The sequence below is a fragment of the Acinonyx jubatus genome, chromosome E2, assembly GCF_027475565.1.
Source record: "Acinonyx jubatus isolate Ajub_Pintada_27869175 chromosome E2, VMU_Ajub_asm_v1.0, whole genome shotgun sequence".
Lineage (NCBI taxonomy): Eukaryota > Metazoa > Chordata > Mammalia > Carnivora > Felidae > Acinonyx > Acinonyx jubatus.
The window spans coordinates 10344215-10632572 of NC_069396.1; the positions used below are offsets into that span (position 1 = coordinate 10344215).

At 44.6% G+C, this 288358-nt stretch overlaps 3 protein-coding genes and 2 long non-coding RNA genes across 15 annotated transcripts; 2 read left to right on the forward strand and 3 right to left on the reverse strand.

Annotated features, from left to right (window-relative positions):
* Positions 1–4412: 4412 nt before the first annotated feature.
* On the forward strand, positions 4413–165998 carry ADAMTS18 (ADAM metallopeptidase with thrombospondin type 1 motif 18). 2 transcript variants are annotated; one of them, XM_053210141.1, is made up of 23 exons: positions 4413–6483; positions 24507–24594; positions 27345–27661; positions 87785–88067; positions 90445–90638; positions 90900–90983; positions 92872–93031; positions 94390–94495; positions 96904–97041; positions 99128–99281; positions 107530–107625; positions 112066–112214; positions 118900–119072; positions 123612–123742; positions 124570–124693; positions 125391–125635; positions 145019–145160; positions 147379–147505; positions 150847–151051; positions 153686–153871; positions 155814–156026; positions 158507–158654; positions 164044–165998. In XM_053210141.1, exons 1-23 carry the CDS (start codon positions 6415–6417, stop codon positions 164157–164159), a joined length of 3648 nt encoding a protein of 1215 aa, XP_053066116.1. In that variant the 5' UTR covers positions 4413–6414; the 3' UTR covers positions 164160–165998. The 2 variants fall into 2 exon arrangements, with proteins under 2 accessions (XP_053066116.1, XP_026931595.2); XM_027075794.2 differs by lacking the exon at positions 4413–6483 and adding an exon at positions 24193–24403.
* Positions 165999–222047: 56049 nt separating this feature from the next.
* SYCE1L (synaptonemal complex central element protein 1 like) lies at positions 222048–235176 on the reverse strand. Of its 7 annotated transcripts, none has more exons than XM_053210017.1 (12): positions 235057–235133; positions 229026–229088; positions 227278–227337; positions 226993–227062; positions 226378–226425; positions 226050–226104; positions 224794–224877; positions 224474–224537; positions 223533–223602; positions 223356–223443; positions 222992–223072; positions 222051–222792 (listed from the first exon to the last, which is right to left on the reverse strand). In XM_053210017.1, the coding sequence occupies exons 3-12, from the start codon at positions 227290–227292 to the stop codon at positions 222600–222602; spliced, it is 768 nt and encodes a 255-aa protein (XP_053065992.1). In that variant the 5' UTR covers positions 227293–227337; positions 229026–229088; positions 235057–235133; the 3' UTR covers positions 222051–222599. The 7 variants fall into 7 exon arrangements, with proteins under 7 accessions (XP_053065994.1, XP_053065993.1, XP_053065992.1 ...); XM_027076254.2 differs by having other exon boundaries at positions 222060–222792; positions 226993–227067; positions 235057–235175; XM_027076258.2 differs by having other exon boundaries at positions 222659–222792; positions 222992–223076; positions 226993–227067; positions 235057–235175.
* Positions 233003–243643, reverse strand: MON1B (MON1 homolog B, secretory trafficking associated). Its single transcript, XM_027076253.2, has 6 exons — positions 243069–243643; positions 242696–242853; positions 240392–240721; positions 239052–239871; positions 238557–238704; positions 233003–236445 (listed from the first exon to the last, which is right to left on the reverse strand). Exons 2-6 carry the CDS (start codon positions 242841–242843, stop codon positions 236236–236238), a joined length of 1656 nt encoding a protein of 551 aa, XP_026932054.1. The 5' UTR covers positions 242844–242853; positions 243069–243643; the 3' UTR covers positions 233003–236235.
* Positions 243644–243649: 6 nt separating this feature from the next.
* Positions 243650–274520, forward strand: LOC106984361 (uncharacterized). 3 transcript variants are annotated; one of them, XR_008293454.1, is made up of 7 exons: positions 243650–244021; positions 244433–244520; positions 251430–251497; positions 256380–256496; positions 256605–256710; positions 270633–270716; positions 274337–274520. It is a non-coding gene; the product is annotated as an uncharacterized LOC106984361 (long non-coding RNA). The 3 variants fall into 3 exon arrangements; XR_008293455.1 differs by having other exon boundaries at positions 243651–244021; positions 256380–256480; XR_003426251.2 differs by lacking the exon at positions 251430–251497 and having other exon boundaries at positions 243657–244021.
* Positions 274521–275592: 1072 nt separating this feature from the next.
* Positions 275593–278195, reverse strand: LOC113604426 (uncharacterized). 2 transcript variants are annotated; one of them, XR_008293456.1, is made up of 3 exons: positions 277472–278195; positions 276953–277067; positions 275593–276693 (listed from the first exon to the last, which is right to left on the reverse strand). It is a non-coding gene; the product is annotated as an uncharacterized LOC113604426 (long non-coding RNA). The 2 variants fall into 2 exon arrangements; XR_008293457.1 differs by having other exon boundaries at positions 276953–277288.
* Positions 278196–288358: the final 10163 nt, after the last annotated feature.

The following is a 288358-nucleotide window of genomic DNA, read 5'->3' on the forward strand; positions in this document are numbered from 1 at the left end:
CTTCCGATTCTGAGTCTCCCTCTCTCTCTGCCCCTCCCCCGTTCATGCTCTGTCTCTCTCTGTCCCAAAAATAAATAAACGTTGAAAAAAAAATTAAAAAAGAAAAGAAAAGAAAAGAAATCCTTGGGGCACCTGTGTGGCTCAGTCAGCTAAGCGTCCGACTCTTGATTTTGGCTCAGGTCATGATCCTGAGGTCTGTGAGTTCGAGCCCCATGTCAGGCTCCGCACTGATGGTTTGGAGCCTGCTTGGGATTCTGTCCGTCTTCCTCTCTCTCTCTGCTCCTCCCCCCAACTCATGCTCATTCTCTCTCTCAAAATAAATAAATAAAATAAAAAAAAATCCTAAGCACCATTCCTAGGTCACAGCAAACTCTTAATAAATGTTAATGATTGATAGTAATACAACTGATTAGTTACGATAAACAGAGAGACTTAACATTTTCTTTCTCTTTTCTGTTCTTAAATTCTTCAAGCAAGGATATCACGCTGCTCCATGTGGCAGCTTGAGGCGGGGACAGGCCACAATATCTGAGGTGCTGTCTTTCCCAGGCCCCCTCCCCCACCCACCTGCCCTCTTACCTCAGGATCCAGTCAGCCGTCGTGGGGAAGAACGTACATGTTGGATTCCAGTTGGTATCACTTGATTCAGGATACAAATCAAGAACCAAGAACCCCTTCCATGGGCACCGTTGGTCTTCTTGCTAGTTTAATTCTTCAGTGTTTGTTTCATCATTGATATTTATACATGAGGCGTGTCCATTTTTAACATATTCACGTGGCTTGGAAGTATGTACAATTCAAACTGGGACTCCTCCATCATGCCATGTATCAAGCCTCATCCCAACACACATCCCCACACCTACGCATTCCCCAGAGGAGAGCTTGTTTGGGAACTTGATGGGTTACCCTTCTGGATTTTCTTTTTCTCTCCAACCACAAAGAGGCCCCACCTCACGAGTTCCTTTATATGCTCAGCAGTCATGGGAGTGTCACCCCTCTACCTGTGATGACTGTAGGGATCAGAGAGGAAAAATGGAAAATTCTCCTCCTGATAGTAAGCGGCCATTAGGGTTAGAACTCTGCTCTACGTCTGTTGATTCTTATCACCACGAAGGCAGCCTTGTGGTTGCTTAACCCAGACTTCTGGCTTATGGCACAAAGAATCCTCAAAAAGATGGTGAAATAAAAATTGAATTCATTAGTGTTTGCTTTGAAGCTTTCACATTGAGGAGAAAACTAATTTATAGGATCCTGTAAAGAAATATATAACCCAACCCGTATCACCCAAGAATGTGTCGTAATTCTCTTCTTTAAAGCGTAAGACAGAGCAATAACCCTTACATGTTTAAGAGGCCACTTAGACATTTTGATATCTCTTATTTGGAATAAAATATGATTTGATACAACCTCAATTTCTAGCTAGTTCAGTCTTTTCCTGCCACCAACTCATGGGAGGAATTCAAGACGCTGCAATTCAGGGGAAGAAAATGTTTGTCTTTCCTCATAACGCTTCCTTTTTTGGGAGTTGTTTATATAATAATCAGAATCAGACTTTTTTTTTTTTTTTTTTTTTTTGTAGGCTTGGCAAGTGGCTACCAGTTTTGGATCCATTCTTATTTGATTAATTGGACCACAGAGAAGACCCTGGAGCAGAACTGACAGAGATGTTTCCTTTTGTTGTAACTAAATATTTGGGCTTTGCTGCTTTTTTTTTTTTTCCCCCCGTATACATGAGACTGCAGTGTTATAGATTCTTAAATCCACGGTCGCATTTAGAACATTTGGCATTTTGTTCCGTGATACCTTCTCTTCCTGCCGGGTAACGTTTTGCAGTTTAAATTCGGAGCTCATTGTACACAAAATGTCCAGGCTTCGGGTAATGTGTCTATGGCAGGTCCTTGGTGTGGCTAGCAGGCCCTTCCATATGTCACAGGATAACACGTGGTCAGGTTCTGCAGACCAGAGTTTCCCAGGCAACCGAGACGTGCCCTATGGGGATTCCTCTGGGAAGTTGAAAAAAGAGGTTGGAGATGAGAGGTCTGGAGCCACCACGTCTCCAGGCCATTGTTTTGCTTTCTTTTGTCTGCTCTCCTGCCTTCCCCTGGATTCTAACAGGAGTCTCCTACGTGGGGAGTGCATTCCTTTGCGGGCACTCCAGAAGCTTCGGGGGCGGGGGCGCGGGCGCGTAGAGAATTCAGTTTTTTTTTTATACAGCTTGATGTTTTAAACAATTAATATAGTCACATTTGATAAAACCGTTGTAAAGTTTGTGAAGGGAATCCAGTTACATAAACGGTAGTGAATAGTTCGGGTGGTACACAGATTTGGCCAAAAAGAAAAAAAACAAAAAAGGTAAAACAAATAGGAGGCAGCAAAGAAGCTACTGGACTCAGTTTCCAAAATTCCTACCATTTTTAGTTTTTCTGCTGATGTCGTTTCTGTATTCCTTAACAATGGTGATCATGATACCTCCTGCTTCATTTTCCTTCAAATTTACCCAATTTTTGTATCTATCTATATGACTATATAATCTTCCTTGAATTTTTTCAGCAAGGAGGAAGTTATTATTTATTGGCTGGAGGGAGGGAGAGGGAGACATATATAATACTGCTTCCTGGTTCCTCTTAACTTGGGAGTTTAGTCTAGAGCCCAATAAGCCTTTATCTTAATCCCAGCTCCTTCATTCACTAGTCAAGGGGCCTTGGGTAAATTATTTGATCTCTTTGTGCCTCCGTTTCTTGTTCTGTAACGTGGGGAGAACAACAGTACCTTCCCTGTGGGATTGAGAGGAGTCAATGGCCGACGCACGTAAATGCTTAGGATGGTTCTCAGCACACAGGAAGTACCCCCTAAATTCTAGTTATTGGGGATTCTTCTCATTATCATCGAGTTTCCAAGATGCTGTGAATTCCACGACAGCTTAGTTCAAAGGTAAAGAGGAGTGTGTTTCAGAGGGATGGTGCCTGAAATCACAGGAGTGAAGCTTTTCAAGTCCTTGCCAGGTTATATCGTTCATCAGGATTGTCCCCTTGAAATTGATGAGATTTCTGGAGATATTCCTGGTTCCAAGACTTCCTCCAAGGTAGAGCCAACTTGCGGTTGTTGGCTGGGGACATGTTTGGAGTTAATAATCCTGACGTCACATCTCAGGACATGGCATCGTGGCATACTATTCCACTGTTCTCAGAAGGCTAAGCCAAGAGAAAGTGAAATTCCTTCAGTTGACCCCAGGAATATACTCATTTCTATCCAAAGAGGTCATAATGTCATTAATCATTTAATACATTTGCCTTCCTGTCTCAACCCTGGATTTTTGTTTTGTTTGGTTTTTAAAAAACCTGTCTCAGATCACCTCTAGAAACACACCCCTTTGTCCCGCCATTTTGGAGTCTCTTACAACTCCTGAAGATTGCCTTTTAATTTCATCGTAAAAGTGTGTTACAGATTATAGCTCTGAAAGAAATGAGATCTTCCAAAGTAATACACGTGTTTTAGTAATATACATTTTTAAAAGTGATAAGTGTAGGGGTTCCTGGGTGGCTAAGTTGGTTAGGCGTCCAACTGCAGCTCAGGTCATGATCTCACGGTTTGTGGGTTCGAGCCCTGCTTTGGGCTTGGTGCTGACAGCTCAGGGCCTGGAGCCTGTTTCCAATTCTCTTTCCTTTCTCTCTGCCCCTACCCCACTCATGCTCTGTCTGTCTGTCTGTCTCTTTCAAAAATAAACATAAAAAAATATGATAAGTATGTATGGTGAGAAAGGTCGGATGAAGTAATTGGCCTAATCCATCCCGATACGTGTAATATAAGGTAACATGTCCTTAGAGAAAGCAACATAACAAAGATAGTCTAATCTGTCTTTAAAAAAAAATTTTTTTTTTTGCTAGGATGAAATCATGCCTCAGTCTTTTCCAGTTTTTCCAATAAAGATAGAGGCTTAAAGTGAATGCCCAAGTTTACTGGATGGAAGGCAAAACTCAAACACGCTCCCTTCCTTGGACCCCCCTTCCAGCTTTTCTCAAATTGGAGCTCAAAAAAAAAAATAATCCTATGAGAAAGATTGAGAACATTATCTAGTCAAGGATTTATTCATGCATTAATTCCGTAAATAATATTAAGAGTCTTTCCTGTGCCTTGCACAGGGCAACAATCACTAAGGTTTGTTGAGCATTTGATGGGTAAAATGTTACGTCGTTACAATCCTCAAAATATATGTGTGAGGCACAGACCGCTTTCCCCCCATTTCACAGATGGAGGAACACACTTCTCTTCACATTTAACCAGCTTGGAAGGAACGAGTAACTTGTTTTGATGGAAGAGCCAGAGCTTTATTCCGGTGCAGGCTCTGCTGTTCTTTTTTTTTTTTTTTTTTTTTTACCTTTTTCCTCTTCCTTCCTCCTTCATGTTATTATACAAGCTTTTACTGAGCGCCAGGTGTTGAGTCCCACATAGTGGGGTCACTCTAGGAGGGATCCTGAGACCTATTTCTCACTCTAGACTCTTTCACTGGTGTGCTTCAACCCTGAGACCTCAATGTGGGCGTCACCTCGCATTTTGAGATTTCCAACCCAAATCTTTTCCCTCAGATCCGACTCCAGGCTGACAACTGTAAGTCTCAAGGACAGTTAAGACTCAACATTTTAAAAACTTAATTCTTTTGTCTCACCCCCCACCCCCACCCCAACCCTGTCCCAAATCTGATGCTTTTCAGAGATGCTGCTTCCTTGAAAGGGATCCTCATTTCCTCTTGCCATGCAAGCCAGAAACCGCGCTCATTCTGGACACCTTTGTCTCCCTCACCTCAGGACTTGGTGGTGGATCTTGCCGACACCTCCCCGTTCCATGTTTCTAGATCTCCACTTCCACCACCCTGGTCCCCCTACCTCATCTCTGGCCTGGACAACTGCATTGCCCTTCCACTTGTACTTCCTAATCCATTGTCCCATCCGTTCCCTGCTCATCAGCCAGAGTGGGATTGCTCCAAATGCTCTTCCCCCCAAAAAGAGCAGATTTCGCTCCATCCCTGTCTTCACATATTTCAGTGGATGGCATGGATCTGGTAACAGACCAACAGTCTAACACGGTTCCAATGCTATTTTGCGCAACCTGTCTGGTGACTGTTTGCCCTTTGATCTCTGCGCTTGGGCCGCCCTGATTCTCCATCAGGTCCTTAAACCAGCCACCTTCAGCCTCTTGCAAGACCTTGACGTATGGCTGATAGCCTGAAAAGTCATCTCTTCTCCAAAGTTTACCACCATACTGTCTATGCTGCCTTTATTTCTCAGCTTTATTTCTCTTCCTCGCCAAAGCATTTCTCAATTTCCCGTACTGGATTAGGTCTGTAAATGTTGTTCAAAGCACTTTAAATAATTGGTGCCCGTAGAGTTACCTGTGTGCATGTGTGTGTGTGTTTGATGAATATCCATTCTTTTTACTAGAAGATAAGCTCAGGAGAACAAGGACCACGTCTCTGTATTTACCCTTATGCCCGCCTATGCCTAGCGTAGAGCTAGAACATCGTAGTGGTCCGGTACATATTTGAATAAGTACATCGTGAGGAGGCACGACGGGATTACGACATGATTAAACAAACTATCTTGTGTTCTAGTTATTGGGCAAGAAACAATCTCCGTCTCTAAAGCAGGGATTTTCAAACATTGGTGAGGATCACGATCACCTGGAGAACTTATAAAGCGTGCTGGCTCCCGGCCCCAGCATTTCTGATTCAGTAGGCGTGGGTGTGTCAAAACTCTGCATTTCTAATGAGCTTCCTGGTGAGACCAGACTTCCAGAACCACAGTACGAGACCATATACATTTTTGAAGACACTTCTTCCATTTTTGAGAAATCATTCCTTTTCATTTACTGCACGAGGCATAGCCTTGGATGCTACAGGAAAGGGTCAGCTTTGCTCCTCCCGAGTTGTTTCCAGCCTTGGGAGAAGCTCCCATATTTCTACAACTGTGCCTGGCATGGCTTGGGGACTCCGTTTCCAGCAGGGATTTTATTCACTAGCAGGACTCTCGTGATTCTCAACAGGGACAAGTGCCTGCAACTGAAACGAAAGCACAGAGGGAGGGGAGGGAGGCTTAGGTTTCAAACATCTTTCACTGAGGAATTAGCTATAAAGAGACACACAACAATAAAGCATGAATTGAGCCCAGACACCGTCGTTCACAGCAAACTTACCCTCTGAAACTGGCTCCACGCCAGCTTGAAGCCAGGTGCCTCTCTTGGATCTCAGTCAAGTGCCCTGCGGCCACCTACGGAGCACTCAGGTAAGATCCTGAAAGCCCCTCACCTCCATCTGCCCTGCTTGATTAGTATTTCAGGTCCCACCAAAGGACTCCCAGCTGGCTGGCCCGGGTCCAGCCGCTCAGGCTCGCCCATCACATCCTCGGTGCCACCGTGGGGAGGATGGGCCGGACCGTCAGGAGGGGGATGACAACTGGGCCACCTTCGTCTCTCGGAGCTCACCTCAGAGAGGTATTGTTTACACATGATTACTGTCTTTATTATAGCTTATTATCCTGGGCCTAGTGGCTGCAGAAAGAAACGGGAGGGCCGGCCCGTCAAAGCTAAGATACAGGTTTTAATAAGAAACAGAACGAAATAATAGGACTTTCTGGGGGGGAGGTGGGGCAGAGTGGCAGAAAATCAACTGTACATAGGGAAGGGCATTTATCACCTGTCCTGCAAGCAGGTGAGCTCACTGGCTCCACACAGTGATGCTCAAGTGCAATTCGGAGGGCCGGCTAGTGACACCCTGTTGGCCCAAGGGCAACTCATTTGAGTACATGCGTGTCCGGTTGAGTTGAAGGCAGAGGATTTGTGCTTGCTTTGTTAAACCTTTGCCAAGTACCGAGTGGGACGGTCATGAGCACGCCTCACCAGCGTTCAGCTGCACCAGGTTAGTGACCCAGGGCCCAGCTGCCGTGCCCCATGGCCACACTTCCGGTGGACTGCGTCCAGCCAATGAATGGGTGCAGCAGCCATACGAAGACAGGCCTCCTGCTGGGAAACACGGGGAACTCCTCTGCTGGTGGCTCTGGCTTGAGGCCACTGCACTGGGCTTCTAGAACCTTCCTAATGTGGTACGGAAGTCTAAGATACTTCCATCCAACGCATCATTCCCTCTCTCCTTCATTTGCAGTGACGTGAAGTCCGCGTCACAGACTGATGGGTTTCTCCGACTTTCTGGCTCCTGCCATTCCCCCCCCCCCACCCCCGCACACACACAAACATTACCCCTGAGATTCTTTCACATTTTCTCCTTTTAGAGGATCCTGGTAAAATGCGAAGGCAAGGGTATTCTTCACCTGGGTGAGGAAACAGGAACTTTTACTGAAAGGGGTAGATTGAGGTTCTGAGCAATGGAGAGGTTTCCTTTGTCCCTTGGTCCATGCCCTCATTATCCACATCATCTACCAGAATTCTCTCTGTTTTCTGCCATCTGTTAGGTTCCCCTCTCCCAACATGCGCACACACACACACACACACACACACTCATTCTCCTGTAGAGGATCTTCAACAAAGGTTCATCATCGCTGGAGAATAATTTGGTATTCGAGATCCCCTACATTCATGACCCCTTTAAGACTTCTCCTCTCCCACCTCACGTGACAATCTAGGATCTTTAAAAACCACCTACCACAGCAAAGTTCATTCTTAAGGTTCTAGCCTAAGAACTAAAAGCCTACTCTATTTGTGGAGTCATTAAATACAAAAAAAAAAAAAAAAGAAATAACACAAATAGCCTAACAGCCCTATGATGTATATATGATTCCCAATTGCTTTTTATCTGGTAGGCAATTGTGAGCAATTGTTATGAATCAGGAAACATAACGCAGATGCTGTGTTGCCTTAAGAATCTTACTCAGCCATAGGGCGCCTGGGTGGCTCAGTTGGTTAAACGTCTGACTTCGCCCGGGGTCACGGTCTCACGGTTTGTGGGTTCGGGCCCCATGTCGGGCTCTGCACTGACAGCTTAGAGCCTGGAGCCTGCTTTGGATTCTGTGTCTCCCTCTCTCTCTCCTCCCCTCTTCTGCTCATGCACTGTCTCTCTCTCAAAAATAAACATTAAAAAAAAAAAAAAGAATCTTACTCAGCCTCTCTGGGCTTCCACTCTGTCATTTGAGATGGTGATGTTACAGAGATATTGTGCAGATTATAGAAGATAATATTGTATGCGTGAGGAGTTAGCATAGGACCCCGCACCCTTTAATGCTCATCGGTTATTGATCATTATTATTACAAAAGTAGTTCCAGCCCTTCGCACAAAGCACGTGGCTGTGCCAACCCTTAACACAAGGTGTGATACATAGACAGCGCTTAGTGGATATTTGCTAAATGAATATCCTTTAAGATAAGGCTTCTCAACCTCAGCACTGTTGCCAATTGGGACAGGATAACTCTTTGTTGTGGGGGGTTCTGTTCTGTGCAGCGTATGGTGTCTGGCCACGCCCTTGGCTTCTGCACACTAAATGCTAGTAGCAACCCCTATCCCGCTTTTGTCCCCCAAAATGTCCCCAGGCGCTGCCAAATGTCCCTTTGGTATAGGGATTGCCCCCAGTCGAGAACCACCAGATAAGACAGAATTAGCACAGCCCCTAAATCTCAAAGGCTTAAAGTCCAGTAGGGAGGCTGTTCCACTTTATTTTAGTTTCGGGTTTAATTTTATACGTCCTCTGACAGAATAACACACTGTTTGAAGACCATAGAGCCGTCATTGACCCATTTTGGAGGATTTGGGGATAGTTCGCTTCCCGTAGAGAAATCCGAGCGCAGGTTCCTACCAATTATGGTCTATTGGATTGACCTTTATAAATGGACCCATTAGGTCAGTCTGAACTCATGAGGATTTCTGGCTTGGTTTTTATCTCCATGGTTGAGAGTATATATCCCAGCTTTTATATTTTAGACATTGACAATGTGGAAATTAATAGAAGGAAACCTCATTTAGAATAGGGCTAGGAGGCCGGCAGGGGGAGCTCCCCGGCCCAGCACCCAATTGCAGACCCAACAGGAGGAGGGGAGGGGTCCTTGCAGGTGGCTACCATCCAGCAGGAGGAAGAAAGGCTTTGCTCCTCCCCTGGCAACAGCCCAGCCAATGAGAGACAGGTACAAGGCAGCCAATGAAAAGCCACCATAGTTCAAACTCCCAATTTACTCCAATGGCCTTTTCTTTTACAACAGCCGTTCCCCCCCCCCCCCCGCCCCCTCTTTCCTCTATAAAAGAGCGGTGCTCTCCTTTGTGCTGTGGACTTTCCTATAGCTTGGCCTAGTCATCTGGGGATGCCTTTCTATGCAATTCCCAAGTAAACCCATTTTTGCTGGTAAAATAACCAGCAGTTTTATTTCTAATAACAACAACAGCAACAACACTTTTTTGTAATACACCTAAACTGAAGATTAATATTTCTGCCTTCTGAGGGACATGATGCTCTCCATAGCCTGAGGAAATCACTCTTTTAGCTTCTTTTCTCTTGTGGAGGGAGATGGGGTGGGCGCAAAGGGGCCTCGAACACCAGTGCTTCTCTTAGTTGCTCTGCTCTACTGACAAGGGAACAAAGGGAAGAACAACCTGTTATTTCTGCAGAGCACGTCAGTGACTTATTTGATACGCAAAGACGGGCCTGGATCTGGACAGGGGATGGAGGCTAGATTCTTCTGCATAAAAAGCAAGGGGAAAAGAGAGGAAGGGAGAGCCTTTGGGCTTATGCGGATCTCCAGCCACATGGTGGGTGGCCAAATGACTTGTAAGAAGGGGATATCTGATACCGCCTGAAATCAGTTTAGTCTCTGCCGTAAACCCATTTGATGGTGGTGATGGTTGCACGATGTTGGGAATGCACTTAATGCCACCAAATTGTACACTTTGAAATGGTTAAAATGGTAGATTTTGTGTTATGTATACTGGTGACGGTTAATTTTATGTGTCAGCTTGACCAGGCTAAGGGATACCCAGGTGACGCGTAAAATATTATTTCTGGGTGTGTCTGTGAAGGTGTTTCTGGAAGAGATTAGCATTTGAATGGGCAGTCTGAGTACTGAAGGTCACCATCAAGGCCTGTGGGTATCATCTCATCCTTTGAGGGCCTGAATAGAATCAAAAGCCCCAAAAGTCAGAGGAAAGGTGAATTCGTTCTCTGTGCTTGGGCTGGGACGTCCACCTTCTCTTGCACTTGGACTTCAGCGCTCTGGTTCTCGGGCCTTTGGATTCAGACCAGAACGATACCAATGGGCTCCCCTGGTTCTCGTGTCTTCAGGCTTGGATGGCAACCACGGCTCTGGCCTCCAGCTTGCAGATGGCACATCGTGGACTTCTCAGCCTCCATAATTGGATGAACCAATCCCTCCTAAGAGCTATGCTTCTATTCTACAAAGATCCTATTGGCTCTGTTTCTCTGGACTAAGACAGTATTGCCCCACAACAAAAAATGAAAGTATTTGAGTCCCCAAACTTTTAGTTTGCCTCTCTTGAGGGGTTTGGGTGAAACAAGGCACGGTGCTCTTTGTGTGATGCAGGAGAAAGAGGAGAGTGGACGAGGTGAGAGTTGGTGACACTGAGAGTTAGGTGAGAGCCAGGAGACACGTTGAGAAAGCACCTGTCTAGGAAATCCCTCAAATTCTGGCAAGACTGCTGGTGGTCCAATAGTACAAGGGATCTGGGGACCATGCCCATTGTGTTCACATTTTAAGGGACAGGGTGAATTCAGTCATCATTTGGCTTATATAAAGATCAGAGTTTGACAGGCTCAAAAAGAGGAGCCTCTGGGTGGCTCAGTTGGTTAAGCAGCCAACTCCTGGTCTCGGCTCAGGTCATGAGATCGAGCCCCGCGTTGGGCTCTGTGCTGACAGCACAGAGCCTGCTTGGGATTCTCTCTCTGCCCATCCCCCTATCTCTCTCTCTCTCTCTCTCTTTCTCTCTCCCCCCACCCTCAAAATAAATAAATAGACATTTTTTTTTTTTAAAAGTTCAAAAAGACTGTAGTCTATGCTCTAGCTTGGAGCTTATCAATTGCTATTTATATCACCGATCTCTGTAAGGGTCAAAGGAGTTAAATAGCTATACAAATTTAATACATACCAATTTTTGATGTCCCATGCTACCTTTCCACACACTATTCCCTCCCTTCGCATCTGTTAAATGGATTGTTTGTTTTCATATTACATCTGTACGATAGTCATTGTCTTCGGTTGTTGTTCTCGAAGTTTTTATTCTTCTCAATTTCCTCCTCCGTCCAGCATGCCTTGGTTTTTGCTTCCCTCAACTCCTTTCCCCTGTAATTTAAAAATATGAGGGCCATGTTGGGTCGGGCCTGTGACTTTCCTGGGTGACTATTCTGACACACAGGTAGCCCATGTGAATTGCGAGGGTCCTTTTTGGCGTTAAGTCTGAATTCCAAACACTGCCCATTCCCAGCTGAGGGCTGATCTAGGCAAGCCTTCAGGGATGGCTACACAGACATCTTCTGGTGGACTCCAGGAGTACGGCTTTCTTTTCCCACACAAGACTCCCTAGAAACCTGAAGCTACTGCTGCATGGTTGGGGGTGGGTTTTACCCCACCCCCACCCAACGCATCATGCTCCCTAGTAAAGGACGGTGACATGGGCCTCACATGTGTTTCTACCATTGCCACTTACCCAAATCATGTCGGCTGGCAATTACCTAACTTCTTTGTGCATCGGACAGTCTTACTTTCATTTTCCAGTTTAGGAAACTATTTTGCAGAGTACTTTGATGCTTATTTTCTTTCAGTGTTCATGGTGCTTGGCCGACTACCAAGTAAGCAATCAATTAGCAGGGTAACTTTCATCATTGTTGTTGTCACAATTATTCATTTCTCAACCGAACTGGGGTCTCTCTCTGTGACAGTGGAACTTTCTGAGATATGTGGATGCCTGGTGCCTCTATTTTCCTAATTCTACATTATTAATTAATCCTATGATATCTTTCATATGCAAAATTGAATTATAAATTGCAGCTCTTAGGGAAAGATACCACCTTGTGAATCTCATGTTTGTGGCTGCAGTCCCTAGGTTTCTGAGTGATGGTATCCATAAATAAAAGGTATTGATGTAACACGTATTCATTGGGCACTTCTCTTTTGCACGGTTTGAGACAAATATCACTTGGGCTCCAAACTCCTGTTCTTTCAACCACACTTCTTTGTGTCTGCATGTGGATGAAGAGTGAAAAGGAGAATCCAACAGGCCTGGGTCTTCATCCTGGCTCTGTTCCTCTGGCTCTGTGACCTTGGCTGGTGCCCTCACCTATCAATGAACTCAGTTTTCTCATTTGTTAGAGGAAATTAGTAATAACCCCCTCACATGCTACTGGAGGATGGAATGAGCTGCCCTACAGCACGTTCCCTGGCATAGCATTTGGTCCAGAGTAACTTCAAGAGTTATTAGTCTCTACCTCCCTTGCCCATTATAGGGGCAATGGTACAGATGTCCTTATTGCTGCCATGATTTGTTATGGCTCAGCTGTCTCACAACAAAAGGGATTCTAAATTTTTGCCAAGGGCGTTATGTTATACTCCTTTGATGGACTATGTCCCAGGCATTCACAATGCAGGGAATCTTCATATGTGCAACATATCCCGTATATAATACTAGTCTAACAAAGCAGTGCACGCAAGGATATCCAACACGATCCCAACTATGTAAAATGGTGCTCACGGCAGGAAGATCCTACGTTATCTGTGGTCATCTTTGAGGGGCGTATAATGAATTATCCCAATCGTTTCGTTACATTTTTCTTTGTTTTTCAAGACTTTCAAAAAGAGCTTGTGCTGGTCCTTATTACTGTTTTTAAGTTAAGTAATTTCTTCAATCCCTCCAAAGTAGACCTACTTCGCCAGTTCCATAGTGTCTGTGGCAATGTATCTGCTTTTTTTTTCAGGCGGGGGGCGGGCGGGGGGGGGGGGCTGTTTTTGTTTGGTTTTTGTCTGTACTCTCTTTATGTGCTTTCAAACCAAGAAAGTGTTTTATAATTAAAGCAGTGTGTTCAAAGCTGTGTGTGTTTGTGAGAGATCTTTCATTTACTGTACAGTGAGCTCATTGAACAAAGCAATATTTAGGCAATTCTGAAGAAATGTTTTTTCTTTCTTTCTTTCTTTCTTTCTTTTTTTTTTTTTAGGCATGAGGGAGCACGGGGCGGGGGGAGCACGGCGTGGGGGGGAGTTTCAATTGTAATGATTTTCCTCCGTGTCATTTAGCAGTTTTCCAGGGCTTTTCATTATGGCAGCGCTGGGCCATTTGAGGCACTTGCTTTCTAATCAGCCCTGGACGCCTTCCAGTGAGCCTCGGCGGAAATTCACTGGGCACAGGGTTTAATTGGGGCCACCCACCACGGAGGCGCTTCCCCCCTTTGTCCGGAGAGTTGGAAGCTCTTAATGTAATGCACATAAAAACGTCCAGTATTGCAGGGCAGGAGCGAGCGGGCTCTGATGTCCCGAGGCTGTTATTATGCCCCAGTTTAATGTTAGCTTTTCAGGGAGACTCGGTCCAATCATGGGGGATACAAGAACTCTACAGAAAGGGAGCAACATAAAGTATTAGGTTGCAGTCTGAACACAACCCCTGATGTTTGGAACCTCTCTAAATAGATCCCAGACTGCTTGAAAAATAAGAAATACCCCCTCTCATCCCTTCTCCTATAACCCCCCTGGCACCTTGGATTCCTTAAATTAATTCATTGCAAAAGCCGGTTGAGTTCCAATAATTGGTTTTCAATGATCTGCCTCTTGAAATTGTGCCTTGCAGTCTAGCGGAAACGCCAGCCTCAAGCATGGTGGGGCCAAGTCGCTATGCAGCTTCTGGAAACAAATTGCCTGTGTAATGGGGTGCAGGCTCCATACAGCACTCCCAGCGGGATGGGGATTGTGTAACTGGGGTAGGCAGGGTGTCTAGAAGGCCAGATCATGGCGGTGTTTTGGATGATGCGGGTAAGTCAAGGGAGCTGTGACCTCTTTGCACGCTTAAAATTGGAAATGTTTAATTTGGATGTGACTATGACATCTGCAGGCTTCTTCCTGGCTGTGCTTCCCAGGATAACGCAGCCAGCATCCTGGGAATAAAGATTATTCTTGCTCGGCCCCTCCCCAGGGTAGCGGGATAAAGAGAGAGAGAGAGAATGTTAATGAGGCTACTGCTTATCAAGGGCTTGATCTATCTAACACTTAACCTGATGATTAGGATGATCCCTCTCACCCCTCCCTCCATCCCTAGGAGACTGGCCCTGGAGTCAGATTCACCTGGAGTCAGAAGCCCTGACCGTGCTCCCAGTACCTTTCAGACCCATTGACTCAGAATCTCGGGATTGGAGGGCGGGGGCTTGGCCCCCGGGCACCCAGGCTGAGCACAACAGCCGAGGTGGGGAACTGCATGGCTTTAACCATCAGGGTAAGCATCCAGACACTTAGACTTATGTGAGCAGAAGAACACAGAAAGGGAAGGAGAAAAAGACCACTGTGCATTCTGGGGGAGGGAGGAAATAAAAACGGGCCACGCTGGGAATGAGGGAGGGGGAGAAAACAGCTGGAGCTCGTTCACAGGCGGGTGTGCGACCCCTTGGGTTATGGAGCCCAGGCCTCACAGGAGACCGTGGAAGTGAGTTTCCCCGGGGCAGGGCTGGCTGAGGACGTGATAGAAAGTGCCTGCCTCAGCCGTCTGGATCAGTTTCCTTCTGGGCAACCGAGGGCTCCATTCAACGTCTTTCCAAGAGTGTCTGTCCCAGCCAGTTCTCCGAACTAGAAACAGAGATGGCCGGGTGCACTCCGCTCCAGGCCCCTGGGGAGGCAGCAGTGGCTGGGGTGGGGGTCACGGCCTCTATTGTACGTGTCTCATAAGGAGCTAAGGAGCTAAGGAACCCCTCTGCCCCCAGCCAGGGGAAGTCTGCCCTGGATGAGACGCCCCGTTTTCTAGTCTGAAAGGGTGCCGAATGCCAAGGGCCTAAATTAAGGCATTTGCAATGAGGACTGAGCCTGTGGCATTTCTAAAGCAGTTTTGGTAACAGCTGAGCCCCCTTCCTTCCCACATCCTGGACGCTCCCAAACCTCCCAGTTTGGGCTTCAGGGCAGATGGCCGCAGCTGGAGGATAGCTGATGGCTTTTGCTCAGTGCCTTGTTGAGTTTAAGGTGACTCTGACGCATCCGATTAAAAATGCCCTGTAAGTGGTTAGAAATGTGACTCTGGAGCTTTGGATTGCGACTCAGGTTGGAATTACAGCTCAGGGAGTCCCCCACGATTCAGATAGGATCTGAGCGCATGAGGGGAGGAGATGATCTTCTTGGAAAAGATAAGAGACAAGGATGCATATTCTGGGGAGCACCAATATTTAAGGAACAAAAAGGGAAGGGAAATCATTGGTAAAAATTAAGGGGGAAAACCCCACAACAGGCCACAGTAATGACCTGGAACTTAGGAGGTGAGTGCTTTCTGAGAAAGAAGCACTGATCATTAGTTTCAAACGCTATAACTATTTAAAGAAGTTAAAGCCAAAGCCTCTCTGGAATATTTTTTAATAGTTCTGAGTTAAAGGAACAAGGTGTGTGGGGGTCTTTATATTTCTCCTTATTTTTATTTATTTTTTTAATGTTTATTTATTTTTGAGAGACAGAGAGTGTAAGCAGGGGAGAGGCAGAGAGAGGGGAGGGACAGAGGGTCTGACACAGGCTTAGCACTGAAAGCACGGAGCCTGGTTCGGGGCACAAACTCAGGAACTGTGAGATCAGGGCCTGAGCCGAAGTCAGATGCTTAACCGACTGAGCCACCCAGGTGCCCCTTCCACTTATTTTTAAATCGCTTTAGTCTCATTTCACAATTTTGAAATTATCCTTTGGAGTCTGGCCGTGGTGGGGACCATTTCAGGGGACTTGGGGCAGAAGTGAGGGGTAAGTGACTAATGGTATGAAACTGCAGAGTGTGGCCTTTTAAATTTTTTTTAATGTTTATTTATTTTCGAAGGAGAGAGAGAGACAGACAGACAGAGCTTGAGTGGGGGAGGGGTGGAATGAGAGGGAGACACAGAATCCGAAGCAGGCTCCAGGCTCTGAGCTGTCAGCACAGAGCCCGACGCGGGGCTCGAACTCACTGACCTCGAGATCATGACCTGCGCGCAAGTGGGAGGCTCAACCGACTGAGCCACCCAGGCGCCCCCGCAGAGCTCAGCCTTTTGAAGAGCTCCCTGAGAAAGCGCGACACATGGGAAGGATGCTGGGTAAATGGAAGAAATGATAAAACTGGTGATTTAGAAGTAGAAGCAGTACATAGTGGTAGCTGGGATGAATCTTTGCTTCCAGTCAATTCTCGAATCCCGATAAGAAAAAACCTGAGAACGCACCCCCAGCTGGGCTCTATGAACGGTTGCATCCTGCCTGAGGCTGACTCGAAGTGAGATGCAGTAGGTCCTAGGCTTCTAAATCCTGTCCCCAAAAGGTGTCTGTAGCCCAGAGGGGCTGTTCTTGTCCTAATTTGCTTATCTTCCAACTTTTGGCCCCTTCTCCGCGCCTGCCTGTGGGGAAGAGAGCACTATTTTCTTTTCTCTTCTTTTCTTTTCTTTTCCTTTTTTTTATTTATTGAGGTATAGCTGACATACAATATTACATTAGCTTCAGGTGTATGACCTAGTGATCCAACATTTGTGTACATTGCAAAAGGATCAACACAGTAAGTCTAGTTACCCTCTGCCATCTTACAAGGTGAATACAATATTTTTGGTATAGGCCCCATGCTGTACATTATATCCTCATCACTGGACGTTCTCATCTCTTCGCCCTTATCACCCATTTTGCTCCCCGGCCCTGTGGCAACCACCAATCTGTTCCCCGTTTCTATGGCTCTGGGCCTTGTTTTGTTAAATTTTTAGATTCCATGCATAAGTGAAATTTTGTGGTATTTGGCTTTCTGTCCGCTTTATTTCATAACCAGACGTTATATCCTGTATAATACCCTGTAGGTCCATCCTGGCCACAAATGGCAAGATCTCATTCTTTTCTATGGCTGAGCGGTGTTCCATTGTGTATATATACACTTCTTTATTCATCTGTCAATGGATACTTAGGCTGTTCCCATATCATGGCCATTGTAAATAATGCCGCAATGGAAATGGGGGTGTATATATCTTTTTGACTTACTGTTTTTGCCTTCTTCAGTTGTGTAACCCAGCAGTGGAATTGCTGGATCGTATGGTGGCTCTAGTTTTCATTTTTGTGAGGGAAACTCCATACTGTTTTCCACCGTGGCTGTACAAGGGAGCATCATCTTGTAATGCACACCCAGGCACTGCCTCTAGGAGCTACGGCCGTGGAATCAGATGAGAAATATTGGGGGTTCAGTCTGGAAATCGGATGAGGGAACGTTTAAACGACACCATCTCTAAGCAAGAGTTCACAGGCCCAGTCGCATGGCCACAGGAAGAGGGTCCAAAGGAAGTTCAAAAAAGGGTAGAAGAGCTGCCATTTATTGAGCCCTGGTAGTTCTGGATTCTGCATCAGACTGTTTTTATTTTATTATCTTTTAAAGTTTATTTAATTTGAGAGAGCTAGAGAGAGAATGAGCAGGGGAGGGGCAGAGACAGAGGGAGAGAGAGAGAATCCCAAGCAGGCTCCACACTGTCAGCCCAGAGCCCAACGCAAGGCTCGAACTCACAAACCAGGAGATCATGATCTGACCTGAAACCAAGAGTCGGATGCTCAAATGACTGAGCCACCCAGGTGCCTCCAGACATTTTATATGTGTTGCTCCTTTTGACCCTTATGAAAATAAAAATAGGTGAACGATTATTTTCTCTGTGTGAACAACAATGAACACATTAGGACTTTGTGTTCAAGGTCACATAGCAAAAGTACGAGGATTGCTCTTGTTGCAAGTGTTAGAAGACCAAGTTAAAGGGGGAAATAAAGTCGGAAGGAGCTCTCTCCGCTGAAATGGTAGTGATTCCAAAGATTCACGGAGAGCCTACGAGCATCATGGGCACCAGCTGGAGCCTGTTTATTTCCCTCTCTCCTACTTGGTGAGTTTCATTTTCGAGCTCAGGGGGCTGACTGCCGACAAATCCAGGTTTTAGTCATACATTGTGACAACCTCAGCTGAAAGATGGGTTCATTCTCCCAAATCGTGTAGATAAACACCAGTGGAGGATTCTAATAGGTCACGCTTCAGTCCAGATCCCACCCGTAATTTTTGGCCCCCCAAAAAGTGCTCTTACAAGTTTGGGCAGGTCTAAATCACGGATTAAACCAGAAAGAGGGAGATGGAAATGTGTCGAAGGCAAATTATCCTCTCCCACCCACAAATCTAATCAAACAAGCAACAAATACTTACCACTCATCACGACAGCAAGGATTCAATCTCACGCGGGCCCTTTCTTATTTCTATTATACTTTGATTCCTCCATGAGTAAGGAATGACTTGAAGGCATCCCCGAAGCTTTAAATCTTGGGGACTCAGAAGCAGTGCTGGCATTTAAGTGAAGGTGTAGGGATGGTGGAACATAGCTACCAGTTTGTGATATCTTTAGTTACGTCAGAAACAACCAGGGGCGCCTGGGTGGCGCAGTCGGTTAAGCATCCGACTTCAGCCAGGTCACGATCTCGCGGTCCGTGAGTTCGAGCCCCGCGTCGGGCTCTGGGCTGATGGCTCAGAGCCTGGAGTCTGTTTCCGTTTCTGTGTCTCCCTCTCTCTCTGCCCCTCGCCCGTTCATGCTCTCTCTCTGTCCCAAAAGTAAATAAACGTTGAAAAAAAAAAAAAGAAACAACCAGGCGTTGGTTAAGAGACAAATGTCTGGGCCTCATCCCAGACCCACTTTACTGGAATATTCATGGGGATGCCCACGAGTGTGGTTCTACAATTCCCCCAGGTGATTTTGGTTAGTAGTAGTGCTTGCCAATCCTGGCCCACCCAGGCTCAGTGAGGCCTGGCTGGCCTTATAGACGTGAGCTAGGGAATCACCAGGGACAGATGTCTGAGCCTGCGTGTGCTGAGATCCTGGTGGCTGGGGAATGAGGAGAGAATATGTCACCTAGACAGGAGTTATTTCCCTTTCTTAGGCAGCCTGATATTTTCCAGATCTTTTGCAAAGTCTCCCTATTCCACCCTTCCACTGGGCACAGAGCTCAGAACTTGGCCTTGAGTCCGGTTGTGGAAATAAGTAGGTCTAGCTCCAATACAGCCTCCTGGGCTTCGGGCAAACAAACCACTTTTAATAGTAGGTCTTGGGAAAGTACTAAAAATAGAACAGGGAAGGAGCATCCTCCAGAGCAGAATCAACAGAGGCAAGTGGAGAGGAGGAGGGAGGAGTCTCACCACACAGATAAGTTACGACACACACGCAGGTTGTGAAGCAAAGAAATCGAGGTCCGTGTCCTAAGAAGTGCAATGAGAGACTGCAATAAAACGCAAGAGGGGAGAACGTTGACAATTCCTAAACGGTGTTGGATGACAATCTATTTCCAAAGCTAGCTGCTAAGCTAAGAGGTTCTGCTTCCTGCATGGTCACTGACAAATAGCAAACGAATCTGGCTACATGGCACCGGTTGGAATTTCACTCTGTGTGTGGTGCTCACCTTGCCTTTCTGGGTGGTTATCTCTAAAGAACGTGGACAAAGTTTGGACCTGCCATTCTGTCATCTTCCACCTCCTCCCTCCTCCCCCACGATTTCTGAGTACTGTGTCAAGAACTTTGGCTGGAAGGAAGCCCTTCCCTTGGGGTTTTGAGGAGGTAAATAGATTTCCATCTCTTTGCCTTTCCTTTTGGCTACCGTGTTGAAATAAGTTAAACCTTGTTTTCTGTTTCTCTTTTACCCTGTTCTGGCTTTGGAGGCATGGTTTTAGATGTCTTTCTCTTCGGACATGAAAATACTCTCTCCGGGAAGCTGTCAGGAATCTGTTCAGTAAAACCTGATGAAATAATGCAGCTTTCAAATGCCAGAGGAGGGGCAGTGTCCTTACGCTCTCTGCACGGAAAGAGGGGGAGAAAATAAGGGGTCATTTATGGCACAAACAGTCAACAGTGGTGGGAGAAGAGCTGAATGTTCTCACTTTCCATGAAAGAGACACTTGCAGCTTCATAAAGCTGAGACCAAGGGAAAAGTGGGTAAAATAGCAGGGATTGCCTTTTTTTCTCACGCTGGCCAGGAGGAGGCACATGACTGATGGCATATCCTTTTGAAGAAATGTTCCACTTATGGCAATGTAGAAAGAAGAAAAACCAGTGCCTAGAATTGTATCATTGATATTAAAGAAGGAAAAAAGAGGGGAAGTATTTAAATAGGTAGGAGTGAAACCATGTGGGGGCGTCTGAGTGGCTCAGTCGGTCAAGCACCAACTCTTGGTTTTGGCTTGGGTCGTGATCTCACTCACATTTCTTGAGTTCGGGCCCTGTGTTGGGCTCTGTGCTGATAGCACAAGGAGCCTGCTTGGGATTCTCTCTCTCTCTCTTTCTCTCTCTGTCTCTCCCCCCTGCTCACGTTCTCTCTCTCTCTCTCAAAATAAACAAGTAAACATTAAAAAAAAAGAGTGAAACCATGTAATCTTCCCATCTCAAGCTTTCCCACCATGTCCTTCCTCCCTCCCTCCCTCTCTTTCTTCTTACAAATATTTATTGAAGGCTCGCGGTGTGCCAGGCTCTGGGCTAAGTCTGACAAAATACAACACAACAGGTTTTTTCCCTTTTCCCCCTTTGGTTTACGTGATGAACTGAATGTTTGTGTCCCCGCTCATTCATGGGATGAAATCTAACACCGAAGATGGGGTCTTTGAGAGACGATTAGACCGTGATGACTGGGTCAGTGCCCTTATAAAAAGGGATGGAAGAGGGCTCCCCGGTGGTTTCCAACATATGAGGACACAGCCAAAAGAAGGCGCTCTATGAACCAGGAAGCAGGCTCTTGCCAGACACCAGATCTGCGGGCACCTGGGTCTCGGGCTTCCCGGCCTCCAGAACTGCGAGAGAGAAATGCTTGTTGTTGATATGTCACCGCTGCTGTGGTATTCTCTTAGAGCAGCCCGAACAGACTGAGACAGATTCCAATGAAGTTTATTATTTTTTAAGTGTATGTATTTATTGAGAAACAGGAAGAGAGCACAAGTGGGGGAGCAACAGAGAGACAGGGAGAGAGGGAGAAGCCCAAGCAGGCTCTGCACTGTCGGCGCTGAGACTGATGCAGGGCTTGAACTCAAAAGACTGTGAGATCCTCACCTGAGCGGACATCCAGAGTCCCTCGCTCACCTGACTGAGCCACCCAGGCGCCCTTGAACTTCAGATATTCATTATTGTGTCTTAGATTCGTACTTTTAAAATCAGCCAAGATTGGTGTTTCCAAATAACAGAGATGGGTGCTACTTTGCAATTCACAGCCCAAGGGCTGGACCTTGTGGTCCTGACTCTCTGTCACCATCTAGAGGCAATTTGTACATATTGCAGGGCTAGTTCTTGGAATATTGAGTGCATAAAATCCTCTCAGAAGGTATATATGGCTGGCTTTGCAGTGTTTATATATTGGCCCTGCAGAAGAAATTGGATCCAGTCATCTGAAAATGGATGGGACTGGACATTATGATCTCCTGAGCTATGAGTATGTGAGAAATGGGTCTTGGTTTCTGTATCAACCGTGGAGGGCTGGGATTTACCCAGGGCAAAGGTTTACTAGGGTATGGGAGAAGAGGGATGAGCCATTTATATCAGGTTCAAGAGGAGACCTCCACACCCTTGGTGTCGAGTTCTTTTCTTACTAAAGTGCTTAAGTCACGTGTGTTAGAGTCACCCACAGGTGCTTGCCACAGATGCATATGTGAGCCCTACATCAAATCTCCTGGCTCAGAATTTCCATGGCACATGGCCTGGGAATCTGCATAGGAAGACAGCATCACAGGTGACTGTCATGCACATTCAAATTTGACATCGGATGTATGAAGGAACAGAAGTACAGTGTATCCTCTGTTCTCCCTTTTAGAGCCCACGTATAAAGTGCTTAGAAAAACAGAGTCAATCCTGGAGATACCCTTCTGATGCATTGTGTGTATTCCTATTCCGCTGATTATAAGATCGAGGCCACAAGAGCTTAAACAGATCACGCGGGGAAACCCAGCTGGTTTGTTCCATCTGGATTTCCTCCCCATGTGGCCTTTCTTCAGGGCCTTCCCTAGCAGAAGTGCTCTGGATCTGCAGCCCCCACCCACCTCCTCTCTGCTGCCACCGGTGAAACCGACCAGGCATGTTGAGCTCTCACTCCTTGTAAGCTGTGATGCGGACCTCATCTTAGCCACCTCGGCACTCTTAGGGCCAGAGCAGGGTCCACATCCGCCTCTCCTGCTACCATCCTGGTCCAAGAGGCCCGAGTTATTTACCTTAATTCTAGCAAGTTTGCCTGCCCCCCGGCCCTGCCTCAGCCCCTCCAATCCATATCCACGCAAAATCTGAGACTTTTTTTTTTAAGTTTATTTATTTTGAGACAGAGAGAGAGAGAGAGAGAGAGTACGAACGAGCAGAGGAGGGGGAGAGAGAGGGAGAGAGAGGAAAAGGGAGAGGATCCCAAGCAGGCTCTGCGGCATCAGTGAGGAGCCCAACGTGGGGCTCGAACTCCAGAACTGTGCGATCGTGACCCGAGCCGAAGTTCGAAGCTTACCCAACTGGGACACACCCAGGGGCCCCTGAGACTTTTTAGGAGATAATGTCATCCTCTCCACTCTCTGTCTCTCACATCTGAAATCTAACAGGTTCCTTCACGCTTCCTCTCCCCACCCCGCCAGGTCCTATTGATGTGGCCATTAGCTTTCCACCTCTCCCTCTGGCCTGTAACTCTTCGGCCCTTTTCACGCTGGAAGACCTCCACTTACCTTGTGCTCCCTCTCCTGGCACACAAGACCTTATTCCTCTCTTCCCTGGGAAAATCAACCCACTCTCTTTGGTCTTCCTTGGAAGGCCAACTCCAAAGAGACACGTGACGCGCAGACACTCTTAACCCCACTCCAGCTAAATTAGATTCTGCTGGCATTCTTTCTCATGTAGGCACCTATTCTGCTCCATGATAGTATTTGCGACCATTTGGGTTCTAGCGCCGTCGAGGAACCCAATCGCCGTCTTTCCCACTGGCCTGTGAGAACATATTTCGTTCATCACCGCCAGCAGGAGGGATCCCAAGATCAAACGAATGTATTGAGTCAAGAACGGGCGCGCGGCAAACGAGACGCACGTTCACCGCGACGGCAGGTACCGCTTGTTCCGGCCGAGTTCTGCGGGTCGTGGTGCTGGGGGCCGGGATTCCGTCTGGAGGAGCTGGAGGCATGGTCCCTGGGAGAAGGGAGAAAGATGAGAAGGATGAGAAGCGGTGGCCCACCGCCAGCCTGCCGTGCGCCGCGTAGGCAGCGACGAGGCTCAGGGTCCCGGCCCCCGGGCTCCTCCACGTTTGCCAGCTCCCCGGTCCCTCGGGTGGGCTCTCGGGAGCCCAGCCGAGCCCAGTTTCCTCTTCTTTATCAAGGGGTTAATAATTCCCCCCTTGCCAAGCAGGGCCTTGAGGTAAATGGAGACAAAGCACCTGGCACTCGGGAGGCGTTCAGAGCGCGAAACACCTCGCCTGTGTCGCTGGAAGACTTGTCCAAGAGAAGTCTGCACAGGCAGCGAGGGGAGTCGCGCCGCTTACCTGGGCCTGCCCCCTCCCAGCTCGGCCCTCCGTGCGCCGAAATTACGTTTTCCGAGCCGGACCCAGGGCGCTCCCTCCTCCCTCCCCCCCGCCACTCCCCCAGGGCCCTCCCCCTCCGCCTCCTCCCTCCGAGCGGGAGCCGGGGATCCCACGCCCTTGCACCAGCCCGGGGGCTCGGACGGGCCCGGGAGCCGCTGGTCGCCAATCACCGTGCGGTGGAGAGGCGGGCGCTCGGCTCGGCGCGCCGGGGGAGCCAGCTGGCGCTGCTTTCCCCGGGAGCCTCAGACGCTCGCACAGACAGACGGACGCACAGACTGGCGGGCGAGCGGGCGGGCAGGCACGGACAGCGTCCCCCGGCCGTCTGCGCTCCGAGGCGCGCGCCCGCCCCGGGGAGCCCCCACCCCCGCCCCGTGCGCCCCCCCACCCCACCCCTCCCGGGAGCGGCGGGCGGCAGCTCCGCGGGCCGGCGCCGGCAGAAGGGAGGGCGCGCGGGCGGCCGGAGGAGGGGAGGCCCCGGCGCGCGCGGCCCGCGAGGTGAGCGGCGGCGGCTCCCACCTGGCGCCGCACCTGGAGCGCCGCGCTCCGGGCCGGCGGGGAGAATGCGCGCCGCCAGTGCGCTCCGCCCGCCGCGTCCGGCCGCCCGCAGCCGCCGCGCCCGCACCTGACCATGGAGTGCGCCCTCCTGCTCGCGTGCGCCCTGCCCGCCGCCCGCTCGGGCCCGCCGCGGGCTCCGGCGGGGCTGGGGCGCGTGGCCAAGGCAGGTGCCCGCCGAGGGGCGCGCCGAGAGCGGGGAGGGCGGGGGGCGCCCGGCGCCAGCCCCGCCGCGCCCCTCACGCGCGGTGTCACCTTTTCTCTTGCAGGCGCTCCAGCTGTGCTGCCTCTGCTGTGCGTCGGTCGCCGCAGCCCTAGCCAGTGACGGCGGCGGCGGCGGCGGCGGATTAAACGTCGGTTCGTATTTGCTCCCCACCCCGAGAAAGGGCCTTCCCGGGCACTTGTCCCTTCTTTCCCCCCCTCCCCGAAAGAGGGGAAAGTGGGAAGGCGCGTTCCACGTCCCCCCTCCCCTCCCCGCCCCGACCTGGCAGGTGTGTGCCCGTCCTGGAAAGGGTTCCTGTTTGGCGGGGCGGGGGGTGATGTGGCAAGGACTCTGAACTTATCAAAAGAATCAGTGTCTTGAGCTGAAAGTCGCATAATTGAGAAAACAGTACTTTCCCTGGGTCGCAGACGGCTTGTTTAAAAAACATACTGGGGTGAGAAATTAGGAAGGGGACATTCTGGTTGATAGCAGAAGGCACCTTCCTTATTTCCTTCCTTTTCTGGGAAAGCCTGTGGGAACTAATGCTTGGGGGGGGGGGGGAGAGTGAAAAAATGCGAGACCTCCCCTTCCCCGTCTCTCCTCCTCGTTTTCCTCTCCACTTGTGTTCTTTCTCTTCCTTTCCTTCTCTCCTTTTTCCTGCCCTTGGGTCACGGATGTCCCAAGACTGCTTTTAGAAGGAGGAGAGCAGGTAAGCTGGAGGTCTCTGGGGGCTTTATCTCTTCTGAGGTTCCCGGCCAAAAACCTCCAGAGAACACCCTTCCCTTCTGTCATTTATTAACTTCCTGATGGTTGCCATTGTTTCCACCAGCTACAGGAGAACAGCTCATCCACGTGTCTAGCACAACCTGATGACCAACCCGGATTCTAGGAGTTTTAGCCTTGCAGGGTCCTCTCCTGCTGTGGGAGAGCCAGGCCTACTGGGGAGAGGGGAAATGGCAGAGTCCTCGGTGAAGGCTGGGGAAAATGTGGGTGAGATGAGGGGAGGGGACAGAGCCAGGAGTTAACTCCTGAGAAATTCACCGTTTGTCCGACCAGAGAGGCTGACTGGAGTTTCTAAAACAACCCCTCATTGTTCGATTGGAGGTCAGAAAGCTGGAGGCTCCCTCTGGGGCAGGGGGATTTGTGGGCTGATGGCCTAGAGGGCTAGCTGGATAAGGCTACCCATGGCCTCCTAGCGAAGAGCAGGCAGAGTTTCAGGTGGGTTTGGGGAAGGAGGTCAGAAACATCTTCCTGCAGAGACTAGCGCATGCGCTGGCCCAGTTTCCACACTTGGGTTTTAGCACGGTGGAGAAAGGAGGTGGTTTTTTAATAAGAAAAAGTTGCATTTAATCAAGAGTCACATTCCTGTAAAGCAGTGTAACAGAGTTTTAAGACAGAAGTAGTGTAAAAAAAAAAAACTCAGTTTTTTAAGGGTAAGAGAGGAGGAAAACTTATTTCCCAGTTACTTTTTAATAAGCATGTCAGAGATAGTATTTCTAGTCAGAGGAGTCGAGAAAATGGGAGGGGCAGGATGTAAAGAAGACTGAGAGAAAGGTAGTGGCTCAAGCAATCAGAGTCACAGGTGGTTCATACGCAGAAGAACACAGTTGAAAATTATTGTCATGTTGGGATTTTAGTTTTCCAAACGGAGGCTCAGTTAGCATATCGCTCATGGATCCCTCTTACCTACCAGCCTTCTGGTCATTCCTGAGCTTTTCTTATTTGGTTGTTGACTCTCTTGGGAGAAGGGAAAGTCCTCTCTCTCTTCCTCCTCCAGTAACCAGGGACCCCAGTGACTCAAACATGCCTCTTAGTTATTCGGAATCGTTCTAAACGCTTTCCAAATTAGTTTCCCATTCTGTGCCTAGAAAGTGGAAATGCAGAATGTCTTCAAACACGCAGAAGGTCTGTTCCAAATCCTTTTGTGATGGTAGTTCTTGGTCTCAGCATTTTGTGATAGAAAACGGTGTGCTGGCTTCGGTTGTCCAGCAACAAATAGTTGGTTGGTTTTGGGGGTTTTTTTATAGTTGGTTGGTTTTTGGGTTTTTTTGTTTTTTTTTGTTTTTTTGCAAGCAGCAATTTGTGCTGCTCTAGAGAGCAATGGGGAAAGTATTTTTAAACGTGCCTTCCAGGTGTTCCCCTGACTGATACTCCCTCCCTCACCAACATGTCTGAGCAATTTTAAACATCAGACTCAATAGGAAAGTTCTGACAATTTTGAGACATTTTTGAATGCATCCACTGTATTTTATGCTTACAGTGAAATGGGATTGTCCCTGGAAAAGCTCAGAGTAAAACGTTCAGAGCAATACAAGCGCTGGGGTTTTATTATCACATGTAGTTGCTCTCGGAAATCTGAAACTGCCAGTATTCGCTCCTCGTTATCTGAGATAGCATCTCAAGTTACTCAGCACTGGGAGTTATCATTTGAAATTTAAACTCTGCCTCCCCCTATGCTCCCAGTTCAGTTTAAGCCCGAAGATATTAATCTCCTCGGAAAAAAAAAATTGATGCATTTCTTTACTTCTGCGCTTCTGTATTTATTTTGTGTCCAAAAGATCACTTTTTATGTACGGATGGTTCTGCAGCTCCCAGACTCCAGTTCATCTCTCTCTGTCTCCAGACCATGAGAGAGAGTTGTGGCATTTTCTCGCAAACATTCTTGGCATTCGTGAAGATCGTGCTTGACTTCTCGGTTTGGTAGGCATCCCTGTCACAGAGCTCCTTGCAAAAGCCACAGAGTTCTCCTCTTCGGGAGCAGCTCTGAGTTCCCGTTAAGTGAGGTGCAGGGCAGTGGAAACAAAGATACCTTTGAGCTGTCCTTTGCTCCCCGCCAGCCTGTTGGAAAGCGAGCCTTTGGTACTGTGGGTACCGGGTGCTGACAGCTAAAACTTTCCCGTTGCAGATTACGTCTTTGTCACGCCGGTGGAAGTGGACTCAGGCGGGTCGTATATTTCACACGACATTTTGCACAACGGCAGGAAAAAGCGATCGGCGGGGAGTGCCGGCAGCTCCCCGCATTACCGATTTTCAGCATTTGGACAGGAACTACATTTAGAACTGAAGCCCTCGGCGATTTTGAGCAGTCACTTTGTTGTCCAGGTACTTGGAAATGATGGTGCTTTGGAGACTCCGGAACCCGCAGTGCAGCGATGCTTCTATCAGGGATTTATCAGAAATGACAGCTTCTCCTCCGTCGCTGTGTCTACGTGTGCCGGCTTGGTAAGCACCCCGCACGCTGGGTCGACTCCCCCTTTCTTGTGTTTTGTGGAACTCGAATGAACAGATGTCTGCAATATTAAGTGTTCTTCCAGCCAGCTCGACACATTCATACTGTCAGCTTTGATACTTCTAATATTCTCAATTAATCTAATCTGCTCCCAGAAAAAGAAAATAGAATAGAACTTTAATTACCATTTAGAACATTCTTTTGATGTTTAATGGTCTGGGCCTCTTTATTCTCTGTGTTTGAGACGATCCCTGAGGAAATTAACTTGATGGATGCCATTCGCTTTGTAAAGTCTTAAGAGAGCCAGGCATTATATAAATCTAACAAGCTGCATGCTTCTACACTGCTTTGAGACGGGAAAACTGTATTTCAATGCAAAATTGTGTTCCGCAGCCCCGTTAAGCCCAACCTTCACGGTAGAAGGGAGGCCCTTTGTTTTCTTTGAACTAGGCTGTTCATGTCCTGCTCGCACAAGACATCCTTTTAGACTGTGGTGTGGTGTGTTTGAGGACTGGCAGGACTGAGTGTGGCATCCAGGGAGGCAGAGCACTTAAAAAGCATTGGGGACCAGCGTCATTTCCCCTCTGTGCGATCCTGGACAGCTGAGCTCCAGGCCAAGGCTGTTGGTGTCAAACGATACTTGCCTCAGGATTCGGTCAAATCTACGAGGCAGTAAATGCGGTTCTGGGTTCGCACTGCCGCTGAGAAGCGTCTTGCACGGACATAAGAGTGTGTGTGTGTGTGTGTGTGTGTTCGAACACGTCATCGGCCATGCCCTGGCATGGCCGGAAGAAGTGTGGGAAAGCCCAAGTGGCGATGTCGTTCGTAACGTGCACGGTATATCAGGACACCGAGCAAGGAGCGGGGCGGGAGGGGTAGGTGCCGGTGCATGAAAACTCCCACGTTCTGCGCCAGTCGAAACTTTATTATTCAACTTCGTTTTCATAGCGTGGCCTGAAATGCAGCTATCGCCTTTCATCACAACTAGAGTTTTGGTGTTCTTTGGTATGATTTTGCAGTGTCGGGCGAGGCAAAGATCTGACAGTTCCCAGCTAAGCTTGATCCGTGTAAATGACCGCCATGACTCACTAATGACGTGGCTACGCACACCCACAAATAGATTTGGCGTCTTGGTGGTGGTGGTGGTGGTGGTGGTGGTGGTGTTGGGCCTGATGGTGATGGGTCTTCCGCTCTTTTCCGGGCATTGTCCCGTATTTCCCCCGTCTCCTGTCTGCTCCTGTATCCTAATGCCTTCGGGAGCGGAGGCACCTCACGGTAGTGGCTTAAACTATCCCATTCCACATAACACCGTGGAGGTGCAAGTTAGGAACCTCCATATGCCTTCGTGTCTTCAGCTCTAGAGTGGAAATAGCAAGAGGGTTTACAGCACAGAGCTGTGGGGATTCAGCGACTTCTTACATGGACGATGCGAAGCGGTTCCTGGCAGGGAATAATCGCTCCCTGGCGGTTCTAGTTCCGGCAACACTTAGCCACCTCACGTACCTCTCTTGGGATTCCCCCCTCTGTGAATGACAGGAAACCTGATCGGTTGCCTCGTATCAATAGATGTCAGTTGATTTCTCCTGGGGAGGAGAGTCACCGGGAGCAAATGATCGCTTAACAAACGGGAATGAGGCAAGTGAAAAATTTCCATCGTTGTGATGGATGTGAGAGAATTGACGGCCACATGCGCCTGTGTAGAAGGCCAATGTGGGTTGGAATCATGACATTTGGATTCTGTCTCCCCTACTCCAGAAGCCAGCTGCATGTAATCAGTTAAATAACTTTTCTAGGTCTCAGTTTCCTCTCCTGCATCATGTAAAATAACTTCTCAGACCACTGCCATCTCTAGGCATCTGACTCTGATTAGCCGATTTGTTGACCCTGGCGGGGCCCACTTGGTATGGGGTAGGGTGAGAATCAAGCCGATCCCCACCTCTCCGTGACCCTGCCAAACGACTACGAAACACAAACACATACCCCCCAAACTTGATGAGAAAAAAACAACAAGAAAGAAACATGAAAGGGGGAAAAAACCACAACTGAGAAACTGGACGCCACTCTGAGTTAATTTTTGAAGCCCCGTGTTGAAGTATAATGTGTGTACGGAAACGTGCAAAACGAACATGCAGAAAAAGGCAAAAATCATAGAGCACAGCCTAATGAACTTTCACACAGTTCGCACCCATGTACCCGCCACCAAGATGAAACAAGACATTCCCAGTGTCCCAGACGATCCCCCTGTGTCCGCTCCCCGGTCCCTGCCCCACCCCCACCCCCAGAGGTAACCACTGTCCTAACTTCTAACTTAGCTTACTTTTGCCCATTTAAATATTTTGCATAAGGCAAATTATACAGTATTCGTCTGCGTGAATATTTCACCAGGTTTCCATTTAGAGGTCGGTGGGCGTCTAAGCGTTCCGGTTTGGGCTATTCTGGAGTACCGTTGAGCATTCTTGTCTGTGCCTCGTGGTGAGCCTGTGGACCCCTGTCGGAAGTATACCTAACAACGCGTTGTTGGGTGTGGCTGTGCCACTTGGCACCTGCCATCAGCGGGTCTGGGAGCTCCAGTCACTCCACATCCTCGCCGACACTTACTGTTGTCTCTGGTTTCCATTTTAGCTACCGAAGTGATGGGCGTGACGTGGTTCCCCATGACGGGTTTAGTTTGTGGTGTCCTGGTGGTGATTGCAGTCGAGTACCATTTCTTCTGCTCACCGGCCATCTGTATGTCCTCTTGTGTGATCCGTCTCTATCCTGCAGACAGATGGTATTAATGCTTCCAGCCTATGCTGTGGTGTTTTTCCCTTTTCTCTGTCAATAGAAACCAGAATTCTGAGCAAAAACACTGCTCTGCTGGTGTGACCTCTCTGTTACGATGGCTACGATTCTCTAACAAGGCATTGACCTGCTTATGAAGCACTATCAAACGGCAGTAGTGAAGATGGTGAGATCATCTGAGGTACCACGGTGAGGGGACACTTCACTAGAAACAGGGAGAGAGGGTGATGGGGAGGAATAATCGTGGCAGGAGGAAGACTTTCTTCATCCTTCCAGCCCCTTAGAACACATAGACCTTGCCCTCCTTCTTTGGCCAAACAAAGGGTTATACCCTTGCTAAAGTTCATTAGCAGCTACTTTGATGGCTTCCGAGCAGTGAATAATGGAAGAGTTCATGAGAGGGGCAAACCTCTCCATGCTTTTTTGGAGAGACTCGGCAGGGTTAACATGCTAAAGGAGACGAGCAACTCTTCTTGCCTTGATGTAGAAGCTGACAGGAGCCGAATGAGACTGATAGGTAGAGTCTTTTCCACTGGAAGGCTCTGCATCAGGGTTTCTATCCCCATGGAGCTGGATGACTGGCCTCAGAATGCTTTTAGAGGTTACAGCAACTTCCTGGAGTGCATGCAGTGTGTCTCAGGACAATAGGTCACCTTTCCATAACGAAGTACCCATGGAAGAACTAACCTGTTATCTTGGTCGCCAGGGAAGCCCCAGGAGAGAATGAGAAAGGGTAGGAAGGTTATAATCATGAAATAGATGCCTATGTATATACATGTGTACGTGCATATTCCAGCGAGGATGTCTCTGGCAGGGAATTTCCCTCAATAATTCAGAATTAAACTGTCCTTCGAGTATTTGCTTAAAATGCACTCCCCTCCCCACGACTGACAGGGCTCGCTTTACTCAGGAGTTGAGCAGGCCATTATTTACTTAGAACAAGGGACAGAACAGAAGTTGCAAACTTCCCTGGGTGAATCCTGCCTCCCGCGGTGTCCCGGCATGATTATTATTTTTGGGGGTTTTGAGTGCATTTAGACAGGAACTTGCCTACTCCAACTCCTCACTGCCCCCTACATCTGACTGCCTCGCACTCTGTGAGGGTGTCTTGGGTTTGCAGCCTTTGTCCCAGAATCTTGGGGGTGCAGATTAACCCAATCACCATTTGCCATGTATATCCCTCCTACCATATCTAGCCTCTCTTCCACTAACACAGCCATGGAAAGGTCGTTACGTCCAGGAAGCCCATGCTGTTGTTAGCATTCGCATCTTGATGTTGAACTACCACCTACCTTTTTATGACTTTCACCTGTATTTCTTAATTTTGTCTTCTGGGTTGGTAGAACAAACTTGTACCTTTCTGCCTCCATGCTGGGAGATCCAAAAGGCCTTTCTGCTCAAAAATGTTTTGCCTTAGGGCGCCTGGGTGTCGCAGTCGGTTAAGCGTCCGACTTCAGCCAGGTCACCATCTCGCGGTCCGTGAGTTCGAGCCCCGCGTCAGGCTCTGGGCTGATGGCTCAGAGCCTGGAGCCTGTTTCCGATTCTGTGTCTCCCTCTCTCTCTGCCCCTCCCCCGTTCATGCTCTGTCTCTCTCTGTCCCAAAAATAAATAAAAGTTAAAAAAAAATTAAAAAAAAATGTTTTGCCTTAGAGCTCCTTTTTTTTTTTTTTTTTTAAATCAGGACAGTGGTTTTCAGAGTGTGATCAGCTGCATTAACTTTGCCTGAGGTGTTGAAAATTTGAATTTCTTTACCCACAACAGAAGGTCAGAGAGGCTAAGCTCAGGAATGTGTGTTTTTCTAATTCTCCAAGTGACTCCTAATGCATATTAACAGTAGAGAACCATTGGATCAAGACGTTGAACAAATAGGCAAATTGTTTTAATAACTGCTGTTGGGAAAAAAAATAATTGCTGTTGGTTTGACAGACTGATCCCATTTCTAAAACTTAGTGGAAATGTCGTGTTTTAAGAACAGATTGAAAAGACACATTGAAAGATTATCCTTTTATTCCACAAGTTTTGATTAGCTTCTGTCAGGCACCTGTCAGGGTACAGCGGATAAAGTCACAAGCACGTTGGATGCCATGTTCTAGTTTATAGAAGAAGTTCACGGCGTAGGGTTTTAAAAATGGGGGAAGCATAGTCAAATAGTACTAAAAGCCACCTCTGGGAGATCTACTGTGCACATTAGCATATTAGCAACTTAGAAATGCCCTACTTTAAGGACACTTGTTTAAGCCTAGAATTTTCCTGACAGTCTGGTACTAACAAAATTGAAGCGATGATTCCCAAAAAAGATCTACTGAGTATTGATTTCTAACCGGGGGGAGATGTTCCTGGAATAAAAGGATTTCATGACCATATAAGTGGCCATATATTCCCATAGAGTTAGGGAAACCTTAGGTTTAAATGCAATTAGAAGTCTTTTCTGTAATAGGGTCCACACCTTTTAATATGCTAATGTGGATTGCGGCTTGTGAAGCTCCCAGAGGTGGAATTCTAATACTAATTGGGCTGCTCCCCTCTCTTGAAGGCGTACTTTCATCAATAACTTGTCCAGATTTCTGTGGTTCACCCTAAAAGAGCAATTTCTAGCTCTAAGATTACTTGCACTTTGCGGGTGCCTGATAAACCTAATTTCCATGTGTTCCCATTGGGGAAATACACCCCTTGCTTGACAAACTCAAGCACCAAGCTCCGTTCACCATGTGAGGATCAAGTGACAAGGCTTGTGGGAACTTCCGCCGTATTGCTCCCCTCCCCAGATCTGTACTAAGTGTACTTGGTGCTCTACCTTTGATGAATAACAGTGAGCGAGCACCCAGCTGGCGAAGAGCGGAGGACTGCTCGGCCGCCGTCTTCCCTCGTCTCCAGTCAGGACCCGGGCTCAGCATTGCATCAGGGGCTCAGCAGAAAGTACGCAGGAGATCCCTCCGGTCTCAAGTCCTGACACACCGCCTAGTTCTTGTGCCTCCGCTTTCTTTCGTTTCTTCTCTCCTTGTCCTCAACAATTAAACCGTAAGTGGTGTTTCTCCTCCGTGGCTGGCTGCCCCGGTGTCCTCATGCCTTTGTTAGCGGTGGCCTCTAGACTGCTCTCCAGAGAGCCCGGGTCCCTGCGAGGAGCTTTGGAAGAGGTTGTGTTTCCGTAGGCGGTAGGACAGCTTTGATCTCCCCTTTTCAGAGTCATTTTGTGACTCAGAAGGCTCAGCCATTGAGTTGTCTCTTGCTGGCCACTGCCTTCCCTACAGTCTTTAGAAAGCTGGTTTCCGTTCATAAAAGGGCTGAAGTTAAATGACTTTAGTCCAGACGTGCAGAAAGAAACTCCGCTGTCTTGCTTTGTGGCGACTTGTTAGCTAAGCAGGGGTTTGCTGAATTACATACACCCCCTTGGAACTTCTCAATCACTTGAGAGGATCATGTGAAATTAAGGATTAGCCTGGGCTGTATTCACAAGTGTTTGGATACAGGCTGATCCAAATCAGAGATGTTTTCTTAGGTTATTGATTCATCAAGGGTAAAAAGATGTTTTTCTTTCTTTCTTTTTTTCTTTCTTTCTTTCTTTCTTTCTTTCTTTCTTGGCCACTCTTCAGCCATGATTTGCTCCAAGCAATACTTGCAGCAAAATGCCAGCTAATTTCTTTTTTTCTGAAAACAGGGCCAAGGTTCTTGCCAAAGAGCAGGGTCCCGAGGCTGACTTGAGGGGTGCTCACATGGGAGGGTGGAGGGCTGACTCTTCCCCCCGGGCTCTCTGGCTGTGAGAGGGTGGCCGCCAGAGGAATGTAACCCCCAGCCTCCAGAATTGTGAGTGCTGGGCTTTCTCCGTGCCTCTGCACCTGTTGTTTTTCACCTGTAACGTGGATGTAACTCTGTCGCTTTCGGGGGACTGTGGCGACACATAATGAGCACTTAGCCTGGCACATGCTGGGTGCCCCATCCTTCATTACCCTTGGCTTTGGACTAGGAGGGGGTCTGGGAAGGAAATGGCAATGGCACGCTGGTCCTGGAGCCTCCTCAAGCCTGTCAAAAGGGGAAGAGGGCCCTGGGTGGTGGCAACACCCTGCAGAGGATATTTGGAGATTTTATCGGAGCAAGTAACCGCTACGTGATCCACCATGAAGGAGGGAAGCAAGAGAAAGGTATAGAATAACGGGGAAAGATCAGGCAACACGTGAAGGTCTGGATGGAGGCATGCATGGTAGAGAGCGTGGTGTACCGGCTTTGAGCTCAGACTTGGAAGTCCCAGCTCTGGCCTTCAGTAACCACGTAACTCGGGTCAAATCACGGACCTCTCCACGCTTCATTTCCTCATCCGTGAGATGAGGAGAATGGGGCTTATGGATGCTGACTTGGAAGGAAAATACGGAATGGTGCAATGCTTAAAACAGCGCCTAGCGCCTAGTAATGATGTTGGTAGTGGTAATGAGAGAGTAATAATTGCCATGATTGCGGACCTCCTTCCGTAAAGGTGTTTCCAACGTTGGCTAATGCCAGTCCTCTTTACCACCCGCAGGCAGGAAACTTGTAGCCACGGTAATAATAGTTTGTATTTATTGAGCACTTCCTTTCGTTATTAAAACTGGGGCCGTGGAGAGAGGAGGATTCAGCTAAGACACAGACTGAGGCCTTCATAAGATTTAATCGCCAGAGAGCGTAGGGGTGTTCAAGGTCTAAAGTAGCATACCCCCCGGGCCCCCACGCACTACAAAAGGACCGAGGCACCTAAAAACAAACAAACAAACAAACAAACAAACAAACAAAAAACCCCAGCATCATATTTTTAGGCCCCACCTCTGAGATTTCTGTGGATCCTGGGTAGAGCCGAGGCATCCATTTGAGTAAAGGTAAGAAAAACCTTCACAGATGGTCCCACCCAATGGGCACTGCTGACTGAATTAGCGTCCTGAGTGTGTCCGCGAAGAATCTTCTCAGGGGAGACGGGACGGCTGGAACATCTTTGTGACAATTGTTTTTGCTTTATGGATGCATCGCGGCATGTAAGTGTGACTGTCCATGCTCTAACTGGCACCAGCCGATGTGTATGCTAAGAGGGCAGGCAGGGTGGCTAGTGTGGCTCCAAACGTAGAACATTCTGGTTTGTGTGTCCTGGGAAGCGTCCCTGGCGGGTAGAATAGCTCCACCTCGAGCTAGGTTAAGCCTAAAAAATACATTTTTTTTGGCTCAGAGATCACTCACATTCGTCCTTCCCACCCTCGTCCTTGTCCTAGGATGGCTAGCCTTGAGCAAGGCGGGACCCGAGGTACCCAGTGACGTCATCACTGTTGTCTTTCTTCTGACTCTGCCCTTTTTGTGCCTCCTGAGTTCCGGAGAGGAGTCCAACGTTTCCTTGGGTGCCTGGTGTCTCAGGTGCCTTGCTCAGCGGTGACACCACAGTTGGAACCTATATGCTGTGTGAGAGCACGTGTGTGGGGCTCTGGACTTGATTCCCTCTCTCATCTCTCCGGTAGCCTCGGGGCCGTGCTCCATTCCTCTGTGTTTCCAAACAAGACCAAATTTTGTCTTCACTTACATCATGATATGTGAGTTAATGCCTAAAAGGAAGTGAGGGGTGATGCACAGCAAGCCAAGGATTGCAGGTATGGGTTTGAATCTCCTTTTGAAACTAGAGTTTATTACGTCTGGTGGGGTGTGTGTGCATGTGTGTGCGCACGCGTGCGCTCATGTGCACAGTTAAAATGTCCATAAGCTGTATTAGCCAACACTTTTCCTGAAGCATTTTTGTGATGGGAAGTGGGAGTGCTTGGGAATAACATATATCTGGGAGCTCCTTCTGTATTGGTACGCGTACATCTATCTTATTCTTTCAACTGCTGCATATTATTCCCTTCTGGTCAATAGGTTTGTTTCCAGTCTTTTGCTGTTTGCTGAAGAGGGCATGCATATGGATGAGTCTTTTTAGTTGCATGCAATTCTATATTTCCCGAGAGAGAGACACCAAGAGACCGCCTTTGTGAAAAGCTGAGGCATCACACACACACTAGACATTAGCTATGGCCAGAAATTTCCTTCCTGAGATTGATCCTAGCCACCCAACGTCACTGGCTATTACTGGCTCTGGTTGGTTGTAAATCACGCATAGTTACTGAGAACTCGTTTCACCTTTGTCTTCGTTGAGCCCAAGAAAGTCACTCAGGTGAAAGGTTCTCTCCAGTGGAGTATATGTGCTGGTAAAATTGCACGGTTTCCCACCATCAACGATAGACCATTGAAGAGAAGGTGGTACTGATGAATTCATGAAGTCCAAATATAAACCAGCCCAGTGAGCACTGCCCATTAAAGCTTTCATGACCCATACTATTTGCCCGGGCTTCCTACCCATCTCTGTCCACAAACCCAGGAGTGCCCTTTCAGTTACATCAAGTCGTTTCTGTGGAAGCCTGTTCCCACGGTTTCTCTATCCAATTACAGGGCAGAGTACCCTCAAATACCCTAATACAAGTCTGGTGAGAGCGTGCTATCTGGACGGCATGCTCACCTCTCCTGAAGGGATGCCTTTGATGGATCTAAGGATTTCATTCGTGGCTGAATTCTTTTTGATTGCTTATTCATGCTGCTGAGCTCTGGAATATTTTATCTGCCCTTATTACCGCTACAAGTCAAGGGGGCGTGCTTTCTAATATAAATTATATAACGCACACCGCTAATTTACTGGAAGTTGGCTACCCTTAGTTGAGAGACGGCACTTGAAAGGGACTGCTGTAAGCTAGTAAGAAGAGATTATCTCTCCAGTGATTTCCTGAGCTCTCCTACAGCAGCCTGCTTTTTTAGTGTCGGTTCCTTCTGTGACTTGACCATCCTTCGCGTCCCTTTCATATTGTTCTTTGCCACCTCCGGGGGGCAGAGGAAGAGTTACCCCAGATTAATTTCTCTGTGGATGAACAGTGAACACAGTTATTCTCCAACCTCGGTTGTTGAGTGTAGGTCTGTTTTGTGCAGCACAGAGAGTCCAGATAAAGTTAGGACTTTATTTCAAAGTGACAGAAACTAAGTAGAAAATACTACTTAAATGCACTCTTGCTCTCTATATGTACTTCACATAATACACACACACACACACACACATGCATGCATATCTTGTATTTTCCTGTGTCTTAGTCTTATCTCAGTATTTTGCAATCATTGTTTTCCAGTAGGCTGCATTGAAGCCAGATGAATTTCATGCTTTCAAAAGGATTCTTTTTGTGTGTAAAGCAAATACTAGTTTCTGTTTAATCCGGCATATGTAACAATGTCATTTATGATTAAATCACATCTAGGTCAGTGATTCTTAGCCTAGAGAGCCTTAAAAAAACACAGATGCCCAGATCCTACCCCAGACCAGTTGAAGCTGAATATCTAGGGGTGGGGCCCAGGCATGAGCATTTTTTAATGGCTCCCTCGTTGGTTCTAATGCACCGTCACTACTGAGAACCCCTGGGCCAGATAAATAAATACCAGGGGCTTCAGAGGCTCTATGACCTTAGAAATGCCTCGTGCAATAGTTTAAGAAGGCTGGCATGTTCCAGTGCATGAGATCTCAGAAGCCCATCGTTTTTACTTACTAGCTATGTGATCTTGGCAAAATTATTCTTTTTGAAGACCTTTTATCTTGAAATACTTTTAGACTCACAAGAAGTTGCAAAAATAGTACAGAGATTTCCCATGTATCCTTCCCTCAGCTTTGGGAAATGCTCAACTCCCCGAGAATCTGGTTTCCTTATCTGTAAAGTAGAGATGGAAAAAACCCTGTGAAAGGGCTGCTTTGAGAAGGAAGTGACAAGATGATGCCATGTACAAACTGTGGCCCCGAGCTCCGCAACCCCTGCTGCGCGCGCGCACACACACGTCTCCCAATTATTCATTCAGCTGCTAATTTCAGTACTGCTGGAAAGAGATTTTGCAGAGGTCCTTTCAAATCAGATGACCTTAAGATAGGGAGATTTTGCAGGTAGGTTTGACCTGATAATTGTACGATCACGCGGAATCAGGAAAAGTCAAAGGGGATTTGACACGGGAGAGAGTCTCCGTTGCTGGCTTTGGAGATGGAGAGGTCCATGTGGTAAAGAGTGCAGGTGGCCCCAAGGAGCTGAGAATGGCCTCTAGCCGGCTGCCAGCAAGGATCGGGGGCCTCCATCCTACAACAGGAGGGAACCAAATTCTGCCAACAACCTCAATGAGCTTAGAAGTGGATTCTTTCCCAGAGCCTCCAGCGAGGAATGCAGCCCTGGCTGACACCCTGATTTTGGCCTTGGGAAACCCAGAGCACAGAACCTAGTCGCTCTGTGCCCAGACTTCTGACTTGTAGAGCTGTGAGCTAATAGGTGTTACTTTTAAGCTGCTAAATATGTGGCAGTTTGGTTATGCAGCCATAAAAACCTAACAGAAAATTTCTCCAGTGCTCACTCTGTGGCAGGTGGGTCCGGAGTAAGTCCCCTCTGTTTCCAGAATCATGGCCCTCTCATATCATCCATCAACTGCTCATGCTACCTCATGGGGCACGTCAGACCATGGGTTCAAGGAGAAGCAGTGAGTTTCCGTAGATAGTCCCTATTTAAAATTGCTTAGGAAATGTGGGGCGCCTGGGTGGCTCGGTCGGTTAAGCATCCAACTTCCGCTCAGGTCAGGATCTCACGGTTCCTGAGTTCGAGCCCCGCGTCGGGCTCTGTGAGGACAGCTCAGAGCCTAGAGCCTGTTTCAGATTCAGTGTCTCCCTCTGTCTCTGTCCCTCCCCTGCTTGTGCCCTGTCTCTCTCTCTCTCTGTCTCTCTCTCTCAAAAATAAACGTTAAAAAATTGTAAAATTGCTTAGGGAATTTTATACTGTTTCTCAATGGGGCACTACGGATATGGACGGATGCTTGTGGGCACTGGCCTGTGTGTTCTAGAATGCTTAGCATCTCAGGCCATTAGCTGGCAGATGCCATTGGCACCCCACAGCTGTATCAGAATGTTTCCAGAATATGGCCAAGTGTCCCCAGCGGTATAATTGTCCCCAGTCGAGAACCCCTGATAGCACACAATCACAAGCTGGCGGCTTTAATAGAACGCATTTATGTAAGGTGTTTTTTTTTTTTTTCCAGAAGATACTCACTGTTGATTTCAGAGTCTTTAGGAATAATGATTTCAGTAACAGTGATGATTCAATAATGATTTTTCCTTTTGAGGAACGTATTTGGGGAGACTGTGTATGAATGGTGCGTGGGGACTGGGGGTAGATTGGAAGGCAGCAAAAAATCATCTGGAAATCTTTTTAAAGATGTGTATTTGCTTTTGAATTTCACAGCATGCCAATCCAGACTGCTGAAATTAAATGGATCTTTGCAGAAACATATATTTCTAATAAAATTTACCCTTGTGTTCTTAGGAGGGAGGGAGCCTATCTTACAAGGGAGGGAGCCTATAGATGAGAAATGTGGATTCCATTTCTGGGTGTGCTGCCAACCTTCCATAAAAGTTGAATGTCCCCTGTATCCTGTTGATCTGCAGCAGTGGGGGCAATGGGCAGCTCTGGGAATGAGATGAGGAATGTTCTCTGTGTTTTATTAATGTGTGCTCAAGCCTGAGAATCTTGTCAAGGTGTATTGGGTTTTTCTATCTACTGAATGTAGTTGGGCAATTTATGCGTTTACAAGTAAACGTGTAAATTCTTCACCATACTTGATGAGGCAAGGAGCTCTGTTTTCACTGGAATGCAAGATAAGGCAGCTAATTTTTCCATATGCATGGACTCATCAGCTGACCTGGTTATGTAACCCATCTCTGCCATCGCTTCCTTCCGTCGTATGAAAGTGCACGGTACCTCGGTAGCTCGTACCTCCATAATAGCAACATCCTCGAAACCCCCAACTTCTTTCTAAATGTACCAGGTAGACAAATTCAAGGTCATTTGGGGGCTTGTATTCTTGGCTAATTGCTTGATGTTTCTCCTTTCTTTTCTCTCTGTTCCTTCCTCCTACCTACCACCCACCCCCTCTCGACACCCATCTACCCCTCCACCCACCCATCCTTCTAACTCAAAGCCTTAACTTCCAGCTTCCTCTGTGCTTCGGTGCTATGACAGACTGTGAAAGTACAAAAATGATAATATGGTCCCTAAATTCTTAGATACTCCACTGTGAAAGTGGGGAGTAATGGAGACAGGAAGATCAACACTTCAGGACAGTGCAACAGAATTAATATTATAGTTAAGGTATCATTTAGAGCACCACGAGAACACAAATAAGTGTTGAGTGACTAATTTTCAGTGTGAGCAGTGTAAATGAGGGTATGTAAATAGCACATACTTTTATACACTTGTCCGTGTAAATTTCACTGCTCCCAGGTCAGTTGAATTGGGTATTTCGAAAATAAAACTGATGCTGACCACTTGTTATCCCCTCTCCTGCCACCATTGTGATCCGAGCCGCTGTGCTCTGTCATCCGGATTCTTGTAGCAGCTTCCAGTCTGGTGGTTCTCTTACGTCTCTTGTGTCCCTGTAATCTATGCTTCTCACAGTTGCCAGATTCATTCACCTTCTTTTTTTCTAGCAGCTAAAGGCTTTCCGTTACTCATAGTGTGTCACCCAAGTTTCTTGCCATGGCCTGCAAGGTGCTATGTGATTGGGCTCCTTTCGCCCGATGTCCGGTCTTTTCTACCATCGTACCTGTCACCCCAGCTCTTCTGGCCTCCATTGCCTTTCAGCATATCCCCGGATGCCCCTGTTCCATTGACTTTGCTGTTTGAATGCTCTTCCCTCAAATATTCACCTACCCTCTTCCTTCACCTCCTGTGTATTTCATTTCTTTGTGTAAATATCATCATTGCAGAAAGTTCTTCCCTGCACCTGTCACTCCCTCATCCCCTTATCTTGCTTTATCATTCTTCATACTACTTATCATTCGTCTAATAATCGCTTTATTATCTTGCACGTGCTGCCTTCCCTGCTTGAATAGCTGCTTCATGAGGGCCAGACTTCATCTCTGCTGTTGACATCTGTGTCTCCACTGGCAAGAGCAGACCCTGGTAAATAGTAGGCGCTCAATCAACATTTGTTACATGAATGTATGTCATTAACATCCTGGTAATTTCGAAATAACAGACATCATTTCTGTGTTTGGGATGCATCCTGAATTCATTTTTCTGAAACGTTCATGCATGCCTTCATTCACCGGAAAAACTCATCAGTGGGTATCTTTTATGTGCAGGTCAGATATGGGGATTCCGAGATAGCAGTGGCCACCGATAATTTTTTGTCCGCCCAGCATCTGCTTCCCCAGTCTTTTGGCAAAGACATTGCAGTTTTCTTTGGGGACCTAGCTTTGCCACCTCTGCCTGAAGTCTTTGGAATTTGGCCGGAGGTGACATGTTTTCAGGGTGACCAGTCAGCATATCACATATCCTTGACTACAGTGATGGGTAGGGATTCATATGTAACAGGATCAGAATCAATGAAATAAAAGTCTGGGACACCTAGGGGTAACAGAGAGGATGGGCTGTAAGTCTGGAGTTGCTGGCAACCTTTGTATCCCCTGAGAATAGGGTCATCGTGGTCTTGATGCCTGACATTGAAGTACTTGGGGCTTTTCATTGGCGTGAAGCATATCCCCCTTTCTTGTTGCTCTAGCTTAACGTTAGTTTCTGTCACTTCGAAATAAAGTCCTAACTGTGATAAGACCCTTTCTACAAAGAACCCCCAGCCTCCCAGAGGAAGCAGGCAGGCAGAATGTAACAAGGGCCTCCAGCACGCACCGGCCGGGAGACCGATGGGGTGACTCCTCGCCCACACTGTGTGAATCGACTTTTAATGGGTGTAGAGCGGCGTATGACTACATCTACCCTTGTCGGTATTTTCTCCTGCTGGCGCATCTTGGATGCATTAACTGTCTTGCTGATTCACTCCTCTGTCTGTCAGTTGTCTTGTTATTACACACCTCTCCATGTCTGCCAACAATAACCGCAGATGGCTTTAAAGCAGCAAATACGAATGAGCACGTTATATGCCTGTCAGTGAGCAGTTGGGGAGAGACTACTCTCCATGGTTGGCTTCGGGGATGACCTCACATGCCATATCCACTTTGAATTGATTTCTTTGGATGATGACACATGGGGCAAAGTTGTAAAGCAGGAATGCTTGCGGATGGATGACATTGCTTAACATTCATGTGCAGTTCATTTGCGTCTTTGAAGAGCTTTATTTCAATGAGTCTAATTTTAGCGTGCAGTGGTTTTTATTTTTAAATTATGACAACAAAAGTGTTATTTTTTCCCCCATGAAATCCTCTCTTTCTTTTTCATGATGCACAGAATTCCATCTCCTCTTTGCCCCAGCACAGTGCCGTCCAGTAGAACGTAACACAAACCGGCAGACGGCATTGAAAACGTTCTGGTAGTCCTATTTAAAGAAAGCAAAAAGAACCCGGTGAAACTTGCGCCGGTATACTTTGTTTAATCGAACCTCTTGCAAATGTCTCTTCAAAAGATCACCGATGAAAAAAATGGAGACAGTTCGATCTCATTTCACACACACGTCTTCAACCTCCCGTGTGCCTTTTCCAATTTGCGCACGTTTGGTGCAGACCGGCCGCGTTGCGAGCGTTTGGGAGCAGAGCCCGTCTTGAAGGGCTAGGTCTAGCCCTCTCCTATCTGGAAGTTCCAGTTCCAGAACTTTCATGGGGAAAGTGAGTGGGTAGGAAAGAAAGACTCCCTCTTTATTTCACGTGCTAAAATTGCTTATCTTCCAAGCAGTACTTGCGGAGGATCTTCAGGTTTGTTCCGAATATCCTCTGGTGTGGACAGGTTGACTTGTGGGTTTGGAGCCACTTTGCCGTCATACGGTTCCACACGCAGTTGTGCAGTTGTGATGGTGGAAATCAGACTTAAAATTGGGTGAGATGTTTCTTTTGAAGGTAACTGAAGGATATCATGGTTTGAAAGATTGCAAAATTTACACCTGGATTTTCTTCTAATTGTATTTGATCAAAACTTGCTAGTTTAGTAACTTTTTTTTTTTTAAGTGGAAGCCTCTTTATTAGGTCTCATTTTTCTGGTTTTCATAATAACCTTTGTAGTTATGCTGATTAACATGTGGAGAAACCAGAGCGAAATACGGTTTTAAAAAATTCCAAGGTTGGGACCTTAAGAGGTAATGTCACGTGATTACAAATTTCCCTGTCTGATGAAGGGGTTCGGTGGCAGAAAATAACCCAGATCAGTGAACAGTCAAAAATACATTGTATCTGGGGTGCCTCGGTGGCTCATTTGTGCAACTCTTGGTGTCGGCTCAGGTCATGATCTCACGGTTTGTGAGTTCAAGCCCCCCATCGGACTCTGCATTGACAGTGTGGAGCCTGCTTGGGTCTCTCTCTCTCTGTCTCTCTCTTTCTGTCTTTCTCTCTCCCTTTCCCTTTCTTCCTCTCTCTCTGCCCTCCCACATGTGTGTGTCTCTCTCTCTCTCTCTCTCACAATACATAAACTTAAAAAAATACATTGTATCTGACTTAGGATCACATTTAATGTATCAGAAAATTTAGTTATCTCTTTATATTTTTACTCAAATGGTGATATCTGAGCAAATTTTCCTTGCTGGTGGCTGTGCACAGCAGCAGGAGAAATCAACCGATGGATGTGCGTCTCCGTACCCTGCCCTGGGGGCTTCTTCCCTGCCGGCCACGTAGAGCTGCCTGACCATGGTTCCCATGATCGGGTCTCTTGCTGAGCCCTGCCTTCCTCAAGCCAGAAAAGTAGAGGACAGTTTTCTCAGGAACCCTTGAAATGAGGAGCAGATGGGCTTGTATTCTAACGGAAAGGAAGGAGACCTTCTCAGTCCAGGGAAATGGTCGCAGATGCTTTACAGGTACGTCCACTTCCGCTTTCGTGTCTTGGTGGTAGACTGAACATGCGTGGGGCTGTGTTAGGGTTCTCTGGAGAAACGGAAACAAGTGTGTGTGTATTATAGATACTCTACGCATGTAATATTAAGATCTGCCTATATCATGTTAGATATTGATATATAGTTTATAATGATGTAATGTTCTAATATAGTATATATTATGTATACGATAACATATATACGTATGTGTGTATGTATTTATTCCATTTATTCCCACATAAATAAATTTATATATATAAATACATATATATTTATATATACATATATATAATGTATAATATATATTAATATATAATTATACATATACATATATATACATATATAAATATACATATATATGTGTATATATTAATATATGTATTAATATGTGTGTGTGTGTGTATATATATATATATATATATATATATATATATATATATATATATATGGGATTGACTCACGTATTATGAGAAGCTGAGAAGTACCAAGATGTGGAGTTGGCAAGCTGGAGAGCCAAGAGAGCTAAAGGTATAGTGCCAGTGTGAATCTGAGGGCAGGAAAAGACCAGCGTCCCAGTTCAAAGACCATAAGGCAGGGAGCGGTTCTCATTCCCCCTGCCTTTTCAAAGAAAAATTTTTTTTAATGTTTATTTTTGAGAGGGACAGCGTGAGCGTGTGAGCAGAGGAGGGGCAGAGAGGGAGACACGGAATCCGGAGCAGGCTCCAGGCTCTGAGCTGTCAGCACGGAGCCTGACACGGGGCTTGAGCTCACAAACCGTGAGATCGTGACCTGAGCCGAAGTTGGAAGCTTAACCTACCGACCGAGCCACCCAGGCGCCCCACCCTCCGCCTTTTTGTTCTGTTCAAGGCCTGCAAGTGATTGGGTGATGCCCACCCACACTGGGGAGGGAAACCTGCTTTATCCAGTCTACCGATTCAATGTTGATCTCAACCAGAAACACTCATAAAGACATACCCAGAATAATGTTTAAGCAAATATTTGAGCCCGGTCGAGCTGGCACACAAAATTGGGCGTCACAGAGTCTTTTTTTCTGCCCTCCTCTGGCACAGTTTTGTCCCTCTTCTTCTTCATAACGTGCTCTGGTCATACTTCACACTTAGTCATGTGTTTATTTCAACAATGCCTATCTCCTGTGCTGGGTGACAAGTGTCATGAGGGCATGAACCCTGTCTTAAGTTGTTTTTTTTTTTCCTCATCGCTGTATTTTGAGCATATCTGTCACGGCTCCTGGCACTCACTCGTTGACGCTCTCTTGAAATCGATAGAGAGAAACCTGTATACATACAAAGAGGCATCTCCCCAGTATACATTCACATAATGAAGTAATATTACTTCTTCAAGTTAATTCCCTCACTTATGTACGGAGTGCCAACCAGGAAGGATCCAGGAAGCATCCAGCAGTACCTGCAGAGGCACTGTTTGGGATGCAGCTCTGGAGAAGGGCGTTTACATCACACAGATTCCACCACGAACCACGGCACTCGTGCTGGGGAGCGGAGAAACCGTGAGTGACCTTAAACTCTGTGCGTTTCTCATTTTCCTCATCCGTAACCTATGGATAAAGTCACCTGCCTCTTACGGTGGTGGTGAGTCTTACACCCTTCGTGCAAAACCCGTGTCACAATGCCTTGGAGAGGCAATCAACGCACACACAAATGAATGAACACATATGTCAGAAGGCCACAGTGCTCTACAGTTCTACTGGGGGTGAGGGGGGCTAAGGAGTGCTGGCCGGGGAGGGAAGACTGGGGCGGGGGCGTTTGCTGTTCCCTGTTGAGTGGTCAGGAAAGGGCCCCCTGATAAACTGACAGTCGAGCAAAGGTCCGAGGATGGAAAGGAGCAGCGGTGTGGCTTTGCTGGGGAAGAGTACCCTGGGAGGAAAGGCAGTGAATGGGAACACCCTGGGGTGGGTGGGGACGGCCAGCATGCTCTAGGAGCCCCAAATACTCAAGGGGCACCTACTGTCACAATCATTGCTGCCCGTACACTCTCTTCAGCTCCTCCCCTGATACACGGAGGCAGTATGTATTTGTGCTTCGTCGGCACTTTGCAGGGAAATCAGGGTTTCAGCTGGAATAAGTGAACCAGTTCGAAATGATGCAACGGTCTTCTAACCGGCTAAACAGGGAGCATCCCAAGGGCCAGAGCATTCTGTTTCTGGCCACCCTCTGAGTTTTGAGGATAAAAAGGCAGGTTTTGGAAAGATTCGCTCCGCCGAGCACGTTGTGTCGCCCTATTGATTGGAAGGAAGGTATTGTCAGCTACCTGCGCTCAGTCCTGGGTTGGGTTCTAGCTCATTTCTGCAACGGGACCTCTGACGCTTTTAGTCTTTTTCCCTGCTCATGCTCAGTTTTATTACTTACTTTTCTCCACAGAGGTTAAAATAAGGGGAATGGTCCTTGGCTACCTGCCGAGGTGCTCTGGGACCCTGGAGCCTTGGTTCTAGTCCCAAGGCTCTTATTAGCTACTCTGTGACCTTGTACATATCTGGGCCTCAGTTTCCTCGTCTGAAAACAAAGGGATGGGTTTAGAGAAGCATTTGTCAAACTGCTGTTGTCAGTCTACCTGCAGAGGCATTGTTTGGAATGCCTGATAGAGAAGGTCAGGTTCGTGAGCCTCACTCAGACTCTCAGGATCTCTGGGACTGAGACCCTGGGAATCTGGACTTTGAATAATTCTCACGTTCATCAGGTTTTGAGAATCTGTGCAATAGAAAAATAAAAGCCTGACTCCCACCTTTGAAAAAAAAATTCTGCTTCCTTCTATGTCTTTTTCAAACTTTGGGTTCAACTGATTCATGGGTCATGAATCCATTTCGTCCGTTATGATGAACGTCAGTAGGAAGGAAAATACAGAGGAGCATAAAATGCAGTCGTCTAGACAATACCAGGTTGTTGTCTAGAAAGAGCATCTTGGGAAACTTTGCAGTGTGGGTGCGTCTGTGTGTGTTTACTAAACCGGGTCATAAAGCGTGTGTGCAAATTTTTGGGACATGGCTTTTAGTCGGAAGGTTTAGAGGAGACCCTATCGTAGGGCAGCCAGATTTAATATGTGATAGACAGACTTTCTTGTCCCTCCAGAAAATTGTATTGTGTGACCGTACGACCCAGACAGACGTGGCGAATTGTAATGTGGTGACGTCGGCAGGAGCTGTGGAGTCCTTGAATAAATAAATCTTTTCTATAAAGATTGTGTACATCTCTATGCATGTGTGCCATTTTTTTTCCCTCCCCCAAAAGCCCAAGAAAGATTTCCATTAAATATTTGAACAGAAATGGAGCATTTTCCCCCTCATGTTAGCAAATGCTTGGCTTTGATAGCCCAGCTTTTAGCCGAGCCCGGATTCAAGACAAGGCTTGTTTGACGAAGCAGACCTGTCAGAGTGCTTCGCCCTAAATGCCATAAACCTGTTGATTTAAGGGTTTCAGTGTATTACTGTAGGTCATCAAGCTCCACACAGAGCACACGGGTTTTGATCTCAGGATTCAGTTCTCCATTGTAAATCTGTCAGCCTGGGCTGTTGAGTCAGCTACTGGGAGCGGAATGTCTGCGGGACTATTTATCCTGTGTCGTATCAGCTTAGGTGCACAGTTTTTTGTTACCCTCTGCGGAATAAGCCAGTCCCCCGCCAAATGCTACTTTTGGCTCCACTGTAGTTTCTTATCTCTGCTTTCCTCCGTGTCCGCTTCAGCAGGACGGGGCTGCAGACAATGTAGCTTTGGTCTAGAGTTTTCCACGACAGTATGGCCACTCCGTTCACACGGGTGCTTCTGAAATCTTGCCTACCAGCTCTCTCCCTTAAAGAATGTTGCAAGTTCTGCTTTTTTTTTTTTAAATCAACTGAAATAGCGTAAGTGTAGAAAGATGCAGAAATAATGAGTAGAGAGCTCAGTTAATTTGTACAACGTGGCCACATTCATGTAACTGCCTACAGAATATCACCTGCTCTCAATGCCTCACTCCCCGAACATAACCATTATCATGGTTTCCATCACTCCAGATCATTTCTGCCTGTTTCTGAACTTTGCATCAGTGCCATCCACAGAAGGCTCTTCGTTGACTAGCTTCTTCTGTTCAACAGCCTGTTTGAACATCGCTGTAGTTTATTCGTTTTTATGGCTCCAACGCTCCCCCTGCGTAAAGGGCTACACTTGATTTATCCATTTCTCCTGTTGATGGGCCTTTGGCTAATTGGGCTGTTCCCCGCTTTGGGCAGTTCCAAATAATGCTGCAGTGAAGATTCTTTTGCAGGTCTTATGGCTCAAAGATGTACTCATTTCGGTAGGGTTTCTAGAGGTGGAATTTCCGGGTCGTGAAGCACGTGCAGTTCTACCCATTTGCTGTCCAAGTGGCTCTCCCAATTTACTTTCTCACAACTGATTTTACTTGTTCCTCATTTTTGTCAATACTTGGTCTTTTTACCTTCATTTGGACGAAGTGTCCGGAGTACCTTATTGAGATTTTTGCGTTCCTCTGATGACTAAAGAGATTGAGCGATTTGCCACATGTTTAATGGGCACTCCAAACTCATCATCAGTCTTTGGCATCCCGTATCACCACCCTTTCCTATACCCAAGATCATAAAGGTGTTTTCCAGTATAAAATTCTAGGAACTTGATTGACTTAGGTACCTTCATTTGTGGCCTGCAGTCTACCTGGAATGTAGTTTTGTGGATGGTGTGAGGAGAATGGAATGTATCCAGCAGATACAGCCCCATTTATTTCAAAGATGATTCTTTTAAGCACACTGCATTGCAATGTTATCTTTATCATGAATCAAGTGACAGTATATGTGTTGGTCTGTTCCTGATTTCTCTATTTTATTCCATTTTTGACATTGTCTTTTTTTTTCTAATACCACACTTTATTAATTACTGTAGCTTTGCCATAGGTCTTGACAGCAAGTGGCAAAAACCTTTTGTCTTTGTATTTCAAGATAATCTTGGCTGTATTGGGTTTATGTTTCCAAATGCATTTTGGGGTCCGTTTGCCAATTCCTACAAAAACGCTGCTGGGGTGTTTACTTGGAATTCATTGAATTTACAGGCTAATTTTTACAGTAGTATTTTTTAAAATTTATTTGGAGAGAGTGAAGGGAGAGTGAGTGGGTGAGGGGCAGAAAGAGAGAATCCCAAGCAGGCTTCACGCCGTGAGCACAGAGCCTCACATGGGGCTTGATCCCATGAACCAGGAGATCATGACCTTAGGTAAAATCAAGAGTCGGATGCTCAACCCACTGAGCCACCCAGGCGCCCCTACGATAGTATTTTTTGATGCATGAATTTGGAATATCTTATGTGTAAGCCTTTAAATTCTTTCAATGATTTGTAGTTTTCATTATAGAGATCTTGTTCATCCTTTGTTAGATGATTTTTCTTGACTGATGTTTTTGATGCTGCTTAAAATGTGATGTCCTTATTTTCTAAATTTTTGCTACCAATATGGAGAAATGAAACTTATTTTTTATATATAGACTTTTATCTAGAAATTCTTCACTTACCAATTTTACAATTTTACTTATAAATTCTTTGGATGCCTCTACATACGATCATGTCTTCTGTGAAGTGATAATTCCCTGCCCCGACCAAATCTTCATAAATTTGGGGGTGGGGGGACTCTTGCCAAATCAAGGACCTTAAGTATGGTAATGAATAGAGATGATATTATTAAACCTCTTTGTTTCCATCCTGACACAGCCCTTGGGGGGGGGGGGGTGGCAGTATTTTATTCTCTTACCATTAAGAACTATGTAAACTGTAGGTTTCTTTGTAGATACCCTTCATCAGATTGATAACATTCCCTTTTATTTGTAGTTTGCTAATAAATTTTATTTAAAAATATTCAGCATCTGGAGTGCCTGGGTGGCTCAGTTGGTTGGGCATCCAACTTCGGCTCAGGTCATGATATCCGGTTTGTGGGTTAGGCCCCATGTCAGGCTCTGTGCTGACAGCTCAGAGCCTGGAGCCTGCTTCGGATTCTGTGTCTCCCTCTCGCTGACCCTTCCCCACTCACACTCTGTCTCTGTCTCTATCTCTCTCTTTCTCTCTCTAAATAAACATTAAGAAAAATTTTAAAAATATTCAGCATCTATGGAGGGCATATGATTTTTCTACTTTTTTTCTTGTTAAATGTGTTGGTTGATTTTTTTCTAGTGTTAAGCCAACCTTGCCTTTCTAGGATAAACCTTATTCGACCATGATGTGCTGCCAGTGTTAGTTATTGTGGAGGTTGATTTGCAAATAATTGTTTAGGTTTACTCACGTGTGTTTGTGAGGAAAAATTTGTCTGTTACTTTATTCTCTTGTTACAGCCTTATCAAGTCGGGGTATTGAACTTAGGCTGGCTTCATAAAACAAATTGAAAAATGTTTTTTTTCTTACCACTTCCCTGGGGTTTAACTTACTGTTCCTTTATTTTTTATAGAGTCTTAGCTCATTGCTTTCCAATCTTTTGTCTTTTTTAATATATATGCTTTTAAGTCTAAACATTTCCCTAGAAGCATTACTTTAGCCGCATATCACAAGTTTTACTGTGTGAAATTTTTATTGCCATTTATGAAGAAAATTTCATAATTTCCCTTTGGATATATTTTTTAACTCAAGGATTATTTAGAGTGATTTGATTAACTTGCAGTCATTTGGGGTTATCTTGTTGATTTGGGGTTTTCTGCTTAATTTCATGGTAGTGAGAGAACATCCATCCGCTTTTCAATCCTTTGAAATTTGTTCAATCTTGGTTCATGGCATAGGATGTGGTCATTTTTAGGGTAAAGATAAATACTCCATATGTCCTCGAGACAAATGAGCGTCGAGTCCTTGTGTGTATGGTGTTTTACACGTCAGTTTTGTCAAGTATATTCATTGAGCCGTTCAGACCATTTTTGTCCTTAATGATTTTTCTGTCTGCTTGGTCCATCAGCTTTTGAGACATACATGTTAAAGTCTCTCATGATCATTGTAAAGTTGTCTATGTTTTTTGTCAGTTTCAGGATCTCTTCCTGGTCATTTACCCCCACTTAGAATATGCAGTATCTTGCTTTATCTCCTGTAATGCTTTTTGCCTTTAAGTCTGCTTTGACAGTAACCATTTCATCTTGGTTGATGTTTTCCTGGTGTAACTTTGTTCTATCTTTGCACTTTGAACTTTTTTGTCCTTTTAAGAGGAGTCATTTATGGGGTGTCTGGGTAGCTCAGTTAGTTGATTGTCTTGACTCTTGATTTTGGCTTAGGTCATGCTCTATCCCAGGGTTGTGGGTTCGAGCCCTATGTTGGGCTCCACGCTGAGTGTGGACCCTGCTTAAGATTGTCTTCCTGCTGCCCCTCTCCCCTGCGTGCGCACATGTGTGCATGCACGCGCGCTCTCTCTCTAAAAAAAGAAATAATATATCTATATAAATATATATAAATATATATATATATAAGTTAAAAAAAGAGGAGTCATTTATAAATAACTGGAGGAGTCATTTATAAATAGTGGAGTTTTGAAAATTCATTCTAAGATTCTTTTCATTTTAAACGGAGTACAGTAAAACCTTGGTTTGCGAGCATAATTTGTTATGGAAACATGCTTGTAATCCAAAGCATTTGTATATCAAAGCACATTTCCCCATAAGAAGTAATGGAACCTCAGATGCTTCATTCCACAACCCAAAAATATTCATATAAAAATGATCACAATACTGTAATATAATATAAAATAATAAAATACAACACATAAAAATAAACAAATTAATCTGCATTTACCTTTGAAAATCTTTGTGGCTGGTGTGAGGGAGACAAGAGAGAGGGTGGTTATTGTGTAGGACGACTTTCACTCTCGCTAATGGAATAGCTGCTATCTATTGGCTCAATGGAACCTTTTTCTGTGTGGGGGCCATGGTATACTCTCACATGGATGTTGACTACAATACTGTATTCACACCATATTTAATGTAACTGGCAATAAGACAGCAGAGGAAAGGGTCTATATCTGCAGGCAGCCTGACCTAGAATGAAGCAAAGCATTCCTAAGCTTACTCTTGTATGGAAAAGCAAAGAACTGTCCATAAATGCTTTGAAGTGACAGAAAACCCACTACTGCCAGTGGTGGGCACCTTCCAACGTCTGAAACATCACCAATTTCTGCCAGACACCACAGCCTGAGACTGAGCATCTGAGCATGGGAGATGATCACCCACAATCCTGCCGGGGGGGTCAGGGGGGTGGGGGACCATTTGCTCAGTTGTGATCATGTGACGTTCGGCATCACATGTCACTCATATGGCAAGACATCACTCGTTTATCAAGTTAAAATGTATCAGAAATATTTGCTCGTCTTGCAGGATAATCGCACAACAAGTTGTTCACAATGCAAGGTTTGACTATATTTTATTCATATAGTCTTAATATGATTACTTGTACGTTTTGGTGTTAAATTTACTACCTCTTTGTTTCCAAATGGTCCTACCTTCTCTGTTGCGTTTTTTCCTCCTTTCTTGCATTCTTTTGAGTGAATCATCATTATCACGACTGTTCTATTTTCCCTCTTTTGGCAGGTTAGCTGTGAATTATTTTAAAAATTCTTTTAGCGGTTATCCTAAAGATTTCAACGTGCATCTTCGATTTGTTGGAGTGTAACATGTAACATAAATGAGTACCGTTACCACTTCTGTTACAATGCAGCAAATGTGAAACATTTGACATTCATCTACTCTCACCTTGTTTGATTATTGCCATGTATTTTAATTTTTAAATCCAAGATGTCACTGTTGTTTGTAGAATTAATAATTATTTAGATTTACCCGCTTTCCCTTTTTTTTGTTTTTCCTTCTCTTTACATTCTTTCATCTGGGAGTGAATATGTATGTGGGAGGGGGAGTGTGCATCCTTTCATCCATATTCTGCCTGCAGAAATCTCGTTAATGTTTATTTCCATATATATCTGATAGTGACAAATACTTGTCTCAGTGTTCATTTGCCTGGACATTATCTTTAATTTTTCTTCTTCTTCCCTGGGTCTATAATTCCAGGTTGGCCTTTTCTCCTTAAAGATAATTCTTGCCTCCTGGCTTCCATTGTTTTTGTCAAGCGGTCCATTGTCATTCTTGTTGTTGTTCCTTTTAAGGTAATTATCTTTTAAAAAAACTTCCTCTGCGGGGCGCCAGGGTGGCTCCGTTGGTTGGGTGACTGACTCCTGATTTCAGCTCAGGTCCTGATCTCATGGTTCCTGGGACTGAGCTCTGCGTGGGGCTCAGCCCTGAGAGTGTGGAGCCTGCTTAGGATATATTCATTGATATTTTCTCTCTCTCTCTCTCTCTCTCCCTGCCCCCCCTTAAAAAAATAAGTAAATAAACATTTTTTAAAAAATTCCCTCTCTATCTTTAAAGAAATTTTTAACACCTTTTTGGTTTTTAACACTAATACTATGATGTGTCTAGATATGTTTTTCTTTTTTGTTTAAACTTCTTGGAGCTTGGAATGCTTCTTGGATATGCGGATATTCAAGCCAATAGCTCTTGGCCATTATCTTTTCAGATTTCATGTCTTACACTGTCTCACCTCGTCTTGTGAGACTCCCAATTGCATAGGTATTACACACACATTTTCAAATCACCAATAGCATGTATATTATATACATTTTTCTACTTCCTTGTTTATCCAAGTTATCAATTCTCCCTTTAGCTGTATCTGAACTTTTGTTAAATCCCTCTGAATTCTTAACTTCACTTATTATAACTTCCATTCAAAAATTTGAATTTTAACATAAATTTGGGGTTTCTAGTGCACCTTCTCTCTTCCTCAATTTCTAATGAATTTTCGCACTTGTTACTTACTTTCCTGAACATGTTACCCACAGTTAAACTCTGTGGCCAACACCACCGGCATGTGCATTATCCCCCATGATGAACATTATGTATGAAAAATTAGATTCTACATGAGCCTTCAGCTTCTTGAGGCAGTTAGGTGAGAGTAGAATCTACCAGGTAGACCAGTTGAATCCCATGAGCTGTTTTAAGGCTAAACATCAGTCTTTGGAAAGTCTGTCTACTTCTGCTTTTCCTTTACTTCTAGGATCTTCTGCTCCAGGTGTGTCAAGAGCAGATCGGAGGCATTCACCAGTTTTTCTTCTTCCTTGGTCAGTTTTCTTTTTACCCCTCCTTGAAACTGCCAAGACCTTGGTCTGGCTCCTCCAGATTTGGGGGTGTGTCTTTCTGCGTGGCTTTTCTGGATCAGCACCATTGATGAAGTCACAGATTCCTCAAAGAGATCAGCATTTTAGACTGTTGGCTTCACTTCCTTGTGCTTCCATTACTGTGAGATGTTGGCCCTCTTAGTTTTAGATAATGTGGTAGCCCCCAACACAAGTTTCCTTCTTTCCTAGTTTCTTGAATCATCATCATCATCATCATCATCACCCTGAGGTTTCTGTCTTTTTGCAATTGCTTTAAATTAGGTTGTTTAGCCTCTTCACTGAATGCCCGGAGGGGACAATGATGTCAAATGCTCAGGTCACCTAATTGTGTTTCCCTTTACTCTTGGATCTCAAGAGTCTTGGATCTTGATCCAAAGAGTTTTGAATCTTGATCCAAAAGATCTTGGATCTTTTGGTCCTGGATGTCAGATTTTTCGGCGGGGGGGGGGGGGGGGGCTGGTACGTAGAAATCTTGCAAAGTTTATCTAGTTGTGCTCCGTGGAAAGAATGGTCTGCTGCAAGATAGTCTTGATTGACGTCTTTATTATTATACAATTGAGTTATCAAGGACCCTAAAAAAGAGAAAAAAGTAAAATTTGGGAATGATGGGAACAGCTAACACAAACTTCTATTGCACACCTGTTTTGTGGCGGGCACCATGCAAGCCAGGAAGAGCACTCCCAACGGGAACGGAATTCATTGAGCCCATGATCTCAGACCTCCCTCCAGCCTCCAGAACTGTGAGAAAATAAATTTCTGTTGTTTAAGCGCCGCCCCCCCGCCGAGTCTGTGTCACAACCCTGGTGGACAAATACAGGGGGTACACCACTCAACCACTCAAGATCTCTCATCTATGGGGGCAGAGGAAGAATCTTTGTAGAATACTGGTTTTGTGTTGATGGAAAGTACTACTTAAAATCACGCTGAAAGAGCTCAGTCCCTAAGCAGAATTCTTCAACATTAGATGGAGTTGAAGCCTGACTATAGTCAATCTGCTCGCTAACCATTAAATCTGCTCTATTGATGAGTGAAATCTGGGCTGCACCGGACTCTAAATTGAACACAAGATGTTCTCCCCGGTGGGTGGGACAGGTGCTGGAGATATTTAAAAGAATTCTATTTATTTTTTTTTTAGATGGATTTTTCATTCACGGTTCAACAATTTTGGATGCATTTGACCAAAGACTGCTTATCTGAACATAGCTCTTACACACTGACGTGTCTAGATTTTTCTCCCCCAGTCCCAGCACAGGGGTGGCCAAATGTTGCTTCACGATGAAGCCTCAAATGAAGTCTCTTGCATTCCTCTTGTCTGGATTTTGGTGTCACTTTTGGTCGAGCTGACCCTGCCCAAAATCACTTGGGATTTTTTCCTCACCAATGGCTGAGATAATTAACAGCAGTGCTACAAACATTTTTCTGAGGCTCAAGCCTTGTTCTTTCATTAAGACTTTGTTCAAATATCCTTTTCATTGAGAAATCTCCTCTGACTGTCCCACACTGAGTGGAAGGGCTCCTGCTCTGTGCTCCCTGGGCTTATCTTTGTCATCGTGCAGTGTTGCACTTATCTGTGTTTTTGACCATCACCCCCATGAGATCAGTGACTCCTTGAAGAAAGAGACCAGATCATAATGTTTGCAGTTTCAGAAGCTGGCACGGAATCAGTCACACTAGATGCAAAGGATCACAGAGTGGACCATCTAAGAAATACTTTAGAAAAGCACATCAGCAGGATGACCTCGACTGTGCTTTGAGAATGTCTAGCCCTTCGTGACACAAACAGAACAAACAAAAAACTCTAGCATTATTAACCCACCTACCAAATATTTGAGAGTCAAAACAGGTTTACTCTCATTTTCCACGTGGATTTTTTAAACAAGATTTAACCATGGGGTTGACAGTGACTTCTCTATGATTTTATTTTTTCTTATGATAGTTTACTGCCATTGGTTAGGTTATTAACTTACAGAGAAGCCCCGAGTTCATAGGATTAATATAGTTGGGAAGGAGCTGAGGCTGACACTCAAAATCCATTTCCTCTGAAACCTGGTTTTTTGGTGGCCCTAAGAAGTTATCCCCCAGATCTATTTTCTTGTCTGAGAAGTGCCTCCTTCTCTTTGGCCGCAGACACACATGCGTTGTCTCATGGAGTTTTATGATCATCGTGGCAGTGATGCGAAATCCAGTCAGTCATTCACAGCTCTTTCCTCCTTTACTTCTCTTCCTCCTCCTCCTCCTCCTCCTCCTCCTCCTCCTCCTCCTCCTCCTCCTCCTCCCCCTCCTCCCCCTGCAAGGAGGCACAATACACTTTTCCCCACTTGTTGGGAGTTTCAGTTACCCAGTCAACCTCGGTCCAGAGGCGGGTGGTTCTCTTTCTGACATAATGTCAGAAGGTCAGCAGTAGCCTAGCACCATGTCACTGCCTACAGTGTATCGTCTCGTCACGTAGGCTTTTTATCATCCCCCATCATCATGAGAAGGGCTGGTCCAGTGCAAGAAGATTTTTTGAGAGAGACCGCATTCACACCACTGTCCTTACAGTATATTTTCATAATTGTTCTTTCATTATTATTGCTCATATCTCAGTATGCCTCATTTATCAATTAAACTTTATCATAGGTATGAACATACAGGAGAAAACACGGTCTATATAGTGATTGCAGGTATGAAGAGCGTTTAGGCATTGTTCAGAGACCGACTCAGATAGCAACAGGCTGTATTGCATCAGGGGAACCTGTATATCCAGAAACAAGGGAGCTGTTACTGACTTCCAACCATATAGGTCCCTGGTACCTCCCACCCTCCGTTTCCCAGCCTCGTAAGTCCTACCGTCATGCGAGGTAGTGGGTTGAAAGCACAGGCTCTGAGCATAGACAATCTTAAGTTCAACTCCTGCGTCTGCCATGTAATAGCATCATGACACTGGGAAATTGGCTTAAACCTTAATATCTAGGGGCACCTGGGTGGCTCAGTTGGTTAAGCATCCAACTTTTGATTTTGGCTCGGGTCGTGATCATAGTTCACGACATCAAGCCCCGAGTCAGGCTCTGAACTACAATGTGGAGACTGCTTTGGATTCTGTCTCTCCCTCTCTCTTACCCTCCCTGGCTTGCATGTCTTTCTCTCTCTCCCTCTCTCCCTCTCTCCCTCTCTCCCTCTCTCTCCCCCTCCTCTCTCTCTCTCTCCCCTCCTCCTCTTCCTCCTCCCTCCCTCTCTCCCTCCTCCTCTCCTTCGCTGTGTCCCTCCCTCTCCCTCTCTCCTCTCTCTCTCTCTTCCCCTCCCCCTCTCCCGCCCCCCCCTCCCTCCTTCTCCACCTTTCTCCCCCTCCTTCTCCCTCTCTCAAAATACATAAGTAAACATCAAAAAAAGAAAACCTTAGTTTCTAAATAGGGATAACGTACTCCCTACATGCAAGTATCATCACATGGATAAAATGAAGAGAAAAGCATGCTCAGAGAAAGCATGCTCAATGAATCCCCACCATCATTACTGACCATAATGTCACATCTTACCCAGGGACTTACATGTGTTACTGTACGTCTTAATGGCACCAGCACCTTCTTAATGACAAATTACCGTGCTTTCCTCTTACCATCTACGTGATATTGGGCAAGTTACTGAGTCTCCTTGTGGATCACTTATCTTAACTATAAAGTTGACGTTATTACCCATCTCATAGTTCTTTTGAAAATGAAATTGGGGTGATGTCCATAGAGGTTTAAACCGTGCTTGGCACATTGGAAGCAGTTAACATAAAAATTATAACGTCTGTTATAATGTATAGTGGTGGTGATGCTAAAAACAGTAATTATTAATAATGTATTGCCATATGATTCCCAGCATGTGAAGCCCAGCAGTTGCTTCTTGTGTACTTGACGAACATTGTGTTTTTGTGGTATCGTAGGCATGTTTTCCGTGAACAAGCCATACGAAGAAGTAAAAGAATTCACGGCATTCAACCATGGCTGGAGTTGTTGGTGTTGAGCCAGGCATCTCTTAACACTGCAGAGAGTTCGGATAATTTTTTAAGAATAAGAGCCAGAAGGTCAAACCTTCATTTTGAGGGGAGACAGCCGTGTTAATCCAGCCCGACTTTCTTAGTTTTCTAAAAACATATTTTCTATTGCTAGTCTTTAGATTGATGATCCATGTTGATCAAATGCAGGTTTGTTTATCAAAGAAGATAAGAAAGTACATAAACTCTTCTCTTACTTACAGTTGATTTTTTTTAACGTTTATTTATTTTTGAGAGAGACAGAGACAGAATGTGAGTGGGGGAGGGGCAGAGAGAGAGGGAGACACAGAGCCTGAAGCGGGCTCCAGGCTCTGAGCTGTCAGCACAGAGCCTGACGATGCGCGGCTCAAACTCAAGAACCGTGAGATCACGACCTGAGCCAAAGTCAGACGTGCAACCGAATGAGCCACCCAGGCGCCCCTCAAGGTGATTTTTTTAAAGTTGTTTATATCCTGCTTCAATCTGGGACTTCAAATGTGCTCTCAGAGTTTAAAGGCCCAGTAGTAATTCAGCCAGCACTCAACCGTGGGTTTGGTTCTCTCTCCCCGTGCTCGAATGCTCCAGGACCCACACAGGGATCTGCAGGAACCTGGAAGAGCCCCCTCCGTGTCAGAGTCTGTGTTTAGGAAGGTGCCCCCAATCTCTTAGGATAATGAATACTTCCGGTGCCTGGCGCTGTCTCCAGGAAGAGGACAAGAGTGATCAGGGGTGGGGGACCGGGCATCTCCCAGGGGAATAGGCCTTTCTTTGGGTGGGAATCAAATGGTGGGTCATATTTTGTGGTGTAACAGGAGATTTAGGAAATTGAATACCACCCCATATAAGTGAAGTTCTTCTACACCTGTGTGTTTTCAACTGTTCTAGAAGAAGGCAGGGATTTTGAGTTCTAGTGTCTGCTGAAGACAGTGATTAAGGCTCTGGAGCCAGACCGGAACCACCATTTGGTGGCAATTTTCTCAAATGTTCTGTGTCTCGATTTCCACACCTCTAAAGTGCAGGTGGAAGTGGGGTCAGTAATATCACCCGCTTCTAAAGATGAAGGAATTGATTTAAGTAAAGCTCTGGAAATGGCATCTGGCATGCAGTAAACATGTTTGCTGTTATCGTGGATTATTGGGCCTTGGCTCTGTCTTAATTTGGCTTTTCTCAAAGCAGAAACTGACACAAGGATTTAGGTGCAGGTAGGAGGTAATTGCAGGAAGCGGAAGTGAGAGATACAGGGAGAACGTGATAAGGAAGGAAAAACCATGGTTATTGGGTACTTTCTAGAAGATTCTTCTGGGAGCATAGTTCTACGGAGATCTTTTGAGAAGTATAGGAATGCCTCCTGGAAGGGTGACTTTCATGGAGTCCCATCCTCTATTAGTTGAGGGTTGCCCTGGGGGTCTTGATTCACTCCATTCTCAATGCTGGAGGCCAAATGGTAGAAAGCGGCCAAAGGGCAGGTGGGCAGAGACACGGTGCTGGCTTGAGGTGGGATGTGGCCAGATGGATGTAAGTCTGAGCCCGCCTTGAACGGCTCACTGCAGTTGGGGCTGTAGGGGATGATGCGAAGCATCATAGAGATTTTCCATGAGGACCCGAATCAGACGGTGGGTTTTCCACTGTGCAGGATCAGAGGTCCCCATTTTAGATTTTATCAGCTTATTTGAGAGCTCCGTGGGCATCGATTCCCTCTCTCTGACCAGGTCCACCAGATACTTCTTGGTAATAGAAAGTCTTTTTGCTCATTTTAAAGACCAATAGGCTGGCCACGTGTTCACATAAGCCGCTCTCTTCTTAGAGATCGATGCACGTAGGATTCTAGATCTTAGATAGCACGGTTATCTTTAATTAGTTTGTGTAAGTGACAGTATTATTCAGGCTGATTCCAGTTGTAATTGGTGGGGGGGGGGGCGTGGTGATTAAGTCACGGTGACTTACTGAATAGTAATTATGGTTACGTATCATGTACGTAGCACTTGGTATAACCCAGGCACTATACTTTGGGTGGACAACATTAACACAGCCCAAGACAACTCCATGATGTATGTGGCAACATCTCCCCCATTTCGTAATTGAAACAACTGAAGCTCAGAGAGATTAAGCAACTTCCCAGCGTCCCAACACCAGCAAGGAGGCTCCTCCCGAGAATTAGAGAAAACAACAGACATCCCTTAGTTTCATCTTCTTTTGGGAAAGGAAACCTATAAAGACTTAAGACCGCCTCTGGCTTCCCGAAGCTTGTGTTTCAAGAGTGAAAAGCTGACTCACCTGATTTTAGTGTAACAGGAAAATCTGGCCTGGCCTCTGCTGGGTTCAGGTGCTAAACGAGGAGGTCCTCAGGACCTGGCCTCTCTCCATCTCTTGGGTGTTGGATTCTTCCCCTGGCCTCCCTAAGTGGCGGCAAGGATGGCCACGAGCAGGTGCCACTCTTCCCCCAGTTTAATAATCTCAGACTAAAGACAGACCTTTAGCATGAGATCCAGCCAGGTGTGTGGGGCTGATTTTCATGGGCGGGACAGAGATGGGCTTATCACTAAACCCAAGCAGAGGGGCGGCCCCCTGAGCTCCCGGCAGGTGACAGCAGACCCACATGGAATGAAGGTGGGTGTAGAATAGAAGGCACTTTCCCACCTAGAGCGGTGGTTTCTGGCCCTGAAGAGCTGCTGGCAGGTCAGAGTGCGGGTGGCCCCTCTCCAGGTTTATGTCGCCTCTGTTTCCATATATACATAAACAGATGGGCTTGTTTATAGCATCTTCCTGCAGCAGGCACTCTAGGACTTTACCCCTCACCAAACCCAAACTTCTAGATACAGATTCTCAATGCTCCCTCTCTTCAGTTTTTGAATGTCTACTTGTGGACCCATCCCCATCAGTTTTCGACCTAGAATAGCAGGTCTAAGAGCTACTGGACGATTTTGCCCCCCCCCCCCCACCCGGTGGGGACGTTTGGCAACGTCTGGGGACATTTTTGGTCATCCCATCTCGGGGAGGAGGGGGATGCCGCAGGCACTTAGGGGGCTGAGACCAGGGTTGCTGCTAACCATGCCACAGTGCCTGGGAAGGACCCCACCAACAGACTTGCCCCAAAGAGCAGAGGCTGAGAAACCAAGCTGAGAGAAATGCCTTCAAATTGTTGTGACCAAAGTTAGTTCTCACATACTCCGCGTTGCCGAAACTGGTATATTGCTCTCAGCCCTTAGGTTATCTGACCTTTGCAAAATATTTGACAGTTTTGATGATGGACCCTCCCTTTCCTTGGAATACGTGCTACACCACCCACGGGTTTCCTGCTATTTTGACTGCTTCGTCCAGGTTCTCACCGTCATTGTTCATTAAACCTGGTGTCGCAAATGCAAATCCTGGCAACGGGTAGGATATGCAAATAAGCCATCTGATGGATCGTGTGCCTACGAGGGCACAGAAGAACTTGTGGCAAACAGGAATAGGGGCTTCTCTCCGTTAGACAAGCCGCGCATCTTGGATGTGAAATCTTCCCATGTTTAACGCAGGCGACTTACTCAACGCTTTTGTAAGAAGCTCTCTGTTGGGGGGGCCTGGGTGGCTCAGTCGGTTAAGCATCCGACTCCTGATTTCGGCTCAGGTCATGATCTCACCGTTCATGGGATCAAGCCCCGCATCGGGCTCTGTACTGACAGCCTGGACCCTGCTTGGGATTCTGTTTCTCCCTCTCTCACTGCCCCTCCCCTGCTTGCACGCTTTCACACACACACTGTCTCTCAAAATAAATAAACTTAAAAAAAATAAAAAGCCCTCTGTAGACAAAACAAAGTACATCTCTGTGTTACCAGTGTGTGGCCACCTCTCCCTTAAGTACCAGAATTTCCTGGGGACTTTTTTACTTTTAAGATAATTGGGAAAATGAGGATCCTGCCCATTTCTCTTTCACTACACAGAGATAACTAAATGCACCAAGTTTCCTCCCTTCCCCATGGTTGATTTGTCTTCTTTCCACTCTGCGAAACAGGTTCTGAGACTATTTTCTCTTCCTGTGGAATCAATAGTATTAGATCTAGGATAATAAGAGTGTCTTAAAATGCCATGCAGATTGTCATGTGTTTAGTGGACAAAGCTGGGATAGCCTTCAGTGGGCAACTCTGTGAAAGCCATACTGTTTTGGGAGTTCACCTGCCCTGTGACTTTGGCTCACGAAATAAACCTATCCTCTTTTCTCAAGCGCTCTCTGGGAATCGAGATCCCTCCCGTGTGCCGGAATTTAGAGCTTGCTCTTTGCAGGTTTGCTCCTGATCTGTTGTCTTCCCCTCAACGTTTGTTTTCTCATTAAGGTTTTTACCTTCGACTGTTTCCTGCGGTTTGGTTGAAAATAGTTTTTCAACTTTGTGGTTCTGATAACAACTTCCTTCAAAAATTATACTAATCATGTGAAGCTGGTACATACCCCATATGGTGTCTGGAAACAGTTATTTTTAAGTGACTTTATGCTGAAATGTAGTCATATTTTGGTAAAAAGGCTGTGATCTGTTTTTAATTTGCAGCAGTTTGAAGCCATATTGATTTTTTTTTTCTGCTGATATTTCAGATTTCCCTTTGTAGCAAACCCAGTAAGTCAATTAACCTCTTGGCTTCCATCACTGTGAAGCGGCAATAGCTTTATTTACTCAATGGGAATGTCTAGAGATTAAAAATTCTTTGATGCTCTAGAAGACTTGGGTGGAATATGGTAGAGAGTTATAGGCCGGCGTGGTCTGGGGCTTGAGTTTGGTTCTCAGGTGACCGCTAGAAATTCTGGCTCTCCCAGACCAGCTGGGTGGCCGTGGGCAAGTGGCTTAACTTTTTCTGAGGCTTGGTTTCCTCATCTACAAAATATTAATGGAATTTTTCTTACCCCGGAGTGCTATCAGGTCAGTGAGACAGCCTGGCGCCCTGCCTGGTTCATAGCGGTAAGTGTTTCCTGAATGTCAAAGAGAACCACTACTAACCCTGGAGCTTGTAGTAACACTCCTTGTAGTAGCAGTGGTAGGGACATGAGCAGTAATCCTGTCTATCACGTTTTTCTAGAATAAGTCCAAATATGCCCAAAGGCTTTTCCTTTCTCAAAACAAATTTTTTTTTTTTTTAGTGTTGATTTGAGAGAGAGTGGGGGAGACACAGCATTCAGAAGCAGGCTCTGGACTCTGAGCCGTCAGTGCGGAGCCCAACGTGGTGCTTGAACTCACGAGCCATGAAATCATGACCTGAGCTAAAGTCAGACGACTGAGCCACCCAGACACCCCCAAAAAGCTTTCCCTTATCCAGATTTCTCCATACTCTTGTTTGTCCTTGTCCATCCCATCCTTTTATTATTATTTATTTAACTCCTACTCAATGTCAGAGCCTTTGGTAGGTGCTAGAGATGGAATGATGGGCTTTTTAAAAGGGATATTCCTGGGGTTCCTGGGTGGCTCAGTCATTTGAGTGTCTGACTGTTGACTTCAGCTCAGGTCATGATCCCAGGGTCATGGGATTGAGCCCCCGGTCTGGTTCTGCACTGAGCATAGAGCCTGGTTAAGATTCTCTTTCTCTCTGTCTGCCCCTCACTCACTCTCTAAGAGAGAGAGAGAGAGAGCAAGAGAGAGAGAGAGAGAGAGTGCACGTGTGCACACACACACACATACATCAGTAAATGCTTCACATGAAAGACGTGTGGTACAGTGAAGGCATGCTTGGTGGAGGGGGATTGAGAGGAGATAGCCCTAAAGAAACAGTGATCAAACAGAGAGGTAGGGGCAAGAGAGTTAAGGGGCTTCTCCTCTTAACTAGGAGAAGGGAATGGCTTGTGCACATGTTCTGGAGGAGGAGGAAGCATGTCTGGCCTGAGAAACCAGCGAGGCCACGCGGTGGAGCCGCACTGGGTGGGCGGCTGGAGGAGTGGCTCCTTGGTGAGGGCTTGGAGGTAGGCAAGGGCCAGGCCCTGTGGGCTTTAGAGGGATTTCAGAGGACTTTGGCTCCCCCCGCTTCCTACTCACCTTCCAATCCCATCTCAAACCCCATTTACTAACTGTTGATTGAGTCGGGAAGAAGACATAGTATGGTTTCTGGTTTGCCCAAAGGTAAATTCCATGAGCCTTCCTTCTGTCTCCTCTGGTGCTATGGCTCCCTGTGTCCTTCCTCAGATCTACTTAGACCAGAGGATTCTCATGAAGCCCTACCGATGAGGGAAGGTTATCCATATCTTCACCAGCCATAGGCGGATACCAACATTACTGGTTGTGACTGGCACATTGTATGCGGTCAACAATTCGATTAAAATGCTTCGCATCACCTTTGTTCAATTTCTGTGTGACTGTCACGTTAGTGAGAGGGGCTTTCTGGTATTAAAGTGTCTATGAACATAGGCGGTCAGTGGAACATATTTTATTAATAGCAGTGTGAATTACATTTCTCAAAGTTGGGGTGCCTCTGTCAAATCCACCAGGCCACCTTACCCCTTTGTGAGGCCCTTTCAAAAGTCCGAAAGTGGAGCATTTGTTGATTGGAAAGGAACCCCTGAATCCCCCTTGCCTTCACTGTGCATGAAGAAAACACTAGCTTTCCCTTCTGTTCAGTTTGAATTTAAGTTTATTCATTCATTTTGAGTGAGACAGAGACAGCACGAGTCGGGGGGCGGGCAGAGAGAGGGGGAGAGAGAATCCCCGCAGGCTCCACACTGCCACAGCAGTCCCCATGGCGGGGTTCAGACTCAGGAAACTGTGAGATCATGACCTCAGCTGAAACCAAGAGTTGGATGCTTAACCGACTGAGCCACCGAGGTGTCCCATCCTTCTGTTCAATTTTGGAACCAAATTGTCATTGTAGTTTTTGCTATTGTTTTTGGGTATTATAATTCTCATTATTTCTAACTGTAGCAGATTATAATTTTTCATAAAGCCCTTTACAGGGATTAAAAGGGAGATCGATAGATCCTTATTGTTGACCCCTCCTCTCCCCATGGCTGTTAATGCTTTATCAGGAACACCCAATAATTGTTGCCTGACCTTGCCAGGTTCCAACTTGTTTGCCGCAAGCCTCTTTTACACTTCTCTAGGACTGAGAAATTGTGTAAGGTTGGTTTCTAATCTTACCACATTTCTCTTCCAAATGCACGTGTACAGTGGCATTTAATTTATACCTGTAGGTAGATGGAGGTTTCTGTATGTACAAGTAGCCTGACACCTTTTAGACTTAAAAGGAAAACACAGTCTAAATGTATAAGATCAGTGACAATTTATTGGATGAAACTGATGGTAGGATAGTGACATGGTGTGTCCAATAGAACTTTCTACACTGTCCACTATGGTAGCTGCTAGCCACAGGTGGTTGACAAGCGCTTGAAATGTGGCTAGTGTGACTCAGAAGCCGTGCTTTTGGTTTTATTTCATTTAAACGAGTTAAATGTAAATGTAAGTAGCCACACATAGCTGGTGGCTATTGTATTGGACAGTATACATTTGACGGGTTCAAGGGGCTGTCTACAGGAAGTCAGCAGGGTTGAGGGATTCTTCGCCTTTGGTCTACCCAGTTGCCCCCAAAAGGGATCTGAGTACCTTCTTCACCTACCCACTCTCAGTAATTAAACCCTTATAAGTCTACAACCTTAATTTTTAACCATGTGTTTCCTCCCTCTTTGCCTTCATTGCTTGGTTTCTGTTGCCACTTTCTCTTCCAGAAACCCAAGCAAAGCCTCTCATGGGGTCTCGTCTTCCTTTTGATCCATCTTACGCATTTCACCTATGCTAGCTCTCGTCGGGATCAAGATCCCTGAATGACTCTCCAATTTTCTCAGGATAAAGTCCAAAGTCGCCAGCTTTAATGAACAGAATGGCTTTTGGGGTTTTATCTCACGTTGTGAAATTCTGGCTGTTTCAATGTCAGCTGGTTGTGAAGTTTTTACTAACAATGTCGTTTTTGTTCATCATTGCATACGGGTTTCACATTATCTTTTTTCCACTTAGGGCTTTAAAAAAAAATCTGCCTCTTTCCACCCCCCAAAGCATATACATGCTGGTGCACATAACCATTCTATGCTTGACCAATCAAATAGCTGCAGGCTGCTGCGCCCTTCAACTTTGCTCCCTCACCTGGATATCCCTCCCCACCCCACCCCACCTGCCTTGCTAGCTCCTCAGCTGGTTATTCTCCCTCCCCTGCCCGGTTCACCTGGCTGACACTAGCCTCATTAAAGACCCAGCTTCCATACCCCTTCTTTGAAGAAATCTTAGGTGCCCCTTCAGTGATCTCCCCAGCTCCTGGGGGGTGGGGGTGGGGGGCGGGTAGGCATATGGAGCGGGGCGGAAAGAGGCTGTCTTGTGACGTCTGTTTAACACTTGGTCTCCTTGGTCAGAAGCTGAACACCCTGAGGCAGGGGCCAGGTTGGTTTCGTTCCTAGGTCCATGCCTAGCCCCTTATAAGTATTAAATATTTGTTGGATGAATTAATCTGACAGTCATGTGCTGTGATGTGGGGAGTTTTCCGAACGTGCCCTCACCCTTCCCCCTCCTCCAAAACAGAAACAACCAAAAGAAACCCAAACCCCTCACATAGGCTGTAATCTTATATGCATTTTATGGAAATAGATAATGCAAGGTTTGGGGCCCTCTTGCTTTTACTCATTATTGAATGGCGTCCCCAGTTCTCTAACTAATGACTTCTTAGTTGACTGCTGCCAGCATCATTAATGGCTGCAGTCTTGTCACCAGAGCGTTGCTTGGACATCGTTCATTCAGTCAACAGATACTTGGTCAGAATCTGTCATGCCTCAGACACCACTCTCAGTGCCAGGAAGCTAGGGATAAAAATTGGGACAAGAACATACAGGGTCCCTTCTCTCTACTACCCCACATACTAGTGAAAAAGATAACCAGTCAATTGAGACATCTGATACTTGGAGGCAATGAAACCGCAAATGAAATAGGCCAGCCAGGCACTCACTATGTGTCAGACGCTCTTCTAGGTGGTTTACGTATATTAATGTCGCTAATGCTCCAAGCAAGCCGAAACCTTCATTTATTCTCAGGAAAACTGAGGCCCAAAGGGTCAAATAACTCAGCCAAGGTCACAGTCTTACAAGTAGTGGAGCCAGAATTTGAATGCAAACATTTGGTTCCAGTCGATGGCATGACCACGGTGTTGCCCACCATCATGACCTATGGAGAGGTGTTTTTGATTAAATGGTCAGGGAAGAGTTTTCTGAGAAAGTAAATCCAGCCTTATGGAGAGTGTGGGGTTTACAGTATTCCTCCTGGAGAAAGTCAGAAACAGGTTTGACAAGTTTAAATAACAACAGGAAAGCCAGCCTGCTTATGAAGTATTAAAGAGCGGGGGTGGGGAGAGGGAGTAATAGTGAGAGATAAAGCCAGAGGGACTCAAGAGCACGTACCATCTTTCTCACTCAAGCTGGGTAGCTGAAGCCACAGCACCCAGATGAGGGTCGAGGTCGTCAAATACGTCAACAACTAGATAGAAGACGTACCATTTTACGTATAGTCTTGGTCATTGCTGGATAAAAGTAAGATAGTGACTGTCATCTCAGTTCACATGTTATCTTAGCTATGCTTGGAGAATCAAATGGAACCCTTTGTTTTGGGCAGAAGTTAAAGAACTCAGCATCTTGCTGCTGATTTTCTCGATATGATCCTGGGAAACCAGATATGCAGTCTGTAATCTCTGATCAAAGGAGAGACATGAGGGCAGGCACAATTCACTGCACGTACAACACTTTACGATAAAAGGAGAGAATGGGTATGTGGCATGAGTGGCTGGCTTGTGACAGAGCTGCCTTCCTGTGCCTGCTCTCGAATATTGCCTTGGAAATTGCTCCCAAGAACTACCTGTCCGTTTTTAACAGTGATCTGGAAGCCTACACATACATGGCTTATTGAAAATACAATTTATCCCAGGACAAGGGTGGCCCGAGCCATCTGACATTTGAACAAGTCTGTAAGCTGATCCATGACCCATGACAGACTAATACGTAACTGTTGATATCAGATGGAAGTGACCCAACACTTGGCAAGAAAGCTCCTTCTCATCTTCCTGCCACACTAGCTTGTAACAGGAAGAGAATTTGCATGACTGTCGGATGAGCCAAGGAAATCTATGAGAGCATCAAGCAAAACGTGGAAATCGCTGCACATGCTCAATTAATCCCTCAGTTATATGTTAACGAGTTAACAGCATATGTGTTTGTCTAACATCCTGTCTTATTTGTGTCTTTCTGAAGCCGAATCTGGATGGAGAGTATTAGTTTAATTTAACGCAAAAGGTCATTTGCTATTTTTGCCCCCAGGCTCCCCTTCTCCATCTGTGACATCTGTTTGGAGTAGTAATCTGGATGCTACAGAAGGGCAGTTTGGTTCACAGAACAGAAATGTTTACCCATGGCAGGCTTCCGTAGCTTGTTTGTGCATGAAGACACCAAGTGTTTGCAAACTCACAGACTTGACGAGGTAAATAAACTAGGCTTCTTCTCCAGCCTTCCAAGAAAGCTGTGTTCATCTCCCTGCCTCATGCAGTGACCACTCATTGATCTCTTAGTGAAGCTCTGTCACCAAGCAGTGTGCTTTTCAGGCATTTCCTGATAAATCCCAAGCGATGCTATAAAAAAAAAAAAGAATTCTCTTATTCTCATTTTACAGTTCAGGAAATTGAGGCTAAGGGGGGGAATGCAGATAAATGAAAAGTTGCGGAGATTTTAAGGTGTGGACTCAGAACTTGAATCTGAGTCCGGACGCAGAATCCCACTTCTTTTTCCCTTTGCTCCCTGTAGTCTCTCCATTCATAACTAGATTCCTTTTCCTTAATAGCTACATTTGTGTGTGGCACATATGTGGAGTTGGCATTGTGCTGGGTAATCTGGCAGATAGAAAAAAAGGAAAAAGAAATGCCTTGGATAATGAGACATGAGTCTTACATAAGCAGTACATCAAATATAGGGCTGAATTAAGGCAGAGGCCTCAAAGCCAAATGTCCACAGGCACCAGACTAGTCAGGGAATGAGCAACTTGGGACAATGGGGAGGGGTGGGGGCGGCCACTTCTTAGCTGCCGTCCAAAAGCTGTTCTGTACAAAATAGCATTTCTGACTTCTCTCAAAAAATGGGATGAAATGGAATTAACACAGGGTTGAAAAACAAACCTACTGAGCGGAGAGTTCCGTCCGCAGGAAGGTGGAGAAGTTGCCAGCGCTCGACCCCTCGTAGACACATCAGTTTGAACAACTATCCATGCGTGAAAATACCTTTACAACGGTGCAGCTAAATGAATTAAAGGCTTAAGCCGAAGACTGGAAAATGTAAAACTATGTCAGAAAACAAAAATTCAACTGAGTAAATTTTAAAGATCGGGTTGGCTTTGTTCCACGATTTGTGAAGTAAGCAGCAACGCATGTAACGGATAGAAAAGAACTCCAGGAATAGCTGTACAACAGGGAAGATTTTTATAGGCAGGAGGGAGTGGGACAAGAAAATTATATTGGCAAAAAAACAAAAGTAGATTGGTTGTGGTGAGGCCACCGTCCTTTAGGGGAAAAAACAGGGGTCTTTCAGGCAAATTATGTCGTAGTGCTGACCGGGTAGTTTCTGATTGACTGGTTTAAGATTGCATTCCTGAAAGAGGCCAAAACTGTAATTAAGTTAAATATGGTGACAGGGGCATGTAGCATAAGTGACTCTATTTGGGGACTCTTGTCTCTTTTTTAACAACTACTAGAAGAGAATATAGGGAAAATGCATCTTGACATTGCTCTGGGCAATGAGTCTTCGGATGTGACCCAAAAAGTACACACCACAAAAGCAAAAATAGACCAATAGGATTGCATCAAACTGGAAAGCTTCTGCACAACAAAGGAGACAATAAACAAAGTGAAGAGACAACTTACGGAATGGAAAACAGTTTGCAAACTGTATTATCTGATAAGTGGTTAATATCCTAATTATATCAGGGATTCGGGCAACTCAGCCAGAAGACAAATATCCTGATCTTAAAAATGGGCAAAGGACCTGAGTGGACACGCAGATGGCCAACAGGCATGTGAAAACATAGTAAACATTGCTAATTAGCAAGAAAATGTAAATCAAAACTACAACGAGATATCGCCTCACACCTGTTAGAATGGCCATGATCAACAAAGACAAGATAACAGGTGTTGCAAAGACATGGAGAAAAGGGAACCCTCGTACGCTGTTGGTGGGAATATGTGGTCGTTACGGAAAACAGTATGGGGGTTTCTCAAACAAAAATCGAACCACCATACGATCCAGCAATTCCAGTTCTGGATATATATCTAAAGGAAATGAAATTAGGGTCTCAGCGAGGGTTCTGCCTCCTCACGTTCACTACAGCATCGTTCACAATAGCCAAGGGAGGAGACCAACCTAAGTGCCTATCGGGATGAGCAGATAAAGAAAATGTGGTACACACATACAATGGAGTAGTATTCAGCCATAAAGAAGGAAGGAATCCTGTCATTTGTAACAACATGGGATGAACTGGGTGAACCTTGTGCTAAGTGGGATAAGCCAAGCAGAGAGAGACAAGTACTGCCTGTACGTGGAACCTAAAAAAAGTCGACCCCTAGAATCAGAGAGTAGAATGGGGATTGCCATGGACCTAGGGTGGGGGCAATGGAGAGATGTTGGTCAAAGGGTTCAAAATATCAGTTAGGCAAGACGAATAAATTCTGAATATCTCATGTATAGCATCGTGACTGTAGTTCACAATACTGTATTGAATACTTGAAATTTGCTAAGAGAAGATCTTACAGTGTTCAGCACAGGTACATAATATATGGTAACCTTGCGAGGTGATGGATATGTTAATTAGCTTGATTCTGGTAACCATTTCACACGGTGTACGTCTACCAAAGCATCACACTGTACAGCTTAAGTGTGTATAGTTTTCATTTGTCAATTACATCTCAATAAAGCGGGGGGGAAAAACCTACAGAGGGCCAGCCTGGGTCTGGGGACACCAGTTTGTAGTCTGTATTCTAGAAGGTTGGCTTTGGGCAATTCCTTTGTTCTCCATGGAGCCTGTTTTCTTTCTCTGTAAAATCAGAGGGGATGAAGTACACAAATGCTAACATCCCAGAATCCTATGATTATTTTCCTTGGTTTTACCTTAAGGCAGGGGGTGAAGGAGGGGTGGGAGAAGGTAAATAACTGAAGAAAATTGGGACCAGCCGTTTCCAACACAGCGTTCGTCTCTGGCTCTTCCCCACCACCCCTGCGAGAGCTTGGGAAGCCCAGTCAGCTGCCCAGCCCTTCTCTGCAGCTACCCAATGAGTGGGCACCACGTGGCGTACCTCATCACATCTCTGACAGCTGGTTACTGGCTTGGCTCCCAGCTCCAGCTACCTTTGAAACAAATGAGTGCTGTCATTTCCAAAGAAGGTGGGGCAAAGTGGGGTGGAGACCTTGACATAACCCATCACCACTACAGAAACAAGGAAAAACATCTGTCTTCCTGATGCTGTGCATCCGTGGGCAGCAGCCTTGGGAATGGAGGAGCGTCACGTAATCCCCCCCCCCCAAACGAGTTGCGCCATCTTGCAAATCGAGGCAGACTCTGTTTGTGCCGCTCTGGCTGAGTCACAGGACACGTGCCAGTTGTTTCTTCTAGGATCATCACTCCTTTTGGCAAATGTGTATTAGACATCCGCTACCTAGATTCCCTACTCTCCACACTCAGGAGCCCAGGAAATGTGCATGGTGAGAATATAAATAGCAGGGAGTGCCGATAATCTCCTGATGATTGCTTTTCGCTAGCAAGGAGTTAGAGTTTTGATAGCGATACTCCTGTGAAAATACCAATCTGAACTGATTTGGTATTGACAGTTTAGATTTCAGTGCCGCAATGCCTGTATCTGGAATGCTTAGGCTCTTTGAGAAAGCAATCTGAAGCAGTGATGGTATCATGAGTTGATAAACTGGATGTTACTTAACGTGTAATTTTATAATTTTCTATTGTCTAAATTTTTGGCCTGTTTCACAAAAATGGCAGGCAGCCTATACAGAGTGTCAAATGAGCATATCCTCCACTGTTAGGGAAGGCAGAATCCCTACAACTTGGGTCTAGCCAGTTTTCTTTTTCTTTTTTTAAGTATTTTTTAATGTTTATTTTTGAGAGAGAGAGAGAGACAGATTACAAGTGGGGGAGGAGCAGAGGGGGAGAGAGACACAGAATCTGAAGCAGGCTCTGAGCTGTCAGCACAGAGCTCAACCTGGGGTTTGAACTCAGACTGTGAGATCATGACCTGAGCCGAAGTTGGACGCTTAACTGACTGAGCCACCCAGGTGCCCCTTGCCAGTTTTCTTTAACATAGATGGGTTCTTCAGGCTTTCCCTTCAAAACCCTCAGCCACTTCTCAATGTACAAGAGTTTGATATCATTCTCAGGGGTGGTCTGACTTTGCATTCCCGTGGAATTTTGTATATTCCTTGTTCCTTCAGCATGAGTTGAGTGTAATGCCAATGCCAGCTAAGTTCCAAGAGCATATACCTCTCTTTCATAAGTGCTGTAGTAACATGCAAGATGGTAAAGAAGCTTATGAGAGAAGCATGTAAATAAATCATAATGATGAATCAGGAGAGGGACATAATCTATCTGATTAATTGGTTATATGCTTGTCTCCCAAAGGAGAAACATCCTTAAATGTAAGCATCAATATCTTACCTATTTTTATGTCTCTTTTAGTACTAAGCATGTTGCCTTCTTTTTTTTTTAATTTTTAATTTTTTTTCACGTTTATTTATTTTTGAGAGAAAGAGAGCATGAGCAGGGGAGGGGCAGAGAGAGAGGGAGACACAGAATCCGAAGCAGGCTCCGGGCTCTGAGCTGTCAGCACAGAGCCCGATGCGGGGCTTGAACTCATGAACGGTGAGATCATGACCTTGGCTAAAGTCGGATGCTAAACCAACTGAGCCACCCAGGCGCCCCATGTTGCTTTATTTCTAGTTCATTAACTCTGCCAATGTTTACAGAGCACCTACCACGTGCCGGAGATGAGCAAGAGAAACACAAGCCCCAGGCTTTATGGAACTAATGGGAGCAACAACCAAGAAACACAAAAGCAAATAGCTAGGAGATAGACCATCAAGTAAGGATAAGGGCTCTATGGAAAAATAAAGCTGACTGAGATAGAGAAAGGCGATATTTGCTTTGTTTTATAGGGTGGTTTGAAGAGGCAGCTTTTCGGCAAAACTAAGGAGGTGTTTGGGAATAGAGCATTCTAGATGCAGGACACAGTAATCACAATGGTCCGGGTGGGAGCTGGGCTGTCCTGTTGATGGAACATCGATGGAGCCAGTGTACCTAGAGTTTAATGACAAAGGATTGAAGATGGTTTGAGAGGCGACTGGGGCTGGATTTGGACTGGACTGGACTGCAAAGCAGTTTGAAATCCATATTTCTTTGTTTGGCTCTCATCTTAGAGCACAAATGTGACCTGTTTTTTTTTTTTAATTTTAATTTTTTTTAACGTTTTATTTATTTTTGAGACAGGGAGAGACAGAGCATGAACAGGGGAGGGTCAGAGAGAGGGAGACACGGAATCTGAAACAGGCTCCAGGCTCTGAGCTGTCAGCACAGAGCCCGACGCAGGGCTCGAACTCACAGACCACGAGATCATGACCTGAGCCGAAGTCGGCCACTTAACCGACTGAGCCACCCAGGCACCCCAAACGTGACCTGTTTTAAGTGATGCTTTAGAAAAATGACTTTGGAGTGAGAGAGGGTAGGGCTTGCCAACAGAGAGACAAGACAGGAGGCCCCCACTTTATTCTGGACCTGTGGCACTACATGACCAAACTGGGATGAGAAGACAGGGCAGGACAGCGTTGGGAGCTCAAGAGATCAAGCGTGTGTTGACATTTGTCAACATTGTTAACCACATAATGCCTCATTTGGTAAGACATCGTTAGAGAAAATGAGAATTGGAGGTTGGAAGCCCAAGTTTAACCTCTGAAACTGACATTAAAAAACATGACTTCGATGGATATGAGTTATGACTATTTCTTCTCAGACATGTAGCGTGCCCCTCCCTCCACAGGATGCTGACATGACATGTGAAGAAGGAAGACTGTTTATTAGCCGACATAGCACCAAAGCCTGGAATGATCTAGGGGGAGAGGCTGGGGGCATGGTCCCATGCGAAGTTGGTGGAGAGTCTGGTTTCTATTAAATCCAGACCTGCTAGCTATCTCCGCTTGGTCCCTCACAATTAACCAACAGCCATTATGGTAGTCATGTGTTTTCCAAATGACATCCTTTCTTAAGCTTCCTTTGAAACTATCTGATTCTCAAGAAAAGGCTGGAGCACAGAGGATTATGTGACACAAGACTGTCGAATGGCTCCCTCCTTAGTCTTCCCTAGATGAGAAGGTCTTCATGACCAAACTGCTTGTAAGGGTCATGCAGCTTTGATATCTGTTCTTATTGTCAGGGCATGTTTTAGCTTTCTGAGGAGCTGGGAAGACGTGGTTTCCCTTTTTTATTATTCTGTGTATGTCCTACCCAAAGATGACAGGCAGGACCTGCCGTAGTGGTTGCAAAGCAGAGTGTCCCAGCCCTGCCGTCAAAGCACTTGCAGTAAACTAGAAGGGAAGAAACCACAGTTTTGCAGAAGGAAATCTTGAACGAGATCAGTGATGTCCAGTAAGGCTACATTCCAGAGGACAATTGAGCCAGTTCCCTCTAGATCCACGGAGAAGCTTTCTCAGTGACACTGTCGAACACCCCCCGCTTCGGTGTGAAAATGGGGAGGGGAAGTCAAAAGGATGATTCTGATGTTAGTGCCATTTGACCCCAGCCTTCATTTCTGGAGAGCTGAATTTATGGGTATTTCTCCATGTCCTTTGGATCCATCCTGATGGGAGGTTAGGACCTACCTTAAGCCATCTCAGAAGTATTTAGTTGTCAAGAGTCCCACCTTCACAGTAAGTGGCATGGGCTGCTATCGTACTCCCCACAAAAGTCATAACCTCTCCGGAACCCTTGTTTTTTGTGGGTTTTTTTTTCAGCTTTATGGAGATATACTAGACAAATTCAGTTGTAAAATATTTAAAGCATATGACGTGATTTGATACACATACACCACCCGTCCCCCTCTTCGGGTTAGTTAACGCGTCACCTCACATATGTATGTTCATTCATTTATGCATTCGTTTATTTTTGTGAAAACATTTGAGTTGTACTCTTAGTAAATTTCAGTTGAACAGTACAGCGTTTCTGGAACTTTTCCTGAATCCTAACTGGATGTGTGGTTAAGAGCGAGCAGAGGCTGTGTGGTCAGCCAGCCCCGAGATACAGAGAAGTTAATGGAAGTACCCATCAAACTGAGCTGTGCGACAGGTGGGATTTTGCAGATAGGATGCCTTGTAGACTGTCTGGTACATAGGAAGCAATGAATTATTCCTCTAGGTGGGACAATAAAGGAAAGGGGAGAGGAGGAGAAGGAGACATTCCCCAACCTCTGCTGATCATTATTAACCACTTGGATTAATTACTAAATGTTGAAACATAGATTCTTTCTAAGGCTGCTTATAAAAATTATGTGCGTTTATGAGCATTTGTGTATTTTTTTGAAATTAATACTAACATACATACAATAGGGTAAACGTGTCAACCATTTTGGCATTAATACATTAAAAAAAAAAAAAGACAAGCTTTTTGGAGGTCTCTACCCTTATGAGAATGGACACAGGCATAAATGGGAACCGAATGGGCTTATACATCCCAACCCAGTGTTGCACTGTGAATCCCTGTACTCTGGTCTCATGAGATTTGGGCTGTTGAAGTCATTAAGTGTTTATTTCAACAGGCATATTTTTAATTAGCCACATGAATAGATTTCATCAATATGTTATTAACCTCTCTGAAGAGCCGCGAGAATGGCATCCTCTATACCAGTACAGACGGTTATAGTTGAAGTACTCGGAGGAAAGAGTCGATTCATCTTTGTGTCAGTAGCTTAAACCATTGCACATGGTCAAAGCCATGTTAGTTAATATTGTTTTGGAGCCAAATTTGTCTAGTGTAAGGGAAAGCAAAGGCTAGTTCTTTTTTTTTTTTTTTTTGCTATGATGTTAGTTTTGGGAGTGTGGATGCTGGCGGGGGTGGGGGGAGGGAGGGAGAAATCTCAGAGGAGGAAAAGGAAGTTCAGAAAGATCTACACATAGGGGAGGAAACAGAAGGCATGTGGTGGGGGGGGTGGAATTGGAAGTGGAAGATGTGGACTGGGTAAAGTGTGGACCTGATGTTGAGTCGTTCTAATTGTAACCTTTGATTTTTGAGGTTTTTTTTCCCCCTCTGGCTATGACTGAGTCGGTTCTCTTGGAGGCTGCTTCCAAAAGTAGCAATTGAAATAGGCCTCTGTCGACTTTGTGAGGTGTGATAGCTTCGCCTTTCCAGTTGTGCTCTTAAATACGTCAGTTTAGGGATGTCAAAGTTCCCCCCGATGGGGGCAGTGAAGTTTTAAGTGATATTTAGTGATCTGAACCCAGGTTGAGGAAACTGACACCCCCTGGGACCGTAGTTTTTGTACGTAAGGCCCGCTGGCTGATGAGCAGGGGCTCTTTCTGAGGCATGGGTGCCCATTCTGTATTGGAGGAATCCTTCCCTGAATTGCTAGCAGTGAGGAGGTCTCCTCCCGAAAGAAAAGTCTCCTGGGCTCTACTTCCTGGAGTGTTTGAAGAAGTAGTCAAGACACCCCAAGCCAGGAAAGAGGGGGAAAAAAAAAAAGCCAGGCGATCTGAAGACTTTCTGCAGAAATTTTTTTTTTTTTTTTTTTTTAGCTCTTCTTGCTAATTCATCCTTAGCATTACGACTCAGAAAGCCATAGAGACGGACAGGACATGGAGACTTCCCCTGCCTGGCGGAGGTCAGGCGTCACCGGGAGAACTGGTCTTTGCCCAGTGATGCACCCGTGTGTACCAGAGGCAGGGGGCTCAGGGCACATCTGGAGTGATCCGCTCAGGTGTTCGCTGAATGTGGCCAGCATGTAACTTGGGAACAGTAATCTGTGGTCCTGCTGCATTCTGCCGTATTCTCCAGAAAGGCAACTTTGCTTTTTTTTTTTTTTTCCTCCCAGTAGGGACATTCCATTTATTCTTGGAGCTAATCAAAGCATCCTTTTCCCCATGTTGCTGCCTTTTTTTAATAGAGGGCTGCTGGATAAGAGATGGGGTGTTCACAGTGGACCGACGCTGGGTTTCAACATTTTAACTTGTAAACGTGTAGATGAGAAGCAACCAGAAGTTCGAGTTGTCTCTTAAACCACCTCTGCCTGTGTAGATGCAGGTGGCAAAAAGTTCTAGTGGGGGGCCAAAGGGGTCATTGACGAGGAGCAGCCCGGTGATTTTCTCTCCACCTGCCCTCTGTCTTTCCCGTCCCCATCGAAAGAAACCATCAAACAAGTCAAAACTAAAACGTAGAACCTTTGAGTTAAGCAACTCTCCAAGGTGAAAAAAATCCATGATTTCTCCTGTCTTTAAATATCTTCAGTCACATTTGCAAAAACGCCATTAATATGTCTCTTTGCCAGTCTTAAAGCCTTGTGTAGTCCTCCCATTATTGTCTCGATAAACAGAATACTTACGCCACCTCAGAATTTCAGGCCCAATTGAAGGGCAAAATTAGGATAACTATACTCTGTTCGAAAACGACATGACTTCTCTGCTTTGTTCCCTCAAATAACCACATGGAATAATGATAATAATAAACATGTACTACGTGTGTCTCTGTGCCAAAGCTGTTCTTAGCACTTCAAAAGTATTAGTTCCTCTAATCCTCTAAAAATCCTCTCAGGGAAGTGATATTATTATTCCCATTTTACAAATCAGGGACTAGATCTGATTTGTGTCCGTATCTGAGAGGTCTGTCAACTTCTTCAGGAGTAAGAAAGGATAAACCAGTCTCTCACTTAACTGCCACAGAATCGAAAAAACTGTGACTCCTAGCTTCATGGTCTCCTCTCTCCCCAGGCTGTGAGCAGTTGGGGGATATTGATAGTATCTGATTAAATGTGCATTGTGAGCTGGCTTTAGAGTTTTTTGGAGGGCGATTACTGTGTGCGTGAATCGGGAAAACCTAAATCCCCTTCTAAATCATATTTGTGTTGTGAATCTAGTTGATGGTGATATTGCTGTCAAAAAAAAAAAAAAAAAAGATGGGAAATGCCCGATTCTTGTTGACATGTATATTTTTTGGGTTTTTTCTCCCCACATGTAAGAGATTTCCCACTCCCTCCGACCATAATAGGGAATCCTGAATATACATTCTTTTTTCAAAAGGTGCGTCCACATGTGGGGGCCTGTCTGAGTTGTCTGTTAAACCATCTCTGCCTGTGTAGATGCAGATGGCAAAAAGTTCTGCTTTGTTTTCTTGGAATTGTGTGCTTTGTAGAGCACAGAGGATGTTATCAGTGTCAGTACTGTTTTGCCGTAAGGATGTCAGATTTTGTCTCCTCAGCCTGATCGTTGGTCCAGATAGTCCCACTTACTCTCATCGAGAACCCGGGTAAACAATTTTTCTGTCATCTCAAGCCTCTGATTTCTTTTTTGAAAGTCACGACGGCTCTATGTTTTATGTTACTGTTTATGGAGCGGTTGACAATTTAGCACCGTGCCTGGTAAATATTCACTTATTTGATCAGTGCGAAAAATCCCAAGTTAGAGGTACGTTTATTCCTATTTTACGGATTGGGGGTGGGGGGTGGGGGGAAAGCAACCAGGAGTTCAGAGTGCTTATGTCCAGTTAGCAAGCAATAGAACTTCAAGTTTACCTCTAATCTATTTCATTTTTACGTCGAGCATTTCCCTCCTACATGGTCTCTGTGACATTCCATTTTATCTTAATTTTTGTCACTTCTTCACAAAATTCCAAGATATTCTCATGCCAGTGGTTTTCCCCCATTAAACTTTCTCAGCGTTTCCTTATTGCCTAGTCCCTCGCTTCTCTGATGCTTGCTTTCTCTCCTCCTCCAACCCCTGGACGATGGACTCCCGTTTCATATTTGCTATGCTTCCTCAAGCTTTTCGCTTACTCTGAGCTGCGAGGTTTCCTGTTTGGGGGATCCTCATACATGTTGGGCAACCAATCGGTTATTTATTCTTTGGTGCTCTCGTTTGGACAAAATAATTTTTTAAAAACAAGAATGTGATGTCTTGACTGAGGTTACAATATTCTTTTGTTGTTGCCAAGGTGAGCGATGGGTTAAAAATTAAAAAGTGAAAATTAAATTGATTTTTGGTAACCACAAATATATTTATCTTTGCCAGTAGTTTGTCCAGCCAGCCTCCTGGGGGGTCCTTTGTTATTCTATTGGTCTTTCCTAAAAAGAGAACGAGAATTTTGGTACTGCCCATGGGGGTTGTCTTTTTATTACTCCTTTAAGGCCTTTCTTTAAGCTATATTGTGTCACATCACTAATCCATTGAATCCGTTTTTGACTCTTAGGTATAAGTGTGGGGGTACGAGTCACTTAGGACAAGCACCTTGTCCTTTCTGGAATCTGCAGTCTCCCTTTTTCTGTTAAGTTTAAAGCCTTTGATAGAATTTAAAAACAGGACCTAGAGGGAGGGGTGTTGTAAAAGGCAATTTCTTGACGTATGATTTATACCTTGCCTGTGTCCTTTATGTATTATTTGGCCATTGAAATCCAAAATAGGAAATAGGGATGCCTGGGTGGCTCGGTTGGTTAAGTGGTTAAGCGTCTGTTTCTTGATCTCAGCTCAGGTCGTGATCTCACGGCTCGTGAGTTCGAGCCCTGCATCAGGCTCTGTGCTGACAGCACGGAGCCTGCTTGGGATTCCCTCTCTCCCTCTCTCTCTGCCCCTCCCTCTCTCTGCCCCTCCCTCTCTCCTCTTCCCCTCTAAGTAAAAAAATTAACCTAAAAAATGAGACAGGACACAACTGCTAACATTATCTTACAGTATCTCCTTTTTCAAAGTGTCAAGTGGGAACCTGTGACCTGCGTAGGATATTGGCTCTTGGTCCGTAGCCACTGAATTGTCACATTGAGCAGCTAAGTTATGTGACAGGGTTTCTAGGTCTTTGAACCTGGAAAAGGTTGACGCTTCATGTGGGAACAGTATCCAGTCCAGAAGGGGGCGCAGCTGGTTCTTTATCTCTGGCTTCCTCTGTCCTCTGAGGGAGAGGAGTCCCCTGGGGTGGGTAGCTGGGGGCAGCTGTCAGTGGTAGCACATCCGCCTCCCCACGGATGTGAGGCCTTTCCTGTCATTCCGGAGCTGAGCTTAGGTCCGGGACACCTAAGCACGTCCTCGGGCTCCATCCTTCTGGTAGCTCACTGGGTCTCTGCTCCCTCCTGTCCCTTCCCGGCTTCTTCCTCCTCAGATCCATCCAGACTTCCCTTGCCAGGAAAGGGATCTAGTCTCATGAAAATGCCTGTCCTCAGCAAGGCCTCCTATGACCGCCCCCTGCCCGCCCCCCCCACCCCCCCGCTCCTCACCCTTTGCCCTTGCCCTTATTTTCTCTCACAGAACCCCCTTTTTTCCCCCTCGTGCTTGGCACAAAGGAATATTTCATACCTGTTTGTGTTCTTGTTTGATCCCTCCCTCCTCCATTTAACCGGAAGCCACCTGAGGGCATCTCCCTCATCGCTGTTGGAACCAGAACGTTGCGGTAAGTCAAGATTGCTTCCCACATCCCACACCTCAGCGGAGGGCTCCTTTGGGAGGTGCTGGGTCTGTATTTTTAAACCATAAAATGTACTTATTTGGTCAGACTCCGATGTTGTCCATCGGATTAAACACCAAAAAGAATACGCTTCTTCCTTCGTATCCAGCGCTGTGAAATTCTTGTTGTGTGAAGAATTATTACAGATTTTTGTCCTTGTCACTCTGAACTGAGAAATAAGAGGACTGTGTGGCCCCAGTGTGTTGGTCCAGATAATGGTTGACAATGCTTCGATTTTCCTTTTTTTTTTTTTTTTTTTAAATGCTTTCCCAGTGCAGGAGTTTTCACTGTGCGTTGGGTTTGCCTAAGGTGCTCAGGAAATGGGGAGAAGAGAGAAAAGGCCTCCAAACCGGTTAGCCCAGTTACGGCACTTAAGTGGCTTAAGTCGCTTTGATATTAGTTTAACCAGGTTAGGAAGTTAGCAAGGCAGGCGGGCTTTTGTGGGTAAATCACCCCTCCCCCCACCTTTAACTGTTCACTCTGTCTACGGAGCACTGTAAATGGTGGCTTTTGTCTTCCTGTGCACGGAAGGCGCGGGGGCCCTGGGAGGCCAAGGTCTACCTCGGAGGGACCCAATCCTGCCTTTGCTTCCAGCTGAGATTTCCTCACAGGGTTTCAATAAAGCCTTGCAGTGACTGACTTGCTCCCGGGTCACTTCCCACGTCTGGTGTCCTCGGCTACAGGGGGAAGGGGTGCTGGCGAATCCTCAGCGTGGCCCCGGGTCTGAGTTCCTTGCCTTCGCTTAGGCCACAGACATTCCTCGCCTAATAAACAAGTGTTGATTGGCTGATAGCGTGTGACTCTCAGCAGGGATGCTGGTAGGTGTGGCTCCTGCTGTCCCAGAGCGTACCTGCAACTTTTAGTGCACGGTGGCGGGGAGAGGGAGGCATTATGTTTGTTTCCATCCTTGTAGATAGGCACGAGCAAAGGAACTGTGGCCTCTGAGAATTTGGAAGTGGGAGAGGAACAGGGCCATGGGTGTGATTTCTTTGAGGGGAAGGGGACATAAGCACCGGCCAAGCAGGTCTTTGGGAGCAGGAGATGAGAGGTCAAAGAAAAAGTATGTGCAGGTGTGTGTGGGGAGGGCCCAAGACACCACCTTAAATATCATGGCCAGCTAAAGACAAAAGAAGATGTTGAGGGGGGCAGTTATGGGGCCTCTGCGGGCCTCGGGCAGTCAGCAAAGGCTCAGTTGTTATGCAGATTGAAGTCCCCACCTTCTCCATTGAGAAGAGTTTCCAGTCCTTATTTCCTTTATAAATGCAAACGTCCCTGACAGAAGGGTAACTTCTTCTTGGCTTTCAGAGCTTCTCCTAGGTGGGCTGATGGGTAAAAATAACCAGCTCAAGATAATCCTTGTGCCCAAGAGGCATGTTTGGGGCTAATTCTGTTCCCCTTCAAGTAAAAGAACACTGTAGCCTCAAAAAGTGAAACAAATGCCCTGTTGGGAAAGGTGAGAAGGGAGGAAGAGCTGCCCCGCTCCAAAAGGGGCAGGGTATGCAGGGCCTGTGGACCCAGAGACGAGACTTGGACTTGAGGTCAATACCTGAGTGTATGGAACGAGTTGACTACATTGGACAAGGGCTCTTGCTGATGCCAGGGGACCATATTGGAGAGGAGGCAGGTGGCTTGGGGAGACTCAACAGAACGTATCCAAATGAGCGACGGAAGAACCTACCAGCATGACCCTGGACTGGGTGGGGAAGGGCAGGTCACTCTGAGATCCAGCCTGAACTTAATGACGGACAGGATTCCTGGATTGTGGGATTTCACTTATCTGAATTTTTATCTTGCCAGTCGATTTCTCTTCTCCCTGGATCTCCACGAGAATATGAATGTGAACTATTCTACTGCCTTTCTGTGTGCCTCTGTTCTTTATGCCAGTGCCTGGAACATGGCTGCTAATTCGGTGCTCAGTGTGAGTTGACTGAGCCAAGGAAGGCATCTGTCCGTGTCCCAGTTCTAGATAATAAGTCAGTGCGGCTACAGTCCGTAAGACAGTCTTTCAGAAGGCAACACCCTTCTGTAGGGGGAGGAAAATCAGGACCAAGCCACAGGTTCTGGGACTTCTTTTAGGAATGGGAAGCTGAACCCTAACATCGGGCTAACATTAGGCCCCGGGCACAGCCCATCTGGTGCCACCCCTCCACACACGCCTCTGTGCTCCCATAGTAATCTGCTCTCACCCCAACACCCCCTTCGCATTTGGTACCATCCTTGAATTTTTAGGCGGCTGTTTCCCCAGCAAACCACATGCTGTGTTTGTGTATCTCTTGCACAGTCGTGTGGCTGGCACTTGCCTGGCACTTAGTGTGTGTTGATTCAGTCATGCATCATCCATCATCCTCAGTCATCAAGATGGCTGCAGTCGAGCACATATGATGGATTTCTGCAATGGCGATTCTAGGTCGCCTTGTAAGGTATCGGGCTGGGAAGGAATCTCCCCATTCTGCTCATGAAGAAGCTAAGGTCTAGGAGGACTGGTTCACAAAGTCTTTGGTGCATTGGGATAGTCATCTGAGAGGTTAAAGACAAAAGTTCTGATGCATGGGTCACAAGGGCAGAGAGTTGGTTTTTGATGATACGAGATCCTGCCTGGGAGTGAGGGAGTCTGCACGTACCTTTCGGATCCCTAGGTGTTTCCGATGTTGAGCAGAGTTCAAGAATTGCTGGCCGGTGTCAAGGCTTCTCAAAGGTTCACAGACCTACAGATCACCTGGGGATCTAAATAAAATGCGGACTCTGATGCAGCAGATCTGGGGCAAGACCTGAGTCACGTCTCTCCTTTTGTTTTTTAAGCTTATTTATTTGGAGAGAGCGAGCATGCAGGGCAGGGGCAGAGACAGAGAAAGAGAGAGAGAGAGAGAGAGAGAGAGAGAGAGAGAGACACGGAGAGAATCCCAAGCAGGTACAGCACTGTCAGCACAGAGCTTGCTGCAGGGCTTGATCTCACAAACTGTGAGATCATGACCTGAGCCCAGATCAAGACTCAGATGCTTAACCAGCTGAGCCACTGGGGGGGCCTCCTGAGTTGGCATCTCCAACAAGCTCCTGGGCAGGTTGAAACTGCAGACCACTCTTGCTGTACCTGGCTCTGGGTGTCCAGGAACTTCTGAACCAAATGCAGGAAGAGAGAGGGTGGCGGTGTGGAAGGGAAGGCCCGGGTGCGTTCCGGCTAAAATACCTGGTGCCAAGAGACACGCTTTGTGCCGAGAACTTGGAAAGCAAAACGGTGGTTGGCTCCAGGGTTCCCAAACCGACCGGGTCTGGTCACTCACCACTGGCAAAATCCCGAGGCAGATAGATGAATTGTGGGGAAATAAGAAAGGGGTTTATTTCAATGAGCCTAACACCAGGAAGACAGGAGACTCATGTCTCAAAGGCTATCTCCAAAGTGCTGAAAATACTTCCAGCCTATATAAGGAAAATGTGGGCCAAAGGTCAGTGGGTACCTGCAGGTGGGCAGTGAAGGTCAAATCGATCCTGGTCTTGGAGTCAGTCACGCGGGGTCAGGGCAGTCCCTGTTGCTTGAGGAGGGCGTTTCAGTCCCCACAGGATCCTTTGCCCGCTGGGTCTGTTGCCTGAGCAAAGAGATAAGCTGGAAAGAGTTTAATCGATTAGAAAGGACAGACTGAGGTCAAAGCGGAGGTGGCTGAAATCCTCGTTGACTCTTTCCTCTCCATTTTAGCAGATTTGTCTCTGGATCACGCAGCCCCAGGCCCCTCCATGGGGATGACCATAAGCACCCTCGCTCTTCCGTCACCCACGCCAGCCTGTTACTTAGCGCTTGTGGAGCCATGATGGAAGGTCTTGGTTTTTCTGGCGCTTGATGTGGGCCCCTTGAGGTCAGGGCTGCTGTCAAACTGCCCCCCTCTGCCCAGCGTTTGCCGCCGCGTCCCCCACCTCGTAGAGGCAGAGGCTCTAGGATGTCACGGGGCAGGGCCCTGAGTCACACATGTCAAGATTAGTAGTGAAGAGTCTGGAATAGTGGCTGAGGGCATTGCCTCTGAGAGTAGAGACCTCCCGGTGCCCCAAACTATGCCTCTTGGGCATAAGGATTATTTTAGGCTGATTGTTTGAAGAAACTACAGACATAAGAAACACTCTGTAAACTGAGCAGAAGTTGCCATTTTGTAAGCGACATTTACATCTGCAAGGGAAATCTCCATTTGTGGGGGTGTCTCCCTCTCCGCACCAGGAACATTGGTCTGGGTGACCAGACCTCTAGCAACTTGTCATGGAGAGGGCCAAGACTTCAATCTCCATCACGACCATATCTTTTTTTATTTCTGAGCTTCTCGTAACCTCGCATGACTGCCCTTCTCCGGCCCCCATCACCCCCTCAACATCTTGTACCTTTAGCTAGAGACACTATTTACAAAGTGGTGTCTTGGGCCCTTTTGGGGAGTTAGTCACTTTTCCTGGGTAACTCCCATATATACGGAAGGTATACATGTTATTAAATGTCTGTTTTTCTCCTGTTAATCTTTTATTACAACGGTGATGGGGTTTTGGAAAGGTGCTGGGGTCCGGAGCCTGTGGCCAAGAAAGAATTCTTGAGAGTTTGGTGCAAAAAGGTCATTTTATTAAAGTGCAGGGACAGCACCCGTGGGCAGAAAGAGCTGCCCTGGGGTTGTGAGGAGTGACTGATTATATACTATGCAGTTGGAGGAGATCAAGTCCAGAGGAAGTTCCTAAAGGGATTTTCATATGTTAAATTTAGAAGGTTAATAAGATACTGGAGGCCTAGCTATTGTCAAGCTAAGGTTGTTTTTCCTCTAGTAAGGCATTAATATTACGACAGTAGGGGGTTTCTGGAGAAACCTTTTACTCTCTATTTGCCTCAAGTATTTGTCAATGGGCTGCAGGTTATAAAGAAATTATTTTTTACCTGCCATTCTTTTTTTTTATTTTAATTTTTTGTTGTTTTAAATTTACATCCAAATTAGTTAGCCTATAGTGCAACAATGATTTCAGGAGTAGATTCCTTAGTGCCCCTTCCCCCATTTAGCCCATCCCCCCTCCCATAACCCCTCCCGTAACCCTCTGTTTGTTCTCCATATTTATGAGTCTCTTCTGTTTTGTCCCCCTCCCTGTTTTTATATTCTTTTTGTTTCCCTTCCCTTATGTTCATCTGTTTTGTCTCTTAAAGTCCTCATATGAGTGAAGTCCTATGATAGTTGTCTTTCTCTGACTAACTTCACTTAGCATAATACCCTCCAGTTCCATCCACATAGTTGCAAATGGCAAGATCCCATTCTTTTTGATTGCCAAGTAATAGTCCATTGTACATATATACCACATCTTCTTTATCCATTCATCCGTCGATTGCCATTTGGGCTCTTTCCATACTTTGGCTACTGTTGATAGTGCTGCTATAAACATGGGGTTGCAAGTGTCCCTTCGAAACAGCACACCTGTATCCCTTGGATAAATGCCTACTAGTGCAATTGCTGGGTCCTAGGGTAGTTCTATTTTTAGTTTTTTGAGGAACCTCCATACTGTTTTCCAGAGTGGCTGCACCAGCTTGCATTGCCACCAATAATGCAAAAGAGATCCTCTCTCTCCGCATCCTCGCCAACATCTGTGGTTGCCTGAGTTGTTCACGTTAGCCATTCTGACAGGGGTGAGGTGGTATCTCGTGGTGGTTTTGATTTGTATTTCCCTGATGACGCATGACGTTGAGCATTTTTTCATGTGTTGGTTGGCCATCGGGATGTCTTCTTTGGAGAAGTGTCTATTCATGTCTTTGGCCCATTTCTTCACTGGACTATTTGTTTTGTGGGTGTTGAGTTTGATAAGTTCTTTCTAGATTTTGGATACTAACCCTTTATCTGATACGTCGTTTGCAAATATCTTCTCCCATTCTGAAGGTTGCCTTTTAGTTTAGCTGATTGTCTCATTCGCTGTGCAGAAGCTTTTTATTTTGATAAGGTCCCAGTAGTTCATTTTTGCTTTTGTTTCCCTTGCCTCCGGAGACATGTTGAGTATTTACCTGCCATTTCCTTCTTGCCTTTGTTCCCCACATCACTATGGAGGGGAGGGTGATGTTAGGGCTCCAGGAAACTGAGTCTATAGGTTTCTGGAGATTAGGCTACTGATAAGGTTGCCTTTCTCTCATAATTTACTAAGGTATTTGTAAACACATGGAGACTCATGTCCTTCATGACTGTGATCTGTATCATTTAACCATTTGTTTTCTTTCCTTTCCTTTATTCTTGGACAGCTGGAAGTGTCCGAGGAATATCACCCATATCCCACCTAGGGTTGGGGGAGAGGGGATTGTTAGCGTTTGCTTTGCCCTCAGATTGCCTTATGCTCTCTCATCAATGGGGTCTGACCCACGAACCTAGAAAAGTAACAGGAAAATTATTTTTCTGTCCCTATAAGGCCAGTGCTGGCTTTCCTACTTAACTGCCTTAGCCTCGGCTTCGTCCTCTCTAAAATGGGGGTAATAACATTGTAACTGCTAATGGTACATATAAAATAGATAAGTCATGTCAGTTGCTTAGTACAGTGCCCACACACAGGAAGTAGCCAATAAAGTTACTGAAAATCACCATGTAAAAAAAGAGATGCATGGAATCATTAATGTTTTCTGTGTGTTTGGTTTTTAGTCAGGTCTAATAAGGACCCGAAAAAATGAATTCCTCATCTCCCCGTTACCTCAGCTGCTGGCCCAGGAACATAACTACAGTGCACCTGCAGGGCATCATCCTCACGTACTGTACAAAAGGACGGCTGAGGAGAAGGTCCAGCGTTGCCATGGCTACCTAGGCTCCAGCGGGCATCATCCTGGTCACCCCCCAAATCACATGCCCCACACATCTCGGAGTCAAGAAAGAGAGCATCACCACCCAAGGTTGCAAAAGCAGCATTTTTGTGGACGACGCAAGAAATGTATGTAAGGAAACTTTTTCTTACTCTGTTCTTATGTGGGCCCTCCATAGTCTTTCTTGAGTGCCATTGGGTATGTTGATTTTGCAGGTTAAAATGGGGCTACCCTAAGCATCCCCTGAAATTAGTCTTAGAGATGGACCAATATTCATCTGTGTCAGGCAAAAGCTGGGTGATCAGTTCTTAATTCTTCTAGATTAAACTAGGAAAGATTTTTGTTTTTTTAAGTTGAGTTTGAGAGAGAGAGAGTATAAGTGAGGGAGGGACAGACGGAGAACAGAGAAAGAGAATCCCAAGCAGGTTCTGCACTGCCAGTGAGGAGCCTGATGCAGGGCTTGAACCCATGAGCCGTGAGATCATGACCTGAGCCGAAATCAAGAGTTGGACGTTCAGTTGACTAAGCCACCCAGGTGCCCCACTAGGAAAGATTTTGATAAGTTTTTGTTTGTTTTTGTTTAGCATCTCCTGCTTTTTAGTTATGGGTTCCCATATCATCTTTGTTTCTATGCTCATGAGAAAAGTAGCCAGTCTTCCAGTGATGATGTGGTTGGGTGTTTGTTCTTTTTGAGCTCTTGAAACATAGCTTCACAAGATATGAGAACATTGGCCCCTCAGTAGATGTGACAGTGAGATACAGTGACCCTTGGGCATGGTTTGTGACCTGGGCACAACCTTTTGCATTTTGTAGACAAGCGGTGTCTAATAGAAATACAATATCAGCCCCAAAAGTAGTTTTAAATGTCCTAATGCCATGTTTTAAAAAAAAAATTGAAGATTGGTGGATGAATTTTAATAATGTATCTTATTTAACTGGATATATTATAAAATATCTCAACATGTAATCAATATCAAGTTATTATCTGGTAATTTACATGATGTTTTGGAAATCTAGTATTTAACCCTTAGAGCACAATTTCAATTTAGACAGTAAGTTTTCCTCAGACATACTTAATCTGTATTTGGATTTCATAACATTTAAGGTTGGAAAAGTAGAGTTATATATTCAAGTTGTTCCAAACATACTTGTTTCTCCAGAACTGAATCAAGTGTTGCTTTCTTAATTTAAATTGAAATTAATTCAAATTCAAATTAAAAATTCAGTTTCTCCAGTGGCGTCAGACACATTTCCAAGGCTCAGTAGCCACGAGTCGCAGAGGAGTACTGAGTTGGATAGACAAGTTGGATAGAAGTTGGATGGTTCCACCCAAGGAGAAGAGGAACTAGTAACCCTGAGCTATTGATGGGGAGCAACAGTGAAATATCGTGTCTCTACCATTTTAGTTGGTCTTTGGGGTTTGGGGTATTAACAGAAATATCCTCTTTAGGGAACACCTATTTGGCATGGATTTGAAATAATAGTGGTATTTCCTAATAGTGGTGATATTCGTAGTGACACTGATACGTGCTTGATAGATATCAAAGCTAATTTTTAGAGCAGGCATAGGACTGGTATTATGGATAGTATGTTCTTTTCATTGATGAGGAAACTGAGACTCAGGGTCACTTATCAAAGTGCCTGACCTGAGGTTTTATATCTAATTCTAAATAATTTGATCTTTTCATTCCGTGGAGAGCTGTTATGACCATTATAATGACGGTACCACTTGTTAAAGTATGAAAGTAACTCCATATTAGTATTACATTTTTAAATGTCCTGTTCCCTCCCAGCAACCCTTGGACTTGTCACTCTCCATTAACTAAAGGGATCATGTCTGCCCCACATCCTGAGACTTCCAGGTCTCTTCTCAAAGGCCATGGCCACCATAAAGGTGGTACCTGCACTTTACCTGTTACAAACTAGTTGATATCATTTTAAATTTCACCTCTGACTATGCTATTTCCCCAGTAAGTAACTCAATATTAGGTCAAGGAGTCCTTATTGACCCCTTAAAGTTTGTATTGATGAGACAGGGGTATTAGACGCGGATAATGTCCTGTTGGACATATATTTCTAAATTTTATTTAGAAGGTATATGAGGTGTTAGGAATTCAGATGCAAAGGATAATGTCTACTTCTGCAGTGTTTTGTTAGTAAAATAAAATGAGCATTATCTGTTTTTAAAGACTCTTTTGATAAAATTGATTTTTCTTGATCTGCTGTACCAACTAGATTTATAGATTGTTTGGTTGTGTATTTTTTTTTTTAACTCATTGAGTATTTTTGACTTACCGAGTCCATCCATCCACCAACTTCTACTGAATGAACCTTTCTTCGCAAACTAAGGGCAAAGCCCCAGGACAAGCACCAAAGACATTATTTATCAGATCAGTCAAGTGTTGGTTACCTAGACTCTCTCCTCCCCTTGTTGAGATTTCTGTCTATCTCATGCAGATGTTCTCTACTGATAATCCCTTCCAAACACTCTTCTGTTCATTGTAGATGCCCCTAAGCCTCCCACGGAGGACACCTATCTCAGGTTTGATGAATACGGGAGTACAGGGCGACCCAGAAGATCAGCTGGAAAGTCACAAAAGGGCCTAAATGTGGAAACCCTTGTAGTAGCAGACAAGAAAATGGTGGAAAAACATGGCAAGGCAAATGTCACCACGTACATTCTCACAGTCATGAACATGGTAAGGGAGTTTGTCAGGACTCCAGCCATTCTGGTTCTCCAAATCAGGCTAAAAATCATAGAATGTCCTTGTGTGATTGAATAGCAGATATAGCTACATTATTATATTGAAAAAAAAAAGGGTTTTGAGGAAATTGGCTTCATGTGTATATATATTTGGTAAAACTGAAGCCTGTATACTTACGAACATGTCTGATTGATACAGAGTTTGGGAAATTTTCAGATTTTGTTTATTTTTGTTTGATTTCAATTGTTCCAACAGGTTTCTAGCCTATTTAAAGATGGGACCATTGGAAGTGATATAAACATTGTTGTGGTGAGCCTCATTCTTCTGGAACAAGAACCTGTACGTGCCAAACTTCACTGATTTCTTAATTCATTCTGCCATTCAGGATATACTTATTGAATACCTACTGTGTGCTGATCCACGAACTAGTCACTAGAAATTCAAGCTGGAAAATATGCTGACCCTGCCCTCAAAGAAAGTACAATCAAACAGGGTTGTGTACTTAACTAGAATATCACCAAATAATTACTTATCTGTAAATATATATGGTATATGTATGTATACAATGACACATACGTATGATTGAATATGCTTGTGTAATATCAATATTAAATTATATATAAAAATACAAATATTATGTAGGCTTCACAGGGAAGGTGCATTTGATAATAGCTTTAAGGGTTAGTTGGATTTTGGATCTTGGACATGCTAGGTAATTGCAGGTCGAGGTCAAAGCATATTTTGAAAATACACTGAGAGGGGCGCCTGGGTGGCTCAGTCGGTTAAACGTCCGACTTCAGCTCAGGTCGTGATCTCGCGGTCCGTGAGTTCGAGCCCCGCGTCGGGCTCTGGGCTGATGGCTCAGAGCCTGGAGCCTGCTTCCAATTCTGTGTCTCCCTCTCTCTCTGCCCCTCCCCCGTTCATGCTCTGTCTCTCTCTCTCAAAAATAAATAAAACGTTAAAAAAAAAATTTTAAAAAAATACACTGAGAGTAAGTCACCAGAAAATTCTTACAGTAAACCTACTGTCTCCCCAGCACCATCTCAGGTACCACAGAGAATAAATAAGGAGTATTTAGCTGCCTTTGAATTGATTACCTTGAGGTGCAGGACACAGGTATGGGGTAAATTATAAAACCAGACCATATAATAACGTGTTAATTGCATGGCTCCCACTGCTTTGTAGTGTTTCGATGCTGAAACTGTATTTTTCTGAGATGGGGATTACCACTCAAACCATTTTTTAAGTCCCCTGTGGCTTCTCCTCTTCATGTGTAACCCCAGTAATTAATGTACAAAGCAAGGAGTCGGAGACAAGACGAAAATTAATCTAATGGTCCAGGTGTGTAGAGCTGCAGAGGTTAACAACCTGTCACATTGCTCTTGGAATTTTAGAAAGGTAGAAAGGAGGGTGTGTGTTGTTGAGAGACACTCGTGTCTTTAACCTACCACTTATACTTCGCCCAAGGACATTGAAGCCAGAGGCATCCTAATTCACAGATAATTAAAGACCTAGTCTAAAAACCCTCCACTTGACCCAAGTCAGTAGTTGTAAGGACAGATTTTGGTAAATAATTATGTTAAGGCTAGGTCCTGTCTTACCCCCTCAGAATCTTATAACTATTTGTTTCTACATCCGTTCAGTGAGCTTTCATTTTATTGACTGATGGATGGATTGATTTTAATCTATGATGTGCCAAGCCCTTTGCTGGAAATTGTGACGTAGGCGTGAATAAGCTGTGGTCACTACCTTCCTCATGCTCTATTGAAGAGAGTGTTGAACTTTATCACCCTTAACTTATAACTAGATTATAAGTTATAATCTAACTTATATAAAATATATATAATAATCTAACTATATATATAATATATATATAATCTAACTGTTATAAAAAGCTATAACAGTTGTGTAAAGGTGATATTAGCATGAAATGAACCTAGAGATTCCTAACTGATGTCAGGTTATTTGATTTTTTTGTAGATAGAGAATTGGTCATAAAGTATACTACTAAAACTCTGTAGTGGCTTGAAATGTTGTGAGCATTTACCTGAATAGCTTTAGGGTTGTTTTTTTTTAACTTGTCTCCAACCTTGGCTCAAGTATTTTCCTCTAATGACCTTTCTCCCCAGAAGCATGATGTTTCTGTGTTTGCCTGTACAAATGGAATGATTCAACGTTCTTGCCTCTGAGACACATTCATGCTCTGATTTGTGTGGGTTTCCCATAGGGAGGATTATTGATCAACCATCATGCAGACCAGTCTCTGAATAGTTTCTGTCAATGGCAGTCCGCCCTCACTGGAAAGAATGGCAAGAGGCATGACCATGCCATCCTCCTCACGGGATTTGACATTTGTTCCTGGAAGAATGAACCATGTGACACTCTAGGTATGGTATGAATGGATGCTTCACTCACACCTGCGAAAACAGTAAGGAAACTTTCTACTGGCTGGGTAGCCCTTAGGACCCTTAATAAGGAGACTTAATATTTAAATGGCGGACTATGTTTACTGTACCATCTGGTGAATGTTGTTCTCTTCAACCGAAGTCAGGGTAGAATGGTGAGCTCGTTTCCTTTATTTGTTTTGTATTTTTCTTTATTAACTCTATTGATGACCATTGAGATAAATGGTTTAACTAGCCTAGTTGTGGTTTATTTTCTAAGCATCGTGACTGCAGAACTGGGTAGCTGAAGAGAATTTGACTGTTCTTCATGGTACATAGCTCTGCCCCTAGTTAGCAGTCCATCCTTTAGAAAGTTACACATCCTTTAGAAAGGAACGCATCTTTTCTATATTTGCACTAGACACTGAGTAAGAACTCTATACTGCATTTTCTAGTATGTTCCATTGCATACAGTAGGGACTCCCCAGTTATTTTTGATGGATCGATGATCATCTAGATCATTGTGATGGTGGTGATGGTGATGATAGGCTGGGTTTCTCGCGTCATCTCACGGACCTCATAGCAGCAAGGTGGGTGCAGTTGACCCACAAGAGTGCATGTAACACTAACTGGGTACATAGCCTATACTGGGTACAGAGCCATGAGCCTGTTCTACTGCTTATGAGGACCCAGAACTGGGAAGAAAGACATTTAACACCACAGTGTGGTTCCAGACAGAATCAAGCACTGGCTGGAATGATTTTTTAGCTGTTGTTGGCAGGAAGTCGTTTTTGAAAACAGAAGCATTTTTCACATTATAGAGAACAGGAGAATAATGCACTTAATCTGTTGACGTTGTTCAGGCCTTTTTGTGCTACCTGCTTCAGAAAAAGACCAGGACGTATGTTGTCCTAGAAAATATACCTTGAGCTTTGATGCTAATGCCACCGTTAAGTGGATGTTTTGTATTGGGTTAGCTATGATTTTAGTGGTTGCTCTGACCCAAATAACAAACTTAGATAAGGCATGTAAATGTTCAGTAGCTTACTATTCTATATATGAAACAGAAATGATAATATTCATACCTCACAGGGTTATGAGGAGGATCCGTTGATGACAATATCTTTTAAAAGGAGGGAAAATACTGAATACTGAATTTATCTATCTGGGCAGGACAGAGAGCCATATGCCTCTAGTTAGTTTCCTGCAAAAAAATTTAAGTACATTAATCACTTAAACTAAAATTAATTACATTAATCAATTAAACCAAAACTGTGTAGAGCACTTTGAAGCCATAAGACATGATTGGGTGTCTGTATAAGGTCCCTTTGGACTAACATTTGAAAATGTTCTCTCTTTAGGGTTTGCCCCCATCAGTGGAATGTGCAGTAAGTACCGAAGTTGTACCATCAATGAGGACACAGGGCTCGGCCTGGCCTTCACCATTGCTCATGAGTCAGGGCACAAGTAAGTGACCCCTTGATTCACCACTTTATATGAGGACTGGCTGGGCAATTCATTGGCATTCCGCTAGAATGGTAGAACAGGTAGGATAAATCTAGGGTACAGCTTAGGCTAGTACTGGACCATGGGCGCCCGGGTGGATCAGTCAGTTAAAGGTCTGATTTCAGCTCAGGTCATGATCTTGCGGTTCGTGGCTTTGAGCCCCACATCAGGCTCTGTGCTGACGGCTCAGAGCCTGGAGCCTGCTTCAGATTTTGTGTCTTTCTCTTTGTCCCTCCCCTGCTTGAGCTCTCTCTCTCTCTCTCTCTCAAAAATAAACAAACATTAAAAAAATACAAGAATACAAAAAGAATTGTACTGGGCCATAAGGAGAACTCAATAAAGGCCAGTCATTGTTGACGTGGCTCTTTTCAAACAACATTTTGTGGCTGCACAGAATTACATTGTGTGCATAAATGGACTAGTCCTCTAACGGCTCCTCTGGTCTTTTAGGAATTTCTTCCATGTTTTGCTGCAGTGAAGATACCTTTCGTTCATTACGCCAAGGAAATAATCATGGAGATACATACATTTCCAGACTGTAACAGCATGTTAATTGTTCAAAGACTTGTGATGCACACACCGGATATTCTTGTAGTCGGTGTCACTGCATGTACTTAATATTCTTTTCGTTGGTGTTAGTAAATCTTTATTTTGTGAGACTAGAGTTCGAAATGAGCAATGAGAAACCTAAGAGTCGTGAGCTGAATTTACAAGGCATGTAATCTGGTGCCAGTGCAGTTCTACAGAGAATTTTCAAACGTTGCTTAACAGTAGCATCCACATTGGAATAAGCACACTGCTTTACAAGATGACTATTTCAAAGGGCATGCTCTTTGGAGTTTGAGTTTAGGAGTGTTTGCGTGCGTGTCTCATATTCAACATTTATATTGAATGCTCATTTTCAGAGCATTGATTAATTTCTGACTTAAAAATAAAAGCAGGGGCACCTAGGTAGCTTAGTTGGTTAAGCGTCTGATTTTGGCTCAGGTCATGATCTCTTGGTCTGTGAGTTACAGCCCCATGTCAGGCTCTGTACTGATAGCCCAGAGCCTGGAGCCTGCTGGGAATTCTGGTTCTCCTTCTCTCCCTTCCCCTCTCCACTTGTGCTCGGTCTCTCTCCCAAAATAATAAATATTAAAACAAATTTTTTTTTAATGTTTATTAATTTTTGAGACAGCATGAACGAGGGAGGGTCAGAGAGAGGGAGATACAGAATCTGAAGCAGGCTCCAGGCTCCGAACTGTCAGCACAGAGCCCGATGCGGGGCTTGAACTTACGGACTGTGAGATCAGGACCTGAGCCGAAGCTGATGCTCAACCGACTGAGCCACCCAGGTGCCCCCCCCAAAATCTTTTTTAATTAAAGCAAAAATTACCTACTTCACGGCTGTACTTTATATTCAGATATTTTGGTGCTAGTGTCTCCTGTGAGCATATTATCTTGAAAATTTGAATCCTGACCGTTACCATTACCCAATGGCTTCCCAACATTTTATGTATGTATGCAACCACGTTCTTCGCAAGATATGAATGAACCCATTTTACTGTGAACAGAGGTGCAAAAATGCCTGGTAGGTGCAAGGCCCCTTTGTACAGAGCAGGAAATAAATAGGAATGTCAAACATAGGTCTGAATTTGTTTCTGCTCCTATCTCCTCCTGACCCTGAACTTCCTTACCACAGTTTCACAATTGGTGGCAAGAAAACAATTTGGTGTTGGAAATAAAAGAATTGGATTCTCCCATCATTTTAGTTTAGCTTCGACATCTTGACCAAAAGTTTCTCGTCCTTACACGAAAGCAGACATACCGTTCTTTGGTTTTGTGGCCAAGGCACAATAGAACAAAGCCCTTAGCATTCTTTAGACTTTGCTACATGAACTTTACAGCACTGCAGTTAACATTGGTTTGAACCGCGTACAGGTCTACTTAGATGTGGACTCTTGTCAATAAATACAGTACAGTACTGTAAATATATTTTCGTTATGACTTTTTTTAGTAACATTTTCTTTTCTCTTACTTGATTGTAAGACTACAGTATATAATACTTCTACTATACAAAACATGCGTTAATTGGCCTTAAGTTATTGATAAGGCTTCCAGTCAGCGGTACGCTCTTAGTAGGTAAGTTTGGGGGCAGGTGGAAGTTACACTGGAATTTTCAGTTGAGGTGGGGAGGGTCAGTGCCCTTAACCCCTCTGTTGTTCAAAGGTCAATGATACATAGTAACTCATTTTGGTTTTTTCTTGCAGAAGAAAGATAATTCTTTCTCTCACTTGGGTTCATTGGATGTCAATGCATCTTCTTTTGATTATAATTTGGAAAATGGGTCACAGAAAGCTTTTTGTTTTTGTTTCCTCCATTTGTTTCAGCTTCGGCATGATTCACGATGGGGAAGGCAATCCCTGTAGGAAGGCTGAAGGCAATATCATGTCTCCCACACTGACAGGAAACAATGGGGTGTTTTCCTGGTCTTCGTGCAGCCGGCAGTATCTCAAGAAATTCCTTAGGTAAGACAAAGTAAAGCCAGGGGTCTTCCCCAGGTTGGAGTGGTGACAGAAAACAGCGCTCAACAGATGTTTAAAATAAATACTCTGGGGATGATGATGATGGTGGTCGTGGTGGTGGTGATATGGTCATCATTATTGCTGTTGAAAAAATACATTGAAGGTCTAATTCTGTGCTAAGTGCTCTGCACATGTTGCCTTATTCAGTCCTCATAGCAATCCTGTTAGGGTCCTCATTCTCCAGTTAAGGAAATGGAGTCCTAGAGAGGCTAATTGTGTTGTTTAACATCCTATAGCTGGTGAGGTGTGGACATAAAACCCACACCGAGGTCTGCTCCGATTCCAAGATCTATGCTTATAACTATCTCCCCTTTATGACCTCCAGAGGTTGCTAGATACACATTTTACTGTGACTAATTATTTTAATGTGATCAGTTTGATCATAATAGTATTACACATGTTAAAGCGGTGTGCGTGTTTTACAATGAGTGGAATATTGGCTTGCTTAGCTATTTTGCTTGACATGGCCATGAGCTAGCTGTATGTCCAAAAGCCATCCAAAGGAGGTGATAGTCATATAAAATCTCTTTGATAATTCAAAACTCCTGCATGACATTAGTAAAATGGGAGTTAGGAAGGTATCACTATGTGATTCATATTACATGACCCAAAGGTGGAACTCTGAAGTTTCCTTTAATTTTGTTCAGCAATAATATATATATTATTTTATATATATATTTGACCTTTGTAATTAGGATAGCCTTCTAGTTGTCGTTACATATCTCATCATGCTATGTTGACTCACAAGAACACTCAGGTTCTAATCCCATTTCCCTTTGACCAAATGTTAGGGAAACGAACAAGGTTTCTTTGGGAATTGATAATACTGATACTCTTTTTTTAAACCTATACTATTACACACTATTTGCAAGTGTTTATGGAATTTGTGATACACAACAGGCAAAGCTGATTAAATGTAAAGATGTCTAGCCAAACAACGTCCTAAAGAACAGGAAAAATTTGACAAGCCTTTTGCCAATGATAAGTTTTATCAAATGGAAGATTTTCTTATTAGTTTTAAGTTTATAATTTGGGGCTTCAAATTATCTTTTCTCTCATGGGAGAGTGGAATCAATGAATATTAATCAAGGCTAACTTAATACAGATTGAATTTCTGTCATTCATATGATATCGTTAAATGTTGGTGATGATGATGATAACAGCTGACTCGAAATGCTTACTCTGCCGGGTTAAGCACATTGTCGTCAGTAATGGCGTATGTCATATGTCACAGTTGCTCTTCAGTCTCATGGTTGACTTGGATTCCCATCTGTCCGCCTCCAAAGTCATACTGAACCACCATGCTGTTTGACATCATAGTTTAACGATATCATAGTTTAACCACTTAAGCTGAGTAGCGGGAAGGTGTTTTTTTTAACAATATCCATGCCATCAAGATTGATTTTTTTTTTTACACATCCCAGTTGAGCACACTTGGGGGAATTGTTCTGCTTAGTGCCCCAATTCTTTCTCACGATGCTTACAAAAACCTTGTAAAGATTATTTGAGGTAAAGTACGTCTTGACCACTGCCCCATTATTTTTATATATATATATATATTATATATACATATATATAATATATATATATATAAAACAACACAGCGTGATGTTCAACTCCGTGAAAATAGATACTGTCCCTGTCTAGTTTATTCTGTACCTTTAGCGTTTAACCTAATGTTCACCACACAGTAGGCACCCAATAAAAACTTGTTGAATGTTGTTGAATGAGATTGTTGGGGAGAGTTTTCAAATATATGCATCTTTGCCATCTAGCAGGCCAAATCAAATCACTTGGACAGCTATAATTCCTTTACCAGGTGAAACCTTCCATAGCTGTGTAAATTCCATCTTAGACAGGACAGGACTCACACCCTGGAAAAAATAAACATTTTAACTTTAAGTATGACTTATATGTTTAGCCATGTTCTATGTTTCTTTGCATGAATGCATTGAGAGGTGTACTGTTTTTTTGTGGAAAGATCACAGGTAAACACAGGAGTTAACAAGGATTTTTTTTTTTCCTGCAGCACACCTCAGGCTGGGTGCCTGGTGGACGAGCCCAAGCAAACAGGACAGTATAAATATCCAGACAAACTACCAGGACAGATTTATGATGCCGACACACAGTGCAAGTGGCAATTTGGAGCAAAAGCCAAGTTATGTAGCCTTGGTTTTGTGAAGGTATGTTTGCTTGTGATTTCAACCTCACGTTAAGATTCTGCAATGTGTCTGTGCCCCTACCAGAAGTATAAACATTTGGTTTGCGAGGCCAAGGGTTAGAGTCTGGGTTATCTCTAAAATGTCAGCTTCTTGGCATGATAATTAAGTGGCAGTTTTACTGTCGATGAATTGTCCAGGCTTATCCCCTGTAGACCATGCCTGGTTTAAATACCTTCTGACTGCATCCTGGGAAGAAAATTACTCCTGTGCAGATGAGGGTTTTATCACAAGTAGTAAATCTGGGTACAATAGCGTTTACCTACCTCTTATCATTCTGTTTCTTATTGCTGTGTTCATTTCCCTTAAATGTGATACATTTAAAATCATCACCACCTCAAAATAGATACACATGCCTCTATGGAATGTGAAAACTGTGAGCAGCCAACTTTTTCATGTGTTAGGTCTTCCCTTCCACATGACGAGAAACATAGATGGGAAAACCCAAAGTCCAGGATGTAGAAATGGGAGACACATTGGAACACTTGCCCAGGAACTCTCGCACTGACAATCTCAACATCAATACAAAGTAGAATCAGTTTTAAGGTTTTGCCCCTAGTATCCAAAGAGAAGCATGGAGGGGCACCTGAGTGGCTCAGTCGGTTAAGCTGCAGCCTCTTGGTTTCAGCTCAGGTCATGATCTCATGATTCGTGCCATCGAGCCCCACATAGGGCTCCATGCTGACAGCTCACGGAGCCTGCTTCTGATTCTCTCTCTCCCTCTCTCTCTCTGCCCCTCCTCTGCTCGCACTTACTTGTCACAGACTATGAGTCTGGAGTTCTCTCTTGTCCAGCAAGAGAGCAGGTGCAGAATTGAATACGAGAGAGGCTAATGTCTGGGAGGAGACAAGAGCCCCAAGCAGGGGTTTCATGTCCATAGTTATTGAGCTCACAAGATATTACCTTCATCATGAATGTGAAGAAAACAAGATCTTACACACATGAAATGTTGAGAAAACAATCAGACAGTAATCATTAGCTTGTGTAAGAAGCAAAGGGTCTGGGAGACTGGTGAGTTTGTGATCAAGGTACATTGGCACGAGATGGAAAGTAATTTCCTGCAGGTGATATGACAAGTTACTCGTCATCCCATTACAATATCTCGCTAGGTAATCTCGGACGTTTTTGCCCTGTGGTGGTGGCTTTCTGCCCTAAGCTTTTTTCTAACTTATTTATGTAAGTAGAATCTATTTCCCCATACTTGCTCTCTCTCAAAACGAATAAATAAACTTAAAAAAAATTCTTAAAAAAAAGAAAGAACAAACAGAAGCATGGAAATCCTAAGTATCTGGAAATAGGGAAATGACAAAGATTTATAGCTCCTTTTCTGTGCTGTCTTCCTATCCCCCCCCCTTTCCATCCCTCCTCTTTTCTTCTCCCTCTTCTGTGGCCACCATGCCTTCCAGCAATTGCCTCCGGAGCCTCTGCTCCACATATGGCATTCTACTTTGAGACTTCTTTTATTTTTCCTCAGTGTTCACAAAGACCTTTTGAAATGAGACTTATCTTTTTTTTTTTTTTTAACATGGAGCTCAGGGAATGTGTATTCCATGTGCCCCAACCCTCAAAACTTTTAAACAAGGCACAGCATTCACACTAATGTTACGCTTCCTCCTCCCGAGTTAATATCAGTGTTTCCTCAGCTTCAGTCATTGACAGCGACATTCCGTGATTAATAATCACCTTTATTCGTGGTGGTGTATCTCTGTATTATTACGCATGTGTTGCTTTTCTAATAAATCATCTCACACCCAAATCTCTAAGTCCAGTCGTAAAAAAGTAACCACTGAATCACAGGTTTGAGAGGAGATTACTTATTTTTCTAATGCTCTTTAAATGCGTAATTGTTAGAAAAGTTTATCCACCCACCGTCCACAATATTTTTGGTGTATCCTCCTCCATGGTCCATGGGGCTTACTTTGGCAAATGCCGATGTATCTTGTGCACATTAATAAATTTACGACTGCAGGGGCACCTAGGTGGCTCAGTCAGTTGAACGTCTGAGGTCATGACGTTGGCTCAGGTCATGATCTCACTGTTCTGAGTTCGAGCCTCACATCGGGCTCTGTGCTGACAGCTCAGAGCCTGGAGCCTGCTTTGGATTCTGTCTCCGTCTCTCTCTGGCCCTCCCCTGTTTATGCACTGTCTCTCTCTCTCCCGCTCTCTCTTTCTCTTTCAAACATAAATAAACATTAAAAAATAAATAGATAAATCTATAACGGTCTCTAATTGCCTGTTAAGTTGACGTGTTTGGCAGGAGTTGACAGATGTTCATCCTGTTGACAGTTTGTCTGACTCTGCTTTCACTTCATTCTTAAAGGTTTCGCGAGCTTACCCCCATTCATTAATCACACGTTTATTAAACGCTTACTATGCAGCGAATCCGCAATTGGTAACGAGTTTGATTTTCTTTGCAAACATAAAGGAAGTTTTAAAAATGACTACCATTCCTTCAAGATCCTACATTCAGCAAACATTTGTGGGGTGCCTGTTCTGTGTCAGAGAGTGTGCAGCGCTTAAATAGCCATTCTTCAGTTACAGATGTTTTTCTGGAACCGTACCATAGTTTTCAGAGAGACAGCACCTCAGTGGGATGGTCTTCCTCGGGAACCGGGGCAAAGAGAAATGGAAATTGCAGACTAAAAGTCTGAATTGAATGAGGAAGGCGGAGGGGCCCAGTGAGTTAAGTGTCTGACTCTGGATTTTGACTCAGGTCATGATCTCACCGTTAGTGGGTTCGAGCCCTGTGTCGGGCTCTGCACTGACAGTGCAGAACCTGCTTGGAATTCTGTCACCCTCTTTCTCTGCCCCTCCCCTGCTCTCTCTCTGTCTCTCTCTTTCTTAAAATAATAAACATTTAAACATATTTTTAAAAAAAAATGAGGAAGTCACAGAGATGGGAATGCCCAGGGGGTAGAGATCTGCTTACGGGAGCAATTTGGGAAGACCAGGAGGTAAGACTGTTCGAGAATGCTGAATGTTTTCCCCCCCACAGCCTAGGGGGCAAATACCTGCTTGTAACTTGAACCGTGGCATTACCTCGGAGAATCACAGATCTTTCCTGCCTCCCCTAAGTGGGTGGGGCTTCCAAAACAAGCAGATTTCCCGTTTGTCCTGCTGGTCTGAACAGTTCAGACCCACATCTGGCAGCTCAGGAGAAGTAATGGCATTTTGTTTTCAGTGTCTTCAAGGTCCTGTCATTGCTTTCCCTTTCAGACCTATTCTTCTCATTGCCTTTTTAAAAAATCTTTATGCACCCCCCGCCCTGCCGGAAAGGCAGTTTTGCATGAGTTAGAAGCACGCACACTCAAAAAATTTCTCAAGTGTCTTTGGAACCACATGCAATTATCAGCATCCCCTGGAACTTGTTAGAAGTGCAAATGCTCAGGTCTCATTCCAGTCCTGAAGCATAAGAAAGTGTGGGGGTAGGACCTGGCAACCTATGCCTGAACAGGGGCTCTATGTGATTCTGATGCTTGCTCAGGGTTGAGAACTGCTGACTTAGGCAGTCGTCAGTTTCACACACACACACACACACACACACACACCCCATCTGGCTTTTGGAGTTAGGTGGACCTGAAAGTTTAAAACCTTATTCGACCGTGTCCTAGAACCCGGGTCAAATGGCTTAACCTCCCTCAGCCTTTCTGTCCACATCTGTAAGGTGAGGATAGGGATAGTTCTTCCCTGGTAGTTGTGTGGGTGCATCTGTTGGTACAGCTAATCAGGGTTTTCTCGGCTTCCTTGTCTGAGCCTGGAGCTGGCTGTCTTTCTTACCTGTCTCATCTTCTGCCAGCCGTCGGTGTCTTCACGTCAAGCTTGATCTCTGTTCCCTTTCAAAGTGTTCAGGAAAATGAGTTGGTTAGATTGGGCTGGTGGGTCCACATTATTTGGACAGACATAAGGGAGGGTTACCTCCACAGCAACTGGAGGGAACACGCCTCCGGTTATTAAACACATATTAGCCGCTGACTGACTGACAGCGAGGGAGTAGGTGCCGTCTGCCAGAATGCTCCAGGCGCCAGAAGAGACTCTGGTCAGTGCTTCCAATGTGGCTTATTTTATTTACTAAGTGAGAAATGAGCAACCTGCACCCTGTATCTCAGCAGCCATTGTCATGTAGCAGGAGGTCCATTCACGTTCATTTACAGATGCACTGAGAGGGTTTGAAGCAGAATAGAAATGATAGGGAAGGTATGAATTCTCGTGAATATTTTTAGGCTCATCACCTCAGAGAACATTTCCTCTGAAAGAAGAGACATGTCAAATATAGTAGGATGGGCATGCATTTCTGGTTTCAAGAATCGGACCTCATAATGCTCAGAGGTCGTCAAAAGGTACAAAGTTCTAGAGAGTAAGTCCTGGAGAGTCCATGTACATCATGGTGAGTATAGTGAATATTATAGTGCATAAATGAAAGTTGGCCCGAGAGCAGATCTTGTCTGCTCATCACACGAAAAGAAAAGAAAATTTTCCTCATCACAAGAAAATAAAATTGTAAAAATATATGGGGACAGATGGACTTATTAGCGATCTTTTGTAATACGTACGAATATCGAATCATTATGTTGTACACCTAAAACTAATATGTTTAGTGTTACACCTCCATTACACTTCTAATGTAATGTAGAAAATTTTTAAAATTTTCCAATTTTATTTTAAAAATTATCGTGTAAAAAAAGAATTCGACATTGGGATGAAAGAATGGAAAAGAAAGAGAAACTCCCTAAGGATCTAAATCTAAGTGTAATCAGTAAGTTGTACCTGCTTTGTAATCTAATAAATTTCCTACCTCAGGTTTCACATTTTACTAACTTCCCCCACGGACTTGGGGTTCAGCTATCTTCATGTCCTTGTATTTTTTTCAAGCCGTTTCTGCTTTTGTGTCTATAGGTCTTTGGGTATATGCCTCCCCGCCTAGCACGCTGCACGGCCACCCATGTGGCAAATACCTAATCATCTTCTACTGCTGTCAAAGATTCCAGCACAAGCGTTGCCTCCTATTTTCCCCAAGGAGACTGAAACATTCCTTTCCCCCGGCCTCCATCTGTACCCTTTATGTCACCATCATAAACTTGTGATATTATGTTATAGCTGATGAGGTATATCTCTTGCCTCAGTGGATGGACAGTATCTGTAGGGCCTAGCATGTGCCCACCATGTTGGCAGATACCCAGGAGTCATTTACTGAAATCAGAATGGCAATCAAAGCTGACATTTCTTTAACACTCCCATTTCCATAAAGTGGACGATTATGCCTCTCTCCCCTTCTCATCCCTCCTCAAGAAAGCAGGAGTGGCTGACTTACCTGGGAGAAAAAGAGGAGTCAAGGAGGACTCTAGGGCTTTTGGTTGAGCAGTCAGAAGTCTGGAGGGGTCATGGCATGAGCTGGAAGAGGCTGAACATGACTCAGGTTTGGGGGGAAAGATGGGGAATTCTGTTTCGGATGTGTTAAGGGCGTTATGAAATTTGATTCGCAAAGACCACTAACATTTTTAGCACCTCAGGTTTCACTTGAAGGGGCATCTTTCAGAATTTTTAGAATACAACGGGACAACGCGGTCAACGATGACAGGACAGAGTATAGTGTTGAGAGTCTCCTTAAAAATCACATCCAGGCAGCATGAGATCTTGGAGTCTCTGTGGTTAATTCTTTCTCCCTTAAATTATGACTTAAGTCTGGGGAATTACAGATAAGCAAAAGTTAGTTGAATATGCTGGGGAAAATAAAGAAGGAAGAGAAGCAAAAAAGTGCAAACTCCCATTTCTGTTTACTTTGAAGGGGAGCTTTCTCAGAGGGTTCTCAAGGTCGTCAAAGCATGTAGTTGGCTATAATTACGTTTGACTTATGTACTTCACCACAAAAGAAATAACATGTTCATACAGCCCGTCTGATTTCACTCTGGAATCCTGTGTTTTTGTGTTTTGCCCTATTTTCCTGGTCTTCTCCAGCTGCCCCTTTTTCTTAGCCCTGTGGCTTGGCATCGGGCTGTGGAATCTGGGTCGCCTTTGCTTCGGTCTGTCCCAAGGTCGTTTTGGCGGTGGCCACATAGGCTAGGGGTGTGGGTTATGGCTTCCTGCTGGCTGTAAGGGGGAAAACAGTTTAATTCTGAGAGCCTCTCAGACTGTGGCTTTGTTTCAATGGTGACCTCCTATTTCTCCATTTTGATACGGAGTCTTTTTCCACATTAAGTTGTTCCCTCAGGCCCGGGGTGACACATGTAAGGGCTTGCGGAGATGATGAAGTTGATTCACTCATTGGCAGACTGCCTTATGCTTTCTACTAATGTCAGTGGCCAGGTCCCCTTCTGTGGGAAACACTGACATATCGTGTCTTATGAGCTGTTTTGAGATTTGAAAGTGGTATGTGTGGCACCTGCGTGGGGCTCCTGCTGGTGGTGTTCCCGAGCGGAGTCCCGAACACCCTTCCCTTCTCTTTTGCGGGGGGGGGGGGGGGGGGGGAGGATTTTTTTTGGTCCACAAGATCAGGCTCCCTGCACAGATCTCTGGTTTCCCTCCATTTTCTTTCCTTGTTCTGTGGAAAACTTTTTGTGTGTGAAATAACGCCTAAGCGTGTCCTTGCCATATTTTCCAACCATGAAATCGATACGAGCTAGAATGCTTAGGGAATTGGGTGCCCGGGTAATTGACTCTTCAGGGTTACACCGAGTGACCGCAAAAATCATTTTGTTTCCTCCCTGGTGGTTCATATTTTCCCCCAAATTGTATGCATTCACACTTCTATCCCAGTAAATAGAATGTGGCAAACGAAATGGAATCATTTTGACATTTCATGATTTTGACATTCTATTAATGACATAATTCTGAAGAGCAACTTTAGCTGTTTGAGCTGGAAGGAATCTGGTTCCGTTGCCTTATTTCATAGGTAGGTAACTGAGGCCCAGAGAAGCTGAGAGCTTTCCAACCTCCATTAATGGCAAACCCAAGCCCAGAGTAGTGGTCAAGGACGCTGGCTGGAATCAGGCCAGTTGGAGTCTGGCCTTTGCCACTTACCAGCTGTGTGACTTGGCGGCTTTGAAATGTCAATAGCTCGTTCAGTCCCCTCATCTAAATTAGCTTATGTGCGGAATTCGTTTAGTGAGCACCACTAAATGGTGTTAGTATTAGTTTCCTATGACCGCTCTAATAACTTTCCATGAACTTAATGACTTAAAGCAACACACGTTTATTTTCTTACGTTTCTGGGGGTGGACACATGAAGTAAGTGCCGCTGGGCTAAAATCAAGTGTCGGCAGGCTTGTGGCCCTCCCGCAAGCTCCAGAAGAGAAGCCATTTTCTTGCCTTCTCCAGCTTCTACAGGCCTCCTTCGTTCCTTGGCTCAGCGGCCCCATCCTCCGCCTTCCAAGCAGCAACATCCACCTTGGCCCTCCTCACGCTGTCGTCCCTCTGACTCTCTTCTGTCTTCCCCTGCCCTCTTCAAGGGTCCCTGTGGTTGTCTTGGGCCCATCTGGAAAATCGAAGATAGTCTCCCCACCTCAAGGTCAACTGCAACCCTGATTGCATCTGCACCTTTAATTCTCCTTTGCTACGTAAATGCACAAAGTCACAAGCACCAGTGGTAGGGATGTGGTCATTTTTGGGGGATGGTGTTCTGCCTGCCACAGTCTAGCATGAGAGGTAAGCTATTTGATGCTCTCGTGTGAAAATTGCTGAAATGCTTGAAAATTACTATAAAGATAAGGACGCTGGTGATGATCATTTACATCATTTACCCTTGAGAACAACCCTCCAGAGGAAAGAGGTGCTTCGATCACCATCTCCACAGTTGAGAAGACCACACTTCAGACCCTTCCGTAACATGTCCCTAGGGCCGGGAACCTCGAATTCAGGGGCGAGGATCTGAATCCGACGTGCTTGATTCCAGTTTGGGCTTCTTTTGTGTCACTCATGGTGGTGGTAGTTGTCATTACAAACCAGGTCTCTTGGTTTCAAGCCAAATGGTCCCTAAATGAACTGTCGTTACGTCCCCGTCATTACCAAACACCCATGTCGGCAGTGCGGAAACTTCCTGCTTGTACATTTGCTACAGCGTATTTACCGGTTACCTGGCCGCTCCCGATGTCACTTGCCTCCACTTCCTGGACAGTGTCCCATTCCAGCTGCCTCAAAATATGATATTGTATACAAAAGACTTTGGATATTTGCATTTTTATTGTATTGACACCCTTACCAGTTTCTTCTTTTCTTTCAGGACATTTGCAAGTCCCTTTGGTGCCACCGAGTGGGTCACAGGTGTGAGACCAAGTTCATGCCCGCGGCAGAAGGGACCGTTTGTGGCTTGAGTATGGTAAACTGCATACTTGTTAGTCTCTAGTTCTGGAAACATGATAACATGTAGAAACAAACCATTGTACAAATTATCTGTACTGTAACTTCAGAATGGAATACCTTGGCTGCTGCATACATTTTCTGACTACTCTTTAAATTAATCAGCATTATTTAAGCAGTTATTATAAAAACTCAGTGCTAATATAACCCAGTTGGCTCAAGTGTTTAGGGTGATTTTTTTTTCTTTTTGCCTTTGGTTTCCATTTTTAGATGAAATATTTCTATTTCAGCAAGCTGGTGGATTTTATTGTATACTGTTTGTGTTAAACTTGATTCAGTATAGAAGAGCTTCAAGGAGCAGATGTCCTGTTTAGTAGCAAAGGAAGGACTCTACCCTGATACAAGGCCCCTACTGATCACCTCCCAGGACCTATCGTTGGGCTTCTGACATGCTCACTGGAGTCCCATCACTTAGAGGGATTCCTAGCAAAGGATAAGCTGCATCTCCATCTAGGGTGTACCAGAAATCCTTGAGCCAGCAAATACCGTCAATCTAAAGAATCGTCTCCAATATGGGAGATTATGGGAGATTTCTGTGTTTTGAATGAAGAACATTCATATATTAGTTCCTGGGTTTTTTCCTCCTTCCCCGCTAATGTCTGGAGGACAGGTGCACTTGACGTAGCAGGAAATGGTCCAGATTTGGGGCATTGCTTTGAAAGATCGCAACCAAGAAGCTATGAAAGAGGGGAGCATGGAGATATTCCAGGTTCTTTGATCTCTGCTTTTGGGTCTGTCAAGGCAGCACGAGCCTGTATAGAAGACTCGGTCATTTAAAGTGAACTCATTCGCGTAATAATTTATTGACTACTAGATATCAGAGACAGGAGGCTCTGGGGTTACAAAGATGAACACAATTCAGTTTTATCTCTTCAAGAACTCAGTCTAGTGGGGGGACCTACCTGTGCAGAAACCAATAACTCTGACCGTCTTTTGAAACATACCTTCTTTAAGCACCTACTTACTGTCGATGCTCAGAATTAGGTGTGCACTTAGAAAGAAGTACAGTGAAGGGGTACACCACGACGGATGCTGGGATTTGAATGGAAGTTCCTCAGTTGGATGGGAGAGACATTCAGTGAGAGATTGACCATGAAGGTAGAGATACAGGACCTGAAAATTAATGAATGTTCAGAGAATGCTTTCTGATATTAAGTCACTCAGCATCTTTTAGAAGATTTGCATTTTTTTTAACTCTTTGAGTTTAAAGGAAATGAATCTTTAAAACATGGAGGCATTACATGCCACTTTTCACCCAAGATACCCATCTTAGAAAATTCCAATAAGGGTTCTCACTGACAATATGCATGGAGTTGTTTTAGGTGTGGTAAGGCAAAGCAGTGAATTCATTAATTGAACATGTAAGTAGTGTTGAAGTCATTCTTATTTTTTAAAGCATCAAAATTTAGGACTTGCACCTCAAGGATTAGTGGGTATATTTTGATTATGAAGGCAACAGCATTAAACATAAGAGGGACGTGCAAGAAAAAAAATGGATATAAGAAATGAGGAAAGTAAGTGTCAAATGGCATGGGTTTCACATTAAAAAAATTTTTTTAATGTTTATTTTGAGAGTGAGAGAGACAGAGCATGAGCGAGGGAGGGGCAGAGAGAAAGAGAGAGAGAGAGAGAGAGAGAGAGAGAGAGAGCGCGCGCGCCAGGATCCGAAGCAGGCTGCAAGCTCTGAGCTGTTAGCCCAGAGCCCGTCCCGGGGCTTGAACTCACATACTGTAAGATCGTGACCTGAGCTGAAGTCGGACGCTCAACCGACTGAGCCACCCAAGCGCTCCTAAGGTTTTTATTTCATAAATACACCAGGGATCTAGTTCCATGGGGCTGAAAATGCCCCGGGTTAGATTTTAGTTACTGTAACCTGAGACAGTTGAAGCCAGAAGTTCGAAAACAGATGTCCTAGTGCCACTCCCCACCCCCATCATTATTTTAGAAGACCAGACTGCAGTTCTCAATAGTGGGGGAACGCCCTCGACTCTGAGGGTCCCCAGCACAGAAAGCATTTAGATGAGCTCCATCCATCATCACACCGGTATGGTTACCATTGCATCTACGTACGTGGTACTCTTCCTCCACTGGGGGATGAAACTGACTCTTCGCGAGACTGTGAACTCCATGAGGCCAGGGCTCTTATAAGCATAAGCATGTCTTACGCTTTATCTCGAGTGTCCTACGGATTAGCAACTATTCCATGTTGTGTTCACGTGTTCCTTTATAACTGGAACGTGACCCAGTTCTTCTCCCTCCCTATCTCGTCCCTGGTCATTCGGTGACTTTTGTACCATGAATCTTCTGTAAACGTGTGAGGATATGAAAAGCCACATACTTTTATCTACTCATGTGGAGAAGGAAAGAAAGGCTCGTGCTTGGTATCTGTCAGGAAAGGTGTCTGCCCAGATCTGGCCATTCAATTTGAAATTAGAAGAAGTGCATATCAGTATATGTATATAGATGGATAGCTAAATTACCTGTGTAGAATTTTATACGTATATGTGGATTATGCATGTGTGTGTCCATATATATATATATATGTGTGTGTGTGTGTGTGTGTGTGTGTGTGTGTATTATGAGCAACCTCTGCATAACTTAGCATAACTGCACACTTTCCTAAAACCTCTGCAGTTAGATCCAAAGAGGGTGTGTCGGTGTGCGTTGCATTCATATATTTATTCCTGTTTTCTATACCGAATGGACAAGCCGAAGGAAACAATCCGTTAGCAACCTAAGACAATACTCGGAAAAATAGTGAAGTAAAGTTAAATTAATTGAAGGTTTGGAATGGATCTTAAAACACATTTCTTAAAAAAAGAAACCAGGGTTAAGATACATCGGTGGACCGTTTGCCTGTGAGGCGCGAAGGATCCGTATCCTGTTAAGGAGCTTTGGTTACTGAGTTTAAGTGAAGTCTCCATCTCCGTGGTGCTGCGTTAGTATTTCCTTGCTACGTTTCTCTCATCCAGAAATAGTTATTAACTCCGTAGCACCTTGGGAGGATTATGTTAGACCCTGCATGGGAAGTCCTTCTCTCCCTGTTCCTGTACCATTTCCGGCACCTAGAAGCAACTTCGTAAACTGGAACTGTTTCTCTTGTTGGCTGTTGTTTTTTTTGTCTCAGCCACTGGGCTCAGCCGGGGAGAGTCCCGGCCCCGGGGGATTCCTGGGAGGGTAGATTCTGATTCCTGCTTACAGTAGACAAAATCCTCTACTAACCAACTGCTTTCCCCCTGAAAGTTCTCAACAGTGTTCTGTGATTTCATGCAGACTGTGAAATTAATCCGGGGCAAAGACAAATTAAAAACACAAGAATTAATCCGCACCCAGCAAGAATCGAAGGAAGGAAGCAGTATCTTCACCCAGGCACAGTGCACTAGCAACTCAATAAACAGCCGAGAAGCCACATGTATCCCAGGGGAAAAGCGAGGACTTGGAAAGTCAAACAGCTCTCCCATAATTCTGCGACTCAACCCTCACTCTTCGGCAGAAGCTGGCACGGTCCAAACCTCAACCCGCTGGATCTCGTTGCAGAGGCTTTCAGGAAAGTGTGCAGTTACACTAAGTCATGCAGAACTTGCTCATAATAAAAGCACCACAGGCATAAAACCACTACGAGAGGCTCAAGCAGTCCCCAAGGACAGAGATGACCGGCAAAGCCTGGAATGTATCACAAAGGAAAATAGAAGGAAAGGTTAGCACAGAAAACAGCTCTCTCGCCCTGGCTTGACCAGAGCGTTGGCAAATGAAAGACCCAGAGCTAATTCATAAAAGACACTCAGAGAGTTCAAAGTCATCGGTTCAGGGTCTGGAGTAGGAGCCTTTCACACAGCCGTAAGGTCAAAGGGTGTTACCTAAAAGCACAATGCCTGTGGACGGAGAGCTAGTCTGTTTCATAAGACGTGCTCTGTAGGGATGGCTGGGGATAAACAAAAATGTCTGTTTTTATGATGAGTAATCAGAATGATAAATTCTGTGTTAGGACCTAAAAAACTGGTTCTCCTTGAGTGAATGATCCACATTGTTCTTTAAGCAGCCTTGTGTCTAAAGGTCGGGGGGGAGGCACCCTTGTCACTGTGCCTGCGCGCTCTCCCTTGGCCCTTGGGTGGAATCTTATCTGAACACGTCACCTCGACAGCTCACAAAGCATATACTGCTCGGCCGGCTGGTGACAGACCCGTCTTCGCTAGATGTCAGCCTTTCAAAACGCATGCAGTAAATGCAGAGTGACCGGGTGTTCGTGAAGCGTGGCCGGCAAAGAAACGCTCTCGAGGTGTCCTGCGTTCTCCCTTTGGCCCCCATACTTGTTTTTCCTGTTCACGAACAGGTGTCTACACCTCCTTGCCCTTTCCCAGGCGGACTCTGACAAGAAACATGTCACACGTTCTTTTCACAGTGGTGTCGGCAAGGCCAGTGCGTAAAGTTTGGGGATCACGGGCCCCGGCCCGTCCACGGCCAGTGGTCCGCCTGGTCGAAGTGGTCCGAGTGTTCCCGAACTTGTGGTGGCGGAGTCAAGTATCAAGAGAGACACTGCAATAACCCCAAGTAAGGCTGCAACAGAAAATCAGTATTTGTAAGGCAAGAATGTACTGTTTTTGTTTTGTTCTGCTTACATACTGTTGGGAAGTGTTTTCTTCCTTCTGGTTAATAGCAATCAACTAGGATTTTACTGTTTGCATCGAAAGGGGTGAAGCGGTCAGGAACTTAACAGCAACCAAGGAGTTACTCTGTGCGTGAATACGACGCCGATCAGAGACCCAGCTCAATAGTCTGAGCTACTTTCTGAATCTAAATGAGAGCCACACGGTCACACGATCAAATGCCTGTGATGTAGACCAGAGAAGCTTGGCCAGCGGAATGTGTGTGTGTGTGTGTCTCAAACTGATGAACTGGGGAAAATATGCTGATTTTTGCCTTGCAGGAATGTACATCAACACGTGTTGACAGATCTGCCTGACTTTTCAAGAGAAACCAGAAGTCCAAAAAAAAAAAAATGTGTGTGAAATTTCCCGATTGTTAAGATATTGACAACGAATTCAACTTTCTTAAAACAGAGTACCAGGAGGACTAATCACAAGGGCTACAGCCTGAGATTGGTCCCTGGCCACCTGCAGGCACCCTCGCTGGGATTCTGAACCGCCGTCTGTATTCTTTGAAAACGAAGGCGGTTTTATGTTCGTTTTATCGGCTCTAATTCCCACGTGAAATGCGTGTGAGATGTACATTTCCTGATTGGCACAGTGATGTAGAGGGAGCCTGGGTTTGAGAGCGAGAGCTCAGACTGCAAATCCTGGGTCTGCCGTTTATTAACTGTGTGACTTTGGGGAGTTCACTTGAACTCTGAACCTGGGCTTACGTATAAATTGGAGATAATACTACCTACCTCTGAAGTTTTGGGGGTGTGGGGATTAGAACTGGGTCTGTAGAATGCCTGACATACTGGGAAGCGTGCAGTGGGCGTCCAGCACAAGGATCCGGGCTCTGTGTGGCTTTTATCACCTTCATCCTAAACTCATCAGGAGCACAGGGTAGCAGAGGGTGAGTCCTCAAAAGCAAGGGGGAGGGGGTGGAGAGGGGCGTTACCGGTGAAATTGGATTTTGGAGAATGTGGTAGAGAGAGAGGAATGTGATGGGTCCTTGGAAAACAGATTTCATTTTCCAGCACTGTTTGAGTGGTGGTGTAGCTCGAAGGTCAGGAACCCAGGCTCCTAATCCCAGGACCCTAGGTTCGCCTCCTGGCCCTGCGCCTTTCCAGCTGTGTGGCCATAGACAGCGTACTGTCCCTGCTCTGGATTCCTCCTTGGTAAAAATGGGAAAGCTAGAGGGAGCAAAAGGGAAGTTTTAAAGAGACCTGGTATCTCATCCGAGTTAGCAATCTGCGCTGGATCAAGAGGCCAGTTTTTTCCAAGATAAAAGAAAGGGTCGGAAGACGCCTTGACCATGGTGTGCTGGGTAGCAATTTGGGATGGCAGGCAGATGCAGGAGTTTTCAACTTCGGCACTCTTGACGCTCGAGGCTGGAAAATCTCGGTTATGGGGTTTGTCCAGCACACGGCAGGATGTTGGGCAGCGGCCCAGCCTCTACCCACCAGATGTCAGTAGGATGACTGCCGCTCCCCAACAACCCTGTGTCTCCAGGCACTAGAGGGGGCCAATGTCCTGTAGGGGCAAAGCCATCCCCATTTGAAACTCGCTGGCTTATCCAAGGCCCGGTAACCAGGTGTGACGGTAGACAGGCTTGTGATGCATTTACAGCTTACACCAGATTATTAAAACCACCCTCCTCGTACTTTGAATGTAGCCCATATCTTGGATAGAATTCCTAAAATCATTCTATTGCTTTTCATTTTTTCAGCCTATTTCATGGATCTGGTTTTCATACATCACAACACTTTACAATCTCGGTATTTTCCCAAGAAAGAAATAGATTACCTAATTTAATAGCTCTGCTGGTAAAGTGCATGAATAACACCCCTGAGGTTTAAATTAAAACCCCTCTCATATCTGTGGGATTGAGAACTCTCATTATAATAGCGCATTGTTCATGGAAATATCATAGTGTAATTTTGGAAATGCCTAATAAAAGAATCCCTCATGTAGTTCCATTTGGTGGTGTTTTATCATTTTAAACCAGATGAAGGCTCCTCAGGATACTGTTTACTTTAATTATGCGTCACAAATAAGACAAGTACATGAGCAGCTGTCCCAAGGCAATTGAATTAGTTGTTCTCTGTTCTTATTTCACTTCGTTGTAGTAAAGCTGGGGTGGGGTGGGGGTTCCCCTCCATTTCGGATTACTGATTTCTCCTTTGCTTTAGTTTATTATGCGTTTGGTCTGTTCCCATCACTCAGCCTAAGCAATTTCATTTTCTCCTGTGAGGAGCGCGGGGAGCTTTTATTTCACTTAATGATCGTTTTCCCAGAACATACTTTGTTTCATAAAAATGAATTATTCCTGGCCAGTTCACAGCTTTATCCAACTTGTCAGCTTCCAAAGTGTTTAGAGGTTATCTGGTCCTGGAATGACTGGTACCACACACATATGGCCCTTCTTCTTCTTTTTCCTATGCCAGGCATGGCAGGGGGGACATTTTTACCTGGTAGAAGTTCTGTTGCCTCCCAGGTCCTACAATGCCTCAGGAACCTTCTCCAAACATTTCTCCAGGCCTTTGCTCCCCATCCAACTAGAACAGAGACATGAGTTGCGACCTGCTGTCTAATCCAGTCACTTGACAAATGAGGAACCAGGGGAGATGGGGGGCACAAGTGCTGCCATCTTTCCCCGGGTCACCAAGCTGGTAGTGATAGAGTCAGACCAAGAGCCCCCGGTGTTAACCCTCTGACATTGTTTCTGGTTCTCCGACTCTTCAATTATTATGCTCTGCAAGAGCCTAGTGGAATTTCTATGAAGTGTGTTCAAGCAAATAGCAAAAATTAGAGTAGTGAAAACCAAACATGCCGAGGTATTATAGAACTTTCCTAAATTGCAAGTCTATTTGACGACAAATAATACACCACCAGAGAGTCATGGTTCTAGAATAATAATTGAATCAAACCTCTGGCCCATTTTCCAACCGGTGATTTCCAGGCTCAGGTGATTATTAGAATCACCAACTGTGCTTTAAAAAAATACTGATTTCTGGATTTTCCCTATCGTATATTCTTTTTTTTTTTTTTTTGATGTTTTTATTTATTTTTGAGAGAGAGTGCACACGTGGGAGTGGGGGAGGGGCAGAGAGAGAGGAGGACAGAAGATCTGACACAGGCTCTGTGATGACAGTAGTGAGCCTGATGGGGAGCTCAGACTCAGGAACTGTGAGATCACAACCTGAGCTCAAGTCAGAAACTCAACCAACTGAGCCACCCAGGTGCCCCCTGCCCCATCCTATATTCTTACTGAGTAAGTCTGGAGGGACCCAGGAGTGAGTCAGTCTATCTGGCTCTCTTTATTAACAGAGCTCCCCTCCTGACCCCACTGATCACCCAGCCAATATTACAAACATTTGTAGTCAGGACATGCTATATTATGCAGAAGTAAATATGAGTATATTTTATAATGGTCTAACGTAAGAACAAAATCGTGTTCCCAGACGTTTGCTTCCTGACCGTTTATGTTTTTGTTTTTAATCTCAGTACACCAAGGGATGTCATGGTGGAACTTTCTTTTAATTTATCCCAACGCTCCTGTTTACAGCTGCAGAAAAATGTACCTCTATTTGAGGATGTGCTGGAAAAATGCAGATTCTTACCAGTCGTTAAAAGCAGAAAGCATTTGAAAATAGTTAGGATTCTTTTGTGTTAACTCTGCCCTAGACTCAGTCCTGTATTCTTTTTTTGTTGTTGTTTTGTTTGTTGTTGTTGTTGTATCTCATTTGTTTTGTGAGCTTTGTGTTCTTTATCGCTTTATTTTATTTTATTCATGATAAATATACTTTTTAATCCGTATCTCCCATTTCACACATCCTCCCACCTCCCTCCCCCTCGGTAACTATCAGTTTGTTCTCTAGAGTTGAGTCGGATTCTTGGTTTGCTTTCTCTCTCTTTGCCCCCCATGATTGTTTTGTTTCTTAAATTCCACATACAAAGTGAGATCATAGGGTATTTGTCTTTCTCTGACTCATTTCGCTTAGCATAGTATTCTCGAGCTCCATCCATGTCATTGCATGTGGCAAGATTTCATTCTTCTTTATGGCTGAGTAATACTCTATTGTGTATATATATATATATATATATATATATATATATACACACACACACACACACACACCACCTCTTTTTTATCCATTCATCTACCGATGCCTACTTGGGCTGCTTCCATAGTTTGTCAGCCCTAAATTCTTTACAAACATCATCTCCGTTAATCATCACAACTGCCCCCCCGTGACAGGTTACAAGGTGAAACAGAATTGCCTAAAGATGAGCGAGGAAGAGGTAGAGGATATTTAAATCCAGATCTGCCTCATTATAAAAGGCCAGCCTCCTAAGCATTGTGCATGACCTTCTTCCTCTTCCATTCTGGCCTCTGTTATTGCCTCGCTCAGTTAAATGCAGGTGGAGTGGAAGGCAGGGGGCTCAGCTGCGCTCCCTCTCTTGCTGGCTGTGTGATCTTCATTCGGCAAGTTTTATGAACCTCCTCAGCCATTTTTCGCTTCATCTACAAAAAGAGGGGGTGCTGTAGAAGTTTCAAGATCTTTTCTGTGTTACGGTTTCTCAGTTGCAGTAGTAACACCTGTGGTCCTCTTTCACGGCCTTGAAACTGAGTAGTCTAAATGAAGGTTGTTTGTAAAAAGCTCAGAATGTCTTTTCGTTTCTAATTGAAAAAAAAGTTTTTTTAATGTTTTTTCTTTTTTTGAGAGAAAGAGTGCCTGTCGGGGAGGGGCAGAGAGGGAGGGAGACCGAGAATCCGAAGCGGGCTCCAGGCTCCCAGCCGTGGGCACAGAGCCCGACGCGGGGCTCGAACTCACGGATCACGAGATCATGCCCTGAGCCGAAGTCGGACGCTCAACCGACCGAGCCACCCTAGGCGCCCCAGAAATCTCAGAAAGTCTTAAACTAAGAAAGTTTTAAATATGCCTTATGAAGGTGACCATGAATAGAAAGGCTATCATATGGCACTTTAAGGACTTTTTTTTTTTTTTTAATTTTTTTTTTCAACGTTTATTTATTTTTGGGACACAGAGAGATAGAGCATGAACGGGGGAGGGTCAGAGAGAGAGGGAGACACAGAATCGGAAGCAGGCTCCAGGCTCCGAGCCGTCGGCCCAGAGCCCGACGCGGGGCTCGAACTCACGGACCGCGAGATCGTGACCTGGCTGAAGTCGGACGCTTAACCGACTGCGCCACCCAGGCGCCCCTAAGGGCTTTTTTTAAAGTGCTTTTTAGATAATGATTTAAGAAGTCTTCGGGGACTTGATCCAGCCCGGTGACTGCTGAAATATTGAAGTAGTCGCCCCAGAATGTTCCGAAATAGCGAAGCAATCTCACTCTGGCGGTGTGACACTTCCCGTTCCTGTTTAATCCATCTTAGCGTGCACTTACACGAAGATTGGATAAAATATGCTGAAGCAGATCCAGGGGTGTTTTACAGCATTCTTGTGCTTCCTAAAGAGACAAGGAATTTTAGTCACATAAATTTATTCACCCGGAGCCTTCTTTCATATTACATGTTTGCGTTGAGCTTTTGTGTGAGATGATCCATAGCTGGGTTTTCGCCTTTGGAGAAAGCTGCAGAAAGATAGGAAGGAGAAGGAGCGATTGTTTTGTGCCTGGAAGGAGCTGGTTAAGACGTTATTGGGAATTTTCAGTTTGGTTTATGCTCCTTTTTTCTTTAGATTGCCTTCTGGTTTTTGCAGTCTGCCTACCGAGATCTTAAAGGGCCTGCCATTAGATCATAATTATTTATGTTCTAATGGGATTCCCTTCTCTGGAAATCCATTTCCCATTGTGCTTGGCAGGAGAGGAGGAGGCCACCTACGAAGTTGAAAAGTGATTATGCAGATGAAAACAAGGGAATTTTTGTTCACAGTTTAGGATGAACTGGAATAAAACATAGACAAGTCGGACAATAAATAATCAGAATACGAGCTCAATGACTGACAAAGCTGGATTGGAGATCGTGGCGAATGGGGCTTTTTCTTCTCTCTTTTCCGTGTCCCAACCTCTTAAGTGGCAGCAGGTGGAGAGCACACTCTAGAAAGCTGAGTATGTTCAGGAATGGGAGGCGAGCTGGAGAGTAGGTTGGGTCCACGTCGGAAGAGTCTTGATACCCATGTGGGGTGCGTGTGTCTGTGAGTGTGGCACACGGACACATATCCACATTCATAAGAACGTGTTGGGTGCATTTACGAGTGTCCCTAACGCCGGCGATACGATCAGTGTCGAGAAGATGCCTTCATCAACTCTTTAAGGAAATTGCCAGAATGTAAAACTTGGATCAGAGATGGCACATAAGTTTTATCTAATCTGGAGCTCGTTGCTGAGCAGTGGATGCCTACCCAAGGCCTATACTTAGGAAAGAAAGTAAAGAAAGGGAAATCCTTGACTGATGGGTCATGCCCACCATGGATACAAGAAGGGACACGATGTGTTGTATACAACATTATTTCCGTTCTTTTAATGGACTGTATGCACTGCATAGCTTGTGAGAGTGTTCGTCTTGCTTGTCCCTCCTTTATTATTGCTTGTGACTAATAGTGAGCTCTAGTACTAAAGCTCTTTAATTTTATTTTTAGGCCTCAGTATGGTGGCAAGTTCTGTCCAGGTTCTAGCCGTGTATATCAGCTGTGCAATATTAACCCTTGCAGTGAAAATAGCTTGGATTTCCGAGCCCAGCAATGTGCAGAATATAACAGCAAACCTTTCCGTGGATGGTTCTACCAGTGGAAACCCTACACAAAAGTGGAAGGTAATTCGGTCTCTACAAACCTCCAACCAAGATGTCTCTCTGTGGACAGTAATGTGAATGAACACACAGGAGAAATTGGTGCCGGTACAAAAGAGTGTCAGTGTTGACATCATCCCCCAGACCCGTCCTGGCCCAGCTTTCCATTCACGTCCATGAGTTTTGTTTATTTTTCCCTACTTTTTTCTTCACAAGACACCCCTTGTCCCCCCACATCTGCAGCCAAAGGGTTCGTGTATTTGGAATGTACTTATGTTTCTAAACTTACCTTTGGCATGTCAGCAATGAAGTCTCCCAGGGATGTTAATTGAAATTGGTCTGAATTGTCCAGACCAAAAACTCATGAAATCATATATGCCCCATAGAGACACCATATTCAGCAACTGACATGTCAGATGATTGCACGCTTGGGAAGGCCTATTTGCAGGGTATAAACACACATGCACACACACACACACACACACACAGCCATGAATTTAAAATTGTCTCTCTTCTGGGTTCTCAGTACTTATTACTTAAAGTTATGGCTTATATTTTACTTTTTATATTAAATTGTTTTTATTTTACCTCAGTATCAAAACATTTATTTTAGTCCCGCAAATTTAATGCCTTACATACAAATTTAACGTCTTGCCTCTGCAGACGAAGCTGTCACCCTTCTGGTTATTTCTCTTACTTCCATTCACTTGCTTTATCAAAACCCCGCCGTCCTCCCTTGAGAAAGGATAACTGTGAACTCCCTTGAGAAAGGATAACTGTCCCCAGTGCACACGTGCAGAATGGGGACACAGTGAATTTAGTGACAGTTGGTGGGAAATAAACTGGAGGGATGTAGCTGAGCAAAAGCTTGAGATGAACCTGTGTTACCGGTTACAGTAGAGAAGGGAGCAGAGTCAGAGACAACACACAACACGTAGCAAATCAAAGGGGAGGGTAGTGGCGCTTTGCTCAGCACCGGTTCAACCATTGCAGGAGCGCTGACATGGTCCTGGGTCATGACTGTTTGTCCAAAAGCCCAGGTGGAGATGGACGTGAAGATTCTGAAATCTGTGCCTTGGGAGGAAGCAACGAGCAATCTGTACACGTTTTTTTTTTTAAAATAGAAACTCAGCATTTATGGCGGTGTCCAGGGTTTTAAACTGCACTAAGAGATATGTACAACCTTTATTAATGAGTTTTAAACAGTTTTTGAAAGTTACACTCAATGGTACGCCTCTTTCGTGTTTTCTGGAATAAATGTGTGCCTGCAAAGTTAGCTTGTCTAAGGGCCATTTCATTTTCTCTTGGCTTTCAGTGATAAAGCTGGGAATACATTCATTTGACAAAGAATTCTCCAGTGGAATAATTTGGAAGCTTGCCAAGGGCAAGAAAAAAGTAACTAGTTACCTACAAAAATTCAGAGATAATAACTAGAAGGGGATTTAGATTTATTTGAAATCGCTTCAGAGGATAGACTTAATTCAAGAGCTAAGAACTTCCTAGACGTAGTACCTCCCCTGGGAGGCCTCTCTGGCCAGCCTGCCCAGAATATCCTTCCTTCTTGTCATCCTCTGAATCCTTAACCTGCTGGATTCTTCATAGCTCTTATTTGTGCATGAGCTTATATTATATAATCACTTTTTCATTATCTTTCTCCCCACAAGAATTTACATTCCGTGGGATGAAGCCTTGGCCCATTTTGAGCATGCTTGTATCTCCAGCATCTGAGAATAGCCCTTGCCACATGCTTGTGACTTCCAGAATGAATGAGCGAAGACATAAATCCCAACTGTCCGTAATGGATGTATCTCCCCTTCATGAGTAGTAGGCTATCCTTCACTGGAGGCATCCTACCAGGGACTAGTTATTATCTAGGAGGGGCTCTGCACACAGGTTCCCGGGGACAGAATACATTAAGGTGCTCTCCAGTCCAGCCTTTGAAGATTTATTTTCTCTTGGTTGTATACTCCCGTGGTTCCCTGTTCCTCACGTATGGCTCTTTCCCCCAGACTCTCTTGTCCTTCCTTTCACTTGCCCTTCTGTTCTTTGCTTTGTCTTCTTGGGTATTCCTTGGTCGTTCCCACAATGGGCTTTTCGTTCAAATTCAGTGTTTATGGAACGTGTTTTGTTATCACCCTTTACATAGGTTCTGTGTCGAGTACATGAGGAGAAAGTTAACCAGCTAATTATTTGTTTACATTTGTTTATTTTGAGAGAGAGAGAATCCCAAGCAGGCTCCACAGTGAAAGCCTGGAGCCTGATGTGGGGCTTGAACTCACGAACTGTGAGATCATGACCTGAGTTGAAATCAGGAGTCGGGAGTTTAACTGACTGAGCCACCCAGGTGCCCCAAGCAAATCAATATAACCTGTAAAATAATTTTTAAATTTCTTTTATGTTTTTATTTTATTTTTGAGAGAGAGAGACAGAGTGCGAACAGGGGAGGGACAGAGAGAGAGGGAAACACAGAATCCGAACACATGGGTGTACATTCATGAATGCACGTGTACGTGGCTTTTAAAAACCTGAATCCCATTTACAGTTCATGTAAAACTGCTTTAACACACAATGTAACTTTTATGGACTCTAAAGTGCCTGGAAAGTTTCTGGTATCACAGGCAAGAAGAAAAAAATTTACTGTGTTTCTACAGAGCTTGCTATCAGAAAGGAATTACGCCAATTTCCCAAATACAGGCTCTGAGCTGTCGGCACAGAGCCTGATGTCGGGTTCTAACTCACAGACCGTGAGATCATGCCCTGAGCTGAAGTTGGACACTTAACCGACTGAGCCACCCAGACACCCCACCTGTAAAATATTTTTTGGTTTCAAAGCTTTTCACTCATTTAATCACAGCCTTACTAAGTAAGGAGCCTGCCATTTTATTCACTCACTCACAGATGTTTACTGAGCATTTATGGCACAGGAGCCATTCTGCTAGATGCGGGGGGACAACGTTGACTTAAGCAGGGACCCAGCCTGGGGTCTCTGCTTCTTCTCCTTCTAATGTGTACGTAGAATCAGGAAAGACCGACCCTGATTTAAAGGTCTTGTGACAATTCAGCAGTTTGGGAAGAACAAGGGAAGATTCTAAATAAATGCAGGCAGTCTTTGTCCTCCGGTAGTGAGACTTTTTTCCTGCTTTGTTTCCAGTAGACTAGTTCACAGACTTGCCCAGGAGCTTGTGAGGGGAAAAACAGAACTTTCTAGAGCTTGTCAATTCCTAGGCATGATGGAGAAAAGAAAGGGTATAGATATGTCTTCCACAATCTCATGTGCAAGAATTAGGAGGTATTTAATAAGGCTATTAAAAGAAATTTCTAGGGGCATCTGGGTGGCTCACTTAAGCATCCAACTCTTGGTTTTGCCTCTCGTCATGATCTCACGCTCCCTGAGATCGAACCCCTCATTGGGCTCTGCGCTGACAGAATGGAGCCTGCTTGGGATTCTCTCTCCTCCTCTGGCTCTGCCCCTCCCCCACTTGCGTGTGCTCACATGCTGTCCCTCTGTCTGTCTGTGTGTGTGTGTCTCTCTCTCTCTCAAAATACATTAAAAAAAAAAAACCCTTAAAATTAAAAAAGAAACTTCTAGGTAAAGGAGAGACTTTTAGCCCACCCACACATCTGCATACTTGGATCACATTAATCTAACTTCTTTCGCATCGAAGTTTGGACTTTGTTCCTGAGAGGTTCTGTGATGCACAGCTATTTGAAAACTGTTTACACGTTTGTTGTGCAGCTGTCGTCAGGGCTTTCGTGTGCTGTCGCCCACGCAGTCTCCTGTGAGAAATGTCATCTGGCCGTGCTGGCCAAGAAGAACGATTTGTATTTGGGAAATTGGCATAATTCCTTTCCGATAGCAAGAGCTCTGTAGAAACACAGTAAAATTTTTTTTCTTCTTGCCTGTGATACCAGAAACTTCCCAGGCACTTTAGAGTCAATAAAAGTTACATTTTTTGGCCTTTAGGTTCAGTTTGTTTCCTCCTCATTTTTATGACATGGTTATTCTCTGTATGTTTTATAAACATGAACCATATGTCTTTTTTGTTGTTGTTGTTCCCCAAAGTGCCTAAACTTTTTTCTCAATAAATATCTAAAGTAATCCATGTCTTAAGTCAAGGTCAGCAAACAATGGCCTGAGGGACAAATCTGACCTGTTTTCTTTTTTTTAAATAAAGTTTTATTGGAACACAGAAACACTCCTCCATTTTTATATCATCCGTAGTGGACCCTAAGTCCTGGAAAGCCTGAGATATTTGCTAACCGACGAGGGTAGCTGTACAACCCACCCATCACGTGTACTGTGGCTCTTACCAAGGATTAGAAAAATAAAATGGTTGTGTGTGAAAGCAGTTTTACATGAACTATAAATGGGATTCAGGTTTTTAAAAGCCACGTATACGTGCATTCGTGTGTGCACACCCATACCCACATACAAAATCGTAACATTGACCATTTCAGTCACGGTCGCTTTCTAAATAAGTGTAATGTACCCTTTTTGATCATCATGTCATTTTCCGGTGGTTTCCTCCTGATCACGTCCTGTCCTGCTGTCTTTGCTTCTAGAGGCAGATCGATGTAAACTGTACTGCAAGGCTGAGAACTTTGAATTTTTTTTCGCAATGTCTGGCAAGGTGAAAGACGGAACTCCTTGCTCCCCAAACAAACACGACGTTTGTATTGATGGGATCTGTGAAGTAAGCGAACATTTCTACTTTGGGACGTGTGGTCACGCTTGTGTTTCCTCATACCAAACGTGTACCGTGAGAAGTGGTACAAGAGATTCTGTGTCTGGAGAAAAGGCGGTGTAGGGACAAGGGCTCTGTTGGCAAATCAGAACTGGGGACTGTCTCCAATGTCCCCACTTACTCTCTGCGAGACCCCGTCGGACATTCTTAGTTCCTTCCTCTTCACTCCGTCCCCACGTGTATGCAATGGAGATGATGACATACCTTGCTACACCCAGTAGTTGCAACAATTAAATAAGAATATAGATAATAGTAAACTTGCCCAGCATGTTTGCTAAGTATGTTTGTTATGTGGTTAGAGCCCCACAGATGTGTTATGAAACAGTACTCGTATTTACGGCCAGTTAGTCTGCCTTTTAATTCCATCGCGAGCCTGTGTGTGTGTGTGTGTGTGTGTGTCTGTGTGTGTGTCTGTGTTCTTTGGGGGGATTGAGTGGGGAGGGGTGGGGGTCATGCAGGTGGCCCAGCATTGTTATGTTTCAGCAGCAGAGCTCACTTGCCAGTGACTTTTTATTCCAGTTTTCCAAATGAAGAGACTCAGCAAGCTTTAGATGAGTTCTAGAACTTCCCTAGTCCTACCTCTGGTCAAGGCAGAGGAAGGATCGGAACCCCCGGTCCAACTTGAGACTCTGCTTTTAACCCTAAAACTGTACCCGCTTTCTGATTTTCTTAAGAGAAAAAAAACAGGGGCCCATGTACATACGTCTTGGTTATTCCTACCCACGGGCTTTTCTGATCCTTGATTTTCGCACTTTATCTATTTATTTTTGTCACAGCCAGTGGGATGCGACCATGAACTGGGCTCTAACGCAGTTTTGGACGCGTGTGGTGTTTGCAAAGGGGATAATTCCACTTGCAAGTTTTATAAAGGCCTGTACCTCAACCAGCACAAGGCAAATGGTAAGAGACGCCTGCTGTTTCGTGGCCGTGGCTTTGCCGCTGAGCACGTTTGAGTCAAGCTGGGCATGGTCGAGCCATGCACCAGCTCGCCTGACATACCGAGGACGATGTCTCAGACACGTTGCAAGGACAGCAGAGGATGGGTGGTTTCCCGGGGTGAGGGGTGCGGCCAACGCGTCCGACGCAGAGGCGAGTCACACAGATGCCTTTCTCCCTGGCGGTCCGTCCCGCGTTCTCCCCGCCTTTGTTACACAAAGGACTCCTTTTGAAGCTTCCGATTCAGGATGTGACCCCTGAGCCGTTACATGAATACCCGAAGCACTTCTCCAAACGAATCTTGAGTAAAATGAAACGCACGGTGCTCTGTCCCGAACATCACGACCTTCTCCCAGGTCGATGGAAAATAGAAAGCGTTCTTGGATTTGGTGGCCTTGGTTGTTCTGGAAAGGAGAAGAGCGTCCCTGCTGTCCACACACACGTGCTTGGGGAAGGAACATACACTTGCTCTCTGGTGTTCCTTCCTCTGGGAAAGTGACATCACTGATGGTTTGCACTTCGCAGAGCGCGAACGGAAGTGTGCTCGTGGTGCCCCCGCCCCGCTCTAGAAGAGTGGACATCACCACCTCTCTGAGCATCTTGGCCCCGTTGCTGCAGTGTGCAACATGGAAAACAGCATTGTTCTGTTCTTCCCGTTTAGAATATTATCCTGTAGTCACCGTGCCAGCGGGGGCCCGAAGCATCGAGGTCCAGGAGCTACAGCCCTCCGCTGGTTACCTGGCAGTCAGAAGCCTCGGTCAGAAGTATTACCTCACGGGGGGCTGGAGCATCGACTGGCCTGGGGAGTTCACCTTCGCTGGGACCGTGTTTGAGTACCAGCGGGCCTTCAACCACCCGGAACGTCTGTATGCGCCAGGACCTACCAACGAGACGCTGGTCTTTGAAGTAAGCCCCTTCTGTTTGTTCAGTTCTCGGTGCCTCTCGCTGTGTTGGTAGTGATGGCCCGCTCTGAGCTAGCTCGAGGAACGCCCCTTCTCGTGCCGATCTGTTTCCTCGTGAGCCAACTCGCAGAGTGCCAAGAGGAACAGACAGCAGCTCGTATTTTGGCAAAGAGGGTGGGAATCTGATGGGTCTCCAAGACAGGGCGCCGGGTTTCACATTAAGGTGCCAGCTTCTCAGCCCTGCACTTGACCGCCATGAACGTTAGGGAGTAGAGGAGGAATGCCCTTGAGATAATCCCATGTTGTCTGTATCTGCCGTTTGGATAAGCCTCTTGCCCCTATTCACCGCATAGGTCCACTGGCCTGGGAGGTGGAATGATCTAGTGGAAAGAACACTTGCCTGAATGCCAAGAAAGTTTTTTTATAGCTAGTTTTACGGTGTGTTTATTTTTGAGAGAGAGAGAGCAAGTTGAGGGGGCAGAGAGAGAGAGGGAGACGCTGAATCCAAAGCAGACCTCAAGCTCCGAGCTGTCAGCACAGAGCCTGACGCAGGGCTGGAACTCACAAACCATAAGATCATGACCTAAGCGGAAGTCAGACACTTCACCGACTGAGCCACCCAGGCGCCCCTGCCAAGAAAGTTTTAATCTGAGCAAACCACCTTACTTTGGTAGGCTGTTATTTCCTTACAGGTAAGAGAAAAACAGTGGATGGATAAAAATCAGCCAGTGTATCTGCTTGTGATTTCTTATAAAGATTATAAGAAATCTCTTCGAGAGATTTGGGGGCGCCTGGGTGGCTCAGTCAGTTAAGCTTCTGACTCCTGATTTCAGCTCAGATCATGATCTCATGGTTCTGTGGGTTCAAGGCCTGTGTCCCGCTCTGCACTAACAGCACAGAACCTGCTTGGGATTCTTTGTCTCTCTCTCTGCCTCTTTCTCTCTCTCTCTCTCTCTCTCTCTCTCTCAAAGAAAGAAATAAACATGAAAAATAGAGATTTGGACATCTCCCAAGAGCAGGGAACTTACAGCCCCAGTAGATGCTTGAGTTTGCACCGTGTCTAGATGGTGACCATGATTGTTAATTCACTAAAATTCCTATTATCTTGTCACTTGAAATACTAGGTCCTGTCACCTCTGTCTGTGTGGTGGGAGGTCCCTCAGAGATCTCGCATCACCTGCTCGGAGAAAAGCTGTAGTTAGGAAAGCGTCTTCCAACCCTCTCAGCTCTTGGATTTCAGACACGAGAGCATGAAGTCTACATCACGTTGGACTAAAGTTGGGGTGGTTGGGAGCTCAGCAATGGATCCAGTCCCCGAAATGACCCTTTCATTAACCCTACCGCATAAGAATGGAATTCTGATTCAAGATTTTTGGGTATTGTTGCAAACCTTTTGTTTGTTCGTTTGGGTTCGATGTTCTGTGTTCCGTTTCTTTTCCATCAAGCATCTGAGCGGGAAACCTCTTTTCCGTCTCTTCAGGAAAGTTCTCTTTTCTGTAGACACGTATATTTAGCTTGCAAGGTAGGAGTTTTAGAGCAACGATGCTTCATTAGTGTTGCCAAGAGGCCTTTGATCCATCTCTGAGCAAATGTACACAAACCAAGTTCTGTGGCCACAAAACAACCCGAGTCTGGAAGTGGGCGGGATGCTTCTCACGGCTCCTGCCGGGGGAGATCGGAACAAAGTGCACATCATTCCGGGTGAGAACTAGGTTTTTTACTGCCTCGTGACAGGCACCCGTTTGTTGTCGTCGTTTCTCTCTCCGGTTTTGTTCGTGAACGCAAAGCTTTTCTAGTAGGTTGGCATGATCCCGCCTGCGACTCAAGGTTTGCCATTACACAGAGATTATTTGCAGAAAGACCACAACAAAGAATAAGGCCAGAAATGATGGGAAGAGCAAAGCAGAATGACAGAGATCCTTCTTTCTTTCATCTCTGGAACCTGAAATACCCCCCTGGCGCTGTCTGCGTTGATCGAATTAACCAGATAATTGACGCATTGTCACTGAACATGAGACCAGCCTGGAGCTGCTATTTGCCTTTACGCTTTGTCTTCAGTTAAACCTGATTCCTTCTCTCCTCCATCCATATTTTGTAGCCCTGCCTAAAACTAAATCTTCGGTGGGTATCCAGCAGGTCCTAAATGTCCCCTGATGGGTAGGAGTTAGCTTTGAGAAATGGAAGAAGGGCCTTAATTGGTGATGGCGTTCTGCAAATTTGGTCCCTTGTCGGTCTCTTTGCACACACAGACACCTCCTTGAAAATAGGTAAAAATGAGGGGCGCCTGGGTGGCTCGGTCGGTTAAGCGTCCAACTTCGGCTCAGGTCACTATCTCGCGGTCCGTGAGTTCGAGCCCCACGTCGGGCTCTGTGGTGACAGCTCAGAGCCTGGAGCCTGTTTCCGATTCTGTGTCTCCCTCTCTCTCTGCCCCTCCCCTGTTCATGCTCTGTCTCTCTGTCTCAAAAATAAATAAACGTAAAAAAAAAAAAAATTAAAAAAAAAAAGAAAATAGGTCAAAATGTAAGGAGAACTATTGGCGAGATCTAAACAAAATTAGAAAAACATAAAGTCTTCCCCAGGTTCAACTGGACATGTAGAGTATTTTTTAAATAATTTCCTACTACAATATAAATAGAACAAGAGCTGTGATAATATCTCTGTTAAGACAAGGTTGCGATTTTGCCACAATGCGTTAAGATCGCATTTGCTTAGCTGTTGTTGTAGAGTCTTGCTTTAGGGACTCCTTCTACTTAGAGGTGGAATGAAAGCTTAAATTAACATCTTAGGAATGCGACCTGTCTGGAGACCATGGAGCGGGAAATTCGTATGATTAATTGGATGTGCCTTGCTTGTATTTTAGAGGAGTTAGGGTTTCATTCAAGAGTTACAACTATGTTAGGAGCTAAAAAAAAAAAAAAAAAAAGTCTAGTCACCTAGTATTATGTCTGTTTTATCTTTTCAAAGAATGGGGGTTAGTGATTTTAATATTTAAAGTTTACTTTAAATTATAAATTTAATTATATTTAAATATATAATTTTAATATGTCCTCGGGAGGACATCATCAAATTTCGGCATAGTTTTTATCCCATGCTCCTACCTTTCCAAGATCAGGAGAACACAGTGATTTTTTGAAATTTAAATCACAATAAGCAATAACATACATTTTCCAAAATGACACCATGTATCAGTATCCAAGTAATCCACGGCTATAGTCTTTAAAGGAAGTTAAGTAAAGTTCACGTGCCTTTCCATACAACTGTGGATTGAACCAAAATGAATACTTTGGGAGCCAAAAATGTGTTCATTCCAATATAAAAATGTTGAATGTGTTTTAGCAATCCTATGGGATGCTGGAATCAAAGGGTGGGAACTTCCAAAATGAGAAATGCCGTTCCATCCATCTTACAAGTCTAAGTCTGTGAGGGAAAGCACTTTCTCTCCCGGCCTTTTAAAATTCCTAAACGTTCACTAAGTTCTTCGTGTAGGGTAAAATTCAGGAGAAGAGCATCTTTGTCAAAACACACGGTGATGGCACTGGGGGTGTTATGCCCAGAATTCGTGATCCCCAAAGACCACTAGGGAGCCGAGTCCGATGCAAAAGCAAAAGAGCCTTTATTCGAGCTAGCTCGAGCTCAATCCCCTACCTGCACCGGACGCAGCGGTGAGATACCTGGGAGAGAGAGCGAGTTTTAAAAGCACAAAGGTTTTATAGGGGTCTAGGGGCAGCCGATTGGCTGGGGAAGGGTCGTGGCCTCGGCCGATTGGCTGGGGAAGGGTCAGAGTCCTGTTACGCAGGTCGCTGGGCGTGTTTTGATCGGGAAGTTTGGACGGGTGAGCGGGAGGTTACTCAAGGGGAGGAGGCGCGGTCTGAGGTTTCCCGGAAAAGGGGTCATGTCGGGGACATAGTCACTCAAGGTGGAGAACACAGAACAAGATGGAGTCGGCCGGCATAGGCCCGCCCTTTCAGGGGGATAATGTTTCTCTCCTTCATGTGTATTCATCCGATCCTCCCAATATCTTAGTTCGTTCCTGTCTTCGACCACCGTGTTGGTATTGATCTGGATAACTACTTTCAAAGCACTTTTCCTCTGTTCTTTTCCATGTCTGATAAGGAGAAAATTAAGCAAACATTCATTGGTTGCCCATTCTGTGCTCATTCGTGTATGAGGCACTGGAGATACATAAATGGCAAAGACATAAATTATGTGGCTAAAACATATAGTCTGTACAGCGTGTGTGTAAAACGCACAGTCTGTCAAGAGTGAGTTTCGTATGTGGTCGCCATTCTTGTTCGAAGCAGCATGGTTTAGAACAGGGAACATCTAAATAGTTGGCTCCGCCTTGCCTGTGTCACTTGGCATGAGTCACTTCAACTGTTGTGGGTCCTAATGATTTTCCCAGGCTATCTTTTCCCCTGTATCCTGTGGCACTTTCCCGAAGGGCTCTTATAGCAGCTCAGACCTCAGGGTAGCAGAAACATGACTTGCCTACTTTTTGTAGCCTCCCACACCGGCACAATACCTGGGACATGGTCGCTGCTCAAAAAACTGTCTCTTGAATAAATGACATCCGGTGATAAAATGTATTCATTCGTGTACAAACTAGAACCTGCTTTCGAAGCTGAGAAGTCCTGCACGGAGGTGACAAATGAAACAAACGAGAAACGTGTTGGGTCACTATGTTGTACTCCTGAAATTGATGTAACAGCCTGGGTCAGCTATAGACGCAAATCGTCGTCATCATAGTAATAACAGCGATACAAGTGAAAGGAGAGCTTCTCTGAGCAAAGTCCGGAGTGACAGGCTGTGAGGCCAGACTTCTCCTCCCCCATTTCAGCCCTTCTGCCCCAAACCACGGTCTGTGATCCAGAGTTCTCTGAAGAGGCCTAAACTTCTGCAGTACACATTTTAAAAACCACTAGGTCTCATCATCTCTTAGGACCAGCCTTAAAACCGTACGGCTGAAAGTTAAGTACAGCGAATAGCTTTTAAAGTATTGAAATTGGATCTCCTAAGTTGCATTTGAGGGATCAATATGCTTTTGTAAATGCTTGCCTCTCCCAGAGGAATGATCGCACCTAAGACGTGGCTGCCCGGTTCGCAGCAGACTGAGCTTCACTTGGGAGGGGAGCGACTTGCCTGCCCTTCCAGGGGGGTGGATTTGCCAGATCTTTCCACCCATTTCTGGGCCTTGCCTAGCGCAAGGCAAGGGTAAGGCAGTCCTGGAAATAATTGACTGCTGTCAGTTAACCTCAAGAACTAAGCGCACGGCCTGACACCAAATAAAAGTGTCTTCTGCGTCTGGTTATTTTTACATGTCAAAACCTTCTAGAATGTCTTCATAGGGAAGCTCAGTTTAAACTAAATGGAAAACAGACCTTCACTTCTATCACTGAGTCACCCGATTTTAAAACGCGGTCTCTGTTACTAGCCTTCGCTCTCCTTGGAACCTTGAGTCTACATGTTTCAACATTGGCAACAGGTGGATGTCAATTTAACCAGTGCCGGCCCCATTGATTTCCTTGGTGGCCAGGGGAAATTCCAAAGGGTAATCAAGGATTTATAGGATTGTCTTCGGTCTTAAATTTTTAAGGCATTATTTAAGCCCATCAATCAAGTTTTTATTTTGAAGCGCATGCATGCATATCCATGTAAATGACTTGAAGAAAAGGAGCTAACTTTCATGAGCCTGTATTATGTTTCTGCACAGCCCAGGGAAAAACTACTCATACACACACGCACACACCCCAGCACAGAAAGAAATCAATATTGATTTGGCAATCAGATGCTTTCTGAGATCACTACAGAGACGGTTATTATAAACTAGATAATTTCCACATATTTCTGTTAGTCAGCTTTTTCCCCACAACATAAGTCTGGCATAAAGTCCAAAGAATTTCTCATTGAACTAGTGTGCTCGTTAGTCATTTGAAGGATTGAAAAGTCAGTTTATTTTTTAAGTCTTGAGGATACTATGTGTGGACCTCACTGCATTATGTTGATTTGATTGGCTTTGAGAACACGAGGAAAGCTAAATATGTGTTACTTCTGTACCCCACACAGCTAGATTGTGTGTGTGTGTGTGTGTATGTGTGTGTGTGTGTGGTGTAAGGAATTACATTTTGAAGTGGCAGAAATGTGAAAGCTGAACATCAGAGTTGAAATTTACGCAGCCTTTGTTGAAAAATAGTCATTTAATCTGAAGTACACAGACCCATGTCAAGCTTCTTGAGTAAAGCTGAAAACTTCATGTTTTTCCATGTTGAGATTGAGATATAGGTAACTTAAGGTCACTGACTTTGTTCTTTTTTTTTTTTTAATGTTTATTTACTTTTGAGAGAGAGCACGAGTGGGGGAGGGGCAGAGAGAGAGGGAGACACAGAATCCGAAGCAGGCTCCAGGCTCCGAGCTGTCAGCACACATGGGGCTCGAACTCACAGACCATGGGATCATGACCTGTGCCCAAGTCGGATGCTTAGCCGACAGAGCCACCCAGGTGCCCCACACTGACTTTGTTCTTTGTTTAAGCAACTGTGCAAAAGGCCGGTTCAGCATCCAGTTTTAAGAGGCCTTGGCAAATGAGAATTAAAAACACGGGTGCCTGGGTGCCTCAGTCAGTTAAGCCTCTTGATCAGAGTCAGTTAAGACTCTTGATCTCAGTGCAAGTCGTGAGTTCAAGTCCCACGGTGGGCTTTGCACTGGGTGTGAAGTCTACTTAAAAAAAAAGTTAAACACAGAAAGTTATTTTTTCATGAGATGTCCCCTTACAGACGACACATTCTTTAGAAATGACTGAAGGTGAGATTTTTTTTGCTCCCTCCTCCTGTCCTTCCCCTCTCCCCCTTCCTCCTCTACTTCCTTCTTGCTTTTCTACTTCCTGTCTCCCTCCTCATCTCTGTCTCCAGCTCCCTGTGTCTCTGTCTCTCTCCCCTCCCCCCTCCCCCCAACAACCACCAAGTCCTATCAAGCTGCCATGCGGTCAGAGGGAAGGTGCGGAAATTCATTAGGAGTGTTTCATTATAAAGTAACTTCCTCTCGGTCTGATAAACAGCGACTCGGGGTGACGTGGTCACACGGGTTGCTACTCGAAGACTGAAAGATGATCACCTTTGTTTTTACAGCATTCATTCCCTTTGTAAAAGGCCTTAAAAGCTCTCTTTTATGTTGAGGACTTCTTCCGTGTGAAGTGGCACCAGGGAGCGTTTAACTCTTGGGAAGCCCGTTGCATTTAATAGCGTAACCGGGGGAGAGTCTGGCCGCTGACCACAGCAGCAGCCTTTGGAATGACAGGAAGTGAGAAACAGGTTAACCCCAGGCCAGTTTCAAGGCAGAAAAAGACATCCAAAGAAAATTACTATAATCAACAACTTCCTCCACGCTTTGGCAAGAGGAGATGACAGGGTGGCGGGGACCAGGTGGGCGAGCACATTGATCAGTGACACGATGGCCTGTGAGCCCCACCGGCAGACTCTTCCCTTCACATCCAGCTCCTTTCTTGTGACCCCGCCATCTGAATTCTCCCCCACGGGAACAGGGCCAGCCTGAGTAAAGATGTGCCTCGAGATAAAACCAGGGTCGGGGAGAGGAGATTAGCCAAGTAGCACGGACTGAGTGAAGACACAAAACACAAAAGAGGCAAAGGCGGAATGGAGAATTAATTCGGAACAGATGATACGAACCTCAGACTCCAGAGGACGATTCAGAGGTCCTTTTGTGATGCCACATCGTTTGTCTAGATGTTTGCCGTTTGCCATTTGAAGTGTGGACCTCCCGTTAATTCATGGCAAATACTTGTGTGACAGGTTGGAGAACACTATTTCTTTCTCTTCATTAAACTCCGAGGAATGCTGGCAGGTTGAATTAGAAGTGTAGTCGAGGCTCCGAGGGTCCACCCACACCTTTGAAGCTGCCTCATAGATGCTTTTCTCAGTCCCCATCAGGGTCTGTGCCTTACTGCCTCTTGTCGGAGGCAAGTCACGTAATAGCAGTGACCATACCTGGTTGTGTTCTTCCAGCTTCGAAGCAAACGGGAAGACAAAGACAGCCAACGGGCTGAGTTGGGACGTCCCAAGTTCTTCCAGCAGTCACAGGACCTCGCGAACACATCAGTCCACACCACACAAGCTGTCCCTTCTCTGAGCCGTCACTCCACGTATAACGTGTGGTGCGAGTCGTGGCTTCTCAGGAAGGGCCAGTCTACACAGCATGTTGTATTTCAGTTGCTAAAACAGCAGGTTCAGTGAGACATCTAAATAAACACAGGGGAAAGTGGATTGAAGAGATTAAGAATCACGTATGCTTAAACCAGACATTGGCGCACTCAAGAAATCCAAGTTCCGGGTTCGAACCCCAAGCGCAACGTAAATGCTGTGGTATCCTGTTGAATCCCGGTGATAAGTATTACCCTCGGCTCCTACAGTTTTTAGAATTTTATTATTATTTTTTAATGTCTGTTTATTTTTGAGAGAGACAGTGCGTGAGCAAGGGAGGGACAGAGAGAGAGAGGAAGACACAGAATCTGAAGCAGGCTTCAGGCTCCGAGCTGTCAGCACAGAGCCCGACGTGGGGCTCGAACTCAAGAACTGTGAGTTGATGACCTGAGCTGCAGTCGAACACTTAACTCACTGAGCCACCCAGAGGCCCCAGTTTTTAGAATTTATAGTAAGGTCCTAGACATTGTGTTCCAGAGTTTGAGAGACAGTGTTGTAAGAGATAAGATGTCAAGTTTTGGAGTCAGACAGTATCAGAGACTTGAGTCCAGGGTTGCTACTTAACTAGCTAGAGACCCTGTAATTGGTTTATTTATTCATAGTGCCAGGGTAAGACTAGCCCTCAGCTTCCTGGTGATATTGTGATCAACTGTAGATGATACACGTGCAATACTTTGGCAACAGTAACTATCATAAGCATCCCTGTTCTTGTTTTTAAAGCAATCAGACACGTTTGGAGGACAAGAAACTAGCTTTCTAGCTTGCATTAATTAAAAAGCCAGTCTTTAAAGCCTATCCATAACTCTGATTTACATGGGAGAAATCAGACAACTTTTTTGTTAGCTTTAATGTAAAAAAAAAAAAAAGCCTTCAATTACAAAAAATGCAAAACGGGTTAAAGGCATTTATCATTTTAACATTAAAAAAAGTGGGAGCAAAAACAGAAAAAAAAAACTGCTTACCCAAGATTACTCAATGTGTCCTTTGTTTTAACTTTGTGTGCCTGAGGCAGAAACCGAACCCCCCTCCTGCAGAGGGCAGTTGGTAGAGTCCAGCCTGTCTGTGGTTTTCCAACTTAAGAAGCTGTAAATTTTATAACTCCGCACCCTGCGGTCAAGGCTGCTGAATGTTGTGTCTGAAGTCAGGTGGTTCGTGTGTTAAAGGTAGACATTAAACAGTTCTGAGGACCTGGAAGCAGTTAGGGAGGTTGCTTGCCAGCTGTAAATTAGAGACCCAGTGCCAGTTGGCTGCAAAATTCTCTGGACGAAGTCCAGTTAAGTAGACTGAATCACTGGCGGTCTTTCTAAATTTGTGCATTTAACAGCTTGCCGTACAGCCTGACAGGCGGTGCGGGCAGCTCGGAAACAGCAGTATCTTGATCTTGTGCAGGGGGCAGGGGGCAGGGGGCAGGGGCATCCCCGTGACCAGGAGGGCTTTTGCGTTCTCCACCGGTGCCGCGAACAGTCAGTGACCGCCTTTGACAAGGTCACTGAGGATGGCTTAACATAGACGTGCGTGGCGCGAATGCCCAATTTCAAGTCACGCCTCGTCCCAGACGCGTTCCTGAGCCTTCACAGGGGCAGTTAGAGTCTCAGCTGTGTGGTTATCACATCACGTTCCTGCTCTCCAGGTTCTGGGCATGGGGGTCAGGGGGGACAGGCGGGCGGCCTGTGGTCAAGGGGATGGCCAGGGTCACACTGAGTGCTTCCGCGCTGGCGCACCTGAACAGAGGCCATAGTCTCTACGTAGGAGGGGCGGGTGACGTCATTGTTAGACCACAGGGTCATTTAGAATTTGGAAGAGCTAAAATTGTGTCTTAAAACTGATGCAGGTGACAGCCTTAAGGTCACGGGCAAAGCTGTCCTCATGGATGTGGGACCTGCCAAGTCCCTGCTGCCTCGTGCTCGGAAGGGCTCTGTGTTCGGTTCAGGGCTCTCCTATCACCACCTTGAAATTCTTAATAATTTTTCTAAGCGAGGGGCCTTGCATTTTCATGTTGCACTGGGCCCCACAATTTATGTAGCCCTTCTTTAGGGGAGGGTTGATTTTTTTTTTTTAACCAAGTCCTGTCTTTTTGAGAACGGGGTACGAGCAGGGCCAAAGAGATTCTGTTAGGTAGGCAGACAGCCTCTTTCCACGGGACTCTTTGCTGACATCAAACAGTGAGAAGAAGATTCCTGCACGTCCTGCTCTTGGTTACTTTTCTCCTCCATACAGGGTAAAGGAAAGGGCAGAGAACACTTTATTGAGAAGCAAATAATATGTTCCAATTGGCAAATACTCGTCTTTCATATACCTGGCCTTCGTGTCTTTCTGTTTAAATAGTCACTGTCTTTCAGAGGCCTTTATGAGCTGACGTGAAACTCTTAGGTCAGCTTTCGGCTGGTTTCTACAAATATTGTCTTTTAGCCTACGTCGTTGCACATATGACTCTGTGTGTGAACTTCCAGCTACATCGACATTACAGTCAAGCCTTAAGTCATTTTATTTTTTCAAGTTGAGAATCTTTTATTTATTTATGCATTCACTGAATGCATTAGTACGTTGAACAAACAAAATGTAAGTGATACCTCCTACATGCCATATATTATACGGATATATTCCTATAATCTTGTGAATACTTAAAGTAAGTTGTGTAAGTTAGTTTTCTTCTTGTTTTGGCTGGATCAGGAAACTTCGTATTACTTTGATAACAGGAAATGGATTAGTTGCCTTCTTGGGGTCAAATGTGTTTGCCGCTGTGTTTTTACTTTTAGCTCAAGAATTTTACTCTTCAAGTTAATACTTACTCTTCTCAATCTATTCCAAAAAAGTAGAAAGGGAAGGAAAATTTCCAAATTGGTTCTGTGAAGTCGGCATTACCTTGGTACCAAAACCAGATAAAGACTCCACACACAAAAAAAGACAACTACAGGCCAAATCTCTGATAGGTATATGCAAAAATCCTCAGTGAAATACTGGCTGACCGAATCCATCAGTATGTTTAAAATGTCGGGGCACCTGGGTGGCACCGTCGGTTAAGTGTCCAACTTCAGCCAGGTCACGATCTCGCGGTCCATGAGTTCGAGCCCCGCGTCAGGCTCTGGGCTGATGGCTCAGAGCCTGGAGCCTGTTTCCGATTCTGTGTCTCCCTCTCTCTCTGCCCCTCCCCCGTTCATGCTCTGTCTCTCTCTGTCCCAAAAATAAATAAACGTTGAAAATAAAATAAAATAAAATAAAATAAAATAAAATAAAATATCATTCACCACGATTAAGTGGGATTTATTCCCGGGATGCCAGGGTGGTTCAATATTTGCAGATCAATCAATGTGACACATAGCAGTAAGAAAAAAGGAAGAACCATACGATCATGTCAATAGACACAGAAAAAGCATGTGACACAGTACCACATCCATTCATATAACAGCCCTCAACAAAGTAGGTTTAGAGGAAACATACCTCAAAATACTAAAGGCCAGATGGGGAAAACCCCTAGCTAACATCATCCTCAAGAGGGAAAAGAACTGAGAACTTTCCTGCTAGTGTCAGGAACAAGACAGGAATGTCCACTTTGATCACTTGTTCTCAACAGAGTCCTGGGAGTCCTAGCTGCAGCAATCACACAACAAAAAGAAATAAAAGGCATCCAGATCGGGGCGCCTGGGGGCGCTCAGTCAGTTAAGTCCGACTCTTGATTTTGGCTCAGGTCATGATCTCATGGTTCATGGGATCGAGCCCCACATTGATGTAAGCATGGAGCCTGCTTGGATTCTCTCTCTCTCACTCTCTCTGTCCCTCCCCAATGTGTGTTCGCATGCACACGCTCTCTCTCCCGCGCTCAAAAACGAACATTAAAAAAAAGGCATCCGGATCAGCAAGAAAGAAGTGACATTTTCACTACTTGCAGATGACATGATACCATAGTCGGCAAACCCTAAAGATTCCAGCCAAAAACTGCTAGAACTGATACAGAATCAATGTACAAAAATCTGTTGCTTTTCTATACACCAATAAGGAAGCGGCAGAAAAGAGAAATTAAGGAATCGGTTCCATTTATAATTGGACCAAAAATAATAAGGAATAAGCCAAAGAGGTAAAAGGCCTGTACTCTGAAAAGTATAAAACACCGAGGAAAGAAATATAAGATGACACAAAGGAATGGAAAAACATTCCGTGCTCGTGGATAGGAAGAACAAATATTCTTAAAACGTCAATACTACCCAAAGCAACCTACACACTTAATGTAATCCCTATCAAAATACCAACAGCATTTTTTCACAGAGCCAGAACAGACAATCCTAAAATTTGTATGGAACCAGAAAAGACCCTGAATAACCACAGCAATCCTGAAAAAGAAATCAAAAGCTGAAAGCATCACAATTCTGGACTTCAAGCTATATTACAAAGCTGTAGCAATCAAACAGTATGGTACTGGCACAAAAATAGACATATAGACGGACACCTGGGTGGCTCAGTCAGTTAAGCATCCAACTTTGGCTCGGATCATGATACCACGGTTTGTGAGTTCAAACCCCACGTTGGGTTCTGCGCTGACAGCTCGGACCCTGCTTCAGATTCTCTGTCTCTCTGTTGTCCCTCTCTCTCTCTCTCTCTCTCTCTCTCTCTCTCTCTCTCTCTGCCCTCCCTGCTCATTTGCTCTCTCTCAAAAATAAATAAATAAACATTAAACAAAAAATAGACACATAGCTCACTGGAACAGAATAGAAAGCCCAGAAATGAACTCACAGTTACATAGTCAATTAATTTTTCACAAAGCAGGAAGAATATCTCATGGGAAAAATCTCTTCAATAAATGGTGCTGGGAAAACCAGACAGCGACATGCAGAAGAATGAAACTGGACCACTTCTTATACCATACACAAAAATAAATTCAAAATTGATGAAAGACCAAAATGTGAGACCTGAAAACATACAAATCCTAGAGGAGAACACAGGCAGTAACTTCTTTGACATCAGCCGTAGCAATTTCTTTCTAGATACGTCTCCTGAAGCAAGGAACGCAAAAGCAAAAATAAACTAGTGGGACTACCTCAAGATGAAAAGCATCTGCACAGCAAAGGAAATAATCAGCAAAACTAAAGGTATGCATATCCAATAAAGGGTTAGTATCTAAATTATACAAGGACCTTATAAAACTCAACCCTTCAAAACCAAATAATCCAATTTGAAAAATGGACAGAAGACGTGAACATTTTCCGAAGAAAATGACCATCCAGATGGTCAACCGACGTGTGGAAAGATGCTCAACGCACTCATCATCAGGAAAATACAAATCAAAACTACAATGAGATATCACCTCACGCCTGTCCAAAGGGCTAAAATCAACCACCCAAGAAGCAACGGGGGTTGGTGAGGATGCAGAGAAAAGCTAACCCTCTTGCACAGTTGGTGCCGAATGCAAATCGATGCAGCCACTGTGGAAAACAGTATGGAGGTACCTCAAAGAGTTAATAATAGAACTACCTGATGATCCAGCAGTTGTACTACTGTTTACCCAGAGAATACAAAAACCCTAATTCAGAGTGTTCCATGCACCCTGACGTTTATAGCAGCATTATCTACAATAGCCAAATTATGGAACAGCCCAAGTGTCCATTGGCTGATGAATGGATCAAGAAGAGGTGGTAAATATATACAATGGAATATTACTCAGCCATCAAAAGAGTGAAATCTTGCCATTCTCAATGACATGGATGGAGCTAGAAAGTATTAAGCTTAGTGAAAGAACTCAGAGAAACAAATACATTACGATTGCACTCATGTGGAATTTAAGAAACAAAACAAATGAGCAAAGGGGGGAAAAAGAGACAAACCAAGAAACAAACTCTTAACTACAGAGAACAAACGGATGGTTACCAGAGTGGAGGTGGGTAGGGGAATGGCTTGAACAAGGTGATGGGGATTAAGGAGTGCACTTGCTGTGATGAGCACTGGGTGATGTATGGAAGTGTTGAGTCACTATATTGTAAACTTGAGACAAATATTATGCTGTATGTTAGCTAACTGGAACTTAAACGAAAACTTCAAAAAGTTTTTAAGAAGAATCTTGCTCTTCATAGGATCCTTACATAATTTTAAGTTGAAGGAAGGCATGTGGGAAACTCAATATAAAAGTGGGCCTCTTTGGGGGGAATAGAAATCTTCAAAGAAAACAGAAGTTCTCTTTGTTGTTTTGTGGCGTCTTTGGTGAAATCATCCCCAAGATACTCTATTAATTAAATGACAGCTGCAAAGCTTCTTTAGGTAGTCATGTGATCTGCTCCCCATCCCAATTTTCACAGCAGCATTTAATTTTCCTTTGCAGGGCCTAAGACACTTTGTTTTTAATCCCTTAAGTCACTGTCAGAAAATTATTTTTATAATAATAAAACAGCAGCCTTATCTCCTCTCCTGGAGAATATGGCTTCTCTGTATCCCTAGAGTGCCATGGCCATGGAAATCGGAAGAGATGATGATGGTAGCTTGGACCTGGTAAGCAACAGTAGTGATAGACAAAGTGAGACATGGTCAGATAGGAGGTCCACTGAACCTAAGAATAACGCCACTTCCCGGTTGATTAGATGCAGGTGTGAGAAAAAGAGAGGAGGTTGGGGTGCTTTTAACTTCTTATTTTGGCCTGAACAATTGGAAGGACTGGTCGCCATTTCGTAGGGTTGTGAAGAGTGGAGTACAGGGAGGCAAATCATGAGTTCAGTGTTGTACGTTGATATGCCTTGTAAACATTCGAGCAGAGATGCTCCGGAGGCAGCTGAATGTGTGAATATGGACATCAGAGGATGGCTTTCATATCCAGCTCTGCTGTCCAGTAGGGCAGCCACTATCCACACATGGTTATCTAGGTTTGGATTTAAGACACATGTAAAGGTTTATTTAGTCACAGGAGTATGCTAGTACTCAATAGCCACAGGTGGCTTGTGACCACCGTATGACAGGATCATACTACACTAGCATCGTTGGAGAATGTTGCGTTGGAAAGTATGGTGAGGAGTTACGAATCTGGGAGTGGTCAGCATGTCGATTGTACTTAAAATCAGAGCACAGGATGAAATCACCCATGGAGTGAGCCTTGATAAACAAGAGGTCAAGAGGTCGGAGGTCACTTTGATAATGAAGAGTTAGGAGATGAGGAGGATTCAGCCAAGGAGACTAGGAGTGAAGGTCTGCGAGGCAGGAAAAGAACTGAGAGAATGGGTTTCTGGTGGCGACGCAAGGAGGAAGTGATCCACTGTGTCTCGTGCTGGTGATTGAGTAAGAGGAGGCCCATCGACTACTGGATGTGGCAGGGTGCCCTTGAAAAAGCGGTTTCCGTGATGTGCTGAGGAGGGCCGCCTGGTCCAGAAAGATGGGGGAATGAGAAAGGACTCACTGAGGGATTTTTGCTATAAAGGGAATCAGTGAAATGGGACCTGAGCTGGAGAGAGATGTGGAGATGAGATCATTTTTAGGAGAGAGAAAAGAGCATGCTTGGATGCTGATGGGAATGATCTAGTAGGGAAATTTCAGTAAGGCTCAAGAGAAGGGGGCACTTTTAGTAGATGAGGGCAGATGGAACCCAGAGCATAGTGGAGAACTAGGATCAAGATTGGAGGTAGAGTAGGGTAGGGTAGGGTAGGGTAGAGTAGCGTAAGAGGAGGAGAGATGGAAGGTGTGAGTACGGATGCAGAAACAGGTTTGACAGGGAGATTGTGTAAAGTCTCTTCTTGGTAGCATTGATTTTCTTCTTGTTGGCAATGTTGATAAGTCTCTATGGGTAGCGTTACTGGAGGCTGAGGGAAACTTGACATCTTGGTTGGTTTTCCTTGTTTAATAGTAATGACACTTGGATGTGGTTCCTTTTTTTTCATTTTCTTAAACACATCCTGCCGTTCACAGCAACATTTAAAAATGTTTTACATGAAACCACAAGCCATGTATGGCTTAGGATCGATCTAGAGTCTGTCTAAAAAGTGAAAGTAGAATATATTTTCAACGCCCCTTGAAAGTGTGTTAAACCATTCTTAAGTCACCAGAAGTCTTTGAAACTCAAAAGGCAAGAACTAATACATATGTATTTTGAATTTTCTTTGCATTTCCACTGCGGTCGTCTTTGCCCTATGGTAGCAGAAGTCAGGATCTAGTTTGAATGGGGAGAATGGGGTGATGTTAGGAAGTGGAAATGAGTGGATTTCCTTCTCTGTCATGCATGAGACCTGAGTATGTCCCCCTTACACCTGTGTGTGATACAGCCCCACGTATTGTAAAATCATCCTGCCTCGTGAGCGCCATAGCTCACTACAGTTCTTACATAGCTTGCCTATATTTTACTGCCACACATGTACAGGTGCACTGTATTACTTTCTCCCTATGAAATCTCTGGACAAAGAGATTTCACATAAAGAGATATGGCACCAAGAAAATAGAAACCCAAAGTATTAATGTAAGATACCACTTTAATTGAAGGAGAAATTGAGTTAAGTATCAATGAGCATCAACCTTATTTTCTAAATGTAACACTTCTCCCAAAATTCTAGTTTGATCGGGAACCAAACTCTAAATTGTCTGTTGATGTAATATCACGTGAACAGAACAGAAACACAGTGAAAATCTCAGATGAGGAAAGCATACTATGTACTATTCATACAAAATGTCTTAAGTGTTATAATTAAACACACGATTCCAAGAATGGCTGTATGACACAGCTCTGAAAAGAAGAAAAAGACTAGAGGGTTCTTCAGAAGTAAGGTTTCTAGGACCTTGATTTTGAGGTTTTCCTTGGTGACTCATGAAAAACTAATGAGAATATCTGTCCATTTTAATGGTATTACCTGTTGTGTTGTGTTTTGTTTTGTTTTGTTTTGTTTTGTTTGGGATGGAGCTAGGGGAACAAAGACCCGTTTGTTAGCGTTTTGGTTGTTTCTGGGAGGCACCACGATTCATTTTGCTGTACAACAAATGATGTTCACACTGTGGAATCTTCAGAGTAAGCCGTAATACTCCTGGAGACATTTAAACTAATAGCAAAGTGGAAACCATGGCGTAGCATCCCGAGCCGTGGTCTGGTGTAATGGAGGTCCCTGAACAGCTGCCATCCACCCAACTCTAATTCAAGTGGGATCCCACCAGACAGAGAGCGAGCCAGGGCTTCCTATTTTTAACTGGAAATCTGCTTTGCCTTTTGGGCATGAATGCCCGGTCCTAGCGGTAAAGAATTTTCCACAAGACTCATGGGGGGGGGGGGGCGGAGAGAAGCAGCTATTTATACTCATGTTTGAGATTAAAAGAAGGGGGAAAAAGCAGTATTAAGAAGAGAGAACATCAGGAAGGGGGGCAAATATTGTTTGCCTACACTAACAACGAGGTGAGAGATTGCAATATTTAGGCACATTGGTGGTCCTACCTGTATTTTAAGCTCATTCCCTAGTCACCTGTGTGATCTAGCACACATTCTTTCTTGTTTTTTCCTGTGAAAAAATAAGCAGCTACGTTAGAGAGTTATCATAGGCATGTTTTGAGATGATGCATGGAAAATGCCCAGCCGAAGGCCTGACGTGTGGAAAGTGCCAGTAAATGATTGCTCTCAAAGTAGTCAGACCTTTTAGGGCCAGATTTATCCTAAGTCCTTGTCCTTTTTTTTTTTTTTAAGTTTTTATTCAAATTGCAGTTAGATAAGTTTTTATTCAAATTGCAGTTAGATAACATACAGTGTACTATTCGTTTCAGGCGTACAATATAGTGACTCAACACTTGGTACGTTACCTGGTGCCCATCACAACAAATGCCCTCCTTAATCCCACCACCTATTTTCCCCATTCCCCCACCCCTTCCCTTCTGGTAACCATCAATAGTTAAGAGTCTGATTCTTGGTTTTCCCCTCTCTTTTTTTCCCCCTTTGCTCATCTGTTTTGTTTCTTAAATTCCACATATGAGTGAAATCATAATGTATTTGTCTTTCTTTGACTTCTGTCACTTAGCGTAAGACTCTCTGGCTCCATCCATGTCATTGCAAATGGCAAAATTTCATTCTTTTCTATGGCTGAGTAATAGTCCATTCTACGTGTAAATACCACTTCTTCTGTGTTCATTCGTCAATCGGTAGACACTTGGGCTATTTCCATAATTTGGCTACTGTAAGCACTATAAATGTTAGGGTGCACGTATGCCTTTGGAGTAGTATTTTTGTATTCTTTGGCTAAATATCTAATAGTGCGATTGCTGGATCATCAGGTAGTTCTGTTGTTAATTTTTTGAGGAACTGCCACACTGTTTTCCACAGTAGCCACACCAGTTTGCATTCCTACCAATAGTACAAGAAGGTTCCCCTGTCTCCATATCCTCGCCAACACCTGTTGTTTCTTGGGTTGTTGACTTTAGCCATCCACAGGTGTGAGGTGATAACTCATTGTCATTTAGGTTTGCATTTCCCTGATGATCGGTGATGTTGAACATCTTTTCATGTATCCTAGGTCCTTGTCCTCTTGAGACTAAATCCATTCCAGTATACATATTAGCAAACCTTACTTCTCCTGGTTTTGTTTTGTTTTGTTTTTGTATTATCTATTTATTCTGGTACACAGTCAGTGTAGCCAAGAGCCACATTCTCTTTGAATAAATTTTCTTTGGAAATCCTATTGTAATCTTGCTTGGATTCTAAGTTGATGATCGGCAACTCTAAGCGGGGTATTCTATGGTTTTTAGAGAGTCTCCCTTGTGTCCAGCTTCTCCTGGCACAAAGGAGAAGTTTTGGCCCAGGAGGAATCATAAAAACAAATATACATGGATTCAGTTTTAACCATTACCTGTGAGGCACCAACATGTGTTTCTACCTAGGTTTCAAGTTTAATGGGAAAGTTGAGACCTCATAATAGAACCTTATTTCCTTCGATATATTAGAATATTTTTCTTTTGCTTTGTTAATGGATATACCTAGAGTTGAGGGTTGTGGGCTTAGAGCAAAGGTCAAGTCACGTTTCTCCATTTAGCATCTCTCTAAATCCCAGCTTTGATGATATGGACACACTCATTTTAAAATATCAAGGGAAGACTTTAAAATCGACATAAAACATACTTGGGAGCAATGGTGTGAGCCAACTTTAAGGTCAAAATGTCATACAGATACCTTTAAAGTGTTCGGTGAGATTTCTGGAATTTCGGGGTCTGACCTGTCTCTTGATCTCTGGTTTGTATCTTACACTGTCCAGGTCCTGATGCAAGGCAAAAATCCGGGGATAGCTTGGAAGTATGCACTTCCCAAGGTCATGAATGGAACTCATCCGGCCTCAAAAAGGCACAGTCATGCCTGGAGTACGGTGCAGTCTCAGTGCTCTGCGACCTGCGGTGGAGGTAGCCGATTTCCTGATTCTACCTTCCAGGTCTTTTCTCAAAGCAGGTTCTTTGATCTCACACATCTTACATGTATGATGTAAATAAGCAACAGAAGAATCGCCTTCTATGGGAACCATCCCGGTAAAAAAGCAAACGTTATTGTACTGTTTGAGGATTTTCCTAGGTAGAAGGGAACCAAGGCTCACACAACTCAAGTTCTTCATAACCAGGACTCAACAGTTATATATCTGAAATCTACGGGGGGTGGGGGGAGATTTACAAAGTATATATTTATTTGTATTTGTATTTGTATTTTGTATCTATTTATTTGTATTTAATTTAGCTTCTCCCTACCCTGACTTCTCTGTTGGTAAGAACCTCCCACTGAGGCTTGCGGAAGGCAGGCTCAAAACCAGGAAGAACATACACAAGGCAACTGCAAGGCATCCGTCTGAAACACAGGCATTGTGTCATTCCATTCCCTCCAGGGGAGGCCAGCAAAGTCTCTCTCGGGAGGGAAGTTTGTTAAATCCGAGAAATTGGCCTCCTAAGGGAGGGAAAACCACAGCCGTCCTCTCAGGGAGCCGAAGGCAAGCATTTTATCTAGATCCAAAGGTACCACATATCTGTGCGTCAGTCAGTCTTTGTCACACGTGCCCCTTCGAGAAGAAGAATGGAAGTCCATAAAGAGATCCGCGAAGCCAAAGCATCAGTGTTGGTCATTCATTTTTCTCATTATCAGAGCATCTGATACAGTGGGTCTCCCTACTGTGTCCTGTTGCCCTAAGCACAGTGGGGCATCTTGGACCCAGACACAGAGCCGAAATACAGAAAATGAAGAGATCCTTATGTCTGTAAGGCCTCTTCAGGTGCTCGTGCTAATTATCAAAACATGAGGAAATATTTATTTTTAATAGATTAAATGAGTAAAAGGGAATACATTTTTAGAGAAATAAAGGGGATTAAGAGTACACATATCCTGATGAGCACGGGTAATGTATAGGATTGTCGAATCCTCATGTTGTGCACCTGAAGCTATTACACTGCTGTACGTTAGTTATACTTGAGGAAAAAAGAAAAAAATGGAGAAACACCCAAAGAAGTAATAATTTTTTATTAATAAACACTTTGAAGGCTCTATGCTGTGCAGAAGAAAAATAATTTTCCCTAATCCTTTAATCTGCAAATGCCAACGTTAATACGTTGCTCTGTGTCATTCTATTATTCTGTTATGCAAACATAAAAACACGTGCATTTAATGTTCTCAGACACATGCCACAAAGATCATTTTGTCTACTTTTTTTACTGCGCAGAAACCATGCCATAGATACCTGCTGACCCTATGCTTTTTTTCACTTAAATTATGAGCAGTTTTTCACATACCGAATGCTCTTTGAGGTCATTTGCAATAACTTCCTGCTATTCCCGGGAAAGCACAGTTCCTTGGGAGGGAGAGAGAGTCCATCCATTTTCCATTCATGGAGAACAAGTCCATCCAAAGGGAGGATGCTGGAGAGGTGCACTGTGGGATTCTCCCCTTGGCTGGATTTAGCATCCCTTCACGAAACTTACAGACCGCGATGTGTCTGAGGCATACGAGAAGGAGAGTCCAAATGAATGCATGCTCTGGAAGTAAACAGTTAAGTTTAGGGAATCCCAATATGGTTTTGGTGACCGACCTTAACCTAATCATGATCACAAGAGTGACTTTTCATCGTTTCTCGGATGCCATCCTAAGGAAACATACCATGTAAATAGAAACAAACCGAATTCACAGAGGAGGCAGCCTTCGTATTTGGAGAGCTGACAGATAAAATTATTCACACAAAAAATATGTGCCTCTGATGAGAAGTCCTGAGATGGATACTGCAAGCCAGACAACGGGTCCCACTAAAGCAAAACAAAATAAAACAAAAACAAACAAACAAACAAAAACCCCAAAAGGTGGTATTTATCACTTCATGGTTCGGGAATCCGCACCAGTCTTAAAACCCAAGAAGCTACACATTAAAATCATTAAAACATGAAAGCTATTATCTTGGGGGGTGGGGGGGTGGGGGAGAATGGGATTCAAATGAGTTGCAGATTTTATCAAAAGGAGGTGTTGTCATGCAGTATTTGGATTCCATACCTTGAGTTCAACATCAGAATCCTGGTAAGTCAGAAGCTAAACATAGAAATGAAATCGAACCGGTTATCTGTGATTTTCACGTTGTAACTTCTGATGTCTTATTAGGTTACATAAGCGTAAAGGCCATTTGCTTACGAGATCAAAACACTCAAGTCAGTTCCTCCTTCTGCAACGCAAGAACCAAGCCAGCAACTGAACCCAAAATATGCAATGCTTTCTCCTGCCCTGCTTAGTAAGTCATCTGGAAATGTCTTTCTGGCTATGTTTGTACTTGTATTTTCTTATTGTTGATATGAGAAAATTGAAACCCACTGCCGGTCCTTCTGATCAAAAGTGACTCAGGGAGAGACAGAGTGCCCAAAAAAGTGACAGAGGAAAACAGGACATTTGAGGTGAAAATGTGTAACTCGAAAGACACAAGTTTGCCTTAGACATGCATTTTAACTCTGGCTGTACGAACCTAACCCTGAGATTTAAAGGTGTCTTTCATTTTTCTTTTTAAATCTTTACATAGAGACCCCTCTGAACTAAAACAGATACTTAAATAACACTAAGTCCTATATTGGTTGAATTTACATGTGGTTGTGTGTTTAACTTTCATATAGTCATCCAAGAATTTAACAATCATAATACTATGCAGACCATGAAACCCCAAATGCAAATTACACAGTAGCAAGTCACAAAATAAAAAGAAAGGGTAGAGGCCAAGTGGTAATCCACTTCTGATGATGGAACTCTATGGGGATCTCGGTGGGTTTGTTTTTTGGATGGATTTTAGCCACACTATTGTTTGGACGCTAATTTTAAGTAATCTTCCCAGCCGAATGGAGTCTTTTGTGTGACTTATCTTCTGCCAAATGTATTTATAGAGAATTGACAGAGTTTCTTCTAAAGCAGCGTTGTGTTCACTAATGTTTCACATCATCTTAATAAGTAGTGTTTGCTCTGCGGTGATGCAATTATATTGCACAATCTTTCCATACACGTACATATATTTTTCCCTTGTAAGAGCACGTTTGTCATAATTGTTTCGGGCTTCAGCTATTCACCAATCCCGTATGCCCATGTGTCAACCTAGTTTTTCACACAGAATCTGGAACCAGCTGTATCCTGAACACCAAGAGTAGAAAGAAATTTGGTGGGCTTCCATGGATTTTTTTTTTCCCATTTTGCTAATAAGACATGGTTACCAGACAGTGTTATTGACCCTTGTGGAGTAAGGTGTCGTCTTTAGATGGTGTGCGTGTATTTGTGTGCGTAGGACGTGTGAGTTTGCTTGAATGGCGTGCTGATGTTTTCTGATTTTAAGCCTACTTCCCATTGTTGGTCATTTCTGCCAAGCAAAAAAAAGGACCCCATTCATATGTACATCTGTGAAAAGGGAGAGAGCCTTGCTCATGCCTGACTTCTAGAACTTCTGTGATGGCCACGTGTAGAAATTCCACTCTGCAGTGACCAGTTTACTAGCTATTTAAAAGCAGAACAGCCCTCCCAGTGGCTCTGCAGGATTAGAGTGATGTAATGGGCAGGATCTTGTGCTCTGTTCCTTTCTTCTCACCGTATCATTTATAGCTTTATGTTTTCTGTTGGAATAATGGGACCCTCGGTGACTGTTTTTCCCCAGAGATACACTGGCAATGAGGTCTTAGACTGTTCGAGTTACAAGGACAGAGGAGTTCATCCAGTCTAACTCTGTTGTTTTCCCACATAACAACCATGTCATAGGCACTGACTGGAGACCAGGCTGGATCTGGAGAAAGTGTAGCTCCTCCCATCAGGGAACCCATAATGTAACGCAAGAACTGGGAGCGTAAGGAAATAATTGAGATGCAGTGAGATACGGGCTCTGAGGTCTTATGAATAGAAAATGCAGCCAGGGGGAAATGGACGGCGTTAGAAGCTGGGCTTTGAGGTAGGGTTCAGAGGGACTGAGGACAGATGGAGAGGGAGCCTAGGGCCCACGTGTGCACAACCATGAAGGTCATGAGGAAAGTCCACCTGTGTTGTGCTCTTTCCATACTTTTACAGACTCACCATATTTGCCGCATGAGGGAAAAACTTGAATCGGGTAGACGAAAATCCCATCTTTATAGGAGAATGCTGAAACTAATAATTTCCTAATAGGCGTGTTTTCGTTACGTCCTACAAGATGCGAATAATGCTACAAATAAGGAATTATTTTATTTTGGATTCTCTTTCTTTAAATAAGCTAATAGGGATTATGCGGTGTTTTAGAACACGTGTCATCTAGAACTCATGTGCTAAATTCTCTCGACTGAAGGGAAGGTTTTTAATTTCACGCATCAGGCTGGTGGGAGAAACCAGAGGAGAACATTACAGGACTAGTAAATGTGGCAGAAAGGCAAAGGTAAAACAGAAACGTTATTTGACCTCAGTGATGGTTTGTTTCTGGAAATGAAATTTAGAACACTGGTAAGCCCACATCAGTTTTAGACAGCGCTCCTGTGACTGAAATGTGTAAGATCTTATCTCGCGGATCTTTTTTATGCCAGGCCTTCAAATCCTAGAATATCAATTAGTCGAATGCAGTGATCGGAAAGGTTACTAGTTTCAGTGCATCACCCTTCAAATTCACACCAAGTCTCAGCTGTGATAAAAGTGATCTGGCAATCTTTCTTTTTTTTTTTTTAAGTCTATTTTTATTTATTTTGAGAGAGAGAGAGCACACGGGAGAGGGGCATAGAGAGCGAAAAAGAGAGAGAATCCCAAGCGAGCTCCCAGCTGTCCCCACAGAGCCCGATGTGGGGCTCGAACTGACCAACTGTGAGATCATGACCTGAGCCGAGCGAGATCAAGAGTCAGATGCTTAACCAACTGACCCACCCAGGCGCCCCCACGGCAATCTTTCAATAAAGAACACAAGGTTATGTCTCTCAAGCATTCATAAAGTTTAAGAGTAGCCAGAAAAGTTAGTTGGGGAAGTGTGTACTTAGAAATGGCCACCTCTGAATGTGCCCCTGTCTCCTGCACGCATGTGTGATGCTTGTGCACACCTCCCCCCTCCCCTCCCCCAACCCTCCTTCCCCCTCCCGTCCCACCCCTTCTCCCTCTCGTTAATCGCTCTTCCCTTAGTTTAACTGCTGTACTTTGTATTAATTTCTCTTGTGGCGAGTGTCACATAGCACTGTCTTTGTTCACATGTCCACCTCATCACTGTGTTGTAGGCTCCTTAATGGAAACAACATTGCCTCGTTCATTTTTCCAAGCCTGATGCTTAGGAGAGTCCTTGGTACAAAGGGAAGACCCCAGTAGACTTGGCTGAATGAATGAATTGTTCGGCTCTCCAAAGGGTACACGTCTCTCCCCTTGCCAAGGGCAGGAATGTGTTTTTGCCCAAAAGCGTGTTGTGATTTCATGTGACTCCCTATCCCTGGGCCACACTAGCATAGGCTTCAAAACCTGTGGAAGAAGAATTATTCTGAATTGCCCTTATGGGTTCTAAAATTGATGGAAGACTTTTATCAGGCGGTTAAATCTTAGGCGGTAACTGCTTTGGAAGGGATGGTCCAAAATCTTAGCTTCATTGGAAGTCATGTCGTTTTTCACTGCAAGCTGGAAGCCAGGCGAATGGAGCGTGTGCAGCAGGTCATGTGCGGGGGGCCAGCAGAGCAGGAAGATCCAGTGTGTCCAGAAGAAGCCGTTCCAGAAGGAGGAAGCAGTGTTACATTCTCTCTGCCCAGTGAGCACGCCCACTCAGGTGCGAGTCTGCAACAGTCATGCCTGCCCTCCAGAATGGAGCCTTGGACCCTGGTCTCAGGTAAGTGGGCACGAGTTGGAGTCATGAGTCTTGTTTCCTGTGGACAAAGAAAGTGGCAAAACCAGGGGTGTTGGCTCCCCCACGAGGCACTCAGCTTTTATGCTTTCCTGGGCATCACACTGAGTTAGTGTGATGAGGCATTCTCATTTGTGTTTTTTGTGATTTCTCTGCATCCTGTAGATTAGGAACCCATGCACAACATCTTAAGGTCTTACTTAGAAGTCTAGAGAGTAGAGTACAGGGGCCGCTCAGCCTAGGCTGTAGAGCACAGCTGGAAAGGATTGGAGTGTCCGTGGAATGGCAGACAAAATGGCTACTGATTTCTCCAAAGCACATGGAAAATGCAGATACAAAGAAGGTGGCATAGGAAGGATATTCAACTCTTGCTTGGTGGGGAAGAATCGCGGGGTTAGAGGGATACAGAGGGGAGTCAGGCATAAAATTTCCTATTGTCACAAACTCTCAGTGAAAGGTAGAAAATCATGAAATCAGCCGAGGCTTAGAGCCACCGGCCATTCACAAGTCAGAAGTGCTCAGTGGGGGCTCAGTTTGCCAAAGGTCCCCTCAGGCACAGCGTCTGGAAGCATCTTTGACTGTCCCAACTTGGGAGAATGATGCTACCGGCATCTACTTGATAGAGATAAACATCCCACACTGTAGGGGACAGCAGCCCAGTCTCTGCTAAACCACAGATATCAAGCCAATTTTATAGAATAATCAAGAAGATGCAGTGCTTTCATTGCCTGAACAATGAAGCCAGGTAGAAGTCTAGGACCACATTTCTACCATGCTTTCCTTCAGTGCATTATCCTGGAGTATTGATTTCTGATAAAGTATAGCAGTGTACTCGCAAATCCCCCACAGAGTTCAGACTGAGACTTTTTGTAATTATAGAACATGGGATTTTTAAAAATGTTACAACTCTATCCGTTAAGGGAGTAAGGAGCTAGCGGTGGGAAAGAATATCTTTGAGCATGTGTAGATATGCTTTAAAATGAAGGAATGTATTGACTGATAGCAGAAGGCAAGTCTAAATAGGATACGGTATTATGTCTGGTCTCATTCTTTGCAGATAAGGAGGTACAGTTTACAGGAAGAAAATTCAAGGGCTGTTTTAGCCTAATGTGTATGGTGGGCACAGGGACAAGAAATGGGGAACCAACAGTTCCAAATGGGACATCCCCAAAAGGAGCTTTAGTTCAGAATTTGCCCCACATTTGACATAGAAATATTTTGAGAGAGTATTTTATTTCCTTAGGTTTGTTTGCTTGGTTGGTTGTTTGCTAAGAGCACATGTGTTGAGAACATCTTCATGACTAATTTGGAAGGAGTCCTTCTGAATTTATTACTGCACCCTGTCCTCCTCTTAGAGACCAGGTCTCTGGAAACCCATTCTAAAACAAAAACAAAAACAAAAACAAAAACAAAAAACAACTGAAAACATAAGAATTCTGTTGGATAAGGACCAACCATTTAGAGATGTTGAACATGAATGAAGGAGGACTTGCTTAGTGGTGCACAGCCCTGTCTGACACCAGACACATTCGTCTGCCTGCCCCCTCTCCACTTCCTGGCAGCTGTTTGATTATCTTAGTCAGGTTCTCGAAGGCTTTCTGAGTCTCAGACTGCCCTGCTGGAGAACGGGACCACAGTGGTGATCGCAGAGGGTTGGTAGAAGGTCGTGCGATAAAGAGGAAGATGCACCATCACATGGGAGGCATGGAATGGATGTGTCCTGCTGTTGTAGTTTGCAGATGATGAGAGTACCATCACCATCCGTCTCCCTGAAGAATGTGAAGAGCCAGAAGTCATGTTGATCCTCTGAACAGGCTTGGAATTGTGCCCAGATGTTTACATATTGACAAAGAGCCAAGGCAAGAGAGGCACATCTCACATGGCTCTTCTGAGCAGAAAAGAAGGCTGGGGAGGGGACATGTCCCTTGAGGGCAGACCCGACCTGGAGCCAACACCTTCTAAGTGACCTTGGAAGTTTTTTAAGTACTCATCTGAAAGCGAGGAGACTATTCCCCACCTTGTCTATGTCACAGGGTTCTTAGGAAGGTCAAGAAAGGCAGATTCATTCGCAGACATTTGCCGAGTGCCTGTTTATTCCCCAATAGTTAGCACCGAGCCCTGCCTAGAGGCAGCCGATGAGTAGGAACACGAAGAACTGGACATCCCCAACCCATTTTTGTCAATGTCACAGTCGGTTGCTATTAGATGTGTATGTATATATCTATGATGCTTCTCAGCAGAAGCACAGTAATCCTCCATAGCCAGGTGCCCAGACCAATTCTGCCTTGTGCCAGACAGGACCATGGTTCTACCAAGGAACAGGCCACATACCATTCTCCACCTGGCCACGTGTGCTGTGAAGAGAACACCTCGTCTCCGGACCCGGGTGACCAGCAGCCACTGGGCATTGAGACTGTTGACAACGATTGCCAACCTGCATGTAAGGCCTCTGCGCGGAGGAAAGATCCCTCCTGCTGGCTGCAAGGGCCTTCACTGGGCATTTGGTTCTAAAGCTGCAAAATAGGTTTGCAAATACTGCACTAGTAGGTTCTCCACATTCACCTGGAAGAAAATCATTTGCAACCAGCATGCAAATAAGCTTTGTTTTTCCACCTCTAGTGTTCCAAGACCTGCGGGCGAGGGGTGAGGAAACGTGAAATCCTGTGCAAAAGCCCCCCGACGGCAGAGGATCTCCCAGAGAACCTGTGCTCCAGCGCCCCGAGGCCAGAGTCACAGGAGGGCTGTGTCTTAGGACGATGCCCCAAAAACAACCGGCTGCAGTGGGTTGTCTCTTCCTGGAGTGAGGTAGGAGTTGAGATAGTACTCAGTTTGGAGCCCGATGTGGGGCTCAGTCCCATGACCCTGAGGTCATGACCTGAGCCAAAGTCAAGAATCACACGCTCAACCAACTGAACCACCCAGGTGTCTCTTTATTTTCTGGGTTTGTTTTTTTTTGTATATATTCAGCTCACCCACCAGCACCCAGATGATCAAACCTTCTTCCTGTTCCACACACATAGCACAGGTGCCTACTCATTATCCATTCTTCCCTCCAACTCTTCGGCAAATCCTGAAAAAGCACCCACTGCGTGGAACAGGCCTGTGCCCGGGCATTTATGGCACCGCAGATAGGGTATGCAGAGTGCTGTAGTGGGGGGGTCTGTAATTCCATTGGGAGAGCTTGGGGGTCCCCCAGCCCTTCCGCCAGGAGGAGTCCTTGTCAGAAGAGACTTTCCAGGGAGCATGAGTCTGAAGGATGAGCAAGAATTGGGCAAGGGTGGGGTTGGGGGAAGGTTGTTCCCAATGGAGGGCACACCCCAAAGGAGGGAGAGGGGAGAGAAGATAACACAGCCGGTATGACAGGATGAAGGTGGGGTGGAAGCTGAAAGCTTCATCAGGACCCCAGTGTCAGGGCCACTTAGAACTTTGAATGAAGTAGAATAACATGATGCAAGGCAGGCCCCCCAAGGCGCAGGCAAGGCGCTCGTGGGGAGGTTGCTGTAATCGGGACGCAGGATGAGAGCATTCCAGGGGTGGAGAGAAGCAGAATCTTCGAGAGTTCCTACGGAGGCCATTGCCACCTTCAGGCATCTGTGGGTGGAGGGGAGGTAGACCGGTGAAGATAGAAGTCTCCTGGGTTTCTGGCTGGGGAAACTTGGGTGCACGCACAGACGTAGGCAACATGAGGAAAGACGCCAAGCCTGAAGTTTCCGTCCGTACCTGAAGGGCCAAGGTCTCTGCTGTGGAGGAGATGGCAGTATGGTGAGGAAGACAGAGGCTGAGGATGAGATAAGGTCAATAGTGGGGATGGTAGGGTACAGTAGAGGCAGGGGGTCCAGCCCATTGGTGCCCTTTTATTCCATGCATATAGTCACACATAACAGTGCCTCCACTCATCTTCCCATCCATTTTCATTAAGAAACAGTATCGTCTAATGGCTAAATGCAGGGGTAAACCAGATGTCCCCCATTTGCACGCAGCCCTCAGTATTTGCTCCGGGGGTGACCCTGGGCCAGCCACTCAACATGGCAGAGCCTGGCTTCAGCGTCCACACAGTGGGGCCAACAGTCGCCCCTCCCTCACGGAGCTGTTGTGTGAAGTTCAGTGTCCTTCGTGGCTTAGGATAGTTACACCAAGTTGTAAGGACACCGATCCGTACCGCTTCCTTTCATCAAGGCTCCCTGTGTTATCCCACAATGCCATTTCACATACTTGAAACAAGGCTTCTCATCCTTCATCAGCCCTCATCCTTCTCTTTTTCCTGTAACACCGCTTCAGGCTGGAGCGCAGTCAAGTGAGAGGCAGGGTCAAGTACAGGAGGAGTGAGTGGTTCTTCCCACTCAGCCTTCTCGAACCCTCATCTCTGTGCCCCGCCTCCTTGTCACCGACTCCACGTCTTCAGAGAGGCCTGAGGTAGACCTGGACCCATAGATGACACACCCCACATGTGGACATCCACATGAACACTACACAGAGCCCCTGTGCCCATCCTCTGCCCATCTAGTCTTTCTCTAGGAGTCAATCCGACATCCATATGGGTCACGTGGTGATGAGCTCTGAAACTTTGGGACAGTTAGCCCACGTTCTCTAGTATGAGGGATGGGGTGGCTTTATCTTTAGGATCCTTGAGTGTGTGTGGTTGACCTGTCATAATCCCATCCCAGAATGTCACATGGGTGGCTCGTCTGCTTGGCAGACTTGACCGTGGAGCTCCACATACTTAATGCCTTTTTGTCCTGGCTTCTAGTGTTCGATGACCTGTGGTTTGGGCGTGAGGAAGAGGGAGATGAAATGCAGTGAGAAGGCCTTCCAGGGAAAGCTGATCACTTTCCCGGAGCGAAGGTGCCGCCATATTAAGAAACCAATTCTCGACCTGGAAGAAACCTGCCAGCGGGGGGCTTGTCCAGCCCGTCCTGAGTTCAGTGTGGCAGCTGGATGGTATTCATCGCCGTGGCAGCAGGTAAGCGCACCCAGGTTAAGGAGATGTATGTTTAAGTGAGATTCCCAGAAAGGAGGGAGCCCACCGACCGTTGCTGTTAGGGACCTGTCCAAAGGGAAAGAACAGAAACTCAAGTTCTGGAGGCAAAACGGTTTGTGATCTTTGGCCAGCTCCACCACCTGTGTGGTCCTGGGCCGCTTCCATAATCTGTGAGCTCTGGCTTTCATATCTAGAAAATCAAGATGACAATATCTTGCAGAGCTAATGTTTATCGTGAGTACCTAATATAAAATATTTATACTGGGCTTGTCCCATGGTGCTAAATGTTCACTATTGCTGCTGCCTCACTAAAGTCTTCTGTATTTTATTTTGAGAGAGAGAGAGGGAGGGAATCCCAAGAAGTCTCTGTGCTGTCAGCTCAGAGCCTGATGCAGGGATCAAACTCACGCACCATGAGATCATGACCTGGGCCAAAATCAAGAGTTGGACGCATAACCTAATGAGCCACCCAGGTGTCCTGTATTTTAGAAACAGTGCTCAGCATCTTGACTTCTTTGGTTTTAATAATGTGATAATGGCTACCATTTGTCAAACAGCCTTAGTTCATGGGGATTTCTGTCCCTATGTTGTAGAAGAGGCAGGGAAAGCTCAGAGTTAGGCAATTCAGGCAAGGACACCCAGCTCTTAAGCCCATTAGATGTTAGAGGCACCTTTATCTCAGAAGACTTAGATGAAACTTTGGTTACAGTGGTTTGGTTCCGATTGGCTGGGATTGGTGTGGGAAGCGAAGGCTTAGAGATAAGCTGTGTTGGGGTTCTTACACCCTCCAACCAACAGATGTCATGTACATAGCCCTTCAAAGAACTTGCCAGCTTGAGAGGTACCACCCACCCCATCATTAAATATGGGGGTTGGGTGGGGGCAAATGTACGTCTACAGATCTGTGTCTCTGTAAGTATACATACATACACACTTAGGTATAATGATGTATGTGTGTGTATATACATATGCATCCACATGTCTTTGTAAGTACACATACACACATACATACGTATATATAATGTGTGTGTCTACCTATGTGTATGGGAAAGGATCTGAGAACGAAACCATGGAGAAAAAGAAAGTAGCATGATCGTGTATCTCTAATAGGCTAGACATCATGCTTAGCACTTTATATATTGCTATGGACTTCTTTTTCAAGTTTTTATCACCATTTACTCAAGAGATTTGGAATTTGATTCTCTTAAGATTATTTAGACAAAAGATCAGCAAACAATTACCAACTATTTATGAATAAAGTTTTATTAGAACACAGTCATGCTTGTTTTTGTTTACATATTGCGCATGGCTGCTTTCATGCTACAAAGGCAGAGTAGTTGCAACAAAGACCACATGGCCCACAAAGGTGAACATATTGACTATCTTGACCTCTACAGAAAAAGTTTACCAACCTCTGGTTTAGATGATATGAGAATCATATAGCTATATTTGAATTTGGTGCTAAAATCCAAAACTCAGTCTTTTCACTCCCACATACCAGTTTATATAATGATGCTTGTCCAGAATGAAGACTTCACCTATCTACAAAATAAGAAAAAGAATGTAGTGAATTTTTATTTTTATTTTTTTTTAAATTTTTTTTCAATGTTTATTTATTTTTGGGACAGAGAGAGACAGAGCATGAACGGGCGAGGGGCAGAGAGGGAGACACAGAATCGGAAACAGGCTCTGAGCCATCAGCCCAGAGCCTGACGCGGGGCTCGAACTCACGGACCACGAGATTGTGACCTGGCTGAAGTCGGACGCTCAACCGACTGCGCCACCCAGGCGCCCCTGTAGTGAATTTTTAAAAGCAAAACAAAAAATCATCAGGGTAAAAGGGCTGTCTTGTTTTTCCCTGATAGTATGTTATAAAATATCTTTCCATATGTGTCTGGAAGACTAAAAAAAGTTGATAGTCCTTGTTAGCCATCTATTTTCTTTTTTTTTAATTGAACAAGCGAAATCACTGACTTCTGGGAAGCACCCACCTACTGCGCCAACTCAGAATTTGGCTGGCCACCGAGGGCATGGTTCCAAAGCTTCCTTGGATGAAGTATTATTTCCTTGCTGTCCTAATTCTGAACTATCTCTCCCCCAATACTGCATCTGCAGAGATTATCTGGAATTATTTAAATACCGTGATGAGTTGCCTAGGTTTCTGCATTCTTACGGCAGCTTCCGTATTTCTGGAAGCTCTCTTCTTTATGAGTCATTTAACTGAAGACACATTCTCTGGGGCGAGATAGGCAGCATTCCAATCAGATCACCTAGCTCCTGTGTGTTACAACAACCGTGAACTTGAGCACACATACGGGTCTCTGGCCAACTCCCATTTTGCCAGCAGGCCCCCTGGACAAGGCATGAAGCATGGAAATCCCTTCTATTTGACATCACTGACCTCAGAAAGGACACCCTCCAGCCAAGTATTGCTGACTCCTTCCTCTTTCCTTCTTGTGCAGTGCACGGTGACCTGTGGAGGGGGCGTCCAGACCCGCTCGGTCCACTGCGTCCAGCAGGGCCGGCCTTCCTCCAGTTGTCTGCTCCGTCAGAAACCTCCCGTGCTACGAGCCTGTAACACAAACTTCTGTCCATCTCCTGCAAAGAGAGGTAACAAGCCCTGTACTCCAGTCACTTTTACCAAATCGTCAGAGAATTTTCCAAAACTCCATTGTACGTGCTTGTGCCGCTTATTCCTAGAACAACTCTGGGGGGACGCCATTCACATCACAATCTGTGAACAGTGCTGCTCAGAGGCATACGAGGCACAAATCTGGGGCATTTCCTGCCCCAAATGCTTATTTGCATGCACGCGCAGGGAAAATCTAATTCTGTGCTAAGGCTTTTTAGCTATTCTTTGAAAGGGGGAAACAGTCATCTTGCAAGTCCATTTTCTTTTAAAGTTATTTTCAAGAGAGTGTGCGCACAAGTCAGGGAGGGGAGGGAGAATCCAAGGCAGGCTCCGAGCTGTCAGGGCAGAGCCAGATGCGCGGCTCAAACTCACAAACTGTGTGGTCATGACCTGAGCTGAAGTAGGACGCTTAACCCACGGAGCCACCCAGGCACCCACAAGTCCGTTTTTAAAAACCGTTTTAGTTGAACAAGCAAACGAAAAAGTAACCACCACGCACCAGCGACTGTACCAACCAGTGGGAATGCAAGCGTGAACAGGAACTGGGGACACAGGTGACGTTCCGTGAACATTCTTCCTCCTGGGACCCACCTTAGATGTTTCCTCTGTTACTGTCCGTTAAATGAAGTGCAGGTGTGCTGGTGGAAAAACGGGAAATTGAACGATCTGGGTGAACTGTGCTTCTTTTTCAGTAGCCCAACTCATTTTGAAGAAATCTAACACCAGGGAATAGTTCCTCCCCCCTAATCAGATTTCTTTGTGCTAAAGAATTATTTTCCACCACGGGCCCGCTCAGTTTGCTTTTCATCCGATCGCAGCTTTCCCAAGACTGCTTCACTTCTTACTCCGTGCTTCCCAATTTGTGGTGAATCAGAATCAGAACTGTCACTCAGATTCTCCCCTGTCCCTATCCCTTCGCATTTTATCTCTAAGACCCTTCGCTCCAGGCTCTGGGCATCAATTTTCCCTCCTCTGCACGCTCTCCTTATCTGAGGCTTGCAACCAGAGAGAAAACTAGCAAGATAGTAGCTGCTCAGAGCCCTGTCACCTCCAGGGCTTTGCTGGATTTCTACAAACCCGCAGGCTTTCCAAGCAGACAGGTTAACGGGGGAAAGAAACACACCTTTTGAGCAAGTAGTCCTGTTCTTGCAGACTGTCTCCTCCTTTCTTCCCCATCGGTGATTGCTCCTTTCTCCCCCGTTAGTCAGATGGCCCCAGACAAACCCACACATGGACAGAATCAGAAGTGCAGGCCCCTTACGTACTCAGAGACAGAATAAAGGACAATGGTCGATCATGCACATTGCTCAGCAGTTCTGTCCTGGGCAGGAGTTCAAGGGGAGGAGAGCCAAGACGTACGTTAGGTCCAAGATTAGTGGGGAGGCCCTTGGTGTCATTATCTTACTCATCCGGCACCGTGCCCGGCCCACCATTGGTGCTCAACGTGTGTTAAAAGAAAGATTATGCATCAAGCATGGTGAGGTTCTCTACTTCACTCAAAGCTGGGTCACTAAGCACCTGCTCTATATCCCTAGCATTCTTCTAAGGACAAAAGAACAAGGCAACATCCTGTTCTTAAGCTACAAGGAGTCAGTGTCTCAGAGGAGGAGGAAGCTGCAACAAGAAATCTAAGTGGAGTGTTTACCAGTGTTATGATGGAGGTCGGTTCTTCATGGGTTGCAGGGATGGGGGCCGTGATAGATGACGGTATGAAAAAGGTTTATTAGAAGGACCTCTCTCCTTGCCTCTGGACTAAATCAGGTCTCTCTAGGCAAGAGGAGTCAAGTAAGAAGGCAGGTATGAAAGACACAAGTCTAGGTGTTTCTTCTTGGCCACGGTTGTGGCCTATGGTTTTACAAAGTTGGAGGCCACCTCCTGCCTCCCCCAGGGAGAGTGCCATGCCCAAAGTACTGCCCGGTTCATCTTCCTTCTTAAATCACTGGCAGGGTGACCATGGGTGGAATTTGAGTGTGTCTTCTGGTAGTGAATTTCCAACGAAGTCAGTCAATGAGAGAAAGAAATACCATATGATTTCACTCACATGTGGAATTTAAGAAACAAAACAGATGAACATATGCAAAGAGGGTGGGAAGAGACGAGAGGGAAACCAACCACAAGAGATGTTTCACGATAGGGAACAGACTATGGGTGGATGGAGGGAGGTGGGAGGGGATGGGCTTTAAGGAGGGCACTGGGCCTTGTAGCTAAGTGATGAATCACTGACTTCTACTCCTAAAACCAATATTGTACTGTATGTTTACTAACTAAAATTAAAATTTTTAAAAAGGAAAAAAAAATTAGTGGGCAGTAAGTAAATCCATGGTGACCAAGGACAGAAATGGCAATGCTTTGAACCTCCTCTGAGACTCCCATGACGGGCCATGCACACCCATGGGCAAGGTTTTAAACTTTCTGAGCTATTTATAAAATGGAGAAATGCTACCTTAAGATATTATGGAGAGTTTTTCACATTTACTGTGAACCAGGAACTGTTTTGGTGTCTGATTGTAGATAGAATGATGAACAGAATGGGCAAAGCTTCCACTCTCCTATCTGGAAACAGACAACAAACCAGTAAGTATACAATGTCAGATGGTAAAGTAGAAAATAAAACTTAAGCAGAGTATGGAGCACAAGAATGACTGGGGGTGAGGAGGAGGAGGGAAAACCCGTTTAGATGGGCTTGTCACGCAAGGCCACCTGGATGATGCACTATTTGAACAGGGACCTAAAGGCAGGTGAGCTAGGTGTGTATCTAGAAGGATAGTGTTCCTGTCAGAGGGGAGAGCGCATGCAAAGGCCCTGAGGCAGCAATGTGTGAATCTGATCAGGGACAGCAAGACACCTGGAGTAGGATGTAGAAAGCAGACAGGAGTGAGGTGATTAGCTGAAGCTTGTCCTGGAAGCCTTGTCAGTCATTGGAAGGGCTTGAGATTTAACTCCAACTGAGGTGGAAGCCGATACTGAACTTCAAGCCCAGAAGCAGTGGGATCTGACTTGTGGGAGGATCGCCCGCAGTTACCCAGAGAAGAAAGAGCACAGGGCCCAGGGCCGAAGGAGGACTTGTCTACTCTTGTTCGGGAGAAGTTCCCACTGGAGCAGTGGCACTCGTGGGAGTGGTGGGGTGCCAGGAAATGAGCTCATAATATTTGTCAGTTGTTGGCATGAAGGATGGGAGGCAAAGAAAGAGGGCGCCAAGGTCATCCTCAGCATAAATAAAATACCTGATTAACAGCTCAGATAACCAGCGATTAGTGATCAATATCCCAACTGTAATGAAACACAGTATCGACGGCACAGTGAGACGCCCCACTTCTGCTTCCGGACATACCTTGAGCTTATAGCACGAGCTGCAGAAGCCTGCTGAAATCCCATTCTTCTCCCAAGAGGGGTGCATAAACCGTGCAGTTAGGACCGTGGTTTTAGTGGCCTGTTTTGGTCCTGATGCCGTGTCTCTGCAACTGAAACAGAAGCTGACTCAGATGTGCATTCTGATCGAATGCGCTCCATGCTAATTGATTGGGGTATAAGATACTGTACAAGTATATATTTAAAATAATGGATGTAGCTCCATCTATATGTGTTCATATAGGCTAACAGAGTGTGGATGGGTCTTCATGTCATGTCTGGCTTGGATCCCTCAGGTAATAGACGCCACACCCTTCTCCTACCAGCAGCACCCCTCCCCCACCCCGGGTGGCCCCATGTCAGTACCTATGACCATTCTTCTAGACGCTCAGGGCAAAAAGCTTATCACCATTCTTGATTCTTCTTTTTTCTCTCGTACCTTTACCAGCCTGCCAGAAAATTCTCTAGACTCTACCTTCAAGATCTATCCAGGAGTTATTGAAAAGGAAAAAAAAAAAAAATCACTGCTACTTCTCCTTTATACCCAAGTTGAGACTTTGAACTGGTTGTTTCAGCTGTAAAAACCAATTTGTTCAACAAATACTTCTTGAGCAGCTACTCTGTGACAGGCACTAAGCCTTGGGAATAAAGTAATGAAAATAGTAGGCAAAATCTCTGCTCTCAAGGATTTTACATTCTAGAGAGGAGCCAGACAATAGGGAGGCACAGGATATGATGAGTGCTCATAGATCACTGTAGAAAAATAAAGCAAGGTAAGGAGTAGGGAGGGCTCTCTGGGAGGCCACAGCGCTTGCTGCTTGTAAGAGGGACTCTGGGAAGGCCCTACTGTCAGTGACCTTTGAGCAGAGACTTGGGATCCTGGGAGAAACCACATTTTTCCTGGCATGATGGGCCATGAGCCAGGTGGCCCGTGTCAGGGAGGGAAGAGAGGAGGAAGAGGAGGTGAAGTGTTAGTGGAGAGACCAGTTGTCGGCCATCGTAAGGACTAAACCTTGCATTCCGGGTGGACAGAGGGGCCAAAAGGAGAGTTTAGGGCTGAGACCCGGCATGACCCGACATACATTTTTCAAAGGATCAGCGGGGCGACTAAGGGATGGGGGTCCAGTGGGTGCATTTTAGGCAGAGGAATGAAGGCATGGGGAAGGAGGTGTAGGCAGTGCTGAATCACAGGGAGACAGGATACAAATCGGGAGCAATGGGAAAAAGAAACAGGAGAATGGAGAGCATTGCGTGCCATGTCCCAGGGCCCAGAGGAGAGCCGTTGAAGGAGAATGTGGAAGGGACGTGGGTGGGTACCTATGGGCAGTGTGGGGCTTGGGGCCAGGTGTCTCTCAAGCCTGGCATGGAGGAAGGGGAAAACACTTCGAACCATGAAGGAAAAGGCTTCTTTGTGTATAGGGTAGACCATAAATACTTTTTTCAAGTCAAAACTCCTTGAGAATCCAGTACAACAGCGAGGCCCTGACCCTCAAATGGACACGGCCCTTCTGGTTGGGAATCCCCGATGCCCAGTGTGCTCCGTCCAGCCCGTAATCACACGGGTTAACAAAAGAGGTCAGAAAGGACTGGTGTTGGCTTCAGTTCACTTAACTGCAACTTGACTGTGGGATTTGTTTAAATTAACAGAGTGTTGCAGCTGGGCCTCAAATCCAGGTGTGCTGACTCCCAGTGTATTAGACCAAATGGCAGCCCAACCCCTAACACACTGTTCTAGGGATGCAACGTTTAGCTCCCAGGCTACTGGGAAGGATCACCCATGAATCTCTGGCTGGAAAGGGCGTGGCTTTTTTTTAAACACCCATTCCCCCCACCCTTAACATTTAGCTAATGGTCACAGCCCCTTTTGATGTCTTAATCCCGCTTCTCCCACCCTCCCAGCCAAATCCCAGTATATAACGAGCAGAACCATTCAGAGACAAAAGGCATGCGGGCCCTCACCTTAGAAAAAAGGCTAAGCTCTCTTCGATGGTGTTAAATTTTTTTTTCCCCTCATTGCAGAAGATCCATCCTGTGTAGATTTCTTCAGCTGGTGTCACCTTGTTCCTCAACATGGCATCTGCAACCACAAATTTCACGGTCATCAGTGCTGCAAATCCTGCACGAGGAAGAGCTGACCTTGATGCCCTCCCTAACACCGCAGGACCAGGGTCTCACCTCTCTCCTCCGGAGCTCGAAAGCTGATCCCTGCAGACCACTCCTGCATGGCTACAGCAGCCCCCGGGGAGCTGGCTCTCAAGAACAGACAGGCTCCTTCTCCAAGTCCCCAAAGCACACGGTACTCCGAAGCACTTGAAGACGGGAAGCGAGGACCCATCTGACTTCCAAGAGAAATGACAAAAGAACGTTTTTGATTTGCACTGTTACAGGAAAGAGGTGATGGGTCACATTGAGATACGTCACCTTTTAATTTTGACGAAGAATCTGGTCAACTCTGGGAGAGACACCCCCCCCCGCCCTTGAAGTTTAGAGTGTTCCATGGCAAGGACATGTTTTGAAATGGTTCTTGAAGACTTAGATCCAAGACTGAGCCTTGGAGCAATCAAATACGGATGGAACACCTTGCTTAACCGTTATTCGGAGCTCACAGTTGGATGGACGCTGTGGCCAGCCCGAATTCGGTTACACAGGAAGCCAAATGGTGCTCATAACTGTGCTTGCTGCTGGACCAACAAGCTTCACGTTATGTTTATTCAGTGTGCGTGTGTTGTTTTTATTATTTTGTTCAAAGTATATCCTGCTTATAGAGAGTCTCCAAGACTAAAATTTACAACTTGAAAAGTGTTCTGAGGAATATTCTGAAAACAGGGCAACTTGGACTATTTAAGAAGATCTCCATTGAATTGAAATTACAATCTGAAAAAAAAAAAACCCACAAAACTTACATCAAAGGCCAACGTTGACGTCCTACACATTATATGAACCTCGTAACTCTTGGTGCTAGCTGAACAAGGACATGGAGCCTCAAGTCTGCTCTTTGGGAATCAGAATTGGTGAGGTGTTCATTTCTGGTAAAAAGCGAGGAGGAGCTAAGTAGCAAAATCACAGTGTTAGACTATCATTTATAATGTTCCCTACATATCAGCAGGGCTGCTTGGAAAATTAAAGACCACTTGTGGTTTTTCTCCTACCAACTGTCATGTTTAAAATTTCCCTAAGATTTAGTTAACAACAAGAAAAGAGTGGCAATAGAAAACCCATCTGTCTTCTTGCTATGTTAATATTAATAAATCATAAGCCAAGGCCCTTCAATAAATACGAATATTTTATAATCTTACAGATGATATTTTCAGTCATCGGAAGCCAGCTGTTGATAGGCATTAATGAGCTTAAAATTGTTCTCAGTTGGAAAATACCACACTAGTTTGCCAAAACCAAAGTGACTTACAAGATGGAGTCCTTCTGAAATTTTTTGAGATGTGGTTAAAAAGGGCATATTTATATAATCCCACACTATTCCTCAGTTTCTTTGATGAATGGAACCCAATTTTACTGCTTTCTCAAGTCTCAATTCAAACAGGGTTTGCCAGCTCAGCACCACCAACTAGACAGTGGTTTGTTAAATTTAGAACATCCTTCGTTCCCATTCTAATTAAAATCATGCCTTCATGAATCTCAGAGAAATAATGATTGAATAGTCTCTCAAACCACTTGGCTTGGCCTAGAGTAGCAGCCATTTTATTATCAAAAAAAATATAGTTCCACATCCCCACCCCCTTGCCCTCTGAAAAATTGCAAATTATTCATTTCTTTATATAATGATCATTTTATTATTTTATGGAAAAATTAATTTATTAATAGCCTATTCTTATGTGTTCTCACTTGCTTCTCTAAGCGATATTAATTCTGAGGAAAAATGATGAATAAAACAATGGGTTATAGAGAAAAGTCAAAATATATGTGTAATATTTAATTATTTTATAAGTTTTATAATAAAGTGTTCTGTTTATCTTTGAGATTTGTTAAGTTCTTGAATAAATTGGAAGTCAAGTTACTTCCAAGATGATTTAACTGTGTAAGTGTTGATTAGGAATTTCAGAGAGTGGCTTTGCAATGAAAGGTAAGACACTCATTAATTGGTTCTTCTTGCTTGTGTATAAGAAAATTAGAAACCACCAAATGCCAGAGGGAGAGAGAGGAAGATTTACCATTTTTAAAAAAAATTTTTTTTAACATTTATTTATTTTTGAGAGAGAGAGAGAGACAGAGCATGAACGGGGGAGGGCCAGAGAGAGAGGGAGACACAGGATCGGAAGCAAGCTCCAGGCTCTGAGCTGTCAGCACAGAGCCCGACGCGGGGCTCGAACTCACAGAGCAGGAGATCATGACCTGAGCCGAAGTCGGTCGCTTAACCGACTGAGCCACCCAGGCGCCCCAAGATTTACCGTTTTATGGAGATACTCAGTTATTTTTTTCCTGCTCTAATGCTGTTTCAATGTTTGTGGAAACCATCCAAGTTAGCTAGGTAAACCTACCATAAGTATAGTTGGTTTTCTCTCTCCTTTGTTTTTTGCATTTGAATAGCATTCTGGTGAAGCCTTTCTTTTTGCAAAAAAAAAAAAAAGGGGGGGGGAAGGAAGGAAAAAAAAAATTAAAACGCAATTATTTCAGATTTCCCATGTTTGGAATCATCAGACCAGCGGAGAACAAAAACAATCTGGGCACAGTCCATCCAGTTGACCTGAATATATAATATTTTCCCTACATATGTGATTTTCTGTATCTATACATATACACATATATATTTGTATGTGAATATATGTGCATGTATGTGAATCACTTAGGCATGCAGATCTTTAAGAGGATTTTAACATGAATTATTGCCATCTGCCAATGGTTAAGAATGAAAAAGAGAATAGATGGCATGTGAAAACAGCAAAAGAGAGGGGCGCATGGGCGGCTCGGTTGATGAAGCATTCCACCTCGGCTCAGATCATGATCTCATAGTTTGTGAGTTCAAGCCCCCCTTCGGGCTCTGTGCTGGTAGCTCAGAGCCGGGATCCTGCTTCCGATTCTGTGTCTCCCTCTCTCTCTGCCCTTCCCCTGATCGATCTCTGGCTCTCTGGCTCTCTCTCAAAAATAAGGTATTCTTGTACCTTTTGGTAATAAAAGATTAATGAAAGCAACCATATATTTAGTTTTTAGAGGGCTCCAGGGACTTTATATATGTATGTTATCTCTTTTCATCCTCACAACACTCTAGGAAGATAACTATTTTTTTTCCCTTTGCAGACAAGGACTCTGGGATTCAGAGATCACATATTTCGTCCAAGGTAGCCAGAAGAGTAAGCTCCATTAAAAAACAAACATTTAAATTGCTCATTTCAGTTAAAGATAGTCCCTGTAATTGGTTTAGATCTGGAAAAAAATTTCCTATCTGGAAAAAAAAAATCCTCAGCGAGAATAGGGGAACTGTTCAGAGTTCCTTGGCAACATTCAGGTTAGCATCACCAAGCTGAAGATAAAGCTGAAATTTTCTGTCACTAAGAGGATTTTTATCTTTAATCCTCATTGACATTTGTGCATAGCAAAGGAAAACTGTGCCTATTTAATCGTCCCTTTTCCTGATAGACACGGAGAATCACGATGTAAGTGACTTTTGTTCAGATTTGTGTGTGTAGAGAAGCCGTTGCCAGATGCAATATCCAGAATGCATCTTTCTGTGTTCAGTTATTTAGGCCAAGGAATGGCAAACTGCCTCCCCTCTGCACATAACCACCATCCTGTCTGAACGCTACGAAGCCGTACCTACAAGCTAAATCGTTTTCCTAAACTGTCTTTAGTGCGGGACATAGTTGAGTTCATAATCAGGTCATTTAATAACAAGAAGTGTTTACATAACTGCTAGTTGTTTTAACGGACTTGGAGGTTCAAAGATGGTTCCTCGCATCCTAACTGGGCTGAAAAAGAGGCACTAGCGTCTAGGAAAAGGAAACCCTCTAGGCCACGTCTCCCCAGTCCTCCTGTTGCTTTCCACCCCTCTTTCCTCCTTCCCTGCATTGCCTTGGCCTCCCCGTTGCGGCTGCCTCTGTCCCATTCAGGTTAGGACACCACCCGACATGACCTAGGGTGGCGCCATGATGCCGATACCGCGTGCCGGACCACTCAGGATGAACACTTGGCACTCCGTGGCCCTCCATCCTATGGCGAACAGACTTTCTAAACTGTGCGGTGCAGAGTGCTACTTTCACGGTGATAAATAAAAGTTAACCGAGCCCTTGAGAAACGGTCTTTGAAGGTGAACCAGGGCCAGACAATGTTCCTGCCGGAGACGAGGCCCAGACATGTCTCTCCCTCTGACTGACTCCCTCCTCTCTCTTCTTTTATGTGGCTGGAGCACAGGAAGGACCGAGCAGCCCCGTCTTGTCAGAAGGCCAAGCCGGCCCCACTGTCTTTTAGCACAGTCCTCTGTTCCATATACCACAAGGCTGAGTGTCCCCCCTTTCTTGGAAAGAGCGTTTTCTCTCCCCAGCCCCATCCCTTTTAAAAGCCAGGTTGGATATAGATTAAGTCTGAGGACAATAGTTTCTAAATAATTAACCACATGACAATCACTTAAGGATATTTGATACATTCCCAGACCCCATTCCAGAAATGTAATTAATTGGAGGAGCGGGGCCTGGGAATTTATATTTTACAAGGCAGTCGGGTTTCTCCAAGGAAAAGCTAGTTTTGGAACCAGTGGTCGAGGGCAAATAAAGAAAGTTCCTCGGGTCTGTCTTCCTTGGGTACAAGAGTTCCCTCACCACAATGCCCTCTGGTGCAGCTCCGCGGTGGCCTGATCTCGGCCAATAAGAAAGGGGGTTTTTGCCTGCTCTCACCTTCTGTGTATTTCACCTGGGAAACTCTTGGGCCTGGAAATTGTGGGTCAAGAAGGGGACTCACAGGCAAGGACCAGTTCCCTGGTCATCTTTGTCTCAGTTTCTTTTTAGTAGTATTATTTTTTAATGTTTCTTTGAGAAAGAGAGAGAGCTACAGAATCCAAAGCAGGCTCCAGGCCCTGAGCTGTCAGCACAGAGCCCGACGCGGGGCTCAACTCAGGAGCCCTGAGATGGTGACCTGAGCCGAAGTCGGACGCTCAGCTGACTGAGCCACTCAGGACCCCCTGTCTAGGTTTCTTATTCCCAACCAATGAGGGTAGCCCAGAGCAGGGTTTCATAGCCCAGAGCAGCCGGAACCACGGTGTTGAGGGGAATCGTCCATTTCTCTCGGGCAAGCACTCACATGCAAGAACTAGTTACTGTGTTTTTTAACCAAGAAAGGGCAGACGACAGAGAAGCCAACGAAATCCCCATTCAAAAGTGCCTTGTGGCAAATGACTCCCAGGGCCTCGTGTGCACATGCACGGAGAAACCCTCAGTGTGCGAAAAATAGTGCTCGTGAGATCCAGAGTCAAGGCAGAATGAAGACTTCCGTCCTATTTCCTGCCAGGTCACTGTGTGCCAAGAGGTGGATTCATCACTTTGATGAATCAGGGCCGGCTGTCACTTGCTTACAAATTGCCAGAGATGCTGTGGCTGACTCGAGCCAATGGAAATGGTGACTTCGGCTCGGGTCCAACAGGAGAAAAAGACAAAGCCCTTCAAATGTCAGGAAGAGATGCTACAGCAATGCCTTCAGCCACACTGAAGCATAAACAAGGTAATTCCATGGTCCCTCAAACTGTGCTGTTGCACATGGGCCTCTGATTTTTCTTAGTGACTCGTTAAGGTGCAGGCTTGTTGCTTTCTTTTTTCCATACTGGCTCCAGGTTCTTAAAATGAAATGTCTCTTTATATGTCTGCAGAGTCCTAAACCAATAGAGGCATAATTGTCACTGTACCCAGCAAGCTTCTTCCTTTGTTAAGATGCCCACATTGTCTAGGGTTTTTATTACTCGCAGATAGCTCTGCTGAGGGGGCAAACGCTTCACGTTTTCTTAGAGGGGAGTATCTCTTTTCCTGCCAAAAGCCTCTCTGACACCGTGACCCTCACCCTGGTGGAGTCTGGTTTGCCTACACTAACATTTTCTTTTGCACGGTTTTGCTATCCAAAATATATTCCCTCTTTCAGGAAGCATTTATTGAGCACCAACTCTGCCATGAGATCCGAACACACGAAATAGATTCGTTCCTGACCCCTGGGGACAGACTGGTGTTTGAAAACACGGGATGCTCATCCATACAATTAGGCAACGGCCCAAGGTCATACAGTCCTAAGATTGTTTTTTTTCTTAACTCCTTTTACCTTCAACCCCAGTCACTATTTGATAATGTGTGTTTTTAGGCTGTGTTCGTGCCACAAAGGCTATGATCCTATCACATGCGTAAATCAGGATCATGCAGACTGCAGACTTTTTTTCCCCCTTCAAAAATAATAAAGTCCCCAAATTAGAGCATTAAGTAGAGAGTGGCCCACTTGCAAATTATTGTATAGGAATTAAGGAGGGCCCCTGGGAGGCTCAGTCAGTTGAGTGTCCGACTCTTGGTTTTGGCTCAGGTCATGATCTCACAGTTCATGAGATCGAGCCTCGCATCGGGCTCTGCATGGACAGTGTGGAGCCTGCTGGGGATTCTATCTCCCCCTTTCTCTCTGCCCCCTCCCCTGCTTGCTCACTCTCGTTCTTGCTCCCTCCAAATAAACATTGAAAAAAAAGAAATTAAGAACTAGAAGAAGATTTCAGTATTTCTCTCTCTCTCTCTCTCTCTCTCTCTCTCTCTCTCTCTGTCTGTCTCTCTCACAGATGTAGACATGGAGAACTAAATATTTGAGGGCCTTTCCTAAAATTATGCAGTGAGTTAATGGTAAGTCTAGGTATAAAGTCAGTTATAGTAATTTTCATGCAAGTACACTTTTCACTGTGTTGTAAAATACTGATTTTTTTTTTTGACAGGCAAATGCTTTTATTGCATTTAAGGACAATTTCAATGAGTAGTAAGTTTCAAATAGAAACCTGATAAACATTGCTGACTTCATGTGCTATAAACTTACATTCCCCTCCCCCAAAAGAAATACGTACTTCAGAACCAAGAGAAGCGTAACAAATATTGTCATATTTCCTCTATGTAGGACAAAGGTGACCTCCTAAAAGTAAGAGTTGTTACAAATATCTGACCCCTTCCCTCTCCAATAGTCTGAGCCATTACTTTGCCTTGAACTCTGAACTAAGAATGATGTTGGGGGCGCCTGGGTGGCTCAGTTGGTTAAACGTCTGACTTCAGCTCAGGTCATGATCTCACTGTCTGTGAGTTCGAGCCCCACGTCAGGCTCTGTGCTGACAGCTCAGGGCCTGGAGCCTGCTTTGGATTCTGTGTCTCCCTCTCTCTCTGCCCCTCCCCTGTTGATGCTCTGTCTCTGTCTCAAAGAAAAAAAAATAAAAAAAGAATGATGTTGAAGGTCACAAACTCTGCAAATATACTAAAAACCACCGGATTGGACACTTTATTTTTTTAAATTGTTTATTTCTTAAAGGGGGGGGGGTGTGGAGAGGGGCAGAGAGAGAGGAGAGAGAGAATCCCAAGCAGGCTCCACACTCTCAGCACAGAGCTCAACACGGGGCTTGATCCCAAGAGTCGTGAGATCACGACCTGAGCTGAAATCAAGAGTAAGATGCTTGGCCAACCGATCCACCCAGGTGCCCCCGGATTGGACACTTCAAATGGGTAAATTTTATGGCATGTGAATTCTATCTCCATAAAGCACTTTAAATTAAAAAATAAGCAAGGTGGTGTGAAGATCGTGGAGTAGGATCATAGACAGAAAGATAGGCAGGGAGGGCAGAGACCGGGTCTAATCAGGACACACACCCCTTGGCACAGCAACCCACAAATAAGAGGGCTGTCACAACCGCAGAGGCCCTCCGTGAGGAACTGAGGGGTCTGAGCCCCACATCGGTCTCCCAAGCCCCGTGAACCCGCACAGGGAAGATGAGCCCCCATCACATCTACTTTGAGAACCAGCAGGGCTAATGTCAGGGAGAGCCGGAAGGGACACCGCCCTTAAAGGGCATCTCTACAATCTCACCCAGTCCTAGGGCAGAGGCAGCAGTTTGAAAAGCACCTGGGTTATGCATGAAGAAACATCACTAATTTTAGGGCACGTACCAGAAGGATGCGTTGGAATGTTCACCAGGGACAGAAGTGCTGGTGGGTACCATTTTTTGTTCATTCCCCTTCTACCCAGCTGGGCCCATTTCTGTCTCTTTCCATCTATTGTGCTAGCACCCTGTGCCCTACCCAACTGGCCTACCTTGGGTGGCTCCCACCAAGTGGGTAGCCTCAGCCAGCACTGATGTTCCCCCACCCCAGTCGACCAGGCTTGCTTACCAGCATGCTCAGAGCAGTCAAGTCCAGGCCTCACAGACATCCACCCTGGGGGACAATCCCACATAGCAGTGAGTCTGCACCGATCATGAGCCAACCACAACAGGGAGGTACATGAACACACACAGGGGGCACAGCTGGCTCAAGTGACAAGGGGGGAATTGTGCTCCTGGGAACCATGGGACACCTTCTTCAAGATCAGGAGACGTAACTCATCTACTAAGTACATAGAAAAAAAGAGAGAGGCAGGCAAAGTGAGGAGACAGAGGACTATGTTCCAAATGAAAGAACAAGAGAGAACCTCAGAAAAAGAACTGCATGAAAGGGAGATAGGCAATGTACCAAATCAAGAGTTGCAAGTAAAGGCCATCAAGATGTTCACTGAACTTGGGAGGAGAATGGGTGAAGACAGTGAGAACTTCAACAGAGATGCAAAATGTAAAAAAAAAAGCCATTAAGAGCTGAAGAATATTATAACTGACAGGAAAAATACATAGAGGGAATAACAGCCAATTGGATGATGCTGAAGAGTGGATCAGCGATCTTGAGAATAAGATAGGAGATAATACCCAATCAGGATAGAAAAAACAATTAAGGAGTATAGTTTAAGGAGCTCTGGGACAACATCAGGCAAGCTAATGTTCATATTAGAGGGGTTCCAGAATGAGCAGAAAGTAAGGGACAGAAAACTTATTTGAAAAAGTAATGTCTGAAAACATCCTTAACCTGGCAAAGGAAACAGACACCCAAGTCCAGGAACCACAGAGCATCCCAAGTAAAATGACACAAAGAGACTCACAAGACGTATTGTGACCCAAGTGTCAACAGTTGAAGATAGAGAATCTTAAAAGCAGCACAAGACAAACACTAGATACATGCAAGGGAACCCCCATAAGGCTATCAGCTGACCGTTCAGCAGGAAATTTACAAGCCAGGAGGGAGGACCACAATATATTCAAAAGTAAAGAAACTTACAACCAAGAATACTCTACCAGCAAGGTTATCACTCAGAATCAAAGAAGAGATAAGGAATTTCCCAGGCAAGCAAATGCTCAAGGAGTTCATCATCACCAAACTGGCCTGACAAGAAATGTTAAAGGCCCTTCTTTAAACTGAAAAGAAACAGCCATCACTAGCAACAATTATGAAAAAAAACCCAAAAATCTCACGGGTAAAAGCAAGCATGTAGTGGTGGATCAATCACTTTTATAGCTGGTATGAAGGTTAAAAGGACAAGAGTAGTAAAATCATCTAGACCTATAGTAATTAGTCAAAAGATACCCAAAATAATAAGATGTAAAATATGACAACAAAAACAAAACCTAGGGGAGTACCCAAAAATGTAGTGCTTTTAGAATGCATGTGAACTTCAGCGACCATCAACTTAATAGAGACTGTTATATACATAGGAGTTTCTGCACCAACCTTATGGTAACCACAAACCAAATACCTGTAATAAGCATACAAAAAATAAAGAGAAAGGAATAAGAACATTTACTGGCCAAATCACAGAGAGCAAGCGAAGAAGAATGCAGAGAAGCACTACCAAAACAAACAGAAATCAGTGAAATGGCAGTAGGTACCCATCTGTTAATAATTACTTTCAGTGTAAATGGACTGCATGCTCCAACCAAAGGACATGGTTGAATGGGTAATATTATAGGCCGCCTAGAAGAAACTGACTTCAGATGCAAAGACACCAACAGACTGAAAGTGAAGAAATGCAAACAGACATTCCATGCAAATGGAAATGGAAAGGTAACTAGGGTAGCAATACTTGTATTCGACAAAACAGACTTTAAAACGAAAACTATAGTAAGAAACAAGGAACACAATTACATGCTGATAAAGGAATTGATCCAAGAAGAGGATAGAAGTCTTGCAGATATCTGTACATCCAACATGGAGCACCTAAATACATAAAGTAAATGTTAACATAAATAAAGGGAGAAATTGACAGCGTTACAATAATAGTAGGGGACTTTACCAGCCCATTTATCAATGGATACGAAAATCAATAAAGCCTTGGCCTAAAATGGCACATTAGACCAGATGGAGTTAATAGATATATGCAGAACATTCCGTCAAAAACAGCAGAATTACACACTCTTTTCAAGTATACATGAAACATTCTTTAGGATAGGTCACCTCTTAGGCCACAAAACAAGTCTCAAAAAATTTAAGAAGATTGAAATCATAAGGAGCATCTTTTCCAACCACTAGAAATTATACAAAACTAGAAATCAATTAGAAGAAAAAAAAACTAGAAAAAACACGAACACATGGAGGCTAGACAACATACTACTAAACAACCAATGGTTCGATAAAAAGTCAAATAGGAAATCACAATATACCTTGAGACAAATAAAAATGGAAATACGACAGTCCATAATCTAAAAGGCACAGCAAAAACAGTTCTAAGAGCGAAGTTTATAGTGATACAGGTCCACCTCAGGAAACAAGAAAAATCTCACATAACCTAGCCTTATACCTAAAGGAACTAGAAAAAGAAGAATAAACAAAGCCCAACATTAGTAGAAGGGAGGAAATAAATGAAATAAAGGCAAAAAAAAATCCATGAAACTAAGCACTGTTTCTTTGAAAAGATTAACAAAACTGATACACCTTTAACCAGACTCATTGGGAAAAAGGAGGGCCCAAATAAATAAAATCAGAAATGAAAGAGAAGTTGCAACACATACCGTAGAAGTATGAGGATCCTAAGACACTACAAAGAACAATTATATGCCAACATATAGAACAACCTAGAAGAAATGGATAAATCCCTAAAAACACAATTTTCCACGTCTGAATCAAGAAGTAACAAAATATGAACGACCAATTATCAGTAACGAAACCAAATCAATAATTTAAAAGCTCCCAACACACACGAGTCCAAGATCAGATGGCTTCACAGGTGAATTCTATCAAACACTTAAAGATAAACTGGCGCCTATCCTTCGCAAACAATTCCAAGGAATTGGAGAGGACGGAATGTTTTCAAACATTCTGTAAGGCCAAAAACCAGACAAAGACACCACTAAAAAGGAAAATTGAAAACCACTATTCTTGATGAACATAGATGCAAAATCCTCAACAAAATATAAGCAAACCAAATTCGGTAAGAAAGAGAATCCTGTACCATGATCAAGTGGGATTTATTCCAGGGATACAAGGATCGCTCAACATCCGCAGGTAAGTCAACATGATATACCCCATTTACAACAACAACAAAAGGAGCAAAAATCATTTGATCATCTCAATAAATACAGAAAAAAAATTTAATGAAATTCAACATCTACTTATGATTAAATCTCTCAGTAAAATGGGTACAGAGGTACATACCTCAACACAACAAAAGCCACAGCTAACATCACACTCAATGGTAAAAAGCTGAAAGCTTTCCTCTAAGGTCAGGAAAAAGACAAGGACGCCCACTCTCACCCTAGCCCCAGCAGTTAGACAAGAGAAGGAAATAAAAGTCATCCAAATTGGAAAAGAAGTAAAACTGTCACTATTTGCGACTGACATGATGCTATCTATAGAAAACCTGAAAGACTCCGCAAAAAAACTATCAGAATAAATGAATTCAGAAAACTGCAGAATACAAAATTAATATGCATAAATCTGTTGCATTTCTATATACTCTAGTGAGCTATCAGGAAGAAAAATTAAGAAAACAATCCCATTTACATTTGCATCAAAAGCTAAGAAAATACCCCAGAATAAACCCATGCTTATGTACTCAATTATTCCTCAACAAAGCAGGCAGGAACACACAATGGGGAAAAGACAGTCTCATCAATAAATGATGTTGAGAAAACTCAACAGCTACATGCAAAAGAATGAAAATGGACCACTTTCTTACATCATGCACAAAAATAAACTCAAAATGGGTTAAAGACTTAAATGTCAGACCAGAAACCATAAAACTTCTAGAAGAGAGCACAGGCAGTAAGCTCTTTGACACTGGTCTTAGCATTCTTTTTTTGGATCGGTCTCCTCAGGCAAGGGCAGCAGAAGCAAAAGTAAACACATAGAACTCTGTCAAATTACAAAGTTTTTGCTCTGTGTGTTAGGATTTTAATGTTTGTTTCAAGTTTCTCAGTTTCAGTAAAAATCACTGAATCTCAAGCTTCCTAAAAACGAAAGGTTTTGCACAGGGAAGGAAACCATCAACAAAACAAAAAGGCAACCACTGAATGGGAGAAGAGATTTGTAAACGATATAACTAATAAGGAGTTAATTTCCAAAGCACAGAAATAACTCATACAAGTCAATATCAAAAATACAAATAATCTGATTACAAAACGGGCAGAAGAGTGGAATAGACATTTCTCCAAAGACGACACGCAGATGGCCAACAGACACATGAAAAGATGCTCCATATCACTAAACGTCAGGAAAACACAAATTAAAACCATCGTGAGAAATCATTTCACACCTGGCAGAATGGCTAATATCAAAAAGGTAAGACATAGCAAGTGTTGGCCAAGACATGGAAAAGGGAACCCTCATTCACCGTTGGTAGCAATGTAAATTGGTGCAGCCTCTATGGAAAACAGTATGGAGGTTCGTCAAAAGATTTAAGATAGAACTATAATATGATCCATCAATTCCCCTTCCAGGTATTTATCCAAAGTAAGTGAACACATGAATGCAAAAAGACATATGCACTGCGGGGCACCTGCGTGGCCCAGTTGGTTGAATGTCCAACTTCAGCTCAGGTCACCATCTCATGGTTCTTGGGTTCGAGCCCCGTGGTGGGCTCTATGCTGACAGCTCAGAGCCCGGAGCCTGCTTCGGATTCTGTGTCTCCCCTGTCTCTGTGCCCCTCCCCCACTCATGCTCTGTCTCTCTCTCAAAAGTGAATAAAGATTAAAAAAAAAAAGATACATGCACCCCATGTTCATTGCAGCATTATTTACAATAGCCAAGATATGGCAGCTATCTAAGTGTCAGCTGAAAGATGCATGGACAAAGAAGTGTGGTACGTGTGTGTGTGTGTGTACATATACACATAATATGTATATTATATATTGTGTATATTATATAATATGTATATTATAAATTATGTATATATTACATATATACATATAAATTATGTATATATTACATATATACATATATATGTATATATGTATACATATATACATATATTACATATATATACACACACACACACACACACACACACACACACACAATGGAATATTACTCAGCTATAAAAAAGAATGATGGACAACATTTGGAACAACATGGGTGGCCCTAAAGGGTATTATGCTAAGTCAAATAGATCAGACAGAGGAAGACAAGTATCATATGATTTCACTTAAGTATGGAATCTAAAAACCCAAACAACAAAATAAAACAGAAACAGACTCATAGATACAGAGAACCCTCCGGTGGCTGCCAGAGGGGAAGGAGGTTGTGGGATGAGTAAAATAGGGGAAAGTTACAAATTTTCATTATAAAATAACTAAGCCACAGGGATGTGATGTACAGGAAATGTAGGTAATAATATTGTAACAATTTTGTATGGTGATAGACGGAAACTAAATTTATAGTGGTGATCATTTCCTAATGTATATAAATGTTGAATCACGATATTGTACACCTGAAACTAATATGTCAGCTACACTTCAATAACAACAAAAAAAGAATATGCTTAAAATGATGATTGTCCACGCTCACACTAATGGTCACACAGGAGCTTTTCTGCAGGGCATCAATCCTTCTTGTACTGTTCACACCTCATTGGGGATATTTACTTGGTGCAACACAGAGCCCCAAAGAACTTTTTATTACAGTGGGGCAACTTTATTCATCCATTTACTATTTCACTCAACAAATAACCAGAGAATGGTCATTTTCAACCATTGTCCTTGGTACTGACGATGCAGTCAGCATGTAAAGTCCCTAAAGGCAGGGGAGTTTCTTTTTTTGGTCTTGTTTCATATGGTATCACTATTACTTAGAATTTCTCGAATGGATTTCTCGAATGGATGATGCACAGAGAAACATGACAGACACACTCTGCCTCTAGTGTGAATTTCTAGTAAGAAATTCAGAAAATTAAGTAGCATTTTCAAAACAATTGAAAACCTCTACAAAAGAGAATTCTGTGCAGCCTGAAAAAGAACACTACAGGAGATTGTTTCTCAAGTTCTTTTACGTATTTGATGACTGAGATGAAAAAGACCGTCTTAATGCTAGCATTTGTTTTACAAGTTTTCTAAATTGGCTCCCTCTACTCTTTGGAAATGGAGAAACATTCACAGTATCAGTGTTTAGAGTGTACGTTTTTTGACCCAAATGATAGCATCAGTCAATATGTTTTAAAGAGCCATATATGCCCAGTTAAAAGAGTAGTTTGATTTACTCTGTTTGTTCAGTTAGGAAGGGCACCTGGGTGGCTCAGCTGGTTGAGCATCTGACTTCAGCTCAGGTCATGATCTCTCAGTTTGTGGGTTTGAGTCCCACATGCCCCTCACAGCAAGCGCGAGCCCACACCAGACCCTCTGTCCCCCTTCTCTCTGCCTCTCCCCTGCTCGTGCTCTTTCTCTCAAAAATAAATAAAACATTAAAAAAAAGAAACATACTGTCTTGATGATTACAGCTTTGTAGCTGAGGCCAGCAATAGCACTGCTAGGAATTTACCCAAGGGATATAGGAGTGCTGATGCATAGGGGCACATGTACCCCAATGTCTATAGCAGCACTTTCAACAATAGTCAAGTTATTCAAAGAGCCTAAATGTCCATCAACTGACGAATGGATAAAGATGATGTGGTTTATGTAGGTGGTTTATTCCACCTACAATGGAATACTACTTGGCAATGAGAAAGAATGAAATCTGGCCATTTGCAGCAACGTGGATGGAACTGGAGGGTATTATGCTAAGTGAAATAAGTCAGGCAGAGAAAGACAGATACCATATGTTTTCACTCATATGTGGAACTTGAGAAACTTAACAGAAGACCATGGGGGAGGGGGAGGGGGAACAAGAGAGAGAGAGAGAGAGAGTGGCAAATTCTAAGAGACTCTTAAATAGTGAGAACAAAATGAGAGTTGATGGGGGGGTAGAGGAGAGGGGAAAGTAGGTAATGGGCATGAAGGAGGGCACCTGTTGGGATGAGCCCTGGGTGTTGTATGGAAACAAATTTGACAACAAATTATATAGAAAAAAAAGGGGCGCCTGGGTGGCGCAGTCGGTTAAGCGTCCGACTTCAGCCAGGTCACGATCTCGCGGTCCGTGAGTTCGAGCCCTGCGTCAGGCTCTGGGCTGATGGCTCAGAGCCTGGAGCCTGTTTCCGATTCTGTGTCTCCCTCTCTCTCTGCCCCTCCCCCGTTCATGCTCTGTCTCTCTCTGTCCCAAAAATAAATAAAAAACGTTGAAGAAAAAAAAATTTAAAAAATTATATGGAAGAAAGAAAGAAAGAAAGAAAAGAAAGAAAGAAAGAAAGAAAGAAAGAAAGAAAGAAAGAAAGAAAGAAGGGAAGGAAGGAAGGAAGGAAGGACGGACAGAAGGACAGATGAACAGTTGAAACAATGCTAATTAAATCCTCCTGCCCCTGACTGGATCCTATGAGGAAATAAACCAGATTGGAAGTAAACCCTTCGTTTTCATTGTGACATCATTGAAGGATAAGGACCTTGTCAGGAGCACAACTGTTTCTGCTGGAAACCCTTCTGAAGTTCTGGATTCTAGCTGCAGAAAATGGGAGAATCAGGTTCCATTAACTGGCACTGTCCCTTACTCATTCCAACTAGTCATTAGGAGTATGGCTGGGGCAGCTTCATCTGCATTCGTAGCAACTCCATCCCAAGGGGAAAATGTATCCACCGTAAGGTTGGGCCTGGAGAGGGTGGAGGAAAGGAAAAACTAATTTGATACTACTTCCTTCTTTGTACCCAACATGTTAAAAAAGAGGCAGACCTAGAGGAAGGTATTTTGGACACAGTTTTCTTTCATATCCCGTGGATTCTACGAAAGAGATTTTTTAAAAATCTGTTTTAAGAATCATCTGATGAAGTTTAAATGTTTTGTTCATTTCCATAAAATTTTCCTAGGGCGTACTTGGAAAACCAGTAACAACGACGTAGTAAGATACTACAGTTCCCAAAAACTAGCAATAGGAACCGGAAGAATGGAGAAGAGACCATCAGGACGTCATGATGGCTGACATTAATGCATATCTGCGATGTGCAAGGTGTTTCCCGTGTATTCATCTGAATTAATTGAGTCACCTCACAAAGAAAGTTACAACCATGATAAGGGTTAAGCAGAAACGGTGTATGATCGTAGCAGAAGCCGTATCGTGTCCGATCCATTTGCACAGGGAACCCTTAGTCATTTTCTTGCACACCTATCTGTGGGGTGATTCTACTCCCAAAGCCAGCACCTGCGTATCTTCTGCCAAGGTCACGCGCTCACTGCCAGCACCCACTTTTCCTGCAAGCACAGAAAACCACAAGTGCCTGGAAATTTATTCCTTCACTCAACCCCATGCAGACTCTGAACCAGTGTGTCACTCGTTCACTAGTGATCAACTGCGTCAGGAGGAATTACAGGAACTAGAATTGTCTGGATGGTCAGTAAGGTGTTGTGCCCTACATAGGAGTATCTGGCACACAGGGATACCCAACAAATAGGAACTGTAAAAATGACCATCAAGAAAAGAACACGGAATGGTGAAGAAACCAGATGTCCTTGTGAGGGCAAAGGAGACTTACAGGGTATAAGATGAGTTCTAGGATTGTGAAGTTTTCAGGAAGTGACTTGGGAAGCAAATTCCTTGAGGGCTGAGATTTCTTGAGGCCCTACACCACCTGACCCTCAGCTGCCAGCCTTCTGGCACAGGTGCACAGCTGGTGTCCTGCAAGGACTGAGAGCTGGCAGCCTGGGAATGGCCAGCAGCCAAACGCCTTTTCCCCAAGTGGGAGAAAGTTGGTTCCTGTGTGACGATTAATTACATCCTGACTGGGTGGCACTTTTAACGTCTTTTCCAGGGGCACTCTTGCTAGCAGAGTTCATAACTGAACTGCAGCCAGCCTCAGTCAGGGAGCAGGAAACAACCTTTGGCTGGGGCCAAATCACTTGTTCCGCATCCAAATTTCGTCACCCAGGTAGGGGTCTGAATTGGAGGTCAGCCTGCGATTCTCAATGGATTGATTGTTTCCACCCATCTCCCTCCTGCAAGGTCCGGAAGACGTGAGATAGGATTTGGGGGAAGATTAACATGCTGCTTTACCATATTGTCTATCTGGAAGGCACACTCTGGGTATTGTGTGCAAGGACAAAGAGCCTTTCAGAGTTGCCCTATAAAGGACTGCGTTTTGGAAGATTATGTTTGGGAGTTAGGTGTCTCAGTATCCCCAGTACGAAGTGGCAAGGAGATTTAGCAGTGATCTAGATAATCTTATCACCCCAGATCATTCAGAGGTTGGTTTTACTGCCTTCAAATACACTACCCAAATAATCAGCGGCTAGTTCAATTACTTTCCAAAGCATCTACTGCTCTACAGACAAAAATGGGCTATTTACTGAGGCTCCATGGCATGCTAAGGTGCTTTGTATGCACTCTCTCCTAAGTTCTTGCATCAAACCCCTTGTTGTCATTTCCTCCCTTGAAGCATAAGGGAAGTGAGGTTCCATAAAGAGAGATAATTCACTTAAGGTCACGCGGTAAAACCTGACAGTACAGGGTTTTTAGAATGCAGGTCTGTTTCAGGTAACGAAATACTTGGGAGTGGAGTCAGAGTTTTAGTCTCTTTTAAGCTTACAGAGATGATTCTGGCACACAGCCAAGATAGAGAACCACAGCCGTAGACTGAATGCGCTCAACCTAAGTCACATGGCTAATCTATGGCAAAGCTTATACTAGAACCCGGTTTTACCTGACTTGCTTTCTACAAGCTCCACTGCCCCTCAAAAATAGTAAATTCAGCCCCATTCTCAACAACGACTAATGGAACCCAATATTCTGGTTCCCTCTTGGATGCCTGAGGTTCAATCCTTAATGAAAGAGATCTTAAGATTTACTGTCTCTACGCCCAGAATTGATGAAGTAGATATTACTAAGTGCATTACTTACTAAGTACATTGGAAAGAAGACCACATTGTAAACCAGAAAACCTGGGCTTGAGACTTTGCTCTACATTAAAGCTCTACATTAATCCTCTGGACGAACTTGATGTATTCTGATTCCCTCCTTGAGCCCAGGCCATCATTAGATCTTGTGATTCTCAACCCTAAATGTACATTATAATGACCCAGAGAGAATGTAAAAAATTTTATGCCAATGCCTCATCTCCAGAGTTTCTGATTCCATTGATTTGGGATAGAGCTGTAAGTTCCCCCCCATGTTATTCTTATATTCAGCAGGGCTGGGAACTGATGATTTAATTCCAACAGCATTGTAGATGAGTCATTTCAGGGTTCTTCCAAGCCCTTGCATCTTCCACAATTTTACGACGGTTTCCATTCTCACTGAAAATCTAAGAATGACTTCAGCCTATTGTGTAAGCTGCCTGAAACTACAGTTTCTAAAGCAATTTATCTATCTGCACTGGGTGGGTTCAACAAGCAAAGATGAAAAACATCTGGGCCGAGTGTTAGTTGCTGCAGTGACATGGGACACAATGAAGACAGGGGAGATGGTCCTCGGGGAACTTGTTGATGGAAAACGCAAATCAAAACCTTTTTATATATAGGTCACTGCTGCTATGTTGCTATATTGGTGGGCTTGGTGCTAGGGGACACTTGACTTCTCTGGTTCCACAAAGACCTTCTTTCCCTCCTCCTCACCCAAGAACATCTGAAAACTCACACGGATATTGGCTTAACTCTTGAATGAGAACTACTTGTACCTTTTGGATGGTGAATGTCACAAAGGAAATGGAACAAGAGCATAAATGAGCCCTGATCTACCAAGCGGGGGGGGGGGGGGGGTGCGGGGGGGGGGGGATAAAGCTTAAATTGAAAACCAAATTTGAAAAAAATCAGTGTTCCCTCTTCTCAATTCCCTTGATTTCCTACTCCTAAAAGGAAGTCAGTTTTATTGTTGAATATGAACTTACTTTCAATATTTACTTAGCAAGGCCTGCACCACTCCATCTATTTTCCCTTCTCCCAGAAAAAACACCCCACTCTAAAAATTAGGGTTCTTGGGGCACCTGGGTGGCTCAGTCAGTTGAGTGTCCGACTTCAGCTCAGGTCATGATCTCACAGTCGGTGGGTTTGAGCCCCGCATCAGACTCTGTGCTGACAGCTCGCAGCCTGGAGCCTGCTTCGGATTCTGTGTCTCCCTCCCTCTCTGCCCCTCCCCTGCTCAACCTCTCTGTCTCTCAAAAATAAATAAATGTAAAAAAAAAAAATTTAAAAAAAAGTTAGCATTCTGTATTAAGAGTAGAGAATACTGGAGCCCTGAGCATAGGTAAGTGGGGTCTCCTCCAAATTTTTTCCTTTCTTTTATGAAAGAGCTCTCCTCTACCTATATCTGGCACCAGATGCCTGAGCCTTCTCTTAATGTTGTGGAATTATATCTGCCTTCCCTGTCCCATTTGACTCATTCAATTAATTAAACCTATATGGCTTTTCTTCCAGAGAAATTTATGGGGAATGACATTAGACATTTTGGATTATGAAAGATACAGAAGGACAAAAACCAAATCTATTCAAATGATCTAATTCTCTTCTAGTTTCTTCCATGAAACAGTATGTGTTAAAATTGAACCTCAGTCTTTCCCATTTCCAAAAGGAGAAATTTGGGCAACACAACTTTTAAGGCTTTTTCCTGCTCAGATAGCTGTACTTTCCATTTTATCTCAGTCTTCTCCTACAGAAAGTTGTTGCCTATGAAAAGTTCACTTAGCTTTGGTGTTTAAATAAAATATAACACGTGGCCTTTTACTTTATCTTGTATTCTATTTTGTACTTTACTCCATTAGCATTGATTGTGGCCCCTAAAATTACATTTGGGTTGATGAGGGAAATGATATTAACTCATTGACCGATCCCTTAAGTACCTGTTATTTGCCAAAATTTAACTCAATATTAGAAACGCCAGATAAGATATGGCCCTTTCTCTTGTAGGTCTCTTTGTAGAGAGATAAAATTGCACTTTACAGTAAAATGCATCTTCTTTATAAGAGATAACATAGAAGTATGTTCAGATTGCTGTGAAAGCAGAAAATTATTAGTTCTGTTTAATGGATTCAGAGAATGCTCCACAAAGGCAATGTCATTTGAGGAGGTCCTAGATGGATGGACAGGAGAGGACCAGGTAGAAAAGGGGTGAGGGCAGCTGAGGCAAAAGGGACAGCATGTTCAGAGTTATGAGTGCAACAGCAAGCCTCCAAGAAAGTCCCCAATCACCTCTGCCTCCTGGGACTCATGCCCTTGTATAGTTCCCTCTCATCATGAAAAAAAGCCAACTTGTGTAACCCATAAAATATGGCCAGAACAACTGTGTGATTTCCAAGGCAAGGCCGTAAAAGACACTATGGGTTCTCCATCGTGCCATCTTGGATTTTACACTGTGGAGTAGTCAGTCTCTATGTTGTAACGATGCTCAAACAGCCCATAAAGAAGCCCCTGGAAGAGGAACTGAGGGTTCCTGATGGCAATCAGAGCCATGTGAGAGCCATCCTACAAGCAGATCCTCTAGCCAAGTGTTCAGATGACAGAGACCTGCCTGACATCTTGCCTGCAACCTCATGAGACACCCCAAGCCACAACCAGACAGCTAACCACTTCTGAGTTCCTGTGAGACAATAAATTTTTATTGCTGTAAGCCACCATGTTTGGGGATAGTTTGTTACACTGCAATAGATTGCTGATAGAGGTGGCATCCAAGTTTATGTCATGCTCAGAGATAAGAACGAGAATGATAAAGGATGGGGTCCAAACGGAAAGGGGAAGATCCAGTTGGAAAAGTTTCATAGTCAGAGTGGACCACAGCGAACTATTAGAGTAGACTGTTGTTGATTTTAGCAATGTAGTGCTTCGATTGAATGTGTGAGTTAGAAAATACACACCTAGACATGAGAGCACGAGCTGAAGGAAGGTGTTGGCACATACGATATGAAGTGTGAATGATAGGGAATTTTTTGCATTGGATTATCTGTGTCTACCTTAATTAGAGAATGATTTTCAGAGTCAAGAGAATTTATGGATTCCCACCTACTTCCCTCTTCAAGACTCTCACCCACAGCCTACTTGACAGATGACCTTGCTGCCTCCGCCCAAATATCTCCAGGAATAGGGAGCTCACCACCAGTTGAGCCAGTCACCAATATGTTTATTTGAAAAGCTGTATGACTCCCTATAATTCTAACAGACTCCTGGACTGGGTTTTAGGCTTGTATCTCCCACTGAAGAACTAGTGACCTTGGGACTAGAACTTTTAAGATCAGTGCAGACTGGATAGGATTCAAGATTCTACTGACTGCCACTAGTTTGCTCATTCTCTTGAGACACAGAGCAGTAAAATGCTCTCTCATAGAGCAGTAATAAAGTAATAACCTCAGAAATACTTAGTAACTCTAGGTTGGGGTCTGAGAAGTAGAGAAACAGAGATTTACCCTTACCGCCATTTCTAGACCTGACCTTACCAAATTAAGCAATAGAATCATTTGAAAGAAAACAGAATACATCGCAATCTCTCTACCTGACATCTCAATTTGCAGCTATTTCAAAGCAATGGACTGAAAGAAGAGGCTTTGTATTGATGTGTAGTTTTCTGAATACTCCAGAGAGTTGGTGCTACAATAGATCCCATGCCATCCCACTCTGATGGCTCTCAAGCCATGGATGGAGGTGGTCTGAAGTCTGCAGTCCCAGGATGTCTATGATGAAGATGAGGTAATAGTTAATCAAGATTTGGCTCAGATTAAGCTCTGGTAGAGGACGCATGAGAAGCAGCCCAGCTTGTATAAATCCCTCGCCTCCCTGGCCCAGGGTTACAACACTTGGCGACCATCAGAGCCCTGTTAAGTGATTTGGATGTACGCACACGTTGCTTAATCAGTAGGTTCAATCATCTGGGGTTTTAAGAACTTCATCATTTAGTGTATTATGTGATCTCTGTAGGTCCTGCCAAAACACAATTTCAAGACAGAGAAAACAGAGTAATGGAAGCAGCAATGTGAACATTAAGGCCACCTTGTATCCTGTGTTACAGCGGAGCTTAAACTCGCATGTCATACCCATGTTAGTATTGTGCTGATGTAGGTCATTCATTGATCTCTGAAAATCTATTTCAGGATAACAGGAGGCCCCATAACTTTCAGAAGTATAGTGTAGAAAAACTGGACTCGAAAGTCCGGCTGACCCGCTTTCAAATCATGACGGTGTCGGGACATCTAGATTCGATGCAGCAAGGTGTCCAGTTAGCTGAGACTGGCCAGCTTCAGCACCTTCGTCACTCACCTCAACTCTGCATGAGGTGGGGATACTGGAGGATGACCATTTCTGCTCAGCGGGGGGACATCTCTAATGGGCAATCTCTGCTCTGGAGCACCCGGTTGAATTGACCGATACTTGATCAAATCCGCCTCATGGTCTGCAGCTCTCCATGCCACATCCTGTGTCCCCACCCCCCAGCCCACCTCCATTGCTTTGACAGACGTCAGATCCACCCTGTAGTCTAAAGGATTTCCCTGCTGAATTCTGCCTTCTCCCTCTTTGAGCTTTCAACCTCCCAGCCCATTCCCTCCCACAGAATGACCCGCTTGGACTACTAAATACATCTGAGTGTCTGATCCCCAAAGGCTATAACTGACAGAGTAAGTTATCGAACTCTGAGAGCCAATATCTGCCTCTTTCGAATTCTATTGCTACTGTACACATCATGAGAATTTGAAGAAGTTCAATAAGGTGGAACACATACAGAATCATGGCTTGTAAGTAGACCATCGGCAAGATTTTTTTTCCCTTCACTCAGCTGACATCAATAGGACCACTGGTGTGTAAAAATAAGACACACTCCTCACTTTCAGTCACCAACCGTGGTATGTATAGAATAGCATTAACCACCGTGAGTGGGGATGGGATGCTAGAAACATACAATTGTGGAAGAGTGTGACACATCTGTCACAAGTCTGTGAGCCTCTTTGATGGTGGGGACTTTGGGTTTCCTAAGTACCATGACACGTGCCAGAGAGGAGCACAGCGTGGGGATGTCTAGCCTGGAATGTCAAGCACTTGGGAAGGAAACACGTGATTTGAGTCTGGAAGAAACAAACACATGTTCACCAAGCAAAAGATGCAGGTTGTTGCCAGAAGAGGCAGAAGCCCTTGTAGAGTCTGAGAGACACCAGAGAACACGGTAGAGGGAGATAAAGTCAAGATGGTCCACAGATATTATACAGCAAACTGGGGAAGGGGGCAGAGGAGCTCCAACAGAGCCACTCCATGAAGGGCTCAGGGCAGAGATTCTCTGCCCTGCTGGACAGAAAAGGAAGCCAAGTGTGGCCCATAGGGCTTAAATGCCTGGCCCGAGGTCACAGAGTTGTAAAGTCATCTAGCTCCCCCAGTAGACAGAGCTCAGGTGTCTGGTGCTCCTCTACCTGAAAGTATAGGAAGGCTCCCCTCCCACGGAGTTACTGAGGTGATCTGCACAAGCCCCGAGGAGGTCTTACTCAGCAGATTGCTTACAGAGCAAGGAGAGGGGTGCAGTTAACAACCTCAGAACCAACACTTGCGGCTTTGTCCGTGGACAGGATCTCTGCCCTCAATAGTTCGGGGAATCTGAGCTCCTTTAAAGCATGACTTTGGGGAAATAGAAGCCAATGTACACATTCACAGCATTCAATTCCCCCGAATCAATTATGCTTAAGTGACGTTAAAGGCCTGACAGAGCCACAAAAGAAAGAACAGTCTTTAACCTCAACACTGAAGCTGATCCCCTTGCCTCCATCTAAGCCATTGTGTCTGGCCCTCCTTGCAAGCCCGGGTCTGTTTCTCATTGCTTTTGCGGATTTAAGTAAAATCCTTCACATAACTGAAATTAGGGTTTGTGTTGATGATACTTCTTTTGTTAGAATATAAAAAAAAGAAAGAAAGAAAATCACCCAAATCCCTACAATCCAGGCCACTGGCCCAGTGGATACACACTGTCCCAAGAGACAGAAAGAACATCTTCCCAAAGACTAAGAGGGACGATGGTGTGGGTATCAGCACATGGGGTGTGAAATGCAGCCTCTTTTGAAAGAGCCAGATGTTCTTGAGCTGTTCCCATCCCCACCATTGCTTTTCGGTGCAGAGAGACTAATGGAAACCATGCGGAATCAGGCGGCTACTACAGAAGCTACAGACACAACCTAGGGAGCAGCTGGATCAAAAGCAGCCTTTGGATGCCATCTATCTAAAAGAAACCACATCGTATACTGGGAGAGAACACAGAGACCAGCCTAGCTCAATGCCCCCCACCTTCTAGCTGGGGAAATGCAGGATTCGATTAGACAAGTGACTTGCTCCAAACCAAGGGTCAAGTTCATGGCACAGGCAGAATTAGAATCCAAACTTTCTCGTTTCCAGATCATTGCTCTGATTTGGCTCAGCTACTCAGAAGGCCATGAAAGGCTTCTGGTCTCAAGATTTCCTTTCCACTTGGGTGAGAAAAATGGGACCCAATTCCGAAAGAACAGGCTACCCAGGAAACAGTGGAAAAAACCTAAAAGCCAGTTTGGGCAGCAGTGAGAATGTTGTGAAATGCATTTTTAGATGGTGTATATTGTGGTTTTCTTTGTGCATGCACTGACGGGTGTGTATTTTACCCACATGGCTCTGTGTAAACATAGACCTGTCAGTTGCCTGTACCAAGTGGTTTGGGATTGACAGAGGTGGTCCCCATCAACAGGAAAGCATTTCCACTTGTACCTGATGTTGCAACTATAGAAACACGGAACGTAGATGATGTTGGTAGGGAGAAAAGATTGCCAAAATTGAGAAGGCTCTTAGGAGATCACCTAGTTCAGCATGACCAAAAGAATAATCCACGGGAAGGGGATTTGTTGTGATAGAGGGAGAAAGTACTGTGGTCAAACGGCTTCGGCAACTTGAGCCCACAACCAACAGGGTTCTTTACCACAGGATTCCTTTACTGCAGGGTCCTTACTATGGTCACGTGCACGGAGGTGTTCCAGGAGAGGAATGCAAGATAGACACTTCCCCAGACTTCTATGTCCACTGAACATTCCTTTTCATTCTAAGGACAATTTCACCAAACAAATGTTTCTTGAAAAAAAAACCTTTAAGTGTTGACCATTTCCAACATCCTCGTTTTACATGAGTACAAAAGAGTCTCAGAGAAAAAGTGACTGTCCTTAGGTCACACTAGTCACGGTGGCAGAATCAGGACTCAAAACTAGACCTTCAGACAATAGCCAAAAAAACCCCCACAAATTCCTTTCTTGTTGCTCTACCCCAGTGTGTTTCCAATAGAGTTGTAAGTATTAAGGTGATGACTAACCAAAATAGCCAAGTATCTTGCCTGCATTATGTTGTATGATCTTGATCAAAACCCTAAGGGATAGGTACTCTCCTACTCTCCTTTTTTAAAATGTTTATTTTTGAGACAGAGTGCTTGAGCAGGGAGGGGCAGAGAGAGAGGGAGAGAGAGAGAATCCCAAGCAGGCTCGGTGTGCATCACAGAGCCCAACGCGGGACTCAGTGCCACGACCGGGAGATCATGACCTGAGCTGAAACCAAGAGTCAGACACTTCACCAACTAAGACATCCAGACCTGGGATAGATAGTCTTATTACCAGTTGTACAGATAAGGAAATAGAAACTTAATATACCAGCTATTTGGCCTTGGAATTAGTAGCACACGGAAAACAAATGAATGATTGCATGAATGATACAGGATAAGCCACTCTGGATATAAACAACTACTCCCAGATACTTTCCCAAAAAGCAGCAGCCATAGAATAATAAAGGAATATGGTGGTGCCCCATGACCATGGCAGAGATTCTGCTCTTAAACTGGAGCTGAAGATCACACCCAGATACAACAGGTGGGGAACTCAGTCTCCTGACCAACAGTTTATGCACAGACTAGGGACATTCTGGAGGTCCAGCAATGCAGCAGGGCTCTGAGCCTCTCTGATCACAGCCCGAGAGATCCCATCCTGGCCACAAGGAAAGCATTACCCAAGCCCTCCCACACTTCCACTGTCTGTTCAAAGTTGCTCAGGTCTTTCGTACCATTGTAAAAATCCCATCTCTTGGAATTTCAGACGGTTTCCCATCCCTGCCCTCACTTCTGTGTTCCTGGCTCACAATGAAAACCTTAAAACTTTAGGCTGGATCTGGGATTGGACTCTAGCTCTGGACCCTGCATGCCGTTTGACGCTGGGCAAATCACCTAGGAGAATCACGACTTTTGTCAGTGTCATTGGCTTTACCTACCACTGGCATCTTTAAGCTTCACAACAAACCACCGGGGCAACTATCGTTACTGTCCACATTTTATAAATAAGGAAATGTGGCACAGAAAAGTTAACCTAGTTCTTCAGTTTATGACCTTTGGCAGGTAACAGAGCTAGAGTTTGAACTCAAGTGGTCTGACTCCACGGTCCAATGCTGAGTAACCACTTGATAAGCAACTTGGAGGTGCGTATATTGTGGAAGAGTGAATGAATTCTCCTCTATTGTCACAAGCCTATGAGAGAGGTATTATCCCCCCCCCCTCCATTTATAAAGATGAGCTACGAGTCTCAAAGAGATTGAAAATCTGCTAAATGTCACACAGGTCATAAGAGGAGCTAAGAGCTGCATTTCTCTAGAACCCAACCTTTTCTGATTCCATGATGCTTATGTTATCTGGACCACAATTTTCTCATTTGCAAATTAAGTATAGATGATGCCCCCTTCTCAAGGACTCCAGCAAAGATCACAGTATGTGAGAGACTTCATCAACTAGATGCTCAGTGATGGTCACTTATCCTCGTCTTGGTCTATGCAAACCAACAAGAAGTCATCTCTCTGGCAGGCTGCCACATGCTGACTCTGTGTTCATGTGTTGGCTAGACGTTAGATTCACTCACCTAATTTTTTAGGGCCCTGTAAACCATATGAGGTAATATGTCTTTGTTAGTGAAAAAGACTTAGTGATGAATTTACCCAACAGCATCATTAGCCCCAGGCCTGTCTGTCCCCGAGGGAGTCCTTCCTATCTTAGCAAAACACAGACAACCTCAGGTTCGGGGGCGTGTCATTTTACAGAATCTAGCTCATCAAACACAAATTACGCTGAATCAACGAGTCTTTATTCCTGCCACCTCTAAGAGACTCTGCTTCTCCCCAAAGCAAAACAAAGAAGTACTTTTTGACAGCATTAAGGTTGGCCAAACAACGTAAATTCGAATTGAGAACTATTAAGAATTATTGGAGGCTTCCTCTTCGTTTCTACAGATGCTCCTTTGGGCTTCCAGCAACAAAGAGGTGTGCTTACAGAAGTGGAAGACGCTCGTCATACTTGCGATTGCTTTGAGAATGTGCCTCCACTTGATTTTCAAAACACTTTCCAAGAACATAAAGGCTAGGAGGTTGCCAGAGTGCCTCAAAATGACAGAAGGATTTGCTCAAAAGAGAGTTGGCATTCTAATTTTACATCACGCTTTGGTCCTGCCCACAGAATAGCCCAAAGTGCCAGGAAACGACACGGTTTGCTATCCTTCTCCAGTGGCTTAGGTCACTCGGGCGTCATACGACCTTTGGTGATCTAAATCACCTCTTTCTTGCCTTTGCCAAAAGCTGATTGCTGTTCATTGCTTCCTCCCACCGGCCATTGAGCGATAAAATGTCTTTTCCTTCCCAACTGAAGATAAATCCACAGGAAAGAAAAACATCCTGTGGCAATCCAACTGGCAGTAGACGTGTGTTGGCTCAGATGGCTTCTGCCCTCAGGTACTCAAGCTCACATGCCTTCATAATAGTCCTCAGAGTCACTGGCATCGATGTCCACACTGTAGCCAGGTGGGTTTTTTTTTTTTTTTTTTTTTTGCAGCCAGCTAAGAAAACAGCATATCTCCTCTTGTCCTGGTGAGGTAACAGGACCAAAACCAGGAAGCAGGACTCACCAAGGTGACCAAACAAGGGGATACACCAAGTACAGGCGGGGCTCTGACCAAATCCATGGGAACAAAATAATTCCGAGGCTACTTCATGCAGCATCTGTGAAATGACATTTAAGCTGTATACAAACAGAACTCGTCTAAATCTCTTGATGGAAATGTTCTCTTGCTGGACTCCTGCGTTGATCATACAAGGCCCTTCATAATCTTATGCAGGCAAACCAGTGCATTGTGGGGCACTGCACCTGTCGTGAGAACGTTCTTCTCTTGCTGGGTCTTTCCCCGCAATTGCTTCCCTGCTCCTTTGATACGAAACCCTGTAAACTCCTCTGAACAGTCCATCTGTGCTCACCAACCTCTCTCCCTGCTGTGCTTTGTCCTCCTCTGCTCTCCTTCCCAAATTTTATTCATCCTTAAGCTCAAGCTTCAACTCTCTGGAGTCCCCTTTCATTGACGGTACTTCGGGATTTCTCAGCATGATTGCCATAGACTGAAGCTCACAGCCACCATCTTTTGTGGTTCCTCCTGTCAAAACTAGGTATCTTTTCCTCATTCTTTTTTATAACTTTTTAAAGTTTATTTATTTTGAGAGAGAGAGAGCGCGCGCGAGCATGAGCAGGGAAGGAGTAGAGAAAGGAAGAGAGAGAATCCCACGTAGGCTCCACACATCTGTGCAAAACCCGATGCGGGGCTCAAACTCATGAACCGCATCATGACCTGAGTCGAAACCAAGAGTCAGACACTTAACCAACTGAGACAGCCAGACACCCCATTTCCTCATTCTTTAGTTTCAAATTTGCTTTGACTACTAGGATGCGGGAAAAGTGATGCTAGGTGAGTTCTACAATCTAGTCCTCCAGGGTGCCTTGAAAGGTCTTCCTTTAATCTCCTGAAATGCTGGCCTGCAATCACCATGTAAAGAAGGCTGTCCTTCCCCCTGCAGCCTGCCAGAAACTAGGCCATCTGGACTATCTCCCCAGTTGAGCTAACGGGTGACAGCAGGCCTGTGACTGATTCTAGACAAACCAGGACAATACCACCTGACTGAGCCCAGCCCAAACTGCAGAATCGGGAGCAAAGAAATGGTCATGGTTTTAAGACACAATATTTTGAGATGGTTTGTTAGGCAGCAATAGATAATGGATACAATGAGACCCTTTTCTTAGTGTTTGGGAAGCAGAAACGTTTCCATGTATGTATAGGAAGCCATGGGCAACTTTGTGTTGGAAAAGTGGATTATTTCCAGGGGAAAATTTTCTTTTTCCCGTATTCTTAATCCAAGGGACTCCCATATTCAAGTCTCGAATTAGACTGCCTCTCTCTAAGAATTCTTCTCTGACTCCCCTGAGAAGGGATTAGGGGCTTCTCTGATGGGGTCCTTGGCACCTCGTTCTTTCCCTATTATAATACAGGTCACCCCCATGGCAGTTAATGCCGTTTTCCACACCAGATTGAAGGCTCAACGAGGCATCAGAGCCATCAGATTGAAGGCTCTGGGAAAGCTGTGGTTTATACTTCCAGACACGGAAAGGATCTTCTTCCTTCCGCTTGTGTATCTCATCACTACACCAAGTGTTTACCGGCCCTTGCCAGGTCACCCAGGCCACTGTGGGACGGTGATACGTGCCGCCATGTTTTTCCTTAAAGGAGACACCCTCTTTGTCTACTTTCTGTTCTCGGGCCTGTATCTGATCTCCAAGGGCTCCCCAAACATCCCCTGCATGTTTCAATACAGGCTCTCTGCTCTCCTTAAATCACTTCTTCTCCAGCCTACAGTGTTAGAAAGAGCCGAGGGCCCAGGGGACGTCTGGCCTGGAGCGGTTAGTGCCTGACCATCCAGTCTCTCTTCTGACCATTTTCCTCTGGCCAAAATGTTGGCGTCAGCAGCAGCAGTCTGGCCAAGGTGGAATAGAGGGAAATGATCACATTCACTGCTTAGAACGTGCCTCCAAGGCTGATGCCACTTTACTCTAATGTGGCTTTACCAGATGGATGCACGGCCCCTGTATACAACAGGCATCTGTGTCACATTCATTCCGTCTCACCTGGACCTGAGAGTATACACTTGATCTTATTTATTAACATTCTAGAAAACAAGCACAGCAATTTTCATTTAGCCGTGTTTTCAAAGTCAAATGGTTATTGGGCTCTTCCAATGCTATTGTGATTACAGAAAATTGTGTTTTATGCAATGCCCCTGTAGAGCCACATCAAGCCAGAATTCCACGTTCCATTCCATTGAACTTGGAACTTGCCTTTGGTAGAAAAGTTTCTATGTAGCACTTGGCAAGAGTTTTTGTTTAATTCACCTGTATTCTATTTGGAAAAGGAAAAATAATTGCAATTGGCAGTAAATTCCTTTCAGAGGAATGAGTATTTCTTGTTGTCCCCATGTTGTAAGAGACACAGAGGACAAAGGAGAGAGTGTTTGGAATCAGGTAAATTCAGGATTAAATCTCTTATCTACCACTAGGTGCTTTAGGACAACGAAGAAGTGACAGAAGTGACCGGGAGAACCAAGTAATGGGGGATGAAGTTACTTCTCTCGCACCATGAAGCTAGAAATGTATTATGCTATATATATAATTTATATATTCATTATTAAAGAAGTATATACATTTTTTAGAATTTCTTATGATAGATAACATCCATGATCATTGCACGGGGCACATAGAAATACACAGTCTTGATTCTTTATTTGCTGTTGTTACCTACTGGATACAACCTCTGTCCATCTGGTACCCTGGGTGACCTTGGAGTCTAAAAAATCCCACCACTGAAACATGCATTTAATGTAGAACACTTCTTGTGATTACCTACTTAGATTTTGGCAAAGAAGAAATGGCACCTTGGGATTTAGTAGCTCATTGGCCCTGTCTCAGCTTGGGAATCGTGTGTGTGTGTGTGTGTGTGTGTGTGTGTGTGTGTGTGTGTGTGTGTGACAGTCACGTAGGCAGCCACAGGATCCTGTTTATGAATAGGTATAGGGGTGTGTGTGGTTGGGTGGAAGGAGTTGTAGGGGAGAAGGAGTTGTAGGGGGAAACATGGAGACACGGAGACCCTCCGAACCAGCTGGCTCCGCCACCAGTGGTGAGAGCTGGAGCCCTCTTGTGTCCCTTAAATACATCCCACCTTGCCAGCTGGTAGCAGTGGAGGGTTGGCGCATCTCTGGGCAGATGCTGCCATCTTCTGCTTAGACACACACATAGCAAGTCAGACTTGACTGTTCCAGGCCAGAAGCCGGGCCTTTCCCACCTGAACCCCAAGACTTTCGGAAGACAAGAAAACACAACGGAAAAGCCAGCTGGCCGTCAGCATAGCCCAGGATTACCTCCAAACATACTCTGGGCCCATCGTCCCCTCCACAGAGCTGCCTTTGCACTGTGCAAACTCACCAGTTACCCCTAGTTTTCTTTCTGGTCTTTGGAGGTTCTCTTTAAGACTCATGCTTCTGCTGCACTGACGTCATGTCATGTGACGATTCTGTCGTTGGAAGTGACAATTAGAATTAAGCAACTTTACCAGAAAGTTTTAAAAGTTGTTCATACTCCAAAACAGAGGATCCTCAGTACTGGTAAACAGGCTGTAGATGAGCAGGTTATTTTTCACATTTTAACTCCTTTCTAACTTCCACCCCCACATGCCACACCCCAACCAGGCCTCTTACCTTAATGCCCCAACCATTGCACACAGCTGTGACTGCACACTTGTCCACTGCTGCCTGACCTGTTTGATTACCTCTGCTGACAGAGCTCTCACTACCCCAAGTGGCTGACTTTACCTTTGGACCACAGTATTTACCAGCAAATCTTGCTGGTTTCTTTATCCCACGAAAGACGTTCACACACACAAAGGGGATGTCAGTAGCCAGCTCTGTGTCATCAGAAAAATTATCCTTAGCTTCTTCAGCCTCAGCTCTCACGACATAGATCTCAAAGTCTTGATCATACTTGCCTCACTGGATGGGCTTCATTTTGTTAATTCCACCTCAAATGGAGTTTACTCGACTTTTAAGAAACGGCATGAGCCAGGCGAAAACAACAGAACCATGATCTCCCTGCCCTGAACACTAGAGTCCTATCAGTGTGTTTAAAGATGCCAAAGCAGGGTGTCAATGGATAATAAAGATTCTCGCACAATGTCATCCGGATTTCTTTCACAGGAACCTCTGCTGAATTTTCTATTCTGACCCTGGTCCTTCAGCAACACAGAAATCATTCACAATTACGCCAAGGCAGGGTTTGCAAGGTTGCCATGTAGCCCTCCCCTTCTCTCCGCCCCCTATCCCCCCCACTGCCCGGCTGGGACAGTTTAAGGCTGTGGCTTCCGCTTACCATTCTGGAAGCATGAGAAGGATTTACTGCTTTCGATGCACGTGCCCTGATTGGTCAGAACTGTGTGGAACCCACTCATTTCATTTTACAGGTTTCTTTAAATAAACCCATTCATTTTTTACTTTAAAAAAAAACTTTCTTATTATCGTGTGAAAATCTAGCCCTGGCTTCTTTAGGAGGCAAACACAAAAATAAACAGAGGGAAAGTTAAACAAGTATGTGAAGTTCTAGAAAAATATAGTTGCCGGGGGCACCTGAGTGGCTCAATCAGTTGAGTGCCCAACTCTTGATTTAGGCTCTGGTCATGACTTCACAGTTTGTGGGAGTGAGCCCCATGTCAGGCTCTGTGCTGACAGTGTGGAGCCTACTTAGGATTCTCTCTGCCTCTGTCTCTCCCTCTCTCAAAATAAGTAAACATGAAAAAAAATGCTTTCAATAAAAAGGAAAAATGTAGTTACTGACCTAAGGTGTTACTGAAAGGGGGGGAGGGTGGCATTAGAAGTTTTAGGGATGTATTTGAAGCATTTTAAATCAAGGTAAAAGTGTTTCTTTTTATTTTTTTTAGCGTTTATTTATTTTTGAGACAGAGAGTGACAAAGCATGAACGGGGGAGGGTCAGAGAGAGGGAGACACAGACTCTGAAACAGGCTCCAGGCTCTGAGCGGTCAGCACAGAGCCCGACGCGGGGCTCAAACTCACGGAGCACGAGATCATGACCTGAGCTGAAGTCGGTTGGTTGCTTAACCGACTGAGCCACCCAGGCGTCCCAAAAGGGTTTCTTTTTAAACATATTTATCCATTTTTGAAAGGAGAATAACATCACCACTGTGTGTTTCAGTGTGATTCAATGGGCCATCAGGATCATAGACATCATGAGTAATAGGAGTCCCACACTTTGGTGGAACACTGCCCTAAGCCATTGATAAAGAGTATTGCATTTTGGGGCATCTGGGTGCCTCAGTCAGTTGAACATCCGACTTCGGCTCAGGTCGTGCTATCACAGTTGGTTGGTTCGAGCCCCACATCAGGTTCTGGGCTGTCAATATGGAGCCTGCTTCAGATGTCTGCCCCCTTTCTCTGCCCCTCCCTTGCTCGCTCTCTCTCTTTCTCAAAAATAAACAAACATTTGATGGGCACCTGGGTGGCTCAGTTAAGGAACTGACTTCGGCTCAGGTCACGATCTCACAATTTGTGAGTTCCAGCCCCGCATCGGGCTCTCTGCTGACAGCCCAGAGGCTGGAGCCTCCTTCAGATTCTGTGTCTGCCTCTCTCTCTGCCCTTCCCCTGCTCCTTCTCTGTCTCTCAAAGATAAATAAACATAAAAAGATTTAAAAAAATAAACATGTGAAACAAAAACTGGTTGACAGATTTATTTAGCTTTCAAAGCTGGGATTCAGGGTGAATAGGTAGATATGCTTATCATTCCCACAAATGCACAGAATACATATTATATAATAGTGACTCCCTTAATAAGGGAGGGAAATCGACCCCTTATTTTGTCTTTAAAATAAGTCCATTGACACCATCATATCTATTTGCATTTACAGGCGAGGTAGTTGGAGATTAAAGAGGAAAATAATAAGCCCTAGGTCACATTTAGTTTGTGAAGATTTCAAGCTTGAACCTGAAATGTTCTGCCTTCTAAGACTAGGGGTGTGTGTGTGTGTGTGTGTGTGTGTGTGTGTGTGTTTATTGTACCATGAGAATGGACGTGAAAACGTGGAAGAATTTGGAAGCTTCTCCTTCTGGCGGTTCAGTGGTTCTCAAGTCTGGTAGGCAAGTCATTTGTAAACACAGATATGGATCCCCACCCCCCTCTTTCTCCATGGAGGAAAAGGAGGCCGACAAAGCTGAATGGACATCCAAGGCTGTTTGGGGAAAATAGGAATTAAAATAAGAGGCTTAATGCTCCCTGTTGAAAATAAGGGAAGAAATTTCACCTGCCTGCCTTTTCTTAGAACATTTACTTTAGAAAACTTGTCAGCTCTTTCTGTCTTTGAAATTTATATATATCTTTCAAAAAAAGCTACATAAGCCTCTTACCACCTCTGTGACCCATGAGACTCTTTCTGAAGAACCTGGGAATCAGCTCTGTTTTCTTAAGTTATCTCTACACCCAACCTGGGGCTTGAACTCACAAGCCCGAGACCAAGAGGCTTGCTCTACCCACTGAGCCAGCCATGTCTTTGGAATGTACACATCCTGGAAGACAGCACCGCCATCTCCCAGGGTCTGTGGGAAGGGTGGAGTCTAACTTGCATAGGTGCCTACCTCCGAAACTCCCTCCTGCCATCTCATCGTCCTTTGGATAAAGCCCATTAGCTACCACAGCTAGTCACTCCAATTGCCAAATGAGTTTAGGATGGCTTATGCGAGACAAAGGGTGCTATGAATTCTGCCATTCTGGAGACAGTTACTGCTTATCAATGGGCTGTATGTGTTTGGCCTTACAAAAGGGTGGCTTTCTTTGTTCTTCCATGGACTGCCTGGCATATGCATCCCACTCTACTTTAACGCTTATTCAACAACAACTAAAGGGGCGCCTGGGTGGCTCAGTCAGTTAAGCGTCTGACTTCAGCCAGGTCACGATCTCGCGGTCCGTGAATTCAAGCCCTGCGTCAGGCTCTGGGCTGATGGCTCAGAGCCTGGAGCCTCTTTCCGATTCTGTGTCTCCCTCTCTCTCTGCCCCTCCCCCGTTCATGCTCTGTCTTTCTCTGTCCCAAAAAAAAATAAACGTTGAAAAAAAAAAATTAAAAAAAAAAAAAAAAAAAGAAAATCTCAATCTCATGGTGCTAGGGTATCCCAAAGACTTGTATTTACCTCCGACAACAGGCCAAATATGAGGCATACGTATTGCATCTCAAGGATAGTAGAGTTCTAAACATACATGGAAGTATTTTTAAATGTTTGGTGAAATTTGTAATCCAGAAGCATTTAGGATTGAGTAGATAATACAGTCACTTAATGATGGATATTTTCCAAGAGCAAATAGCTGCTAGACATGAAGAAAATAGACTCTCTCTCTCCATGCATATACATAGAACAGGTGACCCAAATAAAAAAAAAAAATCTCTCATCATTATGCAGTTATGAAGCAGTGACTCCTTATTTACATTTCACTGTAGGACCCTAGGTTTTATTTGTAAGAAATATTATAACTCGATAAGGGATGTGTGGATCACAGGAAACCAAAGGTTGTATGTTTCTCATGATACTTACACTTCTGTTTAAAAGGAATTCAGAGATAATTTTCATCTGTTTATTCTCTGCAGAGCATTTAAAAAATATTTTTAAATTCATTGGAATAATCAACACTCAGAAGAATTACGTCTTGGGCAATGAAGAAACACACTGAGAGGTTTTAGAGCCTTTGCAAACTGCCACTCAGGCTTTTTATTTATGAACTCTTTGCTCTTTAAAATTGAGAACAAAGCAATTAACTACAATTTCACACCTTCAGAAAGACTAAGAACACAGTCTGCTATCTATTGTAAATACCTAAGGGTATTCTTTCACTTAAATTTATAGTCCCATTGTGTGGAAATTTTCCTCTTCTTCCAAATAAAGTTAGAAAGTGAATCTTTTAGTTTGTTCACTGAAAAAAGTAGGCAATGCATACCAATTTGTTCCTAAGAAAACGAGTTTAATAGACCCCATTGTAAAGATAATTACAAGGCCAATATTTAAGAACACAATACATATAGACAGAACATATTAAGTGAGGCAATCCTCCTTGGTTTGTTCACTGAATGTGATCAGAATTTTGTAAACATGCCATTATAACAGGATGGGTTCTAGTTAGTGAGCATGAGCTCTTACTGGGGGTCAGGTCCTTAATCCCCACAGTGGCCCTGCTGTACTCACACGGCTACTAACCTCACATGCATTTGAATCAGTGAGACTGGGGAGGGGCGCACAGGTGGAGAGGCATGGATTTGAACCCAGGTAGTCAGGTGAGAAGTTGAACACCCCTGTATGCACGTATGTATATCCAGCAGGTGCTATGAAATGCTACACAGGATCAGTGGCGTTATACCAAAATACTCAACTCAACCCCTGTCCCACCAAACAGGATGTTCCTTTTTGAGAATAAAAATAATGAAATCACTCTCCTGATTTTCAGACTTTAGATCCGTTCAAAGAAAGAATTAGAATTGAACTGGCATTCCTGTGGTCTTTAGACCCATCATCTCTGTCTTCTCTTCCTACTGTCTGGGTCAGGCCCCTGCTGCCTCCTTCTGAACTGTTCTAGGAGATTCAACATCATCTTTCCAACCTCAGCCTCCTGCTCCATTACATTGTTCAGAGTGGCTCTGCTCCTGACCAGTCTACTGCTCAAGGAACCTTTCAATGGGTGCTCCTGAGTATGTGATAAAATGCGTACAACCGAGACTTCTTGTGTCTGGGTCCCAACTGGGCTCTCAACACTCCTCTTCCTTCTCCCCTCAGGAAGTAACCTTTGATCCAACGGTTTCCATGTAATTCCTCTCCCCCACCCCAGCCCCAGGACTATTCTACACATACTTACCAAGGTCCTGCTGCCTTTAGTGGTCTGTGCCCAGCGGGCACCCTGAGAAATGCAAACAAACTGTACATGGATCCTGCCCTCAAGGCACAGACATTTAGGGCTCATGTGGCCCATGCACACACCCAGCTAAAATAAAATAATTCACAAGAATGCGTACAACTTCGGAGATTTTATCTAATTCAGCTGGGAACTGTGTTTTTAGCTCAGCTATTTTAGTTGTCTTAACAACTGAAGCAAATGAACATACCTCGTGTGGAAAAGGGGCTGGATTTCAGACTGGAGGAGATGAGGGTCATGGTGTTGACCGTCAAGCAGAGAAACGCACAGTGATTTTTTTGTCCTCTCTCCTGATTTCACTTCTGTACTTATTTTCAAATTTGCCCCAACTACCCTTTTTCATTTTTCCACTACTGGTCCCACAGTTTTCCTGCTTTATAAGAACTACCCTCTGCCCATTCAAAATACATAATACCATTACTATTCACATCTACAAAGCTGCGCATGAAACCCAGCTCAGGGTAAAATGGCCGCTCCCTTCTGTGAGGTCCCCCAGCTCTGAGCCCTGGGGCCACACTTCCTTCACGATGGGGCGCCCAGAAAGCAGTGTGTTTCCTCCATAATCAGGTTAAGATGAATATATCCTCAGTCTTGTCAGAGCCTAGATCGGGGCCCTCAAAACGTGTTGTTCAACAAATATTTTCCCCTCAAAATTCTCCTGGGTCAAAATTCTCCTGGGTCATATTCTTTTTCCTCAATATATTTCCTTTTAAAATTAATTTACCTTTCATTTGCTTTTTCTTTACATTTACAAAATATTTTTCCACCTGCCTTTTCCATGTCAAGTGCTTCAAACGCTGAATCTGTTAAGCCTCCGTTCCCCCACGTGTAGATTGGAGATAACAGTGTTATCTAAAATACAAGGTTATTAGGGGAACCGATTGAAACAATGATGGACAAGGTGAGCACCTGTCAGCAGCAACTGAATAACTGGCGCGAAGCAGAACGACAAGCCAGACTCTAGGCCGGGAACACAAAAGGAAATGTACTACTGCCCTCAGGGATACTGCTGTGTCACAGGGCAGGAACTATATACACAGAACATAATAACATGGAAAATATTACTAGATAGATCAGTACAGATGAGAAGAGTCTTTCCATTCAAGATGAGATTATGTTGGATGTTTGACAAAAGCAGAGTATGTGGATTCTAGCATGTGAGGTTGTTTCTGATTTACTTTTGCCATGACAAGCCCTTGGATGACATATAGGGACTGAAAAAAATGTGAGGTTCCCCTAACAGTGGAAACCACACTGAATGGATTCTGGGAAGGGCAGCCATTCTGCACACGCCTGTATGTGGGGCCTGGAGCTGAGGTAGGAGGAAGACTGATAAACTGGTAGCAGGCAGTCCTTTCTGCACAACGGAAGCCAGCGACTCTACCCTGGAAAGGGATCCCAGTCATTCACCCCAGAGGCGAGTTATCGCCATGCACTGACCACATCTGTTTGCAATAAAACGCATGAGTGACCAACAGTAAATGGTCCTGTCTTCCCATTTCCCTTTCATTTTCCTACATATATAAATAATCCAACAGGTGCCTATGTGTTCTAGAGTGATCCCCATTCAGTGTCAGGAAAGGAAAATTTCATCAATGCATCTCCTTCCTCACAGAGCAGTACTGGAAACATCCAGGGATAGAACAGAATAGAGAACCCAGAAATGGGCCCAGAAATGTATGTCCAACTGATCTTTGACAAAGCAGGAAAGAATAGCCAATGGAATAAAGACAGTCTCTTTAGCAAGTGGTGCTGGAAAAACTGGACAGCGACATGCAGAAGAATGAACCTGGACCACTTCCTTACATCATACACAAAAATAAACCCAAAATGGATAAAAGGCCTAAATGTAAGACAGGAGCCATCAAAATCCTAGAAGATAAAACAGGCAACAAACTTTCTGACCTCAGTCGCAGCAACTTCCTACTTGACGTGTCTCCAGAGGCAAGGGAAACAAAAGTAAAAATGAACTATTGGGTCCTCATCAAGATAAAAAGCTTCAACAGGGCTAAGGAAACAACCAACAAAACTAAAAGGCAACCGATGGAATGGGAGAAGATATTTGCAAATGACCTATCAGATAAAGGGTTAGTATCCAAAAATCTATAAAAAGCTTAAACTCAACACCCAAAACACAAATACCCCAGTGAATAAATGGGCAAAAGACGTGAATAGACACTTTTTTAAAGAAGTCATCCAGACGGCCAACACACACATGAAAAGGTGCTCAACAATACTCATCATCAGGGAAATACAAATCAAAACGACAATGAGATATCACCTCACACCTGTCAGAATGGCTAAAATGAACAACTCAAGCAACGACAGATGTCAACAAGGATGCAGAGAAAGAGGAATCCTTTTGCACTGCTGGTGGGAATGCCAACTGGTGCAGCCGCTCTGGGAAATAGTATGGAGGTTCCTCAAAAAATTAAAAATAGAACGACCCTCTGACCCAGCAATTGCACTACTAGGTATTTATCCAAAGGACACAGGAGTGGTATTTTGAAGGGCCGCATGCACCCCAATGTTTACGGCAGTGCTATCAACAACAGCCAAACTATGGGAAGAGCCCAAATGTTCACTGACTGATGAATAAAGAAGATGTGGGGTGTGTGTGTGTATAAAATCCATTGTGTGTGTATATGTATATATATACACACATATATATGTGTATGTATATATATATAACACATATATATGTATAAATACACACACACAAATACATATTTATGTGTGTATATATATATACATACACACACACACACATATATATATACATACACATACACACAATGGATTTTACTTGGTGATCAAAAATAATGAAGTCTTGCCATTTTCAACCACATGGATGGAACTAGAGTGTATTATGCTAAGCTAAATAAATCAAAGAAAGACAAATATCATATGATTTCACTCCTATTTGGAATTCAAGAAACAAAACAAATGACACTAAGGGAAGGGAAGCAAAAATAATATAAGAACAGAGAGGGAGACAAACCATAAAAGACTCTTAAATACAAAGAACAAATTGAGGGTTGGTGGCAGGGAGTTGGGTGGGGGGATGGGCTAAAGGGGTGATGGGCATTAAGGAGGGCACTTTTTGGGATGAGCACTGGGTGTTATATCTAAGTGTTGATTCACTAACTTCTACTCCTGAAATCATTATTATACTATATGTTAACTAACTTGGATTAAAAAAAAAAAAAGAATCATTCTCAGAAGCCCTTACTACCACTTTATAGCATCTCCCCAATTTCTATCACATTACCACATATTATGTAAATTATCATTATATCATTACCTGAAAAAAACAAAAAACAAAAACAAAGAAACATCCAGGGGGAAATAGGCCCTTAAAAAGAAAAAGATTTGTTTTGATTTGCCATTGTAATTATTTTTAAGTAACTTTAATCTATTTTGAAATAGTTAATGTATATTTGTTATTATCGAAGACACAAGTGGGTTTAATAAGGTTAGGAACAGGACTGCAAAACTTAGAGCACAGACCGTGAGTTTGCCCTCGCTTGTGCTCCATGAACACAACCTTAGCTGCTTAAACCAGGACATATTTATTTCCGCCCCCCCCCCCCCCCCATGGCCACGGGTCTGGAGTCCGGCCACAGGTAAGCTGGTCCTCCGCCCATGGTCTCACGAAGCTGCAAACGAGGTACCTGCTGGCCTGCGTTCTCACCCGGAGGCCTCCTTGGGAAGAAGCTGCTTGCACACGCTCAGTGGCTCATTCGGGTTGTGCTCAGAGGCAACCCCTCGCAGCCGTGGGAGTGCCTGGCTCTTCGCGGGCAGTAGGACTGAGGGTCCCGGGGGCTGCCCACAGCTCCTAGAAGCCTCCTACAGGTCCTCACCTCAGGGCCTTCTCAGACATGGCCACTATTTTCCATCTGGTTCACCGAGGAGGCCCTAGCTCCAGTCTGCCTGGACAGAGTCTTCTACAACCTAAGATAATCACAGCAATGACATCCCGTTGTGTTCACTCTGTTGGTCAGAAGCACAGCACAGGTCCTGCCGATGCTCAAGAGGGTGCCGCACAAAGACACCAACGGGACTCCTTGGGGATCACGGTAGGGTTCGTCAGCTACACTAAGTTACAGGGATAACCTGTAAAAACACGTATGTGTCCATTATCTCAATTACCTAAAATTAAAGGATCGAGAGAAATGACTGAGAAGCTAGGCTTCACTAAAATGAGAAACTTCTGCTCTGGGACAATGTCCACATAATGAGAAGACCAGCCAGAGACCGGAAGAACATATTTGCCAAAGACACATCGGATAAAGGACTGTTAGCCAGTATACGCAAAGAACTCTTAAAGCTCAATGTGATGAAAAAATGGGCCAAAGACCTTAACAGACACCTCACCAAAGAAGGTATACAGATGGGAAATAAGCATACGGAAAAAAAGTTCCTTATCATCTCTCTCTCTCTCTCTCTCTCTCTCTCTCTCTCTCAGGTCATCAGGGAAAGGCCAAACAACGAGATACAACTTCACACCTGTTAGAATGGCAAAAATCCAGAACACTGAATGTTGTCAGCGTGTGGAGAAACAGGAACTCTCATCCATCACTGGCTCCGGGTGAGGGCTGTGGCAACAGCTTACAAAACTCAACAGGTTCTTCCTAGATGATCCAGCCATTATGCCCCTTGGTAGTTCCCCCAAAGGAGGTGAAAACCAGGTCCACACAAAACCCTGCACATGGATCTTACAGGAGCTTTATCCACAATTATATCTTGTATTTAAGAATCAAAACTTTCATGCAACATTTTTTTTTTCTAATTGGCTTCTGAAGAGTAACATACAAACCATAGGTGATAGACAAAGGAGAATCCTAGCCTTTCGTGTGGGATGGAGCCACCTGACCAAATTCAATCTTAGCCTGCAGCCAACAGTGATATTTGAAAGTCAGAGACTAATTTGGGGAGTAGACAAGTAAATAGTGCATTCAATGACGGCAAGTCATTATTTTTAAAAATCTTCAGGCATAATCTCATTTCTAGGTAGAGGCTTATAGATTTAGATCTAAAATTTTTTTTAAATAGTCCTTAGTATAAAAAGTTAGTGAACACTCCATTAAGTCTTTTAAACCTTTACTGAAAATCATTTATATATACCAGACATCATTCTAGGCATCGGGAATTGTATTGGTTATCTATTGATGCTTAACAAAGTAACGCCAAAACTCAGCAACTGAAAACAGAAAATACCAACACTTCCTGAAGATCCAGAATCCAAGAGGAGTGTAGCTGGGTCATTCTGACTCAGCATCTTCGGTGGGGTTGCCATCAAGATGGCAGCCTAGACTTTGGTCATCCAAAGGCCTCCCTGGGGTTTTACAATCTTCTTCTAAGGCCACTCATGTGACTACCGGCTGGAGGCCTCAGTTCCTCACTGAGTATGTCCCCTCCATAGAGCTATTCATGACATGGCGGCTGACCTTTTCTTCCCTGAACGCGCAATCCAAGAGAGAGCAAGTACACCACCAAGACAGAAGCAGCAGTTATTGATGACTTAATCTCAGAAGTGACATCCCATCCTCTCATCTGCATTATATTGGTCCCGAAGACCAACCTTGGTGCAAGGTGGGAGTGAACTGCACAAAGGTGTGAATCACTAGGATCCTGAATCCGACAGTAACACAGACATAAACGTATCAGAATAGGTATTTTATCTTACTAGGTAGACTTTATTTCTGATGACCACCAAAGTCATTTGGTGCCAACAGGACGAATAAAGGGCATGAACAAGCCGGGTAATACTGGCTTCCGTCCAAACCATCAGTTGGAGGCAATCATTCCACCCTCCCCAAGATCAGCGCGTGCACGCCTCACGGCCGCTCACCACGTTCCGCACCTGGACCTCCTTTCCCGGCCTGTAAAATGATGTCCGTTCTTCACGTATCCGTTCAAATGCTGCTGCCTCCATAAAGGTGTTCGACCTCCCCTTCCAACCCGACGTTACTCTCTCTTCGCAATTCCACCCTCGGGTGTTTTAAATGTCTCCTGCACCAACCCTAACTTTTTTCCTACATTGTAGTCATTAATCTAAGTATTTCTTCCTACTAATCCAGTTTCAGTATTTTGCGAGGAAGGACAGCATCTCCTTTCCTGTATGTCCAGCACGGTAGGCATTTCAGCAATTATAGAAAATAGTGCGTTACCACGTGAGAGAGGGTGAGAGAGCACTTCCTTTGTCTGAAGGACTCAAAAACAGGATAGGGCCCAGGAAGACATGAAAGGATAATTGGTAAAGGGACAAATACATTGAGGCTGAAAGCAGAAAAACTAAGTATAGAACTAGGCGTTCAAGGGTAATTCTATCCACCATATTGACGGTATTGCCTGCACGCCCTTCCCCCAAACACTCCAGTGAAGCCAATGCTCTATAAATTGGGGACATTATTGGTACAGCACTGAATTTTAACATTCTTGATGCATACATGGTTACAGTATATGCACGTCACAAGATTTTAAGCTTCTACCCATTTCCGTCTTCTTTTGAAAGTACAAGATCGAAACTGGAAAACCACGCCATCTCCATGGCATTGTCAATTCCTGAATCCCGCTTGACACGACACCTTATCCCATGGCTTATTGGGCTGCGTTGCATCAGCATACATCAGCAATTCCAGGATTTATTTTCTAATCCACTGAAGTTCAACAGAATGTTAGAGATTAAACATGAATTAAGATCTAAATCGGCTTCCACCACTTAACCTCAGTCTGTGTCTTTTCAAAGTCTCTGTCCTTCCCTTCAGCACACTGGCCCCATCACAAAGTCTGCTCTTCTCCATCGGGCAGTCTGAGATGGCCTGTCTTCATCACTGAAGTGGGTGTCTATGAGTGTACCCAGAATAAATGTATTTTATTCAATAACTTCAATTGAATAACAGAAGTAATACCAATCAGTAAAGAAGGAATTACTACCATAGTGGCCTATCTTTGGTGTCTATTTCAAACACCTTCCTGTGATTTAAAAGACCTCAATAGTACAAACTACACCTTCCTTGATTTCAACTCTGCCTCCCTCTCAATACCCTGTCTCCCTTTTCATTTCTCAAATATGTGAAAGCTTTGACCATCTCCAGTCCTTTCCTCATGGCATTTCTTTTCCCTAGAATGACACTGTTCATTTTTCACATGGCAGACCGGTTGTCACTGAGTTTTGGTTTAAATACAAACTCCTTGAGGGACTTTCCATAAGTACACTTTTTGACTAGGAGCCCAAGTAAATTATACTCTATAATAGCATTCAAATACTGTAATTTAGTATAAAATTTGAATTTTTACTTGTTCACTTGTTTATTGATTGAATCCTACATTGAACTCAGCTCCTAGGACAGTGGCTTTTCTTTGTTTTTTGATCAAGTTATAACCAAGCATTATACAGTGTTGGTACACAGAGGACATTCAGAAACACTACTGAATAGGGGCACCTGGGTGGCTTAGTCCTCTGAGCATTCGACCCTTGAGTTTGGTTCAGGTCATGATCCCAGGGTTGTGAGATCACGCCCCATGTCAGGCTCCACACTTAAGATTCTCTCTCCCGGGGCGCCTGGGTGGCGCAGTCGGTTAAGCGTCCGACTTCAGCCAGGTCATGATCTCGCGCTCCGTGAGTTCGAGCCCCGCGTCGGGCTCTGGGCTGATGGCTCAGAGCCTGGAGCCTCTTTCCGATTCTGTGTCTCCCTCTCTCTCTGCCCCTCCCCCGTTCATGCTCTGTCTCTCTCTGTCCCAAAAATAAATAAACGCTGTAAAAAAAAAAAAGAAAAGAAAAAAAAAAAGATTCTCTCTCCCTCTGCCCCTCTACCCTGCTCGCTCTCTCTCACTTGCTCTAAAAGAAAAAATACTCCTGAATCAATGAGCGAATGAACATCTCATCAATTGAACCCAAAGTTTTGCTACTAATCTCTTACAGAATTTTCCTTTCCCCGAGCTAACATTTCAATTCATTTTTACAGAGTTTTTGTGTTATCATTCACCCAAACAATCAGCCTATATAAAGGACATTTTAGGAAATGAAGTCAAAACCGTCCTCAGGATGGGACCCAACACATTTACCTTCAGTGGACACGCAGGGCAATAACGTGCCATCATTGAGTCTAGGATGGAAGAGAGCCACCACACTGAAATAGAGCAATTTCCAGAAATTGAAACGGAACGAGCATTAAAATGTCTCTTTTAACAAAGTAAGAGCATGAAGCTGCCAGCTGAACATCTATCCCAATAGACAACCGCACTACAGAAGGTGGAGATGTTTCTGGGTTTCATTAAACCCCATGGAAAAGGCTGTAAATAACTGCAAATAGCGGCAAAGTCACAGAGCTACAGAGCAAGAGTGATTGGACCAGGCTAAGTGGTGCATTTTTCTGTCCTCTCATTGTTCTTCTGCCTTCCCACTCTCCTTTATTATGTGCCCAGCAGGAAACTCCGCTTGCCCTGGTTTTCTGAGACCTGTTTGTGATGAACCTTCGCCTGCATGTGCACATACAGCCATTATCGTGTATTCACATCCTTTATCGGGTGCCAATACATCGGTACATATAAACTTTACAATCTCAGAAAAAGGGGAAGCTGCCATCTTGGGAATGAATGTTCTTTCTCTTTGCCTTACTTTACAGAAGCCTTTTTCCTAGGTTTGTTTCTGTCGTGGCCAAGCTGATGTTTTGCCAGTATTTTTATGGGATATAATCAACTGTGGATAATCTTAAAGCAGCATAAATTATGACCTAAAACTGTTAAACTTAGGAGCACCTGGGGGGCTCATTCAGTTAAGCATCCAACACTCGATTTTGGCTCAGGTCATAACCTCACAGTTGTGGGATCGATCCACGCATCAGGCTCTGCGCTGACAGTGCAGAGGCTGCTTGGGCTTCTCTCTCCCCTTCTCTCCACCCTGCCCCAGATCACTCACTCTCTCCCAAAATAAGCAAAGAGACTTTTAAAAAATTGTTGAGGGCACCTGGGTGGCTCAGTCAGTTAAGTGTCCGACTCTTTGTCGCAATTCAGGCAAAGATTTCACTGTTTGTGAGTTCAAGCTCCCCATCAGACTCTGTGGTGGCCGCACAGAGCTTGCTTGGGATTCTCTCTCTCCCACTCTATCTGCCCCTCCCCCACTCATGCTGCCTGTCTCTCTCAAAATAAATAAATTAAAAATTTTTGAACTTGGAACTCTAGAATGTACATGTTTTTGTATCTCCGAGGAGAATGGATGAGAATACTTCAATGTCCCTAAACAAGCTTTTGAATATGGACTTAAAATCACCAAGGTTTTTGCAGAATTGGGAAATGGGTTGATTCCTATTTCTTTACAGTATTTCTAATAAAAATAAATGATCATCTGCCTCAATGATCCCCAACAATGCTTACATAAGCCCTATAGATCTGAATATAGGCTTAAATTTTTAAAAATCTCGTGCTCTAAAACTACAAACTAATTTGAAAGTGGAAGATATCGAGCCAGTGAGAACAAACAGCAAAACCAAGCAACCAACTTTTACAGTGAGTATTTCACTCAAAGCTCGGGATTGCATTTTTTGATAAATAAGTTTTATTCGTATTTTATAGATGAATAAATCTGGACATAACAGTTTGCAAGTCTGATTTATTAAGGTCCTATTTCCAGTGAGGCCAGGGGCCAGATTTCAAACTATAAAACTTGCTGTGCTAGTTCGGCTCTTTTTCTAAGATAATTCAGAGGACCCATCTGTAGTGAGTTCCATACTCTGTGCCACAAATTCATGTCTACTCAGAGTATCTGAACGTAACTTTTTTTAGACACAGGGTCTTTGGAGAATTCATTAGTTAGGAATCAAAATAAGAACATACTGGATTAGGATGGGTTCTAGGCAGTAAGAATATCTTCAGAAGAGGCAGAAAAGGATACACAGAAGCACAGTAAAGAAGGCAATGTGAAGGTGGTGACAGAGACTGGAGTGAGATGTCCACAAACCAAGATATACCAAAGATTTGCTATAACCACCAAAGGAAAGAAGAAAAGTATGAGAAAGTTTCTCCCTCAGAGCCCCCAGAACACCTAACCTTGTCAACACCTTGATTTTGGACTTCTAGCCCCCAGAACTGTGAACATTACTGTTGCTTTACATGACCCAGTTTGGGCTATTTTGGTACAGTGCCCTAGGAAGCCGGTATGCCACCTCTTATAGAGTAGAATTTTTATTTACTAATGAAAATCAATTCCCCATGAAGCCAAAAAGCCTTTGATTCTAATGTCTCTTGATAAATGTCAATTGTTCTGGAACGTATCCGGAATCTGTGAGATATCAGCATCATTTTAGCGTTTAGAATAACCACTTCCATGTGCAACTGCAAACAAACTAGCTAATGTCATGGCTGGTTTTATTAGCGGTAGAGGGTCTCTTTCTAAATTCTCCTGACCTCAATTTATCTTAATATTCTTATTCAAATACTCTTCCTTTTTCACAATAACTGAATTGCAAACTCATGGAGGCCAAAATCCTGTTTGTCCACACTGAGCAGATGACCTGAACTGGAACACCATTCACTGCCTTTTTATCAAACCAAAGCCCCGAAGGGACGTACATGGTTCCAACTATCTCTAACCTTCCGACCCCTATCGAGCAACACCACGCACAGAAACGTTCCCAAGGCTAGGCTAGAGAAGGATAACAGTACCTTATTTGACGTTTTTAAATGCCTTCAAGGCAGAGCAACTACGGGTCAGGTCTTCAATGTTCCCTTTCTCAGATTGCGCTTGTCCTTTGTCTTGTGAATCATGTAGCCATTCTACTATGACAGGTGGATTATCCTGGCGACCTTCTCACCTTTTTACCTACCCTCTCCAACCACACCCATCCCTCCCTTTTTATTTAAAATCGTATCAAGATGACCTTTCCCTGGAACTCATGTTTAACAAAAATCTAGAACATAATTCTCCAAAGAAATAATAGTGAAGACTAGATTATAACCCTGATTTAGTACTTAGAATCGGTTCATTTGTATAGCACTTACACACTATACCGTTTGTTTCCTGACTGTGCACTTCACGGTGCTCGGGGCTGAGAGACTGAAGGTACAAGCGGACAAGAGCCAGAACACACGGGGGGTCGGGACCCCCCACAGGCGCTACCCCCTGCAGGAAGCCATCCGACAGTCCTCACGATCCTCCTGACCCAGGCCAGGAAGCCAGACAGCAACTCCTTTAGTGACTGTCCCCCGAGAGTCAGGACTGGAATAACTGACCCTCTTCCTCATTTCGGCCCTCACTTCCAACTTAGGGCCCACGGACAAAGCCTTCCCCGCGGCCCCAGGAGAACGCAGCCCCACCCAACCACACAGATGCACCCCCTGGGGTCAGCCCCAGTTGCAGCCTCCAGCCAGGGCCACCCACAGCCTCGGGTTTTGTGCACCAGAAAGCTCTTCTCCCATCTACCTTGGAGTCCCTGCCCAAGGCGAATGACGGTGACTGACTCCCTTGCTATGGGTCCACTGGGAACAGCGGCTTCGGCCTGTTCTGGTCCGGGTGGCCCGCACTTACTTCCACCGGGAAGCCAGAAGCGATGGGCCCCGGACGACCAGGGGGTTCCCGCGTGGCTGTTCCACGCCCAGAACCACAGATTCGGCCAGTTCTGTTCTCAGGGGCCGGTTCTTTTCAGCAACTTGGGCCTATGCAATCATTAGTCCTGTTTCTCAACATCTACTCTGTACTCCGAATCCAACTGTGTAAGTACCTGGATGGGGCAGCTGGAGTCCTCTGAGGCGTTAGGTAACACACGTGACTCATTTTATTAGATGATCTCTTGTAACACTTGCTTGTATTTTTATTTCTACTATTCTATGTGGATTCCAGCCTATCGTAGATGCCAATATGCTAGCAGTTGCGATGTCATTACAGAAGGGTTGAATTCTTACTTTCAGCTGGTGCCATGTTGACCTGGAAAACTCAGGAATTCTTTCCCGACACAAGTAATGCGTTACCCGGAGCCTGCTGCTTCCCAAAGACAAAGAGCTGGTCACTCGGTACACAGGACATTGGTGGGCTGCACGCAGCAAATCCCAACTTCAGACCAGGGCGTCAGAGGACAAAGACAGAGCGTGTGTTTCCAGCTTCCTATCATCTCCCTCTTTCATTGGTCAACATTGGCCCCACCAGCAGTTAACGCCTTCTCCTCTCCAGCTCGTCATCTGAGCATTTCAGCATTTACTGGTGAAGCCATACGGCACACTCAGTTAAGCCATATGGCAGCACTTCATTCTCGCCCAGAGGTGGGGGGAGGAAACACAGCCTCCGGGGATCTATCAAGTCAGAGCGGCCTGCTGGAGCTCCCGTGTCTCCCATCCAGTGGTGACACAGGAGTCCGTCCGGATGCCACCTTGGGGGAGAGAGGAGCTAGTCCATGCTGCGATTAGATGAGGTCACGGTGGCCATAAGGTTTGCCCACGGTATGGACTCTCTCCATTAACAAGTGGTCAAAGCCCAAGACACAATGAGGCCAAGAGACATGTGACCCTCACACCTTTAACACGGGAAGACTCTGACAAATGAAGGGTCAGCACCATAAAACATCCTGAAAAAAATAAGTAACTCGGAGACACTGGAAATAGCAAGCTGCAGTACCCCAGAATTTGTGTTCCTGGAATATGGCTCCCTGACCTCCCAACACAGGGAGCAAAATTACATCATAATATTTAATAACTGGCCTCCAGCTGGTGTTGGTAAAGAGAAGCAGCAGTGAAAATTAAGTCCCTCTGCCTGGCTTGCAGTTAGGCTGACCAGGACTAAGACAAAACAGAGAACCTAAGTCGTTTCTAATGCCCGAAAGTAGTCATTTTGAGAGCAAAGATCACTAGTGCCTTTGACCTATAAACATATTTCTACACCCAACAAGGAAAGAGCGCTCGTTCAAGGAAAAGCCACGTTAAATGAGCTACCACGATGTTTAACTGTTTTACTGCATAATATGGATCTCGATATTTTAATTATATCTCTGTGTGTTACAAGAACTTAGAAAATCTGAACTGGAAAATGATCACAAAGTGTGTCTACGTGTCATTTTCTGAGTCAGGAATGAATCGGGTCCTGGGCACATGTGGTCTTGTAAGACTGGAATCATCCAAAGCGGTCCTGACGCATGTGGATAGGGGGACATTGAAGCTGGGGGAAATGCACATATTTGGATATCAGGTGACTTTTCCTCCTGTATTTCTGTGACCCCTGTGGCATGCAGCACAGCAATGAGCTCCCTGCTTGTGTTCAACAAAGTGTCAGGTACGACAAGGCCCTGTGGCCACCTCTGTCCCCCCCACCTCCGCGACTGCCCAGGGAGGCCCAGCTCTCCCGCTTCACAGGTCACCTTCTCCAACTACATCCCGTGCGGCCCAGGGAAACACTGCCGGAGCCCAGAGCACTAGCCAGGCAACAGCAGTCAGGGGCCTCTTTACACGCCTGAGCTGGCTGCCGCTACCGATGACTGGCAGAGGGATTTGATTTGCAATGGGACATAACAGGAAATCAAGGTGGCGTTCAAGGCGTGGTTTAAAATGCTAAGCATGGGACTTTTCCTGTGACGCCGGCCAGGCGATTTCCTCTCTGAGGACTGGGTTCCTCACTCAAATAAGGCAATTCCCAAACCGCATTAGAATATAGAGCCAAGAGTTGTAACAAAACCCCAAGAGAGGAGCAGCCTGAGCAAGTGAGCAGCTCACTTCCCCTCTGCCTCATAGGAGGTCACAAGAGGAGACCCCTCTTGGGTCCTGGGCTCCAAGGACCCCTCTGTTCTTACTGTTCCCCTCGCCTGTGACACAGTCACGTCCGCAGGGTGGAGGGGCCCACAGTCAGCTCCCAGGAGGGAATCATGAGGAACACCCCCCCCCACCCCCGACCCCATCAGAAGGGCACAAGCAGTGTTGTGCTGGGATGACGTGTCCCAGCCCAAAGCCAGCTCTTAACCCCTCAGCATGTCCAGGAGTGGCCACACACAGCCTTTATGAAAGTTCAATTACAGAAACGCACAACAATTTATATGAAAAACAAGGGCAACAGATACTCAAAACTCAACCCTTCCTGATTACGTTAACTGTATTTTACTACTATCTATGCTCTTACAGGTGGTTATTTACCAGTGTTGATGCATGCAAATATTACATGACCATATGCTACCGCTGATCTTTTCCTGACTCCAAGAAACTTGACGTTGGTAGCTTGAAATCCATCACGGCCGGTCTATTTACACTACAGAAATTGGCAAAGCCTGCAATTCAGGCCTTAATTTATTGTTTTGTTGATTATCTAGACCAGCAGCTGGCAAACCAGCCCACACCTGTTTGGGTTCAGTCCTTAAACGAAGCATTTTTTTACGTTTCAAAATCTAAAAGGAAGGCAGAGAGAAAATACGTGACAGCAACACGTACTGTGTGTGGCTGCAAAACCTGAAATATATACCAGCAGGCCCTTTACAAAAAATGTTCCCGAACCTGATGGAAAAAATATTAATAATGCAAATGAATTGAAAAGTGTCCTTGCTGGCTGTCAGCTGGATGGCCTCCTGGGCTTACAGAAGCGGCCTCATTCCTTGTCACGCGGCCCCCTCTAGCTTCAAAGCCAGCAAGGGCGAAGATCCCCTGTGTCCAATCCCTCCCATGGTTTGAACCTCTTTCACCACGAAGCAGCCAGTCTCTCTCTGGGTTTCTTTTCTGTTTGTTTGGTTTTGGTTTTTTAGTGTATTTATTTGGAGAGAGAGAGAGAGAGGAAAAGAGAAAACAAGTGGGGAGGGGGAGAGAGAGAAAGGGGGACAGAGGATCTGATACAGGCTCTGTGCTGACAGCAGAGAGCCCAATGAAGGTCAGGCTCATGAATGTGATCATGACCTGAGCCACCATCTGAAGTCAGACGCTTCACCGACTGAGCCACCCAGCTGCCCCGCACCCAGTCCCTTTTAAGGGCTCCCCTGAACAGGTCAGCCCCGCTGAGGACTGTCGCCCTTTCTTGAAGTCAGCTGTGTCATAAGGCATACTCATGACAAAGTGACAGCCTGTCACCTATGTAGGATTCCCCCCAATCAAGAGGGTGAATTACACATGGTCGTGGATCATGGAGGGCGATCCCAGAGTTCTTCCTTCCACAAGGGGAACCTCACAGCTTCAGCCACATCTACTTTTATTTACGTCATTATTTTGAGACTATAATGAGATCCTACACATAAAAAGCACCTTATTACTATATAAAGTCTATCGTGGTCAAAAATGCTCTCAAGTCCAGTGTTACCGACCTCTACTGAGTCCAATTCACATACCTGAATCTTTGCTAACAGAGTTCCTTTCCAATTCCTACTTGAGAACCCGGGATGGAGGTCCATCTCTGACCCTGCTTTGGTTTTGCACTTCTTCCGAGGCGTCCTGAAGAGGGCATCCGGCCCAGCCATAGGATGGGGCTCCGGAACAGGGGTAACCCAGGAACCCCTTCGTCATCTAGCAAGTTCCACTTCACTTTCCCAAATGCAAGATTTTCCATTCTTCCTTCTCTCCTCTCCTTCCATTTCCCTCCCTGGCCTGCCCCCCTCCCTTTTCCTCTCCCTCCTCTTCGCTGTCTCCTTCTTCCTTTCCTTCCATCCCTTTCTTTCCCTGACGCACTCAGAAGCCTGTACACAAAAGCAAAACCATCTCGAGTTCAGCAACAGGAAGAGAGTGGAACCTTTTGTCAGTTCCTCCACACTCTTTTTTGGCCAGAGGCTAAAAGATAACAATGACAAGTTTGTCATGTCTTTACCACGTGCGTCCGGTGCCCACGGTATCCACTCAAAAGGTACTCAGATTTCCTAAGGAACTGAGGCAAAGAGAAGGAACACGAGCTCCTAGCGGACCCAAGCGGGTTTATGCGCCCAGGGACGCTCCAGTTTCTGAGGCTTCTTTCAAGAGGGAAGAGCTCCATTTGATGTGAGCTCCTTCCTCAACGAAAGCAGTATTTTAAGCACTGATGGTTAACAAGAACTTATTTCTGGTGCAGAAGGAAAGCAGTAACCAGCAAGTGGGATTTCTCACAAGGTCCGCACAAGCACTTGGAACCCACACGCGTGTGACAATTTATAAAGAAAACTGCATCTGGCGCTTCAAATGCCAGGGTTTCGCCTGCACCCCGTCTTTTTAACAAGGATAATGCCCCCACCCTTTGTTACAAACAAGACAATAGGCCCCAAATGGAATCACTATGCCAAGCCCCGGGTCACGAAACTGACACTTCACTTAGTTACACTTTGGGATCTCTCAGAAGTAGACTTAAACCGGTCCATCAATCACCGGATCAGCCCTCCACGCGTGACCTACCAGCTGGACGCCCCGCCCACCCGCTATTCCCTAAAGGAAAAGAACTCTGCAGTGACCAGCCCGCGTTTCTGCCTAGAAAACTTCCTTGCTCGCGCTCCAGGCTGCCTGTAGGCTCCTTCACTGTTCCCGCTCCTCGGAGCGCCTTTCTATCCACTGAACTGAATGCTGCCGGATTCGAATCCATTTTTGTGCAGATAAACTCTTAAACTCTTTAATGGGCCTCAGTTTACCTTTCAGCCGTTCTGGTGTCAGAAAAGGAGCCAAAGGAGACCCTGCCTTCCCCCAGGGGCCAGAGCGACCAGGCGAGATCCTACCTGCGGGCTCCCTGGAGCTCCCTGCTCCGGGGCGTCTGGAGGTGGCGGCTCGTCCCTCTCACATCCCGGGTCCTGGCTCCACGGACTTCGTGTTCGGAGCTTTCAGACAATGGGAGCACCTCTTTTTCCAGACCGCGGCCAGAACCGGAACGGGCCACGGACTGCGCCAGGTCCGACTTAAAAAGCTAACAGGTTCCGACTCTGAGCCAGTGTGAGTCTGCAGGTGAATATAATTTTGTTTTAAGGCTGAAAACAAGCAGGTTAAATGTATCAGAGATCACCTTGGGCTAGAGTGGCCATAGTGGAGAACTTTTAGCCTAGATGAGCGTATCCATTTACGAGGCACTGTAGAAAAAGAAGGGTCTCCGCCACTCACCAAAAGGGAAGAGGGAGAATTATTTTTCCTCCTTTACAGTTTTTGATAACAAGGATGAGAGCCCCGGGGACACCCCCACTCATTCCAGCGCCTGCAGATGGGATCCTGGGAAAACTGGCAGAAGCTGGTGTCAAAAGTCCATTAAAAAGAGAGAGAGAAGTAAAATCAAGAAATCGAGGGGTGTCTGGGTGGCTTAGTGGGTTCAGCATCAGAGTGCAGCTCAGGTCATGATCTCACAGCTCATGGGTTCAAGCCCCGCTTCGGGCTCTGTGCCGATAGCTCAGGGCCTGGAGCCTGCTTTGGATTCTGTTTCTCCCTCTCTCTCTGCCCCTAACCCAGTCACATTCTGTTGCTGTCTCTCTCAAAAATAAATAAATATTTAAAAAATTTGTTTTCAATAAAGAAAAAAGAAATATCTGACGTAATAATCAGTACAAGCTTATTGCGCACTCACCAGAAAGACAGCCACAAGTCAGCACTAACGAGATCACCCTCCAGATAGACCCCTGCCATCTCCTGAAGGAAGGTGCAACTGCAATAACCCACCAGCATTTTTGCCCTAGAACTTCCTTGTTCCTGCTCCCTTCTGCCTAGAAGCCTTTGACTTTATACAGCATCTCAGGGCAACTTGCTATCTGCTAGATTGGATGCCGCCCCATTCAGGAATCATTGAATAAAGCCAATAAGATCTTCAAATTTTTTTCATTTGAATTTTTTTTTAAAAGATGAAGCAGAAAGAAAGAAAGAAAGAAAGGAAGGAAGAAAAGCCAGACAAACCTGGATGGAAGGGGGAAGAATGGAGTGTGCTGTGTGGCATGTGGAACAGGGAGAATTCTTGACTCGAGGTAGGAAGACCTGGGCTTGAATTCCAGCTCTATCCTGGTTGTAGTTAAGCGACCAACCAGTGGTGTTGATGGGGACCCGCTGTGATTGCTGACGTGGTGACCAATGCGAATACGAAAATTCTTTGTGGTAATGATGGCAGCTATCTATGTCCAATCCACTGCTGTCCTGGGCCAGGTCTTGTCTTGGGGGCATTCTAGATATTTCTTTAACCCTCACAAGCCTGTGCTTTCCAGATGAGGACACTGAGGTGAAGTGAAGCTAAGTGACTTGGTGAAGTCACACAGCAAGAGTGAGGCGGGGCTGGGTTGCTAAGGGTCCCCGGAGCTGGTCCGTCACCTGGACAGATGGTTGGATGTCCCCCCAAGATGCTACTGAGCTTGCCCGCCCCTCCCTCTCCCCACGTGTGAACCCCTCAAGTCCCTCTGGCTCCTCCCCCTGCTTTTCAAGGTTGGCTCCTTTCTAGCTCAGTTCCCCGGGGGCTTGCTCTTCAGCCTTTGGCAAAGCTGAGCTCCCCCACCCTGGGATCCGTCCACATGTGAGCCTGAAAGACCAAGAAGCAAAGTTCTGGGAATAAATTCAGGGTCTGAATACCAGCCCTGCGGACAGAGGAGCTGGGCGGGGAGAGGGAGGTCAGTGTAGCCTGGAGAACAACTAGCAGATCAAAAGCCAAAGGACACAGATTTGTTGTAGACCAGGAAAGGCCACCAGGGTAGAGCCCCATTTCCTTCTGGAGGCTGCTGTAGGCCGGGCCAGGCTTCATTCTCCCTTGTAACTCCAGAAATCCCTGGCCAAGGAGAGAGTCAGAACATCTCCCGACGAGCAATGGCAATTGGGAGAGCCTGAGAGCCTGAGATGCACTTCTCATTTCTGAGGAACTGAATACCAATAAAGAAATTTCATTAAGAAGGCAGAGTTGAGCTGGGACCTAACGAGAACATCACGAACCAGCACGGTCACCTCTGGAGAAAGTCAAGAGTTTGAATGAAGAGGTGTGCGGGTCGAGGACAGGTTCTCGAGTCTGGTGTTACCCGTGCTCATCCCAAATGTAAAGTCCGCCATCTCAGGGGCTTCCCACTGGGACATTTAGGAGACAGGAAGGGGCTATGGAAACGGAACCCCAAGTTTCCGCTTATTATTAGGTGTATGATAAGGGGTTTCAAGTCTTGAAAAAGAATCATACAACCCCCCCCCAGCCCCCGCAGACCGATTACTAGTCTCTTTCTGCACCCACTCTATCCTCCAAGTCTCTGAATCCACACACGGACCCACTTCTGCTCTGCCAAACCATTGGAGCACTGGTGGCAGACATTTGGAAACCTAAAACCTACTTCCGACCGCCTCCCGCCAAGATAAGGACACTCTGCAACCAACCCCCTGCCAGTGCCACTGCTAGAAATCCACACTAATTCCGCCCTGCCATCCAAATTTCACTCTGTTCTTAAATTCCCCCCCAAGGACCCCACCATGTCTTTTGCAGCTGCTTTCTCCCAGCCTTGATGCAGGGCCCAGTCAAGTTTCATGAATTGCCTTTGGTCTCTTTGGTCTCTCCCACTCGAGAACAGTCCTCCAGGGTGGTAGCACAGAATAATGGCCCCCAAAGACGTCCATACCCTAATCCACACAACCTGGGAGTATGTGACCTAATGTGGCTGGAGGGACTTTGCAGGTGTGTTTTAGTTAGGCGCCTTGGGTTGGGGGATTTTCCCCGATTACCTAATGTCATCAGAAGGGGTCCTTGAGAGGGAGGCAGGAGGGTCAAAGTCAGAGAAGGAGATGTGCAGATTGAAGCAGGGATTGGAAGGAAGGAGGCAAATATTTAAGGCAGCTGGAGAAGCTGGAAAAGGTAAGGAATAGCTTCTAAGAGCATCCAGAAGGAGCAGAACGCTGACGACACCCAGTTCCTCCAGAACTGGGACTTCTGGCCTCCAGAACTCTGAGGTAACACATTTGTAATACACTTGGTTTAGCCACCAGGTTTGTGGCAATTTATTACCGCAGTGACAGGAAACTGATACATAAGAGCTTGTCCAATTCTTCACGACACGGACCTGTTCCTGATGTGCACGGGAGCTGCGCTACAGAACCCTCACCGTAGTTTCCAACTGATTCAATTTAAGTTAAGCATTTTCATCAAGATCCTCACATGCGTGCTGATGGGTACCTGCCACACGTCGCACCAGGAAGATATGGTCAAGTGGCCCCCCAGCTGGTCATGCGACACTCAGCCCCTGGTTCAGGTGGTCTCGCCCTCTGATCTCCCCACTGTAAAGGTACACCCCCCCCCCCTTCAGAGTTAATAAATAAGGCGTAGGGTAAAAGCTTAAGAACATGTGATTGTCCTGCTCCTCAACAGCCATTCAACAGTTCTGATGGCATGACAATTGCGTAAAGTGCGTTCCTGAAGCCTGGGCATTTTGTAATCTACACGGTGGGCAGTGGGGCAGGTGATCAGGGGCAGGCCAGTCGTCAGCTGGGCCTGGTAGAAGCCATGGAACAGGGATTAAAGCTTTCTGTGGCCTCATCTGTGCTATGATAACAATGGCGAGACTGAATATTTATTATGGGCTTACTGTTTACATTCACTGACTCAATTTTCTTCATCTCTAGATTGGGAATGATAAGAATAGTAACGAGAATAATAAACAGTAGGTACAATGTATTGAGTATATTTATTGCATAAAAATCCCTGTTGTAAGAGATATACACACCTTGGTGTTCCTCATCTGTAGTCTGGGAATAACAGTAAGTTGATGTGAACCGTTTAGTAAGCACTTAATAGATTACAAGCCCCTGTTCTGATTTAAAACCAGGGCCTCCAATAGTGCCTGGCACACAGCAACCAGCACGTGCATTTTATGAATACATGTTTGGTAAATGACAGGACCCTGGCGCAAGACACCTTTTGAATTTTAATTTTTTTTAATTCATTTTATTTTTTTTGAAAGGGGGAAGGGGCTGAGGGCAGAGGAAGAGAGAGAATCTTAAGCAGGATCCACACTCAGAACAGAGTCGCACCAGGGCCTCGATCCCACCACCCTGGGATCATGACCCAACCAAAATCCAAGAGTCAGATGCCCAACCCACTGAGCCACCCAGGCGCCCCAACAAGACACCTTTTGGAACAGGGTCCCCCACGCCAGCCTCCAAGGGAGCTGACATACTTAAACGACTTGCTGTTGTAGAGACCTGGGGGAAGGGCCCCCCCACATGAGGACACAGCAGGGCAAAGTCCTGAGATGAAAAAGTACTTGGAGAGGGTGCAGCAGCAGCTGGCTGGAACTGCCCCGGTGAGGGGGGCAGGGAAGGGGCCCGAGGTCAGTGGCGGCTGTGGGGGATGCAGGGGTTGTTGGGAGGCTGGGATTTACTAGGAGACATACAGGACCTTATATGGGTGTTTAACACGTTCCCTTTAGCTCCTGTTGGTAAAACAGTTAGGAATTGGAGAACAGACTGAAGCTGGAGGTGGAGGACGGTCCGAAATCCGCGCCTTTATTTCCGGTCGCCTTCGAAGGAGGGGCGTGGGGGAGGGGGCGGGGCGGGTCCTATGGGTCTGGGGGCGGCTCCAGGTCCTCGCTGCGGGCGCTGGGGCGCTCGGGGCCGGCCTGCGGGAGCCACGAGTCAGGCTGCGGGCCCCGGCTCCCGAGGGCGCTGGCTTCCGGGCACGCGGGTGGGCGGCTGCCTTCACCCTGTCCCTCACGTCCTCCACCGGGACGCCCTGCTCCCCACGGACGCTGACTCCCAGGGACTCCGAGGGCAGCCCCGCCGTCTCTGCCCCCTCGCCGCCGTCGCCGGGCTCCCTACCTCTCCTTTGCAGGCCGCGTCCTTTGGGGGGCAACGGTTTGGGGCAGTCTCCTGCCCCTCGAGTATCTCCACCTCCGCCGGCTGCCTGGAGAGCGGGGGGGGGGGGGGGGGGGGGGGGCGGAGAGAGGAAGAAGAGAACGAGAGTGGGGCGGCAAGGGGAGGAAGCCACCGAGATCCCGACAGAGACCGCAGACGCAGAGCAGCCGAGGCGCGCGCGGCGGGGGTGCAAGGAGCGCGGCGCCCCAGAAGTCCCGCCAGCCCGCCCCGGGGTCGGCTGGAGGCTGTGCCGGAGCGAGGGGGAAAGTTAGCCCATTCCTCTCCTCCTGGTTCCTTCCCCTTCACCCCAGGGCCCCTGCCCTCTCACCCGTCGTTCACCATCCGGGCGCCCCCGACCTCGGGTGGCGAGCGCAGCCTCCGCTCCACCTCCAGCAACTTGTCCCGGGCCAGTTTCTCTGTGGGTGGGCGGGGTGTCACGGGCGGGGCCGGGAGCTCCGGCGGGCTCGGCCCCGCCCCTCGCCCCGCCCCCTGCTCGGAGTACAACCTTCAGTGAGCAGCTGCTCCTTGCTGCTCTGCAGGGCACGTATCTCCCAGGTCAATCGCTGCTTCAACATCTGCGAGAGAGGGGACCTGTCCGTCTGTCTGTCCTCTCAGCAAGTCCTTACCCGAATTAGGTCATTCATTCATTCATTCAACGGTTTAACTCCATGTGCAGTTCCTGCTGTGGTTGGTGGTGGTGAGACACATTTCTTCTCCAAAAGCTCCCTATATCCCCGTGCACCTCTCAAATCTCTTCTCACTCTCCCCACCCCCCCACCCCACCCCACCCCACCCTTTGCTCTTCTTCAAATACCCAAGACGCACGTCAGCCTCAGGGCCTTTGCATTGCCTTTCCTTCTTCCAGGAGCATTTGCACCACGACACCTGAATGTTTTCCTCCCTTACTTTATGTCTGCATTCAGATGTCACCTGCTTAGAGACGCCTTCCCCACTGACATTACATGATCTATCTACTTATTTTTTTGTTTGGAGTCTGAGTATGCCCCCCTCCACCCCCCAACCATCCTGGGGACAACAAATCCTTGACCCCTTTGGCTCCTGTCTCCTCCTGCTTGGAATGTTGCTGGATACATCCAGCAACATTAATTGAATGAAGGGATGATCAAACCATGGCCTTTTCAGGGTTCCCATTTGCCACTGCAAGGGGAGCGAACTCTAGGTGAGCAGGAAGTAAGCAGAATGCTCGGCAAAGGCTACTGCAACAGGCCGGGCCATAGATGCTAGACGTGGCAATGGGGGATGGTAAGAGGTGACTAGATTTAAGGTAAAAGCTGAAGGGCTGACTAGGTGGGTAAGAGGAAGAAAGGAGACAAGGACTGTCCCATGGAGTTGGGGCTGAGCAGTGGGTGGGCACCGAGCCAGTCTGTGGGGACACAGAAGCCAGGAGACGAAGGGCTTTGGTTGGAGGCAATGAGGATGGCTCACGTGCAATTCCCAGAGGTCCTTGTGCTGGCTCATCAAATTCTCCAGCTGTTCTTCAACCTGAACCCTAGGAGCCAAGACCCAGGAATGAGAGAGCACATGCTAGACTGACACTGAGACTGACACCCAGCCTGGCCCAGTCTGGGGATTCCTCTGGGGGACCCTTGGATCTCTGCCTGGTGCTCCCTCTACTAGGAGCCCCTTTATGGGCTTTCTTCTCCAAGCCTTGTTTCCAACAGCTCCTCTTCCAACAAACTCTCCCTGATGCAAGCCCCACTCCCATGCCCAGCCATTGCCACATCAGTCTGTAGATGTGGGGTTACCCTAGCTTCCTCTGCCTGCAACTCTCTGTAACCTGACAGTTATGGACAGAAATTTGCTCTGTACACTCCTGCAACACGTTCTTCCTGGAAGGAGAAAGACAGCTCTTAGTCATAGTCTCTAAATAAGCCTCCATTTCCTTCAGCAAGGGTGGGGGGTGGGGTGGTCTGTTCATAACCTTCATCATTCTCCTTTCTTCTGTGACACAGTGGGCAGCATTATGGGCCTCTGAGATGATCACCCTGTTCATCCTGTCCCTCATCAAACCATGCCTTCCCAAGAAACTTCCGTGAGGGGTACAGTAGTTTGGCTTAATAGATTGTAAAGTCCTGACCTGAATTCTGGATCTGCTATTCTACTGGGACCCTGGACAAGCTACTCGACCAGTCTGGGTCTCAGTTTCCTCATATGTAAAATGGTGGTAGTGGTGGGAAGGTGACAGTAGCCCTTGACTCCTGTCCTTGTCATTGTGGGGATTAGGCAGAAAAACGAACATAAACTGATACGTGTGGTGTGGTTAAGCATACATCCACTTTATCACCGGGTTTTCCTACACTGTTAAAATCGTGGTCCGCCAGGGTGTGAGACATCTGGTCACAAGAAGGGAAACGTTCAAAGGATGGAGGTGGATAGAGAGATGGTCGGATGGACAATAACTGGATGGGCGGGTGACTGGCGGAAGAGAGGATAGCTGGCTGGACAAATGAAGTGTGGAGGGATGGTGGCTGGACAGAGAAATAAAGGAGGAGTTGCTGGAAGGATGGATAGATGGCTGGATGGATGGTTGGGGGAAGAAATAAACAGCTAGATGAATGGGTGATTGGAAAGATGGAGTGAGGGTGGATGGGTGATTGGATGGAAGACATAATGGCTGGCTGGCTGGCTGGCTGCAAAAGGATTGCATAGATGTGTAGATGAATGGATGGGTGGGTGGGTGAATGGATGACTGGGGGGCCTAAATGGGCAGAGAGATAAACAATTGAATGGGTGGTGGGAGAGCTGGTAACCAAGAGAAGATTCAGAATAACACCAGTGGGTGAAATTTATTTAATAAAGAAACTAGCAATGAACGTTTAAATGAGTGAGTTAATCTCAACACTATTATCTGATATCAAAGATGAGAGAGAGTCTCAAGTCTAGCTACTCTGCAGAAAGGAAAAATGAGAAGTGTGTGTCCAAGGTATATATTCCGTAGCTCTTGCCCCATCCTCCTTCAGGTTGGGAACAAAGTAGGGAAGAGTTGGGCAGGACCTCTTACCTCTGAGCTCCACCTTCCTTCCTCTGGCAGTGCAGCTGGAGGATCCCCAGTGCCTCTGTGGGGAGAGGAACCAAGGGGGCCCTGTGTGAGCTCTTGGGGAATCAGGGATGGGAGGACGTCATGGGCCCCACATCATATCACACATCGGAGGGCACTCAGAGGCCCTTAGTGTTTACTTCGAGTCAGGTGGCCGCCAAGGGACAGATGTGAGCAGAGAGGGAAGCACCCTGACTCGCGTGTCAGTGGGATTCCTCTAGCTATTCTGGGAACGGTGGGCTTTTGTGGGTAGAATGGGGTAGAACAATGAAGACAGAGAACTGATAAATACCTTGCTTTTTGCTCAAGACCTCCTCTAGGTGAACTTTCTCTCCATTCACTGGAAAACACAGGGACACTTTGAGCCTCCAGGGGCCACACCCCGTGCCCCCACTGCCACTTTGCGCACAAGGCATACCAAGGTTACCGAAGGTAAGGTACAGTGCCAGGGCAGGGGGGGCGGTATCTTCTTGCCACCCGCACCCATCTCCTACTGGGGGGGGGGCATCCTGATCCAGTTTCTCCCCCTCAGTGTCCACATTCTCTGCAAATGCCAAAGGAGCGAAGACTGCAGAATGCACAGGGTTTAGGGCCAATGGGATAGATGACTAGAAATAAATCTGTTATGTCAAATGGAAATAAAGGCTGTGAAGAAACGAGTCAAGCAGGAAAGTGATGGTGACAGACAGAAGGTGCCATTCCGTATTCCGATGGGGCATTGAGGTCGACCTGTTAGAATGAAGTTTGCGCTGACAGCAGAAAGGTGATGAGACAACAAAAGGCAATCTGGATTATAGGGGTAAGAGCAATGCAGGTGGAAGGAACATCCATGCAAAGACCTTGAGGCACGCAGAGAACATCAGCAGTGCTCCTAAGATCTCTGGGTCCCTCTCTTAGTGCCACTTACAGGAGTCCAGTTCCCTGTGCAGGCTCTCCCAGAGAGCTTGGGCCTCTACCATTTCCTCACTGGATTTCTTCTTTGCTAGGCCAAAAAAGAGAAGACACTGTGTGAGTGCAGCCTCTACCTCTGCTATTCTCTTGCACACTGAGACTCTGCACCCTCATCTTTAAGGAAGCCAGAGGTGCCTGGATTTTAGAGCTGAGGAAGTGGAGGCACTCCAGGAAGTGCCAGGAAGCACTCCAAGTCGAGGTTCTTCCTGGCCAGCTAGGAAGCCTAGGTCCTGGCAATTACCTTGCTGAAGCTCATTAATCCGGTTAATCATGTCTTCAATCTGTGGCTCCAGACTTCCCTCTGCAGAACGAAAGGAAGACTGAGCCAGAGAAGATAGACGCCTGGCTGTCTAAGGCAGATGGAGGTGGGTGGGTTGTTGGCACAGTGTCTCTGCTACTAGCAATCAAAACGCATTTATTGAGCGCCTGCTACACGTTGGGATCTGTGAGAGGCCCTTGCAGGGTGTGCATCCTGCACGGGAAAAATGGACATCGAACGGAGATACAGGCTATCAATGTGGGCGACAGTAACTGCGGTGGATGGAACAAAGCGAAGCAAGGGGTTGAAGAGGGAAAGGGTAGAGAGTGCTTCTTGATATAGAGGTGAGGAAAGGGAGCCCTGCCCACTCCATGGCGTGGGGAGCATGGAAGAGGGAACCATGCCAGGCGGAGGGACAAGGGCAAAGCCCCAGCGGTGGGAGCGAGTGAGGCAGATGCCCAAGTAATGGCTAAGGGCCTGGTGTGGCTGGTGTGAGTCTAGCGAGCAAGTCAAAAGCACCAGGAGGCAAGGTGGGGCAAGTGGGATGGCAGATCACTCAGGGCCTCCTGGGGCATGCTGGAGGCTTCTGGATGTAATTTTGAGGGTGGTGGGAGTGTGGAGATCTCCCACCTGCTCCACCCTGTTGAAAGCCTGGCAGTCACTTCTGTCCATCTGACTGTGGTCTTGGCCACATTTGAGAAATGAGAAAAATGCTTTCCTCCGTGGATAGCAACTTTAAGGTTCTCCCGTGACAGGGAGATCATTCTCTCTTTAGGGAACCATCTCTAACTTCTCAGTCCCAATTTCAGGGCTCTGTATGGAAAAGACTTCCTCCTCAGCCCTCTCTGACTTCAGTCAGCTGCACAGAATTGGGGCAAAAGCTTCCCACCCCTTGCTGGGTCTCACTACCAACCCCTGAGAATCTGGAGTTCTGGAGTTAATAAACTCAAGCCCTTGATTTTCCCAGGCCACCAACCCCATCCCCAGAGACTTCCAGGAGACTGGATACTCCCCAAGGTGCTGATTACAATAACAAATTCCTGAGGGTCTTCACTTTACTGGAGAAGGTCACCAACACCCTGCATTTCCAGTCCTGTAAGTTCTCTACCTAATTTTAGCCTAGGCAGCAGCCCCATGCACTTCTGCAGGTGGCCATAGGGGTTGGGGGGACAGTGTGAGGGCAGGAGGAAGAAGTGATTCTCTTTTATTTGGAACAGACCAAACAGACCAATGGATCACAGTATTTAAGTTGCAGATGGGCTGGGGTGGGGGTCAAACCTCAAACGTGGCCAGTACCCTGCCCCAGCCCAGATGTAGGCTGGCTCCTGGGCCCCCTCAACAATGGAAGCAAGGTACAGTCATTTGCATTGCCATTTGCCATCGTGTATTAAAAGGGAGGACAAAGAATACACACCCATGAATGTATTTTGTTTAATCTCTGGAAAGATACCTAAGAATTTAAAAATAGTTGCTGCGAGCCCTTGGGTCAGGGACACGGGTGGCTGGTGTTTGTGTGTGCGTTCATGTGTGTAAGAGAGGAGGCTTTTCCATCCTCTTATACTTCTTGAATTTTGAAGCTATATTTTTAGTTCAAAGAATTAAGTTGTGCAAGAGGGAGAATGTGCAGTGGGATAATTTCCCAAGGTTGTGAGTTGAGGGGTCTGGGTTTGAACCGCATCTGCCTGCCTCAAAACCCCAGGCTGAGCCTCAGACACAAAGACATGCATGACCTTTGTGCAGCTTTTTCACCATTGCCAGCAAGTCTTCAGGCACCTTCAAAGGCTTGGTCTGCCCTGTGGAGATGAAAACCACAATTTCAGGAGGGAGGGAAGGTCCAGGCCTTCTGGGAAGGGACGAAGGAAGGCGTAGACACCCTTGACCTGGAACCGAGGACAGGGTGAGGGGCTTCCAGACAGAGCAGCCTCCTGCAAGGGACTGTCCCTTGTCCCTGATGCAGGTTTACGATGTGTGCTGGATGAATCAGGACTCCTCATGTTCAGCTACTCCCAAGAGGTCAAAGCTCACCACAGGCATCTCTTTAATGAAATGAAACGCGGGGGTGAGAGAAGGAGAGGATGCATTTTTGTTGCTGCTGCTGTTTAGAATCAGTATGAAGTTCAAACTGATGCAGTAGGACAGAAAGATTTCAGGTAACTTTTTTTAAAAAAAATCATTATAGGCCACAAGCTGCAAATTCTTAAAGAATCAATGGGTCTGGGGTGCCTCAGTCAGTTAAGTGCCCGACTTCAGCTCAGGTCATGATCTCATGGTTCATGAGTTCAAGCCCTGAGTCGGGCTCTGTACTGACATCTCAGAGCCTGCTTCAGATCCTCTGTCTCTCTCTCCCTCTTTCTCTGCACCACCCCTGATCTCTCTCTCTCTCAACAATAAATAAATATACTCCTCTAACATCTGACTACCTGTATTATAATATGAAAAAATTTTAAAGTAATGAAAAATTTTTTTAAAGAATCAGTAGGTCCAGGATATGGTCATCAATGACTAGCATCAAAAGAAGACAGCCAGGTATTATGAGCCTCCTCATGGAAGATCACAACACCACTTATGAAGGATACTTGCCAAAACAAAACAAAACAACAGTAATCTTATCAGGTTTCTATACCTAAATACTACTAATTCAGAAGAAATAAAAGGGGCAGGGAAACATGTTAAATGATACCATGGGGATGCAATCAGTGTCATCCAGATGCTGGAAAACTCCAGAGGGCAATTTGGTTTCTTCAACAAATACACGGCAAAGAAGAAAAAAAAAAAAAAAAAAAAAAAAAAGAGGGAGAGGGGAAACTCTATTGATCTTAAGAGACTTGACACAAGTATCATTCATTGGAATTTTAATTGTATCCAATTGTATCCAATGTATTTGGATCTTGACTCAAAAACAATTTTCACCATTTATACTTCTATATGTATTTAACACCAGCCTGTGTCACTTTTAAAATTATAACAGGGGCACCTGGGTGGCTTTGTCAATTAAGCGTCCAACTCTGGATTTCGGTTCAGGTCACGACCACACGGTTTGTGAGACTGAGCCCTGCATTGGCTGTGCGCTGACAGTGTGGTGCCTGATAAAGAGTCTCTCTCTCCTTCTCTCTCTCTGCTCGTTCCCTGTTCGTGCTCTCTTTCTTTCAAAATAAGTAAGTAAACTTAAAAAAAATAAAATAAAGTTATAACAACAACAACAAAAAAGCCACAGGAAAAATTTCAACATCTTCAACTCTTGAAATCAATGATAAAAGGTCAAATCCCAGTGACCCACTCCTCTCTGAGGAACACTGGGCAGAGAAAATGAAAGGCCGCTTGCAAAACCCATATGATAGCCACACGATAAAGGAAGAGATACTTACTCACAGTAACATACAGGGAAAAGTCCCTCCTCCTAAGACCCTAAGCTTCTCACTTCCCCTTCAGAGAGACCACTAGTGTTACAAGCTCTTTGTTGTGTAGTTGGAGATAATTCAATTCATATATGAGCACAAGCCCACTCTTTCTATACAAGTAGTGTTGCCTCATGAATGGTCCACGCCTTGTATTTTTCATTTGACAAGGTATACTGGTGATCTTTTTTATTCTTTTTAGTGGCTTCATAGTGATTCACTGAATGGATATACCATAATTTAAGAGAAGCCCCCTTACGGATGGGTATTCAGGATGTTTCCCTTTTTGTTGTTATAAACAATACCACAGTGACCCTCTGTATTGGTCTTCTTGGGCTGCCACAACAAAGCACCACAAAACGGGTCTTCCCTTGGGGTCTTCCTTTTTTGTGTGTGTCTGTCTTCACCTGGCATTCTTGTATTTCTGAATGTGCAAATTTCCCTCTTCTACTATCTAGTATGACTTTATCTTAACTAGTTATATCTACAAACACCCTATTTCCAAATAAGGTCACATTTTTAGGTTCTGGTAGACATAAATTTGGGGGAGGGGCACAATTCAACCCGAAAACCATCCCCATACACTCTTTTTTGTGCAGGTATGGGAATATATTTACTGGATAAATTCCTACTAGGCTACCAGCTGGATTAAAGGGCATGTGTGTTACTAAATTTGATGTGTATTATGAAATTGCTCTCCACTTGTTTCAAGCAGGTCCACAAAAGACTCCTTCCCCATAATCTTAGCAGCCAAATACGTTTTCAGACTTTTCAATTTTTGCCAAAATGATAGGCAAAACCAGTCTTACATTTCAAGCTTTTTAGTAGTAAATATTAAAAAATTAGTCAAATCCTCCAGATCAGAAATTCCATTATCTAGGAATCTATCTTAAGAAAATAAACGATGGTGGGCAAATTGTTCGTTGTTTCTAATCTTAAAAAACTGAAGCAACCTAAAGATATCTTAGTTAACTACAGCACATTCGTAGGATGAAATCTTTTGTAGCCATTAGAAATCATGTTTTAAATCAGGGCTTCTTTCTTAACCTAGGCTTATTAAATTTTATTAAAATATTTGGTGGTTGGGGTACCTGGGTGACTCAGTTGGTTGAGCATCCGACTTCAGCTCAGGGCATGATCTCGCGGTCTGTGAGTTTGAGCCCCGTGTCGGGCTCTGTGCTGCAGCTCAGAGCCTGGAGCCTGCCTCGCATTCTGTGTCTCCCTCTCTCTCTGCCCCTCCCCTGCTCATGCTCTGTCTCTCTGCCAAAAATAAACAAACATTTAAAAAAAGTAAATAAAAATTTAAAAAATGTTTGGGGTGATATGTTCACCTTCTGTACATCTTTCTGTCTTGTCTGAAATCCTTTACAAATTAGCATGCATTAATTTAATTTTGCTTTTGAATTTTTCGACACTTAATAAGCTAATGTAGAAAAACCTGGACGAAAGTAAAAGCTTCCTCTTATGAACAGCTCCTTCAAGTTACTCCCCTTCCCAGAGGTAACTACTGCCTTTGAACACACTCAGACCTTTTAGTAAAATGTATTTCATGTATTGCTTTAATTTTTACTTTCTTACCCCCCAAAACATTCAGACACTACAGAAATTGGTGAAGTTAAAAAGACACTTTTCCTTCTCGCCTTAGCCCTAAATCTTACTGCCTTTCTCTGATATAATCAGTAATACTAGGTTGGTATGTCTCTGCTTGAGATTCTTAAATTTTTATAATTTTCAATATTTGGAAGTGAAACAAAAATTAAAGCTACTTTATTAACAAGGGGGAAGTACTTCTAATTATTTGCTTTCTTTTCAGTGTTCCACACGAAGATTTCCAAACGCACACAAAAGTAGAGAGGACACCATGATGAACTTTTTGATTTTTGCGTTGCTGGGATCTGACAGCTATTAATATTCATCCGTATTTGCTTCAGCTACGTTTTTCCTGTGCTGAGGTATTTTCAAGAAGGCCCTATGCTTCCTGACATTTCATCCCTGGATATTTCATGAAGAGTCTCAGCTACTTAAGGGATTTTCACTAGATGACTCCAAACCTTTAGCCACACCAACAAGAGTAACAGTCATCATGTAATACCATCCAGTGCCCAGATAACGTGATTTCTTGATTGTCTCCGTGCCTTTTACAGCCGGCTTTTGTAACCATTTCTGCCAAAGCTCTGTCTGTATTTTTCCTCCCCACCTTATTTCTAGTCCTAGTCATCTTGAATTATCAGCAAATCTTTTAAATAATCAGACTAACGTCCTGATAAAAATTTTTAGGAGTGTATATTATAAAACAGCCTGTACAGCAGGAGTCCCTTTTAACATTTTATTCTGAAATAATTTCAGATGTACATAAAAGTGGTAGAAAAAGGCCCCAGTGCTCTTATCTGCCTTGGTATCAGATTTCCCAGTTGTGAGCATTTCTGTAACACAAATTGCAGGCACGATGGCCCATTATTCCTTACTATTCCTGTGTATATTTCCTATACCCAAGGGGACTCTACCAGGTAACCACAGTATAACCATCAAAACTGGGATGTTAACAGTGCTCAAGGTCAGTATATGATCCTCCGATGCCATTCAAAAATTCCCCTATTTCTCTTATATTTTAAAATTATAGAATACATTTTCCTGAAAGAAAAATAAAAGAGAAAAAAACATCACAAAATACCTCCACCTTTGTGCACTCCTAAAAACCTACGTCCCTTGTTGAGGGTCGTTAGGCCTTTAGCTTCAGACGCTGTTCTGTGCGACATACATAGGGCTCTAGTTGACAAGGCCCTCTGGTTTTTTTAAATCCCAATTTGCTTTCCTCTCATAAAACTATGATCACCTTTGGAGCTCCTTCTGTGTCAACAAACCATGACCTTACGCTTTTAAAACCCATTGTTAAGTATCTTAAATGAGATTGGATTTTTCCCCCTACTGCTTAAAATGTCCGCCACACAAGCATTCCACGATATGCATGGACAGATCTAAATCCAGCCATTTCCCTGATTGCTCCTTGTGTTTTACTTCCATCCGCAACACTCCAGTGATCCTTTGTGGTCCACACATCTGCATACTCTCTGATTACTGAGCACGGTGACTAAAGATACGGAATAGCATTTTAGATGCTAAACATATTCTTCCAAACTGCTTCCAGCAAAGTCTTTAGTGGTCAGTTCTCTGAGTGAGGCAAGAGACAGGCTGTTTCTCCACAGAGTAACCAATACTAGATTTAAAGCCTCTCTTTTTAAAGCCATTTTCAATGGGCTAGAAAATGATAACTTGATATGCTTTTCAATTTTCTCTGTTGCTGGTGAAGTTAATCATAACTTCAATTGTGACTAATTTGAAAGCTTAAAACTAAAATAGTTTTCAGCACAGTTGTTACTATCATAAGTGCTATAGTAACTGCTCAATACATGAGATCTATTTGCAGCTTTCTCATTTCTGTCTGTTCTTTGCTTATAGCTGGCCCTCCACATGTAGCCCTTATTTAAGAGAGCTCTTCCTGGTAAAGTTATTAGTTATCCATACAATACAAAAAAGAAAATTACTGAGTACCTACTATATACCAAGCAGGCCTTGTTTTAGGTGCTGGAGAAATAACAATCGTAACTATTGACGATGCCTGCATAGATAGATCTGGAAAGATGCAATCCAACATGTTATTAACATAACGGTTTAAAGAGTGTGCAGGAAGGGGGACAGGGATAGATCAGAGGAGGGCAGAGAGTCGACATGTGAAACCAGAGTGATGGGTACATGGGCCTTCACCATGTCATGTGCTGTAGTTGTGTACATTCCGAAAATGTCTGTAACGAAAAAATGTTAGGGGGACAGTGGCGGCTCACCGTCTTGGGAGATTTTCTTCTTCTGGCTACACTGTGATTTCTAATGCTCTCTAGGGCAATTTTTCCCCTCTCACTAGGGTGTGGGGTGTCCTAACTGACAAAATGCTGTGGAGAAAAGCTGTCCATGGGAGAGGCCATTCTCCATTAAGACCCAAGAGTCCACGCGAAATGTGACGTGGGCTGGGTGTGAAAGGACACTGGGGAATTACTGGGGATTTTCTTCGGTGTGGCGGCAGCAGGGTGATTTTTGTGACAACATCCACCTCCGTGTTTTGTGTGAAGGGATGCATACCGAAATATACAGGCTGTTGTTTCTTCCAAACATTTAAGTCAACATACCCAACGAAGTTGACAGGAGTTAATCTAGATTGAGAATAGTTAGTTGTTTCCCCTTTGATGAAGGGTTTTTTATAAAAAGCTTAAATTTTCACGTTTTTAGTACCGCTACTAATATTTCGTTATGGTTACGGGACAGAGCCTCCCTCCCTTCTGACCCGACTGCGGAGACGCCTGCTCGCCCTCCCTACCTTCAGCCTCCTCGGTCTCCTCCACAACTTCCTGCGGCTCCATTGCCAAAGGCTCTAACTTCCCCGCCATTTTCCTACGCGCGGGAGGTTGCGCTTGCGTGCGCCTCGGATGACGATTGGTTAAAACACAAAAACAAAAAAAACCCCCACCTATGCGAGGGCTACAGGCTCTGCGGCGCGCATGCGTGTAGTGCGTGTCCGCTCGCCAGTTGACCCGGGCGGAGGAGCAATGAGGCTTCAGCTGTAGCCAAGCGCGGACCGGGGCCCCTGATTGACAGCGCGCATGCGTCTACCCTGAGGCCCGCCAACTCCGGGGGAGGCAAAACAGGAGCACAACTGGGTCTTGGTTCGGTTGAGGAATGAGTGCTGTGCACACACACACACAAACTCTAGGGAGGGCTTTCCCTCTCTAGGTTGCTGTGCAGGTTGTGAGTCTGGGACACATACACGTGTGCTGTGCGGTGGTACACAAGAGATCGAGTCCCCTTTCGTTTACAAATCCTCACGTGACAGCCTACGCGACGTTTCCTCCTTTTCATAGAGGAGTACAACTAGCCTTGGAAGCCGAGGGCACCTCCTGCGTAAAAAGTCTGGATCTCAGCCATGTGCGAAGTCAGGTGCTCTGCCTGGGTTACAGAGACAGGTAGGCCCTGGAGGCCGCCTTCTCACTACTAGCAGCAGCAGCTACATTGATGGGGGCCACTTTTGACAGGGTAAAGACGAAGTAGGTGAAGGGCAAAGGAATGTCCTCGTGGGAACCGGTTTTAGGCCTTTTATGTACAGTTTTTTTTTTTTTTCTTTAAAATATCCCCAGGCTGGTTCCAGCCACAGGCTGGCACCGCATTCCCAATTCCAGAGCCCCTGCGGGCCCCCCCATGGGGACCCTGGCCAGCCCTGGACACTCAGGGCTGAGAGCCCATCAAGGAGGCCGACTCTTGATGCAGGACAGGGGGTGTGGGGGAGGAGACAGCCCCTAACAGAGGCTGGCACATCATCCAGGTGGAGGAGGTGAGGCAGAGGGAGAGGGAGGCAGAGGGAGGCCTAAGGATTTGCCCCAGAGGTGGAGGTGCAGGGGGAAGCAGCCTCTCCCCTGCCCCTCCCGCGCCCCATTTCCGGGGTGGAGACAGAAGGTAAAAGCTAAAGGTGGTGGTTCCCAACGCTACTCAATCTAGCAGCCTCTCAAGGTCCAGTGAACAAGCCATTATGGGAAGGTTGGTCTGTAGAGGCAGCTGGGGCTGCTGGGGGTGTGGAGTACTTGGGTGGGTAACGAATGAAGAGCCGGTCCTCCTCTTTCTTCACCCAGCGCAGGAGTTTGGTCACTACCAAGATGGCACCAGCCTTTGTCACCAGGGGGCTGAGGCAGGTATAGAGTTCAAATTTGGAAGTCACCTGCAGGTTTGAGAGGGGACAAGAGTCAGTCGAGCCAGAGCTGGTCATGCCCTGTCCTGTCTGCCCCACCCTAGCCCCATGCCTGTCTCCTGTTTGGAAAACACACTTGGCGAGGGCTCCCACCTGGTGCTACCTGGTCACTGGGCTAAAACAGGTAAGCTAATATCATGGCGGGCCAGGGGTTTTCAGTTGGGCCAAGGAATCAGCTGGATCTAGTGGCTTCAATTGGGTAATGCTGGCTGTGTGTGTGTGTGTGTGTGTGTGTGTGTGTGTACTTCCTGGATATGAGTTTGCTCATCTGTGCGCCGAGTATAACAACAACAATGCTTAACACTTAACAACTTAACAAGCTTAACACTTACGGAGCAGCTGTTGTAGACAAGCCCCACATTCTCCCTCTAGAAACCCACATGGCCTGCCACCTCCCCCTTAGATGCCATTTCTTAAGTGAGTCATCTCCTGACAAGCCAATTTAAAATCCTGGGCCTACCATATCTTGGTTTTGAAATTGCATTCTCTACGAAAAGGCACAGGGGCTCGTTAGACAAATGGCTCATTCCAGGACGGGCACAGAGAAAGTACATGATGAGCCTGGAACATCTTGTGCCAGAAAATGAGAATGCTTCAACAGTGATGGAGACGTATCAGACACAGGGGCCAGCCTGGCTAAATCAGAGACCGTTTGGGCACCAAAATAAGTGACAGAAAAGTCTTTGAGCCCACAATGAATTAAAGAAAAATCCCTGAGACCATATTCATAGAAAATTAAAAATTCAACAAATAAACAGGGGGAGGAAAAGTTCTTCCATATAGTAGCAGAATCTCAACCAATAAATGTAGAAGGGATGATGGAGTTCAAAACTCACCACCTGGTAAACACCAAAGTAGTAACTCTTGCAGGCAAGAATCATTAATGGATATTAAAATTGGTGGACGAAAGTATGATAAAAAAACAAGTCTGACATAATCACCACAAGATATTTGCCGGTTATGAAGGAGGCAAAACACTATAGTGGAGAAATCTGGGAGATGTCACCTTAACCAAGTGATCTAAGTTAGCATCAACAGTGGGACAAACTGATATTGTGGACCTCCTGACAGGATGCAGAGAAGGACACATCACTCGGGGGATATTTTTGCCCAAAACGCAGGATAAGATATCAGAAAAACCCAAGTTGAGGGACACTCTACAAACTAACTAGCTGGTACCCTTGAGACATGCCAATGACATGCAAAACAAAAAAGACTACGGAGGGTTTAAACGAGACAATAAGTAAACCCAGCCTATGATCCTACGCTGGATTCTGGAGCCGTAAAAGGGCGTTAGTGGGACAACTGGTGACATCTAAATGAGGTCTGTGGATGAGATGATGTTGTAGTGATGCTAATTTCCTGATTTTAATAAGCGCCTGTGGTTAACATCTGGGGAAACTAGGTGAAAGACCTATTTATGATAATTATTTGTACTGTTTTGCACCTTCTAAGTCTGAAATTGCTTAAAAATCAAAGTGAAAAAAATGTAAAAGTAAAATAAAATTCTCAGGTGAGAACAATGCCTGATACACAACAGACATACAAGAAGTTATTTAATATATGTGTACTAAATGGCAGAGCCTGGGGGAAGGTGCTATTTACAACACGGTCACCTTGACCAAACTCCCTGAATAGCTGACCCTTAATAAACCCACGGAAGGGGAGGCGAGGAGCCCCGGAGACCCCAGGGGAGAACACCCTGGGCAGAAGGCACAGCCTGGGACCAACTCTGTCATGTTCAAGAACGCTGGGGACTCAGTGACAGGTGCACTGTGCACACACAGGCAGGGCTAACCGGGAAGCAGGAGGCACACTGATGGCTGTTAATGTGACCTCTTCAGAGTGGAAGACACTGTACAGGTTGTTTACGGGGGAACAGAGAACAGATGGGGCTACTGGAGGGCTGGAGGCCCCGCGATCCTCATGGGTTTCAAAGACACACACGTAGCGTCAGGAACAGTGATGCAGGCCAGGGCACAGCGTGCTCGATGGAGGCTGTTACGGTCGGAGGGGATCTGGTGGGGAAAAAGGAGGCGTGAGGTCGGGAACGAACCCTTTCTGACCCCTAGCCGACTCACCCAGGCCAGCAGCGTCTCCCTCTCGGCCACGTGGTAAATGAGGCGCAGGGGTCTGGAGGGGCTGTGAAGGCGCGCGTGCAGGCGGTGGTACAGGTCCGACAGGCGCTGCCGTTCCTCTTCCCTGCCGTACGGGGCCTCCAGCTCAGGGCTGCGGGGACCGCGGGAGGTAAGGCCAAGGTCAGTCAGAGGCCTCCTTGGCTCGCCCGTCTCCCCTCAGTCTAGGGGTTCAATGAAATGAGGCAGCCGAGCCTTCCCCATCGGACTTGGGGTTTCTCAGGGGCTGGAGACCCAGCTTCCCCAGCAAACGAGGGATTGATTCCTTGAGCACTGGATTAGAGTAAGGGATTCCTTGAGCCTCCCTCATTACACGGACACCCATTCGATCCCTCCTTTCCAGAGGATGCCCGGCTCTCTCCCGCCTCATGTCCAGCAGAAGAATCTTTTAGTCAAATAAGCCTGCCTGCCCAGCCAACCGCCCATAGGGTCAGGGCCTACCTGGTAAACTGAGGCAGCTGGCGGTGATGGTCGGGGATATCCAGCGGCTTATAGAGGAAGTGGCGGAGGCCGGGTGCCCCCACAGCCTGCACACTGTAGGCAGGGGCACTGCTTGCTGGGGCACTAGAGAAGCTGGCAGCCTCCCGGAGGGCACGCGTGGCCCCGAGGGTGTGCATGCCCTCTTCCACCAGGCGCCGGCAGGTGGCCATGTCATGGAAGGCCTCAGGGTCGGTGCCCAGCAACAGCAGGCAGACAGGCATGGCATCCAGGCGAGCCACGTAGGCGTAGAAGAAGCCATCGGGGTTGAAGCGGGGCAGGCACACAGGCGCCCATGCCTCTCCTGCCGCAAAGGCCGGCGCCCCCACCCAGTCGAGCAGCAATTGGAGGTCGGCCGGGTCCAGGCGGCACTCGGCCAGCACGGTCCGCTCCTGAGCTGCCGTCACCAGTCGCCCTCCGATCGCCAGCACGGACAGCGCCAGGCCGGGTGCCGTGCAGCGGCGCAGCAGCGCGCCCAGTGCTTCCCGCAGTGGGCGCGCCAGGGGCACGCAGCGCACCGCGCCCAGGAGCAGGGCACCGGGGTCGCGTTCCACGCTGTCCAGAAGCCGGTCCAGTGTGCGCTCTGAACCGGCCAGCAGGCGGCGGAGGTCGTAGTTCTGCTTGCGCGCGAAGATGCGGGCGACGCTTGCGCGTGTCAGCGTGCTCACTATCTGTGCGTGCACAGCCAGCAGCTCCCCCCGCAGCTGGGCTGCCGACTGCGGAGTCCTTGACACGGCCACCAGCAGCAGTGGGCCCTGCTGTAGGAACACCAGCTTGTGGTCCTCTAGGGGAGGGAAGGGCGGGGGCGGGGGGGAGAGATGGGTCAGCGATGACCGGAGGGGATTGGGCGGGGCTCTTCTGCTCTTTGCCTGAACACACACACTGCTGGCCCAAGCTCACGCGGTCACTCCATGGTACACTTGGGCTGGGATAAGGACAACTGGGGGGAATGTGGGTATTCGCAGAGACACGATGGGTCAAGGAATCAGGTGAGACACACAGCATGGATGACACAGAGCAAGGACTGACACAGAGCCCAGCAAGACACCCAACTCAGCCACAGAGCCCCCGAGGTCACGCTTTCAGATAAATAAGGAAGTTTATCCAGCCAGTGACTTAGACCCGGGCGAGTTAATCACTCAGAACCCAACTGGCCAAACAGACGGACAACAGCCAGACGCCTGGCCAGCCATCCACACACACGGACTCACCTCTGGCTGGTGGGCTAGTCCCCCAGGCAGCCGGTGGGCCAGCCAGCCAGATTCCCAGTCACCATCCCCCGGTCTACCTCCTCCTTTGCTCACCGGCGTAGATGGCACGGATGGCATCTCCTGCACTCTGCACGAAGGACACGAGGGCTGTCATCACGCCCATGGTCGTGGACAGTGCCTCCACACTGCCGTACCTCGAGTAGATAGGCTTGCCTGCCTCGCTCAGCACAAACACGTGCTTCCGCTTGCTGCGCCAGTCCTCGTCACTGGGGTCCCCGCCCTGGCCCCCAGAGCCACTCTCAGGGCCACCTGTGGGACTATTCTCAGAGACTGCGGGATCCCAGAGCCCACAGGTGCATGATGGGGCCCCTGACTGGGGCAGTGGTGACAGCAGGCTGGGTGGCTGGTCCTTTGTCTCGGATTCTGAAAGAGAACTCCTGGTGGGTCATCTGGCTGTGGACTCCCACTAACTCCAGGTACCCAAGGATTTACCAAATCTCCACCGGCTCCCCAGTGACCCTTGCTGCTGACACAGACCTCCAGGTGTCTCCTCTGCCTCTCAATGACACCCAAGAGATCCCTCTAAAACCCCAACAATCCAATCTCTCATTGTCATTATTGAACTATGTCCCTAGAGACTGTTTATTCTTTCAATAACTGCCATTTCCAAGTCTTCAAAGCACCCCAGTGCCTCTGAATGACCATTATTAATATTTCCATCTTCAGTGATTCCCCACTAAAACCTCTGACCCCTCATTTATTCTCCTAGTACCTACTCACCCCTCATTGGCCATCTACTAATATCTCTATATTCTCTCATTTAAATCCTTCGCCCTGCCCCACTCCTCCCTAACCTCTTATTTATTCTCATCAATGTTCACTGATCCCTAATGACCTCACTGACTCTTCTGCTCACCCTTGTATATTTTTTATGATAACCACTAACTCTCCCAATGACGGCCATGAATATCCACTAACACCCAGATCTTTAAGCCTTCCTTAATCCACTATTTACTCCCACTGCTGTTCACTAACATCCCAGTGACCCCACAATATCACTAATTCCTCCAATGACTGCCCTGTCACACAATCTAAAATATTTTACTCCATGGGCACTTCATCCCCACCATGACCACCATCGACCTCTACTAACATCTGAGACTTCATATGACCTCCACTGACTCTTCTGACCCTGTTGTTCTATTTTCCCTTCACTCCAGTGACTACTATTAATCTCCACTAACACCCGGGACTTCAGTGACCTCCTCTGATTTCCCTGACCTCCCTTTATTTTCACGGATAGCTACTCCCTTCCTCACAATACCCACTATAATATACACTAACACACAGGACAATAATAACGACTTTTTTCATGACCATCATTAATAATCACCAATAAAACCCAGGACTTCACTGACCCCTACTGACTCCCTTGACACTCCTCTCTTTTATTCCAGTCAATATCCATTCATCCCTCAATGACAACCATTATTATCCATTGGTAAGTATGTCTCAACAATTTTCCCATAAAATCCCAGGGACCACATATTCCCTCATTCTCTGGTTGACATTCACTGATCCCCCATGTACCCAGTTACCAATTACCTCCTCCCAGTACCTGCCATCAATTGACAGTAATTCCCAAGTTCTCAAAGACACTACCCCCTACCACCACCATTTATTCTCAGTGATGTCCACTCATCCTTCCTGATGATGCCACTAACATCCACTCATTCCAAAGTGGTCAGTGAACATCGATTCCCCAAAGACTCCCATTGTGTCTCCACCAAATACCTTTACACATCCAGCTGGGTCTTCAAAGATTCTCCTATAGGTCATCTCAGTCTCCAAATAAACTCATTGATGTCCACGGCCTCCCTACCGATGATCACCATTAACATCCACTAATTTCTGGTTCCTTAAAGACTGCCCCCAACAACTCACCATTGATTCCTCAATGATGAAAACACTGAGTGCCCACTGGTCACCACTGATCCCCTTTCCCACCGCAAGGACTTACATAACACCTTAGCCACCAAAGACACTGACTTCTAAATAGTTCCCCTGCGACTGTATTAACTTTCTTTTGGTCATTCATTGACCTAAACATCCTAAATCCCCATGCCCCTCTGTGACCCCAATCTCTTCTTGATTCATCAAAGACCTGAACTCACACCAAGGCCCGAGGGAACATCCCCTGATACCCACGGATTTCCTTGTCATTCCTCCATGATTTAAATTACACCGTGTGTCCACAATGACCTCCTACTGATCCTGCTATGGTTTAAGCTACTTTCCTGAGTCCCAAAAGACTCTTCGCTGGTCCTCCATTGACCTCCCTCAACAAAGACACTCCGTAGGGATTCCTTCCAAGACCCGAATGAGGGGAAGGCATACCTGTTTCCTCCTGGTCCCCGTCTCCAGGATCCGGTGGGTCTTCGCGAAGCCCTCCACCGTCTCCTGCCACCTCACTGCCAAACCGAGTGTCCTCCAAGTCCTCCACGTCCCCAGGGGGTGGGGCAGTAGTGTCACCTCCAGCCTCCATCTGCACATCCCTGTGGGGTAGAAGAATTGAAGGTGAAAGGCGGCAAAAGAAACTTCTTAAAAGCCTCTACTGAGCCTGGCCCCCTCGGACACATTCCTAGTGCTCATTTCCCGTCGGGTTTCAACAGGATGAAACAGTCAAAAACATGCCAAATACGCGCACCCTCCAACATTTTCCGAAAAGGGAGGTCCCACTGGGCCTTAGAAAATAAAGATACATACACACCTGTTTTAACCCCGTATCTCAATTGGCAGGGTACCATCACTTCTCAAGCCGCCGTAGCATCACACTTCCGGGTGGGGCGTCCGTCTTGCCACACTTCCGGGTGCGACGTCGCTCCCAAGACGATTCCGGTTGAGGCGCCTTATTCGCTCTCCGCCGCGCCGCAGCCCTCTCTCCCGCCGCCTACTGGTGTCCCCGCACCGTTGAGATGACGCGCGCCCCTCCCAGATTTACGTCGCTCCGGTTAGGAGCTGCCTATAACCGCACTGGCTGGCCCGGCTGACACGGGCGAGCCGGGCCCGCTTCTCCTACAGAAGGCTGCCGGCGTGAGGGGGGCGCGGCTCACGTTCAGCCAATCCGGAGTCGGAGGGCGGCACTGCCTCCCTCATGGCCCAATCAAGAGAAACCGGCTCTCCTTCAGCGCTTCCGCCGGTATTCTGGCCGCCTATCTCTACCAGTACTGTGCACTGGCTTGAGATTGCACCCGCCCATCTTGACTGACATATTCCCGGGCCCAATCGTAGGCTCAAGCCGATGTCCCTCTTCATTCGAGGACTTTAAGAGCCTCAGGCATGATGGATACTGGTGCCCAACCAATAGTGGTGCTCCGCCAGAACAGAGGCAACTTCACTCTCCCTTATCCACCCGAGAAAGCGAGGGGATGAAGGTGGAGTGGAGTAGTCTGTGCATTGAGGAAATGATTGACGGACAGCCCCCCCCCCCTTCCAATCGGAGCGCTGTGCGCAGCCTGGCCAACCTATGGGACTTGGCTGCTAAGGCGAGAGGCGGGCTTCTCAGAAGTAGGAAGTATTCGTGGGTCCGTCTGCAGTCAGCCGGGCAAAGGGCTCGGCGGACTCTGGAAATAGCGCGAACCGTGGACGTGCTCATGACGAGGGGGGAGTGAGCTCACGAAGGCCACGTGCAGGCTGCCCAGAGCTTGCCCAGACTCACAAAAGGTCAGGCAGACCTCATTTCCGAAACAACGGTGGGCTGAGCTGCAGGTTTAGGAGTATCCGCCTAAGGCAGGGGCATGGGGGCGTGGCTTTGAAAGGCCGCGGAGCACTGGTTGGTTGAGGAAAATGCCCCTCCGGCCTCTGCGTGCCACCATTGGCTGGGCTAGGGGAGGCGAAACGCCTTCGCCTCTGGGGACCCGCCCCCTAGAGGGTGTACACCTGGTTTAGAAAGATTGCCTGGACTGGATTTGTTCTTAACCTGGGCTGGAGCGGTTGGGCAAAGCCCTTGAGGAACCGCGGAGTGAGTTCCTGATCTCCATCTACACTGGGGAATCATAGGAGAAATAGACTTGATCTCTGATCACTTTGTCTTCAGGAGATTGAAGAGTAAACTCTTCCCTGCCTTCCCGACAGGGGTTCCCTGAATTGCGACTTCCTTTCTCTCTGCGTGGTGTGCTTAATTCCAAGCTCCTTGTCATGTTGGCTGAATCAACATCGCCAGGTAAACAAATCAACTCTTCCCACACCCAGATTCCCTCCAAAATACAAGGCATTAAAAAACAGCTCCGGCAAGAGTAGATGGGGTAAGTTCTGGAGTCCAGTGAATCTTGGAGACCATAGTAAGTATCCTGGGCTCACACAAAAACTTTTCAATTCATTGCAGAGGATTAAGGCAACCGAAGGGTATTTGAGTTTATTTATATGGCTGCTAAGGAGAATGAATAATTGTGCTTACATCCAAAGTGTGCATCCCCAGTGAGAAATTCTGCATTTCGGGTGAGTTGATCAATCTTAAACTCAATCTCAAGGTGCCCTCTCATCTTCTGCACAAACATTTCTGTACTGGGCTCTATCCACAAGTCCTGGAAAGAGTGCCTTTTTAAGGATTTTTTTTTTCCATGAGGTCACTAGCACATTGTTCCCAGGGCTGTACAACCATTCCTACTTCTAAACTTGTCCCAGGTTGTCTTGAGCCTCTGGAACCGACAATGCATAAACCACACCAGGAACCTACCTGTACCTCTCTGGATACATTGTGATAACTCTCCCACGATTCTAGACTTCCTGAGTGCTGGGAAATTGAATTTGAATATATACAGTGGAAATTGGAGTGGAAGAAGAACATAACTATGTGCAAAAACAAGGCAACTTGTAGTGTATCTGTGCTGTGATTGGCTCCTTCAGCTGTACCTGCAGTGCAGGAACATTTGTGGTTTTCATTTCCCTATTTCCTGTCCCTCTTCTGTTCCCAGCTTCTCTCTTGTCTTGCGCCCTCACCTTGTTCCATGCTCTCTTCTCTGATTTGTACCACTGCTCCCTGCTCCTACTTTTTGTTCCCTGCCATGTCTTGCTGTTCTCTGCTCTGTCTCTTCAGCCCTTTCTCCCTGCCCCCAGTGCTTTGCCTCTTCTTTCTCTATCTTGCCACTCTTCTTGTCTTTGATTCCCCTGATCTTATTATCTTCTCCAAACTGGGTTGGGAATAGAAATAAGGAACAGAGGTATGATGATCTTAGCTACATTTACCACACTCTTCCATGGGGAAAGGGTTGGATGCTTTCCTAGATACATAGCTTTGAATTGAACACCCCCTGTCCTGCATCCATCAAGTGCAAAACTTGAACAAGATTAGCCTACCCTATGGAACTAATCGATGTAAATGGAATCACAAATTCATAGCCTTCTGCACTCCACTCTCTTTGACCCAACAGAGGTCTAACCCCATTCCCAAGCCTACCATCCTGCAAAAGGCAACCAATTTCTTCACATTTCTGAAATACTCAAATCTCGTTTAACCAAGCCCTTAAGCACACCTTAAGTCATCAACCTCCACAAAACATTGAATGTTGCCAATTTCAAAAACCTCCCCAACCACTATTCCTCCCCAAATCTGTTAACCTCTCCCAAACCCCATCTTCACCACACCCACCAGTGTTCCCAGAACTCTCACTCTTCCAAGCCAAGAAAATGTCCAAAGCACCTAATCATGCCACACAACCCACCATCCATGAATCTACCCACATCCCTAAAGCTGCAACCTTCCACAAATCAATCTTCCAAAAACTCTAGCCTCTAAAACCAAACACACCAAAACCTCAGATTCCCCAAATTCACCGATGTTTCATGCTCATCAACCTCCTCAAGCTCAACAGTGCCCCATGCCCATCAACTGCCCCAAACCCACCAATATCCTTATGCCACTCAGCCTCCCCAACCCTGCAAACTTCCTAAACACACCATACTGCTGGAATATACCCACGTGCTCAAACCCATCAAACTCTCCAAACCTTTGTCCTCCCTCAAGTCCTCAATATTTCCAAATTTTTCAAGCTCCTCAAGTCCCAAATTTTCCATGAAGCTCAAATCCCCATGTCCACTTACCTCCCCCAAACCACCAATCTCATAACTTCAAGTTTATCAAGCCCTGAACCAATCCACCAAATTTTGCAAGCCCCAAATGGCAAATTTATTCAAAAGTCTCCAGATACTTGTCCCATCCCACTAATTCCACATGTCCCCAATGCCAAATCTCCAAGTCCATCAAAATCCTCAAACCCACAGTCACTTTCAATTTCCTGCCTTCCTTAAATCAACGTATCCAAACTTTCCCAAAATATGAACTGACAAATTACGCAGAGCCACCAATCTCTCCAAACAAGCAACCCTCCCCAGCAAACATGCTAGTTCCCACAATTCTACCAGACTACGGATGTCAACATCCTTTCCAAACCATGCCACCTTCCTAGCACCATCAAGTACTGTTGTTTTTGAGGTGTTCTCCATGGACTTTCTCTTGCTCTGGTAGCAAGATGCTACCCGTTGATGGTACCATGTCCTATAGGAGTGAATATAAACTTAACAAAAAAACTCACACAGATGTACCCCTGTCGCACAAACACATTTCTTAATATAGTTTGTATATCATTAAACTTTACCAAGATCCTGGATTAAAAAAAAAAAAAAGCCCTCACCTGTCCAGAAACACCCTCTGTAACTTCACTCAATTCCTTTTTGTAACCTCCTTCAGTCTCTCCTTCATCTAAGAACCATATCCCTGTGTCTGTTCCTTTTTGCTTGAAATCACAACGTCTCTACCCACTAGGGGCAATAAGACTGTGGACCTAAAGAGAGTGTGAGATACAGACAACTCCGAGCTAAGACCACAACAGGAAAGGCATGAACACTGCTTAATGTTTTCTCTCTTTCTCTCTCTCTCTCTCTTTTTTCTTGACTGAAGTATAGTTAGCATATAATGTTATAGTAGTTTTGGTTACAAATGTCAAAATCCCTGTGGCTCCAAGAAGAGGACTCTGGACTTGTGGTGGGCCCAGTCCAAGGTCGAGGACTCTGTCTCCACAGAGGATACACATGCCCAAAGGGCATGGGCAGGCCAAGTGTTGGTACCAAAATTGTGGTGATTTTTTCCCAACATGCCTGTGACATTCCCCTATCTGTCTGGCCCTAGTCATGGGTTGGGGAGGTTGATCTCCTGTTTTGAAACAAGGAATACAAGACTGCTAGTGTAGGGCAGATGGCTCAGAAGGAAGCAGAAGAGGTCCCCCTTTAAAGACTAAATCCAGACTCCTTTTCCACAATAGAGCATGGCCTGAGCCAGGGTGAGCCTGCTGTGTGGCCATCCCGGGGCTGGGGTGAGGTGGGGTGAACAGACACAATTACTGACTTGTGTGCGATCTCATGACTATTTGTGGAGGTGCACTGAGAGCCTGGGGAAGACCATCCACTGAGTGTCTGCCCAGCCTTGAGGGGAAGGCCTGGTTGGGTTCATAGGCTCTCCTCCTCCAGAAAGCACCCCAGTTCTTCCTGCCTTTCTTCTTCCCTCCTTCCTTCTTTCCTTTCCTTCTTCCTTCCTTTCTTCCTTTCCTCCTTTCTTCTTTTTCTTTTTCCTTCCTTCCTTCCTTTTTTCTTTTTTCTTTGTCTTTCTTTCTTTCTTTCTTTCTTTCTTTCTTTCTTTCTTTCTTTCTTTCTTTGCTTCTTTCAGCTTAAATGGGGGTAGAACCTCATTTGTAAAGGCTTACTATTTATCACTGCAATTTTATTCCTAATAAATATTAGTATTAGTAACATTGAGCATTCAAAATAATGGCTCTCTAAAATTCCCACATCTCAATCCCTTGAACCTGTGAATATATGGCCTAACATGGTAAATGGGGCTTTGCAGTCATGATTAGGTGAAGGTATTTGAATTGAGATTTACCCTGGGTTATCCAGTGGCTCAGTGTAATGATATGAGTCCTTAAAAGTGGAGAACATTTTCCAAATTGAATCCTAAATAGTTATGGAAATGGAATGAGTCAAAGAGATTCTACATGGTTGGCTTTGAAAATGAACACAGGAGGCCAAGAGCCAAGGAACGCTGTCAGCCTCTGAAATGTCACAAAGCACAGATACTCCAGAAGAGCCTCCAGAAGAGAAGGCAGCATTACTCATATGTTGATTTGAGCCTGGTTGAGGCTCTGACATACAGAAATGTACGATATTAAATCCGTGTTATTTGTGTGGCTAAGGTTGTGGTATTATGTTGTATACGTAGCAAGAGTAAACTAGCACATAATAATATGAAGCAATTCGTAACAATAATCATAATAGCAACAGGCACTGAGGGATGAACATGTACCCAGAACAGCCCTGTGTGTTCTGTGTGCTTTAAGTTACTTAACACTGTATTCCCAGTGATGTTGGATGACAAAGTTATTCTCCTATCGCATTAAAGAATCTGAGGGACAGAGGGGATGAATGTCCTGTCCTGAGGAAAGACACCTAGGAAGGAACATAGCCTAGGTTTGGTCGTAGGATAGTTTCACGCCTGGCTCCATTCATGTCTACATTGTTCTACCCTGGGTGATTAAACAGAAAGTTGTTGCAAGTCTCTCGATTCCATGTTTGGCCATGTTACAGTGATACTCTGCTGGTGTCAGTATACAGATAAATACTGATGTCAGAGAATGGGTGAAAAACGCAGCTGCAGGTGTTTGACAAGAGGAACAGAACCCCAAGGACACTTTCCCATCCTTAAGTCCCCCACACCCCCTCAACCGCTGTGGCTGAGGGACACAGGAGGGGCTTAAGCATCCTACCAGTCCTGGTGAAGTATCAGGGCTCTTTTGCCTGCTCCACTAAAGTTCTTTAGTTTCTTTTCTGTTCCCCCACACGCTTTCTCCTCATAGATGATCAAAAGGGCCGAGGGACAAACGATCTCTTCAAATTAGCTAAGTCAGTGATTCTGTACTATAAGATCAATGAGTTTGGCTTTCCTACAGAGATTTCCTCTCTGGGGGTGTGCTGACCCCTGCCAGGTTTCTTGTCATATTATCTCACAGAACAGACTCCTGCATCCTGGGTCCCATGCAGGCATCAAGTCACCACAGTGCCCGTCGCTGCAGGCATTTCACCCACTGAATCACCCCCTGGTAGCTGTATTCACAGCTCTGGCAGCCCTGGGCTCCTTTGGTACCTGCATCAGGACGTCTGAGCCTCTGGGACTGACCACCTACGACCTCCAAGCAGTGTGTGCCTGTCAGTGGACATCTGGACACACTGCACTGACCCCTTTTGCTGTATGCTGTAGCATCTGTTCCTGCATGGTGATTTGGGTGGTAATAAATTACACCTGACCTGGTATGATATGATTTCTCGTAGGGAGGTCAACAAAGACAAGACAGAAGGTTGTGCAAGAAGGTGGCGAAGGATGTAACCCTAGTTTGAGTAACCTCTCCACAGTTTCTGTCGCCAGGCCCCAGTGCTGGTTTTTACTTCCTTATTGTCTGTTTCCTCTCCATGTTTCTTACTCCCTTAACCTGAACAATGCTCCTTTTCTGTTGGCTGTTGGCCCAGCCACTGTGCGCTTGACTCACCCCATTTCTCTATTCCGAAAGGAGTCGGACTCAGGGAAAGAGGGTTGGGGGTTAACTTTGCTGAGGTTCCTTCACTCCCCATATTGTTATGGCTCTTATATGACTTCGCTTCACATTGTAATGTAATGGCGCTGTGCACCCCATCCTTCCTGATGGCTTGCTGTGCCCCCTACACCTGGAAGAGACCAGCACTTGCACCTCCTGGTGTCAAGGCTGAACGCATCTTCCTGTTCTCTCACATCATGCCATCTCATGCACATCCGAAGGTCTAAGACCATGACATTCCCAAGGAGTGCTTAGTCCTTCCTGCAGCCCATGAGTCACTGAAGCATTTCAAGTACCTTCATGACTTTCTCTTGGTCTAGGTGCTGCAGTGAATGAGAGGTGGTTTGTTGCAATAAGTAGATGTGTACACAGTTCTTTCTCTGGATGATGCATCAATAAACTCAAGGAAGTTCAAATAGCAATAAATTACAAGGAATGTCAAAATCTCATCATGTTGACAGATTCTATCTATACCTTTATTCAATTGCTCTTCCCACCTCATTCTTTTTTATTTATATAATTTAAATTCATAGTGCTTTAAAATAAAGATTTTCTAGCAAAGCAGGGTTAGACCATTCATACTTTGGACCATTCATACTTTTCTTTTTTAATGAGTCAGAATTTCATTTGTAAAGCAATGTTAATTACTGCTGCAATTTTATTCCTAATACAGCGTGATGAAAGTAAGAAGAACAATAACCCCTAACAACTTCTACTTTTTCTCCTGAATCCAGTCAGTGTCATCTTATGTGGCAGAAGGGACTTTGCACATGTGATTAAGTTTGAGGATCTATAGAAGGAAGAGGTTTTCTGGACTACACAGATTGGTCCAATCTTAAAATACGAGTCCTAAAAATAGAACCTATCCTGGCTGTACTCAAAATGAGATTTAACAATGAAAGAAGGACATCAGAGAGATGCTATGTTCCTTGCTTTGAAGATGAAGAGGTCCAAAAGCCAAGAAATGACAGTGTCCTATAGAATCCTCAAAAAACAAGGAAACAGATTCTTCCCTAGGATCTCCAGAGGGAAAGCAACCCCGTTAATACCTTGGCGTTAGCCTGCTTAGACCTGTTTTGGACTTCTGACCTGCAAAACTATAAGATAATACGTTCGTGTTGTTTTATTTTATTTTTTATTTTAGGTAAAGAGAGCAGGGGAGAGGGGCAGAGGGAGAGAGAGAGAGAATCGTAAGTAGGTTCCGCGCTCAGCGCAGAGCTTGACGTGGGGCTCAATCCCACAACCCTGGGATCATGACCTGAGCCAAAATCAAGAGTCGGACACTCAACCTGCTAAGCCACCCAGGCGCCCCCATTTGTGTTGTGCTAAACTGCAAAGGCTGTGGTGCCTTGTCACAGTGGTAAGAGGAGCTAATACATAATTATTTTGAAGATTTACAAAAACAAAACCAGCAACATATATTGAGTCATTAATGTGTGCCACATACTTCTTCTCCATGTGCTTTCCATGTTTTAATTTTAACTCTATATTTTCAGGATCAGAGATAAGTGTCCTGTTCCAAGACGTCATAACCTGGAAGAAACATGTCTTGGATTTGATTAAGGTAGTTTGAGGCTAGTTTTATTCATTTCAACATTGTTTCCACAGAGTGATTAAAGGAAAATTTTTGAGGGATCTTGAATATACTTCCATGTTCTGTCAATATTATATTGATACTTGGGTAGTGGTGATGTCAGCAGGGACACGTAAAGCAGATGAGGACACAAGAACTGAAAATGGCCGTCATGCACATCAAATGCTCATAGAGGATTTAGTTATCTTCATTTTGCATCTAATTTTCCTATAAATCAGGCTAAGAATATAAATAAAATTAAACAGGAAAAATTTTAGGAAAAACATCTGTGCTTTTTTTAAGTTTATTTATTTATTTTGGGAGAGACTGAGGCATCGTGAGTGGGAGAAGGGCAGAAAGAGAGAGAGAGAGAGAGAGAGAGAATCCCAAGCAGGCTCCATGCTGCCAGTGCAGAGGTCAACATGGGGTTCAAATTCACGAAATCGTGAGATCATGACCTGAGCTGATAATAAGAGTCTGTCACTTAACAGACACTAAGTGTGTCTAAGTGGACATGGACTGAGGGGTGGGGCCAGGCCAAATGTGTGTCAGGTATATGGTAGTTTTTCTCTGACATGCCTGTGATTTCCTTTTGCAGGAGAGAAGTGAGGAGACTGATCTCCTGTGTAGTGATGAGATGTGGAGGCTGCTGGTGCAGGGTAGATGGCTCAGAAGAAGGCAGAGTCCCCCTCGAATAGAACATTTTAAGGCTAAATCTAGATTCCTCACCCACAAGAGGGCATGGTCTGATCAAGGGTGAGGCTACCATGTGCCATCCTGGGGTTGGGAAGAGGTGGGGTGAAGAGACACAATCACTGACCCAAGTGCGATCTCATGACTATTCCTGGATGTGCACTGGGTAGGGGACAGGCTGGGGCAGACCATCCACTGAGCATCTGCCCAGCCCTGACAGGAGGGCTGGATTGGGACATTGGCTTTGCCCTGCGTGTGACCTCCACAGATCACCTGCCAGGGCATGGGCCTGTGTGACACCTGTGTGACAGAGATGTCATTGTTAGGGCAGCACCTTGTTTCCTCACCAAAGTGGTGATGCCATCCTTCACTGTTTATTTGCGTCATGCTATCTTTACAGCAATAGTTGGTACCACGATAATCTTGTGCTCTACCATCACCAGTTGAAATAAGCATAAATGTGATGCTTTCATTGACATTGTAATTACCTTACCTATATAATTGCTATTAGTTCTTTTTTTTATTGCTATTAGTTCTTCTGCAAACATGAAGATGCTCCTATAAACAGGTTTAGATAATCCATACTCTACATGTTTTTGAGAGATGTGAATGAAATGTAACCTTTTTTATAATGTAATGTCAACAACTGCTGCCATTTTGTTCCTCACATATAAGAATCATAGTAATTAACATAAGTACATGAACAAAAATAACACTAGAGCCACATGCATTATGTGCTGGGCACTGCTCCATGCCCTCTATATGTTTTCATAATTTAATAATTATGTAATTGCTCATAACCATCTTGGAAGTCAAAATTATTCCTATTTTAAATAGAAAGCTGCAAGGGACGGAAGTGATAAATGTTCTGCCCTGTGGATTCACAATCAGGATGAACATTTCCTGGATTCGACCCTAGGGTAGTCTGAGGTCTAGCTCCTTTCTCTTTGACAATGTTCCTCATAGAAACTTGTTACAAGCCTCTAGTGTCTGAGTTTCATCCTTACTGTACTGATGTCATGGCGGTGGTGGTGTTGGCAAGGTCAGCTGATGATACGCACTTCCACGAACACACACAGGTCAGTGAGTCTGTGTGGGGGCACCAATGAGGCTGGATTCCCCAGCAGAGCCATCCTCGTGTGGGATAGTTGGCTCATGCCAATTGCTTTGTCCTTCACAAATCCCTGTGGTTGCTTCCCATCCGTGTGTCTGGTAACACGGAATCCCTCACATCAGGCGTCCTGCCTTCTGAGCTGCCCCCAGAACACTGGGCTTGTGGATTCATTACCCTTGGGTGTTCTGAGCCTCTGGGATGGATCCCTGTGAACCATGGAATGTCCTTTCATGGAGGTATCTGGACACACTGTGTAGGCTCTAATGTTGTATCATGCTTTCCCTCAAAGTTGCCTGTGTAACAGAGAACTGAACTTTAATATTTGTCATATGGAGTTCTGGGGAGGGGGAGGTCCTTTTCTGAGCAAAACCAAAGCTTCCTAAAGGTAGGATTAAACTATCTCATGAGCAGTCCCCAGGGCTGCACCTGTAGCGAATGTCACTGTTGCGAGCTCCTTCACCTTGTTTCCTGGCCTCTCACTCTGCTTTCTGATCCTATCACTATTCTCTGTACCTCTGTCCTCCGCTCCTTCTCTCCTTGTTCCGTTCTACCTCACTACCCCATCTCTCTCCTCTGTGGCTTCACCACAGCCCCATTTCTTTTTCTCACATGCCCCCATTCACTTCTCTTGTCTAATCGGGGTGGACTCCAGTAACGGAGAGCAGAGGGGACCTGACACTGCTAGACATTGAACTCTGTAGACAGATTGTAAAACTAATGTGAGTTGCTGCTTTCCTGAATTCCTGTCCTGTCCCATGGGGCATATTTGCCTGAAAACATTGAGTTCATTCACTTGACCTTGACCAGCTCCGGCCTGCCCTTCCTACTTGGTCACTGTGACTAGAATCACATAAACAAGAGCCTCCTGCATTTCACTCACCTCACCCAACTGATGAGCTGTCTTACTCTGTAGGCTCAACAAACCGCCCAGGCCATCCAGGCTCCCCAATGCTGTAAGATTCCCAGGCACACCAGTCATGCCAAACACTCCATTCTTTCTTTCCGTCAGTTCCCTCCAAACCCTCAAAACTCACCAAGTGCATGATTTTGGATCAGTGCTTGGGCACTTGTTTTTTTCTGCTTCTTGACTTGCGTCTTAGTGAAACAGGTGTGTAGATTTTGTTAACAACTCACAAAGCTGTATGCACACAGTGTTCATGCATTTTGTCGTTAAGTTTATGCATTAACATAATATAATAAGTAAAAAGTTGACAAACCTCCTCTGTATTTCTTCATTCCATTTGATTTCACTACTTTATGTTCTCTTTCATCTGCAAGTCACACTCTTGACCCTGGTTTTTCTCCATGTCGAGTACAGCCTGTGTCTTTACGCCACCGAAAGTATAAAACCTGGAGGTAGACAAGTGCCAGGTCCAGAGTGCTCTAGGTTAAGAAAAGTTCTTATATCTCGTGAATCTCCCTTAAAGTCTGTGGAAGGCATGAGTCATCTGGGGTAGAGAGACAGGGAGAACACAGCCTGTCTGGAGGGTTGAGTGATAGGTCTGGCCCCTGATCCCCACAAGGTCTTGGTCAAACACAGGAGATGGACTGGAGATGTGAGTTTAGTTTAAGGAGTAGGTCCATGCTTCATGGATGCCACTGGCAGCTTGACCCTTTTTCTCTGATGAGCTTGTAAGCCTGGCTCCCGGTCCAAGGCAGGAACAGGGCAATAGTTCACGGGGTAGTGGACAGGCTTGTGGAAAGGGCATGATGCACAGGGAAAGCTTCCTATGTTGTCCATGACATCCCCCTGTCTAGAATTTTATTTTCCCCTGAAGATTAATGGCCCAGTATCCCTCTTCCTGGTCTCCTGTTTTCAGGGGGCTTTTGGGGAACTACACTGCTTGAGGCAGGAAGCACCTATTGTGGGTGCTCAGGAGTTATGGCAGACTAGATGAACTGGTCCAGGCCCAGACAATCAAATTTACCTCCTCCAAAATCCCCTGGGGACTTTGAGAGGACAAAGGGTGCACCTAATCAAATAGATTTGTTTCTGATATGCATGATCTCCTGCTGTGTGCAGAGGAGGTCATGGGGAATGGTTACAGCCTGGGGTCACAATCCAAGTGAAGGACCCTGGAGGGCAACAGGGGCATTGGTGCCTGGCCTTCCTATGTCCTCTGGCCAAATGCCTGTTCATCTCTGGGTCTTCCCAGGACTGAGGAAAAACTGAAGATCTGGCTACAGATTAATGTGTATCCAGCATTTATGAAGGTATGCTGATTGCTTTCTGACCTGTAATTGCCCACTCATTAAGTCTTTGACTCGATAGGGACATTTCCTTGCTTGACGGGTGCTCTCCTGTGACTCTTGCATACAGGATCTCCAATGCTCAAGGACACATAAGACTTTTTGGAGGGTCGACAAACTGTAGTGCAGACCAGATGAACTGGTTGAGGTCTTGAAGCCATGGGTAAGAGGAAGCCAGATTCTCTGTTCATTCCCTGAGGAAGCATGGACCGGCTTTGGTAATGTCTTGGGCACGGCCAATCTTGTAGTTTGGGATGAGAGCCATAAGCATTGACCACTGACTTGTGTGTGACCTTCCAGTGAGGGCCTGACAGGTCTTGAACATTCTTAGGATGGGGGTGAGGCCATTAATGTTGCATACGATTGGCTCAGTCTAGGACCTGGGAGTTATGCTGCGTCTCTATAATGATTCTTCTAGGGTTGTATTTACTTTTCTGAGAACCAGGAAAGGTTCTTTACTTTTTAAGATTCATACAACTAAGTTGGGCACACCCAGATAATCCAGAACACTCTCCCCAACTCAGTGTCCTTACATTTAACCAAATCAGCAAAATTCCTTTTGCTATGTAAGGTACCACATTCACAAGTTCTTCACAAGTACATCTTTGGGGGAGCCATTATTCTGCCTACCTTCTATGAATTGAATCATGCCCTCCGTAATTCATATGTTGAAGCCCTAACCCCTAATGTGATGCTATTTGGATATAGGGCCATTGGGCCATTAGAAGGTTGTGAGAGGGGGTCCTCATGATGGGATTAATGGCCTTATGAGAAGAGACCTGAGAAGTTACTTTCTTTTTCTTTCTACCACCTGAGGATATGGCAAGAAGGCAGTGGTCTGCACACCAGGAAGTGGATTCTCACCAGATACCAAGGCTGTGGCCACTTTGATTTTGGACTTTCCAGCCTGCAGAACTGTGAGAAATAGACTGGGTCTGTTGTTTAAGTGCCCCAGTCCATGATATTTTATTATAGCAGCTTGAATTGACCCAAACACTCCCATAGTCCTCAATCCCATGCCACACTCCTATCTTTTTACAGGTGATCAAGGCTACTGAAGGGGTATTTGAGTTCATTTATCTGACTTCTAAGGACAACAGTGTTTACATTCAGAAGTGGAAACCTCGGAAGAAATTCTTCATCTAGGGTGAGTTGATCACTCTCCAGACTCCTACCCCTAACCCTTGGCATGTGTTCCTCCAAAGCGGACCATTCATCTTCCCAGGCTAAGAGGTCACCCTCTCTGCACATTATTCTTCATGAGGCATCCAGGACACTGCACTCCCAGGACTGGTAAACCATGCCCCATTCTATACCTGCCCCAGGGTCCCCTGAGCCTCTGGAATAGACTATTTGTGGACCACAGTGTGTTCTTTTCTGTGGATACCTGCATGTACTTAGGTCACCCTCAGGCTCTGACTTCTTTTCCCATGAGTGCTTCTGAATCATAAGAAATTAAAACTGAAGGCAAGCCACATGAATTACTAGGGAGAAGATTTTTAGTTGGAAGCTCTAACAAGGCAAACCACAGATCTACAAAAGAGGAGGCAGCTATGTTATTTATTTATTTATTTATTTATTTATTTATTTATTAAAGTTTATTTTTACTTATTTTGAGAGAGAGAGATGGAGAGCAAGTGGGCGAGGGGCAGAGAGAGAAGGAGACAGAATCCCAAGCAAGCTCCGTGCTATCAGCACAGAGGGCTCGAACTCACAAACCGTGAGATCATGACCTGAGCTGAAATCAGGAGTCAGATGCTTAACCAACTGAGCCACCGGATGCCCTGCAACTATGCTATTTTAGACTATATTGGGAATATTTTGACTATTATTTGACATGGTTCCTTTTAAAATCTTCCCTTTTAGTAAGTGGCCCACCCATTTGGTTTGGGAACACACACTCTGGCCTACTGCCATGGGCTGTAGTTCAGCTATGAACTTAGCTTTCAAAGCCTTTGCAATGTGATTCTGACTTCTTTCACTTGTGTGCTACCCAGAGGCCAATTGTGAAACCTGTTTGGTATTCTATACAGTAGTCGATTTCTCAAACATTTTGCTGTGTTGGCTCTGGTCATTTTCATACATGCATCTCTTAGGAGTTTGCCAGGACATCATACACAAATTTAGTGAATCCCTTTCTCTGGCTCCATCGTTTCCATAAACAATGCTTATACTCTCTAGCTGGAATAGGGTAAAGTGCCATCTTGTTATTGAGGGGAAGTAACAAGGGTGTAGGGATGGAACACCAAGCTCTAGGAAACAAGATGACAACAGTCACACACACACTGAGGGGGAAACAGGCTTTTTGTCCAGGCAAGTCACTAAGCAAACAAATAAAAATCCAGCCACCACAACCACTCACAAGGTGGGAACAGAATCCAAAGTTGGTACAATGTACTATCTAAATTGCCGATTTTTCGGTAATACATGCAATGAAATAGGAAAGTATGCCTTTTACACAGGAAAAAAAAAATCTGTCAGCAGGCATACTGAGGGGGCTGAGATGTTGGACTGAGCAGAAAAGGACTTCAAAACAGGTATTATAAATATGTGATTAAAATGAAAAGAAAGCATAGGTAAAGATAATTACATGACTCATAAAATAGATAATATGAATACACGAGTTGAGGTTATGAATATAAACCAATGAGAATATCAGGAGTTTTAAAAGTATAATAACTCATACGGATAAGAGAGTTTCCATGACAGGTTTCAGCTAGAAGTAGGAGGAATCTATAAAACTGAAGACAGATCAATTAAGAGTATCCAGTTGATGGACACAAAAATAAAAGAATGAAGTACAATGAACAAATCTTAAGATACCCTTGGGGAGCCATTAAATATATTGCATTAAACACATAACGTTAGCTCTAGAAAGAGAACAAAGAAATAGGCAGAAAAATTTAATGGCTGAAAGCTCCTCAAATTTGAGGAAATGTATTCATGTGTGCACTTAAGAAGGTCAACAAATCCATAACAGCTTAGACACAAACATATCTGCCCCTGGAATCTGTGGACTAGATGCACCTAGTCTAGGTCACTGTTCTACAGCATCTCCCCTTTGGCAGTCTCAGCTGAGATGCACCACAAAGTTTCGGCAGGGCCTTCAAGCTCCTGGGAGGATGTACAGTCAACTGTAGTTCATTTTCATCTTTTGGGGCATAACCATGAGTAAAATACAGGCTAATGATGGGTTCACGGGGCAACTGGAATAATTCTTCTTAGTTTCCTTTACGTTGGTCGCTAACTCCACCTGCCCATGGGCTCCTTTGTTTTATTTTGTTTATTCTTTTAGAGACTTTTGATTCTATTTGTTTATTAATTTTTTTTTAATTTTAGAGAGATAGAGAGGAGAGGGAGAGAATCTGAAGCAGGCTTCACGCTTAGCATGGAGCCCGATGTGGGGCTGGATCCCAAGACCCTGGGATCATGACCTGAGCGGAAATCAAGAGTCAGATGCTCAACCGAGTGAGCCATCCAGCCGCCCCTACAATTTTGTTTTTTAAAGTATGAATTTTTAAATAAACTTTTAGGGGTACCTGGATGGTTCAGCTGGTGGAGAATATGCCTCTTGATCTTGGGGTTGTAAGTTTGAGCTCTGCGTTGGGTGTGGAGATTACTTAAAAATAAAATCTTTTGAAAAAATAAATAAATGAACTTTTAACTTGGAATAATTTTAGACTTACAGAAAAGCTGGAAGTTAAGTATGGAGGGTTCCTGTATACCTTTCATTCAGTTTCTTCAGGGTTAACATCTTACATAACCTTGGTGCACCTGTCAAAACAATGAAATTAACATTGGTACAATACTATGAGCTAACCTAACTTTATTCCCATGTACACAGTCTTGCCACCCATAGCCTTTTTCACTTCCCTGATCAGATCCAGGCGTCTCTATTTGCCTTCTTTAGCTTTTTACAATATGTGACAGTTTTCACTCTTTCCTAGTTTTTCATGATCTTGATAATTTTGAAGAATACAAGTCAGGTATTTTGTAAAATGTCTCTCACTGTTGGTTTGTATGATGTTTTCTCTTGGTTAGATTTGGATTATAGGTTTTTTAGATGAATGTATCACAGAAATGGATTGCCCTCTCATTGCATCATATCAAGTGATACCACTACGAGTTATCCCTGGTTATATTCACCTTGATCCCCTGGTCAAGAAGGTGTCTTCCAGGTTTCTCCACTCTAAAGTCACTACTTTTACCTTTTCGTATGTTATTTGGAAGTGAGTGAGTCACTGAATCCAGCCTGCACCCAAAGAGGAGGGAAGTGAAGTTTTGCAGGGGTTTCCACAATTTGCCCCTTTTCTTCACTGATTTCTTTATTCAATATTTTATTTACCACCATCTGGTAAAAGATACTTACTTTATTCTTTTGGGGTGTAAGCCTATACGACCAACATATATTTTGGGCAAATTGCCCCAGCTTTAGCCATTGTGATGTCCTTCAGATCTAGTGTACAACATGATGAACTTTGGTTAATAATACTGTATTGTATACTTGAAATTTGCTGAAAGAGTAGATATTAGGTGTTCTCACCACACACACACTCACACACACATGCACACAAAGTCACTAAGTGACAGATTTGTTAATTTAGCTTGACTCTGGTCATCATTTCACAATGTATACCATATATCAAATTATTACATTATATACCTTAAATATACATAGTGTTAAAATCAATTGTACCTTAATGAAGCTAGAAAAAAAAATCTTTGATTTATGGCATGAGATGATGTCCCAGGGCCACTGTGCATTTTCATTTCTTCAGCTCTGGAATCAACTGTTTCTCTAAGGTCATGCACTCTTATCACATCCTACCAAATTCTTTCCTAACACAAAGCCTTGCGAGTGCTTCCCATGAAGTCAATAACAGAGAAAGTCATAATATATCCTAGCCAGGGACATATTGAGCCTGCTAGCAAAACAGGGGCAATATTTCAATAGAATAGTGGAATCTAGCTGTCATGTACTCGCAAGAGCCTGGAGGTGGACATGGGACAAGAATCTGTGATTGGTGGCCAAATGGTATTGAAGATTAAATTTGGAGACAGGACTTAACATCACCATGTTGTACACTGGATTCTGTGAACTTATTCATCTCACTTAAAGTTTGTCCCCTTCAGCCAACCTCCTTTCTTTTCCACCCCTCACCCCCACCAGTAACCATGCCCTGGAAGGATGTACAGTTTTTAAATAAGTAAATAAAAGTTACAGATATACCAAAAGGACACGGGAGTCAATCTGAAGGACATCACAATGGCTAAAGCTGGGGCAATTTGCCCAAATGGCAGGAACTGAATTAGATGGTGGGAACATGTTTCTAGGATGGTTTCTAGAAGTGGGGAATGATGAAAGCCCTTGGTGGAGAACAGCCAGAATTGCTATGGCAGACAGCAGAAGTAGGCACATTCGAGGGGGTAAACTGTGTAAGACCAGGTAGTTTTCTGGCACCTGAGGGGTGTTAGCAGGCGTGGTAGTGTTTTGAGCCACTCTTACTACTTTTCGGACCTACTCCCTTGTGCTGACTTCCAAGTTAGATGAAATAGAGACGAACAACCTCCATCAGTCCTTCAGATAAACCACCAGACAGGTTTGAGCGCGCACACACACACACACACACTCACTAATTTGCCACTAAGGTCTATTCTGTTCCTTCCTGATTCAGGGAGCAGGGTGCCTCTTGGAAATGCAGGTTGCTATTGCTTTAAAACCACCTTATAGCTGGGAATGGGGGGAATAAAGGCAAATAAAATCACCACAGAACTTTTCTACTCTGTTGAAGTCTTATTGTTTTCTTGATTCAGCATTTGCTTGGCTGCTGTCAGTTGTTGATTGTTTCGCAGAGTTCTGATAAAGTTGGTTCTGACATTTTCTGCTTGTTTTTTGATGTGTCTCTGGGGGAGATGAGAGCTTGCAGCTGCCTACTCTGCCATTCTGATGACATTACTCCTCTAGATATTGGTTTTTAAATACCATACTCTGATTTTAAAAATATGGGCTTTGCAAACGGGTACAGAAGTCAACCTGAAATTGCTCCCCATAGGCAAAGCTAGAACAATTTGAGCAAATACATAAATAATATGAGGACTGGATTATAACCCCCAAAACAAAATAAATCTCCATGAGTCCATAATAATGTCAAATAACTAACTAAATAAATAGATGGGGGCGGGAAAGGGGAGCAGATCTCCCTTACAGAGCAATTTGAATTAATTCCAATTACTCTCCCTGCCCTGGAATGTGGGCTGGACTTAGTGACTCACTTCTAAATGAAAAGGTATGGAAGGGGAACATAAAAAGTGGCTTTACAGTGGAGAGACCTGGTAAGTCGCCACTTTAACCAAGTGATAAAGGTTAACATCGCCAGTATCATGTGTATATAATGTACCCGATACAATTAGATGAGAAGGGCAATTCTTCTTTGTGGTAATTTTCTCCACAAAAACCATAATTTCAGTCTAATAATAAGAATACAGGAGACCAAAAAAAATTGGGGGACATTGTACAAAATAGGTGAGAAACACTCTTTTAAGTTTTCTAAGTTAACGGAAAACAAAGAAGGATCAAGAAACTGTCACAGATCAGAGACTGAGGAGATACAGTGACTGAGGGCTGTGATATTCTGGATTAGATTCTTGTATGGAAAAACCACATTTGTGGAGAAACTGATGGAATCTGAATAGAGTCTGCCATTGAGTTAATAGCATTGTGTTCATGTTGATTTTTTAGTTCTGACCGGTGTCCCCTGGTGATGTAAGATGTTCTCATTAGGGCAAGAACTAGGTGAAGGGTATGAAAAAAAATTCTACGTACCATCTTAGAACCTTGTATGCAAATCTAAATTTATTCTATGATAAAAAATCGAATAGAACAAAAAATAGAGGATACACTTTTGTGGAAGGACTCTGAACAAGTTTGGAGATGACAAATTATGCTAAAAGGAGAAATTCAATCAATTCTCCAAAACACTGATTTTTCAGACCTCGCTTATTCTGTAAATTCTCTACAATTCTACCCTGGGTCTGCATCTTCCAGTGTTTTCATCTTACAGTGTTTATGGTATTGGTTTTATTTTGGGAAACATGTTTTATTTTAAAGTAGTCAGATTGATTAATAATGGCCTCCACATTTTGTGCCTTCTGTATCTTGGAGTCCTAAAGATAGTTTCCTTTGTGTTATCATAAAAGTTTAAAACTTTTGTGTTACGGGAACTAGAATATTCTCCCTTTCCTCACCTAACGATTCTTGGTTGAGCAAATTACGTAGGGAAGTTTCAGGATATGTCAGCTGGACTTTGACCCCAGGCTTCTCTGGATCTATTTCTTTTTTGTACGCTTTGTTTTACTTTGGATGGAATGAGGCGTCTGATGTTAGAGAACCCCAGACACAATGGATCTTTCCTTTCTTTCAAGTTAATTTTGTGTCTTTTGAGAATGTTTACAGTTCACATATACTTTAGAACTTCTAATTTGTTGATAGTTTTTAACCGTTTGGAAAATTACATGCACATTTTATTGCTAAACCACACTGAAGGTAAATCACAGAAATCAGTATGTTTCACCCCTGAATACATGCATCTCCTAAGAACTAGGATATTTTACACAGCCAAGAAACTCACATGGGCTAGATAAACTTACCTAATATATATTAAATTTTGAAACATTTCTTAATCATTCAACTAACATAAGTTTCCACATTCTTGGGCCTCTAGAGCCCACATCATAGACACCTCTGTCTAAACATCATTTATCCTACAGACTGTGTACCATAGACAAAATAGATTCCACATCTCAGATATTTCAATATCCTATTCTAGACATTATTTCTAGAGACTCTATTGCTAAGTCCAGAAAAAAAAAATCCATTTCTGGTACCATTTCAATCACTCAGCTCTCAGCCACATTCACTTACCCCACGGACATTTGCTACTGAACCCACAGACACTAATCACTGACCCCATACAAGTCCATCAGTGTCTCCATATACCACCATAATGAATCTCCAAAGTCCCATCACCTATTTCACAAACTAAATTCTACAACCCACTGTTCCAGTGAGATTTGTGGGCAAGTCCCCAGGTGGGGCAAGAAAGAAGAGAGGCACCAAAGACCCCATCTTTGCTCACATAAAGATTGTTGTCCTTCTCAAAAATGACCAGCAGATGGCAGAAAAATACATGTTTTGGATATGTAGACTCCTGCTCCAAACATTATGGAGCTTTGAGATAGGGGTTTTTTGTGTGTTTGTTTTCTCTTTTTGTTTGTTTTTGTTTTTGTGTTTGAGACCAGCTAATCTGCCTGGTGAATAATGAGAATTAAAGATCATTGTGATATCAGAAAATTCTCCATCAAAACATTTTCTTCTCAGCCCATTGCAGCCCACCAGTGTCACTGATAACACTCCAGTGTCACCGATCCCAATCTGTACCTATCTGAAGATTCTTGTGGTTCATGTCATCCTTCTCTTCATTAAAACCCATTAGGAGGCAATAACTACATTGAGAACTATTTATGAAAGTCTTGAATGTAGTATTTCATGTTTCCTACTAGAGTTTTCGGCATTGCCATAGAGATTATTTGTTAATCCCAAGTGATGAATCTGTAATGGCCAGAGTGGTGTATATAACATATTTGGATGAAACTAAGAGTTCATCTGCCTCTTAAATTAGGTTGGTGGAGGCTGCCCTATACTTTTTGTAATAATAATAAGAGCCGATGTTTGTTCAGCACTTACTATGTGCTAGGCACTGTACCAACCACTTTACATAGTAGGCAGATTGAATCTTCACATTAACCCCACAAAGCGATGACTATTAAACATTTTTTTACAAAGTATACACATGCCCAGAGAATTCAAGTAATGTGTTTCAAGGCCCTACAGTTAGAAAAATGCTCGGGACCGCATCTTTGCATCTGTTCACACCATATGCAATGAATACTATGGTGGTAGCATTGTTGGGGCTTTATGGATTCAAAAGAAGTTCTTGTTCTCTTGCCCCTGCAACCCATGTGTTGGAATCTTCTCATTACAGGATCTGGGAACCAGTTTTAGTTGTGTTACCCTGGGTAAGTATGACCATTAATTAGCTCTTCAGGGGGCATTGTGACAATATCTAGGCTGATGTGAGCAGAATATTTTAAACCAGGACTGTCCCACTGGCTCCAGGTTACACGACTCCCTTTAGGGCAGTGGCATGTTTAAATTACATATCCCAGCTGTTGGCAGGGATCAGTTCAAGTCTGTCTTCTTTTCCTTCAGGCAAAACATCACTCCATTCTTCAACTTGCTGTGTTTCTCTGGTGGTATAGCTTACGCTCAAGAGCTCTGAGCAGCAGCTCTGCATCAGCACCCCAGGGCTGTTGTGAGACATGTGGTGTGTAGTGTCACAGTCCTGTGCCTAGAAAGCAGTTTCCCTACTCATTGTCCCATCTCCTACAACTCGCTACAGTAGTTGGGATTCTGGGTTGAAAGTAAGAGAAACCAACTCTAAGGCACTCATTTAAAAGGGAGTTAAGGGGGGCGCCTGGGTGGCTCAGTCGGTTAAGCGTCCGACTTCAGCTCAGGTCATGATCTCGTGCTCCATGAGTTTGAGCCCCGCGTCGGGCTCTGTGCTGACAGCTCAGAGCCTGGAGCCTGTTTCAGATTCTGTGTCTCCCTCTCTCTCTGACCCTCCCCCCATTCATGCTCTGTCTCAAAAATAAATAAACGTTAAAAAAAATTAAAAAAAATAAATAAAAGGGAGTTAAGAAAGGGTTGCTCATCTTTCTCTATCAGGAACTTCTCCCTCACCCACATGGCTCTTTTGGTCATGACCATCTTTCCCTGGACACAGAGTAGAAGGCTTGGGTCAACCCAGTCCAATCAGAGTACCCCAGCTCAGACCACACTTATTGGGGAATGAAGGGTACATGGCCCAGTGAGAGTTCTCCTTGGATTTTTATGCCCGAGAAGAGAAAAAGCTGGTTATTTTCTGTGGGGTTTCTGAGTTGGCAGATGAGAACCTGTCTGAGGAAGGATGCCAGAAGAGTCTAGCAGATTCATGAGGTGGAGAGACGGACTAAAAGTCCTACAGGTATTGAGTCCTAGCATCAAGCTAGGCCTGAAGCCAGGGGCAGTTCTTTATTTCCTAATTAGGAGAGCTCATAGATCTCCCTCTTACGCTGAAGTGACTTTGAGCTAGTTTTCTGTCACTTATAACCTAACGTACTGGTTTGTATGCCTCAATCCACAACGGGCTCTGTGGGTTCCTTCAGGCCCTATTTAATCATTTCCTTAATGGATGATTATTTTATTTGTAAGATCTTTATTTTTTTAAGTTTATTTATTTTGAGAGAGAGAGGGTGCAAGTAGGGGAAGGAGAGAGAGAGAGAGAGAGAGAGAGAGAGAGAGAGAGAGAGAGAATGAATCCTAAGCAGGCTCTGTGCTGTCAGTGAACTATGAGATCGTGACCTGAGCCAAACCCAAGAGCTGGAGGCTTAAGCAACTGAGCCACCTATAAAGATTTTTAAAGCAGAGCATCTCACTAATCAGCAACAGAGCCCTAGAATGTCACCATTCATCATCCTTCAAAGTAGCCTCAGTATCTGGTGCTGGCTTTGGCATCATCTGGTGTCACATTATAAATGAATTCATAGGTTTAGGGATATTATCTTGTTATTGTCTGTTTTCTCTTGGGTGAAAAATTTAAGGTCAAAATCATTAAGTAATTTTTGTAAAGGCAAATTGCTGAACTTGAGGAGAAAATCCACTAAAACTTTTCAACGTTAATATTAGGCATTCCTAAAACCTAAATATGGAACCAGGGGATACTTACGTTTGCACAAAAATTTGGCATCAAGAGCACGAGTTAAATCACACACAGATCACTTAAATTAGCACAAATGGTCTATCCTCATCATCTGTTTGCCGGCTCACTTCCCTGACAAGCAATGATGGTCTCAACCAAATACTGTAGAGACTCCTAAACTCCCCTCAGCTTGCAAAACCAAAAACTGAATTCAGAGTATGTGAGAGAGAGATGTTGTAAACATGCTTATAACAAGATCTGGAAATTACTAAGTATGATATTTTTCAACATATATGTGCTAAGCATCATGAAGGCCAGGATACCTCCATCTTCTGTCATTAACAATATGAATTGGTTATCTCCAAGGGAAGTATTCAATTTGAATCACATTTTCAGGAAACATCTCGAAAGACTGGAAGGTAAGAGCTTATATGCCAGTAGTCACATTTTGAGATTGTCTGCACTGTGTTAGTGGGTCCTAGATAGATGAGAAAGTCCAACAGAAACAGAGGACAAAACTGAATGGTCAGCATTTCATTTTGTTGCATTATTTTAAAGTTAGTGGTTATACAAAACCAAGAGCACACTGTATATACAGTATGTTAGCCAACTTGACAACAAATTATATTAAAAAATAAATAAAAAAATAAAGTTAGTGGTTATAGATTCAGTCATACAAATTTAGTATAACAGAGGTTTACAAAGGAATTGTAATTTAAATATAATGCATTATGTGACATATTTAAGTAAATTGCACTTTGAAAAGAGAAAAGGTGTTTTTTAAAATGTACTCAGAGGGGGAGTATGTTTTTCATTGTATATGATATTGCTATAAATGATATCTGCTGATATTAGCCTTGATCACTTGGTTAAGATGGTTTCTTCAGTGTTTTTCTACTAGAAAATCACTATTTTCTCCTTTCCGTATTCTATTCTCTGGGACATGGTAAGTCCTCTCCATACTTAAGAGAAAGGAAATGAATTTCCCACCTCCTAGAAGGCACATATCTACACATGCTATTTGAATTTTTTTTAAACTTTTATTTCTTTTTGGGAGACACAGAGAGACAGAGCATGAGCAGGGGAGGGGCAGAGAGAGAGGGAGACACAGAATCTGAAGCAGGCTCCAGGCTCTGAGCTGTCAGCACAGAGACTGACATGGGGCTCGAACCCATGAACTGTGAGATCATGACCTGAGCTGAAGTTGGACGCTTAACTGACTGAGCCACCAGACTCCCTTGCAATTCTTCTGTAAGGAAGATTTGTCCCTTTTCCTCATTTATTTAATATTTTGTTTTTATTGGCACAGAATGATGGATATTTATTTTATTCTTTGATTTATAATTTAATATTATGTATTTGTTAGGAAAATTGTCCCGTATTTTAATTGTTTCAGTTGTTACACATTTTGCTTGGAAAATTGTTCCAGCCATGGCTATTGGGAGTTTTTTCATATTGATTCATGTGTCTTTTTAATATACATGGGATCATCTTGTGTTTTAAGTGCCCTTGCCCTGTATACAGCCCTTTTCCAAAAGAATTCTGATTTCTTTTATTAGATAATGGTGTTTAGAAACCAAGATCTGGGCACTAGGTGTGCTCATTGTTATCAGGGTGTCAATGCCTCTAGGTCTGCTTAGGAGACAGAGCCAGTAAACAAACAAACTAATTTAATAAATAATACAAACACATATTTATATATGCATATTTATTTATATATACATACATATGCTAATCTTTGTATATAAGCATATCTATTTGTGCATCTGGGCATCTGAATATATATTAAAATAAACATGAATTCATACTGCACTCATATATCTCTGACCACAGATACAATATGGTCTTTCTCCCCCTTGCTTATGCAGGGGTATTGGATGAGTTCATGGGTGGTACTGAGAGGCCCTGATAGGGCATAGGAACAAGCAATTGATCCTTGACCCATTTGGCACCTTGTCCTGATGCAAAAGCCTGGGCATGTGGCTAAAATCAGGGTGGGGTGCCCAAGTAGCTCAGTGGGTTAAGTGTCCGACTTCAACCTAGGTCATGATCTCACTGTTCCCAAGTTTAAGCCCTGTGTTGGGCTCTGTGCGGACAGCTTAGAGCCTGGAGCCTGTTTCAGATTTTGTGTCTTCTCCTCTCTCTCTGCCCCTCCCCCACTCATGCTCTGTCTCTCTCTCTCAAAAGTAAACATTAAAATAAATAAATGGCACCTGGGTGGCTTGGTTGGTTAAGCGTCCGACTTCGGCTCAGGTCATGATCTCACGGTCCATGAGTTCGAGCCCCGTGTCGGGCTCTGTGCTGACAGCTCAGAGCCTGGAGCCTGTTTCAGATTCTGTGTCTCCCTCTGTCTCTGCTCCTCCCCTGTTCATGCTCTGTCTCTCTCTGTCTCAAAAATAAACAAACGTTAAAAAAAATTAAAAAAAAAATAAATATCAGGGCTCATGGCCTAAAAAAGATTAAATGTTATATATTAGAGGCATGGCAATAGGCCCCTGATTGGCAAGTAAGGTCCAGCCAAGTGTCTGCCCGAACTTGGGAATTTGCAGAGAATGGAGAGAGAGTGGTCATTGTAAGGTGAGGATGTAGGGACATGGCTATGTACAAGAAAATTCATGGCCGACTTTGAAGGACATTGGGGGAAAGTGACTATAGGGACTAATCTCTGAGCAATTTTGTGACATCTTACAGAGTTCTTTCATATTCCAGGAACTTTCCAGGGCCAAAGAAGTAGTCACAAGAAAATATTGGTTTCCTTTTAGGAAATGAGGATGATTTCAGTACATTGTTAATTTGCATTATCATAACATTAAAACCATGATTAATACTACACTGGTGAATCTTGTTGTTCCTTTTTAATCTATATGAAACTAGGATAGTTGTGATGTGCCATTGATATCATTTTTTGCTTTTACATTAACAATATGACTGAAATTAATACTGCAATTAGGAATGAAGAGATAGTTCAAAACTAGGAGAATAAATTCATATTTTTATGAGTATGGTGAGGCTTGAAAGAGGTAGATCCTTGGGGTGCCTGGGTGGCTTAGTTAGTTAAGTGTGCAATTTTGGCTGAGGTCATGATCTCATGGTTGGTGGGTTTGAGCCCCACACTGGGCTTTGCGCTGACAGTGTGGAGCCTGCTTCAGATTCTCTGTCTCCCTCTCTCTCTCTGCTCTTCCCCTAATCACACTCTCTCTTGAAAATAAATAAACATTAAAAAAAAGGGTTAGATAATTATTTATTAAAGTAGTGTTCATTATTGCTAGTGTGAGTAATAATAACTACTAACCATGAAATATACAATACAAGTCCAATTGATTGAGTGCTTACTTGGTATCAGGTAATACTTCAAGTACATTTCATGTTTTTAACATTTAATCTTGGCAGTGGTCCTGTATGAAAAGTTCTGTAATTATTTACATTTAACAGTTGAGGGTTCTAAGGAGTGAGCTGTTGAATGAGCTGTCCTGAGGTCCTACAGCCAGAAATTAATGCAATTTGGATTTTAACCCAAGTACCTTGAGTCTAGGTACTATTAAGTTAAAATTTGTCTCTCATGATGATTAAAGGAATACTTACCACAAACCACTAATATTATTTATCCACATTCTGTAATATTATCATGTTATATCAGTAAAGACAGAAGAACTGTATGAAAGTCTTTTCCTAAATCCTTCATTGGTATCCAGGCTCCTACCTGGCTCCCAACTTCCTGGTGGTCTCTGTATCCTCCTGGCTATCATGGCCATGCCTGGGCAAGTCTACTCTTGTACGCTATTATACCACTGGATTGTTTACTTAGAAGTTGGTGAGTCTGTAAAGAATGCAGAGTCCCTGCCTATGGTATTTCACCATTTGGTTGTAAGGGGTAAGAATTCTCCCTGCTGTGGTGGTTGAGTGGGGGATAGGGCATGTGGGTGCCATGGGGCTACACATTTTGTCTTTCTGAGACTTGGCTGGAGACACATGAATACATAACCATGAGAGGGTCCATGTATACTCTTTTCCAACCTCTCAATCAAGATGGCTTTATTCTAGGGACTCACCATTTCAATAGGAAAATGCAACTCTATGAAATCACATTACCAGGTTCACCCTACCAGCTCCTCTCCATACACATCTCCCTATGAGGACAGAGGCTTCTCCATTCTGCTGTGAGAGAATGTGCAGTATGTGGGGGTCAGACAAGTCCTGGTCAAATACCAACACTGCAGCCTCCCATCCCACACATATTCCTGAGTCTGCATCATTTTTCCTCTTTCCTCCACAGATGATCAAGTCTCCTGAGGAGAAATTTCAATATACCTACACATCTGATGAGAAAAAGTACCATGGTGAAAAAATACATTCATGAGTGAGTATTTTCTAGCAAAAAAATACTCCATTTAGAATGAGCTCATATACCCCAGCACTTTGTTTTCTCTGACCGCCAACATGAACCCTCAATTTTGGCCAACAGACCAGAAACACAGTCATTGTCTCTCCTTAATAATTTAGGACATTGTGCTCCCAGAACTGCCCATCCAGGGCTGATCTGCTTCCTTGCCCAGGGTATCCTGAAGCCCCAAGGCTGGATTCACTCAAACTACAGAGGGAACACAGTGTGCTGACACTCCAAGTTTGACTTCTTTCTTCATGAGCAGCTTTGAGTAACAATAAATTAAAATTGAATAGATGTAGCATGCAATATGGGAATGTACAACTAGGAGCAGAAAGAAAGCATCTTGGTGTCTACAAGGCAGAAGCTAATTCTACCATGAGTGATCCACCAAATGTTCTTTCAGCCCAGGAGCTATTGCTTTCTCTCTCCAGCTGTACCTTGCTCCGTCTCCCTCTTCATTTTTTTTTTTTTGTTCTCCTTCTATCTTCATTGCCTTTACTTATTCCTTGTTCTCTTTCTGTTTTTGTCCATTCTTTATATTTGGTGTACCTCTTTGTCTTCTCTTTTCCCTATCATCACTACCTGCACCAAGCCTTTTTCTTTACTCGCAAAATTTGACCCCCTGATGGACAAAGACAGACTCAGAGTTGTTAATAGATGGGCTGGCTTGGTGTGTTGAAACAAGGTGAAAATGGATGGCTACCATATGATATGCTAACACAAGGGTGACTTTCAAACAAAGAGATGAGGAAAAAATTCTCCCAATTCAGAGAGGACAAGGAAGTGCTCCTGGTCATATTGTTTCTGTGGAAAGAGAAGTGACCTGAAGTTAAAAAATACCTGCATTAGTTTTCTAGGACTACCATAGTGAAGTACCACAGACTGGGTGGTTTAAACAACATAAATTTATTTTCTCACAACTATAGAGGCTAGAAGTTCAAGACCAAGCTGTGAGTAGTGTTGGTTTCTTTTGGGGCTTGTCTCCCTGGCTTGTACATGGCTGTCTTTTCCTGTGTCTTCACATGGTCCTTCCTCTGTGTGGGTCTGTGTCCTAATCTCTTTTTATAAGGATGCCAGTCATATTGGATTAGTGACCCAATGACCCCTAGTGACCTCCTTTTATTTAATTATGCCTTTAATGACCCTCTCTCTAACTATAGTAACGTTCTGAGGTACTGGGGGTTAGGACATCAACATATAAATTTTGGGAGCACAATTCAGCCTATAATAATAAATGGACACATGGGCAGTGGCAAATGAATGTTCCAGTCCATTTCCATCAGCAGCTAATTGCAGATGGTGTCACATGGAGGGGAGGCTCCACCTAGCCAACCCATGGAATCACAAGAAGTAATAAAATGATGGCTACCGATGTGATCAAATTTATAATGGAAATGGACACACAATGCAACTTGCACATTTCAATCACACAGTCTAAAGAATTTCTGTGAATAAATACACTAGGTAACAATATCTTAATCAAGAGACAGAAAAACAGCATAAATACTCCAAGTCTCTCATACATGTTTGGAGCTAATCATTCCCTTAGGCCAGACAAACATTGACCTATTTTCTATAAATGTAATTTTGGATGTTCTAGAATTTAACATAAATAGACTAGTTCAGTGCAATCTCTTTTATAAATGGTTTCTTTCTCTGAGGACAATGCTTATAAAATGCATCCACGTTGTCATCTATACTGGTAGTTCGTTCCTTTTCTTGGTGGTTACTATTACATTGTACGAATAAACCAAAATTTGTTTATTCATTCAATTACTGATGGCAAATGTTTATTTCCCAGGATTTTTTGCCATTATGAATAAAGCTATTATATACATTCATTACAAGTCTCCTTATTTTTAAAGAAGTTCTCTGTTTTCATTATTTGTATAAATAATACGTTTGTAATCTGTTGATCCTATGATAATTGTATCATTAACTTCATAAGAAAATGTTGAATGTTTTCCAAGTTGGTTGCAATATTTTATAATCCCAAGAACAAACTGGAAGAATTCCAGTTACTTCAAATCCCTGTCAACACTTGGTATTGTCATTCTTTTAAATTTTAGCCATTGTAGTGAATATGAAGTTGTATCTTATAGAGGCTTTGTGTTTTTCCAATAATATTTTTAGGGACTATTGGCCATTCCTGTATCATGTTGTTTTTAATGTTTTTTTAATGTTTATTAGTTTTTGAGAAAGAAAGAGAGAGAGAGCATGCTTACGGGCAGGAGAGTGTCAAAAAGAGGGAGACAGAGAATCCAAAGCAGGCTCTGTGCAGTGAGCACAGAGCCTGATGCAGGGCTCAAACCCACCAACTGTGAGATCATGCATGACCTGAGCCAAAATCAAGAGTTGGCCACTTAACTCACTGAGCATCCCATGTATCATGTTTTATGAAGTGTCTATTCAGACATTTTGCTCATTTTTATTGTTATTTTTCCTTTTGAGTAGCAAGAGGTTTTTTTTCTTTTAATATATTCTGGATATAGCATGTTTGTCAGATATATGTGTTTTGCATTTAACTCCCCTCTCTGGGGCTCATTCTCTTATTTTTGGAATTGCAGCTTTTGAAGAATGAAAGTTTTAAATTTTAATGAGGCACAATTTATCAGTTTGTCTTTTATACTCTGGTTTTTGTGCCCTATGTAAGAAACTATTCCCTATGCAACTGATAAATTTAATTTCATTTAGTCTCTCAGCAGATAAAGCTTCCTAGGAAATATATGTCACCTACATATACACAAATATTTATAAACATTTTTGTGACTGTGTGTGTGTGTGTGTGTGTGTACATGTGTGTGTGGCCTGATAGGCACAGAAAACCTTCCTGTTCCCATTTGGTTCCCTATGTCTGTGCCATTTTTTCCACAGTCTTCTTTTTCTAGAATTCTCTTCTGATTCCAAGGTCACTGGTTGAACTCCAGGGAGAGCGAGATCGCAGACAATTGGTGCGTGGATTTGGCAGCCTCTTCTGTGCCTATTAACCATAACCATGTCTACTTACATTCTTGACCTTCTGCCAGGAGATCTATGTTTCTCTGAGAGTTTTAAATGGGAAGACCTGCTCACTGGAAGGTTGAAATTGGGGGTCGGGATCAATTAGGTTGGGATTGTAGATGTAGAAATATCAGGCGGTGTCTTTATTCCTGGCAATGCATGTAAGTTCACCCAGATTTCTGAGTCTGCACCATGTCCCCTAGGGCCTCCTTTCCCAGAATGGACCCAGGTGTGTTTGGGACCCTTTGGGGCCTTAGGGTAGAAACTGTGTGCATGTGAGTTTGAGTGGATTTATGTTAAAAACTACATAAACCTGGTACTATATTGGTAAATTTACTTTACAGGGGTATATGTTGAAACTACTTTACATATATACTAGGTTCGAACAAATAATAAAATAAAAGTCAAGTTTCCTATTGTCAGAAAAAAAAGGTACAAATAATCAATAGGTGAGAGCTATAATGAGCACTATATTATTCTGTAGTTGGCATTAGTATGAAACTCAGGTTTATTTTAATATATATTGAGAGAAAGGGTCATAGTTATAACCATGTGGATATACTTAAATTCATATGCATACATATATTTCCTAGTTCTGTCTACTGAGAAGGCCTGGAAGCAGTGACACCCCAGTAGCAATGACGAACCCGTGTCCAGATACAATTTTCTAAATTCCATTGTTCAACTAAAAACCAATGGGACATGGCGAAGAGTATAAAAAGGAAAAACGGTGCCTTTGCAGTGGAGAAACTTGGCGGACCCCAGCCTAACCAAGTGATCATTACATCACCATCAGTGTAATATCAAGGCTAGGTACTTGTGATACAGTGCAATGAGAGTATTTCCTCTTTGTGCTATTCTTGAAAATTGACAGCCCCAGTCTGATCATGAAAATACATCAGACACATCCAAATTGAGGGAGTCTCCAGAACACCAGTACACTGTAAAACTGCCAGGTCACTGAAAATGAAGTTCCATTAAGAAGTTGTCACAGACCAGGGGTGCCTGGGTGGCTCAGTCATTTAAGCGTCCGACTCTTATTTTGGCTCAGGATGTGATCTCATGGTTCATGAGTTTGAGGCCCCATCTGTCAGAGCAGAGCCTGCTTGGGATTCTCTCTCTCTCTCTCTCTCTCTCTCTCTCTCTCTCTCAAAAACAAATAAATAAACTTCAAGAAATTAAAAAAAAAAGTTGTCACAGACCAGACTAATTTCTGCAGTATCCTGGATTAGATTCTGGCACGAAAAAGAGGGAAAAGTGGTAGAAATCTGAATAAAGTGTCATTTAGTTAATAGTATTGTACTCATGTTAATGTCTTAGCTTTAACAAATATACCAGTGTTGCATAAGATGTTACCATTAGAGCAAACTAGGTAAAGAATATGTATGAATTCTTTGTACTATCTTGGTACCTTCCTCTGTAAATCCAAAATGATCCCAAAATTTAAAATAATTAACAAAATAAAATTAGATTAATAAAATACATAATTAAATTAAATAATAACACAGAGAACACACTCTTTTTGGAAGGACTCTGGGAAATTTTTAAGTTCATAAATTATGTTCAAAGGGAAACTTCAACCAATTCCCCAAAACACTCTTCAGACCTAATTTTTATCATAAAGCTGTAAATCCTTTCCAATTCCAATCTATGTCTGTATCTTATATTTTTATAGTGTTTATGGTACTTTGGTTTATTTGGGGAAAGATATTTTATTTTAGAGTAGTGGAATTTATCAACATTTTCCTTCATATATTTTGGAACTTTTGTGATTTGAAGTCCTAAAAATATTGCCTTTTGTGTTCTTATAAAAATTTAAAAGTCTTTTATTTTCAGAATTTTAATATGACAAGGAACAATGTTTATATTTGCAAGTGAGTCTTAATTCTGTGGGAACAAGGAATATCCTTTCTCCTGTGATTTATGGTTCTGCAAATCATCTGGGGAAGGTTAAGGGTGTGTCAGGTGGAGTGTGACCTTGGTCAGATTGGATCTGGATCTGTCCCTTTGTTTGGACCCAGGGCTCTTGCTTTGAGAGGATGAGGAAATGTCAGGAATGTGGAATAAGAAGGATTAGAGTCTGGCATGAGGTTGCTGGATGAAGAAGAAATAAAAGATAATTGATGAGCAGAGAAGATAAAGGGAATTTGTCATCAGGGTGGTTTATCAACTTGGGATTTGTTTTTGTAAGTTTTATTGATGCGTACACTACTTACAGAAAGTAAACAAAACTTAAGTGTACAATTTAGTGGAGGTGTACAAAACTAACTCAGTTCTGTTAACAGCAGCCAGACCAGGAGACAGAATATTAAACTCTATTATATGATTCCGGGCCTAGTGAACAGAGGTTGCTGGAGCCGAGGTTTGGTACGGATAGTTCATCTGGATGCGGGTCCATTCACAGTACCCATTCATGGAGGGCACACACATGGAGAACAAGGAATGGTTTCCTTCCCATACCTTGTAGTTACAGTCTTTTTGTTTCCACACACACTCTCCAAAGTCAGGTTGAGGGCAGGAATGCCAGCAGTGGAGGCAGGGCTGAACCTAGGTGTGGAGGGAGATACAGAACTGCCCACTTGCTGTTCATACACTCCGTCCTGGACCGACAAGGGCAACAAGGGTCTGTCAACAAGGAGAGGCTAAAGGGAGCAGTGAGGAGGGAAAGGACAGAAAGGAAACAGTGGGAAGAGGTCAGGGAATGGAAGGAAGGTGAAAGAGCAAGGGTCATCCAGAGGGAGACAGCAGGGAGGAAGATCTGGGAACAAGGACATGGGACAAGAGCAGTGCCTGGGCTGCAGAGAAAAATCACCAGGGTGTCTACTCACTTGACATTTGCATCCTGTTCTGTATGCTGCCTCAAAACCTAGCCTCTGCTCTCTGGTGAGCCGGTACCAGAAATAGACCAGATGGCATCTTGTGAAGCACAATGTGCCCCCGCTCAGATAGCCTGCAGTGATGGGGGAGCATGGCCTGAGTTAGTATACCATGTATGCATATCCCCTGGGAAGTCAGACCAGAGGGTCTAGAACCCCTGAGGCTGGTACAGAGTCAGCCATGAATGAGGGTCCAGCATTGCCCCAGGAAGAGTCTGTCAGATCATGATAATGGGGCCCTTGGTCCTTGGTGGGGTTAGTTGCAGAAGTCAGGTGGCCCTTTTAGGAGGAGGTAGCAAGGTTGAGGGGCTGTATGTGGACAGGGATGCTCACCTGCGATAAGTAATAGTGATTGTTGAGTGGTCCTCAGCCTATAACTACAGTCTTTCCAACTGATGGGTGAGTAGATCTCGTGGATTGTTGGGATGCCTCTGGGAGCCTTGAGTACCTGCAATGGGAGGGAAAGAGTGACTAGGACCTTAGGTTTACATAGAAGTTGCTAGGCTCCAGAAACCATCCAAATCTCTCAGCAAGAGCAGATAGTCTTGCTTATTTTGAGAAAAGGAGGTAAGAAGAAAGGAGGTACTGAGTTTACCTTAATGACATTGACTCTGAAACCTTGTTTTGTCACGGTGTTGTTTCCTGGTCCTTGTATATCAGCTAATATGACTGGGAGGAGGAAGAAATGGGTCAGGGGCCCATAGCTTCATTGCTCTAGGATTCCCACATCCAAAGTCTCATGAAGGCATTGATCAGATCACCCACCTCTGAGCTCCCCCACCTCTGCATTTCTACACCCTATGGTGAGAGCTCCTTGGTGGAGACTTCTCTAAGGTGTCCCCTTAGACTCACCGACATCTGATGTGCAGTAATATGTCTGAGGGTGCTGAATTTTACAATCACAAGCATTGCAAGGTGTTGACAGGGCCAGGAGCAAAGGAAAGATTACCAGGAATGAAGGATCCATGATTGGGCCCAAGGGAACACAGGGCATAAATTATAGCATAAACTTCTAGCCCAGCTCCTCCATCCACCTCTAGACAGAAACTGGGATAAGTTCGGATGACTGTTTATCTCCCTTAATGTTTAAGGGCGTGAGAAAGATTGGATCTAGCTCCTGGATGCATGAAGTCTATGTTCTACGTCTAAAATGCCTTACCTCTGTCAGTCTGAGCCAAGGTGTCCCGCGGCTTCTGCAGAACACCTAGCACCAGGAAGGATAAATAGCTCTCTGCATTTCCTTTTCGCCCTAGAGCATATCCACTGGGGAGGTACAATTTGATAAGTGGGTGTATTAGCTGGAATCATTTTTCTCTCATCTGCATTTCCTTTCATCCTTCAGGCATATCAACCAGGCAGGTACTGTGTGATTACTGCACGCACTGTCACTTGGAATCTCTCTGTATGGTTATTCAAAGAGCCACCAAATTGATCCATTCCTGGTCAGTATTTTGGGCTGAGCTGTGTCCCTCTGAAATTCCCATGTTGAAGTCATAACCCCCAGTCCCTCAGAATGTGACTGTATTTACACATAGGGTCTTTAAAGAGGGAGTTAAGGTAAAATGAGGTCATTAGGGTGGACCCTAATCTGATATGACTGGTACTTTTATGAGAGGACGTTAGGACACAGACACACATAGAAGGAATGCCATGTGAACATAAAAAAAGAAGGTGGCAATCTATAAATTAAGGACATACTCTCAGAATAAGACAACCTTGCTGAACCTTGATCTTGGACTTCTAGGCTCCAGAACTGTGAGGAAATAAGTCCCTGTTGTTTAAGCCATTCAGTCTATGGTGCTTTCTTATGGCAGCCCTAGAAAACCAACAGACACCTTTGTTTTATTTTTAAATATATTTAGGACCATGGGGTGCTTGGGTGGCTCGGTTGGTTAAGCATTCGACTTTGGCTCAGGTCATGATCTCATGGTTTGTGGGTTCAAGCCCTGCGTTGGGCTCTGTGCTGACAGCTCAGAGCCTGGAGCCTGCTTCGGATTCTGTGTCTCCCTCTCTCTGCCCCTCCCCTGGTCACACTCTGTTTCTCTCTCTCTCTCTCTCTCTCGCTCTCAAAAATGAATAAATGTGTAAAAAAAAAAAAAAAGAAATGTATTTAGGACCTTTATACAATTTAAATTTGCATTAGGATTTTAAGAAAACAAAGTCACCTGCAATACCAAATCTACCAAACAAAACTTATTCACTCATTCAATTTCAACTCCTTTCCCGCAGCTCTCTTCTCTGCTACTTGCCCTACACCCCCCACCATGATTCAATTTACTATGTTGTGGTTTATCCTCCTGTTGCTCCTTTAATGGAAATACCTATAGGCACAGACACAAGGGGTGCCTGGTGGGCTCAGTCAGTGAGGGCTCAGAGCACGTGAGGCTTGGTCTCTGGATTGTGAGTTCAAGCCCCACATTGGGTGTGGAGCTTACTTAAAATAAAAATTTAAAAGAAAAAGCACAGACATAAGCACATCCATTGTGGTGCACTAAATATAGCTTTGGTCATCTTGCCATTTTTATTTTAGGGCATACCTCATGATACTCCTCATTCTTTATACAGTTGTATAGTACTCTGTGTTGACAGGCCCTGGATTATCCAACCATTTCCTAATAATTGGTTCTTTCAACAGTTTTCTGTGGGAATACATCTTTTTTTTTTTAATTTTTTTTTCAACGTTTATTTATTTTTGGGACAGAGAGAGACAGAGCATGAACGGGCGAGGGGCAGAGAGAGAGGGAGACACACAATCAGAAACAGGCTCCAGGCTCTGAGCCATCAGCCCAGAGCCCGACGCGGGGCTCGAACTCACGGACCGCGAGATCGTGACCTGGCTGAAGTTGGACGCTTAACCGACTGCGCCACCCAGGCGCCCCATCTGTGGGAATATATCTTGTTGGAGCACCTGGGTGGCTCAGTGGGTTGAGTGTTTGACTCATGATTTCAGCTTGGGTCATGAACCCAGGGTCGTGGGATCAAGCCCCGTGTTGGGCCCCACGCTGAGTGTGGAGCCTGCTTGGGATTCTCCCCCTCTGCCTCTCTCCCTGAGTTGCACTCTCTCTCTAAAATAAAGATCGGAAAAAAAATTAAAAAAAAAATACATGCATCTTTTCTTGTATTTAACAAGGTGTCTTTATTTTTTAAGCGTATTTTTACATTTTTTATTTTAACCACTCAGTGCTCACCATGACAAGGGCTCTACTTATTCCCCATCTCCTATTTCACCTGGAATCCCTCCACCCGCCCTCTGGTAACCATCAGTTTGTTCCCTACCGTTCAGAGTCTGGTTCTTGGTTGTTTCTGTCTCTTTTTTTCCCTTTGCTCATTTGTTTAGTTTCTTAAATTCCACATATGAGTGAAATCATATGGTATTTGACTTTCTCTTTTTTTCTCTATTCAGAGAAAGTATTATAGTATCACTTAGTATTATAGTCTCTGCCTCCATCCATGTTGTTGCAAATGACAAGATTTCATTCTTTTTTATGGCTGAATAACATACATGCTACATCTTCTTTATCCATTAATCTATCAGTGAACACTTGGGCTGCTTCCATATCTTGGCTATTATGAATAATGCTGCTATAAACATAGGGGTGCAGGTATCCCTTTGAATCAGTGCTTTTGTATTCTTTGGGTACCCAGTAGTGTGATGGCTCATTTGTAGGGTAGTTCTATTTTTAAATTTTTGATGAACTTTCATATTATCTTCCACGGTGGTTGCACCAGTTTGCACTCCCACCAACAGTGCAAGAAGGTTCCCCCTTCTCCACATCCTCAACAACACCTGTTTCCTGTGTTGTTGATTTTAGCATCCTGACAGGTGTGAGGTGATACCTCATTGGAGTTGTGATTTACGTTTCCCTGATGATAAGTGATGATGAGCACTTTTTCATGTGTCTGTTGGCCATATGTAGGTCTTCTTTGGAGAAATGTTTGTTCGTGTCTTCTGCCTATATTTAATTGGGTTATTTGATTTTTGGGTGTTGAGTTTTAGAAGTTCTTTATATATTTTGGATACTAACCCTTTATCAGGTATGCCATTTACAAATATCTTATTCCATTCCATAGGTTGCCTTTTAGCTTTGCTGATTTGATGTAGTCCCAATAGTTTATTTTTTCTTTTGTTTCCCTTGCTTCAAAAGGCATATCTAGAAAGAAGGTCCTGTGGCCAATGCCAGAGAAATTAATTGCTGTGCTCTCTCTAAGATTTTTATGGTATCTGGTCTCACATTTAGGTTTTTCATCCATTTTGAATTGATTTTTGTGTATGGTGTAATAAAGTAGTCTAGTTTCATTCTTTTGCGTTTTGCTGTCCAGTTTTCCCAACACTATTTGTTGAAGAGACTATCTTTTCCCCATTTGCTATTCTTTCTGGCTTTGTCGAAGATTAATTGACCATATAATTGTGGGTTTATTTCTGGATTTTTCTATTCTGTTGACTTATGTTCTATTTTTGTGCCAGTATCATCTGTTTTGATTACTACAGCTCTGTAGTATAACCTGAAGTCTGGAATTGTGATGCCTCCAGCTTTGCTCTTCCTTTTCAAGATAGCTTTGTCTATTCGGGGTCTTTTGCCGTTCCATACAAATTTTAGGATTGTTTGTTCCAGTTTTGTGAAAAATGCTGTTGGTTACTTGATAGGGATTGCATTAAATGTGTAGATTGCTTTGGGTAGTATAGACATAGATATATGTCTTTACAAGTGACTTCTAGAAATAGGGTTGGAGTAAGAGCCATTGGCATTGTTTTTCTGTGACTTGTCCATATCTTGTCCTATTTTTTCTACAGGGTTATTGACTGTTTCTCTATTTTTAGAAACTATATATTAAAAACATTAACTCTCCATGGTATAATTGTAATTATTTTTCTCATATAACATTTTACTAATCTTGAGTTAAAAAATATATAATCAGTTTAACAATATTTTGATTAACTGCAAATCATAGTTAGCAAACGCTTCCACTACTGACAAGTATTAGAGGATTTTACCATGATTCTTTCCATAATTTCACTTTTTATATTTAGATCTCTAACCAATTTGGGATTTCTTTTAGTATCAGTATGATTCATGAGCACAATTTTATTTTTGCCATATGGATATCCAATTAACCCAATACGTCTATTACAAAGCTCTCTTTTTCCATACTTAACTGAGATATCACCTTTAGCATATACTAAATTTGCAGATGTATTTGAGACTATATAATGATTTTCTATTTAATTTGTCTATTTGTGCATTCCTTCATCAGTATCACATTAGATTTTAAAATATAATTGAATATGTCCTAGATATTTTAATATTTTTCTAGAGAGGAATTTCTCTTTTTCATTTTTGGCTTTTTCCAACTGCTGGTTGTCCCCAGTTTTGGTCTCATGGTGCCTTTCCATCTTCCAAGCCAGCGATGGCTAGTCAAGTGTTTCTCACATCACAGTGTATGACATTGACTCTTCTGCCGTCTTTTCTCATATTTAAAGGACCTTTGTGATTGCATTGGCTCCACTCTGATAAGCCATGATAATCTATTTTTTAAAACTTTTTAAATGTTTATTTATTCTTTAAGAGAAAGAGAGAATGAGAAAGAGAAAAAGAGAGAGAGAAAATGAGCAGGGGAGGTGCAGAGAGGGAGACAAAGAATCTGAAGCAGGCTCCAGGCTCCGAGCTGTCAGCACAGACTCCGACGCGGGGCTTGAACCCACAAACAGTGAGATCATGGCCTCAGCCGAAGTCAGCCGCTTTAACCAAGTGAGCCACCCAGGTGCCCCCATGATAATCTATTTTTAAGTGACCTGATTACAACCTTGATTCCATTTGTGACATTAATATACATAATGTTATTTAATATGACATTTATAGGTTCCAAGGATCAGTATCTGGTTATCTTTGGAGGGGCATTATTTTGACTACCATAGGGGTCTCTCAGTCTCTCTCTGTCTCTCTCTCTCTCTTACACACACACACACATTTTTCCTATCCAGGGATATGGAGCTCCACCAGACACATTATGAGAGCTCCACCAGACACACCATGCTTTTTACGTTTTGTGAGGCTCTTCATTGGAATTATCTCGAGGCAAACAGAGCTACATTGATGTATTTCAAGTTAACTGTTTTATTTTTCAATAAATTTTAAATAAATGGTTTTGTTTTATTGCATAAAATATTCGCTGTTTTCTTTTAGTCTGGCTTTTTTTCCTTACAGTGTCTTCTGAATAATACACATATTTTCATTTAATTAAGCAAAAGTTGTTTTCTAAACCTTTCATGTTTTTGTCGTTCTTGTTGTAATATAGGAATTCTTTGCCTATGCCAAGGTTGTAAAAATGTTTTGTTTTCCTCTAGAAGTTGTAGGCATAAACTTTTACCCTTACGTTTAAGATCCATTTCAAGTCAATGTTTGTGTGTGGTCTGGGGACAGAATAAAAGTTATTTTCCATATAACATCAATTGTTCTGGCATAATTTCTTGAGAAGACCAATTTTCTCCATTATATTACCCTAGCCTCTTTGTTGAAAATCAACTCACCCTACATGTGTGACTTTGTTTCTGGATATTTTCCTCTACTACCTATATAAGTATTCTCATGCTAATACCACATTTTGTTACTGTAGCTTTATGATATACTTGAAATTTTGTAGTGTTATTCTTTTAGATGTATTCTTTTTTTTAAAACCCATCTTGGCTATTTCCATTGCATACAGAGCCTGCAGCATATACAATTTAGATACTGCTTGTCAAAAATGCCTGCTAGGCTTTTGACTAGAATTGATTTGAATCTAGAGATTATTTTAAGGAAAACTGATACCAATATTGAGCCTTTCAAACCATGAGCATTTTATCTCTATTTATTATACCATTTAAAATTTCTCTCTGCAGTTTTGTATTTAGTGTTATGAGTATGGCACATATTTTGTTAAATTTGTTCTTAACTATTTCTTATTTTTATGCTGTTGAGTAGGTATTGATTTTTATTAAAAATTTTTTTTAATGTTTATTTTTGAAGGAGAGACAGAGTGTGAGTGGGGGAGGGGCAGAGAGAGAGAGACACACACACACACAGAATCTGAAGTAGGCTCCAGGCTCCGAGCTGTCAGCACAGAGCCCGACGCGGGGCTCCATCTCGTCAACTGCGAGATCATGACTGGAGCTGAAGTCAGACGCTCAAGCTCAACCGACTGAGCCACCCAGGCGCCCCAATTTTTAATTTCAATTTGTAATTGTTCCTGTCGTATACAAATGAGTACGAGTGAATTTTCTACATTGTTCTTGTCCCTGTGACTTAGTCAAGTTCACGTATTGGTTATAGTAGCTTTTCTTTAGATTTCTTAATAAATTTTACATACAAGATTTTGCCATCCATGAATAACAACTGTTTTTCTTATTATTTTCCAATCACTATGACTTTTATTCCTTTGAATTGCCTTATATACTGACTAGAACTTTTGTTACAATAAAGAATAGTAGGGTTGAGTAATGGCGGGCATAAGAGCAGAAATCTTTACCGTGCTGCCTATCTTAAGGAGAAATCATTCAGTCTTTCACTATTAAGTATGATGTTGGTTGTAAAGTATTGTTATACGTTCTTTAATATGTTAACAAATATTCTCTCCCATTGCTATGTTTCTGAGAGATATTATCAAAAATAACTGTTGGGGGGTGCCTGGGTGGCTCAGTTGGTTAAGCATCTGACTCTTGGTTTTCGGCTCAGGTCATGATCTCATGGTTCATGAGTTCGAGCCCTGCATCAGGCACTGTGCTGGTGGCTTGGGGCCTGCTTGGGATTCTCTGTCTCCCTCCCTATCTGCCCCTCCTCTGCTTCCACTCTGTCTCTCTCTCAAAAAATTGAATTTTGCTAGATTTTTTTTTCCTGCATCTACATACATAATTAAATTGATCCTCTTTAACCATTTATTTGGTTAATGTAGTAAACTGCATTATTTGGTTTTTGGAAAGATAAATCAACTTTCAGTCACATTGCTGGATTTAATTTGCTAATATTTTCGTGTGGAATTTATGTGTATGTTCCTGAAGAATATCGATATTAGAGGGTGTGTGTGTGTGTGTGTGTGTGTGTGTGTGTGTGTATGTATGTATTTTCTTGTGTTCAGTGTCATAATAATTTTTCACTGATAAAATAACCTAAGAAAAGACATTTCTCTTCTTTTTTCTTAGAGTTTGTGAATGAATGTATTATTTCTGCCTTAAAAGTTTGTTAGATTAAGTGGTGAAGCAAAGTTTATTTGGATGGTAAGAAAATTTCAGTGAACAAAGTCAACTTCCTTGACTGATGCAGCGGTAATTAAATTTCTAATTATTCTTGTGTGTATTTTGGAAATCTTTATCTTTCATGGAATTTGTCCAATTCACCTACACTTTCAAATTTATTAGCATAAAGTTCTTTATAATATTCCCTAATTTTATTTTTATGTGTGATCTATCCATCGTGATGTTCTTTTATCATTCCAGATAATGGTAATCTGCACATTTTCCCATTTTTCCTTGATTAATACACCCCTTGAGTCGTCAATTTGATTGCCCTTTTCAAAAGACAACCTTTTTTGGTTTAATCACTATTCTCTATTTTCCCATTGATTCCCATTCGTTTTCTGAAAGAAGATAAGAAGAGACCCTATTTCTGATTTTCCATATCCTAGAAGCAGTACTCCTTCTTGCCTGGTCAGTGTATGTATAAGACCTGGCAGATGGGGATGGGGAGAAGGGCTTTCATAGTAACAGAGAGAACAGTAGCATTAACAGGCATTTGCTGAGCACTCACTATGTTACCTGCCAATGATTAATATTAATAAGGGAAGGCTATCTTTCTGCTTCTTCAACTTTGTAGCATCATTCATTTCTCATTATGGCAATGTGAGATTGTCCAGTATTGCAAGTATTACTGTTGACTCACCTAATAAGCCTTGGTCTTTGATTACCTCACAAGCAGAGCAAGTATTGCCCAACCAGAGAATATCATTGCTTGTTTCCATTTACCATGTATCTGGGATCAAAAACGAACAGGGACGTTGGCTAGGCAATACACACCAACTTGTCGCTGTGGAGTCTAATGTTTCACACACTAGTTTGAGTATCAAAAAAAAACAGTCTTAGTCTCACCATGAAATTGCTATATGATAAGGAACTCTTTCGATTCAGTTCTTTTCTAAAAAATTAAGAATGATGTGCTAAATGTTTTTTGTCTCTTACAGGGGAGAAGTCTGTTTTATAGCTATTATAGAGCGAAATTAAATTATAGTCAGTAAAACTGGTTTTGAACAGCTAAGTTCAACTTTGAGTTGGGACACTCAGAATTTAACCATTTTTCATTATTTCACCTAAAGAAGAACAACTGGTCTTGAGTCAAGGCAAAAATACTAATTAATACATTAAAAGGTGGAGAGTTTTATGATGTTTAAAATGAGTGACAAAGAAAGTTCGGTAGAATGATTAAAAGAAAACTATGAGGGAGACATGAAGAAGGATGTTTTGAATTAATTTTTTTTGTTTTTAGTTTTACATTTGCTTCATTGACTATAAGAATAGTGTCCATACATCATTCTTTGATTCAGGTATTACTTATGGAGCACCTAATATAAGTCAATCCCTAAGGAAACAGGAGACAAGAACAGTCTAATTTTCCAAGTTAATAAAAAGGTGTGTTGGTGGAGGTAGGTGGCTGGGAAACGTATCATAATAGGGTGACAAGTGCATTAGGACACATAAGAGACACCTTATATGGTCTTGGGGGTAGGATAGAGCATGGGAGGAATTTATTATAAGCTTGAAATAGGGAAACATGCAAAAATAGTAAGAGAACAGGAGTTTTAATAGTTAATCACTACAAATACGTGAAATCAGCTCTACAACGGAAGATAAAATTACCTTGCTGGTGACAAGGGACTAGTCTCCCCATTGCTGCTTTATGTATTGAGAAGATAAAAAGAGTAAATGAAAAAAATTTAAGGTCTTGTTTTTTTAATAAAACCTTTTTCTTAAATTATGAAAGACATGAAAAGGACATCAAAGACATAGAAAGTGAAGATTTTGTGGGTCAAGATAACAGGGACACAGTGACCATAACAACCAAGAACAAGTTTAAATAATTCTTAAGAATAATTAATGTCCAAGGGCACCCGGGTGGCTCATTCAGCTGAGCAACTGACTCTTGATTTCTGCTCAGGTCATGATCTCAAAGTCATGGGATTGAGCCCCACATGAGGCTCTAGGCTGAGTGTGGAATCTGCCTGAGATTCTCTCTCTCTCTCTCTCTCTCTCTCCCTTGCTCCCTCTGCCCCTCTCCCCTGCTCATACTGTCTCCATGCTCTCTCACTCTCAAAAAAAAAAAAAAAAAATAATGTCCAAAACTTAAATGAAAAGATGACAATGTGTCCTTTTTAAAGTCATAGGTCATCATTAAAAGGTCTCATCCAAGGATTATTCAATTATTTAAGAGGACCCATCTGTGTTTGATTTTGTTCTTTAACCATTGGTTAAAGATGGTTACTTGATGGGAGCATTGATAATATCATTTAATATGTTCACTTTTAGATTTCTATCTCACCAGAAATCTACACTCCAAAGGTTTCAGTTTATGGTCCTAAAGAGCATTAGCCAGTTTTATATCTATTAAGAAATTCATTTCACCATTCATCTGAATGACTCTTTACATTTCTGTTCCTTGAATTCTGCTTTGAAACAGGTATATCATCTGATTGATTGCTTCATTTCTTAACAAACTTAATTAAACTGTTGGCATATCCTTATCATATGTTTATGTAAGTTGTGTTTTTAACTTTTTGAAATTATCCCTCAACAAAAGGCATTACTCTATAAGTAAAGTCCAACAGGAAATACTGAGATTATTAGACGTGATTTAATAGTAGACAACTCACAACCCCTCTGTTAGAGCAATCTGAAAGCCTACTTTGCTCTTGGCTTAAAAACTGATCAAAAATCTAAAGTTCCCAGTGGGCTCCACCCCAAAGATGAGGACCTAGAAATTAAATGGCCCACCATTGGGGTGCCTGTGTGGCTCAATCAGTTAAGCGTCCTACTTCGGCTCAGGTCATGATCTCGCAGTTTGTGAGTTTGAGCCCCGCATTGGGCTCTGTGCTGACCGCTCAGAGCCTGGAGCCTGCTTTGGATTCTGTGTCTCCCTCTCTCTCTGCACCTCCCCTACTCGCACTGTCTCTCTCTCTCTCAAAAATAAATAAACATTAAAAAAATTTTTTTTAATAAGTAAAAGGCCCACCATCACATCAAAATAAAATCTTATTGCTGAGTGAAAAGTTCATGATTTTGTCCTAGCACTCTTTGTATATGTATACACAAACAGATTTGAAATGATAATTACCATATCTCAGAGCAGAAAGGTATGAGATGATAAGGTGCTTTCATTTCCCACTTGGTACAACTGTATCATTTAAATATTTGAAAATGAGCATCTATTAGCTTTAATAAAACATAAATTAAAACAACAAAAATATCCCATACTGAAAAATGGCCATTTCGTATTATTTGTATTAATCATTCCTACTGTAACGCTTTGAAATCAACATGGGTAATTTGGAAAGGAGTATTCCACTTAAATTTTTTCTTCCATTGGTTGAATACTGAGAATCCTATAACAATACCACTGCAAGGAGTACCCTCCCCACCCCCCGGCACTGGCAACAATCATAATTCACTGAACCAATACTGTGTATCATGTATAGGAGACATCTGATATATACTATCTCATT

Coding starts and splice junctions, on each gene's coding strand:
- MON1B (XM_027076253.2), bottom strand. CDS start 242,843: ATGGAGGCTGGAGGTGACACTACTGCCCCACCCCCTGGGGACGTGGAG. Junction 239,872..240,391: donor CATCCGTGCCATCTACGCCG/GTGAGCAAAGGA, acceptor TCCCTCCCCTAG/AGGACCACAAGCTGGTGTTC. Junction 236,446..238,556: donor GGGAGACGCTGCTGGCCTGG/GTGAGTCGGCTA, acceptor TCAAACCTGCAG/GTGACTTCCAAATTTGAACT.
- ADAMTS18 (XM_027075794.2), top strand. CDS start 24,314: ATGGAGTGCGCCCTCCTGCTCGCGTGCGCCCTGCCCGCCGCCCGCTCG. Junction 88,068..90,444: donor TTGTGGACGACGCAAGAAAT/GTATGTAAGGAA, acceptor TGTTCATTGTAG/ATGCCCCTAAGCCTCCCACG. Junction 119,073..123,611: donor ACCCTACACAAAAGTGGAAG/GTAATTCGGTCT, acceptor CTTTGCTTCTAG/AGGCAGATCGATGTAAACTG.
- SYCE1L (XM_027076254.2), bottom strand. CDS start 235,126: ATGGCGGGGAAGTTAGAGCCTTTGGCAATGGAGCCGCAGGAAGTTGTG. Junction 226,105..226,377: donor GGTCTTGAGCAAAAAGCAAG/GTATTTATCAGT, acceptor CTCTCCCCACAG/AGGCACTGGGGATCCTCCAG. Junction 223,603..224,473: donor AGGACCTCTGGGAATTGCAC/GTGAGCCATCCT, acceptor CCTCTCTCGCAG/ATGTTGAAGCAGCGATTGAC.